Source organism: Lissotriton vulgaris, chromosome 5, assembly GCF_964263255.1.
Source record: "Lissotriton vulgaris chromosome 5, aLisVul1.2, whole genome shotgun sequence".
Classification (NCBI taxonomy): Eukaryota; Metazoa; Chordata; class Amphibia; order Caudata; family Salamandridae; genus Lissotriton; species Lissotriton vulgaris.
In genome coordinates this window covers 1,009,241,088-1,009,451,518 of record NC_141693.1, presented here as the reverse complement: position 1 = coordinate 1,009,451,518, position 210,431 = coordinate 1,009,241,088, and the positions used below count along the sequence as shown (strand labels likewise).

Sequence of the window (210,431 nt, the reverse complement as noted above, 5' to 3'; positions counted from 1 at the left end):
CTACCTTTGTTCTTTATACTCCACACATTTCACTCACTACTGTCCGTTCTCTGCGTCTATAACATACTTTCGCGCTCTCCTTTCTCTCTGCACCTTCTCCTTCATTTCACCTCACCACTTTGCCATTTCTATGTATACTTTTTTCTACCTCATCCTTGTCACTGGCTAGTGGCTGGTGTCAGGGAAAAGTGTGTGTGTGTGTGTGGAGAGAGGGACAATAGCAAAACAAAACAAAAAATAACTTGCCCGCTGCATTGCCGCTCTTCTGGCTGCACTGCAGCACAGGCTTCCAGACTCCCCTCCGGCCAATCCAGGCACTGCTCTCATGTGCTGGCAGCATGAAAGGAGCCCAGGATTGGCCTGACCGGGCTGGATTTGCACTCCCACAGGGAGTTGGAGCCTGTTCCTCCTGCCTCCAACCTGGTTCATGGTTCGATCCTCGGTGCCGATGGCAGCTCATTATCATGTGACTCTGGGCAATAGCTCTCTTAATCGCCCCGACGACCCCCCCAGCGCCTGCATACCCAAAATGGCTTTCGTCCTAAACATAGTACAGAGTCCGCTTTGGTAGCTGTCACAGAAGAATGTAGAGCCTCTATGGATGAGGGCAACTTGACCATACTCATTCTGCTTGTCCTCAGCGCAGCCTTCGATACAGTCTCACACAGTATTTTGCTCCATCGGCTGCATGAGATGGGTATCGGGCAGTGCCTTCGACTGGCTATCCTCCTTTTTGAGTGACAGGTCATTGCCCCTCCATTTCATTCTGTAAAGCACCCTGTGCGCTATGGAGTCCCACAGGGGTCGGCTCTGTGCCCTACATTATTTAACATTTATGTTCGTCCGCTGGCCTTGTTGGCCAACACCCGTAACATACAGATGGTATCTTATGCGGACGATACGCAACTAATTTTTGCTTGTACCAAAGACTCCAGTCAAGACATTATTACATTTCAGGAGTATCTGGCAGCCATAACTGGGTGGATGGAGGCAAATTGTCTCCAATTAAACTAATCCAAAACAGAGATTTTATTTCTTGGCAAAGATTCACATCAGTGGGGCAATAACTGGTGGCCGCCAAAATTGGGCAATCCCCCCCCATGCCAAAAACGACGGTAAAAAATCTTTGTGTAAGGATGGATTCTGCACTCTCGTTTGAGGAACATGCCAAGTCTGTTGCAGGGACCTGCTTCGGTATTCTGCGTGCACACAAACCCATTTTGGGTTTGTTTGATCCTCGAACGTGCCAGCTAGTTGTTCAAGCCACCATCATTTCTAGGTTAGGTTATTGCAACAGCCTCCTGTTAGGGACTAATAAGTATGTGATGCATAGTCTTCCACGTACTACGAATGCGGCAGCTCGCACTCTATTTGCTCTGCCCAAGTACAGTTCAGTTTCAGGGATACTGCGTCAACTCCACTGGCTTCCCGTGGGGCATAGAATTAGGTTCAAAGCGCTTTGTGTTACGCATAAAGTTCCGACAGGCTCCTGCCCCGCGATCCTCAATGACTTGGGCCACCACTATGTTCCATCTCGTTCTCTGCCGACCTTAATTTGATGCATGTGCCTCGCTTCCGTGGAGCTAGAACTGGAGGCCGTTCTTTTAGAGTATTGGATCCTATTTTATGGAACTCCTTGCCTCTTGCTATTTGGAGGATTTCTGATCATTTGATGTTTAGAAAGGCAGTAAAGACATGACTGTTCCAGTAATTTTTCATCTTGCTTTTTTCCTTTCCCGCTCTCCAGCGCTGGGACGTCTCTTTGCTCGGGCAGCCATGTGCTTTACAAGCTGCATACCATAACATAACATAAGTTCAAGCTAAAAATAAAACAGAACAGTTTGGCGATCCTAAGATGGCCAGCCAAATCCACATGCACACTTGCAGCAGTGCCCACCACTCCTCCTCCATGACTGTCCTTGCTGTGGCCCGCCCCCAAGACTCGGCCCAGTGGGCAAAAGACAATGATAATAAACTTGTTTTATTATCATTTTATTTTTCATGTTTTGCATCTGCTGGTACGGGGGTGACATTCCTCAGCCATAACAGAAGAGCAGCAGCTGCCAGGCCTGCTCTTCCTTCCACCATGTAGGCCTTTCCTTTCTCTACCTTACTTCAGTCTCTCCACCTCACCTCTTTTCTCTGTACATGTCTCTTTTTATCCTTCTGTCTCTTTACCTCAATTTTCGCTTTACCTTACCTGCCTTTCTACACCTCTACTCATTCTTCCTCTCTCTACCTTACTGCTTACTACCTTCTATGTCCTTACATTTCTCACTAAACCGGTTTCCCTAACTTACCCATCTTTCAAATGTTCCCCTCGCTCTACTCTGTTTGCCCCACTTCTCTCCTCACATTCCCTGCTCACATTCAGTAGCTCTTTGTCCACCATAGCGTGGAAGGGTATACTCAGATGTGAGTCCCTTGCTCATTGCACTATCAGGATTCAAGCAAGCCGGGCCGACGGCGGCTGAAATGCCAGAAACTGGTCCCCGTAAGCTTGTTTCCTTCCCAGTGTAAGAAATGGCTTGGTAGTTTGGTTTGCCCTGTTCCCATCATGCACTGGGACAGGAACAGACTAATTTGCATATAGCCAGGTTCTGAGCTGGGATGGTGCAGTGAGCTAAAAAACGGTGTTGGATCTAGCCCTGATCTCTTGACTGGGTGAGAGTATTCTGCTTAATTCAGAAACTCTGCCCATCACCACCCCTTGTTGTTAAATATTTTGTCCACCATAAGCGTGGAAGGGTATACTCAGATGTGAGTCCCTTGCTCATTGCACCATCAGGATTCAAGCAAGCCGGGCCGACGACGGCTGAAATGCCAGAAACCGGTCCCCGGAAGCATGTTTCCGTCCCAGTGTAAGAATTGGCTTGGTAGTTTGGTTTTCCCTGTTCCCATCATGCACTGGGACAGGAACAGACTAATTTGCATATAGCCAGGTTCTGAGCTGGGATGGTGCAGTGAGCTAAAAACGGTGTTGGATCTAGCCCTGATCTCTTGACTGGGTGAGAGTATTCTGCTTAATTCAGAAACTCTGTCCATCACCACCCCTTGTTGTTAAATAGAAAGGCAGTAAAGACATGACTGTTCCAGTAATTTTTCATCGCGCTTTTTTCCTTTCCCGCTCTCCAGCGCTGGGACGTCTCTTTGCTCGGCCAGCCATGTGCTTTACAAGCTGCATACCATAACATAACATAAGTTCAAGCTAAAAAAAAAAAAACACAGTTTGGCGATCCTAAGATGGCCGGCCAAATCCACATGCACACTTGCAGCAGTGCCCACCACTCCCCCTACATGACTGTCCTTGCTGTGGCCCGCCCCCAAGACTCGGCCCAGTGGGCAAAAAACAATGATAATAAGCTTGTTTTATTATCATTTTATTTTTCATGTTTTGCATCTGCTGGCACGGGGGTGACATTCCTCAGCCATAACAGAAGAGCAGCAGCTGCCAGGCCTGCTCTTCCTTCCACCATGTAGGTCTTTCCTTTCTCTACCTTACGTCAGTCTCTCCACCTCACCTCTTTTCTCTGTACATGTCTCTTTTTATCCTTCTGTCTCTACATTTCTCTTTACCTCAATTTTCGCTTTACCTTACCTGTCTTTCTACACCTCTACTCATTCTTCCTCACTCTACCTCACTGCTTACTACCTTCTATGTCCTTACATTTCTCACTATACCGGTTTCCCTAACTTACCCTTCTTTCAAATGTTCCCCTCGCTCTACTCTGTTTGCCCCTCTTCTCTCCTCACATTCCCTGTTCACATTCTGTAGCTCGCTGTACCTCACTCTAAAACTTAACCTGACTCTTTCGATCTTTATTTCTGATTTCCCTTTCTATCACAACCTTATGTCTCTCCCTATCTCCCCTCTCGCTCTCTACCGTCCTCATATCTATCTCCACTTATACCTCCTGTCTCTCACTGTTCCTCTTCTCTGGCCCAATCTACATCCAAACTAATACAGAATGGGTTCTGAATGTTTATTGAAGTATTCTTTTATGACTATTTACCTGGCAGATGCTGTACAACCTGAGATTTCAGCCACTTTTTCATGCTCCCTGTGGTTTATGTGAGGTAGTATTTCTTTAAGCAGTCACAGAATCTTAGATGTCTGGTGAAATGCTATGATCCAAGTTCTTAGGAGTAAGAAGGTGTATGGATGAGGTGCTTTAATAAAGAACTCCTGCAGCAACTTGTACCACAGCATCACTGAATTCATTTCAACTTCACGCATGTTTGACGGTTTTGCCTTGCCGCAAACGCAGTCCTCTGCAGTGCCAAGAGACCCTTGGGTAGAAAAGCGCTTCATAAGTCAATTTAACCCAACATTAAATTCGACATCTGTTATCTTTTGGTGTATGGATAACATTTGTCAGTGGAGAAAACCTCATTTGAACTAGTGAAAATTGGATATTTAAAAGTGTTTATTTCAACAGTCCTATTCTGTTGCTTAGTTCATGAATAATAACCAAACAGGATATAATTAATTGCTAGCAGAGAGAATCAAATTAACAGATCTAACGTGTTTTAGAATATTCCTAGCATCATAACACCCTAACGCTATTTCTATGTGCTATACGAGGATAGCAAGCTTGCCTTTAGAGTTGCTTGGGGTCATGTGCACTGCATACCTGTTTACAGAGTATCAACTGTGCTATCAGATTTCTGCTGGGAAGAGAGTGTGCCTTCAGAAGGAGAAAACACGGTGGCTGGGCTCAGCCCCCTCTCATCAGTTGATCGACTCTCGGCATAAGAGTGCATGCTCTGGCAGTCTGCAGGAACTCTCGAGATAACTGGTGCAAAGGGCTCGCCACCTTAATGGTCAATTCCTGGGGTTTACATAGGATATTTACCACTGGCTTTTAGCTTGCATTGCATAATCTAGTGGAGATTTTCAAAAATATGAGAGGCTCTGTACAACCCCAGAATTAGAGACGTACAGAAGGGGACTGTTAGATATAACTAGAAGTGGTAATTCCCATAGAATTAAGTGCCTAGTACACATCAGGGGTGTTCTGATTGATCTGGGCTTACGAGACTTGTGGGAAGACCCAACAAATGCAAGGTTCCCACCCAAGAAGTTTTTAAAGGACCAGTATTGGAAACTTGTGGCTGTTAAGATCTTCAGGACCACAGTTCCTTGTTCATTGACCGGTGTGTTTATGGATTTTAAGGAGGGACCGTACCTGGAAGACTTCTGGGATGTTATCTCAAAACCCTTAGATCGCAAACTTTACTTCCAACTGAGAATTGGAAGCCTACCTGTTAGGGCTTTTACTAGCAAGTGGTCTAGGGGGGACAAAGCCGGCTGTCCAGCATGCCCAGCGCTTTCAGAAACTGTTGGTCACTTATTATTTGAATGCCCAGCCTATGCGGCCCCACGACGAACATGGCTACGTCCAATGTGCAGGTTGCTGGGTACGAATAGTGGCCTGGCTGCAGTTAGAAATATATGTACCTGTACAAATATGACTGTATATGTAGCTGTGGCAAAATATTTGGGGTGGGCATGGACTATCAGAAGCAGTTTGTTAATAGATTAACTTTCCCCGTGGTGATAATCAAATCCCTTTTGAGGTAATGTTAAAAAAAATTCCTTATGTAAATATATTAGTATTATATCTCCTAAATTTTTAAAGGGAACGAATTTGCTCATTTTTTAACCTTATTTATTTGTTTTAAACTGTATTTCTATATGGATTTTATGCTTTTATGACAATCGTCGAATAAAGCTTGCTTGATTTGACTTGATAGCCGACCTGTTTAAACCAGCAAGATGAAAATACATCAACGGAGACTACATGTGTACCTCAGAAATCTACAGTTAAACATTGAGATGCAGATATTGAACCGTTTGTGTCACACTTGTGTCCACCAATCTTCGAAAACATCAGCAAACACACACAGGAGAAAAACCATAGCATTGCAGTTAATGTGTGAAGCGCTTTAGTGGGTCATCAGACATACACAAACATATTCGAACACACACTGGGGAAAAACCCATACCATTGCAATTCCTTACCGCCATTTGGTCGCATCATATCGGAGGAGGCTACATTGGCTTCCCATTGGCCGTCGCATTCAGTTCAAGGCTCTGATTTTTGATTTTCGTGCCCTCAGTGGGTTGGGCCCGGGATATTTGAGAAAGAGGCTCAAACTGTCCCAGTCTGTTAGATCTCTGAGGTCGAATAACCTGCGCCTCCTGGTTGTTCCTCGTTTTCGTCATTCCAGAATTGGTGGCAGAGCATTTGGTGTAATAACTGCTAAGCTCTGGAACAGCCTCCCATTGGATCTTAGGTTTATCTCCTCTGAATCTCTGTTAAGGGGCAAATTGAAAACCTGGTTGTTCACTATCCCTTAAGTGTCATTCTTTTTTTTCCAGCCTGCAGTCTACAGCGCCGGGACACCCCCATTGGGGGTAGCCGCGCGCTTTACAAGCTTCATAATAAATAAATAAATAAATAAGTGTTTAGATGAAAGTGACACTTTCATAAGTAGTGCGGAAGATAACGTGCTGATTGTGGACCAAAGGAAGACAGGTTAACAATGTTTTAAACTTGTTATCTGACTTGGGGGTTCACAACAGCGGTTTGCAGTTTTGTCCCTCAAGTTATGGAATACATTACTCTTGGGCATTAAATTAATATCTTCCCACATTTTAATTCGAGATCCATATGGTTAACTGTTTTGCCTTGCCTTAAACGCAGTCTTCTGCAGCGGCAGGAGAACCTGGGGGAACAAAAGCGCTTCATAAGTTTATTTAATATAACATTCAACATCTGTTGTCCTTCGGTGTATCGATAAAATGTTGGTGAGTGGAGAATGCCTCATTTGATGTTAAAATCTTATGAGAATTGGAGTCAAAAAAAGAAAGGGTCAACTATACAACTATAATTTTTGGTGACTTGGAAGTGCTATATTTCAGACGGTTCCCAGGGGTCCTGCCTCTATGCTCATGCCCCTCATTTATTGGCTTATGTTCATGATCTACAGGCTAATGCGCCTTGGCTAGAGGAGGAGGGGGCACTACAAGGTGTGAATTTGGTTACTGCCTTAAATCACGAATTTGGAAACGGGAGAGACACACACACCAGATCGTGAGCAGGATAGAAACATTGATCAGGACAAAGCAAGACTCTTCAAGATACGTTGCTCAAGGAGAACAGTTCACCCTGCCTTTTAAGAAACTTAGGTCACTCAGTAGTTCCGGTTCAGTAGCAGTATAAAGAGGATGGAAATGTTGACCACACTGCTTTGCATCATTACAGATTGGTTCTTGTGGGCCCGCTACTTCCAGGTTGTTCAATGGCTTTGCATTTTTCACCCATTATTTTTTCTCTCCTCAGTCATGCACGTTTCCCAGCATCCTCCTATTCGTTTGTCTGCTTTGTGGACTGGCTGTGTTTGTTTCCTACCTTGCAGGTGTGTTCCTGCAGTGCTCAGAGTTCCGGAAAGCAGTACTTCGTGAGGTTTGTTACAGTTGGACCTTAGCACACGCTGGTGAGTGAACTCGCATCCTTTCTTTGACTATTACTAAACTGCTCTTTGGGCATGATACTGAATCCAACTGATCCGCTTTAGGGTGCACAAGTTCCAGTTCGAGCAATATTTGACTTTACCTTGAACCATTCACTCTAGAAGTGCGTCTTTCCTTTCTTCCTTCATTTTCCTTCGTTTTCTTGCACACGTCTTGCCACGTTAATGCTCTTTACGGTATTGGATTTCGGAATCACAAAATGGCTTCCAGTGTGGCTACAGCTGCATGTGTTACAAACGCTCCACACATTTCCCCTACACAAAGTAGTAATGTATACATATGCAACATTAATGTGGCAAACAGATGGGCGAAGGGCCTTGTTGCAGGAGACAGACAGACCAATCTAAAAATGTGGGAGAGTTCCCTAAGCAATCCTTCATGGCGGAGACAGGATAAAAGGCCTGTCCAACAACTACAATATTATCGCTTCCTTAACTGGCAGTTCTCTACAGCATGGTGAGCTGATAGTAGTGGCTAGTAACAAGCATTTTCAATGCAATAGGTCTCGCATTTAAGAGAGTTTAAGCTATTGGCATTGTAAATGACAATGCCTTTTGTTTATGTGTTTTTTTAAACAGATAAATAAAAGTCATTATCGTTTACAATTCCATTGGCTTGAACTCTTCCAAATGTGAGACTTTTGCATTGCAAAGGCGTTTTTGCTATAAAAAACGCATTTGCAATGCAATAGGTCTCGCATTACTGATAGTTTGAGGTATTTGCGTTGCAAATAATAATGCCATGCCAATAGCTCATACTGTCAGTAATGCGAGAGCTAGTGTATTGAAAATGATTGCATAGTGAGCCGGTAACCAGCATAGTATGTCTCAGTGCAGTGCTGCAAGCTGCTCCTAGAGCGCCCTAGTGAGAAAGGCACCAGCACTGCTTGTCTAGCTGCAGCACCGCAAGCTGATCCTAGAGGTCCCTAGTGAGCATCATAAACTTTGAAGATATGGTAAATCCACCCTACCCATAATGCACTGCATGCAAGACAGTACCACAAGTACATTCAAATAGCTATGTCCATATATACAATTAGTAACTTTGAAATGTGACAAAACAATTATATTAATTGTGGATTAGGTTGTACTCTGTGTGGAGCTGATGAAGGGAAATTTATAGAAGGTCTATTATAAATGTGAAATGTGTAGGTGCAGTATGGCAAGCTGTGCCAAGATGTCCCTAGTGAGTATCATAAACTTTGAAGATATAGTAAATCCACCCTACCCATAATGCATTGTATGCAAGACAGTACCACCACACTACATTAAATATATGCCTCACTGCATGCAATGCCTCAATACGTTACACGTAAAAACTACACAATACAGCCATTCTACATATTTACTTTTCTAGGATTGACCAAAATGGCGCACTTTTAACTTTAAAAATATAAAGTTAAAGTCCAGCATACCACAAACGGTACAGAAGCCTAAAAACAAAATTATCCAAAATGCTTGCTCTTGTTGCTAAAGCTACTGGGTATTTTAAATAAAGGGCTCAAGTACCACATGCTGTTAATAGGTGTCCCTGGGACTTGCAATCTTCACTCTCCCTTGTACATGCAGCATGAGTGCTCTTCTGACAAAATGTTCTGGACTGCTTTCAGGTACTAGTCCGGCCCTGCTCAGAACATAAAAGTATGAACTCCTCACTGGTGTGGTAAACAAAAGGTTTGTAGAGTTCGGTATCTGGTAATATTAAAGTACTGAAACAAATGTGGATTGGCCTTTGAAAATGTTTACATTTGTGTTTGAACTCCCCTCTGGCATGATAGGGCAGTCAGCCTGATGTAGTGCAATATAAGGAGGTGAATGATTTCCCTGTCCGGAAGCTCTTGGTATTTCATAAACGGTACAAAAGGGGGTGGTGATGGACGGAGCATCTGAATCAATCAAACACTCACACCCAGTCAAAAGATCTGGGTTTAATCCATCACTGTTCTTTAGCCCACTCTGCCACCCCAGTTCAGACATGGCTATATGCAAATCAGTCTGACCCTGTACCGCTTTTGGCCGCCATAAGTGTGGCAGGGTATGCTCAGATGTGAGTCCTTTGCTCACTTTGCCACTGGATTCAAGCAAGTCGGGCTGAAGACGGCTGGAATGCCAGAAACCGGTCCTCGGAAGCTTGTTTCCGGTCCATGGAAGACATGGCTTGGCAGTTCGGGCTGGACTGTTCCCATGAGGCACAGGGTCAGACTGATTTGCATATAGCCATGTCTGAACTTGGGTGGCAGAGTGGGATAAAGAACGGTGATGGATTAAACCCAGATCTTTTGACAGGGTGTGAGTGTTTGATTGATTCAGATGCTCCGTCCATCACCACCCCCTTTTGTACTGGTATTTCATAAAGCCATGCTCTAGACGCCCAGTTGTGCGGCCGTCATCATAGCATACAATTGTGCATGTTTGCATACCATTTGGAACGGATATCTTTCCGGCTCTCTGCTGCAACCGGGCCCTTCCTCATAAACGATGGAACAAGGCACCAAGAGGGAGGCACTCAATGTGGTTGTTCCTTTGACATTGTGGCATCTAAGAGGGGATAACAACCTTTGACGGTCGCCCATTATCCTCCCTTGGAGGTAAGATGCCCTTGGGAGAGAGCGGTTTTACTTCTGGCGCATTGATTGAGACTACACGCTTCAGTACGGGCGCTTATTAAAAGAATGGCCGTGCTCTACAGCAGACTTCTTTCAGTGAACCAGTTCCTTTAAATTAGATTAGTCATAGACAATTGCATAAGGAAGACTGGCGAACTCCTGTGTTCAAAAGACGAATGCACTATCTCCGAGTTAAGTCGATAGGCGCTTCCAACGTTCACAATAATCTTGATTTATGGGTTATTTTCAGTGTTTCGAGTCTTGACAGGTTTTTATTTTTCATCATTGCTTTTTCTGGAAGTGCTACCTCTACATACCAGAGAAGTTGACATATCTTAAGAAAAGGGTAAACTTCCGGTTTTAAAAAGCCACTGGGTAATGGAATTTAAATATTATGTCTTAAGGAAAGAGTGCACTATCACAGGCTGTTAGTGGTACACCTAGTAACAGCCTGTGGTTCTGCGCACTTTCCTTAGGACATAATATAGGAATTCCATTACCCAATAGCTTTAGGAACAAGCACAAACATTTTATTTAGGCTTTTGTAGCCTAAGCAATAAGAACAGAAATTCCACTAATGAAGGGAGAAATGCTGGTGCTCTGTCCTTCAGCCACTGGGTAATGGAATGTCTATATTAGGTATTAGGGAAAGGGTGCAATACCACATAGATGGGCATTGCATGCAAGACCGTACCACAACCACTTTCAAATAGCTATGTCCATATATACAATTAATAGCTTTGAAATGTGACAAAACAATTATTATATTAATTGTGGGTTAGGTTGTACTCTATGGGGCATATTCTCAAGGAGCTCTCTCTGAGTTAACAGCACTTTATCGCAGACAAAGTTGCGATAAATGTATCACCTAGTTCACAAGCTGGTGCTAACACCCCATAGCACCAGTTTACCTGCGATGGCAGCCGCAAAAAACATCGCCACAGAGGACCCCGGCAACTATCGCTAATGAGATGCCGAGTAGGCATTCCCGTGCGACAACACCACTCTACAACATTCACAACGACCAGCCAGATCAGCGATAAGATCACAAAACATGCGATAAGGCGCGTTAGCAGCAGGAAATTAACACCTGCTCTGACCTAGTGTAAAGTCAGATCACAGCCGGCACCACAAAAGGGAGGCCAGCCCAGAGCCACACCTGAAGGACAACTGATGCCTTGGAGCCACTGAACATGCGGCCACAACACCCACCGCCACCACCCCCAGGACCAGCCCCCAACCCCCTGGACAATCACCCCCCACCCCAAAACACAGAGGCAGTGCAGACAAAGACAGCGACCCTCCGAAAAACGCACCAACTTCACAGACCCAACACCAGAGAATGTCATTGCCCACTACAGGCTCAAAAGGACAACCATCCTCTGCATCCTGACCACCATTGTACACAGGTGACGGTACCAACACAGCAGACAACCAACATCCCACCTCAGACCAAGCTGCTGCCCGTGATGCACATGTTGGTCACTGGTACCCTCCAACCAACATCCGCAGGAGTCAGAGGAGTCACACAACCAGCCCAATCCAAGTCCCTCACAACGGTCATGGATGACACCATCAGCTTGGTACCCCACTATCTATACTTCCCACACACTGCGCAGGAACAGCCAGAGACCAAACAAGGCGTCTACGCCACAGCTGGCTTCCCGCACGTGTCAGGGGGCAATTGACTGCACACATGTCCTACTTGTGCCCCCTGGCAACACTTCACACAAAAAGCGCTCGTATCCCACCAATGTCCAGCCAATATTGGACCACCGAGGAATCCCCGCCAACGTCGCCACCAACACCCCAGGCAGTCTGCATGATTCCTACACCTTCCGACAGTCCATCATCAACCTGCGCTACCAGGATGGCACCAACGGAAATGCACTGCTCGTTGGCCAATACCAAATGAACACACCACACACCTCAACTCCACAATCATGCACACCACAACCTTGGGGATGTCTAGGGGGGGTCACAAGCTCACATACAACATGCACACCCACCAGACACAACAGCACAACTTACTGTGGGAACCTGGGCCAGCCATGTACATTAGCCATCAATGGCATGGCACCTCAGCCACACAAAAGCAGGATGTGGGAAGAGGTGGGGACTAGACATGTGTGAAGGAGGCAAGTGACCGTTGAATATGAATGTACACAATGCCAAGTGTGGCGTGGATGTGCTGGCCTGATGCAGTATGCAGACCACACACATATCCATGTCGACAGACCCAGCTGGTGTATTGAGCGCAGTGGACGCAACCATGTCACCCCAGCCAGTGGTGGAGATCAAGGAAAAGTAGCTTGTTACGTTCCCCTCCCGTAAGCGCGAGCGGAGTGGGCTGGCCCAGTGTACGCCAGGCCAGCGTAGGGGTGTGAATAAAAGTTGTGTAACTCTGGGAGTGGTCCTCTTCCGGAATGCCCAACATCTCTGCCAGGGCGGTGCCTCTCACCCCTCCACTAGGCCAACGCTGTCGCTGTGAGCGGTGTTGCCTGCGATCCTGTGAGCCTGCTGCACCCAGGGACACTGGTCACAGAGCCAGTCCTGCACGCCCCTGCGCACCCAGGCCTCAATGCCCACCTGCCGACACCGGCGTGTGTCGAAGAGGGCTCACCACATGCCGGTGCAATCTCCAAGCCCAAGGGCCGTGACTTTGGCAGCCTCCTCCAACCATCACGGCCTCCAAGTGCAAGGCCCGCAGTATCCCTTTCACGTTGACGTACTCTACCGGCAGACACAGCGAACAAGTAGGTCACACATTTGGAACTGAGTCTCGATTACACCATGGCAGAGTACATACATAATGGATGAGTTCATGTCACTATACTCCCTTCGATGTGGTGAACCAAGTCTGTGCATAGCATCACAACCACATGTGCATGTCGGCCCACGCAGACTACTGCCCTTGGCCTACGCTGCGCACGAGTAAGTCACATATTTGGGATGAGTCTTGATATCCTAATGGGCGAGTTCATATGTACATGGGACATTTATTGTCACTTTACTCCCTTCGATGTGGTGCCACCAGGCCTTAGTGGTACATCACAACCACAAGATTCTGTGGGCCCACGCAGACTACTGCTCTCGGCCTAGGCTGCGCTCGAGTAGGTCACAGAATTGGAACTGAACATCGATTATGCAAAGGCAGAGTACATTTCATTGCACGCAAGGAGAGGCGTAAGAGGATGACTCGTTGCATCTTAGTGGAAAAAAAGATCATAGTTACGGAGGTGATCGAACACTACCGACAACTGCCCTGGTGTCACTAACTCTGTGCATCATGAGTCAACGATATGTGGCTGTGGGCCACTGCTGACCGCTGCCTCTGTCCTACACTATGGTCCAGTAGGTCACAGAGTCTTGATTTAGCAATGGCGGAGTTCCTTTCAGTGTACCGGCATCATCGCGGACTCCATCCCCTCTCAGCCCCGGTGCCACTAAGTCTGTTCCCTGACTGTTCCCGTGGAGTGGTGTGGCTCACTGGTTAGAGGCGGCAGACCCGGAAGCAGAGGACAGCCTGGGACCAGGGTTCAATTCCCGACGCGGCAGGGTCGTGGACTAGCATCAGCGGACTCGATAATTCTCGCCTCGGTGCCTACTCTAACCAGGGATCACACTCGGCAACTCTGGGCATTAGCTTGCCTCATCTCCACAACGGCCCCCCACATACGCCGGGGATGCCTGGTTTCACCCTGGAGATACCCAGTAGGGTCCATCTCACAGGGAAAGCCAGGACGGGTTCCCCAGTCTACAGTGCGGAGAGACCCCATGTGGGGTGATTCATGCGCTTTACAAGACATCATTACATTACATTCATGGACACTCACTGGTCGTACATTGGTGGCGTCTGAGTCTATGGATTAGGAGGTAGTTTTCATCCTCATGTAGCTGATACCAAATTGGTTCTGGCGATGAGGCTGTCGCTTTCCACTCCACCATTTGTTGCTTCCAGTTAACATCAGACCTTCCGCATCATGCCCTGAAGGACACCTTCAACTGTCCCCCGCAACCCTCCTCAACATTCACCTTCGACATCGATGAGGACCCGCCCAGTCTGCGTGGCCCTACCTCAGTGCTCCGCAAATCACCATCCCGTAGCAGGGTGCCTGTGCCGGCCGCTGTGTATCCGGGGCACTGACTGTGCTGGTCAGGGACCCCTTCTTCTGAGATCTTGGATGGCCTTTGAGGCAATGGCCTTTGGGTCATCCCCGCATTTGTCTGTGGCCCTGCGCTGTCCGCTGCCTCCGGCCTCAACTGCCGCCCACCAGGGCTCACACATCAAATCGAGTGCTGAGCGGCCTGGATGTGGCATCACCGCAGAAGGCACACGCCCACACTGCCAGGACCATCTCCAACTGCCAGTGTCCAAACAGTCGTACTTGCAGACTGATTGAGTTGCTCGCACCCGTCGTGGGTGTCATCTTCTTTTGTATCCCCTGCTCAGCACTCCAGGTGCCACTGTCTCAGTGCACTGCAAACCATGGACTTTTACTGATTGAGTTTTGTGCTGTGGAGAGGTTGCACAGCAATGTCACCTCAAGAAGTGTGGAAGACCTGGGACGTTGATGAGGAAGATGATGCTGTTCTAACACACCCCACTGCATCTGCATTAGGACTATCTCAAAGGGACACAATCCTAGGCTTTTTCTTCATATGAGCACGCTCGTGCCCCAACCTCAGTGCACTGCAACTCATGGACATTTCTGTTTGCATTTTGGGTGACTTCTGGACTTGCTCCGGCACCTCCATGTTGCTCAGCAGTTGACTCTGTTATGCAGGTGTTTCCAGTTTCTGTTGCACTGGTGTCCACTGTTCAAGTAGTTGCCAGCACCAAGTACTCCGTGCAGGCTGGCTTACACTCACCCCACACACATCCAGCATAGGCATCACAGTACATGTGGCCCTGCCAATAAAGTGGCCGGTCGCACGTGCCCGTATCCAGTTCAACATAATATCTGTAAGTGTCCCTATGGTCTTGTATGCATGAGGGCCCTACAACATTACATTGTGCTGTGTACAGTGGGCGCAGACATGTCACAGCAGGCAGCGGGTTGGAGTTTGGACATGTAGCCTTGTCGTCACCCACTCAATTCGTAAGGGGAGTGGCCTGGGCCATTGTACGCAGAGTCAACGTGGGTGTGTGACTGCTATTTGCGTGCCCCTGGGCGTGGTTCTGTACTGTGAATGTGCATCTGCATGTGCCTCTATGGCAGTGTGGGTCTTGTTTGTGGGGTGGAGGTGGTCCCTGAAGGATGATAGACACCAACGTATGTGATCTAGTTCACCTTCCATGGGTTTGGACCCCACCCACAACTGTTCGGCCACCTCCTTTTAGCGTGCTGACACCTGGCATTGGGGGGCCATGTGTGGGTGGGTGAAGTGTCGTGAGCCAGCTGTGCTTCCAGGTGCTTCCTGCTGTGTGGTCTGTTGTAGGGTCTGTGTTCTTCTCTAAGTAGCTTGGCTGCCCGGGTCCTGGTGGAGGGTTGCGTGGGATGTCCATGGGCTGTCATAGGGCATCAGTGTCGGAGGTGTGGTGGTCCTCTCTGGCATCACAGATGTGCGGTCCTCTGTGCTCTGATGGAGGTTTTATGTGCCCCTCTGCAATGTGAAAGGGAGATGCATGTTGACATTGTGTTGACATGTATGTTGGCGCATTGTTCCTGTTTACATGCAGAGTGTACGACAATGTACATTTTGACTGGGAGGTGCTGAATATTACTGCTGGACAGTGTACATTTGGACTACATGACGGATGTGAGGTTGTACGCATACATTTCCATTTCACAGTTTCCAGCTGTCAGATGTAGTAGGCCTGTTTCTGTGCATCTATGGAGCCACTTTTGTCCTCTGTTCTGCAGTCTCTGCTTTGCGCATTGTACCACTTTGTCGTCAATGTGGGTGTGCTGTCCTTGCTATGTGAGTGTGCTGCAGTGTGCCACAGGGATCAGGGACATGATCCAGGGAAATTGTGGGTGTGCAGTGTGCTACACATCGTTGTGCATGTGTGCCATTATGCCCATCTCCCCCCGTCCCTCCAGTCCCTGGTCGTTACTCACCCTGTTGATGTTGTGTCAGGTCTTCTCGAGCTGTGTCCGTCCTCCCTACTCCTTGCACCGTCTCCACACTGATGACTGTGGGCTCCATTTCCTCCAGCTCCTCCTGTGGCACAGGATTCCCACCTTCTGTCGCCGTTGCAGCCTTCCTGTTGGCAGCGGGTTTGTGCCTGGTTTAGTTTTCACATCATGCCAGTGCCTCTTGGCCTCTTCAATTGGCCTCCTCAACACTCCAACTGCATTCCAAGTGGTCTACTTGTGGGTCAGTTGATAATAGTGTTCTGTCACCTCCGTGACGCTGATCTGGTTTTGCTGCGGACTGCACCCTGTCTTCCTCTCCCTCTCCCTCTTCTCCTTGGCCGTCCCCGTTGTTCCTTGCTGGTGGTCTTTGGGTTGTGGGGTTCATGTTGCCCTCAGCGCTCGGTCAGGGTGCATCCATGTTGCTACGCGCTTTGGATTGTTTCTGGTGTGTTGTTTCTGTAGTTTTTATGGCACATTTTCCCGCCAGACACGTGGCATTTGCAGGCCTGTTGCTGTTTTTTGTACCGCGATTGGCCTCATCGCAAGATTTTTTGCGTTCGTGTTTCGCATTCTTGCAGCGTGGCGTTGATTTTAATGTGGACATCTGATGCGTGATCTGGAGACTATCGCATTGTACCGCTGTGTTGAGAATGCTTGTTTAACACAGCATCATTTTCCCACGATAGACTGCGATGTTGGAAGTTGCATTAAGTTACTTTTGCAATGGTTATCACACATTCTTGAGAATATACCCCCATGTGTAGCTGATGAAGGGAAATGTATAGAAGGTCTAATATAAATGTGAGATGTGTAATTGCAGTATGGCAAGATGTTCCTAGTGAGCATCATTAACTTTGAAGGTCTAATATAAATGTCAGATGTGCTAGCGAGTAAAGTAACCACTGGCAACCTTGTTTAGAACCAGGTGAGTGTCCTGTCTGAAGGCCTTGAGGCTGTAATTAAACCTAGGGCATAACAACACAAGTAATAGAGAGTGTCCTCATGGGAGGTTACAAAAAGAGACAGGGCGGTACTAAGGAGGGACTACAAAGCCTAATGACCAATGAAAAGCCATCATTTACAAAGGACAGGGACAGGAACTAATGAAAAAGACGGGTAGGCAGTAGATTGAGTTTTATGCACATATCCTCAATACAGCATGTCTCGAAGAGACAGCACAAGCGCTGCCTATGCGAGACCTAAAAAGGGTACATAATAGTCTGCCTTCCAGACCACAGAGCTTTGAGTTTCAATCTCTGTCACAGAACAGTCTTCAGAATCAGATGCATAAATGTCATACACAGTAGGGATCAAAAATCTACAATACTTGCATAGATGAACTTCAGGAAGGAGTATACGCTCTCCAGAGCCATGCAGATAAATTATTTCCATCCCAGCAATGCCCTAAGCATGACTAGTATGACCAAATGTTGGTTCCATGCTGACCATTCCACAGGATTCAAGCAATACCTAACTGACGAGGCCTGCATAGACCGAAACTGGTCTGGGTGGTGGTGGCCCTGCCTGGATGGGATCTGACCGGACAATTCGTGCTGGAATGTTCCTGCTGGATCAAAACTGATTTGCAAATGGCTGGTTCCTGTCTGAGGGGGCAAGTAGGCATGCCTGTGTTCCCCTGAATGGGAATACAAAGAGCCCAGACAAGTTTTGATCTAATTGGATTTCAGCAGGAGGGCGCAGCTCTAGTTTAATGCATAGGACCTACATCTGGTAATGCCCATCACACTGATGGCTTCCCACGGAGGAAAACAAAAATGTGGTGGATGGATAGACTGAATTAGTCTCAGATACTGGTAATTACTCTCAGCCACAACCCAGTACATTTTTGTTGCCCACCATGCCACATCAGACAGGAACCATCCATATGCAAATGAGCCTTGGCCCCCTCTGAACAGTAACTCTGAATAAATCAGGGAGCGGGTGGATGAAGTATTTTGGGGCATGTCTTCAGGGATTCAGGAAAGCCTCTACTCAGAGAACAATCTCCAACTAGAAGAACAAAAAATACCCTTGGAAGGAGGAGTCCTCTTCTTCCTCAAGGAAATTGTCTCACTCCTGGGACTTTTTGGAGTGTAGAAGCCATTCCCCAATGCCAAACTCTACCTTATCATGGAATTAAATCCTGTTGTTTGAAAGAGGAGACCGGAGTTTCTGGCTCCATCTGCCAACCTTGTCCTGGGTAATACCTTTCATGTGGTGATGCTGGACTGGCTCCAGATGGCTCCAATACCAGTGAGCCGCACCAAAAGAGTAAGCCCTATCTTACGCACTTAGCATCTTAATGGCTTCAACCAAGATGCCTCTTGAAAGCTCGCCTGAGAGCCTCTCCTCTGGCGCCCAAGAAGAAGTCGATGCCTATCAAGGCACCATCATCCGTTTGGATGGCTCTGCCTTAAAAAGCGGACATAGATACTGACCTTGGAGCCACTTAGAGTCCTAACTTTGAGGACTTCAGAGATGAAAAAAAACAAAACTTGAAAAAGTGAATACGTGTTTTGATAATGGGCTTTTGGCGGAGCCTCCTTCAAAGACCCTAAGATTTGTCCAGATAGAAAAATTATTTGAATCTGACTCTGAGGCCATTGTCATGCCTTTATAAGGATCGCAAGCATACAGAAGACGATGACTCGGAGGCTGCTAACCTCCTTCCTTCCTATAATACGAACATTGGCTTATATCTTTATTTACAAAATGCTAGTGGTGTGGATCGTTTACTTCACCAGAAGGTGGATATTCTTTACCCTTCTGCCCCTCCTTCAGAAGAGGCTTTTTTGTGCACTACTGCCTGTCTTCTGAGAGTGCTATGTCTACACTCTGTGGAAACTACAAAACCTATAATCACCAACCTACCAGATCATGTGAAAAAAACATTTTGTGATTTGGTCAAAAATAGTTTGGATGCCTCCAAAGAGATTATGGAGCATGACCTTGACTTATGGACACTAGTGTGTTAGCTTGCCTAGGCTAGCTGTTCAAGCAAGATAGCTCAACAAACAGGACAGGAAAATAAACTATTCCTGGGCAGTGCAGTATCGGCAGCGAAAACCTTCTCAGCTGGTCCAGGCAACAAATGTACTAATCCTTTCACGGTGGGATGGATTTAGAGGTCACCATCACCAGCAGTAACAGTAACAGCAAATCCAGCCCCCTCCATCTTCTGTTGCTTCAATGACTCCCCTTTAACACCACCATCTTCAGTTAGGGAGGGTGGTTTCCCATTACTCCACCAACTGGGAGACTATTAAAATGGATCGCTGGTTTTTTCGGCTAGTTCACAAGTGCTACACTCTACCCTTCTCGTGCACTCCCCTAAATTGCTTACTTTCCATCAGGACATGTGCCCCTACATATGCCTTGATTTTATTAATGGAAGTCCACACCTTGTTGAATAAAGGATCCATAGAGGTTGGGCCTATGGAGGAAGGAGACACGTGATTGTATTCCCTTTACTTTCTGGTCCTCAGGAAAGATAGTGGTCAGAGATCCATCCCAGACCATCACCTTTTGAACCTGTTTATTCGACCTTTTGAAACTGTAGGGGATTGGTAAGCATCCCTGGTCTTTCCATCTGCCAATACTGAGGTCTACACTTGGAGTTCCAGCATTATGGGTTTACGGCCCGGATGAATGACAATCACGCTAAGCAGCTTTACTAAAGTTTTGGACATTTTGGTGGCTTCAATGTGACGGTCAGGAGTCCATATGTTTCCATCCTTGAATGACTGACTGGTGGAGTCCCTAGCGCTAGTCAAAGGACATCTGAAGAAACAGTATCAGGCAGCAACACCTGCACCAGTTAATGCCTAACTTACTGTGCTATCATCATCACATGCGGTGGGCAGAGTTGCAGCTGAAGAGCTATTGCAGGGGATTCATTTCTAGACCAGCCTGGAACCTGTAGGGATGTTCATAAGGTCAGGAATCAGCAGGCAGAACACCTGTCCATCATAAGTATCATGACCAATGTAAAGTAACGTTTATTTTGATTAGTTTCCACTAATAACCTCCTTGGTTTTTGCGTTGTGCAGCACAATAGTAACACTTGTAATCGGGCACCGTCCTGCCAACCTCTTTCCAAGGAGTTGCTTAGCTTCTTCCAACCAATAGGGGAATTTATAATCCCAAATGGATTCCAAAGTACCGGACTCCGATTCTTTAAAAAAAAAAAAAACTATCATGTAGAGCAGGAGGGCCTACACATGGAAATGCAATTTTAATAAGATTACCATCTTAACTGCAATGTTTTCTATCAATTAATGCTAGACTCTGGTAATGTCCTAACGGCTCCTACAAATGAGAATCATTTGACAGTGGCGTAGCAAGGTCAGGTGGTACCCGGTGCGGAAAGCTTCTTGTCACCCCCGACTTGACAAAATGGCAGAAATGTGTTTAGAGCACATATTTTTCCCATTTTGTCACCCCCCTCAGTGATGACACCCGGGGCGGTCCGCCCCCTCCGCATCCCCCTTCCTGCGCCACTGTCATTTGAATGTATTGTTTCACGGTGGGGTTTAGCTCTTTTCATCCCCAAATATGTTACTTCGAGTTTGTGGATGAGGTGATTGCTCTTCTGTTGTATCACCTCACTCATTTAAGTTCTCTTAAATACAGATCTAGTGCCGTACTCTTCCTGAATTTGTGGAATGATCTCAGAATAGTTTTTACTCTGCTAGAATACATATTTAGGTCCTCTACGCAGACCCATACCTTTAAAGCTACAATCTCAAAAGTAAACACCATTTTTGTCTGTCATCCAAACATAATCTTTGGACCAGTGGGCTCGGACAAATAAAAGCAGGAAACTGTGAGAACCATCCCCGCTACCCTTAAAATACTAAAAACAGATGTATTCCATTCAACCATCTTTCCCAGGCTAGCTGTGTGATGATGAAGTATCAGTACACCTCTAGTAAACCTCTCGGGATCATCAGAATGTTTCACATTTCTTCCAAATATATCCACTTCACACATTCAAAACGTTCTCAACTAAGAAACACCACCCAACAAACAGAGAAACACTTGGCTCAACTAACTGCACAAGCAATGTACACAATGAAACTGTGTGGTAAGATCAAGCTGGAGCACTGTGATGACCGCGTTCTAATTGGCCCTTGCATTCATCTCCTTCTGTGATTGGATCAGCGCTAGAAATGCCACTCATGGGGGGGGGGGGGTTCGTTACTGTTATACCGTTGTATGGTTTGGAACTGCAACATAAGAAAATTGGCGTAGACATTGATATTGTTTATTTGATATTTGAAGCACAAGTGCAAATCCCTCTACTAGCTTGTAGGTTCACTTTGACGCCGCCCTGCCTCCGGGATGTGGGCCGTACCTGGCTGTGTACTCACTTTGGACCTGGCCTACCTGTTTCTTATATGTCAACTGGCTTGATGACTGTATGACTTGTGCCTTCTTTACTATCTTCGCCGCAATAAACATACTTAAAAAGATCAAGCTGGAACTTACTTTTATCCCTGTGATGCTAGTCAGAGGTCAATGTGCCCAATGACCACATGCCCCATCCAGGACCTCAAAAAGTACCACCACGGCTTGCTTTAATCACTCAATCGGACATTGCTCCTTCTGGTTATTATTTTAATAAAAAAACAGCTAAAATCAGACCTCTCATTAAAAAAGGCATAGTTATATCCAAAAAATACCATCCAACTACAGGCACACAGATGTCCTTTCTCTTCCAATAAAGATCACGGAAAAACACAATACAATAAATATATTACCGTGCCAAGAGTCAGGATATTTTCGATTGGGGTTTTTTCCCTAGAATTGCAGAGTCTGTGTTGCTCGCTTTGCTTGGTCTGCATTTGGCCGCATTTACATTTGGACACAAATGCATTTGCATTTGAGGAGTGGCTGCACTAATCATGTAAGTTCGTTTTGTGGGCTTTGTTACTGTTAATCCTAATATTCTCTCATCCTGAATCAATAATATTGGTGAGGCGGCATATAAATGGTACCATCTTTTCCCAGAGTCTAGCTCCTTACATTACTCCCACCATTTTTGCGGAATCCCATAAGGATTCTTCTTGAGCCCAGTCGAGTTTACCATTTAGTATTGCTGCTGTCATGCCATATGAGTTATGTCTGCTTTACACTTAGGCCAGTAACACGCCAATTTTGTCGAATAGCCAACATTTCTCTCCACAAGTTTTTAACAACTAGCCAGAAGTATGGTAGGCAGCTTTCTTCTGACAAAAGAGAACCATTAGTGGTGGTCAGACAGAACACTACATGGTACACTATATTTGGTCCTTCTCATATGAGTCTGCTACCATCCTTGTCACTAAGGTTGCAAATTTGGGACTCCTAAAAGACCCATGCACAGATTCGCTAAGGCTTTGCAGCGGCACACAGCAACTCAATGCAGTGCATGATGTTTACTTTGCAACACAAATTGTGTTTTGGAGTGGAAGGGCCACTTTTTGCAGTGCAGAAACAGCTTTAAGCTGCTTTGCATCAACGGGATGTTACTAGGGCAGATCAGTGCAAACACCGACATCCAGTGTGTGCAAACCTTCTGTGTTTGCCTACACCTAAGAATGTGTTCTGGAAGGTTATATTTCCAGTACAAATCCTATGCTAGACAGCAAACACATTCATTTCTGCACCATGTTGTTAGTGCTGCCCCACAGCCCACGGGGATGACAGAAACTGAAGGCCAATCTTAGTAGATATGGCTCTTCGCTCCGTTTTCTCCAGTGCGCAACGCTGTGCAACAAAAATGGTCACTGCGTTGCGTGAAAAATGAGTAATTCTCGGCCAAAGAGCTCAGGCGTATCCCACACCAGAATGCTGCAGCAAGGGCATGGTTCACAGCCAAGGAGCCATCAATACATTTATTTCCTTTCTACTTATTTACACAGAAATTAGTGCCAATGCTTTAATTTCTTCATGACGTAGCTACGGGGACACACCAAATACCACCATCTTCAACTGATTCGAAATGCATTCACTTGTTAACTGCTGGAATTTCTCAAGAGAATAAATTAAATTACCTTGGCTGCCAGTACAGAAAAGAATTTATAGATTTGAAAGCGCTGTATTTAGATTATCAAGGGTCCGTCATACATTACAGGCATAGCGCCTCAGCTGTGAAAGCAGTTAGTGCTGCCTACTAAATGCCTGCCTGCATAAATACTATCCTAAACTAAAGCTGGTAGTGAGGCTGGCAGCTTGTAGTGGCGTTAGTTCCAATATCGGCAACACTCATCGCCCCTAATGCAGCATAATACCCAATAAATAAACAGACCAGATACTGTTTTCGTGGTGAAAATTGCTGCAGGTTTATTAGAATACCAACTATGCCAACATGGTGGGTTATCTTACAGGCGTTCCAAAGGCAAGCCGCCCCTAGCGCCTACCACCTAATGGGCCAACTTGCATCGTGGCCTTAGCCAATCGGTGCTTAACAGTTATGGTGAGAGGATAGCCCATCCCACTTCCGGTAAACCATCGGTCCATCCCATTACTCACGCACCCCCCTACAAGGGGCAGAGCATTCAAGCGACTCCCGGTTTTGTAGGTTTCCAACCGCCCGTAGGACAGGTGGGGCACGGTCACACCTCAGGGTCCACCACGAAGACTTCCTGGGGATATTAGGCCTCAGCACCCTTTGTCCTCCTGAAGAGGGTACCCCTGAGTACCTTTCCGCCTCTGGATCGCCCTGTAACTCTGCCTGCAACAGAAATAAAAGATTAGAAAATCCTTCCCCCCACCCTGATTACGCTGGGTAAGTGGTAGGGAGGGATACGGTGTCAGTGGTGAGGGACAAAGAAGCCGCCAGGTGGGCGGTGGAGGAACTTATACCTCTCCCCTTCCCCCACCTGGGCGGAAATGACCAGCGGGACCCCAAAGGGGTCTTGCAACGCTGGGCTGTCCCGTGTGCCATCCTGTGGCACTAAAGGGGCTGCCCTCTTTGGAGGTCCCCTTCGTGGACGTCGGGCAGCCCACATAGTGCCAATATTGGAAACACTCATCACCCTCATGCAGCATCATACCCAAAAATAAACAGACAAGATACTGTTTTCGTGGAGAAAATTGTTGCAGATTTATTAGCATACCAACTATGCCAACAAGGTGGGTTATCCTACAGACTGCTCGCGGCCTACAACCTGATGGGCCGACTTGCATCGTGGCCTTAGCCAATCGGTGCTTAGCGGTTATGGTGAGGGGAGAGCCCCTCCCACTTCTGGTGAACCATCGGTCCACCCCATTACTCACGCACCCCCCAACGAGGGGCAGAGCATTCAAGCGACTCCCGGTTTTATAGGTTTCCAACCGCCCGTAGGACAGATGGGGCGCCGTCGCACCTCAGGGTCCACCACGAAGACTTCCTGGGGATATTAGGCCTCAGCACCCTTTGTGCTCCTGAAGAGGGTCCCCCTGAGTAACTTTACGCCTCTGGATCGCCCTGTAACTCTGCCACAGCCCTGGGTGTGGCGACCGTTGCAGCCAGGGCTCCCCACCAAGGCCAGCATTCCTGCTTACATCCTGCTATTTCTAGGGGCTCTCCCAGATCCAGCAAGAACAGGTCCATGCCTATTCTGGTCAGATGTACCCCATTGTCCTCAAAACACCCTGTGGATTTGGCGTGTAGCAACCCATGTCTAATGATGTCGAATCCCCGCTGCTCCGTGAATTTATGCATAGCGCCATTCACCCTCCGGCGCGCAGCCTACATTGCCTCCCCTGACCGAGCTCCATGCCACATGAGCCGAGGGGTGATCTCGGACCACCAAAGTTCACATGTCCCCAACTGGTTGCTCAATTTGCACATTGTGGTTTTCATGTTTTGAAGCAATGTCCTTTTCCCCAAGGCAGTCAGGTCGTTCCCACCCAGATGTTTAACTAGAACGTTGGGAGGATAGGTGTCTCTGTTGCAGTTTGCCCAACAACCCATTCCATCGCATGCCTGGGTGCCCCAACCAAATTATCTCAGTGTTGGAAAAGCCATGCCTCCACTTCCTGCGTTAAGCTCACTGTGCCAAGACGCCAGAATGGCCAATCACCCGGACCTTTGTTCCTGGCAAATAAAGAAATGTGATGTTGCAAAAAAACGTTTATTGACACTACAGCACACCAAATTGTAAACAGTAAATTACACTCCACAACACACTGCTGCCAGTTCCCATGACTCCGTTGACTGACCAAATTAAAGTTCGTGGACTCATGGCCGTATGCATCTCTTGAAACATTGGGATTCCCACCACCCCACTTGTTTGATCCCTTCTGCTGGCAAGCTTTCCTTGAATGCTGGTGTTGCTGCCCCAATGCGGAAAGAGTCACTGCAGAAACGCTTGCCCAGATCAGTGTTGCCTGACAACGCCAAGCATGCATGCATAATGTGTTCCACCTGGAACTTTGTAAGGGGCGTGCCATCTGCGTGCAAAAGCAGATACCCTTCAGCTGCCAGGCGCTGGGCCAGATAGGTGACACTCAGGCCGACAGCGCAATACCTGCCATCGCCCAAACTGTGTAGCCAGAACACCCTCCCTTCCCCAGGCTGGTCTGTCTTAGTTTTTCTTAGAGTTATTTTGAGGGAAGCCCCTGAGAGCACCACATCCTGAACCTTCAAAGCCACCCCAGACCTGTCATGCTTAGATCTAGCCACTAACTCACTAATTCTGAGGGCCCAAAAAAAAGCCAGGCTAAAGGTGGCTGTAAATAATGCCGCCTCAAAAGCGGAGTGGGTAGCCTTGTGCACCCAGTCCAGCATCCCGTGCAAGGTCTTGAAGTCTAGGGGGGACCTATTGCCGGTGCCCTCAGTTCACTCCTGGCCCAACCTTTTAATGCTGCTCTGATCAAGAAGGATTTGGTGGGGCCGGACTGGACCCTCAGTTTAGTGTGGAGACTGATTGCCGCCAGATGGCCGGAAATCCAAGAATGACTCTTCCCGTTGCCCTTGGCCCACAATATGATAGACTGTACCTTGTTTTCTAGAGATGCCCGCCCTCCTCCCAAGGTCCCACCACTGAACAGAATTTGGCAACGCAGGACCTGTATCTCTTACTGGTCCTGGGTGCTAGGGACAGCTCACCTATCCCCCTCAGTCTGTTTTCCACTTCAGCAGGAACCAGAGGTGGGGTGGGAAAGGGGTCATCTCCTCTCTTGGCCACGCCTCCCGGAACCGGCACCAATGAAAGCGAGAGAGAGCATCAGCCGCTGTGTTCTGTACACCCCGATTGTGTTGCGTTCTGCATTCAACGTTATTGTACAAACACGCCCGCACCAACACCCTCAAGAGGCACAAAACCAGAGGGCAACTCGCTAACTGGGAGTTGATGGCCTTGCTAGGTTGTCAGACCAAAAGAGGACCCTCTTAGTCACCAGTACTGCAGGCCACAGGTGGAAAGCTACCACTATCGGGAACTACTCTAAAACTGTGATGTTAGCCCTGATCTTCTTGTGCCAAGAGTTGGGCCATTTCTCAGCACACCATTCTGTATCTAGGATTGCCCCAAAACCTTCTCTGCCTGATGCATCTGTAAATAGTGCTAGGTCGGGATTGCCAGCCCAGGGAGCCCTCCAAATTACTGAGCCGTTAAAATTGGCCAGGAATTTCGCCCACATGACCTGGTCATGTCTTATTCCTTTGCTTAGTTTCACCATGTGGTGCTTCTTTTTTACCTTGGCAGTGGCCCTGGTTATCCTTCTGGCAAACACCCTACCCCCTGGGATGACCCTGGCTGCAAAGTTCCGTTTCCCCAGGATGCATTGGATGGATTCCAAGGTGGCCCTGTCCTGCCCCAACACTGCCTAGATAAGTTGCCCTAGGTCAAGGACCTTGTCTGTCGGCAGTCTGAACTCCCCTGCACTGGTATCAAGCTGAATACCCAGAAAAGTTAAGACCTGCGCCGGGCCCACTGTTTTACGTGCCGCGAGAGGGACCCCCAGGTGACTGGCCAAATTCTTGAAGTCCACAAGGGCCTTATTACAGTCCTGCGTGCCATCACTCCGTATGAACAGGAAATCATCTAGGTTATGGGTCACCCCTTCCACCCCATAGGTCTCCTGGAGAGCCCACTGCCGGAAGCAGCTGAATGCCTCAAAATATGCACAGGTCACTGTGCAACCCATGGGCATGCATTTGTCATAAAAGTACCTGCCCTCCAGCTTGAAACCAAGCAGGTGATGGCTGCTCGGGTGAACTGGTAGCAAGCGGAAGGCAGATTCGATGTCTGCCTTGGCTAACCAGGCCCCTTTGCCCGCCCTCCTAACTAAGTTCAATGCCACGTCCAGAGTACAATACGACACGGAGCAGGTGCCCTCCTCTAGCCCATGGTTAACTGATGCCCCCTCCGGGTATGAAAGGTGGTGCATTAGCTGAAAAGCCCCTGGCTTGAGATACTGGAGATCTTATGGCCTTAACTTTGTTGCCCGCCTTGGCTGGCTGGCGATCCTGCTTCATGTGGCAAGAACACTCTGGGTGGGGCCCGCCATATATGTTGCATGCGTGCAAAAACTTGCACGTCTTTCCCCAGGAGTAGGATCCACTGTTAAAAAGGCAGCATGTCCCCGGGGGAGACCTTCTCAAACCTCCCCTCTGTCTCCCCCACCTCTGTGTGCTCCCCAAAAAGTCTGCATGAAGCCCTGTGTGCCTGCCTGAAAGAATACTCCCCACCCCCCACCCCCCTGTGCTTTTACCTGGGAGCCTATGCTCGGGAGCCCATGTGGTCCATCCAAAGTTGAACCTCCTTTTGGTCCCACCCCATCTCCGGGCACTGGGACATTTTCCTCCAACCACTTCCCCCCCACTTCATAGCCTTGTTGTGTATCGTCCTGGAGTACTGTACAAGGCCGAGGCCCAACTCTGGGAATCTCTCCATAGTCACGGCAGCTAAGATAGAGAAAGCCTCTAGCCAGTTTTCCATGTTCTTCTCTGGCCAAGGCTGGTACTTCACTTTTTTATCATCCTCCTTCGCCCCTATTTTCCTGGCGCCCAGGCCTGCCTGACCCAACATGAGCAGTGTAAAAATGTCTATAAGGGGGCGTGGCCAAGATGGCGTCGGAGTAAGACGTGCTTTCGAGTCCCTCCGGCGCCTGACCAGCTTAGCTTCGTATAGAATCGTCCACGGGGTGCTGACCGGCCTCCAGATACCAGCAGAGGCCACTGACATCGAGTGGTGCGACCCGGCGCTGCCGGCGGGGCTGCGGGAGGCCAGAGAACGCCGTTGGAGGAGAGGCGACTTCCGGCCTAGTAAGCCCCGGACTCGCGTGAGGAGGAGGCCGGGCCTTGAGTGCGGAGGCGCCCGACACCGGCTGGGCGCGGTGTCGCGGGTCTCTTCTGCCCCCCCTAAAGCCTGCCAATTCTGCGGCAAACCATCGAAGAAGAAATGGCAGTTTAGGGTGCTCTGTTGCAGCCAGCTGAGGGGAACTGGTAGCCGGCCGACCACGTGGAGAGTACAACTCGGGCTATCGGCGGAGCTGAGAGAGGCTGGGAGCGGCCATTAGAGGAGTTCGCCGAAGGTGCTGATTGCGGCTGCTGGAGATGGGGGACGGCCCTACTGCAATGGAGAGCGACTTGGTGCTCTCCGATGTCCTGACCGCAGCGTGAAACGGCTGGTGACAAGGGAGCGGGCCCTGACCTGAGGGCACCGGTCCGGCGTGAGAGCGGACCCAGGCCTTGAGGATGCCGCGGAGCTCCGCGGTAAGAGGATTGCAACGCCTGCGGGGCCTTCTGGTCGGATTGCCTGCCATCTGGAGCTGAGGCACGGCGTTTGGTTCCCTGGGGGAGCCAGGAGAAAGGGGCTGGTGGGTCCGGAGGCCAGGGACACACCGAGACCAACAGCAGCGGTACGGCCTACATCGCCTTGCGGACTGAAGAGCTGGCCTGGTCTATCCCTTCGACTGAGGCCGTACCATAGCCTTGAGAGGAGTGCAGAGGAGCACTGCCGGAGCTGGGAGGTCCGGACTGGCGACCCCGATCTACAGTAACGGAGGACCCGGGCTCGAGCGCAGCGCGTTCTGCAGCCTTGGGCTGCCGGACACAAGTCTCACGGCGGGAAGCCTCTACGACGCCATCTTGGCTGGGCGGCCACTGACTGTGGCGCAGATACGCGGGGGCCGAGACTGAATACCTAGTGAGGTCTTGCGTTACACCTGAGCACCCCTTGTTCCTGGAGAGTGAGAGCCCTGGTCCCGCACCACAGCTGGAACTCCACGATGTCCACCACGCTTCGTAAGGGAAGGCCGGGAAAGGACGGCACCTCTAAGTCCTCGCAGCAGCCGGCCTCCCCCGGGGCCAGTGGATCGTCCAAGCAGTCGGATGATGAAGCGCCCGCCACCAAGGCCTTTATGACTGAGCTATTCGCCTCTATTAAAGAGGACATCTCTGAACTCCGCGCCCAATTGGCATCGGATCTCCGGGAGGTGCGGAGAGAGGTGGATGGCATTGGTGAACGTGTAGCGACGCTGGAGGTTCATGATCTGAGTGTGGCGAACGACGTGCACCAACTACAACAGGACATCATCCGTCTTACTGAACAGAATTTGGACCTGCAGACCCACACAGAGGACTTAGAGAATCGTTCCCGGAGGAACAACATTCGCATTAGGGTGGTCCCATGGGACGGAGAAGCTGGGGACCTGCGTGGCTATGTCCAAGCCCTGTTCTTACAGATTTTAGACGAGGAAGATGTGCAAGAAATTAAAATGGATAGGGTACATAGAGTCGGTCTGCCTAGAAGGGGAGGGGGTCCCCCTCCGGACATCCTCGTTTGTGTGCACGACTTTCAGGTGAAGGAGCGCATCCTGCGAAAGGCTAGAGCCATCACTTCCTGGCAATTTAGGGACCACCGTCCGCAGCTCTACCAGGATTTGGCGGCGTCGACGCTTCAGAAGAGGAGGGAATTCCGCCCCGTAACTTCCTTCCTGAGGGAACGCAACATCTCCTACTCCTGGGGGCACCCCTTCTGTATCATATTTCGATGGCAGAATAGGCTGGCGCAAATTCGCTCCCTGCAGGCGGCAAAAGATCTTCTGGGCCTGGAGGACATTCCTCCCTCCCAAGCGGCACGTTCCTCGCCATCGAGGAGACGACACCGGTCTTCCTCCTGGCATAGAATTGGTTCGTCCCCGAACCGGCGGCGGCCGGATCCCGCTGCTAGCCTGCAGGAAAGGGGTGATGCGGTGGCATCGGTGGCCTCGGCCACAGTAGCAGATTCTCAACAACGCTCTGGAGCAGCGTGATCCCCGACTTTATGAAGGTTTGGCGCCGGGGGGACTCTGGCCCTAAGGTCCCGGGGTACTATTGTACTTTTGGAGAAGACACCCCGGACCGTGGCCCTGGGGGTCCCTGAGTTGGTGCCCCCCCCCAATTCCAGTCCAATGAGGACCTTGCGATGGTCTATTGGAACTGCTGAGTACTTTGTTCAGGTTCAGTGTTTTGAGTTATATCTTATTGGTTTTTTTGCAGGGGGGGTGGGAGGTGGGGGGTTTCGGGGGCAGGGGGCAGGGGGCATAGGGGGAGTGTTGGGGTTTGGGGCGAGGGGGAGGGGAGAGTGGTGGCGACCGAAAACTGTGTGTGTGAGGTATTGTTTGCACTAGAGGTGCTCTCCATTGTGGTCACTATCTTGAGCCTTACTGAGGATTATACATTTTCTGATGTTTGCATGGATGGGGGATGTTTGGAGCTCTGGGGAGGGGTGTGTACTGTTCCCCATAGGCAGAGGGTGCTTGGAACATTGTTATTGGTGTCGCTATCCGGTTGTTCTCAATGTGCAGTGCTCTGCGGGTCATCTTGTCTGACTAGCACTGGGAGGTCCGATGATGTGGGATTGCTAGAGGGGAGGGGAGGTCTGAGGGTTGGAGGTGGTTGTTGGGAGGTGGGTTTGGCCCAGGGGCGTGTGGAGTGGTGGCTAGCGATGACCGGGGAATGGGCTCTGGTCATCCTAATAAGCACACAGAGCGGAGTCTCCCACAATCATTATGCCTGTTAGTATAGGTACCTGGAATGTGAAGGGTCTCAATTCCCCACAGAAGCGCCAGAAACTCTGGAAGTACCTATCAGATCATCATCTTGATGTAGTTGCCCTCCAGGAAACCCACTTAGCTAGGAAAGATGAACTAAGACTCCGACATAGACACTTCCCCCTTATCTATAGGGCGTCAGCGTCCACCAAGCATAGGGGGGTGGCCCTCCTGTTCCGGGCTTCTCTCCACTTTCAGCCTCTGGGGGTGAGCAGTGATAAGGAGGGTCGTTGGCTAATGGTGAAGGGGTCATTATATGGCCGACAATGCACGTTTGTGGTGGTTTATGCTCCTAATGCTGGCCAGAATGTTTTTTTACAAGGCCTGATGGACAAGGTGGGGGACTTTGTAGAAGGGCACTTGTTCCTATTGGGGGACTTCAACATGGTGTGGGACAGGGACATGGATAGTTCGGGGGCGTGTAGGGCAGACTCTGGGATCTTTTCGGAAGAAACGCAGCGACAAATAGGAGAATTGGGGTTGGTGGACAGCTGGCGCTTCTTACACCCTCAGACCAAGGATTATACTTTTTTTCTCATGTCCATCGCTCGTACTCTCGTATAGATCACATTTTTGTTAGTCAGGCCCTCAGGGGGGGATGTCCGAACTGCTAGTGTTTTTCCACTTTCAGTATCTGACCATAGCCTGGTGGTTCTTGGGCTGCATTGGTCCGTGGGGGGGACGGTTGGCGGAAGTGGTACTTCCCAGCAGCGTTGGTACGGGATGAGGTGTCCTGTAAGGAGCTGCGAAGGGCTATAGGAGAGTTTTTGCTTTTAACCCACCTTCTGATACATCAGTATATACCACGTGGGATGCGTGCAAGGCCTCAATACGGGGTACGTGCCTCGCCCTCAATGCGAACCTCAACAAGCTTCGGAGGAAGGAGAGGGAGGCCCTGGAGACGGAACTCGCTGCTTTGGACCAGGCGCACAAGTCAAACCCTTCTAGGGTGACCCTCCGACCACTAACGGCGGTGAGAGGAAAATTGCGAGCCCACTACAACAACCGGGCTGAGTTTACCCTCCTGCGCCTCCGACGCGTCTCCTACTCCCAGCAGAACAAGGTAGGGCGTCACCTGGCCCGGCAGCTTCGAGATAAGCGCGAGAAGGATTACATTGGGGGCATACAGGACCACACGGGTTCTGTTCGGCACAGGGATGCGGACAAAGCAGCCCTTTTTGGCCGCTTTATGCAGATCTCTATTCGGGCGACACCCTTGACCCAGAGGCCCAGTCTGCGTTCTTGAGTGGTCTCCCTATACCACAGGTTTCCAGGGAATGGAATGACTTGCTGTCTTCCCCCATCACTAGGGAGGAGGTATTGGACGCCATTAAGGCTCTGAAACTCCACAAGGCCCCGGGCCCTGATGGTTACATAGCCCTGTTTTACAAGACGTTTGCATCGGACCTCTGCGATTACCTGGTTTCCCTCTTTAATGCAATGGCGTCGGAGGGGAGAACCTCTGAAACTATGGCCGAGGCTCTGATTACCGTCCTCCCCAAACCGGAGAAGGATCTTACCAAATGCGCGTCCTATCGCCCGATAGCGCTCCTCAATCTAGACGCTAAGTTGTATTCTTCTATACTTGCTGGTAGGTTACAGGATTTGATGCCGGCCCTTGTTCACCCGGACCAGTCTGGGTTTATAAAGGGTCGGCAAACTCATGACAACTTGAGGCGCGTGATCCATCTGATCGAGAAGGCTAATAGATTTCGCATACCGGCGGTATTAGTAGGGCTCGACGCGGAGAAAGCTTTTGATCGCGTCGACTGGGGCTTTTTACATCGCACACTGGAAGCCTTCGGGTTTTCACCCCACTGCATAAGAATGCTGGAGGCTAACTATAACAGCCCCACCTCTCGGGTGCTGATTAATGGCCATAGATCCGGGAGTTTCCACCATTCCCGCGGAACGCGTCAGGGGTGCCCGCTCTCCCCACTTCTCTTTGCCTTAAGCATTGAACCGTTGGCCCTAGCGATTCGGGAGAAAGAACAAATCTTGGGCCTCCCCTTCTCAGGTGAACAACATAAGATTTCGCTCTTCGCAGACGACGTGTTACTTTCGGTTAGGGACCCGGCACTATTGTTACCCTATGTCCATACGGTGCTCTCTGAATTTGAGACGGTGGCAGGATTCAGAGTCAATTTCGACAAATCGTATATTCTGAACCTGACTATCTCCCGAAGAGGTGAACCGGATTTGAGCGCTTACACCACTTTCATGGTCGACTTCGTCCCTGTTATATCTGGGTGTAAGACTGACCCCTACCCTAGGCGCACTGTTCCAGGCCAACTTTCCCCCGATACTGGCGGCGATATGCGCGGAGCTGGAGAGATGGAAGCCGAAGTACATCTCGTGGTTGGGTAGGATTCACGCGCTTAAAATGGTCCTCCTACCAAAACTTTTGTATCTCTTCCAGGCATTGCCCATTCCGGTGGAGCTGGACTACTTCCGTCGGCTTAAGACCTTGATGTTGAAATTTGTATGGCAAGGCGGCCGAGCGCGACTTTCTTATGCAGTTCTTCGACGTCCACGAATGGAGGGTGGGGTTCCCAGACATGCACTTGTATTATAAAGCTGCTCAATTGAGAGTACTGGTGGAATGGTCCCTGCAGCTCTCGGAGAAGCACTGGCTCCATATGGATCGGAGTGTGGCCGGAAGATCCATCTGGGACCTGGCCTGGAAGCCTAAGGCGGACCGACCCAGAAACGCGTATATTAGCACTCCCACCAGCACGGTGTTGAAGGTCTGGGACACGGTCAGTGGCGACGACCGGTGGACCACCTTCCCGTCCCCATTTACTCCTATTCATTTCAACCCGGCCTTTCCTCCGGCCCTGACTGATGGACCCTTTGGTGTCTGGAGAGAGGGTGGTTGTAGAGCCCTTACTCACCTGTTTCACGGTATGGCGCCTCTTACCTTTCATAACTGTATGCGGGATTATGGAGTTCTGCCCACTGAGCGCTTTCGGCACCTCCAACTCCTACACTGGGCAACGTCACCTGGGGTGATGGATGCCGCTACTAGACCATTGACGAAGTTTGAAGCCTTTATTCTTCGCACGTCCACCATGAAGGGGACGATCTCCTTCATTTATGGGATGCTACTAGACACCACAGTGTCCCCCCGACCTCGATACATGGACCACAGGGAGACTGCATTGGGTAGGGACATTTCTGACAATGAGTGGAGGAGCCTTTGGCGAGATGTAGCAGCACATAATCACTCAACAGATCTTAGAGAGGCTCATCTGAAGCTTATATTTGACTGGTATCTATATCCATCCAAGTTGCATTGTATATTTCCGACGACCTCAGATAAGTGCTGGCGAGGCTGCGGTATGCTGGGTGACTTCCGCCACATCTGGTGGGACTGTCCCACCATCCGACCATTCTGGTCCGAGATCCTATCCCACATTAAGGATGTGATGGGCTATCCAATTCCGGATTCAATGGAGTATGTCCTGTTGGGGCTTAGAGACCCGCTGTTGGAACATCAGACTAGGGCCGATAAACGCATTATATGGCTGTGCCTGGGAGCGGCCAAATTGACTTTGGCAGCCGCTTGGAAAAGCCCGACAGCTCCAGCTATCTCTTTATGGCATGCACGGTTATGGCGACAACTGAGTATGGAGAGACTGTCAGATATTTTTTTGGGGAATTTTAAAAACTTCATGTTCAACTGGGGACCCTTGGTTAGGTTTCTGTCTCGAGGTTTACCATCTGTGGTTTGCCCCTCAGCTCTTCGTGCATTACATCTCTTCCAAATTTAACCGCCTGCTTTTATGATGTTGTTTTGAGTGAATGATGGTCGCCACCACCAGGGACAGGGTGGGGGGTGAGGGGGAAGTGGGTTGGGTGGGGTGTTGGGCTGGGGTTGTTGATCTACTTTTGGTTGCGACAAAATTGGCATGTGAAGACTGATTACACGGCCTTCCTATATGATTGTGATCCTGGTTGGGACACCTCCTACTTTTGTGAACTTTGGATTGTCTGTTGAGACGTTGGTGCTCCCTCCAATCGATGGTGATTGGTGAACAATGACGTTTGCACTGCATCTGACAACGCTAGTTGCCATCTCCCTTTATGTAATTTTGTTTTTTTCTGCAGCAATATTCTCCAGCACCCCCTGCGTGGGGATTTATGGCGGAATGTCGCCTGTTCCTTTGTTCTCGTCCTCTTTCTTTTCTCACCTTTTTTCTCTTCCTTTTCTTCTGCTTAAAACCTTGAATAAATAATAATTTTATTTTTAAAAAAAATGTCTATAAACTCACGCTTCCTAATACCTTTTTTGGCTGCTTGGGGCACTTGCCAGGGGTGGGGGAGCAGCCAGTGCAGGAACGACTTTCTCGGGGATCTGAACTGGTCTGCTTCTGGTTGGCGGCAGCGGATCTGCCGGGACGACCCTGATCGTGGACCTGCGGACCCGCTTGAGCCTAGAGGGGACTGCCTCAGAGCCGGGCTGCTGTTCTATGGTGAAGGAATCACTGCCGATGCCAGAGTCCTCCTGCTCTGAAGCGTTCATAATGCAATTGCCCACGCTAGGCCTTTGATCTTGGTCATCTTGAAGAAATGTTCCCATTGCGCGTCTAGGGAAGTGCCCGGCATCGAGTCCTCCACCTGGGACTTCTCCGGGAAAAAGAGAGGGGGGCCCTGGCTATCCATGCTGACCTCTGTCGCCACGTGGACCACCAATCTGAGGAGAACATTTTTGAATCAGCAAAAGGGATTCACTAAGTTGCCTAGGGAGGACCTCCAAGTCCCCTGCTGCCACAGGCGCTCCGTGCCCCCACCTTACCTCTATACTTACTTATCGTGCAGTAGCGGAAGTGGACCTGGGGCGAGACGTGCCCAAAGGCCGGTTCAGTGTGTGCTCTGCTTGCGAGGATGAAGGGGGGGGCTGGGGGAGAAAAGAAGACGTTAACTGTGACCGTGGCATGAGGTTTGCAACCCTTCAGTGCACGCCCTCCTTATGCTCATGGTGCCTCCCCTGTGGGGCCAGGAGCTATCTCCCCTTCTCTCACCCGCCGGCGCGAGCCTTGACCCATACCTGCTCCTAATTCCTGCTATGCATCCCTTTTCGTAGGACTGCCTGCGACCTTGCCTCACTAATGACCAGTTCTGACCTAGAACAGAAAAGAAAGTTTTAATGCGCTCCGGGACGAGCCCTGTGTCCACGAACCAATCGATTACTGCCGTTGCCACCGGTGAACCGTGATCCCAATACCTGCTGCGGACATGTGCTTCGCCAGACCCTTTGAGGCAAGGAACGAGATCGCAAGACATAGCCCCTGAAAGTACACATTTGTTAGCCACACACATGCATTGTGTACATTCCCGATGTGGTACTGCATGTGTGTCCCACTCCCTGTTAAGACAATAAGGGGCAGCCCACAGGACATGCAAACAGGGCACTGCCTGTGCATCCCAGCAAAGAAACCTAACATTCTGTTGTTGATCTTCAATACAATCAATCCTAGACTTCATTGAAAAGTAAACCTGCCCCGCTCTGTCCAGGGTACACTCGCCCTCCTGAAAAACACATAAACATTTCATGTCACCTGCAAACCCCATTGTGACCCTACGTCGTACATGCACTTGAGAAGCCTGAAAATTGTGCAGATTTATATAGTGCAACACACAACCAAATGTATTGGAACTCTTTACAGGCCGGCCCGCCATCCCCAGATTGCCCCTTCAGGCTGTGACCAATTGCGGCACCCAAAGCACTGTCCCCGCCGGACGACACTGGCACAACTGAGCAATCACGCAATCCTATGGGCACAGGAGTGGCCAAGTTAATACACCCACGCTCCCAAACCGGAGCGGGCGAGGAAAATAACATTTCTATGCTTGAAAGAACTCCATCATAAGAAGGGAAGGTGAAGCAGTGCCTCAGGGCTTGAACGTGTGACCATGGGCCAGTGTTTGAAGACATCACACCTGCTGCCAGCGCCAGTAAGCCGCGTCGGCGGCATGCATGCCCGCCAGTATCACACCACTGGCCCAGGTTGGTGGCGGGCCTCACTGGGACAATCTCCATCCATGCGGTCCCTGCAAAGTGCTGATCATGATCCCTTAATGAGCCCTGCGCCACCCATGCACCCGTAGGAAGCATCGACTGTACCGGGGCTGTTCCCTCCGCTCACGCAAGGCCTCGTATTCCCCCCACGTTACCCAGGCTGGCAGGTGCAGCACAATCAGCGTGAGCCTTACTTTCACACCAGTCTTATTGTTTATACTAAGGGCGAGTACTGGCCACCCGTAAATCGCACCGGAAGGATGGGAGCACTCAAGCAAAGGCTGAGATTGAATGCTCCGCGGACCCTCCCCAAGACTGCTACCCTGTCCCCCATAGTTAGGAACCCTCATGGTCAGGCCCCCACCCCTCGAATATTCCAGGGCACCTGCGGAGTGTACATGGGTAGAAGGAAGGCCTGTTGGGAGGGAGGGCGAGGGGGGAGAGAAAGGTAGACCAAAATATTTGAGTGTGAAAAAGGCTGCTTTATTAGGATACAGGTGCACATTACAATATATAAAACCCTGGCAAAGCCTTCCAATTCTACACCTCACGAAATAAATAATTAACTACAAAACCCCGCCCCCACCCCCTCCCCTAAAATTCTTTGGCCCCTCCCCCACCAAACAATACAGCATTAAAACATTACAATAACATTATAAACATAACATCATCAATAAACATTACATTATCAATTAAATCATTACGTCATCACTTAACACATTACGTCATCAACAACCCCAATCACATAATGAAAACCAGGCCCTCGATAACCAAAACCCTGCCTGACCCTTCACCCCTGTCAAGACCCCCCAAAACCTGAACGGTCAAGCAATGACCAACTTCCCCTTTACCTGTCAATCAATGAATTAGACCAATACTCACCAAAAACTTACAATAAACAGCACCGAAACAACAAAAGCCCCGCACTGCACCTGTTCCTAGCGACAATACAAACCAAAAACCCCTTGTACACCTGTTAACAAGAAAACAGCCTTTGGACACAAAAGAAGAAACTATAAAAAAGTAAGAAAATATAAAATTCCTACAAAAAAGAGGACAGGGGAAATCCCCAAGAGACAATAAAAAATTAGAGGGAGGGGGGGAGGGACAAAAAGCGCTAACTATCCTCCTAGCCACCAGGTCACCAAACCTAAAATGGTGGCTAGGAGGCGGGAACACCAGAGTTTATAATTGGGCTGGCGAAGAACTACTAGACCAGCCCAATTCTAGAAACTTCTACCTTTTTATTAACCCCTCGCAGCCCTCCCAAAATGCCCGGGGGAGGAGATCTCCCTTCGGTCAGCTCCCTCCCCCATGCCCCCCTTGGGGGAGGACTAAGCCCCGGAGATCATGTGTGACATCGGCAGCCGCCAGGCAGTCCTGTCTGCCCCCCCCCCCCACTTCAGAGCGTAAGCGGCCTAGTCGGGCATGGGCCCCCAAAGCCCACGAGGCAGAGGACCCCCAGCCACACACCCGGAACACGGGTTGAAGACCCGGTCCCTCCGGTGCAGCGTCTATCCGCAGCCGTCCATAATCCACCTCCATGCCCCCGGAAAGCTTAGTGCTCCAAGCGGACACTGCCTAGAAGCCACTCTATCTGCTGCAACCTGGCGGGGGAGGAGGCCTCACAGCGCCCGATACCTCCCACCCCCTGCTGCTGTACCACTCAGGCCCTGGCCACTAACCACGTGGCCTGAGGCCCCACAGGCCTTGCCTCGCTCGAGGCGGGAGCACCTCCTAGTCCGCTACCTGGGACGGGCGAAGGAAAGTGGGGGTACGCGGTACCCTGCTGCCCCCCACCTTCCCCAACCCCGTCACCCACAGAGCCCACTCAGGGCCGGAGCAGCCCGGTGGAGACGCCTGTGGTCAAACGGGAGCTGATGAAAACACCCCCCACAAGATGTCCCGCAACAGCAAGGCCACCCTGCCCTGATACAACCACCTCGAAAGGGAGGAACCGGGCGGGGCGAGGGAGGGGGGGAATATGCGCTCACCATGCAAATAAAGATCGACAGCTTCCACGGGACATGTACAAACTGCATCAGTGATGAGGGACAAAGAGGCCGCCAGGTCGGTGGGGGAGGAACTTATACCTCTACGCTTCCCCCACCCGGACAGGGAATGACGGGCGGGACCCCAAAGGGGTCTTACGACGCTGGGCTGTCCCGTGTGCCATCCTGTGGCACTAAAGGGGCCGCACTCTTCGGAGGTCCCCTTCGTGGGTGTCGGGCAGCCCACAGTATCCTCTGCTCCCCCCCCCCCCCGCCCCCCCAAGGTTGGCTCCTCGGCTGAACTAGAACAGCTGCTGGCTTATTCAATGTATCAATAAGGAGATTTCCGCCTTTCTGCCACCAGTGTTTTCATGGCAGCGCTGCTCCTCCTACTGCTGCATGACTTAGGTAAGATAAAAATGATGGCCATCACTTTGCCCTTCTAATTAGGAGTGAGTGATGTTGCAGGACTGGACTTACAGGAGCCAGACGGCCCAGCGCCGCGGTAAACAAACTCCTGTAAGCGCAGGCATTAATACTGGGGTTACCCTCACATTTCCGTCAAGCGCCAAGAACAGCGCATGCACCGGGGTCACACGAGTCTCAAACTTCCAATAGGCTTCTGTTAGTGATTGCACCAACGTGATAAATGAATTGCCCCATGCAGGTTTTCCAGGGTGCAGTCAGTGACAGGGGCTGCCTCCAGGTAAGTGAGACTGAGCCCTGCATGGCAGCGCGCGATCATATGCTTGAAGCCAGTGCCGGTCATAAAGTTCTGCCCTGGGCACGGCTGCAAGCTCGAGGCTGCTGTGACCAAGTGTGTGCTGCCTCACAGCCGGAGCATGCCTTGCCCAAATGCCCTGGGGTGCGTGCTGCTGTCTACCGCCGTTAGTTTTACTTCACCCTTGGCTTTCTCTATTCACAGGCAGGCTGTGCAACCATAAAACCTTTGTGTACAGTCAATAAATGATGCACTCTACTCAATAAGGAGATCCACAACAATTTATTAAAAAATAACATATCTTTATATATGTTTAGGTACCAGAATCAATACAATCAGGTATGTTTTGCAAGAGAAATACTTTTATGTTTAAACAGTCTGCATTTTTCAGAAACTGCAATGTTATCCTCTGGAGGAAAAGGGAGCACAGCATTTAAGTACAGTACTGAGACTTAAGAGGCCAATCTCCTGGACTTAAGAGGAATATGGGTCAAGGTAGCACCAGCAGGTCACCTCCAGCGGCACTAGGGTGCGGTGGTGCAAAACAGCGTCTGTTGCCCAGTGTTACCCAATGGAGCTCGTTCAGCTGGAAAAGAGGCTGCAGGTTTGAACTGGGAGGTCTGTCGGGTTCAAGTCTTGCAATGTTAGGGGATGTGGGGACACCAGTGGTATTCTTCTCCTCAGGCTGCGGCGGTCGGGTGCAAAGGGGCTTTGAGGTGTCTGGTTTCTTCGTCTGGGAGCACTCACGGTAGAAAGGGCCTGCTCACAGAGACTGCAGGCGATGTCGGAGAGTTCACGAGGGGTGAAGCAAAGGTGTATTCTGTTTCTTGAGAATGTAAGGACTCCGCTGACACCGGTGGCCCACTTTGACTCGGGCTGGGGGGCTTGGGTGCAGCGGTGCTTGACAGCGTCTGGTTTTGTGGGTCTGAAGGCCTCACGATTCTTCTTGGGGACCTGCAGGATGCAGGGAAGCAGCTCCGCTACTCCATGGGAGTCCTTGAGTCTTTACTGAAGGCAGTCCATCCTTCCAGGCTTTGGAGGCACAACAGCTTGCAGGATGAGTCGACTTTAGCTCAATTCGACAGGGAATAGCAGACTGGCTGGCAGGGCTGGTGCCAAGTCAGTTGCTCTTTTTCAGTCTTTACTTGCGCAGCTCTTCAGTGTCCTTCGCAGGTCATCATGCTCTGCTGTTGTGGTGCCAGGGGCTCCCCTAAATACTGTATTTAGGGCACTATGGGAGTATAGAGTAGTAGCCAATGGGCTATGTACCCCTGAGGTCACTATGACCCCTATATGGCCACTTCCTGTGGGAAGTGGGCATTACCCTGTCCCAGAGATCCTCAGTTTGTCATCACCAAGATGGCCAACTCTGAAAAGTCGTATCCACTTTAGATAGCCCTCCTTAGAGGTGGCACTAGCCTGAGGGTAGACACATCTATCTAAAAGAGCTAAATTTCCCACCCGTCCAGGTTTCAAAGGGCTCTGGACAAAGGGGATGGGCGTCTTCTCCTGTGAGAGAAGACAGATTTGCATACCAAAGGTGGTGGGCTGTTTTGAAGGGCCCCAGCCATGGAATACTAATCCGCAGATGATCCTGCGGGCGGGGTTGTATACATCCCTGCCCAAGCAGACTTGGTTTATATCCCTTTTAGAGCAAAGGCCCTCATCATTTGGGGTCAGAAACCCGTCTCTGGTGGCAGGCTGGCGAAAACCAGTCAGTCAGCACACCAGTAGTGGGTATATTTTCAGGGGGGCACCACTAAGGTGCCTTCTGTGCATGTATTAATAAATCTAACACTGGAATTTAAACAGGGTTTATTATTATGAGAGGTTTGATGCCAAACATCCTTATTTTCAGTGAAGCCCTCAAGTAGCTGGGGAACTTGTTTTAACCAGTGTCCAGCACATGCTTTAAAATGGCTTCCCTGGTCCATTGCACTGGCAGTAATGGCTCTGACCATCAAAGGGTTGTATCTGCTCATGCAGTTATGCCTTCACATGTAGCGTAGTGCACCCTGCCTTGGGATGCAAGGCCAGCATGACACACAGGTTGTGTGCAATGTCGTGTTTTCACTTTTGTCCACACCAAGACAGGCACCCTGCAGTGGAAGTTTTGCATGATCTTATTGAGGGGTCTCTTAGGGTGGGACAATTTGTGCTGCCGCCCAATGCACTTTCAGTCAAAATCACATCAAATATTAAGGCAAAAAGCGGGCCATGTCATGTGGGGCCATGTCAAAAAGGGCACTTTCCTGCAATATGGCTGACAAATAACCTTTAACAGTGCCAATGGAGGGAGCTTTATGGCTTCAGTGACATTCCGACGAGCCAGTCCAGTTCGAGGTGGAGTCGGCACATCCTAACAGCGCAGGAGAGCTATTTAAAAGATTCCGAATCCAGACTGACGCCTGGAATATTTAAAAGATGAGGAATCTGCAGGTAAAATTATCCATCAGAAATACACAGTAGTAAACCCATTCAATTTGTGAATTCCTGGTTGGTGTAAATGAAGTCAATTTTGGGTGTAAACAAATACCTTTGTAAATTGCCCCTAATGTGTTTGGATACAGGGCAGACTCGAACACAGTCACAAATGCACATGGTCAATTACATAAGGAGTTCAGTTCAGAATAATGGATGCTTTTATAGAGATTATTACGGTTAGCTACCAGTGACCTAGCACCAAAGTGAAATATGAAATTGTTTGGGAAGTCAACTAAAGTCACTTGGTGTGCTGGCCACTTTCATATATGTATGGCTACACCAAACTTGAGGGGGATTTGTTTGGATAGGGAGTACTTAATTTGACATCTGTCCTTTGGATGGCACCTGTCTTGAGCTAATTAAATGTGCTTTGTATGCACTGACCTAGGTAAGAAATCATTAAATTAGGTTTAAAAAAAGTTGACTTTGCATCATGAAGTGTTACCCCACTAAGAGACCCCATGGTCCACTTGAAACACAGATCCTTGACCAGCTTGTATCCATGCATCGGATTTTAGGTCTCGCCTAGTGTTGCAACGCATGCGATGCTCGCTCGGCGAGACATATAGTGAGAGAGGAGATTTCAGAAGGGGGCTTATTGGGTCGTGTCAGCGTTTATGCTAAACGCTGGCTTCCCATTGAAAATGATGTATTTTGGCCACTACCCCTTCTCCCTTTTGGACGGCCCATATGGACTGGGTCGTCTGCTTCTCGGCTGTCGTGAAGCACTTTCTTATCTTTAGGGGGGGCATCTGTTTCTAATTAGCATGGCCTTAGTGTGGCCATGCTAATTGGAAACAGATGGCCCCCCTAAAGATAAGAAAGTCTGCAGGCACTACCCTGCACACTGAGGTCTTCTTGCCTCACCGTGCCCCCCCCCCCCCCCCCCCGAGCACAAGTCCGCTCAGGGAGCCTCTCCTTGCTTTAGCCCCCGCCTCGGAGCACACGTAACTTGTTTCTTTAGTTTTCGCTGTCATGACTTATGGGGGGGGGGACACGTTTTTAAATTGAATATTTACGCTGCACTTGTATGGACTTGCTGTGCTGAAGTTTATTTTGCAAATTTTCACAAACCGGGCAACTATTGCTGATTGGCCGCCGATAAGTGATTGTACAACCTTCCGCATGGAAAAGCCCTTTCTTCCATTCTGCGTATTTTTCCTAACTTTACAATTTAGCCCTTCTCTTCGTCTCTGTTCGTTTGCTCATGTATCTCCTTTTTATTTGCGTTACGTTATTTTTCCCCCAAGAAGCCACTTCCGTTGTTTGACCTCGGGAGGAGTCTAACTCTTTGTAAATCTCTTGAAATGCTGCTACTAAAGCTGAACCCCTGTCTGTGCTGTAGTGTGCGCACTTGGCCTCGCCTACCCCAACCCGTGTGTGCTGTGAACAGACAGCACTGCGGACCCCACCTTGACATTCATTCCATACGGTTCAGTAGTAAAATAATCATATTGGTGCACAAGCGTTCACACTCATTTAACCTGAATTGTGTTTTTCAGCCGTGCCCCCATACTTTATTTAAACTACTCTAATGTTGAGTTATCGGCTGTTATGTCAAGTTGTATTCAGGAATGAATCGCGATAAATGGTGTTGTGACAGAAAAATGGTGACCTTTGTGAACCCCCTTCCATGCCATGAGTCAGCATGGATATAAATGGGAAACATCACTTACAACGCAACTTTTACAACGACATACCATTACAACGGAACTGTTACAACGCAAAAACTTTTACAACACATGTATTTACAACGCATGTTTTTACAACTCAGGTACCTTTACAACGCATACCATTACATCGTAAGTATTGGTAAGTATATAATTATATATTAAATGTTATATGTTTGGGGTAAAGGGATATTTTTAGGGTTCAGGGTCAGTTTTGGGTTTTTGGGTAAAGGGGTATTTTTAAGGGTCAGTTTTTAGTTTTTGGGTAAAGGGGTATTTTTGGGGTTCAGGGTCAGTTTTTAGTTTTTGGGTAAAGGGGTATTTTTGGGGTTCAGGGTCAGTTTTTAATTTTTGGGTAAAGGGGTATTTTTGGGGTACAGGGTCAGTTTTTAGTTTTTGGGTAAAGGGGTATTTTTGGGGTTCAGGGTCAGATTTTAGTTTTTGGGTAAAGGGGTATTTTTGGGGTTCAGGGTCAGTTTTTAGTTTTTGGTTAAAGGGGTATTTTTGGGGTTCAGGGTCAGTTTTGGTTTTTTGGGTAAAGGGGAATTTTTGGGGTTCAGGGTCAGTTTTGGGTTTTTGGGTAAAGGGGTATTTTTGGGGTTCAGGGTCAGTTTTGGGTTTTTGGGTAAAGGGGTATTTTTGGGGTTGAGGGTCAGTTTTGGGTTTTTGGGGTACAGGGTAAAAATAAATTAAAATTAAATTTAAATTAAATTAATTAAATGAAATTAAATTAAATTACATTAAATTGTAGTTTTTTTCAATTAATTTACGATTATAAAATTAATATATATTTACCAATACTTACGTTGTAATGGTATGCGTTGTAAAGGTACCTGCGTTGTAAAAACATGCGTTGTAAATATATGCGTTGTGAAAGTTTTTGCGTTGTAAAAAATGCGATGTAAAAGCATGCGTTGTATCATCATATATCCTTATAAATAAATACTAACTTGAGCTTTACGCTTTCTTTAAAACCTTCAGCAGCTAATTCCAGATTTTAATGCCACAATCTACCATCTTATACGTGCCATGAAAACACAAGTTCAGCAAAGGAACTACTTGTGGGGTAATCTGTCTTTTCATGCAAATTTCAGTAGTGTTTGGTTAATATGAGTGAAAGTTATCGCTTTAAGCTGCCAAGAAGTGTGAGTAAAGCCGCTCGCCAAGAGCCCTTCCATTTAGTTCTTCGAGTTACATTCGCTGTCATTTACTGGCATAACGAAAAGTGAGGAGGCCTCCCTGCACGGTACTTAAAAGGGCCCCCTCCGGGCTCAATCAGGAGCTCCCCGGCCAGAGTGCAGTGCCGAGGGGTCCCCTTGGTGCTAGAGCCCCCCCCTCCCGCACCGCAGGGGCTGCAGGGGCCAGGGGCCTGTGTTACGCCCCTGCGGTCATTATTATTTTCGATATTATCATGCTTGGATGCGCGCGCACAGAAAGGCATCAAAGGGCCAGCCACGTGTGACGTAACTGCAGCTTATTCGAAGGCTCGACAATTGGATAGCATAAAATGTTAATAATACTATTCATATATGTATACATGGGCACATGTGTTTTGATATTTGAGGCCTACTCGTAAGATCGTAAACACGTTAACGCGTGTGATCAGGTGCCTGCCGCTCCAGGCATCAAAATGTGCTTTGAAAGTAAGACCCCTACGCTGCCTCCGGGCACACATTTGTCCTGTCAGCATTTTCTTTTCCTTTTCGGTCTATATATCTTGAGTTTATTCCGCTATTTCCTCTACTGCAAGTCATTTTCCATAAATTGAATTTTTCGTTATTTGACCTCTATTTTAAATATAATCCAACGAGACAGCTCAGCGTCCTGCGCAGTGGCTGCAGTGACTTGAATAGAAGCTGTCTGTTGAGCCTTTTCGTCCCATCTTGGCCGGGTCGGCCGTTTATCCTTCTAAGGTTGAGTGCCTGAGCCCAGTTGGTTCTATCAGTCATAAAAGCCATAGTCAAAGCGTTTAGAGGCAACTCGTTTGAAAGCGCTGAGCGCTTTGCATTGGCAACGTTATTATGCATTTTTAGCTGGAGATTTTGGAAGAAAAGTAAAACAAAAAATATTTGTTCTGTTGAAAATCACATGTTCACCTTGATGCCAAGTGGTTTCCACACACATATTTTTGTATATGGCGTAGGGCAGCGCCGCAAGTCTTCTTGCTGCGCTGCCCCACGCCAATTTGAAAGGGCAGGAATGCACCGCATTTACTAGATACAGTGCTGATAAAGTTGGAGATATAAATCTGCAGTGGAGTGGATCAGAGGCAGGTGCCTACTAATAAGTGATTTGTACTAAGACGAAAGGTTGCTTATGTTTGAGGAAGCGAGGGAATAATATGACTTACCAGCAAGCCAATTCCTGCTCAGAAAGCCTGATGATTCTACGGAAAGGGAGGTTGGAGGATTTCAACCCTGTGCAAAGCAATTAAAGCGGGTAAAAAAGCAGGAACAATGATGGATTAGGCACAGATAGATTGGGGACCTGCCAAGACCTTTGCCTGACCCCCATGCGTGCCCAGATATTGGGTGTATCATTGAATGCTCAAGTAATGCTCATGTCAAGATTGTCAAATTGGAGGAGGAGCTTAGCGCGCATCCAAGATGGTTGCGTGAGCACAGGGCTCCCCGGATCCTCACCACCCTTCACCATCTATCCTGCAGTTATCCTGATTTCTTGGACGGATTCCTTGAGATGAACCTCGGCTGAGTTCATAACTCTTTTCAAATCTTAAATCGGACTTGGGCAACCGAAACTGTGTCGATCTGAACTTTTTGGGCTCACCGGGAGTCAAGCCGGGGACTGGGCGAATCGTGGATCCGGGACGGAATCAAACAACAACGGCAGTGGGGTCTCCTCAGTTGCCCCTTCATCACTTTCGATTTCGGTTCTGGATCCTGATACGGTCTGATTGTGAGGCCCTATCCCTCGGCTCGGTGCCATTCCAGCCTCCAGCTAATGCAACCACTGCCCTGACTCTGCAGTCGTGTGGATCACTTTTGTACTTTGGTTTTGGCATTACGAGCCGACTTTTGGGGTCTATTGGTGCCCGGACTAACAGTGGCCATTTTCACCAGGTCTCGCGGGCCCCTCTGGGGCGCATCTTCCAACATGGCTGGTAAGGGTGACGCTGAGAAGTGGAAGACGAAGGCACCTCTTCGTGGGGGACTGGTCCAGACAAATGTTATCGATCGCTACACTCAGCCCAAAGGATCCCCTGGCCTTTCCAGTCGTACCCCAGAGGATGCCAAAGAAGATCCCTCCGCCACTGTCGATCTGTCCCTATAGGACATCATGGGCGCCATCTCTAATATGAAGGAGACCATCGGTCAGCAATACGAGGCACTGGCTCGTAAAATCGACACGGTCGCCATCGATGTCACCCTGATCAGGGCCGACCTATCCAAGACCAATGAGAAAGTGAAGTCATTGGATCTCAAGACTTCCAGCCTCACGACCGATGTATCGGAACTTCAGACGGAAGTTGGTAACTTAAAATCGGCCAATGATCTGATGTCCCATCGGCTTGAGGAGTTTGAGAACAGGGCGCGACGCAACAACATTCGCGCCATAGGAGTGGCAGAAAATCCTGAGCCTCACTCGGTGGATCTCCTGGTCGAGGATCTTGTCCTGAAGCACCATTCTCCCTCTGGACTCAGCAAGTTTTTCGCTGTGGAGCGTACGCATCGAGTGCCGGGTGGGAAGCCCAAGCCGGGCGCTCCTCCGCGGCCCATTATTGCGAAACTCTTCCACTTCAGGGATTGGGACGCGATCCTACAGGCTTCGAGAGTACATGGCCCGGTAAACTTTGAGAACTCTTCTGTCAACTTCTTCCCGGACTTTACCCAACAGGTCCAGAGACAACGAATGGCCTTCCAGGGGGTAAAACGACGGCTTGGGACCTTGATATGAAGTACGCTATGCTCTTTCCTACTAGGCTTCGAGTGGAGTACGAGGAGCAGACTTTCTTTTTTGATCGGCCGGACAATGTGAATGACTGGCTGGACACCCTACCAGGCCGGGGTGATCGGACGGAGCACCCTGGTGGTGCCGAAGGTGGTGAGCCTACGCGGAAGTGACTTTTTCGGTCCCTGACCTCCGAACATTAGACCTTTCTCAGCTGGGTCCTGTTTCTTTTCTAATAGGGTTCAGTGCGGTTCATGTCTGGGTGGCGGGTGGTGACGGGCCTCTTTCCTCCTCTGGGGTCTTTTTGTAGAGTGGGGTTTTTAGGGCGACAGGCACACTGCATGTTGGGGTGGCATTTTGGTCTATTGCAGGGGTGCAGGGAGGGGGGAGTTGTAACGGGTGTTGGTTGGGGGGGTGGTTTGGGAGTGTGTTTTTTCCTTTCAAGGCGACAAAGTGATCTTTTTCTTGTTTCGGGTGTCCGGCTCTTTCTGGGGTTACCCATGCTTTACTTGTGGGGATGGGGGGTAGTGGGTTGAGGTTGGTATCATGGAACGTCAATGGATTGGGGGATCGTATCAAATGGGGTGTTGTGTTGCAATATTTGCGTCGTTTGTCTCCTGATGTGGTACTCTTGCAGGAAACGCATTTGGTGGGAAATGTGTGTCATGCTTTAAACAGGTGGGGTTAACGACTGGTGGCACACTCTAGGTTCACAACTGGTTCTAGAGGGGATGGTATCCTGATCCGGTCTTCCCTCCCCATCAAGATAGATAGTGTTACCCTTGATGATAGAGGGCGCTACGCCGCCCTCACCGGTAGGTGGGAGGGTAAAACTCTTTCCTTGGTTACAGTATACATTCCCCCAGGTCTCCAGACCTCTACTTTCTCTGATGTTGGCCGGATGCTGCTGGGCCTCCCTGACAGTCTCCTTCTTATGGGTGGGGATTTTAATTCGGTGCTTTCAGGCAGATTGGATCGCTACCCACCAGGACGCTTCCCACTTCCCAATCTTGGCTTGGTGGGTTCATAGATACTTTTGGCCTGGTGGACTGCTGGAGGTTAATGCATCCGACGCAATGTCAGTACACCTTCCTTTCTGGGGCCCATGGCAGTCTATCCAGGCTCGATTATGTCCTTATGCCTGCAGTTCAGTCTTCCTATGTCAGGGAGATCAGACATTTGGCCCGAGGTATCTTTGACCACTCTCCTTTGTGGCTTAGCTTTGACACGGGGACACACGCTGCGGGGCGGATTGCCCCTATCAATCCATGGTATCTGCGCGACCCCAAGACCCATAATAGCCTGATAAAGTCCCTAGATTCTTACTTCTTGGAAAATGAGGGGTCTGTCTCGTCCTCTGTGTCCTTGTGGGAGGCATTCAAAACGGTCATTCGTGGTCAGGCCCTATCCCTAATAGCCGAGACCAAGAAGGCTAGAAATATGGAGGTTGAGAATCTGGAGGCAGAAATACTTGAGTTAGAGGCCGACCTTGGAATCAGGCGTCACCCCGGAGACACTCCACGCCCTTAGTTTGAAACAGTTTGATTATAAATCCCATGTTACAAATGCCGCCAAGACAATTTTCAGGGAGCAGCAGGGTAGACTGTATGATGTTGGTGATAAGGCGGGCAAATTGATCGCATGGCTGGATAGGAAGGAGAGCGCGAATCGTGTGGTTCCCGAGATACTGACTTCGGATGGTGTCTGCGTGACTGACCCTGGCGAGATAGTGGAATGTTTTGCCGATTATTTTCGTGTGGTTTACTCCCCGGTGTCCGACAGGGATGAAGATGACTCTCGTTTACTGCTGAGGGACATTGCTTTGCCTTGTCTGTCTAAGGAGGACCGAGAGCGCATGGAGGCTCCTTTGTCAGTTGATGAGATTGCTACCGCAATCCGTTCCCTCCGTTCTGGTAAGGCCATGGGCCCTAATGGCCTTCCTGTCGAACTGTATAAACTGCGCCCGGATAAAGTTGCGCCCTACCTTCGCGCGATGTTCAGGGAGTCACGTGAGCTCGGTGCCCTCCCCTATGATCAGCGTCTGGCAACTATAGTTGTGATTCCAAAGGAGGGCAAGCCTTGTGATCGCTGTGCGTCTTATCGGCCTATTTCCCTACTAAATGCCGAGCCTAAGATCCTTGCCAAGGTCCTTGCCAATTACTTATTCTCTGTTATTTGTGACCTGATCCACCCGGATCAATCCGGATTTATCCCGCACCGAAACACTGCTCTCAACTTGCGGCGCCTACACGGTGTTCTCGCTAGGGCGGATTCTTTATCTGAGTCGGCCATCTTGGCTTCCTTGGACGCCACGATGGCCTTTTATACGATTGAATGGCCGTATCTCTGGGCAACCCTAGCTAAATTCGGTTTTGGTGCGGGCTTTATTAGTTGGGTTAAGCTTTTGTATGCGGATCCATTAGCTCAGGTCGTCGTCAATGGCAGAGTGTCCCGGTCCTTTGCTCTCGGGAGGGGTACGCGACAGGGATGTCCGCTGTCCCCCTTGCTGTTTGCCCATTCAAATCTCGCAATCCGGCTTCAAGTGCCTGGGAGTCTACATATCGTTGGATCCAGTTGCCCGCTACGAGCAAAATCTCCTTCCTCCGCTCCGACGACTGAAGATGGACGTGGCGCGGTGGCGCAAGCTGCCGTTGTCGCCACTTGGTCGAGCGGCACTCTTTAAAATGATGTCGCTGCCTCGCTTTCTCTATGCGCTTCAAAATTCCTTTGACGCTATTCCGGCGGCGTACTTTCGGGAGGAGGAGGGTTTGCAGAGGAGGCTCGTGTGGGACGGTCGTGCTCGCATTGCGCTTGCAAAACTTACTCTCCCCTGGTATGACGGGGGCATCGCGCTCCCGGACATCAGGAGGTATTATTGGGCTTCTCAGTTGTCCGCCATTAACCATGCTACGTACGGACTCGGTCCGGCGCCTTCATTCGAGATGGACAAACATCAGTTGCCCGGCGGTAACTTCAATAGAGCACTCTACTCTCGGGCCGCGGGGAGGAACCTCACGGGACCCACCAATGTTGCAGTGCGCATGTGGAAAGATGCGAATGCGGCTATGGGATGGAATGATCGATTGACGCAAGCGACCCCATTGTATGCATCGGAACGCTTGGGATGCCTCTGGACAACGAAAGGTTTCGAGAACTGGGACATGATTGGTATCAGCAGAGTGGGTGGTCTTTGGGTGAAGGGAGCGGTGAAGACGTTTGCGAAGCTTCAACATGAGTATGAGTTGGGAGACCGGGAATTCTTCAGGTATGTACAGGTTTGCCACGCCTTGCTGTCTGTCTTCACAGTTGGTGAATCTGTTCCTGAGTCATCCCCACTCGAGGACCGTATACTTGATGGTCATCTGCCCGATAGTACGATCTCCTTGATCTACAAGAAACTAATTAACAATCGGGCAGACCTTCTTGTGCGTCTCAGAGAGGTCTGGTCCGGGGACGGGTTGGAGTTGGATGATGAGGATTGGCAGGCCACCTTATCCTCCCCCAAAGAGGTCGCCATTCCGGCCCATCTCCGACTTGTTCAGCTCAAGATTCTCCACAGTGTATATGTTACAGGTCCTCGTCTGGTTGCGATGGGTTTTTCCCTGGATGGGCTGTGTAAGCATGGATGTGGTATGAGTGCTACCGTCCTTCACATCCTCTGGAAGTGTCAGGAGGTGGCGGCGTATTGGCAGCGGGTGCATGCGGTCATGGAGAGTGTTACCGGGGTTGCTTTGCTGCCTGAGGCCCGTAGATGTCTGTTGAATGTGTGGGAGCCGAATAATTATAACATTGCCCAGGCCCGGTGGGCGGCACTGGGGAACATGATTGCGAAAAGAGATATTGCGCAGTTGTGGGGTGCCCCGCGGCCTCCCACCGTGTCGGCATGGAAGGAGAATATGGACTGGTGTATGTTTAGAGAGAAGACGGTATATGTAGCTAGGGGCAAGCCTAGGGCGTGGAGGAAGATCCGGGGTCAGTGGAACGCCTACCGAGGGAACATTTGCACACCTCCCCTCGAAGACACTCTGGACATTCCCTCCTCCCCCTGATCCAGTGGTTCCTGTACCGGTTTATTCTCAGTTTTATTATTATGTGTCTGACTTCCCCACTGCCTCCCCCCTTCCCGATTGTACTTTATGCCCTCCTGATCGGTTGTTTTACGCTGTGGGTCCCCCCCCTCCGGAGCTTGACAATGTTTATAATATCTTTCGCCTTGAGTTCTTTTTTCTTTTGTTTTCTTCTTCCTTTTTTCTTTTTAAAAAAATTAAAAATTTCTATATCCTGCCTACATCCTGTGTTGCCGAATAGGTATCCTGTGTTACTCTGAGCCACAGTAGAGCGGTCATTGCTCTGTGAACTACATTGATTGCCTTATATGTCCTAGCGGCCGGCCCCTGTGGTTGTAGGCCCGTACTTGTAATGCGATTTTTGCACAATAAAGTTTTTAAAAAACAAACAAAAAAAAGATTGTCAAATTGAAGTATTTACACAGAACATAAGTTACCCTAACTAGGATACAGAACATCTACCCATCCTGCCAAGATTCTCATCTCAAAAGCACTTCTGAATACTCAAACCTAATTCATATGGTTTGGAGCTGTGTGGCTGTTGCTAGCTAGTAAAATGTAATGGTCTCCAGACTCAAGTCAGTGGTAGGTAGTCTGATTGGATGTACAATTGAACATTGCCAACAGGGGGTAAAAGACATTGTCATTTATAATGCCATTACTTGATTAATGCTTCACGAAGGGGAAAAAAAACAATAACATTTTCAATTCCAATAGCTCGAAACAATGTAATTGCGAGACCTATTACATTGTCAATGCTTGTTATAAAGATCCTGCACATGCAAAAATGAACTATCCTGGTGTCTTGACATGGTAAAGATCCTTGAATTTGGGATTAGGCCAACGTTCATAACTATAAACTGATACGGAGTACCGCTCACTACCACAATGCTCTTAATTCATGTTCTACCACCTACACACCTACAGAACTGGGAGGTCTGTCGGGTTCAAGTCTTGCAATGTTAGGGGATGTGGGGACACCAGTGCTATTCTCCTCAGGCTTGGGCGGTTGGGTGCAAAGGGGCTTTGAAGTGTCTGGTTTCTTCGTCTGGGAGCACTCACGGTAGAAAGGGCCTGCTCACAGAGACTGCAGGCGATGTCGGAGAGTTCACGAGGGGTGAAGCAAAGGTGTATTCTGTTTCTTGAGAATGTAAGGACTCCGCTGATACCGGTGGCCCACTTTGACTCGGGCTGGGGGCCTTGGGTGCAGCGGTGCTTGACAGCATCTGGTTTCGTGGGTCTGAAGGCCTCACGATTCTTCTTGGGGACCTGCAGGATGCAGGGGAGCAGCTCCGCTACTCCATGGGAGTCCTTGAGTCTTTACTGAAGGTAGTCCATCCTTCCAGGCTTTTGAGGCACAACAGCTTGCAGGATGAGTCGACTTTGGCTTAATTCGACAGGGAATAGCAGACCGGCTGGCAGGGCTGGTGCTAAGTCAGTTGCTCTTCTTCAGTCTTTACTTTCGCAGCTCTTCAGTGTCCTTCTTCATAGGTCTTCATGATCTGCTATTGTGGGCCAGGGGCTCCCCTAAATACAGTATTTAGGGAACTATGGGAGTATAGAGTAGTAGCCAATGGGCTATGTACCCCTGAGGTCACTATGACCCCTATATGCCCACTTCCTGCGGGAAGTGGGCATAACCCTGTCCCAGAGATCCTAGGTTTGTCATCACCAAGATGGCCAACTCTGAAAAGTCGTATCCACTTTAGGTAGCACTCCTTAGGGGTGGCACTAGCCTGAGGGTAGACACACCTATCTCAACTAGCTAAATTTCCCACCTGTCCAGGTGCCAAAGGGCTCTGGACAAAGGGGATGGGCGTCTTCTCCTGTGAGAGAAGTCAGATTTGCATACCAAAGGTGGTGGGCTGTTTTGAAGGGCCCCTGTCATGGAATACTAATCCGCAGATGATCCTGCGGGCGGGAGTGTAAACACCCCTGCCTGAGCAGACTTGGTTTACAGCCCTTTTAGAGCAAAGGCCCTCACCATTTGGGGTCAGAAACCCATCTCTGGTGGCAGGCTGGCCAAAATCAGTAAGTCAGCACACCAGTAGTGGGTATTTTTTCAGGGGGGCACCACTAAGGTGCCCTCTGTGCATGTATTAATAAATCTAACACTGGAATTTAAACGGGGTTCATTAATATGAGAGGTTTGATGCCAAACATCCTTATTTTCAGTGAAGCCCTCAAGTAGCTGGGGAACTTGTTTTAACCAGTGTCCAGCACATGCTTTAAAATGGCTTCCCTGGTCCACTGCACTGGCAGTAATGGCTCTGACCATCACAGGGTTGTATCTGCTCATGCAGTTATGCCTTCACATGTAGCGTAGTGCACCCTGTCTTGGAATGCAAAACCAGCATGACACACATGGTGTGTGCCATGTCGTGTTTTCACTTTTGTCCACACCAAGACAGGCACCCTGCAGTGGCAGTTTTGCATGATCTTAGTGAGGGGTCTCTTTGGGTGGGACAATTTGTGCTGCGGCCCAATGCACTTTCAGTCGAAATCACATCAAATACTAAGCCAAAAAGTGGGCCATGTCACGTGGGACCATGTCAAAAAGGGCACTTTCCTGCAATATGGCTGACAAATAACATTTAACAGTGTCAATGGAGGGAGCTTCATGGCTTCAGTGACATTACGACGAGCCGCGTCCAGTTCGAGGTGGAATCTGCACACCCTAACAGCGCAGGAGAGCTATTTAAAAGATTGAGAATCCAGAATGACGCCTGGGATATTTAAAAGATGAGGAATCTGCAGGTAAAATTATCCATCAGAAATACACGGTAGTAAACGCATTCAATTTGTGAATTCCTGGTTGGTGTAAATGAAGTCAATTTTGGGTGTAAACAAATACCTTTGTAAATTGTCCCTAAACTGTTTGGATACAGGGCAGACTCAAACGCAGTCACAAATACACATGGTCAATTACATAAGGAGTTCAGTTCAGAATAATGGATGCTTTCATAGAGATTATTACGGCCAGGGACCTAGCACCAAAGTGCTGATGATCAAAATTCTCCATAAATCTGGATTTTCCGAGAAGAACCAGAAAGGGAGACCTACCTAAGTGGAATTTGTGTTTCATGAATGAGCAGGGTAGCAGCTGTGAAGATTAAAGTAATTTATAGACTGCTATATGTCCTCCAGGCTTGCCCAACTAGAATAGGGGAAAAAAGAAAATGTGAAGACTTAAAAAGACAAAAGTGCTTCTGTTTTCGGTTATGAATCTTTGTTTATTTTATTTCCATTGTTATATATATATGGTTCCTTTATGGATCATTGACTTCGATATTAAACAGCATATCAAAAGATGACAAATGTTGTAATCCGTTAACATTTGAACATTGACCTCCAATGCATTTCGGGCTTAGGTGCCCTTGGTCACGGAGAGCTGAGGAGGAAGCAAAGAGGAGCAACAGTGAGGGACTGTTATCATTTTAAGAGAGGTCGGGGAGTCTATTGGAGTGCTATGGTGTGTGGGCTAATGAGATAAGTGCGCGAAGCTACAGTGCAGGGTAAGGTGGGTGATGGGAACGTTACCGCCAGTGGTGCAAACAAATTGCATATATGTGACCCATAGGATTACAAAATCTTACTTCAAAGTTACGCGTGGCGTCCTGAGACGTTCTCAGTCAGTCATCCGTTGGCTGTCTCAAACGCGTTTGAGACAGCCTGCTATATAATTACATGGACAGAGATGACGGACTAGCGCCCGAGTGTAGCGGGGGCCATATTGAAGTGGTGAAAACTACAGGGACACCTTGTAGTGTGGGGTGAATATTGAGTGCACAGGTAGATAAACAAAAAGTAAACAAAGGTAAAGACTGAAATAAGGAGGAAGGTGAGGCAGCTAAATGGTACAATGTAGGTGATGTTAAAGATAACAGCTAAATTCTGTACGATCATTGAGCCCATGGGGCTTCAGAGTCTGCAGAAGGTAAATCCATTCAAGTTCTCTCTTGAGCAACAGTTTGGTATTGTCTATGCCTTCTCTCTTGGGCACGATCTCTAGGACCATGAATTTTAGTTGGGCGATGGTATGGCGTGCTTCCATAAAGTGAAAGGCGATGCTGGATTTTTCAGTTTTAAGTCTAATGTTAGACTTGTGTTCATTAAGTCGGGTTTTGATTTTACGTTCGGTCTTCCCTATGTATAGTTTGCCGCATGGGCATTTGAGAGCGTAAATCAAGTTGGTAGAATCACAGGTGGCGTCTACATGGAGTTTGATATTGTGTCCCTTCATGGGGTGTTGTATTTCATTGCCCCTAATTACACTGTTGCAGTGGCCACAGTTCAAGCACGGTTGAGTGCCACGATGTCGTTTGGTTGACTCGGTGGGCTTAGCCAATATTTCTTTGAGGTTTCGGCTCCTGGTATGAGCAAATATAGGTGGCTCATTAAAGATGCCTTGAAAGTCGGGCTCGTTCTGCAATATTGGCCAGTGCTTCCAGATGATCTTTTTATACGCTGCACTTGCAGTGGAAAATTTGGACACAAGGACCATGCGTTGCTCTGTATTTTTATAAGTCTTGGTCAGACAGTCCTGTCTGGATATGTTGGCGACACGGGATTGTGCATCTTGCAGGACAGTCTCTGGGTAGCCACGTGCCCGGAATCTGTCTGACATTTCCATCATCCGTTTGTGGACCATAGTCTCATCAGATACGATGCGCTTGACGCGCAGCATTTGGGAGTATGGGAGATGTTTTTTCAGGGAGCCTTGGTGGAAGCTAGTGAAGTGGAGAGCATTATTTCGGTCTGTGCTCTTTCTGTGAAGATCCGTGACTATTCCGTCAGTGGTATTCTTGATGTGAACATCTAGAAAGGCGATGTCGGTTTCACTGATTTGCCACGTGAGTTTGATCCGTGGATCTTTGGTGTTGGTTTCCATCAGGAGATTGTGGAGAGATTCTTTGGTGTCTGCCCATAGGAAAAATAGGTCATCAATGTATCGTAAAAATAGTTTCTAGTGTTTTCGAAAACTTGGGTTAGTGTACAGGTATTTCGTTTCGAAATTCTCCATGTAGGTATTGGCGTAGGACGGGGCAGCGCAGTTTCCCATAGCCATTCCAGAGAGTTGCAAAAACCACTGATTGTCGACTTTAAAGTAGCTGTGATATAGTGTGAATATCATTAATTCCATCAGGAACGTTTGCATGTCAGGATGAATGTTGCTTTTGAGTAGGGTCTGTTCTATTGCTTCGATGCCCCCCGCGTGGGGTATTGATGTGTATAGTGAACTCACATCGGCTGTGCAGAACACTAGAGGTTCATTGCTGGAAGTTTGAATGCAGGATAGTTTTGTGAGGAACTCTGTAGTGTCTTTGATGTGACTCAATGATTGATTAACTAGAGGTTGTAGGTATTTGTCCAAAAATTTACCAGTGGTTTCATGGATCGATCGTTTGGTGGACACTATCGGTCTGAATGGGGGGTCCATAAGATTTTTATGAATTTTCGGACACATGTGTATCGTTGGACTTTTGGGGTGTTCCACTATCAGATACCTTTTGGTGCGTTCTTCTATGATTCCTGATTGGTATGCTTTGTGGACAATTTCTTTGAGTTGATTGTAATACTCATTGGTTGGGTTGCACTCCAGGGCCATGTAGGTATCGGTGTCTTGAATGTGTTCCAAAAGTTTGTTCGTGTACATTTCGCTGTCAAGTATAACAAGGGCCCCGCCTTTGTCTGGTTTGGTGAGTTTTATGCTCGGATTGTTAGCTAGGGACTTCAGTACGTCCCGATCTTTGTTGGTCAGATTTTGAGTTTTTCTAGGTGCCTTGAAGTTGATGTTTGCAGAATCTTTACGAACCAGTGTTTCAAACAAATCGATACATTTGTGGCTGGTAGGTGCCTGATAGGTGCTTGGGGGTCGTAAACCTTTAAGTTCATCTGTTTTCTCAGTGGTAGGTGGAGGTAATACATTATCGAAAAAGTGTCTTAGTCTCAGTTTTCGAGTGAATTTGAAGGTGCTAACCTCAAGTTCCAGGAGGTTAGTTGATGTTGTTGGAATAAATGACGTTCCTTTTTCTAAAAGATTCATTTGATGGTTAGATATTTGGGTTTTAGAGATGTTGATCACGAGACTGCTTTGTTTGGTTTCTGATCTTTTTTGGCAACTGTGCTCCTTGTGGCCGGTGGACTTATGTCTCGTTCTTTTGATCTTGCTCCGCCTGGGTCTTCTGGAGGGTCTGGGCTGATCTCTAAAAAAGGAGACGAGCTGGATGTTGTTTGTTCTTCACTAGTGCTGGGGGCACTGGCGTTGGTGCTGGTACTGGCCTGTTGTTTGTCAGGTACATTTCTAGTGTTTGGGGGTCTTCTTGCTGGACGAGCTGTCGAGTCAGTATCAGATGAGGAAGTGTCCGTTTGGGGGTTAAATGGTCGGTTGCGGCGTCTTTGGGCGTAGACATCAGCCCACGAGTAAACCTCATCGAGCTTGTAATCAAGCGTATCACGACGAAACTTCCTTACTTTGCGTTCGTGTATTTCTTTCTGATACTTATCGAGTATAATCTTGGTTTCATCTAGCATAGTTGCGAGTTCCTCCGATGTCAGGAGATTCTTAATTTCATTATCAATCTCTTTCATTTCTGACTCAAGTTCCTTCAAAATGCCAGCTAGTTCTTCAACAATTAATAATATCAGGTCGAGACTGCATTTATTCAATATCCCATTCCATTTCTCCAGGAAGGTCTTGGAATTTTTACAAAGAGACGGTTTTAGTGAGATGCGTAATCCGCGTGGGATTCTGAGTGCCCGGTGATAGCGCAATAGCGTGCTCGCATGGAGCTTCTGATTTATGTGTCGTTTCGATAAGTAAATTAGCTGCTTCACACATTGCTCTTTATTTCTGGTGGTAGTGGAGGGGCTAATGTCTTCCTCGATCAGCGAGTAGATTCGTTCTTTCTCCGATTCATCGTAGGCTAATGTATGTGCTCTGGCTTCTGTGCTTTTACTGATGTCGTCGAATTGCATGGTTGATGTGTGCTACCCCGCCGTAGGCGGACTCGTGGATGAACAAATAGTGGAAGTGGTAGGGTGCACAACGAGAAGGTAGATTGGTTAGTCGATGGGAGGCTTCTGACTTCTGGGTGCACTCATAGGGTGGTGTTATCCGTCTAGAACACCTTTAGATATCAATGTGGTTGTGTATGCGGAGCCCCGCAGCTACATCCCCTGGTGAGGCACACCAATATGGATCACACAAAAGTGCTTCTGTTACGGATGACTGACTGAGAACGTCTCAGGACGCCACGCGTAACTTTGAAGTAAGATTTTGTAATCCTATGGGTCACATATATGCAATTTGTTTGCACCACCGGCGGTAACGTTCCCATCACACACCCTACCCTGCACTGTAGCTTCGCGCACTTATCTCATTAGCCCACACACCATAGCACTCCAATAGACTCCCCGACCTCTCTTAAAATGATAACAGTCCCTCACTGTTGCTCCTCTTTGCTTCCTCCTCGGCTCTCCGTGACCAAGGGCACCTAAGCCCGAAATGCATTGGAGGTCAATGTTCAAATGTTAACGGATTACAACATTTGTCATCTTTTGATATGCTGTTTAATATCGAAGTCAATGATCCATAAAGGAACCATATATATATAACAATGGAAATAAAATAAACAAAGATTCATAACCGAAAACAGAAGCACTTTTGTGTGATCCATATTGGTGTACCTCACCAGGGGATGTAGCTGCGGGGCTCCGCATACACAACCACATTGATATCTAAAGGTGTTCTAGACGGATAACACCACCCTATGAGTGCACCCAGAAGTCAGAAGCCTCCCATCGACTAACCAATCTACCTTCTCGTTGTGCACCCTACCACTTCCACTATTTGTTCAAGACTTAAAAAGAGCCCTCCTTAACTTGATGGAAAAAGGTCTCTCACTCCACACGGTCTGTGTGGCTCACAACAGTACGGGTACTACAAGCATTGAATGGCTCATGGAGAACTTTGTTTAAGACAGGGAAGACTTCCTAACAATCTCGCACACAATGCTACTGTATATGGAGAAATCAAGTAGGGAGTGGAACTGTCTCCCAGGCTACAGACGCTGCACCTTTTTGATTAGAGGAAATCATGCAGAAGAATGTTTGGGGGAAGATTGGAAGCGGAAAGAAATCTGAAATTGTTTGGGAAGTCAACTAAAGTCACTTGGTGTGCTGGCCACTTTCATATATGTATGACTACACCAAACTTGAGGGGGGGATTTGTTTGGATAGGGAGTACTTAATTTGACATCTGTCCTTTGGATGGCACCTGTCTTGAGCTAATTAAATGTGCTTTGTATGCACTGACCTAGGTAAGAAATCATTAAATTATGTTTAAAAAAAGTTGATTTTGCATCATGGAGTGTCACCCCACTAAGAGACCCCATGGTTCACTTGAAACACAGATCCTTGGCCAGCTAGTATCCATGCATAGGTTTTTAGGTCTCGCCTAGTGCTGCAGTGCATGCGATGCTGGCTCGGAGAGACATATAGTGAGAGAGGAGATTTCAGACAGGGGCATGAAGCCCCACGCTTCATTTTTATTGGGTCGTGTCAGCGTTTATGCTAAATGCTGGCTTCCCATTGAAAATGATGCATTTTGGCCACTACCCTTTCTCTCTTTTGGACGGCCCATTTGGACTGGGTCATCTGCTTCGCAGCTATCGTGAAGCACTTTCTTATATTTAGGGGGGGGGGGGGCATCTGTTTCTAATTAGCTTGGCCTTAGCGTGGCCATGCTAATTGGAAACAGATGACCCCCCTAAAGATAAGAAAGTCTGCAGGCACTACCCTGCACACTGAGGTCTTCTTGCCTCAGCACCTCCCCCCCCTAACCACCCCTCTCCCGAGCACAAGTCCGCTCAGGGAGCCTCTCCTTGCTTTAGCCCCCCGCCTCGGAGCACACGTAACTTGTTTGTTTAGTTTTTTCTGTTGTGACTTATGAGAGGGACGTTTTTAAATTAAATATTTACGCTGCACTTGTATGGACTAGCTGTGCTGATGTTTATTTTGCAAATTTGCACAAACTGGGCAACTATTGCTGATAGGCCGCCGATAAGAGATTGTCCAACCTTCCGCATGGAAAAGCCTTTTCTCCCATTCTGCTTATTTTTCCTTCCATTATAATTTAGCCCTTCTCTTAGTCTCTGTTCGTTTGCTCCCCTCTTTTTATCTCCTTTTTATTTGCATTACGTTATTTTTTCCCCAAGAAGACACTTCAGTTGTTTGACCTCGGGAGGAGTCTAACTCTTTGTAAATCTCTTGAAATGCTGCTATTAAAGCTGAACCCCAGTCTGTGCTGAAGTGTGCGCACCTGGCCTCGCCTACCCCCACCTGTGTGTGCTGTGAACAGACAGCACTGCGGACCTCACTTTGACATTCATTCCATACGGTTCAGTAGTAAAATAATCTATTGGTGCACAAGCGTTCACTCTCATTTTACCTGAATTGTGATTTTTTTTTTAGCCGTGCCCCCATACTTTATTTAAACTACTCTAATGTTCAGTTATCAGCTGTTATGTCAAGTTGTGTTCAGGAATGAATCGCGATAAATGATGTTTTAGCAGAAAAATGGTGACCTTTGTGAACCCCCTTCCATGCCATGAGTCAGCATGGATATAAATAAATACTAACTTGAGCTTTACGCTTTCTTTAAAGCATTCAGCAGCTAATTCCAGATTTTAATGCCACCATCTATCATCTGATACGTGCCATGAAAACGCAAGTTCAGCAAAGAAACTACTTGTGGGGTAATCAGTCTTTTCAAACAAATTTCAGTAGGGTTTGGTTAATATGAGTGAAAGTTATCGCTTTAAGCTGCCAAGAAGTGTGAGTAAAGCCGCTCGCCAAGAGCCCTTTCATTTAGTTTTTCGAGTTACATTTGCGGTCATTCACTGGCATAACGAACAAGCATTTGCAATGCAAAAGGGCTCGCATTAGTAAAGTTAGAGGTATTAGTATTGTAAATGACAAATTTTTTATTTGTTTTTGTTTTGAAAATAGCTAAATTAATAACTTTGTCATTTACAATGCCAATAGTGTTAACTTTTGCAAACGTGACACCTATAGCATTTGTAATGCACTACGTGTTGTATTTACATGACTTAGATGTATTAATATTAAAAATAACAATGGGTTGTATTTTTTTCAATATTTAATATTAAAAGTTATTGTAATTTATAATGGCAATAGCTTAAACTTTTGCAAATAACATTTTGGAAGATTATGTTTATTTTATTTTATTGTGATGAAAATACAAGAACAGAAGTGAAATATTAAAAAAAATTGTGACATTTGTAATAAAGTTTGAAACATTGAGAGAACATATTTGAATCAGTTGTTGTTGAATGGTTGCACAGATTGATGCTGTGGTGGCGCTGAGTGATGCTGTGGCGTTCATTGATGCTCTGGTAGCGCATAGTGATATTGTGGTGCCCCTGATTGATGCTGTGGTGATGCGATGGATAGTGAGGGCGATAGATAGATAGAGGGAGGGCGATAGATAGATAGAGGGAGGGCAAAAGATAGATAGAGGGAGGGCAAAACATAGATAGAGGGAGTGCGAAAGATAGATAGAGGGAGGGCGAAAGATAGATATAGGGAGGGCGAGAGAGGGGCAAGGCAAGAGGGCAAGGGATGGAGTGTGGGCGAGGGATGGAGTGTGGGGCGGGGGAGGTATGGAGTTTGGGGCAGGGGAGGTATGGAGTTTGGGGCAGGGGAGGTATGGAGTGTGGGGCGGGGGAGGGATGGAGTGTGGGGCGGGGGAGGGATGGAGTGTGGGGCGGGAATGGATGGATGGAGTGCGGGGATGGATGGATGGAGGGGGGATGGATGGATGGAGCGGTGGTGTGGAGTTAAGCGGTGGTGTGGAGTTGAGCGGTGGTGTGGAGTTGAGCGGTGGTGAGGAGTTGAGCGGTGGTGAGGAGTTGAGCGGTGGTGTGGAGTTGAGCGGTGGTGTGGAGCCATAAAAGCACTTCTTCTATAGCAATAGGCGCAGGCTAACTATTATTGTGCGTGACGTGTTACCACGAAGGTAACAAATTTGAAATGTGGCTCAGCGTCAGGACTGGATTAGTATATCATTGCGTCATATTGGGTATACAAATAAGCAGTACGGCATTTATTTTCATAGTTTTATAATGCACTAGTAACGGCAAATGAACTGTGTGCACATTACACACGTGTTTTTTAAATGGTATGATAACGGCAAATGAACTGCGTGCACATTACGCACATGTTTTTTAATATGGTGTGATAACGGCAAATGAACTGCGTGCACATTACGCACATGTGTTTTTTAATACCACACGCATGCTGTGCTAGCAATTTAGCACAACATGCTCCTAACATATTGAGCAAAAGGGTTAAAGGCAACTTTATATACAAATGTTACTGAAGCGCTAGTAAAGGGAAATAAATCACCAATATGGCGCTAGCTGGACGCGCCACATTGACTGTCTCGATGTATTTAAAAAGAGCGAAAGCTGAAGGGTGAGGCAACTTTATAGACAAAATGCTATTAACAATGCAAACTATAGGGCTCACCACAGAAAAGCTACATATCAAATGCTAAGAAACGGATAACTAGTAGATTATTGCAGCATAATGGGCATACAAATAAGCATTACAGCATTAATTTTATGGTTGATAAGGTGGGCACAAGGAAGGCCCTGATTACAACTAAAGGTTTAAAAATTGCCTCGTTCCTAAGCGAAAGTGAGTGCCAAAATAGCAAAATACAATTTATCTGAGTTTCTGAAAACACTTCTACAAGATCTATAAACACCATGGGGCTTATTTACAAGCCCCTAGCGCTACTTCTGCGTCACTTTTAACATGGGAAAAGTGATGGAAAAGTGGTACAAGGGGCTTGTAAATCTGCCCCCATGTTCCGTTTAGCGCACCTTAGATTTGTGATGTTTATGCAGTAAGATTATTCTCTGACAGCCTCTCTGCTGCCTCTTGAGGCAGGTATGTACTAATTCAAATACCTAAAAGTAAAATGAATTAATTGACCTTATATGCAGGAGTGAGCCCAGAAGTTGCATGTGTCTAACAGATTGCCTAACTTATGCCTGAGATACCGATAGGGGAAGTTTGACTGACTGATTATTTGTTTTTTTTCTAATAGAATGTATGATGCGTTCTCCTCAAAAAGGGTTCCACAGTTCCCCTTCCAAACGCAGTAGCAGGTCGAAGAGTCATTTTTTAAAGAACATGAGCAAAGCGTAGCCCACAAGCAGGGATCCCCGAAACTGGCTACCAAGCATGTAGTGCGTGTAAACTCTGTTTTAGTGGGTAGGGAGAACTGAAAGTGCAGCTTTCTATTGCCTACGACAGAAAATACAAGCCAGGATGCTGTTCACAAGTGGAGCGTGTTCTTCTGATAGTGGTGTCAGAGAAACCACTAAAGGGCTTCTGTGCCTGGATCTGAGGAAGTGTAGTTTAAAATAGCTCAGAAAGCTATTTCTGTGCCCGAGGACTCCTGCCGATAATGCTCCATCACCAGCAGGGGGTGCCTTTTCACCCGCAGTTACGTGCCTTGATCTTAGTTTGAATGGTTTTATATGTTTGCTCTTTCAAGTGCTTGCTTGCAAGGCTAACGCCCTTTTAAATAACCACGCAAGCAGTATTAATCGCTGGCTGATGCAAAGATCAGCAGACAGTCTGAAGGAAGAAAACAGGTTCCGATTGCGGCAGGGCCTACTTGGGATTTCATCATTCTAAAACAGATGAAATCTGGAGCAGTCTTTTTCTACACTAGACGTTCTTAAAGCTTTTGAAAAGTAGGTGACACTGGCTGACTTTAGGGTTTCCATGTTCAGCAGACTGACTGCTCAAGCGAACTTGAGAGGGCGCATTCATTATTGGGAGGATGCTCATGCGGCAGAAAGTGCACAGTCGGTGTGAGGAGGGTGCAAACTCTTCCTGAAGAGTGTACTCACCCTGGGACGATGCACGTGCTCTGTGGAGACGGCGCATACATACGTTTGCTAGAGCCAGCCAGCTGTCTCGGAAGGTTGGCAGTGCGCGCAGTCCGGGCCGAGGGCACATGGTTGGTGCCGGTTGGTTATGGGCTGTGGTGAAGATGAATGGATGTTGAAATACTGAACGTCCCTCCCCCGGTCAACTAGGCGTTTTCCCCCTCCGCTTGGACCACAGAGCACGCAAGTTCAGATTAGTGCTGCTTCTGTTATGTGGCTACATGAAAGTCGGGAGCAGTCGGACCCCACTGAAAAAGTATAGGTGGTGAGACCCGTACTAGGGGATGGCAAATGCGTTTGCGCCCTCTTTAAGCATCATGTGCAACGTGCTGCAATGGTCACGCAGCATTTTGTTATTAATTGTAATATTCATAGAAACAATATTAAAAAAGCAAATAAAAAATAATGGCATTATTAATAACCGCAGCGAAAATAAGTAAGTGTGTTGAAAGAAAATATAGTAGTCCAATGGCATGGCAACACTAACATCAAATCGCTAGATAAATACAGGCGTGACATCATAACCTTGAGGACACTGATTTCAGGCAATGTATTCTTTTTTTGTTAACTCTTTGTTGGCATCAGATTTCAACCAATAATTATCGTCCAACCCGGATAGAATTCTCCTTACACCATGGGGCAATTTATACCGAATCCGCAACGTATATTTAACTTGTTCAGAAAGCGAAAACATAATGATAGTAATGTTATTATAAAGCGCTTCGCCAGAGGGGTTCAAAGAGCTGTACATGGCAATGGGGGTAGAGTGAGCTCCAACTTCAAATGAAAATCCGCGTGCGCCTTTCTTACCGATTAGAAGCATTTCGGGAACCCGATTAGTGGGTGAAATCCATTCTCGCCCCTCACTCGGCAGAGTAAGGAGAAACTCTCAGATCCAATTAATGAAAAGGAGCATGCAGCAAGTTCCTCTTTTCATAATAGCGCAGAGAAGCACTGTCAGCGCTTAGAGGCAGACAAGGCGCTACTCTACCCAGAGCACGCTCAGCCTTCTCATAGCTGCAGCTTATTTACATACGATTATTGTCAGTGCTGTTAAAGGCAGGTCATCTACTGTAAATACCACTGGGAGAAAGATAATAACGTGCTGCACTGAGCCCAATGAGAAGGCAAACAATGTCACGGAAATAGAGCGACAGACGTGATGTAGGCAGAGAGTCCAGGCAGGCCCTACCACAGATCACTGGCACGTTATAGCTGATTAAGCAACATGTATATCTGTCTCCCCTGAGCCACCGCAAGAAAGTGCTGTTTGACGGGACCACCGTAAAGCCCGACAGGCCAATTAAAAGTACCGAATGTGGCCAGGGTAAAACCACAGCCTGGGAAATGGCTGAGCTAGGTTGTGAGCAATTAGACGAAAAGGGAGATTGGAGAAAGAAAATAAAGCTTCTTCGTTAATGTTCATATCCGGATAAAATGTTCACCATTAGCTGTCCTGGAACACTGGGGACTCGACACTGACGGAGGCTCTCGCAGGTGGGGGGGGGGGGGGGGGGGGGGGGGGGGGGGGCTTGGAGGTTGAGGATACCTGCCATGCACAGAGGTATTGTGCTGCACCCGGGCACTTGGGGTTTCTCCCTTCTGGACTCTGCTGAGACTCGTCCCTGGCGGCTCACGCATGGATTGTTATAGACTTACAGAGCATGGTCCAGAGGTGGCTTGCGTCATGGGGACGTAACGACTCCTTCCCTTAGCCACGCTGCGAATGGGATGCTTCTTGACGTATGGGCCCCTGCGTGGGCATGTTGGCGGATTGTGCCCTGTTATTTTTTAATGTGGACAACAATAAAATCTGTTTTAAAAAAAAAAATATTATTCATATATGTATACATGGGCACATGTGTTTTGATATTTGAGGCCCTCCTCGCAAGATCGTAAACACGTTAACGCGTGTGATCTGGTGCCTGCCGCTCCCGGCATCAAAATGTGCTTTGAAAGTAAGACCCCTACGCTGCCTCCGGGCACACATTTGTCCTGTCAGCTTTTCCTTTTCTTTTTCCGTCTATATATCTTGAGTTTATTCCGCTATTTCCTCTACTGCAAGTCATTTTCCATAAATTGAATTTTTCGTTATTTGACCTCTATTTTAAATATAATCCAACGAGACAGCTCAGCGTCCTGCGCAGTGGCTGCAGTGACTTGAATAGAAGCTGTCTGTTGAGCCTTTTCGTCCCATCTTGGCCGGGTCGGCCGTTTATCCTTCTAAGGTTGAGTGCCTGAGCCCAGTTGGTTCTATCAGTCATAAAAGCCATAGTCAAAGCGTTTAGAGGCAACTCGTTTGAAAGCGCTGAGCGCTTTGCATTGGCAACGTTATTATGCATTTTTAGCTGGAGATTTTGGAAGAAAAGTAAAACAAAAAATATTTGTTCTGTTGAAAATCACATGTTCACCTTGATGCCAAGTGGTTTCCACACACATATTTTTGTATATGGCGTAGGGCAGCGCCGCAAGTCTTCTTGCTGCGCTGCCCCACGCCAATTTGAAAGGGCAGGAATGCACCGCATTTACTAGATACAGTGCTGATAAAGTTGGAGATATAAATCTGCAGTGGAGTGGATCAGAGGCAGGTGCCTACTAATAAGTGATTTGTACTAAGACGAAAGGTTGCTTATGTTTGAGGAAGCGAGGGAATAATATGACTTACCAGCAAGCCAATTCCTGCTCAGAAAGCCTATTGATTCTACGGAAAGGGAGGTTGGAGGATTTCAACCCTGTGCAAAGCAATTAAAGCGGGTAAAAAAGCAGGAACAATGATGGATTAGGCACAGATAGATTGGGGACCTGCCAAGACCTTTGCCTGACCCCCATGCGTGCCCAGATATTGGGTGTATCATTGAATGCTCAAGTAATGCTCATGTCAAGATTGTCAAATTGAAGTATTTACACAGAACATAAGTTACCCTAACTAGGATTCAGAACATCTATCCATCCTGCCAAGATTCTCATCTCAGAAGCACTTCTGAATACTCAAACCTAATTCATATGGTTTGGAGCTGTGTGGCTGTTGCTAGCTAGTAAAATGTAGTGGTCTCCAGACTAAAGTCAGTGGTAGGTAGTCTGATTGGATGTACAATTGAGCATTGCCAACAGGGGGTAAAAGACATTGTCATTTACAACACCATTACTTGATTAATGCTTCACGAAGGGGAAAAAACCCAATAACATTTTCAATTCCAATAGCTCGAAACAATGTAATTGCGAGACCTATTGCATTGTCAATGCTTGTTATAAAGATCCTGCACATGCAAAAACGAGCTATCCTGGTGTCTTGACATGGTAAAGATCCTTGAATTTGGGATTAGGCCAACGTTCATAACTATAAACTGATACGGAGTACCTCTCACTACCACAATCCTCTTAATTCATGTTCTACCACCTACACAATTGATTGAGAATGTCTGTACTACGAGCAAAAGCAGAAAAGAGCAGTTCCAAAAATTGAAAGTTTTTTTGAGTTTTGCACAAAGAAATAACCACAAGATTTTGGTGTTTTGGCTCAGCGAAATTTGTTTGCCCTGTAATTTACATGGCCATTTCACTGCAGTAGAATTGGTCAGGTTTGGTCTGCTGTAATTTAACAGGTTTTTATCACACCTGGTAATTACCAGTTGGGTAAACTGCGCACCACTGGTAATCGCAAAACCAGATATTTGTGCATGGATGTATATGGCCTCTTTGTAATCAGAGTCTGTCTCCCATACTGTTGAGGATATATCAGGAGTCAGCTAGGATTTCTAAATCACTTGTAATGTCATTTATATAGCACTTATATAGCCCTGACGAGGCATTGAAGCGATTTAAGCTGGGTAGCAAACTGCCCCGCAACCCAAGATTGTTGATAGTCCAGTGTTTGTGGTAGTTTGACATGTACCCATTGAATCTTCAGCTCTGCACTTCCTGGATTTCTCCCCAATCCCCCACAAAAACAACTCTCCTGTCTCCACACGCCTAACAACGTCCTTCTCACCTAGTCCTTTCGCAAGAGCTTCCACTGACGCATTCACACACCATCTCTAGAAAAGAGATGCTCGTTTGCTGTAAACACACAGATATTCACAGCCTCTGCTCAGTCTGCAAACAATACACAAATATATACAAATGACCACGACAATTCAAAAGACAACACGTTATCTGACTCATCCCACCGACGTCAGCAAAACAGTCCAACGTGGGCAGGATTCAGCAGGTTTTAAAAAGGTTAGGTTAGCTCAAATATGTGTAAAAACAAGTCCCCTCCCATCTTGGGAACAGAAAGTGCACCCCAAAACCTTTCCCTAGCCAAAAAGTGTTTCTGTCTGCAGCTCAGGTTGAAATCCCATTAACATTCCCTCCTAAAGAACACTGCTAAGCAACACTTTGTATCTTTGCAAAAGTAATACAGTTGCCCATTCCCGCAACAGGGGGCTGGATCCATGCAATTCTCTGAATATTTAATTAACTTGAAAGTGACTCATTGGTTCCCAATGCATGACCAGATACAACTTGACCTTCTTTGTCAGATCTGTCATCCAAACTAAACTAAATCATCAAAACATCAACAGAAATGTCTTTACATTGCCATCTACACTTCAGTCTCTATTCCACAATTTACTAACGGGTAAAATGCAAACGTTTATGACAACAGAGTGCTAGGGCAGAACTTTTACTTTGTGATAGGCCTCTTCTCTGGAAAATCTACCAATGACCAGACTCTGGAGAATGTTCTGATGTGCCTTCATGTGCAATAGTTACTGGTGGGCGGCTCCTGACTGACCTTGAATCTAGAATTGCTCACAATGGAACCTGTACATGGAATAGCTTCTTATGGGTCTTGCATGCGGAATAGATCCAGATGGGCCTTCCATATGGAGTACACCTGGATGGATTCTGCATAAAAAATAGATCCAGATGGATTCTCCATAGGAGATAGATCCAGATGGATTCTGCATACGGAGCAGATTCATATGGACACTGCATACAGAATAGATCTGGATGGACCTTGTATATGGATTAGCACCCAAGAGTTTTGTATTCCAATGAGTTCCTGGAGGGCACTATATCTGAAATAGCTGCTGATGGACCTGGTTTCAGAAAAATCTTGACCACTTTTTCTGCACTCCATCAAATACCTCAAGTTGTTAAGGCATAAGAGGGAACACATCTCTTCCAAGGAGTTCATGCTAGATCCAGGTCTTAAGAGGTAAGCATGTGGCCGCTCCTGTCCAAAACCCAACCACACTCTGAGGCGGGCCAACAAGTAACATTGTAAAATAAAATAAAAGAACATAACAAAAGTTTCAGTAATGCAACTTTTAAAACAAAGGTTTACATGTATATCTGGCCCCTGAATGCTTAAAATCTCAAACTACTAACTAAAAAGATGGACAAATCCTTTAGGGAACCATGGCTGTCGCACCTTGTTTTCACGCTCACCCAGTCATATGGATTTGGCGAGATTTCAACATTACCACCAGTTTGGGTTTGGACGGCTTGGCCTATTCGAGGCACTAGAGTCCTGGGACAGTGAAATCTAGCATATGCTGACAGAAAAGGAGGGAGTGGGGCACTAAGCGCTATAAAGAGGTTTGTCAGAAATGGGATCTCTGGTTGGCTAAGGCTTGCGCCAAAGCCAGGCAGAGATCACCACTCTAGTCAAAGCAAGGGAGTTACACACCAAGATAACCCCTGCTCACCCCCTTGGTAGCGTGGCACGAGCAGACAGGCTTATCCCGGAGGCAATGTGTAAAGTGTTTGCACAACACACACACACATACAGCAGCAACCCACTAGGCACACCACAAAAGGAACTCCACACAAGGTTATATCAAAAATAGCCTTTTATTTATCATAAGACACATTAGATGGTAATCACACAATATACACTGTGCCAACTGGCACAGGGCAGTATTTACAGGGGATTATATACATATGGCTGGGCCAATCAGGCCACGGTCAGAATCTTTAGAAAAAGCACAAGTAGAAAATGTAAAAGCACACTCAGTAACTACTGGTGAAGCTAGGAACTTAGCAGGAGATCCTGCAACGTAAAACAGAGGATGCATAAATCACCTTGCGCATGAGTCACCTTTAGGCATAAAACTACATTATGCCCAAACCTCATTAGCATCACACATTACGCAATAGGCATCACAGTAGACATCACAAGCATAAACATCTTGGGGAATAATTGACAAAAAACAGCGTGCCCCAATCGGGGGCACAACACACTGAAACTGGCCCCAGGCTGACTGGCCTGCCACAGGGGCTCAAAAATGCACAATGTCCAGAATGTCCGAGCCGACTGCCAATGCAGCAAAAGCAGAAGGCGCAATTACTCAAGCCTAAACGTGGCAGCTGGCCAGTAATATCTGGGCAGCTGTGAAAAGGAGCCCTGGCACTAGCGTGCCCCTCTCTAGGACTCTATCACTAGTTTGGCAATGTTGCAGCTGCCCTCTGCCAGGTGGGGTAGCTGGTGAAAATGCCACTGGCCCTCCACAGGCCGTTAGGGGCCCTCTCTGGGACTCCTAAAATACTTGGCCCCCACGTTGCAGCTGCCTGTGGTCCTGCAGGACAGCCGAGAAAGAACAGGGGGAGGGGGCACCTACAAGCACCAACCATGCACCAACCATGCACCTGGTGGAGTCCAGCTCGGGGACTCTAAAGTTAGACTAGATACCCTATTGTTGCAGCTGCCCTCTATAAGCTGGGGCAGCTGTGAAGACCAACCAGAACAGGCAATGTTGCAAGAATCCTGCTCATACACAGGACATCAGTGAATTGTGATGTACCAGAAACTCACCTCAGTGCCTAGAAAAACCCCAACCAGCTTTCATCAGTGTCACATTAGCTCTTCATCCTATCCTATAGCAAAGTAACCAATGATTAGACAACCTAGAACATTCAACTTAGGACAAACTCAGGAATGGTGGGAAGTGAGAACACTCTTTCATTATACTCTCATACCAGTCCACAACAGGAGTAAATTAGAGACACGGGTAAGGTTAAAATATTTATTTTAACAACGTGTTCTAATGTGCAGTATCTTAGCCAACATAAGCAGACATATGGTTAGACATATCGTCAGCATTGTTACAATTCCATAAAATACAAAAGGAGAAATCATATTACAATGATGGTGAAAACAGGTCTTATAGTGCCTAGTTATAACACCCTCCCTATATAGGAACTATGTATTATAAACTAAATAAGGTCTCTTAGGCTTGTTTGGGGGACCCCATTACCTCTCCGCACAGCAAGAGTAAATCACCTCAGGCTCAGCAAAAGCTCTCTGCATCCCTGGAAACGGAAAATCTTCCAAGTGTGTGAAATCATGGCAACTGTGCAATAATAAGGGCACCAGAATCTCAGTTGGCTCACAGCTGCCAAATTGCTGTGTCTAAAAAGCGTTACTCGATCATGTCGAACAACAGCTACCATGTTATGATAACCTTGATGGCTTCAGCACTCACTGTGCAGACTAGGGGCACGAGGTAAGTCTAGAGATGTTGAAAACAAACCTTTTCTCATGTGTAGACCTTCAGGAAGCCTAACTTACAAAAACAGCTATATGCAGCGTCGTGTGCAAAAGCGGCAAAAGGTAAAATGGGGTTTAAACTTCTAATAAGCCATGCTAACGTAACATGTGTGCAAAGATGGCCTTAGGCCACTCTACAGCAAGGTGCCTCGATAGGCACCAACAATACCCTTGTGAAGCCCCACTCACCAAAGCTGCTGGGGGACTCGCCTCGTCTCCTGTGGCGGCCGCTCTGGGTCTTCTACTCCGGCACCGCGGGGCTCTCTTGCACTTCTGGGAGCCCCGCTTCGGCAGACACAACATTTAGGGCTCGCACCGCAGCTGCGGAAGCCCTGCCTTCCCGACGCCATTCAGTTCCCTGTGTCCTGGCCACATCCAATGTGGGGTGGGCTCCCGCCTGGATTAGTCTTCCGGCTTGGCCTCCAACCAGGCACGCCCACTGACTTCCTCCGGGCTGATCCCAGTAGTATAATGGCGATTCCTCTTCACCGAAGCGTGGGGTGGGCTCCCGCCTTCGATTACATCAAATACTATGCCGTCTCCTCTTCAAAGAAGCACGGGGTGGGCTCCCGCCTTCGTTCAAAGCAAGTATAATGGTGGGGTGGGCACCCGTGCAAAAACAGGCAACACTGCGGGGTGGGCACCAGCCCTCAAGGTAAAGATGCGGGGTGGGCTCCCACTCGGTTTTCTGCATAAATTAGCGGGGTGGGCTCCCGCTTCCTCTCTGCACACAGGGGGGATCCCCACACCAGGTGTACCCACGGGGGCCACTCCGCAGCGGGGTGGGCACCCGCTCAGGTCCAATTAGCAGAAGAGCTGCCAATAAAAAAAAAAAGAAGCGCTCTCAGTAATAACATAGATACAGTGCCCTGTCCCAGGAGGCTGAGAGCGGACCGGCAGCCCCACCCCCTGGACACCGGGGAACTCTGAAATACTTCTTGCGCCTTCCGCTTCGCGGGAGACGCATCGACCCTGCCATCAGTTCTTGCTTGGGGAGAGCAGGGGACGCAGCGGGACTACCTGTCCCAGGAGGCTGAGAGCGGACCGGCAGCCCCACCCCCTGGATACCGGGGAGGATATATTCAACGCTTCATTTCCGGCCCGCGGGGCGCGCGCGGGCCCTCTGTGGCCCTCCGAGGCACGAAGAGGACGGGACGGGGCCACTCCCCCTGACATCATCACACTGCTAAGGTACCAACTTTCTGATCTTCCTGACATTTTGGCAAGGGATTACAAACTGGACCTTAGCTGAAAATTCTTTAATACCCTTTGAATTTCTTGAGGCTTTGTTATAGCCTAACATTTGCACACCCCATGATGACTCATTAGGGGGTGACCAATAAATCAATCAGCCAGAGAGGCCTGTACTCAGGGCCACAAACTCTAGGAAGGCCATCTCCGCCCACCGCCATCATGAATGAATCTGCCAATTCTAGCATATCCATTAATGAACCGCCCGACCCTACGAATGGTATGGTGCAACATCTCTCGCTGCTGGACGAGCTAAATTCCCTCTGTAAAACATGCTATGCCACTGTGGAAGCCAGAAACGAAATCAATAGCTCTTCCCCTTGCCTCGCTAAACGACCCAGAATGTTAACCCCAATCGCTAGTCCCCTGGTACAACTTCCCCAATCCAAAAATGCCAATAAACCAAACACAGTTTTTCCTCAATCCTCATCTAGTAAAAGGAAGTGGGATTAGGGCTAAGCCCATAGGGAACAAATCAAAACAAAAACTGTGTTTTAGCTCTCCACTGACTGCAACTAACCCCCTTCTAAAATTGGAAGAAAAAAATAGACCAATGGAGTACCTCCTTCAATGCGAGCTTTCTGGCCCAGATTGAACAAATGGTTGGCTCACTCATTTCGCCATTAATTGTTAAAATTGCCACCCTAGGGGATAGGTTGTTGGGAATAGAGAAATGCATTAAGGCCAACCTAACTCATACTGAAAATCCTGTATCATCAATCTGTCCCAACCCACCTGGTACTAACAGCAACAACTAATCTCAACCTTTAGTCCCTATCCTTCCACCCCCCAATGCACCTAAAGCTAACCACAAACCGGGTCCTTTACAACATACTGCTACAAGAGTAGAACCTAATAATAACACAACTCACATTCAGCTACCCCCGGAGGCTGCACCCTTTGTGTGTGTTCTTGCAGGAGTTCCAGTAATCAAACATGGAAAAACTGAGCGGGAACAAGACTTACTCAACAAAGTCATATACTGGTTAACTAAAAACAGGCCCCTGCCCATGGGTTTTGATGGGACCATCATATCTGTTAGAAGAGTGGGCTGGCTAGGCCCCTTACAAAAAGATATTGACGGTGACCTTGTTCTTATAAAATTTAGAAGCAGTTCAGTCGTTCCCTACCTGCGATCTTTGTACCCCCGTGAAGGTGTTGGCCCTATATCCATCTGGGACTTACGCGACTTTTACCCAAGCAGGGTACTTATCCCTCAACTAAAACCAAGGGCAGAGCCAGCTCACACGAAGCGCAGTAACATCCGTGCACTGTGTGGCCATGGCTTTTCCGCCTTCAACCACCCTGTAACAATGTACATTGGCCATGGGTATGGATAATCACGAATGCTACTATGACACAAGTAACTTATTCACGTAACATGGACAAATGTTTTATCTTTATGTCATTTTGTGCTTTTGTATGTAACTCTTGTCATGAGTTTTTCAAATGTATGCTTTTATGATTTTAAACAAAATCGAATAAAGCTAAAGAACAACATAAAGAACGAACAGTGCCCAGTCTAGAAAAAGTCTTTTCAGGAGCAAGGGGGCAAAGGCTGGGCCGAGGCAGGCCAGCTCACAGGGCCCTCCAGCAGGGAGGCAGTCTCTAGTGGCAGTTCCTTCTGGAGCCCAGCAGCAGCAGCAGGTCCCCCTCAAGTCAGGAATAGCACACCAGAGAACATTTTCACGGGGTCACAGCCCCTGCATTCATACTTTGGAGCACTTTGTTTTGCTCCGCTCCTCTCTCCTTTGTTAGGGGGGACTCCGGGATCAGACGCACCACAGGGGGCTGAGCCAGCATTGTGGAGGGAAGGCACAGCCCTATTCAGGTCCCAGGTGCAACTCCTCCCTCCCATCTACATGCAGATCTCCCTATTCACCACTGGGCAGACCCATCCTGGTTCCTGGAGCCAACCACACCATCCAGCACCTGTCAATCACAAGCCAGACATGCAATTCACATCAGGCATTTATTCTCACGAGTTCACACATACTAAACTCGCACCTGCACTCCTCTCATTGCAGGAATTACCAGGGACACACATATCCCCCATGCATTCCTATGGGAGAGCAGGCCAAACGCACTCAGTGCGCAACCACTTTACACTGGTCCACAGTGCTAAAGTGCGCAGAGGCCAAAAACGACTAATATCAGGCCACAGAAAAGGCAAAAAGTTTAGGGGTGAACCTGCCAAAAGGGCCAAGTTCATCAATGCTTTTACTCACTTTCATCATACTAAGTTTCTTTTCATGTAGCACCCTTTCCTTTAAGTTAGACCTATATATATTCACAGTAAAGTTCTGCCAGCTTGAAGCACGGGGATCAGCCCCAGCACAGCAGCCACTGAGAGACCTCCCTTACCTGTTGCAGGGTTAGCGCTGGCTCTCCTCCAGCCAGGCTTCAGGCTTCAGCCATCAGCAGCGCAAGGGGGAGGAAAACACTGAGAACGGGCTTGAAACCACCTGATCAGTTGGGCTGGCGCGGCACCGGGGCCCTGCAGCCAGATAGGGCTGGGCCTGGGCGAAGGTCCATCACACCACGAGGTGGGAATGAAAGTCCAGGGCAGAAAGCTAGGGTCAGCAGCCACTCTGGCAGGCAGCCATGTGGCCTTGCACAGGTCCAGCAGCACCTTTTCGAACAGTATCACTTCAGAAAGAAGAGGTGAATCTTGGGAGCAGCCAAGGCGTGGCTCTGCTGGGACTCCCTTCTAAACACCCTAACATAAGGGCTCCCTCACACTCAACTGCATCAGCTCCAACAGTAACAGTGATGTTTACGAGCCCAGTCACAAAAGTGAAAACTCTAGCTTTTATAAGGATGCCTAGAAGAGTTTTTTTGGTTCAACACATGATCTTAATGTTTGTTGCTAGGAAAGCAAGATGTACTTATACTAGTGTATCAGCAATTATGCCCTCAAATTAAGCAACTGTAGGGAAAAAATGAGACAGAGTTCCTACTGCCTGCTGCACCAGTTGATATGGAATCCAGAGAAGCAAGAAATTGTCTGAAGGTAGAATCTGGTCCCAAACCCAAATCAGTCTAGGTTTGATGGGTCTTTCAGTATAATCTTCACAGTGCTGGAATTCTTCACTTTTTGCAGTTATGTGAATGCGTGGAGCTGGTGGAAAGGCATTGAGGAATTTGTCTACACCACACAGGAGGGCAGCATCTCATGGGCAAGGTGATCTAGGTCATTACACTCATGTTGCAAGTTCGTGTCCCATCAAAGGGTGCAATAAAGTAGTTACAATGCAATTAGGTATGATTAATAAGCGCACTACTTTGTGAAGCACAAGTCCACCGAATATATCCTGAACTGAAACACCATTATAAGGAAACAGGGGTAGCTACATCATGGATGACCAGAATTAAAATCCTTGACCTTTCTGATGCTTGGTCCCCGATAGAACAGTTTGTAGAGAAATAGTCAATTGATTAAACTAATTTATGGTACTAGACTGTATTTATCCATTTTATGCACTTTGGAGGCCCCTCTGTAATCTGCAATACACTTGGGTATCTCGTTGTATCCTTAGGTTTGGAGGCAGCTCAGAATGATACAGTTGACAACAAGTTATAATGTGTATTTTGTCCTTGGGACAAGTAGGCCCAACCCCATGCAGCACAAACCCTTTAGCTGCCAGTGTACAGTACCACATTATGGATCAGGAAAGGTCATGGTCTGCAGTTAAGGTAATATTTGTGTCCATATGTTAATGCGGTTCAAACGTGTATAAATGGTTCATTAATGCATAGCCTATATTATTAGGGTGAGCGCTCTAACGAAATGTATGCTCGGACTGCCCTACTGACAGGGGTTCCAGTATAAAACTGTACACACGTTTTCAAAGGTTAGCAATAGGAGGCTACATATAATGCTCCCAGAATGCTCTATGATTAGATGCAAATATTTGCAGAAATGTGAAAGCAAGATTGATGATTGTTTAATTTCAAAATAAAATGTTACAAAAAGATGCAACTAGGATTTTTTTTTTGCTAAACTACAATAAAATGTATGTACCATTTCCTTGCAACATCGTTAAGTAAAACGTGTTGATGCATGCTAGTACTTCCCCAAAAATTTCATAAGGGAAAATCAGTGTAACAGTTTCAACAGGATTATGGGAAACAAAAATAAACAAACAGTGGCAAAGCCAGTAGGTCTGAAATTGCTGGTCAGCCCTTTGGGTTTGTCAATGCATGTTTTGTTTTGGCATGGTTTCTGTAATACCTTTCTGGTGTGGGAGCTGCCGTGCCCTCACCAAATTAACAAACCCTGAAAAAAAGCAAAAACTTTTTGGGGGCTCAAAAAGTACACATTGCCACAGGAATTCCTAGCACTGAACAAAACCATTTTGTGTGCCTATGTGCTCCTTGTGAAAAAACAGAATGTTGTCGCCCACAGTGAAGCCAGTCGATAGAAACACAGAGAAAGAAGGACAGAATTTTAATAACCAACCAAATTAGGGGCCCAATTATAAAAGAAAGTATCAAAAGTGCACCGTAGGCATAAGTCCTTGCATTAGTTTGGATTTGCGATTTTCATGAATTCACAAGAATTTACAGAGGTAGTCCTAGATATCGAATGCTTAGAAAATATTTGTGAACTGTATTTTAGCACGAGCAAATATGCATGTGTAGATTTACTCATGGAAAAATCTGTTGAGCGTTTGCAAGTTCACTTTCCCTCTAACCACTTTTTCCCCCAACCCTGGAAGATGTTTTACGCCTGCCATGGTCAGGAGTACATTTCCAACCTTTCTCAGTATAGTAATGGATTAGCGAAGAGCTGGTGAAAATCCATAAAACAAGCAAGTTAGTAGGTTTGCCGAGACTCAAATTAGCATTCCAACTCCAGAATGTAGATCTGTGGAAAGGTGGCAAAACAGGGGATTGCTAGTATTCAAACCATACGATGGCATGAGCCCTGGCATAACCAGAGAGGCTATATCAGAGAACTTTTATAATAAGATGGTTACCATAATTTGTTACTGCACTACATGGCACAAAAGGGACAAGTAGATTTATGAACAGGGGTACCAGTTTTATTGTATTTTTTTTTTTCATTTCGCTCTGTATTTTTCCATATTTCTTTTTTGTCAACTTGATCTGTATCCTTTTCCATGCTCATGACGGGCTGAGCTCGTCATGAGGCACGGTGCTCATGTAGCTAGTCATGGGCCGTGGAACGCTCAGGTCGGGGAGAATTCCCCTGCTGTGCTGAGTGATCCAAAGGAGCCAATGCACCTGTGACGAGCTGAGCTTGTCATGAGCACAGGAGCACTGTAGCTCATGACGAGCTCAGCTCGTCATGAGCATGCGGGCGCTGTGCGCGCCCCCTTCCCTTACCCCCGCAGCGAAGGGGCGTATTTATCTATATTTATGATGGGTTTTGTGAAAAAAGTAAAGCTGAAACTGGTATAGTTCCACATTTATTTCACCAATAAATATGCAGTCATGCTTGAATGCCTGCCAGGTTTCAGTGATATAAACACCACAGAAGAGAAATCAATGCACTTATATGAAAATATGCATATTTCAGTACCAGCTTTGTGCATATCTACAGCTGTTTAAGCCTCTTTACTAAAATTCCTTTCTTTTTAAACCCATTTACCTATCAATTCACAAAGTTATTGGCCATCACTCAAAAAGCACTTAATTTCGGTTTTTATGCACATTTAAAAATAAATGCAGACAAGAAAATATATGGGATTCGGTCAGTATTTATCTGTAAAAATCAGTAAATATGGAAAACAGGAAGGAACCTGCCCCATAGACTAGTAGATATTTTAATAAATTCTACACCCCTGAAGGTGGCACCTCTAACACCCAAGAGAAACTAACAGACCATGTATAAGGCTGCATGAATAAGTTAACAGATATATGGGAGCAATGTGTGAAAGATCACTTGTGCTTTCAACCAACCAAAATGCAGTCTCATAACTGCAGGCACATGTATCATTGTTTACTTACTCACTTTTTGTAGCTTCTTCTCAATATAAACCAGGAAACTCCTGAGAAGTCCAAAATCCAAAGATACCTGGCCACTAAAAAGAAACTTATTTACATTGTGTGCCAAAAGGAACTCACCGACTGCAGTAGTTTCGATTTATATAGCGCACTTTAACCCAGGGGCCTCAAGGCGCTTGCTTAGGGAACCCGTCCTGGTATTCCCCTGAGAGATACCCCGGCCGGGTATCCACAAGGTGAAAGCCAGGCATCCCGCCGCGAGGGGCTGTAGTGGAGATTAAGCAAGCTATTGCCCAGAGTCACAGAGTGTGACCCCGTGAGTTGAGTAGGCACCAGAGCGAGAATTGTCGACTCCGTGGAATTTTTGAGCCCGAGACCCGCCGCGGCAGGGAATCGAACCCTGGTCCACGGCCGATCTCAGCTTCTGGGTCTGCCGCCTCTAACCACTGAGCCACGCTTCTCCAAGAATCAAAGAGTGAGTGAGCAGAAACTTCAACCAGAGCCTGCACAGGCTGCTAAAGAAAATTGGCCACTGCTACATTCATTAAGCTGATGACCTGCGCCATGCGTTGTAATCCAGCTGGTAGATCAAAAACCCCAGGCCACTAAGACAAGGACAAACCAATCAGAAAAGAACTTGTGCACTCGAGGCTAGATAAAACATGTCTACCACAAAAAGTAGGTACGGAGGATGAAATCAAGTTCAGTAGGCAAAGGGAGAGGTTGTGGTTCTGACAAAGCAGTGTGTATCATGGGTACAAAATTAGCCCTTTGATGCTGGGAAAATGAGTCCAGCTCTTTGATGCGCCACCCCAACCATCACAGTTGTTAGACGTCAGGGGAAGGGACGTAGCAGGGCACAGTCAATCAAATTCTGGAGTCAAGCTATGTTGTGTCACAGATTTTTATTATTTTCTAAGATTAGTACAATCAAGAGATAATACATGAAGGCAAGGCACAAGTTTAAGTATCACATAGATCTTTGTTGTGGATAAGACAATCATTACGCCAGCACAGTCATTGTTCATCTTACAAATAGGACAATGCAGAAATAAGCTGACCTCTGTGACAATAGGTTCATTTTAGTGTTCATGAAATGCAGTGAGGCACAAATTCTGCAGATTAGAGAGACAGGCACTCAACAATTGTAAGTTACAGACAATTCAATGCACCCTATTATTTCTATTCACAACAGCAAGTGATAGGAAAACACTGTTAGGAAGAGATTAAAGTGGTTTAACTGGAAATTGAGGCCTCCAAACTTAAAGTTGTGCAAACCTAGAATTTTAAGTGCATGTAACATGCCACAGGTGAGTAGACACACAAAAGTGGTTTTATAAATCATTCAAACTAAGAAATAGAAAAGAAGAAGTCCAAGACAATATGAAAAGAGTGGTGGGACATGGAACAATTTAGTTTAATGCTACAGAAACACACCACCAGCAAACGAAGAATATGAGATCTTGAAAATGTCCCTTTCTTTTTATATTAATACTTTACCCAAAGTTTTTATAAACAACAAATTGTCTCCACATTGGTGGAATATGAGGAAATATTAATCTGATAGAGATATTACGCACTCATTGATTTTTTTTACAAGTGCTAATGATACAGCTCGACCACAACCACCTCACAGCTATTGTATGACTGTACATGATTGCTCTGCAAATTTATTTACCGATATTTATACACAACAGTCATATTTACTGGTCTTTACTTCTCTTGCCAACATGTCATAAGGTTGATTTAAGGATACGGTAATTCCGGTCTCCCTTCCATAGTTTTCCATATAGAAACCCCTTGAATTGCATGTATTTGCATAAGGTGGCTTTAATTATATTATTGCTATATTTAGAAATAGAGTTGTTCCTTTCATGAAGTTACAATCCCCTTTCCCTCTTGTTTAGATACATCCATATGTTAGACACTGCTGGTGTGGTTAACTGTTTTTATGTTATATATACTTGTACCGTGCAAAGATACTCCGAGGAGTGTCCCAGCGCTAGGCTGAAAAGGGTCTGAATCAAAGACAGATAGAAGAACTAGAACAGAAAAGTTTTCCACTTGTTTTTTTATAGATCAAAGGGTCTTTAATGCCCCTCAAAGCCAAAGGCAGAGCATTCCATGCCTGCACTGCCAGCCGGGCAAAAGAGCTCCTGCCGAGCCTTTGGCGCTTGAATCGAGGAATCTGCGCCAAAAGTTGAGAGGACGAACGGAGCAGTCTTGCCACAGTATAGAAAGCCAACCTATTCTGTAGATAGATGGGAAGCAGCCCATAGAGGGCTTTGTGAGCAATGGATAACATTTTTAATTTTATCCGAGCCTTCGCCGGGAGCCAATGCAGAGATTGCAGATGAGAACACACACTGCACCTGCTGGAAAAACCTAGCAGGAGTCGGGCAGCTGAATTTTGAATCACCTGCGATTTATCCAACAGGTGGCCCGGAATGTACAATGTATTAGTATATTCAAGGCGCGAGAGAATTAAAGCACGAACCACTGTCTTCTTCGCAGCCTTAGGCAGAAGAGTAAGAAACTTCCTCAAAGACTTGAGGATGGTAAAGCAAGAGCCCCCCAACTTCTTGACCTGCGAGGAGAAGATCAGGTTCTCACTGAACCAGACCCCGAGATTCTTAACGGAATCACTCTTAAAGTGGGGAACCAGGGGGCCATAACTTCTCTCTGAAGTCCTCAGGGAATGCTTCATACAAGAGGCTCTCCGATTTCTCCTCATTGCATTTGAGCTATGCATGAGCAAGCCACTGAAAGACCGAGGATAGGCAGTGTTGGGCAGAGAGAACCGAGTCCTCTTCCCGTCCCCAGGAAAACAGCAATTGGGTGTCGTCTGCATAGGCCATCACCTTGCTTCCGCAAGATAGACCAGCGGAGTAACATAAATGTTAAAGAGAAGGGGGCTAGGGGATGACCCCTGTGGTCACCGCTTGCGGAGCAGAGGCACACAGTGGAAGCCAAACCTGCTGAGAGTGGCCCTCCAAGAAAGACCTAATCCAACCCCACATGGACATGGAAACTCCAATCTCCCGGAGGCAAACCAGAAGCTGGGCATGGGGCACAGTATCGCAGGCCACCGAGAGGTCCAGCATAACCATGGCTGTCCTAACGCCGGCATCAAGGTACTCCCGGATTGCCTCATACACCTCCAATAAAGCAGACTCTGTGCTGTAAGCCGCCCAGAACCCAGATTGCGCCGGATGGAGCAGGCCAGACACCTCAACGTACTTGGCGAGTTGGTTGGTAACCACCTTTTCACAGACCGTGGCCAGGCTGGGGAGCAACGAGATAGGGCGGTAATTTCCAGGAATAAATGGGTCCAGGGATGGTTTTTTGAGGAGGGCAAGAATTTTTGCCTGCTTCCAAGGCATTGGAACGAGGGCCTCCTGCAACAACATGTTAATGATCCAATTGACCTCCTGATTAATACAATCTGCGACGGAGACCAAGAGCCTGGCCACACAGGGTTTTGTAGGAGAGCCTAATTTCAGAGCCTTCAAAAGTGTTGAGGGAGGTAGATAAATCAACAGGCGAGAAAGAAGAAAAATTATGTGAAGGATCAGCCGAGGGCAAACCAAAGATGCAAGACCCAGATGTTAAAGCGCAGGTGGCAAACGTGGCTTGAATAGCGCAGATTTTGTCCTGGCCAGGGTATTACACCAGTCCTCCGTAACAGGAGCGGAACGCGCCAAGACCAACGGGGACATAAAGCTTTTCACAATTGAGAAGAAAATATTGGCTTGTAGCTGCAGCAATAGCTTTTTTGTTGGACTCTCAGCGTATGCTTCGCCAGAGGGCAGTAACAGCTGGAACGCCAGGCCCTCTACAGAACTTTGCACTCATGTTTGAGGATTTTAAGCTCCGGTAGGAACCAAGGTTAGATGGAGATTCCCTGGCCAGTTTAGGTAGGCGAAGCGATGATAGTGAGGATACTAAGTCCGCAATCCAGTTCGTAAACCCGACCACACTCCCTATAAGATCTTGCGGCCGAGGTGCCCTAGAGGCGGCCAAAGAAATCTTAAATTGCAGAGGATCAATTTTACTGAACGTCGGAAGACGAGTGGAGTGAAAGGCCTTAACTGGCCAAGTGATCTCCCAAGAAAAACAGATAAGTGGTCCGACCAGGAGATCGGGGAGGGTTCGTCCACTACCACAGGGAAGTTGGAACAGATAGGGTCTAAGATGTGGCCACCCTGATAAGTGGGATGGGAGACCCATTGGGAAAGGTGAGCAAGTTGGAAAGAATGAAGGAAATCCACAGACTCTTTTGTATCTTGTTTAAAAAAATGTTTTAAAACATCTCACTGCTGTGATGAATGTGAAAGTTCGAATAGATTATTAAATTGCCCAACTTTTCTTTTTTTAAGGACATATTCAAAGTTTGACTCTGACAAGTGGACTTCCCATTAGCTCCAAAATGACAGCTCCATTTTCTCCTGTATCGTTGACCCCATTTTTCCCATTCTGCACTGGGGTGTAATATGAAAAGACTTTTTTGTAGCACAACGTATCCATCATGATCAACCGTATACTGGCCTGATTGGTACATGGCGGGAGTTTGGGAGATCTACTACCTCCTGCCCAACGATACCCTTCGAACTATCGAGAGTATTGCAGACTGCCTTATACTGTGCTCCCACTTCTGGCAGAACCTCCAGCTTCACATAAAATGGAGGGATAGGGAGCAATAAACGTTCAGCATACACACTACCAAATGTAACACTACCAAATGTAACAATCACTACTCAGAGTGTGCTGTTCCTATCCACACTACAGGTAAACACAACTGGTGTCCCTGTGTGAAACAATGGTTGCTGAAAAGGTTTATAATTTGGAGCAAAAACCCTCACCCACCAACAAGGGTGGCATGCGTCAACCTCCTCGTTGCGCCGGCATTGCAATGCCTAATAGGCCCTTAAGAAAGGGCGCTTTGCTGGAGTTCTTTTACTTACTTGGCTGTTGATGAACTTTTAAATAGATGAGAAGCATATTGTGGAAGTGTAGATTGGTAAAAAAGTGAGATTAAAATGAACTAAAAGTACCCCACTAAAATTATGTTTATTCTGGAGGTTCTTGTTAATAGATAAAACAGAGTGGAATACATATGGAAATAATGTTCCTTATTATTCTCTAAAACTGGTCAACAAGCTTCTTGCCCTTTGTTTAGTCTGAAGATCTAAGGTAATTCATCAGGACCCTATTAACCTAATCTACATATTATCGTACCATAAATCTATTTGAGAAGTGTGCCGACAGTTAGGAAACTCCAAATCTGTGTTTATGAAAGTAGTTCTAGCTCTTGACATTCGCAAAAATAATCCATAACATAAAACCGACCTAAAAAATACAATTGTGTACTCCATAAGATGCTCGGTCTTGTAGTTTATTTATGTTAGTTTCTTTTTTCTTTCCTTCGGTGCACGATTTGGCATTTGTATGCTGTATTGCATGGAATTCCTGCCTGAAATCTAATAAAAAGACCTGCGATTTTGCAAGTTTCCTTTTCATCCCCATTTTTATCCTTTTGTCACTTCTTTATCTCTAGCTGCCTTTCACTTTAATTTTGTTTGTATGAGCTTACCGTTCCAGCTATCTTTTCATAGCCATTTTAAGGAGTAGTCTAGATATTTTAAGTATGGGTTTTCTGAAGTCTAACACATTACCAAAGACAGAAAAGAAACATTGCCCATGTACAAGAAGGGTCATGTTTAAAAGAAAAAGTAACTGTTAAAAGGCACACACATCCTAAGATCTACATTTTCACTGCCTTTTGGTGTATACATCAGTTTGGTTATTCAGTTTATCAAGTGAAATAAACTCATCCCAGACTAGCAGTCTGGAGTGACAATGATCCATGATTTGGTTTAGTTTCTAGTAAACACATTGAAATTTTAGTCTTCAGAATCTGAACAATTTGCACAAGATTTATTTCGGCTAGAAAGCGTGACAGGGTTATTGATATTTCTATCTAGGAGCATAGTATAAAGAAGAAAGAAATCACAAATACTGACATACTTACAACTGGATGTAGTGAACACACAAAAAGGTTACAAAGTATCCACACTAGAAGGGGTCTTAAATACAAAAAACATTACAAATATTTTCAAGTAAGTATCTTGCACCAGCCATTTGTAGTCTTGCACTGCTGGTTATAGTGGCAGAAGGCAGACACACAAGTAGGACAGTGTAACACATACAAATGCACATAAATACAGGCAGTCAAGCAAGACATGTATTCAAGTATATTTGTTGGAACGTGGATGAGGAATCACTACTGCCGACCATCCACACCATTTGCAAGAGTACAAGAGCAGCATCATTTTCTGTTGCGCTGGCTGCTCTCAGTGGCACTTAAGGGCCCTCAGAAGTCTTCTGAAGAATAGCAGCTCACACGTTTTATTGAAGGTGTTCAATTAGTGAATAACAGTCCTTCCAAAAGCACTTGATACCGTGCCTGCCATGCCGACATACAAATGAATCCAGAAAAGTGATTTTAAAGAGCCCAGTAGAGTGAAGTATGTGACTGGCACTTTCTGGAAACCTTAGCCACGCTAAAGTGCAAAGAGTCTTAGACCGACTTCAGTTGCGAAGAGGGCTACATTTCACTTAAACAATTGTTGAGAAAACACATGTTCCTACATATTCAATTAAGATTAGTCAATGTATAAATTATCAGATTATAAATTAATTAACTATTATATGTACATCAGAAGGTGGAGATTGAATTCTCAATTAATAGACTATATATGCACTTTACAAAGCAGTAGTAGATGACAAACTCACTCGTAAATGTAGATGCCAAAATGACACATTCAGCACACAGAGGAATTACTCAATTCTGTAATGAAAAGAGCACTGAGGTGGGCTGGAGTGGAACTCAGGTGTTAGATGGTCGCAGTGCACAACAATCAATAGGCATTTGCTTGTTAAATAAAAGTACAGTAAAAAAAAAAATGTTACAAATCCTGTATTACTGCTTAAACCAGCAAGCAGTGATAAGAATGAACCGGTAAAGGTCGTGAAATTAACAGTGTGCGCCTTAAAAACATTCAAGTCAACATTGTTCTCTTTGATGCCCATGGCTATGCGGTGAGACTGCAGGCAGTTTTTGAGGCACTTTGCGCTCTCAGTATCGCAGCTTGACATTTTTCCAGCTTCATTAGTTTGTTATTTTCAAATAGTCCCTCATTGCGTGGGACCCCATGGGAGCCATCGGAAAAAGTCATCAGCCCTAGGAAGATATGAGAAAAAGCAAAGGGTGATGCAACCGGCAGCTGTTCATATCCAAATGCAAATAACTAACTAACCTATCCACCACTTAAAATATACTTGCATGTTTTACTATACTAATTCAACACTAATCCTCCATGGGTCCCGGAGTAGCATGCTACTTGTCGAAAAAGCACTTTGATAAATCATCAAGGGAAGTAAGCACTATATAAATGCAATTACAATACAATACAATACAATATACATCCATTCAAATGACTAGCCTAGGATTTCTCATTCTTTGAAAACTAGCTGCACTTCTGATCGTCTGGTTTCAGTGCGTTTTTCTTTCCATAGCTACTTTGTCCTCATGATTTCTTGCATTTGCATACTCTTGCTAGGAGCCAAAATTTACATTTGGCCAGAAAAGCTTCTCAAAGTAGACAAGCTTTGTGCCTTACAAATGTTTTCTAAACACACCACGTATGTTATGAGCAGATGTGTTGTGGCAGAAATGTATGTGCCTAAAACTATAATATATCTAACCAACAAGAGAGTCAGGGTTATGAAGTCCCTCTTCCACCCCTATCAATTATACTACAACAACTAAAGAGTGACTGTAACTGTGAATATTAAGAAAAATCTCTTTTAAGTAAACTACACAGTGTTCAAGGTAAGAAAAACAAAGGACGCAGTGATTCTAATAAAAACCATTACGTGGTCCTCACTTATTTTTAATGTGAACAGCTGACCCACTAATAAAGGGTTTTTGGGCACAGCTGTGATCTTTTAATTTTGCACGAACAGCACTAGAGCACATACACTAAGAAAAACTTTCAATAAAACCAGCTCCGCTGCAATTGCAGGCGTCTTAATACACAGGGGGGACACTCGGTCTCCCCTGTGGGAACCCCATGATGAAGCATGTCACCACTAGGGTGAGTGTGGGTTCTTTTAAGAAATAGAATGTTTTCTTTTTCCTTTTTTCTTTTTCATTTCCTTGTGCCTTTGTTTTTCTTTAGTTGTTGTAGCCTAAAACTATAATGCCAAAAAATCAACCAACACGGACTACACCAAAATGCACATCTAATGTATATATAGTTTGATCCATCGTTTGTAAACTAGTGCATTGGATTTAGAAGATATATGGGATACATAAATTGTTCCAAGACAAACTGAGCTTTGTTGGCTTTATTGCTAGGCCCTGTCACCAATTTAAGAAAAGAACAAGTTGTACCATATCCTTCCACCCGACCGCTCTTGAACTCTCCTTCATACTTCATGTTGTCAAAACGGGTGAAGACTCCTGTCCCCTGGAACTTTCCCTGTACAAACTCTCCTTCGTATCTGGGGGAATGACATAAGTAAACAACAGGATATCTTTGAATGAGAACACAACACAAGACAAAACACATAATGATGTGACGTAATAAAATACTGAGATATATGGTGTGACGTATTGTAGATACCAAAGGATAAAAGTGCTCGCATGGCCTGACAATTGTGCCACCTTGCATCGCTTTCTAACTTGCCTTGCGAATATTACTTGAGGGCTCAAACATCTGTAAACATATTGGAAGCACACTGTGATTTTTGTTGCCGGTCGCTAGTACATTACAAGGCGTGCCCCCACTTGAAGTCGAGGGTGGCTATTGCATGAGATTAGGAAAGGATTTGTTGTTGTTGACAGCCAATAATTTTTTTTTTAAACAGATTTTATTGACAGATCATATAACAGTCGCAGAGCTCTGTATCCCCCTGCCAATTTTAAGTTTCGGAGTGAAGCCTGTTTTCTCTGCCCTAGTGTGTATGCGGCACACTAGCCTTCAAGTCTCTGCAGTCCCCATAAAGAGGGGGGGGGGGGAGAGAAAGAGAGAGAGAAAAAGAGAGAGATAGATAGATAGATAGATAGATAGATAGATAGATAGATAGATAGATAGATAGATAGATAGATAGATAGATAGATAGATAGGATAGTGTGTGTTGTGGGAAGGTGGAGTAAGATCCAAAAACGACAGGGTGGTTGCTGACATCAGTCGAAGGTTGGATGAAGTTCCCCCTAGGTGCAGCGCCGAGCGAAGAGGTCGGTTGACGGACTGGTGACCAACAAACCAGGCAGCGGTAAACTTTGGAAAAACGTACTTCAACATCCGGAGGTCCCAAGGAACACAGAAGCTGCTTGTAACTTCGTGAAAGGCAGGACTACAGTTCCCACAATCCACTAGACCATCTGCATATGTGCAATCCCTCGGAGGGCCAGATGGAGCATGAGGGTGCCCTCTGGGAACCGAGAGTTAGCCTAGGGCTAGTCTCGATCAGGCAGTTCCAGGAGTGTTGCTACATGTGCAGAGTATCCCTTTTTTGGTTTCTGCAAGTCCTGTTGTCTCAGACACAGGTCTCTTCTTTGTCCTCTTCGATGTAGGCTGTTCAGAACTGAAGTTCTGGTGTCAGGGATAGCCTTTAAAGCCTAGATTTAGGGGTGTTAGGAGAGTGGGTGCAAGTGGCCAATGGGCTTCTTGCCCCAGCGGCTAATCCGCCCCAGAGGTGACCACATTCGGGGTGTAGGTCATCTTTTTTTACCCAGAACCCAATTTTTCTACCTCTTCTAAAAATGTCAGATAACCTTCCTTGGCTTTACAGACCAGGCAACTCCTCCTAGAGGCGTGGCTAGTCTTCTGGGGGTGTACACCTCCTGCATAACTCATTTCCCACCTGCTCGAGTGAAAATGTCCCTGGGGCATAGGGAGGGCTGCTTCCTCCTCTGGGAGACAGCCCTGATGCATAACAGAGGCGGTGCAGCCTTTGTAGCTCACCGCTTTGATGTGCAACTTCACTAGCCTTCCTGGGAGGGAGGAGATGTAACCTCCTTCCTGCCCAGGCCTCTGTTCCTGACTCCTGCGAGGGATCACATTACCTGGCAGGAGGTCAGAATCCTGTCTTGGCAGCAGCAAGCACAGGCTGCCAGTCACAGCGAAACTGGGGCAATCAGGTGGGCAACCTCTAAGGTAGCCACCTGTGTGCATGCCATATAGCCCTCGACAAGAGAGTCATGTCAGGGGTGAGAGGGCACATTGTTTGATACCAAATACAACATATATAGGCGCTACTATAATGGAGCGGACAACCTCTGGTTTGACCAAGTGCCAGCCCATGTTAATCTATTGACCATCTATAACTTATAATGTCCTTTAATGTTAAAGGCCACTATAGGAACATCTAAACTTGCACTTACATGTCCACACCTTTAATACAATGCACACAGCCTTCTGGGCTTTAGGGGGCCTTCCTTAGGGCTGACTGACGTATACTAAATCCAGTGCATTGACTTAACCGCACATGGTGAGGGCAAAGTCAAATTGGAGCAGTTTACATTATTTCTGCAATATGCAATGCAGGCCTGCTGTCTGTAGGTAAATTGGGCTACTCAGGGTGGAACGATCACTAGTGAAAGTTCTGGGGAACCCTTTACCACCAATGCTCAGGGTACCACTGGTACCATGTACTAGGTACTTGTAAGGAGGGTAAAGTCCTTGCCGATTGGGGATGCCAATTTAAACCTTCATCTTAGTCTATGAAGGAAAATACATGTTACTGGACAACGGCTAAGCCGCTAAAGCTCCTAGTTGCTAGTTAAGCCAGATGCATATCATTTTCGAGAATTCCCGAAAAGGCAGGACAATGGGGTACAATTGTGTTTGTTCAGAAGAGAATGTGCATTCAAACTGGAAAGAGGAAACATTCTTCACCCAACGAAAGAGAGATAAGGCAAACAAGGGAGAAGCAGAAAAGGTGTCAGAGAAAGAAAAAGAGCAAGAGAAAAAAGGACAACAATCCAACACACCCCGCAGAATTTCCAGCTAAGGCTACAGCCCCTTATTCATTCGTGAAACTGGAAGCTACTCCATATTAACAAAGGATTTGGCAGCTGATTAAAAGAATGCTCCAGAAGCTGGTAATGCTCGATCGTATAGTACAGTCAGGTACCACCACTATTTGGTAAACCAAAAACAGTTTTTCAACATGGACCCCAAAACAAGTTGTGGCGTAAAGGGTAAACCAAACATACTGAAAATGGCCTGACAACACTACGGACGTCAAAAGGAAGGACTATAAATGGACCAACCAGTGGTCAAAAACATGGTGTGTTGAGGCACAAAATACTTAGCAACTGAGATGTTAACCAACTTTGATTTACCTCCATTTGCAACATTTCAGCATAACAAATTGTAGGTACTATGCTTTCATGCACATGCACCTGCCTGCCACAGAGCAACTGAGGTTACAAAATATAAAATGCTATATTCATACTAGGAGTTTGAGCCCAACCGCTCAAAGGACTGCTCAGGCCATATTTTGAAACATGGCAATTCAATAGTGACCTGCTTTGATAAATGATTTCAAACAATCATTAAAATAGAGGTTCCTTCTTTTAAGGACGACCCGGTGAGGTATTTTAGGGGTATCCAAATCTATTTTTCACTATTGCTATAGGGTGTACACATTTTACTTTCTGGGATATCATATGACAACATCACATTATATATTGTGATAACTGGAAAGACATCCAAACATTTTTATCTTCATGTGTTTAAAGATTCTTTTTTAGTAAATATTTTTCTCCCAAATTAACGCTAGAGTTTTGTACTTGCACTTAAGGGAATTTCTTGCACTAACCTTGAACCGTCTTGAAACGCCAGCACACCATAGCCATGGAATAGACCATTTTCGAACTGACCACAGTATATTGTAGCATCCGTAAATATCAGTTGACCCAGGCCATGTCTACGGCCTACAAGGAAGAAAAAAAAAGGACGAATGCCACAAAGAGCAGGTTATTCAAACTAAGTACTCAGTTTTTGATACAGATATAATGTTTAGTCCTCTTTGTCATAAAACATGCCTCTTTTACAGAGTAAGATGTCCCTTTTAACTGTTTCAGACACAGTGACTTTTCAAACTGTACCTACTGCCTAGGCTACTTACCTGCAATCTTCATTACTTCTCACTTCCGAATTCCAGGCCTTGAATTGATTTCCCTACCAAATACTATGCTATATATTCTAAGATTCTAAGAAACGAAAAACGATATATATGTGTATAAATAGCACACTCCCTTTGGCAACAAGAGTGCCCAATGAAAGCAGACCCCCAAATACATTCTACCAGTCTAATGTTTCAAAATAACCCTGAATCGAGGGTGAACAGCCACGGAGAGCACAAGTCCTGAAGACTTGGAGTAGGAAGGCAGAAGACCAACAGTGAGTATTTAGGGTCTCATAGAAGGAATGGGGAGAGGCGATTACTCCTACCTCATCTTGAAGTGAAATCTAGTGTAAAGTAGGAAGGAGGCAGGAGTCTTATATTGAAAGCGATACAGTGCAATTAGTACTTTGTGATGGACAGTAGGACATTGTTTACAAGTCTGTAGAAGGAAAGGCTATGTGCAAGGTATTTTGGAGTATTCCTGTATTTAGTCTCGAGTACTAGTGTAAGCAGCTTAGAGCGTGATTTTTTGTGGTAAACCCTCCAGGCGGATGTTTGAAGCTGAACGTGGGACCCCATTGGAATCCAGGGACTACTTCCCAATGAATCATCATTCGAATCCAGGGACCCCTACAGAGTCATTTTTGGAGTCCGGGGACCTTGACCAAAGCAATTTCAATGATTTAAATGGGAAAACAATACACACAAATATAGAAACAAGCATTGATCAAACAAGTACACAAATGATTAAATATTTAATTTGATTCACAAATTTAAAAAAATTTACATTTTAATTTTAGTGGGAGCGTTAAGAGCTTTTCAAAATTCAGTTGAGGCTTACTTATTAACATACATTTCAATAATAGGTTAATATTAAGTCATTTTCTAAGCAGCATCAAACCCCCAGAGAGAGTGTTGCGGGTCCCCAGGGGTCCCCGTACCACAAGTCAAGAAACGCTGACCTAGAGTGATTCATGTACAGGGAGACGAGACTAGGCCCCAATATTGAACCTTGGGAGACATCAACAGAAAGAAGGATGAGTGGAATCAAAAAGCAGCAGGAGTCCAACAAGTGGTCAGACAAGCATGAAGAGAACCATATAAGTGCAGTTCCAAAGCCCAAGGGAGCAGTGTTGTGAGCGCAGTGCTGAATGGGGAACTCCAACAAATAAAGGGCTGTATATTTCCCTGGTAGATGGACATTTGAGTTCAGTGGTCATAACAGGTGATGGCTTTACTGATAAAGAGATTTGAATTTGAGCTCACAGTGAGCCAAATGTTCAAAAGGGATTAAACCAACACTAGAAGAATTGCGCTTTTTGATGCGTAAGGCTCTCAAGTAGGTCATGCATGCATTCATCATAACGAATACCTTTCAATAACTGGAACTGTTGAAAATAAGCTAGTCTCATTTGTGTTAATTTAGGTTATGCTTGGCAAATCCCTTTGCAAGGTATCACCTTTAGAAGCAAGATTAAGTCAAATAATTCACATGTAACATGTGAGACTGGGAAATGCAAAAAATGTAATAGCATCCCTAAGTAGGGCATACAAAATAATCTGTATGTGCTGTAACCTTTTTGTATGGCTATTGCTTGTTTCTCGATTGAACCAGCATAGCTGCAATGGTCTCGGATACCTACAAGATCTGCGACAACCAATGCTCTCATGCCATGGGAGGCTAAGAATGTTCCCCTTCATTCTATGTGACCTACTGAGAGTTTAAGATCTTGAAGAGCATCAAACCTGTACAAAAATCAGAATCTCAGGACTCACCTACAAGTATCACCTTTATGACCGGAATGAATCCTACAGACCTCTGAGGAAACAGCAATGGAGTTAAAGAGATATTGGGAGAGGCCTCATCTGATAAATAGACAGAACTGTGCTGCCTAATGTTTATAACTGCCTAATAAATGCAAGGACAAAAACAACAGTGATGGCGGCCAGAATGCAGAACAATGTCATGCATTCACCCCAGTACAGAGACCTGGGCCTAAATCCATAGTTTTTTTGCTCACCATGCCATTCCAGTTTGAACCCAGCCATATGCAAATCAGTCTTGACGCTGTGCCTCATGGGAACAGTCCAGCCCGAACTACCAAACCAGGTCTTCTCTGGACCGGAAACAAGCATCCTGGGACCGGTTTCTGGCTAATCAGCCGCCATCAGCCATGTCTGAACTGGGGTGGTGGAGTGAGCTAAAGAATGATGATGGATTAAACCCAGACCAGTTGACTGAGGGTGAGTGTTTGATTTGCTCAAACGCTCCGTCCATCATCCCCTTTTGGATTGAATAAATGCAAGAAGACTGAGCTGTATAGCTCCGATACCCCTTCCCCACATTTTAGCTCAAAATATACCTAGTTTGTACATAATGTTTGTCTGAGCATTTATGTTTGTCACTGCATTTATAGTATTAAATAAACTATAACAGCATGCTAATTTATTTGTTTTAGTAAACCGCACAGCTCAAGTTCGGTTTTTCCTGGAGATACTATCTGTACATTTGTTCAATGGAATTTGAGTTTGCTTCTATATACTAAGACTATTCTGAAAAGAAATATTTGATGATTTTGTTTGACATTTTGGAGCATGGGGAAAGCGCCACTGCTACCTGGAGTTGGCTCCCTGGGTGTTGTGAATGGCTTGCGCTCTGCTAACCAGGACCAATGAGCATGTCCGGGGTACTAGACGAATTAGAGCACCAATAACAAGAAATCCTGTTGTCCCACAGCAGCCCACAACGTGGGAGATGGCCGCGTTGGGCTAAGCAATAAAAGGTTGACATTTTCAGTATTTTTAGTTGCAAACTATATACCTAGACTCCCTCGTTCATTCAGAATCGACTTGCAACAAAGGTCTCCGTTCATCACCCTGGTCTACTATTTTATGTGGTTTAAATTCCTATATGCTAGTCGGAATATGTACTAGGGAAGTGCAATAATAGTGAACTAGGGACAATAGCAAACGTACAATTAGCCATTGATCAGGTTACATATTTAGGCGTGTTGATCAAGTGGAGGGCCTAGGAGCTAAACAGAGAACCCTTGTTCATTAGGATCCAGTGAAGCATGGACTCGGCCTCCGCTCCCCCTGAACATTACCGAAGGGAAGCACTGTTTAAGATAAATTCCCTTCCCCACCTATTACATACGTTAAAAAACACATTCCCTATGACCCTTTCAATCGCTGCATTTGGTTGATTTGTCATTCTTATGAGCCGGAAACAACCCTGAATCGCTTTTAGGAAGCGGGTTATCCCCGTTTGACGGAGAGCTTGGACTTGCAGACATTAACTTTTATTATTGGCCTTCCAAATTGTGCCCATCAGTAACTGGCTATATGCAGACATTGATGTCCTATGTGAGAGTGTATAGATGCACATGGTGTGCTCAAACTGTTAAACAACCTGACTATACCCCAAGATCTTGGCCCTGCCGCCAAAGTGGAAATACCTAGTTGGCATTCTGACCGTAGCAGGATTGTACTGGAGGGAATACGGACTGCTGGGACTAGACTACGGTCTGATTTTTGGCTTAAACACATAGTCAATTGAATGGGTTTTTGACCATGGAACTTCATCAGGATATCCAAATAAGGGGGATGTCTAGGAAGGGGACCACATTCACTCTTTTGCTTTCCTGACAGAATCTTATGACACAGACAGACAGACACACACACGCACACATTATTTAAATCTACGTCATGCCCTAAAAGCACACTCACTAAACCTCAAAGCATTCCCACAGTGTAACACTAAGGAATCCAGAATCACACTTACACAACTGGACACCAAGAGTATCTCCAACTTATATCGTGCCCTGTTCAATAACACCCAAGACCCTCTCCTTCAATTACGAGACAGATGGACACAGGATGTAGGTCCATTGGGTCGAGGCAGCAATGGGCCCTAGAATCCTTGCAGTGTGCATACGACTCATTCAACTAAGATGCTTACAGCAGGTATGCTACAGCTCGCCCAACAAAGCAGAATGAAAACAGGTATAAAACTCTACTGTTTATGATAGGAGGGGTAATTAGGCACCTTCTATCACAGGATATGGAGTGCCCAGTTAAGCAAGAATAATGGTCTTGCATATACGACAGACGATACCCAGATTATAGGTGGACCCGTTAAACCAGTCACAAACATAGTGTTCCTGGGCCCTATGGATGAATAGGAGGCAGTGGAGCCATGCGATGTTGGCATTGGGACGGTTTATTGCTAAACGGGATAATGACTGCCCACTGGAGATTGGACAAACCATCTATTAAAGAATGGATCAACAGTTTGGACTACTTCGCAAAGGCAGCAGAGCATGAATATATGTCATGGGGCAGCCTGCAGAAATATCATGTGGTATGTGATAAATGATGGAACTATCTGCATTGATTGGTCTGACTAGGTTTGTTAACTTGGTGGCAGGACACAGAATTGTGATACCATAGGTTTCGAGTGAGGCATATGCCGGACTGTAACTGCTCTGTATTGTTTTATATTGTTAAAATCAATAAAAGAGTTTTTTAAATCATAGAAGTAAAATACAACCCAACACAAATATCCATTGAATCAAAACGTAAATGTTATACGTATAATCTTTTTTTATATGAAGCACTCTGAAACCCATGGGGTCTGATCTGCATTATATAAAACTGAAGCAATGCATTAAAAATAAAATCTCAGGAGAATTTGGGTAAATCCAGGAGAAGAGAATTGTTCAATCATGTAGGAATCCACAACGACGTTCATATGACACTGTGAAGGCTAAACTGCGAGAATTGAACATATCCTATATGCTGCTCTTCCCGGCGAAACTGAAGGTTCTATTTAAGGGCAAGATACACTTCTTCAGTCGCCCTGAGGAGGCCTGGCACTGGCTGGAGGAGAGACCGCTGCTACGAGAGGCGGAGGAGGAGGGTCACAGAATCCGTAGTGAGCTGGCGGCAGCCAACTTCAGGAGAAGCCCGACCGGGTCGCAGAGAACACGACGTCATCGGACGGGCAGACAGATGCAACAGACGCCATACCCGCCCCAACAAGTAGCGAGCGGAGAAGACCAAAATGTGACAGAACATGAGGATGATACGAATATCTCAGATGTAGAGGAACAGACGGAACAATTCATGCACCCGTTGGCCGTTGCCATCCGAGATCTGGAGCAGGGGGAGACTGGCAACGCAGAGGCTACTGAAACAGAAATGCAGGACTCCCATTCCTGAGAAAATACGGGACTGAGATCCAAAATAGCAGTTCTTTGCTTTGGGACACGCAAGTAGCACTTTTTTGTTTTTTGGGGTGGGCATACACCACTTTAGAACTTGAGTTTGGACAGCTAGACATTTCTTAGCTGGGGTTGTTTGAGGGGTGGGCGACAGACCTTGCTACCTGGTAGTCCGAGCCGTCGATGGTTGTACGGGCGGGATGGCCGGGAGGTACAGGTGGGGTGGAGGAGGTGGGGGAAGGGGCTGTTCATACAGTTTGATTGTTTGAGAAAGGGGAGGGGGGTACACAGTTGGGTGAACACAGTCATGGAGGTTGGTGCAATCTGTGGCTTTCTGATACGGGCGACCGCCCACCTCGTCGGACCTCACTGCCTGGATGGCAAGTAAATTGTTGGCATGATCTATGGGCACTGAGAAACTGCACGTCCCGACATAGAATGTGAATGGTCTGGGTAACAAGATAAAGCGGGGACTGGTGAGTAACTACCTCAAGAGAGTAGGCCCAGACATCATTTTCCTGCAGGAGACACATCTTAGGGGCACGGCCTGTGCATTCATAGCAAGGGGTAGATATAAAGTACTGGGGCATGCGGGATACACGACTGACTCTAGGGGGGTAGCGATTATTGTTAAGAATACTTTCCCATTCCGTATCACACGTACGTGGGGGGACCCGCTGGGGACATGTGTGGGGGTGCAGGGGACTTGGCGTAGACGCACCTACACTCTTGTTTCAGTATATGCACCTCCCAAATTGAAGGCGAATACGCTGAAGATGCTAGCGACCATACTCTTAGACACCTCAGATACCATACAGATAGTGGGTGGTGATTTTAATGATGTGATGGATAGGGGTCTAGATGGATCAGGAGCGCCTAGCACCAGAGGGAATCAGACTCCCCTTGCTCAAATGATGTCCAAAATAGGCCTAACTGTCTGGAGACTGCTACAACCAGACACTACAGCATACTCATTCTACTCGGCTGCGCACAAGGTGTTTTCCAGACTGGATTATGTATTCATGCCTAGGCAGGAACTAAACATGGAGGGCACGGCGGAATACTTGACGAGAGGTCTCTCTGACCACTCGCAGCTACTAGTGTCGATGGGCCGTTCTGGATACGGAAGGGAGGCCTCGTGGCGTCTTGCCGCTTGGGACCTAACAAAAAAACAAGACAATACTTAACCCCTTCGATGCGGCCGCGATTCCCCTGGTGTGCTGTAAACAGCACGAACAGGGGCGGGCCGTGACGAACCCCAGCCGTCATCAGCACACGAGCACCGTAGTGCATGACGGCTGGGGTTCGTCATGAGCATGGAAGGGGTTAAGGGCATTAGAGCAGATGCACGGTGTTGGACTTGGCCTTTTTCCCCCAAAATTTTTCGCTTTTGACCCCCTTACCTAGGATGTCTCCCCCATGGGATTAAACCTGTATAGGCCATGAGTGGTGTGAGACCCCTTTTGAAAAATGTAATTACCTGACATAATGTGAGCACTTGTAAAATCCCCCATTTTAAAACTGCACCCCCATTTTGGAAATGTACCTGACTGAAATGTATTGTTTTTAAAATGGATGCCATGGCCATGGGTTTTGCCACTGGACTGACATAGGTCAGCGGTCTAGATAATATTACCCAGCTACCCCTAGTTTTGGAGGGAAAGCCTGGCACCCAGGGTGCTCACCCCCTCCCCTAGAACCAGTTTAGGCTAGATGTGCCAACATTCTAGAAGGTCCTGGCACTGCCTGGGAGGAGGGTATAAATAGGGGAAAGTGTCACCAGAGTTTTAGTCAGCGCTGGGACAAGGAAGGGAGGGGGACCTGCTGTGAGGTGCGACCGCCACATGGGCCTGTGAGCTGGGCCCTGCACCCCTATAAACCCCCCCCGCTGCTGTCCCCATGGGCCCCTGACAAGGGAGGGCCCTACCCAGGTCCCTGTCACAGTTGGGATCTTGAACCATGCCAGCGCCGCGCTGAAAGAGCACTGGGAAGGGAAGGAGTTAATTGGATTCCCCCCAGGAGGTGAGGAGTTTGCCCCTGAGGAACTGCAGTGGGACTGTCTACCCCCTCTGGAGGAGCTGTGGCCCCCCTTGGAAGTGCTGGGCCGGGTGGAGCCGCCTGGGGAGGATTGAGCCCCTGTGAGGTGTGCCTACCGGACGCTGTGTTGTGGAAGCGCTGTTTTGGGGAGGTTGGTGCCCCCAAGGAAGCTGTGGCCCCTTTGCCAGCTGTGTGAGGAGAACTGCGACCACGGTGAAGCGCCGAAGTACTGTGTAGCCTGACTGAACTGTCTCTATTCTGGCTGCGTGCAGAGGGAGGAGCAGTGCGCTATAAATAGCGCCATCTGCTGAGGAGAATCGCGCTGTGCGGGCGCTGAGGAAACTGTGAGGAGCCTACCCTCGGTTCGGCGCGCTGTCCGCTATATAATTAATTAATTACAAGGGAGCCTACCCCTTATCGCCGCTGGGATTCACCGCCGCGGTCCGGCGTGTGTGGGACCCCCCCACTGCTGAGGGCCTCGTTGCGGCGGCCCCCGGTGCCAGGAGAGGGCCGCCGAAGTGGAGTGAGGGCCGCGCTGGGCCCTGAAGCCGCCGTCTACCTCGTCACGTGACGGGGGCCTGACCGCGTCATCGGCCCGCCCCCGCCACGCACTGATTGGCCTGCGCGGCCGTGACCCCTGAAGGCCGCGCAGGGATTGGTTATCGGCCGAGAAGGCCGGGAGAAGGGAAATCGAAGCCCCGGGTCCCCGTGAGGTAGGAGGGGGACCCGGGTGAAGCTCCGTTGCGGGGCCCCCGTGACGAGGAGGGAACCCCGAGTGAAGCGACCGTCGCGGGAGGCCACCCCGCTGGTCTGTGCCCCACACGAGGGGCCGGTGGGGAAGGCGGGGCCGGGGCACGCTGTCGGTGCCGGCCCGCCAGAGCGAGGAGAGCGTCGCCAAGCCCTAGGTCCCCGTGAGGCAAGGGGACCCAGGTGAAGTGTTGGTGCGGGGCCCCCGTGCCGAGGAGGGAGCCCCGAATTGGAGCGACCGAAGCGGGAGGCCACCCCGCCGGTCTGTGGTCCTCAGTGAGGGGCCGGGGCACATTGTTGGTGCCAGCCCCGCCCCCTCCAACGAAGCCGTCTGCAGGAGCCTTGAAACGTGGGAGGAAAGCCAGGCAGGCTTCCCCCACGGGTGCCCAGACACCGTGTTGAAGCCCCAGGCCCCTCTGAGAGAAGGAGGCCCGGGTGAGGAGAGAGTGGCCGTCCAGAGGCCGTTTTGGAACCCCTGGGCCCCGGGTGACGCAGCGGAAAGGGGGGCCTCGAGGCATATTGTCGGTGCCTGGTCCCCCCCTGCAGAGGAGACCCCAAAGGACGCCCCGCAGAACCTATTGAGCCTGGTGAGTGGGGCATAGATTAAACTGTGTGGAGGTCGGGGCACAAAGTCGGTGCTCGCCCCCCCCCCCCATATCTTCTTCTGTTGGACACCGGGACTGGCCATGGTGGCCTTGAAGGTATCCTATGCTTAGTTCCTGGGCCCCATGGGTTATTGTCCCCTTAAGATGACCCCGGGAAGAAGTTTATGCCAACGCACTGCCTGTTGTTTGTGTTGAGGGTAGCTATTGTTAGTTATGGCCCTGGAAGAGTTCAAGCATCACAAGCTCCGCCTGAAGTCTTATGCCCTTTTATTGCAGGTGTCCTGCCCCATGATTTAGGCCTATGCCTGTCGTCATGTAAGATGGGTAATGTTCTTTCGTCAAGAGACGCTGATGGAGGGCGTTCTGCATAACATTGATCTATAGGTTGGCCTGACATGTAATACTAGGTCCCCTGGTTGCATCCCATGCTGAATTGTTACAGGTGTTCCTGTCTATTCTGTGCCATGATGCCCTGATGTTTCCCTTACAAGGGTCGTGTTGGAGTTATATGAGTTTACTGATGCCAATGCAGGTTAATGCTTTCGCCCGATGTTTGATATCCCTATGCTGATTTATTGCAGGTGTTCCTGTATGTTGGGATTTACTGTGATGCCCTGAAGGTTCCTTTACAGGGGTTGGGTTGGCGTTGTCACGCATGAGGTGTAATTATGCTAATATGCAATTTACAATTTCAGCCAACCTCCCAAGGATGAAGGCCTGAGTAGGCCCTGCCTGAGGCGTATTTCCCTAGAGGGAGGGGGGAAGAAACCTGATGTTTTATTACAGGTACTCCTGTCTAATATTAAAGGTTCTGTGATGTTCTGTTTTCCCTTACAGAGGTGGGGTTTGGCGTAATAACGCATAAAGTGTATTAATGCATAATATTAGAGTTTGCAATTACAGCCTACCCCTAAGGATGAGACCCTGAGTTGGCCCCGCTGGATTGGCCCCAGGTCTAATGTTCATTTAACCAACCATTTTTTTTATCACAGTATGGACTTTGGACTCAACCCTTTTTGTCCCATGTAAATAATTCCCCAGGATGTACTTGGCTCTGGCGCCATTTGGCGCCTTGTTGTGATTACCAGTGTATTTTTCCTTTTTGCCTTGCAGGTTGGAGATACTAAACTGCTTAATTTTCCAACTCAAATTGGTGTCCTGCCTCTTTTGTAGTGTGCCTGGTGTGTTGTCTGTGGGTACTGCGTGAATGCTTCACATGTCCTCGAAGTTTGGCCTGCCCGCTTGATGCCATGCTACCCCCTTTGAGACTTGGGCAACCCCCATTTCCAACATTTGGTGGCAGCGGTGGGATAGGACTTGTGCTTGCGCAGTACCACAGCGGCCACAGGTTACACTGCAAATAGAGCTTGGAGGTAATCCGAGCCTTGTTGTGGGGATTATTGTTTTTTGATTGCTTCCTCCAGAAGAGTGTTTTGAATTGTCCCCTTGTTCCACTGGGAGGGTGTGTCCCGGGTGTACCTCGCCACGATGGGGTTGATCTACCAGGAAGTGGAACTGATGGAATACACCGAACAGGAGGTGATAGACTTCCTCCTGGAGAGAGGGATACCCCCAGTAGGGAACATTAGGAGGAACCTGTTTCTCTATGAGGCCCTCAAGAGGGGAGAGCCCTTAGAGATTGATGGGGACTTGTCTGACTACCCCCCCGAGGTGTTGAAGGGTCAGTGGGTTAGAGACCAGAGAGAGGGCTCCCCATCCAGAACCCTGGGAGGTAGTTATTCCGATGAGGAGGAAGAGTTTAACAGGGCGGAGACGCCAGTAGCTGTGGAGGACACCAAAGATAGGGAGTCTCGCACTGGGTCCAGTCCCGGGGGCACTGCCCCATCCCTTTCCCTGTCCCCAGAAGAGTGGGTAGATAGGCGAGAAGAGAGGGAGTATCAGCTGGCGCTGGCAAAGCTCAGGCATGCCGAGGGCTTAGCGCAGCTGAGGGTAGAAGAGCAGCGACTAGAGACTGAAAGGGTCCTAGCGCTGGAGAGGATGGCGGAGGCGGAGAGGGCTTTCGCCAGGGAGAGATCAGCTCAGGTGGGTAGTTTGTCCCCTGAGAGTGGTTTCAGGAGTCTGGATTCACCGAGGTGGGTGGGATCCAGTGGTGGCAGCGAGTGTAGGTCCAGTGCAAGGTGTCCCACTCCCGAAGCCCAGGAGACTGTGCCTGATTCCCCGGAGGAGGAGGACGGGTTAGTGTTGAGGGGCAGGGGAAAGCTGTCCCATCAGTCCTGGGGAGAGTTTGAGGAGGAGTGTTGGACTGTACTGGAGGATTGGGTGGTGAGGAGAGCAGTGGAGGATTGGGAAGGGCTGTGCCATGCCGTTATCCGGGAGCACATGCTGAGGAGTTGTTTCCCAAGACTGCGTCACCATCTGTTGCAGTGCGGGTTCTCAGACCCCAGGGAACTTGCACGGGAGGCAGACCTCTGGGTAAGTGCCAGAGCGTCTGGGAAGGCTGAGGGGAGTGATCCTGAAGGGAGTGAAGCGGGGAGGTGTCCCAAGGTACCCCAGCTGCGGCCACCAGGCCTGGAGTGTTCTTTAAGAGAACCCCAGCTTGGGAGGCTAGGCTGCCCCGATGTGTCATCCCGAGGGAGGGATCCCCTTATGTCAGGAGAACCCGGAGCATCATTAATCAGAGCTCCAGTGGTTCGGGGGACTGACCAGTCACAGGGTCTAGATCTTGGACTGGGGTTCCGGGTTCAGGAGTTGCCTGGCCTGGAGGGTGGGGTTCCTGTAAAGCAGGTCCCTACCAAATTGACTCCCAGGGGTACCACTTCCAGTGGGAGGGTGCGGAACTCTGGGAGGGGGTGCAGAGGGAGGAAGGTCTCTTCTCTGTCACCGGCTCAGCCACAGGGCATAGATCCCGGGTTGGGTGGCCAGGGACAGGAGTTGCCTGCCCTGGTGGGAGGGACATCTGAAACCAGAGTCCCCCCGGAAGTGACTCCCAGGGGTACTTCTCCGGGTAGGAGGGTGCAGAATTCTGGGAGGGGGTGCAGGGAGAGGGAGGACTCGCCCCTGTCACCGGTTCAGCCTGTGAGTTTCGACTCCAGGTTGGGGAGAGAGTTGTGTGAGGGTGTCCCCAGGCGTAGGAGATGGAGGAACCCTAGGAGGAGAAGTAGGGGGAGGGGAGCCTCGCCCCCAAGGGCTGGTCATTCTGAGGGTGTAGACCCCAGGTGGGTGGACCAGTGGAAATTTGGAGAGAAGAGAGTGGTCCAAGAGAATTCTAAGCCTGAGGCTAGTGCCTCCCACTCTAGGAAAGAGAGACATCCCACTAGGGAACACCAGTGGGGTGGTTCTGTTGGTGAAGGGAGGGTTGCGAAAGAGAACCATTGGGTTCCAGAGTGGAGGAGAGACTGCAGGTGCTCCTGTAGTTGCAGGCCTGCGTCCACCTTTTTCCGCCCCAAGCAGGGAAGCCCATCAAGGCATTGATGTGTCTACCCTGGCTTTTGGCTGGGGGGGAGTCGTGTTGGACTTGGCCTTTTTCCCCCAAAATTTTTCGCTTTTGACCCCCTTACCTAGGATGTCTCCCCCATGGGATTAAACCTGTATAGGCCATGAGTGGTGTGAGACCCCTTTTGAAAAATGTAATTACCTGACATAATGTGAGCACTTGTAAAATCCCCCATTTTAAAACTGCACCCCCATTTTGGAAATGTACCTGACTGAAATGTATTGTTTTTAAAATGGATGCCATGGCCATGGGTTTTGCCACTGGACTGACATAGGTCAGCGGTCTAGATAATATTACCCAGCTACCCCTAGTTTTGGAGGGAAAGCCTGGCACCCAGGGTGCTCACCCCCTCCCCTAGAACCAGTTTAGGCTAGATGTGCCAACATTCTAGAAGGTCCTGGCACTGCCTGGGAGGAGGGTATAAATAGGGGAAAGTGTCACCAGAGTTTTAGTCAGCGCTGGGACAAGGAAGGGAGGGGGACCTGCTGTGAGGTGCGACCGCCACATGGGCCTGTGAGCTGGGCCCTGCACCCCTATAAACCCCCCCCGCTGCTGTCCCCATGGGCCCCTGACAAGGGAGGGCCCTACCCAGGTCCCTGTCACAGTTGGGATCTTGAACCATGCCAGCGCCGCGCTGAAAGAGCACTGGGAAGGGAAGGAGTTAATTGGATTCCCCCCAGGAGGTGAGGAGTTTGCCCCTGAGGAACTGCAGTGGGACTGTCTACCCCCTCTGGAGGAGCTGTGGCCCCCCTTGGAAGTGCTGGGCCGGGTGGAGCCGCCTGGGGAGGATTGAGCCCCTGTGAGGTGTGCCTACCGGACGCTGTGTTGTGGAAGCGCTGTTTTGGGGAGGTTGGTGCCCCCAAGGAAGCTGTGGCCCCTTTGCCAGCTGTGTGAGGAGAACTGCGACCACGGTGAAGCGCCGAAGTACTGTGTAGCCTGACTGAACTGTCTCTATTCTGGCTGCGTGCAGAGGGAGGAGCAGTGCGCTATAAATAGCGCCATCTGCTGAGGAGAATCGCGCTGTGCGGGCGCTGAGGAAACTGTGAGGAGCCTACCCTCGGTTCGGCGCGCTGTCCGCTATATAATTAATTAATTACAAGGGAGCCTACCCCTTATCGCCGCTGGGATTCACCGCCGCGGTCCGGCGTGTGTGGGACCCCCCCACTGCTGAGGGCCTCGTTGCGGCGGCCCCCGGTGCCAGGAGAGGGCCGCCGAAGTGGAGTGAGGGCCGCGCTGGGCCCTGAAGCCGCCGTCTACCTCGTCACGTGACGGGGGCCTGACCGCGTCATCGGCCCGCCCCCGCCACGCACTGATTGGCCTGCGCGGCCGTGACCCCTGAAGGCCGCGCAGGGATTGGTTATCGGCCGAGAAGGCCGGGAGAAGGGAAATCGAAGCCCCGGGTCCCCGTGAGGTAGGAGGGGGACCCGGGTGAAGCTCCGTTGCGGGGCCCCCGTGACGAGGAGGGAACCCCGAGTGAAGCGACCGTCGCGGGAGGCCACCCCGCTGGTCTGTGCCCCACACGAGGGGCCGGTGGGGAAGGCGGGGCCGGGGCACGCTGTCGGTGCCGGCCCGCCAGAGCGAGGAGAGCGTCGCCAAGCCCTAGGTCCCCGTGAGGCAAGGGGACCCAGGTGAAGTGTTGGTGCGGGGCCCCCGTGCCGAGGAGGGAGCCCCGAATTGGAGCGACCGAAGCGGGAGGCCACCCCGCCGGTCTGTGGTCCTCAGTGAGGGGCCGGGGCACATTGTTGGTGCCAGCCCCGCCCCCTCCAACGAAGCCGTCTGCAGGAGCCTTGAAACGTGGGAGGAAAGCCAGGCAGGCTTCCCCCACGGGTGCCCAGACACCGTGTTGAAGCCCCAGGCCCCTCTGAGAGAAGGAGGCCCGGGTGAGGAGAGAGTGGCCGTCCAGAGGCCGTTTTGGAACCCCTGGGCCCCGGGTGACGCCGCGGAAAGGGGGGCCTCGAGGCATATTGTCGGTGCCTGGTCCCCCCCTGCAGAGGAGACCCCAAAGGACGCCCCGCAGAACCTATTGAGCCTGGTGAGTGGGGCATAGATTAAACTGTGTGGAGGTCGGGGCACAAAGTCGGTGCTCGCCCCCCCCCCCCCCCCCATATCTTCTTCTGTTGGACACCGGGACTGGCCATGGTGGCCTTGAAGGTATCCTATGCTTAGTTCCTGGGCCCCATGGGTTATTGTCCCCTTAAGATGACCCCGGGAAGAAGTTTATGCCAACGCACTGCCTGTTGTTTGTGTTGAGGGTAGCTATTGTTAGTTATGGCCCTGGAAGAGTTCAAGCATCACAAGCTCCGCCTGAAGTCTTATGCCCTTTTATTGCAGGTGTCCTGCCCCATGATTTAGGCCTATGCCTGTCGTCATGTAAGATGGGTAATGTTCTTTCGTCAAGAGACGCTGATGGAGGGCGTTCTGCATAACATTGATCTATAGGTTGGCCTGACATGTAATACTAGGTCCCCTGGTTGCATCCCATGCTGAATTGTTACAGGTGTTCCTGTCTATTCTGTGCCATGATGCCCTGATGTTTCCCTTACAAGGGTCGTGTTGGAGTTATATGAGTTTACTGATGCCAATGCAGGTTAATGCTTTTGCCCGATGTTTGATATCCCTATGCTGATTTATTGCAGGTGTTCCTGTATGTTGGGATTTACTGTGATGCCCTGAAGGTTCCTTTACAGGGGTTGGGTTGGCGTTGTCACGCATGAGGTGTAATTATGCTAATATGCAATTTACAATTTCAGCCAACCTCCCAAGGATGAAGGCCTGAGTAGGCCCTGCCTGAGGCGTATTTCCCTAGAGGGAGGGGGGAAGAAACCTGATGTTTTATTACAGGTACTCCTGTCTAATATTAAAGGTTCTGTGATGTTCTGTTTTCCCTTACAGAGGTGGGGTTTGGCGTAATAACGCATAAAGTGTATTAATGCATAATATTAGAGTTTGCAATTACAGCCTACCCCTAAGGATGAGACCCTGAGTTGGCCCCGCTGGATTGGCCCCAGGTCTAATGTTCATTTAACCAACCATTTTTTTTATCACAGTATGGACTTTGGACTCAACCCTTTTTGTCCCATGTAAATAATTCCCCAGGATGTACTTGGCTCTGGCGCCATTTGGCGCCTTGTTGTGATTACCAGTGTATTTTTCCTTTTTGCCTTGCAGGTTGGAGATACTAAACTGCTTAATTTTCCAACTCAAATTGGTGTCCTGCCTCTTTTGTAGTGTGCCTGGTGTGTTGTCTGTGGGTACTGCGTGAATGCTTCACATGTCCTCGAAGTTTGGCCTGCCCGCTTGATGCCATGCTACCCCCTTTGAGACTTGGGCAACCCCCATTTCCAACACACGGGTATACCTGGCTGAAAATGATGGGTCGGTGGACTCGGCAGTGACCTTGTGGGAAGCACTGAAGCCAGTGATGAGAGACAGAATAAATGGTAGATTAGGGGAGGAGAAGAGGAGGCTATAGGAGGAGGTGGGGAATGTTGAACGAGATATAGTGGAGCTGGAGAGAGAGAACACTTGCGTACTAAAAGCACCACAACCTTACGTAAACTGCTGGACAACCAGAGACGTTATCGGGAACTGGTGTCGGAGGAGGCAAGAACGCAAAACCTGGCCACACTCCACCCACTATACGACGTTGGGGATAAGTCGGGTAAACTTCTAGCCTGGCTCAGTCGTAAGGAGAGAGCGGCGCGGTGGGTAGATTAAGTCATCGATGAGAAGGGGAGGACTGTGTGCTCAGACCCCCACATTGCGGATGCGTTCGCGGCTTATTATGAACGCTTCTACAAAGCCAGACAATTGGGCACGTGCGAGGATTCGCTCCACTATATGTCACGGGTCGATCTGCCTGTGGTGGACGCTGAGGCCCTACCTGCGTTAGAGGCAGACATCTCCTTGGAGGAGGTGAAAGCTGCCATTGCCGGACTAAAGCCGGGCAAAGTGCCGGGGCCAAACGGTTTTCCTCCGGAATTCTTTAAGGGCACGGCTGGCATACTAGCTCCTCACTTGAAAAGTCGGTTTCTTGAAGCGTGCAAGGAGGGAGGTCTGCCCGTTGACCTTACAATGGCGACCATAATCCCTATACACAAAGAGGGCAAGCCACGGGGGGACTGTGCCTTATATCGACCCATCTCCCTGTTGAATACGGAGGTGAAACTCCTTGCCACGGTCTTGGCGCGACGGCTGAGAACAGTACTACCCGCCCTGATACATCTAGACCAAACTGGCTTCCTACCAGACAGGGCCACGAAATTCAACCTCAGGCGCACGCATAACTGGCTGCAGGAGGTGAGAGATAGGGAACCGCCACATTCGTTTCTTTCTTTGTATGCCGAAAAGGCCTTTGACTCAGTGCATTGGCCGTTCCTAGAGGCCCCCCTGCAAAAATGTGGTTTCGGCCCAAAATTCCGAACGTGGGTGCGCCTTCTCTATGCCAACCCGCGAGCCAAAGTAAGGGTAAACGGGAGGCTCTCCCGCGAAATTTTGATCCAAAGGGGCACCAGACGGGGCTGCCCTCTATCGCGGCTTCTTTTCACGTTAACAATTGAAGTACTGGCGGCCAGGATTAGGCAAAACCATAAGATCTCGGGATTTCGGGCCGCGGACGCAGACGAGACGCAGGAGAAACTGTCCCTATACGCGGACGATGTCCTTCTCTACATCACTGACCCAAAGACCACGGTGCCTGAATTATTCCGGGAGCTGGACTGCTATGGCAGTTATTCCGGATATGCTGTAAACTGGCACAAGTCCGTCCTTTTCGTCCCCAGAGGGGATACATATGGGGAAACTCTTCCAGACAGGTTGGTGGTGTCCGCGGAGGGCTTCCAATATCTGGGGGTATACATCACGCTGGACAGGCAACTGTTGCGTCAAAAAAATGTAGAGAGAATACTCGTGAACTCCACATCTGATATGGACCGCTGGCGCCAGCTCCCTTTGACACTCCTGGGCAGAGCGGCAATGTATAAAATGATAGTATTACCCAAGTATTTGTACGCCCTACAAAATGAATATTATCTGATCCCAGACAGCCTAATAAGTAAAATTCACGCCGACCTTCGAGCTTTTATATGGTTGGGTAAGCAGCCGAGAATAGCGCTGACTACCCTCCAATGCCATCAATATAGTGGTGGAATCTCGCTCCCAAATCTTGAAGCCTACTATTGGGCGGAGCACATGTCCCCCATTAATGACTGGCTCCATGCTCCGGCGGACCACCCTACGTATGCGCTGGAGCGTAACAAACTATCTCCACATAATCTGCTGTCATATTTATACGGCAGACCGGCGAAGAAGTCATTGCTCCCGGCCATGAGCGTCACACTCCGGGCCTGGAGATTGGCCACGAGACGCACAGGGTGGGATAAGAAGCCCACCCGGCAGACTCCACTCTGGCAATGCAAATGGCTCCCCGAGCTGCACAAGCTTACTGGCTTTAAGCGGTGGGATGATATTGGAATTTCCACGGTGGGGGATGTCATCGCCAAGGGAGAACTGAAACCCTTCGCGACCTTGAAGGCGGAATATGGGCTCCATCGCTCGCAGTTTTTTTAAGTACATCCAACTGCGCCATGCATGGAGGGCACAGGCTCTGACTCTGGAGGGTCTTCCTGAGTATGCCCCACTAGAAGGCAGACTACTACAGGAACAGATACCTAACAAGGCTGTATCACTCACATATAAAACACTTACAAACAACATGCTGGGAGACCTGGCGAAGCTTAGGGACACCTGGGAGAAGGAAGTAGGAACACTTGAGGATATCGACTGAGACATAGTCCTAATGCAACCGAGGGAGGTGGCTATTAAATCCCGGCTCCGCCTTATTCAATACAACGTGCTTCACAGAACATATTTCGATAGGGTGCGATTATACAAAATGGGGAGAACATTAGATGATAAGTGCCTACGATGTCAGCATGAGGGAGGGGATTTCTTCCATATAATATGGAAATGTGATAGAATACAATCCTACTGGACCCATATCTTTACTGAACTAAGGGATGTCTTGTCTGTGCCGCTTGAACAGGAGCCCAAATTGGCCATCCTGGGAATGACTAATGATGTGGACCTCCCCCGCCCCTTACTGGTGTTCCTGACCCTGGCCCTGGTAGTGGCAAAACGCGACAGTACAAAAAAACATTGGGGGGCAGTGAACATCCCTACTGTGGAGGAGTGGAGAAGAGGGTTGGACCTTTACATGGCGGCAGAGCGGGTGACGTATAAATCGAGAGGCTGCCCAAGAAAGTTTAAAATGGTCTGGTCAAAGAGGAGACATTACCATGGGCTAGATGGAGGGCTGGGGGTGGGGGGCACATGACTGCGCCTAATGTTGGGGGGAGGGTCGAGTTGGAGCTGAGGTGCTCGTCCTGAGAGGAACTTGATGCAACAGAAATACACTGATGGACGAACTTCACTTGTACCAATTGTCTACCAGGCGCAGGAGGGAGGGATGGGGATTGAAGGAAATGTATGATGCCACTACCATGACTGTACAGTTAAGTTATGCACAAAGTGTTATTCACCCGATTTTAGTAATGTTTGTTATGGGGGGTGGGGGGGGGGGCGAAATATAACAGAAAAAGCGGATACCTAGAGGGCTTACATGGATACCTCCTATGCTAGGTTGATGGTGTACGGAGAGCGAACCACTGATGTTGCCAGATTGACTTTTGGGTTATGCGCTGAAGAGACACTTGGGGCTCCATGGTCTATATTCTAATGTGTAATGCTGTTTTATTTGAATAACTATGCCAATGTTGACCTTATCTTACCTGAGTATCTGCAATAAAAATTTAAAAAAAAAAATAAAAAAAAATCATGTAGGAATCCAAATAATATTAGCACACTCTGTTGCGTTCAGATTTTAAATTGTTAATGCATTAATAATGTTAAATTTCAAACTTGGGTGCAATATCTACAACCCCATCTTGCTCCAGAATCAATCATTTTCACATAGGGGATTTCCCATCAAGTTTGTTACACACACCACTATGTGAATAAATCTGCTTCACTAATTTTTAGGTTTCGCCTGGCCGAAAGCTGCGCACCGCGCAGCTTTTCGGCGCAGGCGAAATCTTATGTCTAGAGTATGTGTGCTCATGTCCCGCCCCTCTGTACCATTGGCTAGCTCCATAAATGGAGGCTAGCAATTGGAACAGAGATCTGTCCGTCAATGCCGGAGCAGATTCATGGGCGTTCCCGAGAATTTTAGGCTTTGCCCACGCCATGCGGCGGTGCTTTTTTTTTTTCAAGCCATGTTTTTGTCATTTGGAAGGTGTCTGTTGCACGGATGAGCTGCACTATTTCTGTTGCCTGTGGTCTCCGTGTTATGTCGTGCTTGGCTCGTGGCTGTCGTCTCCGTCTTTGCCCGATATGCATGCTCCGGTTTTCGTGCGTGGCTGTCGTCTTTGTGCCTGTGGTCTCCATGTTATTATGTTGTGCGTGGCAGCTTTCAGGAGCTGCTCAGCTCCGCTAGCCTCCCCCCCCTTCTCTCTGCCCTCCTCCGTCACGCTCTGCCGCTCCCCCGGGCCCCCACCCCTCCCCTCCCTCCCTCTCTAGCGGTCATGCTGCCTCTGCTTGTTTTATCCGACTGCAGCGGCGGGAGAAGAAGAAAGCTGTGTCGGTATGTGAGCTGCTGGGCGTGGGGACCGTGTGTGCGAGTTGTGGTGCTTGTTTCATTGAGACTTTGCCAGCGTGGCTTGAACGTGGCCCAAAGCTTAGGGCGAGGCGCCGCCGGGGGGTGGAGGGCAGACAGGCAGGCAGGAGGCTCGGAAATTACAAGCACACTCCAGTAGCGAGTAACACACCTCCCTGGCCCTACCGTGAAGCCTGTTTACTGAGCAGAAAAGGCCAACCATGGAGCATCACCACCGGCGTGCCAAGGAAACGGCACAGTCCGGCAGCGATATAGGCTCCTAGATGTATGCACGTCAACATGCACACTGCAGAGGCTGGTGGACGACCTGGCGGGTACAAGACATGGGGCAGTGATCACTTTGAACCTTCACTAACAGATTCCCCCCCAAGTACTGCCTGATGCCTCAGTCCATCCATCATAAACCTTCTCCAAGCCCCCTGTTTCCTTTACGCCCCCGTGACTATCAAGACCCTGTGTCCAGACTTCCCTCTGCGGCCACAGTCCATCCATCATAAACCTTGTGTCCTTGGCACTCACTGAGCCAGCCTGGAACCTTTGCCCAGGGAGGAGTCTGTGGATCGTGCACCCTCGGCCGCACAGAGTGCCGGTGACACATTCTTTGCGCCGGCTCCACCCTGCAGTTTGCGGCACTCCAGGCCCTCTCCACTCTCGGAGGCTTAGGGCGGATGGGGGTGGGACACCTACCCTGATGTCCGGAGGCCAGGGCTGCCCCGGCCCCACCCGCTCGTGCTGTGTGCGGGACTCCATGTTTGCCCCGTGTACCCACACCCCGGCAGCACGATGGCCGCGCATAAGGCTCTTCCTGCTGGGGCATGAGCGGCTTCTGCTGCCCTCTCTACTCGGAAATAGCGCAGCTGGACCATGGCCTTTGGTGAGGCTAATATCGGGGGTCTGGCAATTTACACAGAGGTGTGGGGCTGTGCCACAGGCGCACGACCCACCGAGCCACCCTGCCGCAGGCGCACGTCTCACCCTGCCGCAGGCGCACGTTCCACCGAGCCACCCTAACGCAGGCGCACGACCCACCGAGCCACCCTGCCGCAGGCCTGTTTCCCCTAAAAGTCTGGTACACGTGTTGGGCCACGCGCCACAGGTGCCGCCTTGGCTGGTATTACCCATAGCGCCGCGTTTCACAGAGCACCTCTTTTTGAGCTGCATCCGGAGCGGTGGCTGTGCGTGGCGGAGAACACACACTCAACGTTGTCTTTTAAGGCAGACATTATGGGTAACCTGCAGTTCAAAGGGAGAAGGTGACTGGTGTTCAGTGTCTCCTGCAGAGGTCTGTGTGTGAGGAGTTCCAGGAAGGTAGCCACAGTGGTTAAGTACCTGCTGCAGAGGCGTGTGGTGCCTACGCGGTACAGGTCGAATCGGAGCCGGCCCCACATCGGACTGACCAGAACATTGCCCAGGGCCCTGGGCCGAAATAACGTGTTCTTTGTTGTGGGTGCGGGTAGGGGGTTGTTGCAGTGCGACGGCAGGAGGTGTGAGGCAGATAGGAGGAGCTCAGGGGTTGACGGGGTCATTGAGATGTGAGGCAGATGGGAGGAGGTGACACGTGATACCACAGAGCATGCCGCCGATGAAGTTATCTAATTTCACAGTTAACAGAGATTAGCTGACATACAGGTAACTCAGTATTTGGGGTTTACACAAGATAATTCACTCATGTAAAAAGAATGTTGCACACACCTGATTTTTTGTGGAGAGAGGTTGGAATTCTTGGTTTTGAAACTTAAAAAGGTTATCAACATTTTAGTGTGGATAACTCTGTGTTTAGAGTGTATACTCTGTTGTTCCTCTCAGGACTGTTACAGGCTCATTTCTATACTGTCCCGTGTGAGCGTGGCTTGAGAATGCACATAAAGTGCTTCCAAGATCGGAGGGGCTGGGGCGGGTGCACATTTCGGAGTTCGAGACGGGGACTGTTCTTGGAAGGGGTCCCTTGTGAATGTGTGGAGGGCCTTTGACAGTCACTTTCTTGGGGCCACAGGCATTGCACACGCTGCCCTAGCAGTCCACCCACTCAAGCTTTCTTCCAAACTGTCCTTGTGCAGCTGGGGAGGGGTTCTGTTGCCATTGTTCCCGCACTTTTAACTGGGGAATATTCAGCCGTCCCAACGTGCTGCCTGTCTAGCAAAGGTGCCTCCGCACATCGCCGTGGCTATGAAGCGCTACAGAAATATTGCTTAAAAGCAATAACATACGGCATACTTCTGGAATATGTATGTGGATACTGAGGGATGAGTTGATTTATCTAAAAAGGCCAATTCGGAGATCTGCCAGGCTCAGAAAACAACACAAAAACATGCAATAAATAGAGGACAAACAGATTTGCACAAACATTTTTATTTTTTCATGCTGCCCTGTTGGCACATTCAGCTCGCGCGCTGTACACCTGCACTTCCAACTGCCTGTAACAAAATTGGTTTGTCTTAGCAGTTAAAGGCAGTTGCACAGTGTCCAGCCTCACAGAACTTTATCGCTGCCCATAAACCCGGACAGGAGTTTTCAACATGTCTCCTCGCGCAGCATGCTTTGCTTCGTGGCCAGGGAGAGCCAAGGTCGATATTGCCAGCACAATCCCCTGGGACTTAATTTAGAAGGATAGGATCTCAAGAGAGAGAGATTTTAATTGGCACATCTCCCCTGGCAACCCTCACCACTTTCCAAGCTCACCCTCCTCTGTTGACCTCATCTGCTGTGACAGATGTGGGGATGTGGAGGGGCTGAAAGAAGACGTCCCAATCAATAACGTTTAGCGACAGAGGCATCGCGGCACTTGGTCCACTCCCAGAAAAGCTAAATCTGCTCTAAACTCGTGTAACCAGGGACGGATCAGAAACGGCAGAGTAGTAAGTAACAAGACACACCAAGCAGCAGCCAGAAATGCATAATAAGTGTGGAACTATGCTGCATTCGTGTTATTAATAATGCAGGTTACACAATTCAATCTAGATTATAAACACAATTTGATGCCATTAATAATTCATAATCACTCAGTACCCTATTAATTATTTTCTATGTGCTCCTTTGCTGTACATGACTTTTTATTCCTCTGCATTTGTCAATGTGAGTACTGTAATTTTCAAAAATCGAAGGTTTCTGACTTGTTTCTTCGTGAAACATTGCTTAATATTCATGAGTGTGTGAATGTAGCTATTGCGCTTTTGGAAACAGTGATTGGACAGTCCCGCCTGCCAATGCAGAGCCGGCATTGGATAGAGTAGACCCATGAACAGCAGTTTTCAAAAATAGAGGTGGGCAGATGGGCAAATTCATAGAGAACCAAGCCAGTATGGAGCCAGAGCTCTGGTTTGTTAACTTCTACTGTGGGAGTGTAGTAGCTGTGTGTGTGGGGGGCTCTGTGTGTGTGTGTGGCTCTGTGTGTGGGGGGGCTCTGTGTTTGTCTGTGGGGCTCTGTGTGTGTGGGTGGGGCTCTGTGTGTGTGTGTGTGTGGGGCTCTGTGTGTGGCATTGTATTATCAGTAGGGGCGAGGGGGCGTTACTGTTAATTATTTCATTCGGGCTTGCTTGAGGGAAAGGCCGAGTGTAAATAAATTATAAATGTGGTGGCAGAGAAGAGTTAACAAACTCAGGCCCCCTGATTTTGCCGAGGGGTATTAAAGGGCCAGTGTTAGTCGATTATGGAGTCTCACTTATCTGAGCGCGCAGGAAGGTCCTTGGCAGCAACACTGGCCTGGAGTGCGAGTCGCCAAGGATATATTTTGTTGTCTTACACTTGTAATTCCAATCAGCGGGATGCCGGCCAGAGACAGAAGCTGAAGCACTGGAGCTCGGGGTTTGCGCAGGTGTGTTTTGGTGGACAGTCAGGCAGTGTTGAGGTGAGTGCGTTGCGGGCAACTGGTGTGGGAGTACGTGTAATTTAAGCATGGAGTTCATTGTGCTACCCCCTCCCCCCAGCTCTTCAGCGAATGTGGCGCTAGTTTAACTAACTTCTGAAAAGTGGTAATACATTATCATGAGGCGTCGGCCCGATTGTATGCTCCAGTTATGCATGGAGTTCGGTCATTTTAAAGCCTATATGGGGCAGTTCTTTATTTGAGCAGGTGCTTTTAAGGTAGCAGAGTGCCCGGCAGAAGTTGTGCATTGGGCAGGAAAAACACCTCCGGGGAAGACCGGGCTGTCTAGGAGTTGAGAAACAAACCTTATTCCGTGTGAATCCTTCAGCCCGTGTCTCTATTTGTCTCTGAGATGACAAGAGTCTAAGATTTTTATGCAGTACCGCTCATTTTTGTTGATACTCTATTGTAGTTGCTGATGTTTGAGTTGTTGGGCTGCGCTACTATCGTATGCTTATTCCCATGGGGCGAGCTGCGTGCTGGGTCACATTTAGCCATCAGAAACACAAAGGCCCTCCTTTGCCTCACCGGGATTGTTGCAGCACTCAAGTTGAGCTGATGGTCTAGCGCTTGGCACTGTCGCAGGCACTTATGAATGTGGGTACATGGTGGTGCGGTTTGTACGATTGTTTGTGTTGGTGTCCTTTCCCGGCTGTGCTTCGGGGTTAACTAAGTGAGGGCCCACTTTCGCACTGCACCACATCCACAACCACCACATCCACCACCACAACCAGGAGGGACAGCTTGCTAGGATGCAGAATCCTGCATTCCGCCACTCAAGCTTGGGTCTCCATCCCAAAGCAATATGGAAGCACGTGCAGGCAATTAAGGGTGAGGTGATAAACATTCTCAATAACATGACAGCGTGGCCACCACGCAAACCTAATATTCCGTAAATGACAAAATCTGTATCTTATAGAGAGCCCATCAAGGACACAGCCACTTGTCATTGGCTTACTGGAGGGGATAGTTCAGACATAGGCTAACCCAGTCGAAGCAAAAGTTTGGATACTTGCACGTGTGTGTGGCTGGCTCTGGGTGTGTGTGTGTGGCTGGCTCTGGGTGTGTGTGTGTGTGTGGCTGGCTCTGGGTGTGTGTGTGTGTGTGGCTGGCTCTGGTGTGTGTGTGTGTGTGGCTCTGGGTGTGTGTGTGTGTGGTAGTAATTGCTGTCTGCTGAGCTCGTCCGTAGGGTACAATAGGTCTCACATTTGCGAGAGATTAAGCTAATGGCAATGTAAATGACAATGCCATTTATTTATCGGTTTTCAAAACCAATACATAAATACAAATTTTGTCATTTACAATGCCAATAGCTCTAACTTTTCCAAAGGCGAAACCATTGCATTGTAAATGCTTGTTTCTTCTGGAGTTTGAGGCATCAGTCACGTGAGACTATTGTTTTTCACAAAATAACAAATTACTTCCCTTTGGTAAGGCTCTTTCTGGCGGATACTGTATCTAACCAGAGTTTCCTCATCATAGTTAGGCCTCAAGTACCAGACTGGATCTGAAGAATACAGTAGCAGTGGTCCTGCCCACTAACAGGTGCTGTTGCGCGGCTCTGCACGGACTAGGTATTGCCCGTGGGATGTGATAGAGTGGAAGACATATAAGCGCTCAAGTTAGTTTCTGGTCTATTCTCTTTCAGTGCCCTTAGAAGCAGACCATGAACAACTGTTGGAAACAGTGTGCCGAGTTTAAAGACTGTTGGATTTTAAAAAGAGAGCAATCCATAGAAGGGAGAGGTGGGAGGGCAGTGAGGAATATGGGACTACAGTATCTACCAGAGAGAGCGTTATCGAAGTTTTGTTCATGTACTTCTGATGGACACGTCTAACCCCAGATTCCTCACAATAGAGTAGATGCCAAAGCAGTATCTTCACAAGGTGGAGAGTCTGTGGAGAGCATTCAAAACAAAAGATCTTGCAGAACTGAGCAGGTGAAGTGTCCTTTCCATAGGACGGGTCTGTCAAGTCAGTAGTGCTTTGTGAATGTATGCACCAGCACTCAAGTCACAGCCTGGCAGATACCAAGCACAAGCATCCCTTGCACCAACACAGTTGTTGTGGCCTTGGTCCTGATGGAATGGAATCTCAAACCTCCCAGGGACTTCTTCTTGGCCAATGTATAACAGATCTAAATGCATAGAGCTATCTAGCTTGACAGGATCCAGCGCTGCACAAACTTCCCTTTCTTTGATCAGTAAAAATCAAACAAAACGGTGATAATCAAACTTGATGATTCTTGGTATGATCTATGTAAATGTTTGCAGCCCTTTTGGGGTCCAAACGATGGAACCTCCTCATCTCCTCTTGAGCGGTATGAGGGAAAAAGAAAGCTGGTAGAGTGCTGGATTTCCCAACATGAACGGAAGAGATGACTATGTAGGAACGCCACCAGGGCTCCCAGCACCAGTATGGCAGAAAAAGAAGTTGGTATATATAACGATTTCACGGAGAGTGTCTGTAGTTCACTCAAGATGACATAATTGCAATGAGGAAGACAGTCTTTAAGGTCGGGAGATGCACAGAGAAGCTATGCAAAGGCTCATACACATGGGGAATGTCAAGACCACGTTACAGTCTCACTGTGGCATCATAAAAGGCTTAGAAGAAACGCGTGTGTGATGGTTGGTCTGGGAATAAAAGAAAGGTGGAAACAAAGCACAAAGTTCTTGAGCTCTTTGGTACCTTCTGGACACCCCTCTTCCTCACTTCTCATGGAGCCTCAGCGCCAGGATGCCTGCAAGGCGACAGTGCGCTTTATAAGACTTGTAAATAAATAATAAATAAATAAATAAATAATAAATAACCTTTTACGGTGCATACTGCAAGGCCTCAGAGGAATAAAGAAACAAAACTAAGTCTAGGAGCTTCGCTTTTAAGAAGGTCAACTTCTGGTCACCACACCAGATTATAAATTTATCCCAGGACCTGGCACACATAGATTTCGTGGAGGGTGGGCTAGGGGCAGGTTAGACATCTACTACTTCGGGCAGCAACTCCAAAGCAGTCAATTGTCGCTGCTTACTCTCCCCATGTGGGGGTGTAAGTTGTGTAGATTTCAGTGGTTGATCCTGTCGTAATCCTGAGACAGGAGGTCCTCCCAAAGTGGTAACCAGAGGACAGATGCTCATGCTAAGGAGCTCCAGTTACCACACTCTCCAAGCCCAATCCAGGGACAGTAGGATAATTTGGGCCCAGTTGATCTCCTTCAGACTGGAAAGGCAGCGGCAGAAAGGCATATACGAGTTCCTGGTTCCATTCCAGTGGAATAAATCTCCCAACAAGTGTTTTTATGAAAACTTCAACACACAAAATTGTTGACACTGGGCTCTCCCCACTCGGGATCTACCTGGCTAAGTTTGCTCATTTCTTTCGCTCTGGGATTCAGTGATCCCTGGAAGGTTGCTGATGAATAGCAAGAATTCCTGGCACTCCAGCCACCTCCAGAGACACGAAGCATATTGGCACTGGACCCGGAACTCACACTACTGTGCTTGGTCCAGTAGCACATAGCAGTGTTGTGCTCCGTGAGAACCTGCCTCAGTCTCCCCCTGATGGAAGGCAGGCTTGCCCTCCACTGGAAAGGCCTCCGATTTCCTCCTCACCCAGGTCACCCCCCAACACAGTAGAGATCCATCGGTCATCACTTTCAGCTCTGGGTAGGGGGGGGGGGGGGGGGGTCAGTGTGTCCTGCCACAGGAAAGACTGATTGGTCAACCACAACTGCAGGTCTAGACATTGCAGAATGGTGACCTTGATGTTGGGTCAAGTGCGAATAAGTTCCACTGAAAGGCATGCATGTCATACCTGGCATGGATGACAATGAGGGTAAACAAGGCTAAAAGGCCAAGAAGCCTGAGAGCCACCACCCACCTCAATCCAGGATCAAGCCTGAAACATCCGGATAATAGCCTGAATTTCCCGGACTTGAAGAAGGGGAAGAAGACCTTAAACTCCACCAGATCCAGGATCAATCAATGAAAGGGAGCTTCTGTGATGGATTCAGGTAGAACGTTGCTTTGGTTATGATAGAACATCATTTTGGTGCAAGTTCCACAGTCATCCGAAGGAGGTCTATGACCGAGACCGATGTGAACCTGCCTTCAATAGCCAGTAAAAGTATGGAAAGACAGGAGCTCCTGATCTCTGAAGATGGACAGCAACCACTGTTGTCACTGGTGAGGCCAAAGTGGAGCATGACAAACTGAAAATGCTCCTGAACCACCTTGAACTGCAAGTAACATCTATGGAGCTGCAGGGCGTGTTTTAAAAAAAAAATGTAAATACGCGTTGAGCAATACCAAGGACATCGTCCGATCTCCCTGGTCCAGGGCAGAAAGGATCTGAGCTGATGTGAGCATTTTGAATTTGTCCTTCTGCAAAAAGGCAGTCAGGGGCCAGAGGTCCAAAATAGACCTATGGCTCCTGTGTACTTTCACTGGAGAAGGCAGTAGTGGCCATTCTCTGAAACTGCACTCGCCCTATGGCATCCTTGGTGTTGGAGGGATATTGGACTTGCTATAAAGAAAAAGGTAGAACAATCTTTCTGAATAATTTGCAGGACGTGTCAAACAGGAACGACGTGTCAGATCCTGCTTCCCACTGGTTGGGCGTGCTCTGCTGAGGGTAACCTAAATAATTTTGTTAGCTGCTGTACCATGAAAGGAGGAGTTGTAAACCTGACCCCCCTAGATGGCTGGCTCGTTGCATGCCGGATCCGCATACATGACTCTAAAATGATTGGCCTGTCTTTTGCAGCATTTGTTGGGAAAGTGGTCTCTGCCTATACACTAGCCCTTTGGAGTAACTCCCAAATTTCTAAAAATGGTGCAGAAATTATTTAGCAGGGCCCAACAGCACCAAGGTAAGTACTGCAGCTCTACTCTCTAAAGCATTCCAAACTTGTGTGCGCCTTTTCACTGAAGAGGTGAGACACATCAAAGAGCATGTCCATCTGCAAAGCTTACATGTCGCCAGAACACAGAGTAGAACTCATTCATGACATCCAAAAGGATCACACTGGTACTAATCACCCTGCCAAGGCAAACCCTGGTATCTAAATTTGCACAGATAACATTTTGCTGCTTCTCGCCCTTTATGTATCGTCTGGGCCAAAGAGGCTGTAAGATCTTCCAGGACTGCCAGGAGGATCTCGGTGGCCATATCCCAGAGAGCATGAGTGAATGCGCTCAGACAGAATGTATTTATGTAGTGGAATGCCAGACTAGGTGAAGAAAGCCATCCAGACCACCAATGCAAATGAGACACTCGCCTCCACTGGAGGCCAATGTGGCGAGTCAAGCTCAGTCTCAGGAGAGGCCTCAAGCTCACTGGCATTTGCAAATCAAGCAAGGCATCAACTGTTTAATGAGGAGCAAGCGATTCGCTTTGAGATCATCATCAACATTCTGGGGTGTACCCAGCTATAGCACAGGGACAGAATTAGAGTCAAAATTATAATGGAGCCTCTCGGATAGCTGGGACATAATAGAAGCACAGGATAAGAGGCTGCATGACAACTGGGTGCGCTTTTGTAATTTCATAGTGCAACATTAGTCGAGCTTGGGTTGATGTTGGCTTGGGGGTCCAACATAGATGTTAGCACTGGACATCATCTGGAACCTGTGGTGCTGGCACTGGTGTTGCGGAAACCACCACATAATGTGGGAATGTATTAGAAGTCTGCACTGGAGTCACTACATGCACGGTAATGGATCCCAAGGAGAGAGTTTGAGGCAGGGACAAACCTACCACAGTAACCCTACTGGAGGCCCCTGCACTTACATGGGGCCTGACAGCAAGGCAGAGAAAGCCAAAAGCACACTGAACATTTCTAACATGGCCTCTGTGATGGCCTCGATCTGCTGTGGGGTTGTCGACGGCTTAAACTTCGGGGCCTGGTAGGGCCATCTGAGGAATCTGCTCAGTAACGGATAACCTCAACGGAGTGAGAGTTACATCTTAACGCCCTGGTCACTTCTCCTTGATGTCAGAGTGGCAGGATGAGGTTGAGTCCCGCTTCGCTTTATTGTGCTTGCATTTGGAATTGAGCTAACCAGAAGACTTAAGTAAGAGTCATGTCCCAAGCGCAGAGACCAAAGACACACCAAGTTATTAGACAAATGTATCTCACACTGTGAAACCTAGGCTTTTGTGATTAACAGGAAATGTGCACATGTATAAGTTATGACCTTTAAGTCAGTCTTGAAGCTAAAAAAAGGCTTTTGTGAATCAACCAGATCTGGATTCCTTTTTCAGCACTGGCTTCCCTGGTCCTCTATGTAATAATGTAAAGGAAGGAAATATGCCATATGCAGTTATTTCATCAATTATAGATGCAATAGTACACTACAATGGGAAAGGAGTTCTACTATTTCGGAGTCTAGGACAAGATCTTTCAGACTTCTGGGGATGGTGGATATCTGAAAAGTACATAAAGAGCAGTAAGGCATGTTCCCATGTTTTTCCCCATTTTGAATCAAATTCCCATCCACTCTTGATAAACCCCATCATATTAACTCTTACCTTCTTTCCACTCGCCATGATACTCCTCACCACTGGAGTAAGTGAAGGAGCCTTTCATGAGGGTCATTTTTTCTGGCAGAGGGTTGGACCTACAAAGGAGAAAGCTGTCAATAAATGGTATGTTGAAGGACATCTTCAGTTTTGTAACACAATTAAGTGGTTATGTGTGGCTTAAACACAGTTTTCCTGGCTTTAACGAAGACAGCTGTCTTGGACCCACTTGATCGGAGAAGGTCATTCTGTATTTTCAAGGGTCAGGCTTTGGACATGGCTTGTAAAATCTATCTGGGCCAAATTGTCCTTAGCTTAATGATCAAAACATCTAGGGAGAAGACAAAGACTGAAAGGGAAAGAAAAACAAACAGTCACAATGTCAAACACTTACAAGAGAATGTCTTTGTAAGAGGTTTTTTCACTTTCCAAGTTCTACCAGAGTGATATTTTGAAGGAAGTGTGCAAACCGCCATTGAAATGATCCGGTTCCCTGTTTTGGGCAACTGGTTGATTTGTTTTCAACAATTTGTCCTTGTACCAACTTAACATGGTCCTCTTGACACTAGCCACCCCTTACTCAGTTTCCCCCTCTCCATTCCTCCAACTAAACTAAAACCTTCCTCCATCTATTTACAGACTCCATGCCACTCACAGCATTGGAGTCTCGACTTAATCCAACTCATCCAGAATCCATCGACATCCATCTCTTGCAGTGTCAACTGCATTCCCACGCACCCTGCATCTCCCTTCATATGCCCTTTCTACAACATCCTTTGGCAATAACATAATATTGGAAGATATTTGTGAATAATAAATGCTTAACGAGAAAATTACAAAAAACAATTTGATGGACAGAATGTAGATCAATGTCTTACATTCACCCCAGTACAAGGATCTGGGCCTAAATCCATCGTTTTTTGCACTCCACACCACCCTGGGTCAGATAATGGCTTTATGCAAATCAGCTCTGACCCTGTGCCCCATGGGAACAGTCCAGTCCGAACTACAACAGCCATATCTTTCCCAGACCGGAATCAAGCATCCGAGGACCGGACCGGTTTCGAGGTAACACCTCTCATCAGCCCGGCTAGCTTGACTCCAGTGGTGTGGAGGCTCTGGGACCCACGTCTGAGCTACCCCAGTACACTCAGGGAGAAAATTACAAAAAACAATTTGATGGACAGATCTTTGGACCGGGATGAATGTGTGACATTGATCCACATTCGGTCCATCACCTGTTTTGTTTGCAAATACCGCCATAAGTGCGCTGGGGATGCTCAGACGTGGGTCCCAGGCACTCCACACCACTGGAGTCAAGCTAGCCGGGCTGATGAGGTGTTACTTCGAAACCGGTCCGGTCCTCGGATGCTTGATTCCGTTCTGGGAAGGACATGGCTTTTGTAGTTCGGACTGGACTGTTCCCATGGGGCACAGGGTCAGAGCTGATTTGCATATCGCCATTGTCTAACCCAGGGTGGTGTGGAGTGCAAAAAAACGATGGATTTGAGCCCAGATCTTTGGACTGGGATGAATGTGTGACATTGATCCACATTCGGTCTATCACCTGTTTTGTTTGCTAATAAATGCTTAACATCATGAAAATTTTGCATTAAAAATAAAAAAAAAATCACTTTATAAAACTGTATTTTCCAATGCTTGACGAAACTAGGCTCAAACTAGCTCGGTATCCATTTTGAATCTCAACACAGCAATGATGTATGTTTTCATTTCTCCTCTCATTGCACATAACAAAATGTCTCTGTATTGCGTGGACATGCTGTTCTTGAAGAACTTCAGAGGAAGTTTTCCTTTCTTAACAATTGAAGGTTCTTCATCATGCCTTTGTCACTGTAAGGCTATTTATTGGTCATTGTTTTGAGTTTCACTAGTTTTGTACGGTCACAGCTGATGACATGAAGTCAAAAGGGGCTAAAATAATATTTATTTCAGGAACGGTATTAGAGGATGTGGCATTGCAATCTGTATTCTTATTTGTTAACCTCTGTAAAAATGTGATCACCTTCTGCAGATACTTCTATTGTCACTGTGAATGGTTATAAAAAGGCTCCATTTGGGAGGTGAGCCAAGTCTGTTATGCCCAGACTCTTTGAGAACAGGTCTATCAGTCGGTCTCTTAGTTAGGATTTAAAATATTTTTATTTGAAACTGGACTTCATGTCAGACTTTTTGCTGAATTTTGATTGAGCATTATGCAAATTCCATATATTGATTTGCCATGCAGTTTTTTTGCTTTTTGTGTTGCATTTTAATTATTTTAAAAAACCTTCTACTTTTACTAATCTCAAGAAGGCTTATTTAATGGACTACACGGATTTATTTGCGGACTATCTCTCATTAATGACATTTCCTCGTATGTTCTTGAGGGCTGCATGGTCCCAGATCGTGCATAGATGCTTTATCGAAGATTAACTGATAAGATAGTGTCAATATACGGACTTTCCTCTTTTCTAACGCTTTTTGTATTATACCATCCTTCACTGTCCTCCTCCTTTTGTATTTCACACACCTCCCATCCTGCACATACATCTCTCCTGTACGCTAGATTCCATTTGTTTGAAACCATTGATCATCAGTTTACATTAGTCTCTCTGCCCCACTTCAATAACAGAATTCCTACTCCCAGAAGTTACTACAAAATTGGTACTTCCTCATTACTACTCATTAACACCCTTTCCCCCATCCGTACTGTATCACTTTAGAAATATTCACTACTCGAGGCACAGGGAGGGACTGTTTCCAGAATTCTATGCTTATTAATGTTGAGAATTAGCATGCTTGTGCTGCTTAACTTCTGGTGAAGGCAGTAACCTTCCACCACTATCAGGGTAGCAATCAGTGAGACAGGCATATGTCATGGCGCAGATGCATGATCTATGTTTACCAATGACAACAAAAGCATTTGGGATCCAGAAACAGTACAGTTGGGAAGGGAGGCACGCCCATCACCATGCAGAGTACTTTTCCGTCCCAACACTAAACTATGCGAAAAGGAGAGATTGGGTTTGAGTTGGAGACAGGAAGATTTGGCGCTCAGCGTGTGCGATATTCATGTAAAGTTTAAAAAAATCGGATTTATACGAAGCAAACAGGTCAGGGGAACAAACCCAGACAAAACACGGCCCCTGCAAGGGTAGTGTAACGGACCCCCACCACACACTATATAGAAAATCCTGTGCACATTTTTGAATGTCAATAGAAAACAACTAGGCTAGTTGTTTTCTCGCCTGTACTGATCTATACTTAAGGATAAAACTTATCAACCACAACGCTGAATCTCGACTCATTTTTGAACTTGCACTATTTACATTGAAACGTGTGCACAGGATTTGCTATAACCAACACTAAACTATACAGTTTTGCGGTCTGCGGTAAACAAAAGAGAAATTATTTATGTAGCTATTACTTCAGGTTTCCAGATAAAACAGATATCGCTTAACACCTTCGCTGCTAATGGAATTCCCCTCCTGTGCTGTCCCTCATTGAAATGGGTGTGGTCGTGACGGAACCATTCCGTCACCAGCACAGCCCAACCGTGACTGATGACGGAATGGTTCCGTCACAAGCATCGAAGGGGTTAACTAAACCAAATAAAAAAACAAATAAACATTCTGGATACAGAGACCGTAGTGATAAAGTCACACCGAGCTAGGCAGAGTTAACAAACGGCCCAAATGAAGTTAGAATATTCAGCTTTCGTTAACAGACTGTTGATTGAACAATATGCAACTTGTTCAGATTTTTTTAAAGTACTCCTGGCCCCAATGTTCAGTTGACAATGGATCTGACTGCATTTAGAATGTTCATACTTTGTTTAATTAGCAATCTTTGATAGCTAATCAATCAGCAATAGCTAAGCTCAGAGATGGTTGCAGCTTCTCCTGCAAGGCAAGGTGCAGCTATCCGTGGCCACGAACTGCAAAATAAAATGTTCAAGTTTAGCTTTAGTTTTCATGAAGAGTTCACTAAAACAAACGGCGAGGGTGAAGCTCTGCAGTGGCTATCACGGAGATTTCATTTCTGTGAAATATGGAAAATATTCCATGAGCCTCTGTGAAAAAAGTTTTTTATACTACTGCAGTTCATGTTATATTAGTACCAAATGTGTATTACTATTTATTTACATGGGTAGGGGGCCACCTGTGTGTAGATGCGACTCAGCCACAATTTCTATTAAAACTGCAGTTTTAGGTCTAGCCCTTGAGTCAGCGTGCATGTGCTGCGAGACATGCAGTATCTCCTCTATGGGCATTGATCACACCCCTGCCTTCCCATTGGTTCCTTTGTGTGCTTTTATAATTTCCCTGCCTTTCAGAGGCTAATTTTATTGTTTGTCCTGCTTTTTGGTAGGTGGATCCCGTGCCTGGCGACTGGCCCTGTTACGCGTAGTATTGCTCATCGGTTTTAATTAATTAGGTTGATGGACTTCTTTTTCTTTCTGTTTACTTGTTTTTAATTGTAAACAGCTCTTTATGCATGTTCGTTCATTTCCCTTCGTCAGCGTAGCACCCCAGTTCATCTTTAAAATGCACTGCATATTTGCAGCACACGGCGAGCACACTGCAGTAAATCAATGACCACGCGTCGCCACAGCAAGTTTAATTGGTGAGGGAGACAAACTAACCACTGTCTCTGGACAGGACTCACTGAGGAGGTGGGCGGCCACAAAAATTGCTGCACTGGCTCACAGCCCGTATCTGCCTCCAGCATTACAAGGACAGACAAACTAGGAAACACTGTATATGCCAATTCTTTTTTTAAATAGGGTAAATCATTTGTACATTAGGTTTACTTGGTTATATACAAAGTCAAAAATGCTTATATTGCTATAACTTTTCAACATGCGGTACCGCAGCCACACTACTCTAAAACATAGGTGCACTGCTCTAGAACATAGCTTAAACACATTGGCAAAGCCAATAGCTCTGGCTAAACACTTAAAAGGTCCCAAAGGTAAGACCTATTGGCTATGCCAATGCTGGTTAGATTTTCCTATTACACTGGCCTCCAAGTACTGATCGAACCAAATCTGGCATTCTAACATAACATACGGTATGACCATTTTCATACTGCTATGTGCAGGATAAAAATATTTAGGAGGTCGGTGGTCAAAAGTGTTTTCCCGTTTAGCTGCCATATGAAAGTTTGCTCGCTGCTATAACAAACTCTGAACGCATTTATGCCAAACGTTGCATAAATGCAAAGCTCAGAAAGCATGATTTTTGTGGGGTAAATCTTTTCAGTAGTTGGATGGATTAGCATTTTTTTTTAAAGTGGAGTGCGTGCACGAAAGGGTTAATCTTTTTGTATACGTGGCCTTTCAGTCCTCACACTCCAGGGCACTTCGAAAACCCACATTAAAAAACATAAGCAATAATGGTTTAGTGAGGGAGTTTTTTCTCCAACCATACATTTTGGGCCCAAGAACCCAAGGCCAAAATCTAATCACCTGGATGTTGGCTTTCCGCTAGAAATGGAAGTGGGGGCTAGCCAAAGGCCTGGAAATGCACCCAAACCCTGGAAGTTGTTCATCCGTTGAGAATGAGGCACATGGTGAAGCTCTATTCCCATCCCCAATGCTCACAGCCAAAGGCTGTGCACAGCCCTAAACATGTACATATCAGGTGACTGATGTACATGAGAAAGGAAAGAAACAGTAAAGAAAGGGGGAAGTGAACAAAAATGCAGGGACACATTTCCCCAGTCCTAACATCCCTAAATTGGTTGCCTTATGAAGCAAGAATACAGCTAAAGATTGCCTGCCTGTCTCCCAAAGCCCTCCATTTTAAAGCACTCAGTTATCAGGCGCAAAAGTTAGATTTATCCGGAGGGGGTACTAACTCGCTCCTCCTGAAACCACAGATCTTTCGCAAAAAGAGAACTTGTCACCGTGCTTTCTCCAGCTCTGCGCCGAAGAGCAGAAACTCTCTCCCACTGGAAATACGCAGAACCTGCTCCAAGGTTGCTTTCAAATTGGAAGTAAAAAGATTCCTTATGAACAAGTTTGTACCTTAAAAGGGCTTTGGATCGTCTGATCTAATGCATCTAATAGCTGGGTGCTATTTTTTTTACTCATCATTTGCTCCCCTCCTAGATCACTATGCACCAGTTATTGTCTTATTTTTTGTTTACCCCTTTTGTTTAACTTCTAAATAAATGCTTTGTTTGATATTCCTATTTGATGCCTGTACTGCTATTATTATCTTCCTTTCCCTCCAATTGTGAAGCGCTCTGATATCCTTCGGGATCATGTTCGTGCTATATAAACCTTTATGAATAAATAAAGAACCTTGAAAAAAGATACTACATATAAATAGATTCAAATAAAATATATATAGAACTTATTTTAATATAAGATTTCAGAATGATCCATGTTCCCTCCATGTGAGAATTTTCAGCTCTTTTTTGTAGGCTTTTCTGACTGCTTGGGAAACAGAGTTCTATATCCTGGGAACATTCCTACAGAAGCAGTTTTGTCTTCTCAACACACAAAATTAGGGATGGTTGTGCTGTACTTCTTGTTGGCTTTAGGACTCTGGGCACCCTCCCATTGCTAATCAATGCCAGGGTGCAGGTGCTCTCTTCCCCCAACATGGCTGCCACTGACCCCTACTACTGCAGCGTGGTCTGTATAGGTGCACTCTAGTAGCCAGGAGCTGGCTGGAACCCTTAAACAATGTTGCCATACCAGCCTGCCAGCCTGCCCATAGCTAGAATGAGGGAATCTCCTGGAACCTTCCAGAACAGGGGAGGTGACACCAACTGCCACTGCCAACTGACGCTATATAAGGAAAGGGAGGGAAACTTTCTAGTCAGTTGGGGCCTCACTGACATGGGGAACCCACGCAGGAGTTTTAGGCGGGAGGGGTTAGTGAGGAACCTATGCTACTGGGAGTGACAGGATTTAGGTGCTGCTTCTTAAGTTGGGTGAGGTGTCCATCTGCAGTGACTGAGGAAAAATTCATCCAGCCTCCAACTCAACCCCCCCCCTCTTCAACTTCAAGAAACAAGTAAATAAGGACGCAGAACCGTCCAAGCGCCAAGAAAACTGCTTTCCTGTGACCAGAGACTGCTGGGGGAGCGACCAGGTACTGGACTGTGCTGCCCTGCGCATCCCCTGCCTTCAGCTGGGCCTACTTGTCTCCCCCTGACTGAACTGTGTGAATAACGCTGTAATCGGTTCCCCTCCTCAAGCGCTGTGTCAGAGACTGCCTGCCTGTCCAGTCTGGCTGTGAAAGTGCCCCTCAAGCGCTTGACTGTCCTCACGCTGAAGCCCCCGCGTGAGCGCTGACTGAAACTGCCCCTTGGCGCTTCTCTGCATCGGCGCTAGCGCTGTACCTTAGCGCCTTGAGGTACTTGAGGAGATTTGCCCCTGCGGAGACGGCGCCGGCCACGCGACGCTTTGGAGGCGCTGCTGGCCTGTCCTGTGGCCACCTGTCCCTGCGCTTCAATTGGCACCGACGTTCACCCCCCCCCTCGGCGGCCCCCGGTGCCAGGAGAGGGCCGCCGCACCGAGATCGTCAGGCCACATTAGGCCTGAAGCCTGCCTGGGCCCTGGTCACGTGAGCGGGAGCGCTGCCGCGTCATTGGCCGCGCCCGCGCCCCAGCCTCCAGCCATTGGTGGACCCCGCCGAGCCCCATAGAGTAGGCCCAGCACCCCGAGCAGGCTGCGACTCCTCGCGGCGGGGCCAGGAGCCTTAGAAGCCCCTCCGCCTTGCCCCGCAGTGAGTGTCCTTGTCCCCGGCGGCGGTGTGCTGAGCCAGCGCCCTGCACCGCGCCGGGCTGCAGGAAGCCTCGAAACGGCCCGGAAACATCGCAGAGGGTGCCGTGGAGCCTAAGTGCCCCCTCCTTTCAACCCCACATATTGGCCTTGCCCCGGCCCTGGCACTGGTGCCCAGAAGCAGCCCCTGCACCGCGCCAGGCCGAGGGAGGCCCCAGGGAGGGTTGCGGACCCTCCCCAGCGCAAAGCCTTCGCAAGGGCCCTGATCAGGCCGAAGAGCATAAGGTAACCCCCGGGGAGGAGGGCGGTAGGCCAGGAGAGGCCCGAGGTCGCCCCTTCCCCGGGGTGAACTGAGACTGGGCCCCGTTGGCCCCTTTATGTGCCGCGAGAATAACTGGGCCTGCCTGAAGCCAGGCATACTTCGAATTAACCATACATGCCTGCTAATGGTTGTGGGGATTTGTGATTTGTGCCTGGTACGGATCTTTCTTGCAGGGGCGGGCTTCAATAATTCCCGGCGAGAGTAAACTCTGACGCTACATTGGTGGTTGATGTTTAGTGGCAGTCTACGCCACCGGTTTGGTTTATGCTTAATTAACTGTACACAGGGCTGCTTAGGAGACGCTCTTTTCCTTGTACTGAATTTCTTGCAGGGGTGGGCTTCTACAGTTTCCTGAAGGGATCCAACTGCGACATTTATTGATTCATTCTAATGGTATTGTGATGATCTGATGCTGGGTCGCAAAACGATCAGTATTCACAAGAAGAAAGGCTTGTGGCTGTGTTCTTCGAAGTTATCTGTTGTACTGAAAGTACTTGCTGAAATGTTTTATCACTTTCTATGAAGTGTAATTTAGAAGGCGTCCATAGGAGGTTTAATGTGTTACTTTAATGCAATGCTATGGTCGCTTCTTGTAGGATCCTCCAGGTTTATGGAAGTACCCTCTTTGCCTGCCGAAGAGTATGATGCGGCAGGCTATGTTATTTAAGGTTTCACTGCTTAGATGAGCTGGTTATTATTTTAATGACAAGTCTTACTGCAACTGCCTAATGAAATGCTTAAATGAAATACTAATGATTAGTTAAATGCATAACTTGCTTGTTCCAAAGTCTTAAAAAAAAAATCTTGATTTTCAAATACAACTACTGGTGTGGTCTCCATTATTGCGCCCACTGTGTGTCTCATTGGATGAGTGTGTTAGGTAGCTGCTTTACACACAAGCCCCTGGCTGCCTTCCTGCTCGAGCCATGCTACCCCATGGAGAGCTGGTGGCCCCAGTTCCTACAGTATTGTTTACTACCCTTGAAGGGGCGTTTAAGCACTTTTCGGCGAGAAGCATGCTCCTCCAGAACCCAAAGGATTAGTGGTGGATTTGTATAGGGAAATAGAAGATGTTAATTTGAGCATTGGGCATGTGAGTCTGTTAGTCTGACTGAATGGGATAGAGGAGAGGAGAGTCCAGATAGTGTTATTTGTGAGATCATAGTAGTAAAATGAGGTTTGGGGTGAGTCAGAGTAGAGGTAGAGTATATAATGAGAGATATATAGGATGAGACAGAGTAGTGTATTGGAGAGAGTTGAATGGTTTTTTCCTTTCTTTCTTTCTTTTGTAGGGGTAAAGTACTAAAATATATAGATACATAATTACATAGAAAGAATATACATGTTTCAGAGAAAAAAAATAAAGATAAATAAAATTGTATCACATAGAGAAGGGAACACAGGCCTTCAGTGTAGGGCCTGCGCGCAGAATGCTAAGTTAGCATGTAGTCCTGACAAGTGTACCCACTTGTCAGGCCTGACTTTCCCTTTTACATACACATGGGGATCCCCCTGTGGAAGGTAACAGGTAATGCCTGGGCTGGGTGCAGTGTAGGTAAAAGGCAGAACATAAACGGAGGTGTGTCTTATGTTCTGACAGTGAAAAACTTACCATTTTTCACTGCTGAAAGGCCATTCTACCCATATGACAGAACGGGGGAGGCTGGGTGCTGTGTTTGATGAGACCCAAAGGTCACCTCCTGGGCATTCCATCATTTCAGGGATAGGGTCTTTGTTGGAACCCTTATCGACCTTTGGCGATCATTTTTAATGACTGCTGGTTAAAGAAATGCCTACTTATCTCCAGGACACGAAGGATGTTCTGAGATTATTACCAGGCATTGGATTTGACACAGAGACTGACTTCTTGGTCTCTTTCGATGTTGAATCTCTATACACCTGTATTCCTCAGGAAGAGACCCTGGAAGCGATACGAGGTGTACTGGAGGCCAATGATCTGATCAGGATACCATCACGCCGGTGCCCTTCATTATGGAGTGCGCCAGATTGGCCATGACTGAATTTTTCGTAAGATTTGAAGATACCATTTATCTTCAAATCTCTGGAACATCGATTGGCAGCATTTTTGCGCCTAGTCTGGCCAATCTATATGTCCATCTGTTCGACCAAAAATGTGTACTTGACCCCAGTAATCCATTCCGGGACCGGATTTTACTGTGGAAAAGTTACATAGATTACATTTTTGTTGTATGGTGAGGTACAGCGGCCATGATTTTAGAGTTTCATGCATGGCTGAATACACAAAACAGTTTTTTGAAGTTTACCGTGGAGTACAACATTGAAAGTCTGCCATTCCTTGATATCTTGATCTGCCCATCGCAAGGCAGACTAGGCAGTGAATTATACAGAAAACCGATGGCAACAAATTTGTTGACTTTTGATAGTCATCATCCGAAGGCTCTTTGTGAAAACTTGCCAGTAGGACAATTCTTACATATACGTAGGAACTGTTCAGATAGGGATAACTTTCAACATCATGCTAAGACACTGTCCGAACAACTGAAAGACCGGCAGTACCCAACGCGGTTGGTAAAGCAAGCCTGGAAAAGAGCCTCTAATAATGATCGTGATGCCCTTCTGGAACCATCGGTAGAGAAGCCACCTTTGACAAGATTAACTTTTGTCAACACGTTTAGCACACTCTTGAATGGAGTGCAAAGAAGTGTGTGTAAACACTGGCAGCTGGGAGGCGCTAGGGGGCGCACAGCGGAATGGCTGCCTGAACTGCAGCTCCGCCGGGCGATATCACGCGATGTGATCCGTTGCCATTAAAACCCCACCAATCCACCCTGCAAGACCACGTACTAGTGTGGGATAATGCGGAGCACAGCTGGATGTGTGCGGAGGCGGCCGCTTCCCCTTCATCGCGGAGAAACACCGAGATCGCGGTGACTTGCATCGGACTGCCTGACAACATGGCCGGCGGCCGCCTGGAGGTACGTTGCGAGCAGGACGCGAGCGGGAGCGAGAGAGCCGCCTAACCCCAGCATCAGCGCCCATCCACTCACACGGACCACCAGAGCCGGAGAGCATGAGCAACTTGCTGCGAATCTGAGCGATAGCGGCGAAGTCCGCCACCACTCCGCCTGTTTTGCCTGACAAGATGGCGGCACCCCCTCCAGTAATGGCGATGTCGGCGGCCTAACGCTATCGGGCCCCTGTTCCTATAACGAGGCGTCCCAACGGCGGACCGGCTCATAGCGGTTCTGGGCACACCACAGCGAGCATAGCATCTGGGCACAACACATTGGGGGCCTTCTGGCGTCCGCCGACTCGTGGATCACAGAGCAGGAGTCTGGAGGAAGGTCAGACATTGGGGGCAGCGAACCACACGCACAGGGGGCGGTGGCCCCGGAGGGATTCACAACAGGGCGCCCTATCTGCAAGAGCACGTGCGCAACCTTCACTCTTGACCCTCGACTTTGCAGTACTGGCAGGTGTACCTCGCATTACTAACACTGCAGGGCAGCTACAGCAGGAGGGGGCCACCTTGGGAACGACCTAGCCATTGAATACATCTGCTACCTGCCACCAAGACGGAAACACGGCGACGTCGACCAGAGTGACGAGGGCGGCTAGACCCCAGCTGAATAAGGCGCCATCACCATCCGCCACCATGGGCAAGCCAGACAAACAGCAACCAAAGCTGTCCTTTGAAAATAGGAAGGGGTCTAAGCCGGTGGATGACGCAGCGGAGGCCGGCGGGTCTTCGGCCTCGCCACTGTCTACCAACATGGAGAAGATACTACTAGCGATCCAAACAAATCTTCAGGACATCAACGGAAAGTTGGACAATCTAACGTGCAGGATGGATGGCATGGCTGCCCGACAAGAACAGCACGGAGAACGACTGGATGAAGCCGAAACTAGGATCTCTGCGGTTGAGGATGAGGCGCGCACGTCCACCACGAAATGCGCGGGAATAGAGCGCATCCTGGAGGTAATAAAAGCAAAGGAGGAGGATTTGGAAGCGCGCTCGAGGCGCAATAACGTGCGAATAGCGGGCCTGCCAGAATCCACCAACACGGGCCGCATGGAACAGTATGTTGAAGGGCTCTGCAGGGATATCTTTGGACCGGAAGCCTTATCGCAGATCTTCATTGTGGAACGGGCCCATAGATCGCTAGGCCCCAAACCACCACCAGGTGCCACGCCCCGGCCGATAGTTGCGAGGATCCTAAACTACAGAGACAGAGACGTGATTCTAAGGCTTGCAAGGGAGAAAGGCAAAATCGTTCACCAGGGCAACACTCTGGAATTTTACCCCGATCATACGGTCGCTGTGCAGCAAGCACGCAGGGAATACACAGCGGTCAAGGCCAAATTGCGAGAATTAAACGTTGGATATTCCATGTTGTATCCTGCCCGACTGCGAGTGGTGTGGAAGGAACAGACGTTAGTGCTACCGACACCTAAGGCGGCCCTCGAACTTGTCAAGAAAATACAGCAAGAGGCGAGATCGGAAGCCCGACGAGACCAGAACAGAGACTCGGACTGAGGCGCCTAGACCACTCGAACTTTGCAGAGCGGTGGAGAATGCTGCACTGACTGCCACGAGGTTCTGCCAAACTGTCGTTTTAGGCTGTCTGTATAAGGTTTGTTGATGAACATCTGATTGAGGTGAGCTGCTGGCGCTTTATTATTGGTTTGTGCATTGGGCGGTGAAGAAGTGGGAGGCGGCTGAACTAACTGTGGCTATAGACCTATCCTGCCCTGACCTGTCGCAGACACTCATGCTCGAACTGAACTGCCAGGCCTCCCTCATGGGAGCTCAGAGCCAACGGCCGCGAAGCGCCTGCGCCTGGGGCACATTGGGGCACTGGATCAGGTCCTTATATGCACGCTGTGCTCACGAGCCCTCGGAACTGGAAGGGGGACAGCCTATAACGTAGCTAACTAATGGACATTATGCTTCATCCCACGTCGAGAGATGTGCATCCTCTAGGGCGGCATCATTGCCTACATCAAGCGCAGGGGTGGTACTGGAAGTGTGGGCATGTGGATTAATGGACACATACTTCGCGTTTCAATTAGATTCATGTTAATGTCGCCTGCACCTGTCTGTCAGGTGACGTGCTGCGCCACTAGCGGTCCTCCATGAGGGTACAACCCTACTCGAGTTTTACTATGAGCACCAAGTTACTGGTTACGCTGTTGAGGGAGTTGTGCTCTGAAAGGGTGAGGCTTCGGCAGGTTGGGGTTGCTGGAGTGGGAGGGATCTGGGGAGGAAGGATGTTTAACTGTTTAATAAGACCGAAGGTATTGCAAACCAGTGCATGTTACGGGTTAGCCCTGCTGGGGCTTGTGTCTGCAAGTGGTGTTCAGAGAGCTGGATGGGGTTGGGATGGGGGCGGACTACTTGCGTGCTTAGGATTGAATGGTACTGTGTTAAATGGGTACGCCAGGTTCCAATGCTGGTAGCAGGCACGGACTGAACGTCCTTACGTGGAATATACGAGGGTTCTCACGCCCACAGAAAATTAGACAAGTGTTTGCCAGTCTCACCAGGTGGAATATTGACATTGCATTCCTGCAGGAAACGCACTTGGCTCCGCATACACACGCTACATTGGGGTCGAGATGGGCGGGATCGTCCTACAGAGCCTCATATTCCTCCTATTCCCGGGGGGTGATCATCTTGGTCAAGAAAGGGGTACACTTCGAAGAGAGACATGCGACTCACGACCCAGCTGGTAGATACGTGCTGGTGTCCGGCAAGATCAGGGGGCAACACCTTACACTCCTCAACATATATGGCCCGAACATCGACGCTCCCGACTTTTATCGGGAAATCTGGGGACACTTACAAGACAACACTGGCACACACATTTTATGTGGGGGGGACTGGAACGTAACACTACGGGACGGGCTAGATCGATCTTCCCAATCAATGGAACAACACAAGCAGGCGAGGCTTATGATAGACCACATGATGAGCGATTTAGCGTTAGCAGATATCTGGAGACTACAACATACCGACGATCCAGGCGCTACTCACATTACAGCATCACACAATAGTTGGTCCAGACTAGACTATTGGTTAGGATCCAGGGATATTGCACTATGGGCTCGTACGGTAAAGGTGCTTCCACGCACATTATCGGACCACAATCCGGTAGTATTGCAACTAGACATTCCGCACTACACACCTCCCCCCTCTCACTGGCGTTTTAACTCCCAGGCCCTCACAGACCCCGTGTATGTTGATACCCTGACTAAGGCGATCAAGGATTACTTCACTAATAACTCTCACACTACGGACGACCCATGTTTACTCTGGGAAGCCTTTAAGCCCACGATAAGGGGCGTCTGCATTAGCACCACCATAGGTGTACTCAAAGACATTAGGAGCCAGATCCGCCGCTGCGAAAATCAGATGAGGGATTTGGAACTGCAATATGAAAATACACGGGACATACAGCTATTGTCCCAACTACGAGACTTACACACAGAACATGCCGACTTCCTAGCGTCAGAAATCAAATATCTAGATCGCAAACACTCCGCCAGGGCTTTTGGTGAAGGGGGCAGGCCAGGGCGGGTACTGGCGCAGAAAATTTGTGAAGGGCGGGGGCCTTCGGCGATCCTGCGGGTCAAATCTGAGGCGGGTGTAGTTCACACACATTCGGCGGACATAGTCAAATGTTTTGCGGACTCCTACTGCACACTATACCAATCTCAACCAACGGCTACTGCGGAAGAAACTTACGAGTACCTCCATGATGTGGCGATTGGCTGGCTGTCAGATGCCCATCGAGAATATCTGGCTCGGCCGATCACGGTAGAGGAGGTCACTGAAGTGATTGCATCGCTCCCAAACGGTAAGGCGCCGGGCCCGGATGGATACACGTCCGAATTTTACAAAAAATTTGTCGATATCATAGCCCCATATTTGGTGGACATGTACGGCACCTCCTTTGAAGGTTCACTGCTCCCCCCCACTCTGCGTGAAGCTATGATTATTGCACTCCTCAAACCGGCTAAAGACCCGGACTACTGTGACTCCTACAGGCCCCTATCCCTAATAAATGTGGACTCAAAAATACTTGCAAAGTTGCTAGCTGTCAGATTGTCCCCCCTGATGACTCGCCTAGTGCTCCCGGACCAAGCAGGGTTTGTCCCCACGAGATCCACCTCACATAACACGAGGTCCCTGTTTGCCCTGGCGCACTATCTAAAACCCTCGGTTAAAGCAGTGGCTGTGCTACTCGACGCCGCCAAAGCGTTTGATTCAATCGAATGGAGCTACATGCTGACAGTCCTCAATAGGATGGGTTTTCCTAAAAGATTTGTTCAGTGGATCTCCTTGTTGTATACCAAACCGTGTGCGAGGGTCCGGATAAATGGGTACGTTTCGGCACCATTCGACATTGGTCGGGGTACGAGACAAGGCTGCCCTCTGTCACCCCTGCTCTTCGCGCTAGCGTTGGAACCACTGGCGTGCATCGTGCGTCAAAATTACAGGGAGTCGGCGTTGCAATTTGTGTCCAGACCACTGCACATATCGCTCTATGCGGACGACATGTTGCTTTATGTTCGCGATCCAGAAACACATTTGAACCCGCTCCTTAGGGAGTACATCCGCTTTGGGGGTCATTCTGGGTTGGCGATAAACTGGTCCAAATCCTCGCTAATACCCCTCACCGATTCTACTGATTCCTTTGCAATAGATTATCCACTAGAGTGGCAGCACGACCCGATACGCTATCTAGGTGTCATGTTTCACAGGGACCCCGACGAAGTCATACGTGCGAACTACGGAGTGGTAATAGCCAAACTGGAAGATAAGGTCAATCGCTGGATACACTTGCCATTGTCCATAGCTGATCGAATAGCGATCGTCAAAATGAACATCTTGCCTAAGTTGTTGTATCTCTTCAACAACATCCCAATCACACCTACACGGGAGGTCTTTCGGCGCATCAAATCACTAGTCCTAACCTTGATCTGGGCGGGTAAGCAGGCTCGCATTGACCTACAGACCCTAACGCTCCCGGTGGCAAAGGGTGGGTTCGGGGTTCCCGATTTTCTCCTCTACTATCTCTGCGCCCAGGCTCAGTACGCCGCATACTGGTATCACGAAGTCCCCTACGTTACACACGTGGCCATTGAAGAAGGGGATGCCCATCCGGTCCCACTATCGGCGATATTGTCACACACTAGACCCCCGCTTCATTCAAAAGACATCAACACGGTAGACACCACGATCAAGGCATGGAATAAACTAGGACAATTGGCCCACAAGACCCCATTATATGCACCGAACATGCCATTACTGCACCATCAGGCCTTATCAGTCACCAGCGAGAAAGTGGGGATGTCACTACTGTCCAGAGCAGGGATAGACAAAATGTGCGACGTATTTCAGGGGGGCACATTCATAGAACTTGATAAACTAGATTACATACAAAATCAGACTCTTATGTTCCGCTTCTCATATTACAGATTGACTAGGGCATTGAAGGGACATTACCCTTCATTCCCAGAGGAGCCGGAAACACTAGCGCCATTACAGATGCTGATCACCACGAGCGATCTGTCTCATTTGGTATCCAGACTTTACACTGCTGCACAGTCGGACATAGCAGGTCACACACTTAAAGCCAAGGAAAGGTGGGATACGCTACTGGAGGCTCCACTGACAGAGGTGGAATGGTATAGTTCATGCGCACTGACTCAGATACTTACACCAAACGGGAATCTGAGGATTATCCATTTCAAGTTCATACACCAAAGCTATTACACACCGGTGAAAATGCGCAGATACGGGCTTCAAGAGGAAGACAAATGTAAGCGCTGCAACAGAGATGGGGCAGACTTTGTACATTTGGCATGGAAGTGCGAGCGTGTGGCGACCTACTGGGAAGAGGTCACAACCGCGTTGTCGAGCATGTTGGATGACGAGGTGCACTGCACACCGCAGGTCTGTCTGCTCGGTATTATACCCCAATTCAGAGCGCTGAAGCGCAAATTCTGTGCTATTGCACTGCTCTTAGCCAAAAGACAGGTGGCACAATGTTGGCACAGCCGTAAGGTACCGACTGTGAAGATGTGGATGCATAGCATGTCTACTTGTAGGGATAAACTACAAACGTATGAAGAGGACTTACCTGCTAAATCTAGGCCCAAGGATGTGTGGTGCTTTTTGACGGACTATTTGAACTCCTTACAGGAGAATGGGGAGGATTAGTTGATGTGCGGTTGACGCCGTGAGATGAGTGAATGTCGTGTGGACATGGTCCCTGTAGACTACTTAAAGAGAATTATGTAACACTGCTTAGCTCACTGTATAGGATGTAACTGGAGGCAATGGCAGGTCTTAAGTTGGGGAAGTTAGAGTTTGGTTGATAAAATCACAAAATGTAAGACTCATGTCGATTGTACAATGCGTGCCCTGACTGGAAAATACCGGTGGGTTCTATTTACCGTTAACAGATTACTCTGCATATTCACTTTTTGGTTGTACTGATCTAACAAGATGCAATAGCGAGCCGGCCTCAGGGTTGTGGGCTCATGCGGTGTATTCTACTTTATGTTAATAAAGGTCTTACGCAAAAAAAAAAAAAAAAAAAAAAAAAAAAAAAAAAAAAAACACTGGCAGCTCCTCAATGTAGGAAATGAAACAAGTCCAGCTCCACTTTTTTCATTCAAGAGGGGAACTAGCCTTCGGGATAGCCTAGTTTTCACCAGGCCAAGGATTACACCACCGGGTACTGTGAGCACCCTATGGGATATGCCCGCTGTACAAGGGCATTTTCCTGCACTGCTTGTGTGGAAAATAAATACAAACTTGGTGAACATGATGTAGGTAGAGCACCTCGTGACGATACTTGCTGTCTGAATTGATGTGTTCTCCTCCGGAGAGAATAAAATCCTCGTTTCCTGCCTTCCAGTCTCCAGCGCCTGCTTCTTCATTGGTTAACATTGGTGGGTCATAGAGGCGATATCGCCGGGCAACAAAAAGGGTCTTTGGTTACTGGTTGTCTTTGGAACCCCTTTTTAACAATTGGCGCCCAACGTGGGGCCCATCAGCGACTCGTGGATCCAGTGGGAGAGGTCCTGACGACAGAGTGAACGACTGCAACGATCGGAAGGTACCCTGTCCGATAGACCCTCGTCTGACAGCCGATCATCCGAACTTCACTGGTTCCGAACAGACCTCTCTCGAGTGATCTGCGGTCCTGACTGGGAACCATCAGGAGTGCCACGAGAAGTACGAAGAGAAGAGGACGATCGGGCGCTGGATTCGGAAGACAAGAAACTGTCCATGCGGTCCGGGTAAGGTCGTGTAAACACGACGAATTGCGAAAGTGATAGATAATTGAAAGTGATTGATAATTGTTGAGAAAATACTAGTATTACTTTTTGTTAATTTATTGGAGATTCACTGTCTACAAACGGAGAAACAACAGGCTCTCCCTTTATAAACAGCGAAGGATAGGTACGCACCCGTCGGACTTATCTTTCTCCCCCACTGAACAATTGCCCCTTCCCCCCATTGATTAACTGTTATAGATTGTTTTCTGGAGATTCTCTGTCTGCAAACAGGGAAGAATAGGTCCCCTCTTTGCAGATAGTGAAAGGGTAGGTGACGCGAACTTTTGCGAGCCTACTTATTCTCCCCATTGACCATATTGATTTTTTATTTTTGACCTAACATTGATTGCTCGAGATTGGTTCATGAGGTATTCACTACGTGCAAACAACGTAGAATAGAAATATTCTGTCTAGTCTTTGCGCGCAGTGATAAGATAGGTAGTGCTGACTATTATCCCATTGCGATCCGTCATGCCTGTCTTCTCCCCACTGGTTAGTAGCCTGTTTTACCCGGACCGCTTATTAGAGATGAACCATCCGGCTCCGCTGGAAGGCACCCCTAATAAGGACATGTTCATGAAGCATGGATTAATCGCTATAGCCTACAGTGAGCTATGGCATAAATATACGAAAAAGGATCGAGAAAGTCAGTGGCCACTGAGAGGATCCTTTGATCTTGACAAAATAGAAACGGTAGAAATAGCCCTTCGTAGGAATGAAACAACACCTATTATGCTCGATAGTCTCGGTATGTGGCGCAAAGAAGCCACGCGACGAAGGGAAGGCGACGAATTCAGAAAAGGTGAGGGGACACGACGGACAACCCTCCAAACGTCTAGTAGGCAAAGGGAAGGGCCAGCGATGGCACAGTCCCGAGGAGTAGACATGGAAAGAGAACGGTGTAGAGGGATGTGCCGACAAGTCAACCCCGGGACACAACGACCCGAAGGTAATCCCCCGACACTGCGCACAGGACGAATGGATTTAAAACAGAACCAATGTGCTTTCTGTAAACGCCTCGGGCACTGGAAAGCCCAATGCCCGACTCTGCAAAGCATAGGTAAGAATGGAGGGTTGACAGAAAGGACAGACCGACAGAAAGGAAAAAGGCGCGAGATAAAAACCAATCAGACTAGTGCAGACAGAACAGACAGGACCACCCCGTTTGATTATGCTCGGTGGCACAGATTTCGTCAGACCAATTTTAACGACATGTTAGAGTTCTGGGACTGATTGCTCTCTGTTGCTCCCCCACTCTGAAAACCGAACACAATTACAGACCAGTGTAAACAACCCCCCGTTAGAGGAAAGACTCAAGGAAGCCAAGCATCTATTATATAACTTAGGATTTAATTACGGTAAAGAAAACACACAACCAACGGTAAATAGAATAACTAGTAGAACTCTCTCTAAAACAAACTTTACTAATAGGAAAAATACAAAACATATTATGCTCACTCCGGAAGTCCTCCAATGTAACAGTTCGATGGTCCCGCCCATCCGAAACACATAGCACGTGTGGGGCGGGGCCTGCCAGCAACCATGGGCCAAAAAGAGATCGCTGGCGAGAAGGTACTGGAGACTCCACAAAGCAGGCAATGAAATGGTCTTTCCATACTACCCTTCCAGGGATGGCGTCCCCCGGGCCGCGAGTAGGGAGGGGGCGGCTGCAAATGACCCCCTCCCTCGTATCTCCTGGTCCGGCCATCACGAATTCCTCCATCGAACGGATGCAGGGTGGGCAGGGAGGAAGAGGCGACGCGGACGAGCCTCTTCCACCTCCACAGGTAGGAGGCTTCCCTGCCCTGGTCCGGCGCCGACGTCCTCCAGCCGGGCGGCGGCCATATACCTACGCTGCACAGGAAATATAATGCCCGACTGGTATATTTCCGCAACACAGGACATACAAGACCCGGCTGGTATACTTGCGTAGTACAGGACATACAATGTCCGACGGGCATATTTACGGAGCACCGGATGTACAGTGGTCCCCCAAGAGTCGGAATCAGGGGTGTAGGGTGGTCATCATGTGCACCCCTGATTCAAAGGGACGGCGTAGGATGCGCCGGGAGAGGAAGGCGGCACGGACGAGCCTCCCTCACCTCCCCAGACGAAGGCTCCACTGCTGCACCCTGGCGCCCCGAACCAAAATGTCCTGCTCCAGCAACATGATGCTCCGTCTTTCGCCATCACAAGAAGTTTCTTCCTCTCCTGATAGATACGACGAAGGGCGGTTGCTGCAGGGTCTCAAAATGGCGTCTGGGCCCTCGAAAGGCGGGTCTAGGCCGCTGGAGTAACTTTGTCCGAAATTACAACTCGGGCACTTGCCCACCTGGGCGCAAGTCCCCACCATCGACAAACATCCCCTCGACTTTGAAGATTCTACCAAAGTCCCAAGAGCCTTCGGCCCCTTCAGGCTTCCGGTGAGGAACAGTTGCATTGATCTCAAATGAAATAACCACGGCACAGCAACAAGATGGCGGTGCTCTCGTGTCTGCATCAGCTTCCGTCTGAACCACCCAGGAACATTATGGGCTAACGAACTCGAGCAAGTTCCGGCTGAACATCAACATGACCCAGTAAGAAAGACTCTACCCCCTCCCTCTCTTGATTGACGGTCCACACCACCAGCCCCTCTGTTAGCACAGTTTTCTTTTGAACTGCCGAAAGGGACTCTGGTCCAACCGCCAATTGTCGGGGATATTTTGCCCCTGATGCTACTTCCGGACTAAACCGGCCTCGCCCAAAATGGCGCCGGTATCAATGGAAACTAACGGATGCCTCGTGGTGTTCCTTAGCTAATGAAACTTGATGTACTAAGATATATATATATACGAACCATTGCGCACTCGATGTTAAAGGGAGGAGGGCTCACTTGGCGAACATTTGAGAAGGGTTCCGTAAAATGTTGATTTCAATGAACAATTTATTTCTGATATTTGTTGTAACTGATACATAACGTCGCTTATGATGCACACCCGCGGTTTACATCTAGGAAATGTGATTACGATGAGCTTGACTGTGTTTCCATTTATGAACTGAAATGCCCCTGATTCCTTCGTCACGCAATGAAATGTTTTTGGTTACTTGCAAATAATTAATTAGGCCTTTTTTACATGTTCTTGTGCTACAAAATAACCCCCTACTGTATGTGCTTCCCTCGACGACATGTCAGACCAAAATATGATTGCGCTCTCACATTTTACGTACTGAATAATTCTACAAATAAAGGTCTTACAAAACTATGGATAGGCATCGCATACTTTTGTAAATACGGGTATCGGTGGGAGGGTTTTTCTGTGCGCAACCGTTCTGCTCCTTTTTTTAAGGTTATCTGAAAGAAAAAAAATGGTTGTTCGGCCCTGGGTTGATGGTCGAATCAAAGGTATGATACGCTGCCTCCAAGATATGCGACTAAGCTCAGGAACTAACGTATGAAGAAGGACCTCGACTTCTGAGAATGGGTAAAGTAAAACGGTGTGATTGATAAAATGTTATAAAGATATGGTGGTCGAAGGTACTAAGGTACAGGGTTGAACGAAGAACTGATATGCCTTAGAACATCACAGCTTTGGGAATGATTTAGGGATCCCGATGGCCGGATACATCTACAAAACCGGGTACCTCACGCTAGGCACCTCTGATTCCTCTTTTTAGCGTTTTCCCTACACACGATCCTTAATGCCATCCTCGAACCTCCCCATGAACCACCTATCACATTGCCTGCCCCCATGACTTTAGGAAACCAAAACCCTAAGGGATTATATCCCGAAGAGATAAGTACGAGTATGTGGTAAGTAAAGGACTTTCGTGCCCATACATTTGATGTGTTCGAATGTTGTCCCCCCACCTCCCCTTTTTCCCCCTTTTTCCCTCTGCAGGTTACATTAGAATCCCGATTAGAGTATCATAAGGGATCTGGAACCACGTCACGCCCGATGCATGAAGACGGACTAGCGCTGCAAAACGGCACAACAAGGACGCTCTACCCAATGCACGACCTTTTTACCTGATCTAATGCTCTTCTGTCCCAAAACTGCATGCTTTCTACATCCTAACACAAACCCGAAACGTCTAACGTTGGGTAACGCACTGAATAGCCCGAACAATACACGGTCATTCCCCATGTCACACGTGTACTGTTTGGCCTATTGTCTGTCTCTCTCTCTCTCTCTCTCTCTCTCTCTTACTCTCTCTCTCTCTCTCTCTCTCTCTCTCTCTCACTCACTCTTCCACCCCTCCACACTTTCCCTCTTCCTAGCAACTGGCACCTAATTGGCGAACCTGGTGCACCTCCTGATTGGCCCCAAATACCACAAGTATTTGCACAAATTTGTCCTAAATAAAATTGTATCGGTACCACGTTACTACCTCTCCTTTTCTACTAAAATATGGATGAAATTTAAATTGACCGAAAGGAAAGGGACAGGTAAGACGACTAAGGTTCCCTAAATTTGACCCACTCTCAGGGAACTATTTGTCAGTGGCTTCTATGATAAAATGTGTCTGTGGTAATGCGACCATCCCCATTGCAAATTGTCTCCGTACCCCAAGCTGTAAGAAATGATCGAGACACCCCCATCTACCCAAAATGCCCCCAGTTTGGTATCAGCTGCCCTGAACGGGAACTTGAAAAACGCCCCTTGCTCCGATTCGCTGTGTTCCTAATCGTTTTCCATAAGATCCCACCTTCCCCGAGGATAAGTTTAATAATTATCGCAAACCCCCCCCCGAGTTTTTATAGCAATCAGGTTGCGAGGATTTATATAGAAAGTTAGAAAGATGTGTGCAAAGTTAAAAATTAGATCGAAAATCGAAAGAACCTGTTACAGTAAGCCTTGCTGAAAATAAGATGTTTTGATGTAATGAAGACTTGTTTAGCCTATGTTCATCCCTCAGAAGGATGCCTATCAGACTATGGTGAATAGCACGTTGCACTTTTTTTGTAAAATACAAGGTCCTGAAGACCAGCCTAGCCTTGCAAGACTCGTACTAGGGAAATGGGTCCTCAGCCAGAAGAACTGACATCTACTATAATAGACATATGCAATGAATGAGTATCAGACCTCGTCCCTATTACAAATGAACGTAATAATCATCAAAGCGTTAAAGAATTAGCCAACAAAAGGAAGTTGTAAGGAATCCAGCAAATCCATCATCAATTGTTTATACGTTAGCCGCAAAAATCTCAAATGTAGCGAGTGCTTACCCCAGTTGCTTGGTGTTGGGAGAGAAAATAGATTTATGTAATTACCTTTTTCTGCAAAATCTCTAAAGACTGTCTTTTCAACACTCATTTAAGGGTATCACTGTCGGAGGGGAAAGAGACCGGATGTGGGAGCACGCGGCCTGACTGCGGATTGTGGAACATCAGCGACGGAGGCCGAGGCGAGACCACAGCAGTAAGGAGTTGCAGGACGGGGCACTGTTTCAAACAAAGCTAAGGAAAGGGCTGACCTGAAGCCCCTACTCTATGATCAACGTGTGCCAAAAAGTCCCCGCTCTCTGAACATGGTTACGGACCCGCCTGTCGCAAACCCTCCGTCCCCCTGATCTGTTCCCGACTTGGCCTTGCTCCATCCCCTCCTCCTCCGACCTACCATAAGGACTGTTCACACCCGCACCTTTCCACCCGAACTCCCAAGTTCCTCCAAATCCTACTGAGCTACCCAGAGAAGAGTACTCCCTGCGTCAGAAGGGAGGGAGCTCCGACTAAGTAGACCACGAACTATGTTAAATCCCAGAACGGTGACCTAGAACTCCACCAAGGGTCGCCCCCGAAGAAAAGATAAACAAAGTCTGTGGTTCTGCCCGCTACCAAGCACCTTGAAGATGATGGAAGCAACAGGAAATGCCCACCACAGAGACTCAAGAAACGAACAGATCTCACAATTCTGGAACAATTGCATTTTCCATTGCAAATCTATGCTCTGCATTGCGGAAGAAGATGCACCTGCTCCAAAACCGTAACGCATTCCTCCTACGAGGTCTGACGAAAACCAAACAGAATGCACCCCTACCCGCAGACCCCCAACGACTCAATCCACATGAACATTTCTGTTGATAGGTAATCCAGGTGCTCAACAGTGCCGACAGAAGACGACAAAGGACAACGAGAACTCTGATATTTTTTTACTGTATCTCATTTCTCTCCCAACCACCATTGGACTGACTATGCACCCGCCGTATACAAAAAGGACTTACTTATATGATAACTTACCAGTTCTTATTCCAAATGACTATAAGCATCTATGATCTGTACCCAACGCCCTCGCTACGTAATTCTAGTCTGATATTGCATTACGATGACTTTTTCTGCAACCAACTTAACGATGAACCCGCCTACTAAATGATGAGATTTTTCAATATGATGTTTATAATGTGATGTTTATGTACAGTTCTTTCGCCTAAGTCCCCTCTCCCTTACTTATGATCGCTGCATATAGGTGTAGATAGGAAATAGGCCAGCAAGATGTCTTGGAAATGTTAAAGGGAGGACTGTGGAAAATAAATACAAACTTGGTGAACATTATCGGCGCCATCTTGCCCCTTTTCCAAGCCCATTCGTGCGCGTAAGCGGCAGCCATTTTTTTGAGCACCATGACCTCCCTACCCCTCGCTGATAGCCAGCGCGTCTCTCTCTCTTAACCTCGCAAGCATTCCCCCGCACGCTGACAACCCCCGCTCTCTCATGCCTTGGGTCATAAACCCCTCTTCAGCGCAGCTTCACCACGGAATCCCATCCTGTTCCCAGCGCGACACCTCCCCTCATTCCTTTCATGGCCTCAAACCCTTTTGATGCAAACCCCCTTTTCCTGTGTCCCCGTTTGTCTTCCTTGTTCCCAGGCCGCCACCTGGCTCTGCGGATACTGTTTATTACCCCGTACAGTAGGAAGCTTCCCCTCCCCATCAAAAGACCCTCGAGCCGATCAAAGCCCCCACCCTATGAGATCCGATCAACCCCATGCATTCCGTGAATCGGCGGAATGCCCTGCTGTGCGACAACCATCACCTGTTGTGACCGGGGTGGGGAATCCAACTATAAATGTATGTGGGAACGGGTCTGAAGGGGAGATTCCGAGGATGTTCTTTCAAGTACTAAAGTATTGCGAGAATGTGTTATGTGCAATAAAGGTCGTAAACCCTAGTATAAGAGGCCAGGCCTCAGAGATGTAGGTAGAGCACCTCGTGACGATACTTGCTGTCTGAATTGATGTGTTCTCCTCCGGAGAGAATAAAATCCTCGTTTCCTGCCTTCCAGTCTCCAGCGCCTGCTTCTTCATTGGTTAACATTGGTGGGTCATAGAGGCGATATCGCCGGGCAACAAAAAGGGTCTTTGGTTACTGGTTGTCTTTGGAACCCCTTTTTAACACTTGCCCACAAACATTATGGACTAAGACAGTCGATATCGGGACTGGTAGACCTTTGGTTCTTAAAAAACACTTGAATTGTAACACAGAAAGAGTCATCTATTTGATCACGTGTCCTTGCTCACTCCGGTAAGTGGGAATGACAACAGGCAAAGCCAAACTACACATTAACGGACACAAAAGCAGCATCAGGTGCAATAAACAGGCCACTAGACTGACAAACCACTTCCTTATATACAAACACAAGGCAGAGGAATTAAGATGGTGGTCCTAGAGCAACCATTTATTCCACCCTATGTCAGTGACATTTCTAGATTTTTGTTTAACAAGGAACAAAAATGGATTTTTAAGCTCAAGAGCGACATTCAGGGCCTGAATGACGAAATATCATGGGTGACATTATAGGGTTGAGTTGGCATGATATCTTTTATACAGTGATGTATTCGATCAATGACCTCCCATGCATTTCCGTTACGTTTGTTGTATGAAGCCATGATTCTTCCCTCCAGGACAATGAGAGGAACATGTGTGGGAGAATGAAACTATGACACTGGGACACAGGTATCTTAAAGATATAGGGTCCAGTACTATTATTGAGTGGAATATCCAGAGCAATATTTGCCTTTCTAGACATACAAGTCATTTGCATATTACAGGAGATCATACACCATACTGATTATATGCAAGAAACCCCTATGACATCAGCCCAATAGCTCATAAAAATAGCAGTACAAACATCAGCACAATGCTCTATGCATGAGGGTCCAATTTCTATCTGATAGCCTTTTCCTGTTGTTAAGTGACATGTTTTACAGTCAATAAACATTGAATAGGCAGGTCTTTAGAGGCGTAGAAGTTCCATTTGTGGATTAAATACAATGAGAAACTTGCCACTGTTTTCAAAGTAGAAGAAACGAGTCTCCGACGAGTCTCTGACAACTATTAATAATATCAGATGACAACTAAATTTCCCTGCATCCGCAGGAGCGTGTGTAGCCTGCGTGAGGATTAATTTTTTCTGCACTGGGCAGCCACGTAGATGAAGCCTCCTAGTGATGACGCGACGCACCAAGTAACGGAGACGTGAGGGGACGCTTTTCTATTTAAACCTAGATGTCTGTGCGTCGGTTACCTCCCCTTCCAGCTCATGTCCGGCCAGGGGTACCGACGGACAGGTAAGGCATGATTCAGAGGGTTTCTTGAAAGGAGGTCTTTAAACGATCCTTGCATAGAGCAACAAATGGGGCATATTGCATGATAGCAAAGTGATCAGTATTCATGTATAGGTCCTCTGAATTAAACACGGATTTGGCGATCTATCAACAGGAGTCTAGAAAGACTTATATTTTCATGACAGCCTTGATAAGCAAGAAGGCTTTTAGAGTACATTCCATTTTTCGCAATTGTATTGTCAATAAACATGGGGGTGTATGAAGTCTGTACATATGGTACATTGTTTAGAGACAATAATTAGTCTGTTTGAGCGCCTTAATCTCTTTACATTAGATTAGGGTGCCCCTATGATTTGACAGTGGTCAGTGAAATGAATGGCAGTTTTTAAAAGGATAGGTAGCCATCTTCAGAGTATTTTGACTTTGAATGCGGTTCTTATGTTTTTACCTTTAATACAAAGTGGTACCTCACTTCCTGAGCGGATGCCAGGTGAGGTGAGGAGTACACCCGCATAAAGACGGGTAAGCGCAACAATTTCTAAAAATCATTTTGATTATATACACATATAGGTATATGATACATTGGCAAGTATCAGATATTACTATGGCATGGCCTATATTAAGAATCTTTGACAATGACAGTCTATTGAATGGTTTTAGGATTATTTTTGTAAGATATATTTTTCTTTTTCAGGTTTGTGTCTAAGACTCCTGTGACAGTCGACCAAATTTTGGACTCACAGATGAATGTAGGTGGCATCGAACCAACCACTTTGATTGAGACCCTACCTGTTTTGCACATAAAGCACATTATTTGCAGTAGCGATTCTATTTCTAAGGTCCTGATGAAAGCCTGGATCAGAGAGGATACATAGGCTGAAACATGTAGACCTGTCATCCTTGTGGACTTATTGCAGTTATTTGTTGAAAACTGTACACAAGCTGTTTTATTTTTGACACCAGGATAGCGCCTATTAAAATTGTTTTGTGTCCTGGTAGCCAATTGTAAATCACTCTTCGCACACACAATTGCCACATGCACTGCAACCATCCCCTTCAAGCAACAATTGAGGCTCCACCTCTTGGGATCAAAGTAGGTTCCATCTTATACGATTCCTTAACACATCTGTGAGCTTCCTTCTACAGTTGAGAAGGTTGCTGCCCTTATTTGCACTAGAGTTTGCAACTAAGAGGAGATCCCAGATGATGAAGCATCGGTGGGTGATGGGATGCTATCTTCTTGAAGAGGACTCCTTCAATCAACTTAGATTGTTTTTTTGTTGTTGAAGTCTAGTTTTACCAGACCAGCGGTTTTTCTTGTGTTATTTGTTGTGTTTGTTAGCCTAGTTTCTAATGGAGAGGTGAAGTTTAGTATGTATAGACTCACAGTGTCATAATGCATCTTTCTGTGAAGGTGGTTTTGTTACCGAGTGTTATTAAACCACTCTTTTTAGAAAGTGGCTGAGTTCTGTGCACTGGGCATTTCTGGGTCTCTCTGAAATGTGGATTGTCTGCCTGGAACTGAAAGGTGAGAGGAGCTGGGAGAGGTCTTGACCCAAGGAGGGGTTGAGTTGGCACCAGGCTGCCCTGCATCTGGAGAGGACAGGGGGGAGAAGCCCAGGAGGTGAAAAGGCCTGGGCTGGTGCTATAAACCAATTGACCCATCTCCTGCTGAGTGATTAAAGGTCCAGACCCCAGTATCAAAGGGAGAGGTAACACTGGGGAGAAGACACCCAAAACTGATTTAGGTAGGGGTCAGAGACCCTTGAGCACACACAAACTTCAAAGACATTAAGGGGTATAACTATGAGATCTGAAACCCCTGAATGTTGGAATAAAACAGATATGGGTTGAGACTGAAAAGGCTTGGACCCATTCTGTGGTCAAGAGGAACCTCTGCTAAAGAAGGAACAACTGAAGAGACTGCTGTGGATAGACCAATCCTTGCTTTGAGATCTGGGGCTGGTCTGCAGTTTGCTGTTCTAATTGAAGAAGAGACTGTGCATGGAGGCGCTGGGTACCCCTGCTTGAAGAAGACTGTGCTTTGTGCGGTGTCTTGTAACCCCAAGGGCCCAAGGTGAGCTGGCTCCCTGTTTGGAAATACAGGATCATGAAAGTTTCCAGAGAAGTTCCAAGCAACGTGCTGTGTGCGTGCTTTTTGCCGCTTGAGACCCTCAGAGGTTGCGATTGTGAGCACGCAGGAAGGAGTAAGCCAAGTCTCAGACGCGCAGAGTGCATGTCGTGGTGCAGGCCAAGGCGTTGGGTGAGGAACGTCTGGTTGTGGTGTGCACGGGGAGACAATGAAGGCGAGGACATGCAAGGATGTGTGTCGTGGTGCAGCCCGGGAGTTGGTGAAGAGCACCTGGGCCTCATGTGCACCAAGGGAGAAAGTGAGTCTCGGACGCGCTGGGTGCGTGTCGTGGTGCAGCCCAGGTGTTGGTGAGAGCGCCGGGGCCTCATAGGCACCAAAAGAAGAAGTGAGTCTCAGACGTGCAAGAGTGCGAGTCGTGGTGCAGCAAGGGTGTTAGGGAAGAGCGCCTGGACATTGCGTGCACCGGGACAAGAGGTGAGGCTCGCCTGCGCAAGAGTGCGTGTTGAGGTGAAGCCAGGGCGTTGGTGAAGAGTGCCTGGACATTGTGTACACCCGGAGAAGAGGAGATGCTCGAACACGCGGGGTGCGTGTTGAGGTGCAAGCGGAGCGCTGGTGAAGAGTGCCGGATCGTCGTGAGCACCAGAGAAGAGGCGAGTCTCAGACTCGCGGTGTGCGTGTCGAAGTGCAACCTGATGTGCTGGTGAGAAGTGCCTGGTTAGGGTGTGCACCAAAGTGAAGTAAAGTCTCCAAAGTGCAGAGGGGGTTATATGACGTTACCACGAATTCCGTTGCAACGCATGCCTTTTCCACGCATGCGTTACCACGGAATTCGTTTTCCCCTCATCATCTTTACCACGTCGCTCTTATGTCGTAAAGAGGAAGCGGAAGTTTATTCCGCTTCCTCTCTTACGACGCTGTTTTCTTCGGCACGTCGGGATCGTTTTTTTATGGGGGGGGGGGGGGGGGGAGGGAGACCCCCCCACCCCCCTTTTTAATCCTACGGTTTTTTTTTGTTCGTGGTAGAGACATCGTTGAAGGCATACGCGTTGGAAAGACGTTTACGCGGTAAGTGCCTCGTTGTAAACGTTACGCGTAGTACTGCCTTCGTTGTTAATGATGTTTCCCTGCAGAGGGCGGGTCTTGGTGAGGACTGAGACCGCTGGAGTGAGGGCCAAGTCATTGGGGCCCTCGGAGTCAATCAGCAGCGGCCCTGACCGGCAGCCACGGAAGAATGGAGCCTCCGGCCCGAGTGCACCGCAGCCGTGAAGAAGTTCTGGATCAAGGTCCAAGTCGCCTGCGTTGGGGAGGAGAGTGGGTTCGCGCTCCCCCAGGTAACGTGGATCAACACCTGGGGTGGGCCCGGAGGGACACTCTCTCAGCATCCCGCTTCAGTCAGCTGCGTGAGCCGTTGCTTCGGCTCGGATCCCGGCCCGTGCTGACCCAAGACGGGGCAGTACTGGGGCTGTAGTGGGAAGCAGTACTTTTTGTGTCATCACTTGCTCCATAACGGGGGCACCGTTAACGGAGCACATAAAACGGTCGTATTACACTTTGCAATATTGCTGCTAACAAACTATCGAACCGACGCCTGACCTTATTTGTGCCTGAAAAGCTTTATGCATTACGCACTGCGTTATTTCTCCCTTGCAGATTACTGGATTGTAACGTGACGCATTGCATAATTTCTTCAGTGCACAGTGTCGGAGTATAACGTGGCACAGTGTATTATTTCTTCATTGCACCGTACAGGATTGTAGCGTGACACATTGCTTTGTTTCTTCCTGGTAGAGGGCATGCTGGTGGTTATAAGCATTGCATTATTCCTTCTATTGCAAAGTACATGACGGTGGCGCTACGTATGGCATTGTTTCTCTGTTGCACAGCAGAAGAGAATATTGTTACGCATTGCAGTGTTGTTTCCTTTTGCAACGTGTGTGATTCTAGCAATGCGACTTGCCTAACCTTTTGGGAAACAGTTAGAAGTGAGCTTAACTGTTGGTTAGAAGCGGTGGTCGAGATTAGAACCTACCAACCCACCGGAAAGAATACTACCCATTCTTATATGGCGATTTTGTGTTGTGTGGTCGGATCATATAATTGCTTATATAAAGATTATACTCATTTTATCAATACTCGTGTGGAGTCTATTTGTGATGACATCATGGGGTTGCTGGGAGCGTGGTTGCACATACTGAACACTGTTGCCTTGGAGATGAGCCTTGGAGATGAGCCTGGCTGATTGTGCCAATCTACTAAGGGGGTGAGCAGGGCTATCTCAGCGAGGGGTCGAGGACGCACGCCTCCAGAATTTGGGGACGGCGGTAAGCAACTGGGATTCCATCCTAATAGAAAGTAAACGCGTATGTGCAAAATCACTCACAGTAATTGGTGTTCATCATAAATGGATTGCAGACCATGACGCAACAACATATTGTTTTTTTGATTTGGTGGTTCTTAGTGTTAATCCACACATCATGTCTCAAGGGGAGAGCCAGGTAGCTGGGGAGGCGGAGATTGCAGAATTGGAGTTTGACATGGAGGCACTGTTTACCTACAAGGTTGATCAGTTGAGGAAATTCTGCAGGGCTTTGGGATGTCCCATGAAGAGTAGTGCCAGAAAGGAGGAGCTTCAGGCGGCCTTGAGGGCCTAGTGGGAAGCCAAAGAGGTGATGAGGATGACCCAGTGAATTGGATTTGGTCCACAGGATTTGCCAGTGGAAGGACCAGCCAGAGGGGTTGGTAGTAGCCATTCAGGGAGGGGTTTTTCACTAGAGGAGTTGGAGGAAAAACAAAGGGTCAGGCTGCATGAGTTGGAGGTGTTAAAACGTAAAAACTCAAGCAGAGGCGAGCAGGAACTCCCTCGGTTTGGAGAAGAGGCTTCTCGTCGCTCGGGAGTTAAGCATGAGGGAACTGGACATTAAGGGTAAACAAGCAGAGCCCAGTTCGAATGGCGGCATCGAACCACCAGTGCCAGGAGGGATGGTGTACATTCCCAAGGATTTAGTACAAGATTACCAGAGGGGTGATGACATTTATGCATGGTTCACTGCATACCGGATCGCACTAAGGATGAATGAGGTACCTGAAAAGCATTGAGGGGCAGGCCTATGGAAACACTTTGAGGCTTCTGGCGGGACTTTAACACCCTTAGAGAGTTCGGGATCCCTGATCTATGCCAACATGAGGGGGGCTTTATGCCTCCGGTATGGGCTCACTCCTGAACAATACCGGCAGAAGTTCAGGGCCTCCAAGAAACTAGAATCCCAAACTTGGATAGAATGTGTGAATGAGTGCACGCGGGCACTGGATGGTTGGATGCTGGGCAGCAAGGTCAATGATTTTAAGGGCTTTTGCAATTTAATCATTTGGGAGCACCCGAGTAGCCTGTGTGTTCCAGAACTGCGCCAGCATCTATTGGATAGTAAGTTGACTGATCCCAGTAAGCTTGCTGAGGTGGCGGACCGCTGGACTAGTACCCGGGTTTACAAGGGGATTAGGAGTGCCACTGCCAAGAGTGCGCAGGGTCCCCCTAAAGTGGGGGGAGGAAAAGGGTAACCTCAAGGAGTCTCATAAAGGGCCCATAGGTAGTTCCCCCAAGAAAGGGTCCCAGTCTTTCAAGGCCAAGAGGGCCTAGGCCTTCAAGGGCAAGAAAGAGCCCACAGGTCCGCCTATGTGTTAATTCTCTAAGGAAGCGGGTCATATCTCCCCTAAATGCCCCAAAAAGTCATCTGTCCCCACTGGTGCTCCAACACCTGGCTTGGTGAGTGTAGCGTTGGGGGAGGAACTAAGTGCTTGGAATGGGGAGGAGCAAGCAATTAGAACCCTGGTCCGAGGGATGGTTCGGAAATCCCTCTGCCAGAGAACCCTAAAAAATACAGGCAGTGGGTGACCATCAATGGACGGAGGGTGGAGGCTCGGAGGGACACCGGAGCCAGTTTGACATCTGTCAGGTGTCAGTGGGTGTCTGAAGAATAAGTAATTCCCGATGTGCTTCACCCTGTAATGTCAGCAGACAATTCTGTGCGCCTCTGCAAGGTGGCGCTGGTACCCTTTGAATGGTGAGGGGTCTCAGGTTCCTTGAAGGTAGTGGTAAGTCCGTCAATGCCTGCAGACTGTCTGCTCAGGAATGACCTGGAGTGTTCCCCCTGGAAGGAGGTGGAGCGCCAGGCACATTTGGAGATGTTGGGTCTACCTGAGTGGGCTTGTGTGCCCGCTCAGTCTATGGTAGCCAGTAAAGATATTCAAGAGAACCTGGAGCCTGAAACAGTGGCCCAGGTGCCTGCCAGTAAGAGAAGCGGCAGGGAGCGCGGGAAACCGGCCCCACGGTTCCCATGGTCCAGGAGGAGGGACCCTTTGAGAGGGATGCCATGGAGCCTACGGGGGAACAAGTGGCTAAACAAGGAGACCTACCCGGGCTGACCGAATGGCAGCAGGATGGGGGGCCCTCCAGGGAGGAATTCTGTGAGGAGCAGAAGTGCCCTTCTCTTGTGGATTTGTGGCAGCAGGCAGCAAACCAGGCAGCAGGTGGTCAGGATCACACTTGATTTACTCGGAAAACGATCTCCTGTGTATTCTGTGAGGAGCACAATAAGTGCCCTTCTCTTGTGGGTTTGCGGCAGCAGGCAGCAAACCAGGCAGCAGGTGATCAGTCTGGATCACACTTGAATTACTGGGAAAACGATCTCCTGTATAGTGAGCCAAGGGTGGCTGAGTCGGGGTCAGCCCGGGAGCTGGTGGTGCCCCAGCACTTCAGAGCCTTCCTATTGGGGTTGGCTCATGATATACCTTTGGCAGGACATTTGGGGCAGGACAAGACCTTTGAGCGGCTTGTCACCCACTTCTATTGACCCCAGATGCGAAAGAGTTCTGATACTCATTGCAGGACCTGTCAGACTTGTCAGGCGAGTAGTAAGAGTGGAAGGAAGCGAAAGGCTCCCCTCCAACCCTTCCCTGTGGTCAGCACACCCTTGGAGAGGGTGGGCATAGACATTGTGGGGCCTCTGGACCTCAAGACGGCCATGGGCAACAGGTACATCCTGGTCTTGGTGGACCATGACACCCTGTACCCGGAAGCCATCCCTCTCCGGACTGTGACGGCCCCCGTGGTGGGCCGTGCACTGATGGGGATTTTCTCCCATGTGGGGTTCCCCAGAGAGGTGGTGTCCGACAGGGGTAGTAATTTCATATCACGGTATATGAAATCTCTGTGGAAGCAGTGCGGTGTAACTTATACCCACACCTTACCACCCCCAGGGCAAAGGTTTGGTTGAGAGGTTTAACCGACCTTGAAGGGCATGATTATGGGTCTGGAAGAACCCATGAGGCATAAGTGGGACGTCCTCTTGCCATGCCTACTGTTTGCCTACAGGGAGGTGCCACAGACGTCATTGGGGTTCCGTCCCTTTGAGCTACTGTATGGTCACCCTGTAAGAGGGACCTTGAGCTTGGTGAAGGAGGGCTGGGAGAAGGCTCCAAGTAAACCCCCCCAGGATGTATACAGCTACATGCTGGCCTTCAGGTGTTTCAGGCAGCTCGCTCAGGCAAACCTAGAAGCTAGCCAGGAGGATATGAAACTGTGGTACAACCAAAATGCCACTATCGTTGAGTTTCAACCTGGGCAGAAAGTGTGGGTGATGGCACCAGTGGACTGGGCCGTATGAGGTGGTGGAGCACAGGAGCGAAGTGACCCAACCTGGTAGACTTTGAGGGTTCTCAATGTGAACCGCCTCAAACCGCACTTTGAGAGGTCTGAGGTGACCATGTTCTTGGCTACAGACGACAGGGTGGAAGGGGAGAGGGAGCCCCTTCCTGACCTCCTGTCAGCCAAGGAGAAGGATGGGTCAGTGGATGGGGTGTACCTCTTGCCTACCCTGACTCCGGAACAGCGGAGGGATTGTCGCCAGGTATTGGGTCAGTTCGCCTCCCTGTTCTCCCTGACCCCAGGAGTCACCAAGTGGGGCGTCCACAATGTGCACACTGGAGACAGCCTACCTGTAAAACAAAAAATGTACAGGGTAGCAGATAAAGTCAGGGCCCGCATCAAGGAGGTTTCCAAGATGCTGGTGTGCTAGGAGTGATTGAGCCATCCAGTATCCCCAGGGCCAGTCCAGTGGTCCTTGTGCCAAAAGCTGTTGGGCCGGGTGCCTTTCCCGAACTTCGGTTCTTCGTAGATTACAGTGGGTTCAATGCAATCACTAAGACTGATGCGCACCCCATTCCCAGAGCTGATGAGCTCATGGATCGGCTCGGGGCTGCCCGGTACTTCAGTACATTTGATTTGACATCGGGGTACTGGCAGATTGCCTTGACCGAGGGGGCCAAGGAGAGGTCGGCATTCTCAAAGCGAGAGGGGTAATACCAGTTCAGGGTTATGCCCTCTGGGTTAAAGAATGCCCCTGCCACCTTCCAGAGACTGGTTGACCAGGTAATTAGTGGACTGGAGGAATTCAGCGCCGCTTACCATTGCAGTGTTCAGCTCCAGTTGGGAGGAACACTTGCGGCACCTCCGTGAAGTATTGAAGGCCTTGCAGAGGGCGTGCCTAACTTTCAAGGCCAGTAACTGCCAGATAGGGCAGGGGTCCGTGGTGCTTGATTCCAGTCTAGGAAAGACATGGCTTGGTAGTTCGGGCTGGACTGTTCCCATGAGGCACAGGGTCAAGGACAAATTTTGGTCTAGCAATTATAAAAGGTCATCCATGATGTGAGTGAGTGCAGATTCTGTGCTGTGAACTCTACGAAAGCCAGATTGATGTTGGTCCAACAGTTGGAATTTCTCATTGTGTAAGCAGAGCTGTGACTGCAGGCACCTTTCTAGAAGTTTCGCTAGGGTGGGGTTGTTGGAGACAGAACAGAGGTTATTCAGATCAGAGCTGTGTGCATTATTTATTTATTTTTTAGAATGGGCGATACCTGTGCTGCTTTTGGGCAGTCGGGGATTGTGCCTGGCAATAGTGAGGCGTTGACAATCTTTGCCCACTTGGAGAGGGTGACAGCCTTTATTTATTTATTTTGATAGCATACTTCTAGTTCGCATCAATAGTGACTTTAGGTGGTTCAACCTGTCTGGGTCCCATCAAAGGACAAGCCTTTAGAAGCTTTTCATGCCCAATTGTGCCGCCGTGACAACACTTGCAACCTCACTGATTGAGTATTGTTTCATTACCTACCCCATGGCCCTTCAGTACCACATAACCCTGCCACATAAGAAACCTCGATTGAAGACTATTTAGCCACATATTCTAGAGTCTAGGGGCCTAAAGAAGAAGGGATTTGTACTGCCGTTGTGCACTCAAGTGTATGTGTACAGGGGAAGTGAATGTGTACAGGGGTATGACCAGTAGATTGAGTCCTAGAAGGATTGAGGCAGTGGTGATTGGGAGGGGGCTAATTTTTAAATATATATTTTTTAATTTTAATATAATTATAAAATGCTTTTATGTTTTAAAGATAAGTGGCTAAACATTAATAAACTTGACTATCAATCAAATAAAAGCTGTAAATATATTTTGGAAATTCAACCATTTTCCCCAGCTTACGAGTTATGAAAATACACAATTTTGTCTCGAAGATACGCTTTTAAATTTTGGTGTACACATAGTAACTGAACAAAGAAACAACATCCAATTTAGTAGCCTGGGAAACCTGCAGGATAGCTACCTAAAGGTAGCCAGGGACCTACCACGATCTGACGAGCTACACGGTCTAGCCTGAGAGGACGTACCAAACATATTGCAGGTGTGTGTGGGCTTTGCAGAATATGCTTCGTTTTGCCAGTCCAATGATAGATGCAGAGCCTGAAAATGAGGAGGATCCAGCTGAATTCCAGGTCCAGGTCGGCACCAATGAAATGTGCCGTTACCCCAGTTCCATTTGTCTCCAATGATACATATTAAGCACCCCCCACACTCGGAGTTCAGAAGAACAACCTACGGGAAGTGAGGGCGGAATTTTATAGCCAATTCCGCGTGGACCTAGCACTAATGCCTCTCTTAAAGTGCCCTTAGAACTCCTGTTGTTAGTTTCATCCTAGCTGGAGCTCAGAATGTTGATGGTAATACCTTAGCAGAAACAAACACACCCAGCGTGTTACGTCACAAGTGCTTAAGAGATGAAGAGGGGTTTGAGAGCAGGTTTATGACTTTTCCAAACTCTAAATGTAAGAGATATGCACACACTGTCAGGTGTAGTTGTCAATAAGAGTAGTTTCACTAATGACCATTTATAAAGCATGTACTATTAAGGTGAGCTAATAAGCAACAGAACTCTTTCTAGCAACCTTAGCACAATGAATTATTGAGAAAAACAGCAAGGTTCCAAACGTATGCCTTGGAGCATGCACGCCATTTTAACTCATCGTTGTGGCATACTACAAAGACTCAATAAAACTTGTGACTTACAAGTAATACAAGGCTCAACAACATGCCCAGCTATGTATCTGAAAGACATAGCAGTTTCCTAAATGTTAGGTGCTATGCTTTGCAGCAAGCGCAGGAACTCACAGGACTAGGCTGCACACAGATCACAAGCAAGTGTAATAACCACCAATGTGAGCGTACCGCCTTCAACATGCAGACACAAATATCTTTATAGGAAGTACCTTAACCAAGTAAGGTTTTCTACAAGGAAGACTATGTGTGATGGAGTAATTAAGCCAGAACAGATTTACTAACAAATCGGTGCTGGTTACCAATTTCTTTTGAGACTGAGTTTTTAGAAAATAATTGTAGCCGAGCGTAATACTTTTTACTAAAGTGACTAGTGTTTGTTGTAGCACAACACATTTTTTGTTTTTGTTTTTAACGTTCATGGTGGAGAACACGGTCACCATATGGTTCAGTTTTGCTGCAGCGGAGGACAAACCCTGAAGTGCATTTTAATTCAACGTGATCGAGGTAGAATCCCTACCACGAACACTCCAGTAGAGGGGGTTTCAATTCATGATCGATTCGTGTATTAAAAGGCTAGTACTGCACAATATCGGGGCAAATGTTGGTTCCTAGACCAGCCCCACAAGTGCTTTTCCCTAAAGTAGTTAGTTCAGTGTATACAGCTCGGTTTCCCACATCCTGATAATATTCCAGCCCACTCTGTTAGTTTCAAATACGATTTGCCTTTCTTATTATGCTGTTGGTTAGAAACGGCTTTAAAGTGAGTGGTGAAAGGGACCAATACAATATGAGATTCTAGATGCCACTGCTCATGTAATATAAACGAGGCAAACTGATAAGATCAGAGTGCAGTAGAAGGAAAGAAATCTGTAATCGAATATGGTCTGTTCTTCCCACCACATGGTCGCTGGGACATGCTAGGCCACCAGATAGGGTTGCACTCATGCACTATTAAATTACGCAGTCAGAGCTTTTCAACCGAAGACAAAAACAAATACATGAAACTAGAGTTCAACAATTATGCCTGGTAATAGCAAAATTTTACAGAAGGAGCTTATTGTGTAGATGGGGGATAGTGGTAATAGGACAGAGAACATGTACCAGGCTTCCCTAAAAACATGTACTTCAAGGGCCCATCAGGTAGCCTTGCCAACTTGTTACTTGCCACCAGGCAGTATTGGAAGTAGAAAAAGGTTACTCTGTGCTCCCATAAATTGTGTGTGGTGCTAAGTGGCAGAGTCATGAAATGCGGCGTCATGCAGACTGGAGCCAACGACAGAGAACCCATTAATTATTTTGCCAAACTCTATCCCAAAGAAATTAGCAAGGTGGGGAAGTGTAATGGCAAAGGTCAAAAACACTGTATTTTAAGAAAGCGGAGGGGGTTAGGCACTGCTTTAGATGAACAGCTTGCAGGGTGTATCTTACTTACCCAGATGGGCAAGGATTTAGACTCCTCCTGTGTTCAGGTGGAGTTCCTACTGCTCAGAGCCATTATATAACTGGCGAAAAAAGCGAATCATCCGTTTAGATAAGGCATGTGCACACCCCTCGAAGGCACACGGCCAATGTGCACAGGCACACTACGCAAATTAAAACACCTTGGCTGCTAATGGTTTTCCCCTCCTGTGCTGATCCTTATTGAACCCCATTGTTCATGACGAGCTCAGCTCGTCATAAGCACAGCTCCACTGTGCCTCATGACGAGCTGAGCTCGTCATGAGCAGCGAAGGGGTTAAAAGATTCACTGGGGCTGGCACGAATGCCATATTCCAGATCCAGCTCAAGAATAGCTTCCGGATCTGTAATCAAGATGGATCCGACTTCATAAAAGTAATGTTGGTAAGGACACCAAGTTTCCAATCCTAGGTTTTTATGTTATAAACCATAATTATTAGAAGCCATAGCCCTGTAGGTTCAATAGAGCCCAGGCTAGAACATTAGGTTGTAAAATTACACGTAAAGACTCGAAACATGGTATCTTGATGATATGGGTTGAGGTGGCAACTCAAGCAACATATCAGCACTAAATTAGTACTAGCACATCTTAACACAGCTGCAATACTATCAACGTAAAGTATTAACAATTCTCATCCAGATTGTTTTACCATTTCCTCTTGTAGTGTAGTTCCTAGTTTCCCACTAGGCCCTGCGCATTGGAATAACATAAACAGTAGTATCGACGTGGAACTGCGGATATTCCAGGCCTCCACTGACTATGCTAAACTTAATTGGGTTGTGTTACCAACTAGCTCAGAGGTCACTGGAAACTTTCTTCTCTGCATAGGAAGTGATCAGCGTCCTTGGCACAGACAAGAAGGGATTCAGTTTTCCAACAACCGTGCAACATGACAACTTTGCTCCTCAGATCAAGAGTCGATCTCTAGGGTCGTGTGAAACAATAGACACAGATTTCACTCAGTCAGTCTTAGTGCAGTTTACTTTCACAGTATGTAGAGAATAGAGAGACGGGCGTGTATCAATAAAGGTTAACATTTATTGAACAGTCTTTCTTCTCATACAAGAGAAATGTATTGCCACAATTGCAATAACTGTTATTATAAAAAGTACGTACAGTAAGATAAGTATTGCGAAATAGAACTGTAAAAGCATTGATATGGTTTCTTAGCCATACAATGGTTTAAAAGTAATAAAACATATATACAGTCATATATACATTAGGCTAACATACTCAACTGGTGCTTCTAACTAAGCCTACCCCAGTGTGCCTGACCTAAGCCTAACACGTGAGAAGGGGGAGTAAGTAAGTAGCTTAAGTTAAGTTGGTTTTGCCAAGGTTTGTTTCAAGAATTCTCGTCTAAGGGTTTAGTCAACACCATACCTCTGAATAGAATGATGGAGGATTGGTATCTCCTTCAGGGGTCTCTTTCGATATCCCAGTCACCTGCGAGGGTAAACTGGAAGCGCCGGGACTGGATTTCTCTGCACGAGAAAGGCAGCGGCTTCTCTCAGCGCGTCGAGGAAGGAGGGGTGACAGCGTCTGCGGGCAGCTGGGCTGGATGTCTTCGCAGAGGACGGCTGCACGGCTCCTCAAGCGTACTGCACCATAGGTCGCGCTGTAGCGGCGATAATGGTAATCAGTAGCTTCACCACCACAGGATAGCAGGCTGCAGCGACAGAGTGCTAGTTTTTACCAACACGGGGTCATGCAGGCAGCTGGTATCAGCAACATGTTCGCTCATTGCTTAAGGCAACGTTGGTAATATTTATACCTGACAGGTGCCGGGTTTGACGCAAGTTTGCTGGACATAAGACGTCAATTAAAGATGTCACTAGGAAGTGACAGTTATCAGTTGCTCATTAGAGTTCCATTACTAATCAAAACATAGCAAGCGGGGATTTCCAGGTTTGCTAAGTTTTTATCTTGTTGAAGAACTCGGAGTGTTATCTAGGAATATCAGATAGTGACTGCTGCTCTGTCATTGCACTAATTGGTCGCAAAGGAAGTAGCAGAGAGTCATGCTGGAATGTGGCTCTGTGGCTCTGCTCGTGTGAGGCCAGAGATGACTTTACAGAAAATCGCATTTGAACGGTTATGCCAATATAGGGAATAAATGGATTTATAGCCGAATAGGGGCATAAGGTCACAGTATCGATCAGGAACCTAGATAAGCACATGACACCCACTCCACGAATTCATGTCCATCAAAATTACTAAAACTAAGCAATTAGATGCATGTGTAACATGGTGTAACATAGCCCACCCCAAAATACATAAATGCATTCGAAATAGGCGTACTTGTAATACATGGAATTTAGGTACTGTACGTAGTTTTAAAAGCATAGTAATCATTCAAAAATTATTGCATATGAAATCAATGAACGATTATGCATAAAGAATTACACATGAAGTATTTCTGACAGTAGAAATGCGAGATAAATCATCACATAAAAATGCATTGTAATAACATGTGTGCTAGAGGCTGGTGTTATGTTGTTATGTCTCTAGATGTGTTTTTAGAAATAGAAGTGTGAAGCTTCTGTTCTCTAAGAATAGTTTTTACGTTAAGCAAAGAATTGTTCGTGCCAAAAAGAGAGGGTCAATATTTTTTAAAAAATTGTCCAATTCAAAGAAAAAATCAGTTTACCAAAGCTCCTGGCAGTTTTATGTTGATCAAAACTGAAGGCCGAATTCAGAGTTCATGGGAACGCTGTGTGTCGGAAAGCTTCTCATAAGTTATTGTTTCTCTATGGGTGAGAACATCGTATCAGACAGGCTCGCAAAGAATTGGTCTACAAAATCAGGTGATAGTTCAACCAAATTAGATAGCGCTGAAACTTGGCAGGTGTGAGAATGATTGCTGTCATCGAAGACAGGACCAGCCCTGCTCACAGAACGTTGTACCTGGATGATGTTGCTTTTGTCACTCGCTCCACTGTTACCACTTGGCTGTAGTACAGGAGTCTCCACGAATGCCGTCATCAGGATTGGTAGCCGCTGGGGACAACACAATGCGTGAGCCGTTATTGGACTTAGCAAAGTATCGACGTCCATTGGTACTGCTGATGGAAGTGAAAGACAGATGTCCAACACGCATTCCTCGCCGCAAAGCATACACCGTAGCACAGGTAAAATGCAATTTTGCCATATCGGTCTGAATGAAAGGAACCAGGTCATGTTTAGATCTCTCAGCCTGGCCAATCCGAGGACGTTAGTTATCCTGTCCCTGTAGCGCATTGCTAGGATTGTTTCTTCCATTCCCATGGGAGCTATGTCTGAGCCGAGGCTTGCCATAACGTAGCAGAAGGGTCAAAAATAGAATCCCTGCGATGAGTCCAAAAAATAGTGGAATACCACCAAAAATGGAGTGCACAAAATTAGGAAAGATTCCCAAAATTGCCTGGAAGGGTGTTAGCAGTCCCGTAAAGACTGTCTTAAATATGCCTGGGATGCTTGTAGCACTAGACATGTTAAGGAGTTGGTCGAGCATTTGTACGAAATGCACGGGGCAATTTGTTGATAAAAGGTCATGGACCTCAGTAGCCGTCCTTGCGACTAGAAGATCATACGTCTCTTTAGATGACGTTATAGGCACTGTTGTCTGTAAAAGCACAGATTTCATTTTGCTTAATGTATCAATTCGTATAGAATAGAGATTCAGACGAGGCCAGAGGGGAGTCACTAAGTCTGGAGGCCCGCTCGGGAACAATGCTTGCATGCAACATTTGACCATGGACGTTACTTGTACTAGATAACTTTTTCCGGGCGCGAGGCCACAGCACCTGTGATCCGTTCTTAGAATGTAACTCCCGTTTGCGAGTTGCATAAAGAAGGGCTCTATCTGAGTTGCAGGTGTGACTAGCTGGTGGCATGAAAGGTTGTTTGAATTGCCATCACATGCTCCGTGTAAATTAATACCCTGACACAAAAGTATACCGCTTAGTGAGTGTTTACAATTTTCACCACTAAGAAATACATTTTTGTCGCTGTCACTATAGCAAGAATGAGTGTATGGTAATTTCCATTCGGATTTAACATATCCCTTACCCAATTGTTCATACTGGCCAGCAGGTATGTATTCAAGGCATTTTTTAAAGCGGAAAGTTGTTATCGGAATTGTGATAATTCCGTGTATTATCCATTCAATGACAGGGCTCTCTGACATTGTCAATGGTAATCTCTCGAGTTTCTCGATGCTCAAGATTGTATAGTCTGCTCCTTTCTGTGCCAAACTGATCTGTTTATCAGTAAGGTTAAAAATGGAAAATAATGACGTTGTGTTGATTAAACGCCAAGGCACATAGCCTGAACGAAGATTTTGCAGCGTCCAGCCTAATTCTATAATAGAGCGTAATTGAGACTGGCCATGTTGTAACATTAGCAAATCTCTGTCTATCACATCAAAGGCAGAGGATACAATATTGTCCAAAGAATATATTCTGGAAGACAGAGTCATTAACCCATTGTCTACCACAGAAAGTGATTTTTCCAAATTAATACGATCAATTTCTCGTATCTTTTCAGCAGTTTCAATTTGCTTTACTTTCCAAGCCTCGTTGTAAGCAGCATAGATGCTGGTCGCTATGAAACGCTTTTGACGCTGTTTGCGTGGTCCAAGAATGAAATCGCGCAAATCAGCACCATCTTTTAATAAAGACAAGTGTTGCTTAATTTCAGCCAGTGTGGATGTAGTTAGCCATTCTAGGCAGAGTTTCCCTACACTGTATGTGGTTATAATCCCTGGATGTTGTCTCTGGGAGTATCTAGGATCTAATCTGGTCATTTTTAAACCCTGTGTTTTATTCAGGAATCTATCTTGACAGCTATTTGTGTCTGTAGGCCAGATTAACCACTTTTTCCAATCAGGATGTGTTCTGTTGAAATGTAAAATGTGTGACACGTCTAATTCAATATCAGCTGTTGCATTTTCAGGTATTGGCTTTGGTATAGACAGTGTTTTAAGGTCTTTGTTCTTAGCTAGGCCAAGACAGGATGTTTGGTGTACAGTGTCATTTAAAAATAACATTTGTTCTGGTATCATGCAGGTTCTAAATAGTGCTTCTATGCCTTGCACCTGCCAATCTTTTGTACCCCAAATTGATTTCGTTTCAATATTATTTTTCCAATAATCAAAACCAAATGTCATCATTTTGTCATAAAATGCTTCTGAATATATCAATTTAGAATTTGTCAGCATTGTTTTCATTCCTGTTTTATCTAACAGTTTATAATAAAACGTTTCTGCATCACTGGTGTTAAACCCTGAAAAGTATTTGAATTTCTCAAAAAATGCTTTAGAACTGCTTTTAGGTGGTGTAGAACAATGTTCCCATTGATTATACATAAAAACATTTCTAGGCTGTGCAGATTTATGCAAGTAATGATCCCCATAGTGGGTGTAACAGAATAACTGCTCATAACTAGATGAACCTTGTAAATAATCATGATCTGTGAATCTAGCTGACATTACTAAATCAGACATCATGTCATTAATACTGTTAAAGTCCCAATCATCAGAGAATGTACTTGGTGTCACAAAGTCACTTAAGGAAACCTTTAGTTGATGTGGATACTTCAGGATTTCGACCGGACCATAGATCTCATAGTCTGTTTTCTCCCATACTACCCCACCAGGTATTGGAATTGCTGTGACATTTACTGTTGACAGTTCTCTTTTCTTCACGTGGGATGATCTGTGTGGTTTCAGGACTAGGTTGATGTTCTGACTTGCTGTGTCCATTCAATTGTAATGAACTTCCCTAAAATTAAAACTAAAATTAGGCATAGTAGGAGTATGAATACCCCTGAGATAATCCAATGCTCAATCAACGGTGAATCCAGATATAGTTCTTTGATTTGTTGAAGGAGTCCTGTTGTGTTTTCTTCAGAATACTTTTTTGTTTCTGGCATCACTTCGGGGTCGTTTAAATCTTCAGAGAAGTTGTCGAAGTTGATGAAATAACCAGAGGCAGTTCTGTCAATTGATGGGATTGTTCTTTCAATCTGTCTCTCGGTAGCACTTTCTGATGCCACATCATTGTAGACTGGTGTTGTTTCTTGACGAACTGTTTCAATCTCTGTTTCAAGAGGCACGAGTTCCATGGCATTATTGCATAGTCCTTCATTGTGCACTGCAGGCTGATCGAATGTGATGAGTCTTTCAGTTTGAACCTCTTGGATTGTTGCAAGTTTGGGCATTCTGTTGTTTCTTGGGAGTCCACTGGGCCTACTGTTGATTATAGGCCACATGCTTGTGGTTTTACCAGATCGATAGACACGACTCTGTTCTCCTTTTTACCAGCAAGAGGCGGTAGCACAACTGATCTTGCTCCGGTGACTGCTAAGACAGGTACTGCTTTTCTGTAAGAAGGCCCAAATTCCTTCTTAACCGCGATCTTTTCTCTGACTAGATCCCCAATCTTTGGAATCCAGACAGGCCTTGCTGGGGCTGTTGCGGGTGGTGCCTCGTCAGTGGTACTTGGCTGTTGCTTTAACTTTATGTTGCTTAATGATTTTCTTGTTTCATTCAGTTCCTGTAAAACAGCCAAACGGTCTTTTACTTCAAACTGCTTTGTTTCTGCTTGTACCACTGACATCTGACTATCGAGGTCCTGAACGTTCATTCTAATTCCGAACAATAGTTCGTATGGGCTGAAACCTTTTAGAGAATTTCTTGGCATGTTGTTAAGACTAGTCTGGACACTTATTAAATGTTTGACCCACCCAGCGCCTGAACCTAATACCTTCGCTGTTATAGATTGCTTTATATCCCGGCTTTTTCTTTCTACCACACTTGTGCGATGGACAAGAATACCGCAACCCAATTCCCATGCCGGCCATGGCCTCCTTATAGGCTCGAGAGCTGAAAGCAGGACCCTGGTCAGAATGGAACGTGGTAATTGCGTATGTGCCGATATGGACTCGCTAATCTTTTATAACCGTTGTAGCGTCAGCCGAGCGCTGGAGACCTCATTTTTTAAGTGCTTTTCGTCTAAACTGTGTACACTGGGACGCGCTTCTCTTCTTTGATTGCGCAGATAGACCGCCTTATGCTGTCTAGAAGGGATCCTGAAACTACACTGGCCTGTTCATTACTGCGATCTCTGTTGCAGTTTTCACAATTTTGAGCAAAACATTGAATATCTATACTCATTCCTGGCCACCAGTACTCTGATTGCAATTTTTTCAGAGAGGCTTTGATTGTTTGGTGTTTCAGACCCAACCCCATGTGTGCTTCCAGTAATAGGAAGCCCCTCCTGCTCCTGTTTGGAATTACTCTATCCCCCACTCCAGGGATTCGAGCAAAAGGAACGGAGTTTGCATCGATTATGTATGCATAATTGAGTGGATAGTTTACGGGTAGTGCTGCACAGTCGCCTTTTACGGTCGTTTTTACTGCTAGCATGGTTTCCCCGTCTATGTACTTATCTGTACGCTTTTTTGTGGCTACGGAAGCCGGGTTAGTTGCTTCCGCGGTGGCTGTATTAGCCAATGAATTCCCTGCAACGTGAACGCCATCACGCTGAAGACTCTGTGCGTGAATCACGTGAGTCTTTTGTAGTTCTTTGTGTAAAAGAGCTACCTCGTTCCAGAGCTTTTTATGCTTTATTGTGGCACCTGTGTCATCTTTGTAGTCGTTTTCGATCCAACTCTGCAGTTTATTGTTGTAAGAGTTGACGCAAAAATGAGAATCGCACACTATAAGTGTGGGGAATTCGCGTTCTGCATTTTCTAGCGCCATCTTTAAAGACCTGATTTCAGTTCTTTGAACCGAACAGTACTTTACTGATTCAGTTTTTGTTACTTTCGGTCTGAATTTACCGCACAGCCAACGACCTTTAATAATCGCACATGCTGCATCGTAGGATTTTCTCTCTACGTTAAAATGCTGTACAAAGCTATCTGTATAGATTATACAGGCGTATTGTGGGAGAGGCAGAATTTCGATTGGCAGAGGATATTCTTCTTCATATTCTAAATCATTCAGTTCTTTGTATTGCGGGGCGAAATAGTATTTCACGTCTTCCGCTCCTAGAGAATCTATGCACTGTATCCATTTTGGATCCAGTGACACTGTAGGCAGGTTTACTGGGCTGAATAGCGCCTCGAAGGCGGATTCCGCTGTAAGGATATTAATCCGTTTGCCGTGTGCTAGTTCTCGTTCATTTGCTAATGCGATTTGCACTGCGTTCACAGTTTTTTCTGTGCGACTGAATGTTTTTTCTGCTTGTGTGTACAAGTGAGATTTAATTGAAATTGGTACCTTTTCTCCCTCATTAGAGGTTAGGTACGTGAATCCGCATCTTCCTGGGATGACTCGGATTACAAGATCGATCGTGTTGTCACGTGTATCTAATTTAGTTTTTGCTAACATGTCTGTTTGCAGTGATCTCAAAATTTCTGTGTGTTTTTGAGTCCAATTGATTTGTTTTAAATCAGGTTTTATTAGTTCGTAGAGAGGTTTAACCCTTTCTGCGTAATTTAGAATGTAAGTTCTTCCGAAATTCAGAAAACCTAGTATGGATTGTAAATTCTTCAGCGTTTTTGGAGCTTGGAGTACAGCGCACTTCTCTAAGAAGTTGTCCGCTAGGCTTTTCCCTTCACTTGATAATTCGTACCCTAAAAATAGTACTGTCAGATGGGCAATTCGGGACTTTTTAAAGTTGAATTTGTAACCCTCTGCTGCGAACCCAAGTATAATGGTGTTCACTCTTTTCAAGTGAGTATCCAAGTCGTCGTCTGTGAGATAGATATCATCTACGTAAGACAATGCTTCATCATCATAGATTTGTAGTAACTCTGTTACCCTAGCTGAGAATAGTCCTGGGCTGTTCTTGAACCCCTGTGGGAGTCGACAGAATTTTTCTGTGACCCAAATGCGGAGAAAGCGGTCAAGTATCTGCTTTCTGGTGCAATGTTTTGACAAAAGAAACCATTAGAAATGTCTAATGTCGTTTTGTATTTTTTCCTAACTATATTATTCATTAGGGCTGCACTATGCGAGTTTTGTACTGCAAAGGTTTTGCAACATGTATTAAGGTGTCTGTAGTCCAAAACTAGACGATATGAATTGTCTGGCTTGGAGACAGGAAACAAAGGATTGTTCATTTGAGAGGTGCATGTTTCAATCACCCCCTGGTACTCAAGTTGATCTAAGATCTCCCTGACTTGTTTTTTAGCTTCTTGCTTTATGGGATACTGCCGTTGGGCAGTTGGTTCACTTTTTAGTTGGATTTTGTGAGGAGGTGAATCCTCATCCCATCCTACATGATTTTTATACAATGCAGGTGCCTGGGCTACAGCCCATTTCCTTGCATATGTGTATTTTTTGTGAATCGGTATGTGATTCGAGAAGGCAGGCATAATCACTTCTTCGCCACGAGGGCACTCCCTGACAAACTCCGGGGGCCAATCTTTTTCAGCTAACAGAATATCATAGCCTTTTGAGAGCTTATCCCAAAATAGACCCTTAATTTTCCTAGTCTGATCACCCTCTATACGCAATGTTATTTCGTATATTTTATGGGGCTCGCTAAGTCTGGCGTCGGCAGTTTCAACCTGAATGTATTCATTCGTGTCCACTGTCTCCAGATGACTCATCAAGATCTTGCGCGCTATACTGATTTCTGCTGCACTGTCCAACATTGTCAATGCCCACTCCCCGTTTTTCAACTGTGTCCTCAGTATTCTCGGCATGGTTGATTACTCTAATACTGGCTACCTTCTTTTTCTGAAATTGAGATTTCTTATTTTGAGCAGGTTCCTTGTCTTTGGACTTGGTGTGCTCTCCTGGGTCTGACCGTCCTCTTCTTTCCGAATTCTGTGGAAAAGATCGAGAGGGACGTGTATCAATACTTTGATATCTATCAGGTTTTTTTATATTATCCCTATTTCTAAGGTTATATCTTTTCTCAGAGGGCTCCCTCTGGGGAGACTGGCGTTCTCGAGTCGGAGTTCTCTCCCTCCGTCGAGGAGACCTTCCTCTGGACTGGAAAACTTTTTCCTTGGGAGTGGATTGTTTATTTCCATCCCAGCTCTTTTTAGGAGTGTTTAAATTATTTTTAATAAATAATTTTTCTGGATTTTCGAGCAGTTGGGGCTTAACTGGTTTCCCACCCAAGCTGTCTCTACCTAATTCTTCATAGCATTTTTCTATGATTTTGGCAAGCTCAACAGGATCTTTTATATCTGTTTCCCTCAACTTCTGGCGAATCGCCACAGATGCTGCTTCTCCCTTTACATTGGCTAATAATATAGCCGTGACCTGCTTGAAGTCTTTCAGTAATTTCATACCTAGATTTAAAGCTGGTTCTGGACCGAATTCATTTTGAATCTGTTTTAGCACGTCTGGTATTACCGCCATAGACGGAACACCGTGTGTTTTTGTGTAAATGGAAGCAAAGACTGTACCCCAAGTGTCGCAGTCCTCCACGTGTGGTGCGATTCCCATAGGAAGGCAGATGGTCAAGATTCTGTGTTTCTCAATAGGGGTAGTATCAGGAAATACTGCCTCTATTTGAGTGATTTTCTGGGCTAACCAGAAAGGAATTTGTTCCCGTTTTACGGGTGTTTTACCAAGACATGACTGTATGTTCTGTGGTGTAATTTTATTTGTGTTCCCCTGATGAGGGGTCAGCTGGTGTGAATTAACAGCTGGCTGGACTGTTGCAGTCCGTATTACATATTGGACTAATTGCCTATGTATTTTTATTAATGTGTTTAGCTGTGCTAACAGCTCTTCTCTAGACATTTTTGTAATGTCAGGATGTGGTGTGTAGCTGGCTAGAACCGGCCACGTGGCTCCTGGTCTACCTAGTGGACCGAGCCTAGTTATGTGATCATTGTGTTTTAGGGCGCCATTAAACCAGAGCAGGTGCTCTTGAAATTTAAGTGGGATTTCAATCTCCTCAAAAGGAGCGTACTCTCCCGGAGGTTCCTCTATTTTGTAATAGTGAAACTCTTGTGTTATAGCGTTTACCGCTGGAAAGTTTATCCATGAATAGAATACCTCTGTCTGCCGATACTCGTGAGCCTCTATCACGAAAATTACTGTACCACCTTGAGGTGTCAGTCCGTTTTCTATAAGTTTTAAAGTTATAGATCTTCTTAACTGGACCGGGATGATAATAGCATCCGGGTCTGCCTGTAGGAGACTCGAGTCCTCCTCTATTAGTATGGAAGCCAGCCTAGCTGCTTCTTCATTGTCTGACATTTTAAAAATGCAGTTTTTGCAGAGTAGGTCTCCAAGGAGACAAAGATTAGATGCACAATATTTTGGAACACTGTATCCTTCAACGTTGAATAAACCAGAGCTTTACATAGGAATCTCTTCCTACTAAGGTCGGGCGGATTTTAACCTTTCACCCACTCCAGACGTCTATTGGAGTATTTAAGGGAGAAAGGGGTGTGAAATATGCACGACTGAGTTACTCTACAAGTCTTGCGTTAGTTTATCGCCTTACCAAACGTTAGGGCGCCATGTAGTGTAGTTCCTAGTTTCCCACTAGGCCCTGCGCATTGGAATAACATAAACAGTAGTATCGACGTGGAACTGCGGATATTCCAGGCCTCCACTGACTATGCTAAACTTAATTGGGTTGTGTTACCAACTAGCTCAGAGGTCACTGGAAACTTTCTTCTCTGCATAGGAAGTGATCAGCTTCCTTGGCACAGACAAGAAGGGATTCAGTTTTCCAACAACCGTGCAACATGACAACTTTGCTCCTCAGATCAAGAGTCGATCTCTAGGGTCGTGTGAAACAATAGACACAGATTTCACTCAGTCAGTCTTAGTGCAGTTTACTTTCACAGTATGTAGAGAATAGAGAGACGGGCGTGTATCAATAAAGGTTAACATTTATTGAACAGTCTTTCTTCTCATACAAGAGAAATGTATTGCCACAATTGCAATAACTGTTATTATAAAAAGTACGTACAGTAAGATAAGTATTGCGAAATAGAACTGTAAAAGCATTGATATGGTTTCTTAGCCATACAATGGTTTAAAAGTAATAAAACATATATACAGTCATATATACATTAGGCTAACATACTCAACTGGTGCTTCTAACTAAGCCTACCCCAGTGTGCCTGACCTAAGCCTAACACGTGAGAAGGGGGAGTAAGTAAGTAGCTTAAGTTAAGTTGGTTTTGCCAAGGTTTGTTTCAAGAATTCTCGTCTAAGGGTTTAGTCAACACCATACCTCTGAATAGAATGATGGAGGATTGGTATCTCCTTCAGGGGTCTCTTTCGATATCCCAGTCACCTGCGAGGGTAAACTGGAAGCGCCGGGACTGGATTTCTCTGCACGAGAAAGGCAGCGGCTTCTCTCAGCGCGTCGAGGAAGGAGGGGTGACAGCGTCTGCGGGCAGCTGGGCTGGATGTCTTCGCAGAGGACGGCTGCACGGCTCCTCAAGCGTACTGCACCATAGGTCGCGCTGTAGCGGCGATAATGGTAATCAGTAGCTTCACCACCACAGGATAGCAGACTGCAGCGACAGAGTGCTAGTTTTTACCAACACGGGGTCATGCAGGCAGCTGGTATCAGCAACATGTTCGCTCATTGCTTAAGGCAACGTTGGTAATATTTATACCTGACAGGTGCCGGGTTTGACGCAAGTTTGCTGGACATAAGACGTCAATTAAAGATGTCACTAGGAAGTGACAGTTATCAGTTGCTCATTAGAGTTCCATTACTAATCAAAACATAGCAAGCGGGGATTTCCAGGTTTGCTAAGTTTTTATCTTGTTGAAGAACTCTGAGTGTTATCTAGGAATATCAGATAGTGACTGCTGCTCTGTCATTGCACTAATTGGTCGCAAAGGAAGTAGCAGAGAGTCATGCTGGAATGTGGCTCTGTGGCTCTGCTCGTGTGAGGCCAGAGATGACTTTACAGAAAATCGCACTTGAACGGTTATGCCAATATAGGGAATAAATGGATTTATAGCCGAATAGGGGCATAAGGTCACAGTATCGATCAGGAACCTAGATAAGCACATGACACTCTTACACTTTCCAGTAATTACGGATTTGACCAAGTTTACCTTCCTAGATAGGCTCTCTATTGCTGTACTTCTTCTCTGACCAAAAACAAAGGTTACATCCTGCCTTCCGGATCGGCCCATAAAGACGACCTTCCCAGACGAGATCCAGTTTTGTCTGCTTAGACGGTCAGACAAATTTGGAACTGTGGTGTACGAGGCTGTCATGTTTCATTAGGTCGAGCCTAGGCAGCATGCATATGCTGTCTTCGAGACATGCTGTATTCAATATAGGACTTTGATCTCGCCTGCCGCTTACCACAGGTTGACTCCAGTGTCGCTCTTCTTTGCAACCCCCAAATTGGTTCATGCACTAGATATGTCATTTCAGATCCTAGCTGAGGAAGGAGCACCAATCAAGTATAGATTTATTCCACTTGATCAGTGGACATCCGCTGCAATGAAGGTACTATTCCGTCTACTCCCCTCCCATTCCCCCTGTTCTCTTTCCCCATTAACATTCTAGAAATGTGCTTAAGAAACCAATTACTCTCATCCCCCCGTCGCCTGCCCCTTATTTCTCCCACTAGGTCACATTAATTTCATATTTATAGGTGCTGCCATGGCGAGATGAAGTGATTTGCAGAATCACAAGATGTTGAGCGGATGCACAGACTTGAATATCATTCCCCCTTGGGAAAGTCGGTAGTCTGACCGTAACACCACATTGCTTACATTTTGTCCTATGCTAGGGTGAGATCCTGTTAAAAACGCTTTACGGCTGGCTGCGATGTGTTACATTATCTCAGATAGGTCAGCTGTGCTCACAAGATGAGGCAGGGCTGAATCACCAACTTGGATTTCTGTTGCAATTCGGAACAGGAACAGCCCTTTACCAGTTCTACAGCTTGCTGTTCTTCCTAGAAATGACATTATGGTCATGGCTCTCTTCCTTGATGTTATCCTTGCCCGTTCACCTCTGAAAAGAACTACAACCAAAACGTCCACACAATGACTGTGGGATGGGCAATGTGAAACACTGGGTCTTGATACTACTCAACAAGTGTGTGCTTTTCAGTACACTTGTTGCACATTCTCCAGATACTGTGCAACTGAAATATAACACTTAAATGCTGGTCATGGGCAGCGCAGCCTTTTATCAACGCAAGGCCGAGAAAAGAGCTATAGAGTATGGTGGAGGAGGCACATTTTATTATGGAGATGTACCAAATGGCAAACCCGGAGTCACCCAGCAGGATACAAAAAATAAATTATCCTTCATAGCAGATGTGAGGGATTGAATTTGACGGTTTGTGAGATGCGTGGGTGTGGAAGGATGATATTGGACTAGAGCCAGAGAGCTCCATGTTGGATTTTAGCTGTACCAAGAAGAGGCAATCAGCAGTTTAATTGGCGGAGTCTGCCTTAATTTAAGGAGTAAAGAAGGGCTCCCTAGTGACCAGGAAGCTGGACAGTAGTCAGGCTGACGTCGCCAATGTTGTCCCTCTCAGCCTTCTTAGCCAAACAACACCCGACAAAAGCAAAAAGTGTGAGCTTTGATAACCAGTGCCATGAATAGATGCTTTGCTGGAAATAGGAGCTCTGCTGGTATCTGTGAATACCCTGCCCCTCACAAGTTTTGAGCTGCGCTGCCTACTCCCGGTTCGGTTAGGACAATAACATTAGTAATCCTTCGAAGAATTCTAAATCTGTGGAAATGCAGTTCATATAAATACAAAGAGTGATTGATAAGTGAAAACAATCAGCCTGTGTAACCTGGTGTGATAAAATGGTAAAACCCCTTTCAATGTACAAAGGCACGCAATGGGCGATGTCAGCTGAACAGACCATGCTGTGTCGGTCACCAATCTACTCAAAAAAAGATTAACAAGAAGATTACGTTCCTTTCCTGATGCGGAATCTCCTAGTTGACTTTCCTGTTTAACAGAGCATAGCATTTACCCCTAGGCTAATTCATTATTTACAGTCAGGTGAATGGAAAGAGCCAATACAAAAGAAAACAAATCTAACCACAAGCCTGACCACATAATCGGATACAAACCTGGTTAGAAACGGTAGGTCTTTGGTTGTCGTTGGAGCACACCGAGGCCCCTTTGGAGTATTATCACAATTTATCAAGCAGGACATGTATGTAAATTGTGAATCGTGCTCTTGGCATCTTGAATGGCAGTACTCACAAAGACGTGATGAATTATAGATCTACCTGGCAGCAGTCAGTTTTATCCACATATTCTGCCTTGTGGTATATAGTGTGAGGCAATTCTACACAACTACCAGCAGAGGAGCATCTAATTGTCTCGAAAAGGAGAATCTTGACCATTGATTAGACAGTGCATGTCAAAAGATCACTTCATCTGGGGTGAACAAATCCTTGAACCACTCTTGTAGTTTGGGATGGAGCGAGGGAATTGCTCGGAGGTCAAAAGTCAGATATGCCCATTCTTCCTACTTCACTTGTGGGTGATTTACCAAGTACTAAGGATCCATAGGAAGTAGATTAGGAAGGACACTGACAATCACCTCCCAGAAGACATCATTTCCCTCAACTTTACTTTGAATAACACTCTACACTGGCTCACTGGCAACCACATCAAGCTCAACACTGTCAAAACAGAATTCCTCTGCATTACTACTCTGAATCATACTCCCAAAAATCAACCTTTGTATAAAGCATCTAACAGCCCTCAACTGTTCGCCTCACGTTATAGACTCTGCTAGATCCTTGTGAATTACACTAGACAAATACCTGACTATGCAGAATCACATCAGTAATGACACCAAAAGTGCAAATTACCAAATGAGTATTTTAAGGAAACTTAAATCCTTCCTCCCACAAGACGACCTTAAACTGGCTGTCCAAGCTCTTGTGTTGTTGCCCAGGCTGGACTACGGAAGTTCCAAACTATGCGGCCTACCTAGATACAAATTGGCCCCACTATGGGCCTCTCTTAAAAGAAATAATCACAAATCCCCGTCTCTAAAGTACTGAACTGGCTCCCTTATGAGGCAAGAATACAACTAAAGATTGAATGCATGACTCAAAGCCCTACATTTCAAGACCCCCAGATATTTGGCAAAAAAACTAAAATTATCAGGGGGATGTAGATTCTTACGAAGTGCAAGCTCCCTGCTATTGAAACCACAGATTTTCCACAAAAAGGAAACATGCTACAGAGCCTTCTCGGGTGTCGCCCTTGGATTTGGAACTCTCTGTTGCTGAGGTCTCCCTAATCTCGACTACCTCCTACTGCAAAAAAGAAGTGAAAACACTTCTGAGGAGCACGTTTTTTTGCTTTAAGATAATCACCTAATGTTTTACTGATAACACCTTCTGTTTTGTTGACTGTATACCTGCCTACTATTAGTGTATTGATTGTGACTACTACATTGATGACTCTATAGAGGTCTAACTTACTACTATTCTGTTGTTCTTCTTTCATATATGTGACAAGTTTTTGTTTTCACACCTATATCCTGCCTTCCTCTCATGTAAAGCGCTCTGATACCTTCTAGGTTCATGTTGACGCTCAATAAAACGTTATAATAACAATTAAATAAATAAATAAAGAGGTATTGGGGAAATATCAAGGAAAGCCTGAAGTCCCAGTGCTAGAGCATGTGGAGAATAACAGAGATATACTGTTCCCTTTTACAACTAAATGATCAATCTGAAGTTCCAGTCATGCTATTACATGAGACGATTAAGATATGCATACATGCCAACCCTAATGACTTTGTTGGAAGGTTGCAGTCTGTTTGACAATCCTACTTATTTCATTGGGGAGTCCAACAGCTTTCTTGCAAAGCCTGTAGCTAGTCACAGCGTTTGCCTGAAGAGGAGCCCTAAACTCCGTTCCGAAAAACAAGCCACGCAAAAAAACAACTCAAAGTAATAAACAACAAATGTTGACAGGCAATTTGCAGAACCTGCAGAGGCACTGTCTACACTGACAGACAATGCATGGATAGCCAAAAAAAACCTGTTCTTTCATTAAATATGGGTTATGTTGCTCTGTGATGGTCAGCGAATATTTGGCGGCCGTAAGCAGGTTGCGCTCTTGTAATCGAAGAAAGCCTCTTTGTAAGGTAATTCTGATGCCTCACAATTGTGTAGCTTAGTCTTTAGGTACCTTGAGGTTAAAGATCCAGGGCCAGTGTAGACTTAAAACCACAGTTGGGTAGATATCAAAATACTACACTATGCAGTGCTGTAAAATCTCTGTTAAGATACAATTTACTGATGTACACAGAATCTGACCAACTTGGCACATAGGGATATTAATTTCATTGTTTGAGCCTCAGCACAAATTTTAATAGCTTCACTGTAACATTATCTTGAATGTATAACTTGCTCTTGAATAAAAAGAAGTCATGTATTATTGGTGAACGGCAGATGTTATTAAGTAACAGTGCACAGGGGAATGCAAACTGAATTACACTTTTGCAGTGCTCAATATCGCCATACAGAGCGTGAATTAATTTATTTTTTATTATTTATGAAACCACCTTACAACAGAAAGAAATGTAACAGTACTGTCATGGTTCTATCAAAGTGAGCAACAAAAGTAACCCCTCTATGGACCGGGACCATGCTGGCCTATGTACATGCATGTTGTAGATGCGATGCCAAAGGTATTTTTAAACTGGGACATGTGTTGTCTGGCACTATTTTGTGTTTCTTCATAGATTTCCAAGCCAAACAGGGGATGCATAAACACGAGTACTTTCAGTATCTTCGATAATTTGCATTTCAATGGCACTCCTAGGTTTCAGGGTCAGGGACAGGTTAACCTTAAAGTCTATGAAGTAACATGCCCCTAGAGACAAGATTGAAACAGCATTTCAAATATAAAGTCAGTAGTAAAGGAGTGACTCAAAAAGGGAGTTTGAGATAAGAAATTTAGCGAAAACCATGAAGGTTTATTACAATTTTAAAGTGCAATGCAGAAATTGGAAAAATGCAGTAATGAATCTACCAAAAATCATTTAAGTCAATTGCCATAAAAGCTCTTAGTTACAAAACTGCAATAATGAGCAAAAATCAGGTAAAAAGACTAAGGGCCAGATGTATCAAACAGTTTTACCCATTCTGTGTCTATGGGAAAATGTGTTCATACATCTGGCCCTAAGTCTCAAATATACAGCAACTCGATAGAAATTCGGGCATAATCCCTAGAGCATCGGGAAAGTCATTGCCCAAACCCCAAATTCAAGGGCTTAGATGTCATTTTCAACACATAAAATCACAAAAACTGCAAAGCGCGCAAAGTGTGAGCAGTTCACAACAAATTGTTTCAGATTTTATTTTTTAAACGGCACATAACCCTACTATCTTAACACTAACCCACTACATGAATAACTCACCATTTCTGACCCAATCTCGTCAGGGGGTGTCAGAACAAAGTAGTTATACAAATAACAGGAAACAATTGTGAATGAAGGCAATAGTGTCTTAGTTCTTTGAGAAAAATTTGTCATACAAAATAAACAGTGCACAGCTTGCTGCAATAAGGGGTGAGCGAGAACTATAGCCACATAATGAATGCCATGATTGAGCAGCAGTTTTAACAAATATGGAGTGGATGCCTAACTGAGGCCTTGTAATAATATTAATAATAATAATAATAATACTCAAGTTTATAAAGTGCCTGGTTACACTAGGCTAGTGTGTCCCCGCGCTCCGGTACAAACCTAAAGCACACATCTCGAAAGGCCACTGAACTAGGTGGAGATTAGACAGATAGCTTAATCTGAGGGAAAAAGATGGAGTTTTCAGCTCCTTTCGAAAAATAGTCTCCGAAGCCACCATCCGAAGTACCCACAGCTGTGCAGCCAAAAAACAAAAGGAACGGCCGCCCATCCTTGCCATCCTGATGGTAGGAATGCTGACCTGCCCCGTCCCACTCGATCTTAATTGATGGGTAGGGGAATATGGAGTTAAAAGGTTATGCAGGTAGGTGGGCCCCTTCCTTTGTTAGAATCCGATGGCTTCCACAGAGAGCCTTGAACAGGTTTCGCTCCTTGATCGGAAGCCAATGCAAGGAGGCTAAGGAGCTCTTGGAAGGGGCTCTCTTAGGTAGCATCAGAACCAAGCGAGCTGCTGAGTTCTGGATTCGTTGGAGCCTCGGTATACATTTGACATTCGCTCCCAGGTAGAGTACATTTCCATAACCCAGCCGCGATGTCACCAAGGCATGGGCCATGGTTTTCCTGGCTGTGGTAGGCAGCAAGTCCAGAGTCTTCCGGAGTCCATGCAGGACTCCAAAGGATGTGCCTGCCGCTCGCCTGGTGTGGTGGTCAAACGAGAGCTGGGTATCAAGCCACACCCTTAAGTTCCTGACCTGTTCACTAGGCGTGGGGGTAGGGCCCAATGTCTGAGGCCACCAAGCCGACAACCACACTGATGGTGCTTTACCTATCACCAGCACCTCAGTTTTGTTCCCATTCAATTTAAGGCAGTTGTTAGCCATCCAGGACGCCAATTCTTGCAGACATGTCGTAAAATTGATGGCTGCCTTCTTATCTGGTTGTGTTAGGGACACCACCAGTTGAGTGTCGTCAGCATAGGACACAACTTTAACCCCAAATTTTTCCGTAATCTCTGCCACAGGGGTGACATAGAAATTAAATAGGGTCTGGCTGAGGGTGGACCCCTGTGGCACCACCTGTTTCAACTTAATGTTTTTTGAAAGGTGGGGTCCCTGCGCTACCTGGAAACTGCGATCTTACAGAAAAGATTCCATCCATTTCAAGGACTTGCCAGCCACACACCTCCCTTTCTGAGACACTGTACCAGAGTGTGATGAGCAACAGTGTCAAATGCAGCACTTAAATTAATAAAATTAAGGCAGCTGTCTGTCCCTCATTAACATGATTCTGAATGATCTCCATAGAAAGGAGAAAAGCAGATTCGGTCGAATAATATGCTCAGAAACCAGACTGGGTAGGGTGAAGTAAACTATGTTTAATGATGTGGGCCGTCAGTTGGATGTTGACTACCTTCTCTGCAATTTTCGCAAAGTATGGTAATAACGAAATAGGGCGCAAATTATCCTATTGGTCCATACTGACATTAGGTTCCTTTTTTAAAGGGAGAACAGCCTCCTTCCATTTTTTTGGAACCGTACCTAAGCTAAAGGAGAGCTCTAAGAGATGTCTAATGCAGGGCTTGAGGGTCTCAGTACTCCTCCTCAGCACCTTGTGTGTTGCAGGGTCTCTAGGAAAGCCTGACTTAATGCTGGTAGCTAACTTATTTAGGGTGTCATGGGATGGAGAGGAGAATTTATCAAGATTCTATCCCCATTATGTTGGCAGAAACGTCAACATCTGTGCACCCCTCACGTGCAGTGACCAGGAAGGTGGAGTAAATCTTCTCTACCTTCTCCGCAAAGAAGTCGGCAACCCGATTGCAGGACTCCACTGAGCCTACAATGGGCGCTTCGATATTGGCCAGGGACGATATCTCTTTAAAAACTGTGAAAAACTCTTTTAACAGAGTTCTTCGCTTTCGCAATCCTCTCTTTATAGTAGGATGCCCGAGCAATAATAAGGGCATGATAGCACTTGAGCCTGGCTTTATATTCACTCTTAACAAGAGCCGAGAAATCTCTTCTCCATCATCTTTCAAGACGTTTAGAGGCTGCCTTTGACATTCTAAATTCATCTCGGAACCAGGGGGCAGATTTTGCTCGTCTCCCTGGCGCCTTTGAAGACCACGGTGCATTACTATCTAGTGCCTCCATGATACGCCTATCCAAAGCATCACAGGCAGAGTTAATATCCAAGCCACCCAGTAGCCCACCCTGTAAGAGGGCCTTATTAAAATTCTCTTGCGAGAAATCCGCCTACCTCCTGTGTTTTTTCTTGATCTCCGGTTTCTCCTGTACATTTAGTACAGGCATCCTTGCCTTGAAAGAGATCATAAAATGATCTGCCCATAGGACAGGGAGCGGCGGATCTATTTCTAAGGCACCCCAATTAGCAAAAATCGGGTCAAGTAAGTGGCCCAATTGATGAGTGGGGAGCTCAATTGTACGGTCAGCTGTAAAGCTGCCAATTCCAGGCAAACCTCTTAAGCCCCAGAATTGGAAACATCGTCCAAATGGAGATTCATATCCCCTAGCAGCAATAGTTTCTCATACCGTAGTGCCGGTTGAATTAGACACTCAATCATACTAGGAGCGAACCGTGTAGAGGGTCCTGGGGATCTATATACCAGAAACCCTTTTATAATGTAATTAATCGATGCCGTGATAGAGAAAAAAACTGCTACGCTGTCCACGATATCCATCGGCTCGAGGGTACACTGCATAGAGTGTTGGTGAATGATTGCAATCCCTCCTCCCCTCCCGGTGGGTCTATCCACCCTTGTAATGCCATACCGCTAGGGAGGGCCTCGACAATTTCAGGGGCTGACTCCTCACTTAGCCACGTTTCTGTGAGGAAGAGCACGTCTACCTGACTATCTAACAGGTGGTCGTAGATATCCACTCTATGCTTCCTCAAAGACCTGCAATTTATCAGAGAGAGGCTTAGTGTCTGGCCAGACTCCTTGGACCTCAGCTGGGGGCTAACTGTAAAAGTGCAGTGGCTACACATCCCGCTGTTACTTCCTACCTTTATAATATGCTTAAACCTAAGCCAGAAAAAAAACCACACAAACTAATGATTTTGTTTCTATTGCTATGATAATATGCATAGGTCAATTCAAACGCATAACAACTATTCTTAATGTATTAATGCATATTTTAGGTTATTTGCGGAAACGTCTACAACACCTCTGACACATTCCATACACTTAGACAGGCTTGGAAATGATTTGTGGAGTCACTCATGGAACAGGAATGACAAGAGGGGTGGATGGATCAGGGAATAGCAGCTGTAGCTAACAAATGCCGGGCTATTTACTTTAAATATCTGTACCACACTATTTTATTTTTTTGTTTTTGTTTGTTTTTTAAGAAAATGGGGCCCTTTGGATGGATCGAGTGACCAGAGTGCCTGCAATGCAGAGACCAACACAGAGACTTCCTTCATACTACCTGGATATGTCTCAGGATTAGACACATTGGAGAGGGAGTGTATCATGCTCTTCAGAAGGTGCTATGATGGGAACCAAAAGAGAATACTACCCCTATCCTAATACACATATTATCAGAACGAAGCGCCAACAGATACAAGCACTGGCAAAGTCATTAGGTGGTGCCTACGCGACATCTTTATACTAGTCAATGTTTTTTGCCATATTTTCTAACTTTGGTACAAAAGGGTTATTATATCTTGATATATATTATGATTGTATGCTAACTTCTGCATGGTATGGCCTGCCATTGAATGGTATGGTCAGTCATTGTATGGTATGGTATGGCCGGCCAGTGCATGGCATGAAGCGTATGGTATGGCCTGTCATTGTATAGTATGCTATTGCCCATTATTATACGGTATGATATGGCCTGCCACTGTATAGTTTGGTATGATATGGCCTGTCATTGTATAGTACGGTGTAGTACACTATCTGCTGCCATTGTTTAGTATGGTATGGTATGTTATTGTATAGTATGGCTTGGCAGTATTTAGTATAGTATGGCCTGTCAGTGTAAAGTAAGATATGGCTGTCATTGTATTCTGGAGTATGTTACAGTATGGCCTGTCACTCTATAGTATGTTATAGCCTGGCATTGTGTGGCATGTTATGGCCTGTCAATATGTAGCATGGTATGGTATAGCCTGTTGTTGCATAGTATCTTATGGACCTGCCTGTTATTGTATAGTATGGTATGGTCTTGCCGGTTATTGCACAGTATGGTAAGGTCTGTCATTGAACAGTATGGTATAGAATAGCCTGTCATTATATAGTATGGTCTGTTATTGGTATGGTATGCTATGGCAGTCATTTTATAGCATGGTATTGTTGGACTTGGCCCTTCTGGCAGGTTCACCCATGAACTTTTTGCCTTTTAGTGTTACATAATTATAATGATTTCTGGTCTTTGCACACTTTAGCACTGTGGCGCAGTGTAAAGTGCGTGCGCTCCCTCAGTGCGTGTGTGAGATTGGCCTGCCCTCCCATAGGAATGCATGGGGAATGTGTGTGTCCATGGTAATTCCTGATGCGTGGGGAGTGCAAGTGCGAGTTTGGTATGTGCGGACTCGTGTGATTAAATGCTGCGCGATGATGTGCGCGGCGTTATTGTGTCTAGTGTGGAAGTGCCACTTCTAGAAGTTGGCCTGTCTGTGCAGTGAATGTGCTGGCTTGTGATTGGCTGGGGCTGGCGTGCAAGGCTCCTGGAGTCAGGATGGGTCTGCCCAGGTGGTGAATGGGAGATCTGCATGTTGATGGCTGGGGAGGAGTGCGCCTGGGACCTAAATAGGGCTGGGCTGGGCTTCCCCCCCCCCCCAGACAATGCTGGCTCCACCCCCTGTGGTGTGTCTGATATCCCTGACCCATCCTGTGATCAGGGAGAGGGGCTGAGCAAAACAAAGTGCTCAGGAACCAGTTGTATCTGGTTCACCCCTTGCCTGCACCTTTAGCCAAAGGAATTGTGTGTATAAAAAGAGGTTGTGACCTCTTGTAAAATGTTCTTGTTCCCAACTAGAATCTACCAGGAGCGTGCTGCTGCTGGGGCCCAGGGGAAGGCTTGCCTCCCTGGGCCCTGCCCAGCCCCTGGATACCTGGAACTCCTGCTTAGGGTCCTAATGGGAGAGGGCAGCTGCGGGTGGGGCCCAGGAGAGACCGCCATGGGGGCGGTCTCCTGCTTTGTGTGCAGGACCCTGGGCCCTGCATTCCCCTCCTGATGCCCTAGGACTATTTTTGCTCTGTTTTTGTCCTTTGGGGCTGGCTGCCAGTCCCTTTAGAGCCTGGGGCGCTGTACCGCCATTTTGCCGGCTTATTTCATTGTGCCCAGTGCGCAGGTGCCCACCCTGCGGCTTCGTTATTGATATAAATTATTAAGAGTGCTACACCATTTTATATATGCCTTAAACGGGTGCCCGCCTCTTTCTACTCTTATTTGATACACCGAGGGTGCCCACCCTTCATTTTCCGACCTGAATATCACCGCCGCGGCCCTCTCGTGCTGAACATAGGAAGTCAGGCACAGTCGTGCCTGACTCTGGGCGGGACTTCCGGTTTGGAAGGGAAGTCCCGCCCGTGCCGCGCGCCGATTGGGGGGGAAGCTGCCCGGGAGGACCGAGGGGAGCGCGGGGCTCCCAGAGGAAAGGGGAAGCCCCACGCCACAGAAAGCTGCTGTCGCCGTTGGCGGGGCTCCCGAGAGAGAGAGCCCCGCTCGCTGCTACGGAGGACCTCCGCCGGGGCTCCCATGAGTGAAGGAGAGCCCAATAGCCCCAGCAGACTGCAGGAAGAGGACTTCGCCCCCCGTCACCTCCGGAAAGCAGCCGGTGAGAGGGACTGCCCGGAGGGGAGGGGGTAGAGTGCGCAGGTGATTCCCGCTGCCCCGGTGACCACAGAGCTAGGGCGGCCCAGGATGGCAGTGGGCCGCCCCACCGTTCTTCCCGAGCCCAGGAGGCTCCAACGAAGGGGGCATTTGCTTAGAGCCCACGAGGCTCCACCAGGGGACATATTTTGCATAGCCCAGATGGCTCCAACGATGGCCCATGTTTGTTTAAGAGCCCCTGTGAGTGGCTTGGGGGCACAGTGGTTTATTACAAGGCCCCAGAGCTGAAGGGGTATTTCGGGTGGTAGAGTGGCCCCAGGATGGCAGCATTTTGGCCTCCAGAGCCCACATGGCTCCCACGAGGCCCCAGTATCCCTTGAGCCTAGATGGCTCCAACCGGGGGCCCATTTGTTCCTGAGCCTAGAGGGCTCCCAGAAGGGCGCATGATTGTTCCAGAGCCTAGAAGGCTCCCAGTTGGCGCAGTTTTCTCCTAGGGCCAGTAAGGGCCCTTGTCGCCATTTTTACCTACAGCTGCCCGGCAAGTAGTGGGCTGCTGCTCCGTTTAGGTTTTCTTTCTAGGGGACTTGTTCCTTGGACTCAGGAGTGAGTCGCACTCCTTCGCTCCTAATTTGGCCTTCCCCAGCTGCGCAGCACTTAGTGCTAGCTGCAGCGTTTAGGCCCTGTTCTTATCCCCCAGCTGCCCAGCAAGTAGTGGGCAGCTGCTACGTTTAGGTTTTGGCGCAGTGGCGCAACCTGGACTTTGATGTGAGATATGTGCTAACTGTGATTTATGTGATATTATGATTTATGCGCTAATGCTTTGGGTGTTAGGAAATGTACTGTGTGTAGTATGTTTTGCGCACACTGTGTTCTTGCTTTACACATTGCCTCAGAGATAAGCCTGACTGCTCGTGCCAAGCTACCAAGGGGTGAGCAGGGGTTATCTTTGGCAGGTGACTTCCTTGCCCCGACTTAGAATGGTGGTTTCTGCCTGACTTTGGCGCAAGCCTTAGCCAACCAGAAATCCCATTTCTAACAGGTATGATATGGTGTGGACCGTTATTGTAAAGTATGGTAAGGCTTTTCATTTTACAGTAGGTTATGCTATGTTTGACATTGTTTAGAATGGTGTGTACAGTCATTGTATGGTATGGAATGGCCTGTCTTTATTTTGTATATATGTTATGGCTTAGGAAACAAATAGGAGAGTAAGGAGTTATGTCCGCGAACATCGGACGGGAAATACTCCTGATTCCCTGGTCAAGGATCAAAAGAACAAAAAGGAGGAGTACTACCCGATGAGGGTATGTGAAGGCTCTTGTCTGAACTCAGGAAGAATTTTTCCTTTGTTAGGAAACCCCTCACTCACCACCTGGTGGTGACTTGCTTCATCATCGGGGCCCACCCAAGTGGCCTAGCGTCACTTGGGTGTGCTTCAACACCTGCAACTGCAGTGGAGCTGGTAGTGAAATGTGGGGTGCAAACAAAAAAGAATGTGAGTGTTAAAAATGTCCTGGTATTCTTTGGTATAGAATTTTAATAAAAAAGATACTGGACAAAATTAAAAAATCAGGTTGAGATGAAAGTGGGGGAGTTACGTTCCACTTATCTCTATTTTATGTGTATGGTCGACATGTTTCTACCGTTAGGGGAAACTCCCCGGTATTCCTCAGGACCAAAAACCCAAGGAAGTGGGTGGTATGTGCCCCCTAAAAGGCACACCCAGTCCTAAATCCTTGGAAAGCCAGAAGAAAAATCAACTTCTGGGACGCACACCTCGAATGGAGGGTGCTTTAAAAACAGTGCTAAAGCTCAACTAGATCAGGCAGTTCACCTACTTCCCCGTGCTCGCTGCTCGGTAGGGAGCAGCGAGCACGGGGAAGTAGGTGAACTGCCTGATCACGCCCTGAAAACTACTATGTTGGTACCGGCGTAGCGCCCCCTCCTGCCTGATGCAGCTCTAGTTGAGCTTTAGCACTGTTTTTAAAGCACCCTCCATTCGAGGTGTGCGTCCCAGAAGTTGATTTTTCTTCTGGCTTTCCAAGGATTTAGGACTGGGTGTGCCTTTTAGGGGGCACATACCACCCACTTCCTTGGGTTTTTGGTCCTGAGGAATACCGGGGAGTTTCCCCTAACGGTAGAAACATGTCGACCATACACATAAAATAGAGATAAGTGGAACGTAACTCCCCCACTTTCATCTCAACCTGATTTTTTAATTTTGTCCAGTATCTTTTTTATTAAAATTCTATACCAAAGAATACCAGGACATTTTTAACACTCACATTCTTTTTTGTTTGCACCCCACATTTCACTACCAGCTCCACTGCAGTTGCAGGTGTTGAAGCACACCCAAGTGACGCTAGGCCACTTGGGTGGGCCCCGATGATGAAGCAAGTCACCACCAGGTGGTGAGTGAGGGGTTTCCTAACAAAGGAAAAATTCTTCCTGAGTTCAGACAAGAGCCTTCACATACCCTCATCGGGTAGTACTCCTCCTTTTTGTTCTTTTGATATATGTTATGGCTTGCCATTGTATAGTACGGTATGATATGTCTTTGTATAGTATGTTTCGTTATGGCTGGTCATTTTATCGTATGGTACATCACTGTATGGGACAGTATGGTCTGGCCTGTCATTGTATAGTGTGGTATGGTAATCTTAGTTACAATGTACACATTAAACTATTAGAAGAAGCACGATAGGAGTGGCCAAACAAAAAAAAGTATTTGTATTTGTATTTGTATGTCGATTTGTAGAGCGCGATTGCTGCCCGGGGGCGTCCAAGCGCTAAGAAACCAACAGAACAAGAGGAGGTAGCCCGGTGTTATTGGGCAGCAGTGAAGAGGAATGTTTTTAGCTGTTTCCTGAATGAGGTGAGATTGGAATTTTTCCTTAGGTGGAGGGGTAGGGTGTTCCATAGCTTGGAAGCGTTGTAGGTGAAAGTCCTACCGCCAGTTCTGGACTTTTTTATTTTGGGAATTGTGGCCGTGAAGGTCTGGTTGGATCGCAAATTCCTAGTGGGGAGGTAGTGTGACACTAGGTTGCGAGTGATGAGAGGACCCGTTTTCCAGAACGCCTGGTGCGCAATGCATAAGGCTTTGAATTGTATTCTTTGGGGAATGGGTAGCCAATGCAGTTTTTTCAGTCCATTTTTGACTGATTGACGTCGAGGGATCTGAAGCAAAGTGCGCGCGGCACAGTTCTGCACCGTCTGTAATCTCCGTATCGTGTACTCAGGGGCGGCGAGGTAGAGGGCGTTGTTATAATCCAGTCGTGACTGGATAAGGCCCTGAATGGCTACTTGTTTTGCCTCCATCGGTAGAAGATGGAGTACCTTCCTTAGCACTCTGAGGAGGCCGAAGCAGGTGGCTGCCAGTTTGGTGGATTGGGTGCCGAAGGACAGAGATCTGTCTAGCCACACCCCAAGGCTCTTGATGCTGTCCTTTGGGGCCGGAGGGGTGCCCAGGCAGGGTGGCCATAGAGTGCTGAGGGAGTTAGGGTTGGCAGGGCCCAGGAGCATAAGCTCCGTCTTGTCTCCATTCATTTTTAATGAGGAGGAGGACATCCAGTCCTTGACTTCCTCTAGGCATTTCCTCAGCCCTCCTTTTGAGGTCTGGTTAACTTCCTGTGCCAGTGAGACCACTAGCTGAGTGTCGTCAGCATATGAAATGATCTTAATTCCATACTGACGAACAACTTCAGCCAGTGGCCTCATATATATGTTGAAGAGCGCCGGGCTCAGTGAGGAGCCCTGCGGGACTCCACATTTTGATGGTCTGCTGGTAGACCAGTGTTTTAAATAGTACGTTATTTTCATGCTCGAAAATTCTATCCAACCCGTAATTGTGCAAACATTAACCACTTTTAAAGCACACCCTGCTTTAACATAAAACATTTTAATCATGCCCACAAGATCCTATAAATCATGAAACATATACCAAAAAAGCACTTTGTTATACACTAAATGAGTGATCACTTAATAGCAATAGCACAAAGTCATTAATGTATTTTGAAATCATTATTAAAAGTGACACTAACAATCTATGGTCTGGTAGTGTTGATATGCTACATCAAAGAGTTGAAGGGGACAGGATGAAAAGTAAAGGGAAAGATAGAGGATACAAGCAGTAAAGGTAAAAGCCGGGGCAAAACCAGGAACAAGGCAGGCTAAAAAAACTGCACTCTTAAAAAAGTGCTGCATCACTTGCCAGTTGGCATTCACTTTCACCCACATGCATGCATACAGATACAAACACATTCACACTTACATAAACTCTACCTTGGGGAAACACACACCAGCAACCAACATACATTTAAAAGCCTTTTTTACTTACCTGTTCTACAAGAGAAAATCATATTCCAGCCTATTGTATTCCAATATTTATTACAATATTAGTGAAAAATGCCACATCATTCTATTAGTGTAATAAAATATTTGACAAATCAAAGAGAGTGGAGCACCAACCGATGTCCATAACGACGAGCCGCCACTGTGTTCCTGGCACTAAAATTGCCACCTCTGAGGCCAGAGGTCACAAAGGCAGTGCTCGGGGTCGAAAGGGGCAACACAGGAGTAGCAGCTGCAACCCATGGAAAAGCCAAAATGTCACCTATCAATAACATGAACAATAAAATTAACAAATCGTGAGTAATGGGTAGGCTCCAAGCCTATTGTATGTAAACAAAATATTTGGCAAGCAACAGCGCATGGACTGTTTCATGTGGGACCTAATAAACTGTCCTTTAGGGAGGGGAAGTGTGGGGGTAATACAAAGAGGAATTGAAAATGACATGGGCAAGAGACAGAATGCTAAACATAACATGGAAACCCGATTTGACAATATAAAAACAGCCATGAAAAACGTTAGCTTGAAACTGAAGAGGTCAATACAGTTGCACAGCTTATCACTTTGTTTTCCTAATGCTGTAATCACACTTTACTGAGGTCACTTTAGAGACATTAATATTTATAAAAAGCCAATAAGAGTTAATAAAACAAAATGATAAATAAAAACAACAATTTGGCCCACAGTCAAGAAGTACTGATTCTGGACTATTAACCATACCACTTCTTCCTAGAAGGGAGGAAAATAATTCTTCAATTAAGACATGTTGTTTTTTCTCTTTGAGATGTGTTTTAAAAAAAATCATAACATACACGAGGAAATTCATGCTTTTCTAATTATAGAATCCATGTTAGAGATTTTGAAATTAGCATTATAAATATTTTTTCTGCTGGACTCTTTTCTTAATCAGTAGAGACATCTTGAAGTACACATTTAGTCTGAGGTTTATTTCAGTCGTCACTAGATGGGGAGGTCGCACATACGGTCTATACTTTATATGGTATGAATTATGTAATTTTTCAATTTCAGAGCTTGTTGTTAAGGACTGGCTTAATTGAACTTAAAACATCTTAAATTACTCTGTAATTGTATTTTTAAAATCAATACCCTTAGATGACAATCGATTTAATTATTTGAAGGGAGACTCTTATACAGGTTAAGTTACCCTTTGCCCATCTTCGTTTTCATTACAATAGGGGAGCGCCTAAAATGCAATACCTTATTAAATGTTGAAAGCTCAGAAAACCCCAAGAAAGGGTAATTCGCTAGCTTTGTTAAATAAAGCTCATTGAGGTGAGAAACACACTAACGTATTTATTTCTACTAGACTTTTTTTTCGAGGAACGATGTAAAACAATTAGCTATTTTTTTAGTACAACCAATCCTTCGATTTACAAAGAATGGTGAGCCAAAGCAGTCTGCCCTATGAGAACAAATAGCAGTTTCATGGCGGATGGATGTCGTTGAAAGGAGGGTAAACTTGGGGTCGAGGGTCGTGTACGGAAGCTATAACGTCAAGTCTTTTCTTGCCATCTTAACATGACTCCGGTCCATGGGCACCATCATGTGTTATTGAATAAGATGTACTATAGAATGCTACCAACGTTCTGATAACTGATGGAGATCTGTAGGAGAAGGGTGAGACAAGCTGCAGGATAACCAACCGGATGTGTAAGTTCGAAAAATATGGATCTTACTTTACCTGGTTTGGGAGTGTAGGGCGTCTTTTTCAGATACTTCTGTAGCTTTTCAGAAGAACGTGTTTGTCTCCTAATATCCAAATTTCGACTGTTGGCACTGGGGCGTTTATGGCAGGTGTTTTCTGGAGAGCAACTCTTTTTCGTGGGACAAAGACCAAACCCTCTAATAATATTTTTCCAGTCTTCATGTCAGGGTTGCTCAAATGAAAAGTACACAGCTTCGTGCTTGCATTCAATACACGTCGAATTCTTCCTGCTCCATCAGTACAGAGAGGTGGTCACTCCAGTCGTGCATTTAATCCTAATTAAAAGCTCCAACCCTGGACGTTACCTCTTAAAATAACCACCTGTTCGCTGCACGAACCATCCATGATTCAACCTGATGCCCATTAAGCGTTCTTCATCTTTGAATGAATGGCATCTGTTGTAATTGTAGCACTTCCGGGTCGCATAACAGACACTCCCACATCTGGTCACATCTTCGGAGGTGTCTGCCAGTGGGAACGCCTAACATGTAAGGTGACCGAGGATTGGAGCTTTGAAGCACATCATTCGAAATGCTGATTGGCTGTTGCGTAGGACCGCATTCAACACCATTAACAACAAATTCATTTGACTGTGGGAGGGTGAATGGCTCATTTTAGAGTTGGCCGTGGCTAGTCAGAGGTCCGCCGTAGTTCAGCAGGTCTGTCCTTCGCGTACCCGGCCGGTTAAGGTGGCGACGCCGGTGACTCTGGATGTGAATGCTCCCGATGGCCTCTGGTCTGTTCTTGGCTGACGTTCTTGGGCACGCCTGTTGGCACACGTTATGGGGCTTATGCCGTGCGGTACGGGGCGCGCTACGTGTTCCCCCAGAGTACGGGATGGCTGTTCTGTAAAGCCCATGGTTTATTTCACTAGTTAACTGATACTTGATATTATTCTGTTTGTTTTGTTCCTGTGGTTCGAGTCGCACTCTGCTGCTACAATGACTGCCATTGGCATATGTTACATAGCATGCCATACCAGGGCCGGCTTTTGGCATGGGCCAGTTGAGTCCAGACCTGGTGCACGGAGCTATCTGTAGGTAAGACCTGCCTACAGCAGCGTCCCTCTTGACACCAATGATGCAGACTAACCCGCTTTTAATCATTCTTGTTTGTCTCAGGTACCGGTTTACACCCCATTATCGCCCCCAGCCCACATACCCCAACACTACCAGCCATTCGCAACACCAACCACTTAGCTCCTGCTGTGAATGAATCGGAATATTTGCAGGAGGTGCCGATACGTTTGTGCTCAGAGGCCAGTCACCGCTTTGATGCGTGACTGAACTGTGAACAGAGAATGGGCCACATGCAGCCTTGTTTTATACACTTTCTACAAACATGGCGCCAAATGTATTTCTATGTCAGTCCACGTAGGCTCAGATTATGCTTCTCTTCACTTTACTGACATAAACAGCAGCCAATAAAAACTTTAAACTAGCATGACCCCGGAAGGACAACCCCCTCCAACAGTATGCACCAATCACTATCAAGTCCACTGTATAACTGTCCATGTTTATCAATACGACCTCCTCTTTCTTTGCTGCTGCAGCAGCGAGTTAAGTGCCCTTCTATATTACTTCTTTTCTTGGGGGTAATGTGTGTCGGGGCGGTGATTGTTGACGGCGCGCGCGCGCGCCTGTGATTTATTGATACGGAGCGGGTCCTCGCTCGTGATTTGTTTTGTTGGTGAATTTTGTGATTGTGCCTTATTTTACAGCTCTTGACCCGTTGCATTGTTTGTGCCCGTGCGGGTGTTCGCGGTCTTCCGCACGCGAACCGAGGCATGCTGTGCGCTCGGTAGGGGGCGGTGGAGCAGGAGGAGGCAGACGCGAGACGCTCGCGCTCAGGAGGCAGTCGAGCCCGGCCCCACACGCAACGCGCATGCGCGAAGAGCCGGCTTTCGTTTTCCTCGCATTACCGGCTCCTCACGCAGCGCGCGTTTGTAGACTGCATAAGTCCTGGCCTCATCAGAACGCTAAACGGAGCGTATCCGTATTAGAGCTCTGCTCTAGGGGAGCTTGGTGTGCACTAAGGGGTCTCCTTCCACCTCGATCTTAGCCTCACAGAGTGGAGATTTTTTTTTTTTTTTTTCGGACTACAGTGTGTGTGTGTGTATTTGAGGCACCCCTGGGCTGCTCCCCCCTGTTGAAGTTCCTCCACACCTCCCTGCTTTAGCGCTATGGCGTACTACGCCGAGGAGGATTCCCAATGGGCAGAATATAATGAATACGATGAGTATGAGCCACAGGAAGAGCAATTGGAGGAAAATTTGGTTGAGGCTCTGGATACCCATGTCCAAGGGTCGGTGAATAAGGCGTTGATCAAGGCTCTCAAGCCTTTTACTCACACCCTTCAGAAATATGGCAAGAGGAAGTTTAAGTCAGCCCGGCAGAGTGATACCTCTCCTCAAGCCTCGGCCCAGGTGTTAGCACAGATGGCCAGGAATGTGATGAAGGATCATGGCTCAATGGTTATGGATACGTCTGGGGATTCGTCCCCGTCCCCACCTGTCACTTCTGATTCTGAGGTGGACTCGGTGATGTCCAGGAAGAGATCGAAGAAGGTGAAACACACCGCCTATAAGGCTGATGATAGTCAGGCGCCGAAGAATCTCCTGTTTGATCCAAACAACATTGTACACCCTAGGTCCACGGAATGGGTGCCGTGCCCGGAGGTGGCACACTATGTGGGGAATAACCTGCGACAGGGTTTCGACAATAGTGTCAGGGCCACGCTCAGATCTGAATGTCCCAGGCCATCCTTGACAGGGAAGGTGGCAGATACGCCGGACTTGGACCCCACAATGGCGGCCTTTATGCGAAAGTTTGCGAAAGATCCGAAAAAGGGATTAGATAGGGCCTGGCGAGGGTGTCAGGACAAAATGTTGGACGTAGCTGGACCCCTCACAAAGATTCTGGACGCAGCTGTCAAGGCAAAGGATAGGAAGGTGCCACTGGATGTGTCAGAGATCCTGGAATGGGCACAACGTGCCATGTGCTTTTTAGGGAACGCAAATGTGGCCCTGTCTACGGAGCGGAGACGCTCCTTTCTTATGAGAATCGACTCCCAGCTAGCGGAAATGGCCCCTACCGAACCTGGTTCCCTCGCCAATGGTATGCTTTTTGGGGACAAATTTGTTAGAGAAATGGGCAAGTACGTTGCCACCTTCTCCGCGCTGGACCGGGCGCAATCAAATATCAAGAAGGTTTTCCACACTGGTGTTTTTGATAGGGCCGGACGCCCACGAGGTCGAGGGTCCGGCCGAGGTTATGCACAGACCTCACGTGGAGCGGATCAGAGAGGCAGAGGCAACAGACGCTCCAACTTCTACCCCTCCCGCGATAGAAGAGGCAGGGGCAAAGGACAGAGAGGATCCTATCGTGGCCAGCAGAATGGTTCTGGAGACAACTCCTACTCAGGTACGACTTTTGTGTCCGTCAGAACATATGGTGGGAGGCAGACTGTCTCTTTTTCTCCACAGGTGGCGCACGCTCACGAGCGACCCTTGGGTGTTGCAGACAGTACAGGGGTTTCACATAGAGTTCTATGCCTCCCCGAGCCAACGGCGGAGACCGAATGCCCTGCATTTTTCCCAGACAGAGCAGAGTTTCATCGACGCAGAGATATGCTCCTTACTCCAGAAGGGCGCGATTGTGGAAGCCGTTCCACACGACCTGGGCTTCGTGAGCACTGTCTTCGTGGTCCCCAAAAAGGACCAGGGGTATCGGCTAGTGTTGAACCTCAGGGAATTCAACGGCTGGGTGGTGTATCGACACTTCAAAATGGAAGGTATACACCTGCTACGCGACATCCTCCTAGAGCAAGATTGGATGGTACGCTTGGACTTAAAAGACGCCTACCTGGCGGTGTCCATTTACCCCCCTCACCGACGTTTTCTACAGTTTCAGTGGCGCAACCAGTGGTTCGAGTTTTCGGCCATGCCCTTTGGGCTGTCGTCCGCCCCATGGTGTTTCACCAAGTTGATGAGACCCGTGGTACAGAACTTGAGGGAACGGGGCGTTCGCCTCATCATTTACCTCGACGACATACTGATTTTAGGTCGGTCGCCGGAGATGGTATCACTCCATCTGTCCTGGACGATTCAACTTCTACAGGACTTGGGTTTCCTTCTGAATTTGCAGAAGTCCATCTTGCAACCTTCTCAGGTGATGGAATTCCTGGGTTTCCAGGTCGACTCTGTGAAAGCTCAACTACTCTTGCCCCTCAAGAAGAGAGTGGCTATCAGGAAGGAGTTGAGGAGAGCGCTTGCCTCTCCGACAATCTCCTTGAGGATTTTGGCGCGTCTGGTCGGACTTCTAGCGTCATCTATCCAGGCGATATTTCCGGGCCCTTTACATTACAGGGCCTTGCAGCGTTTGAAGGCATTGCACTTGCGCAAAGGTCTGACTTACGCTCAGCACGTTTCCCTTTCGCCAGAGGCTCGTACGGAGATGAACTGGTGGTTAGAGCATATGGATGCGTGGAATGGCAGAGCCATTTTCGCGGCCACCCCGGAAGTGGTGATAGAGTCGGATGCCAGCCGCTGGGGCTGGGGAGCCCGTTGCGGCTCGGTGGAGACGGGGGGTCGATGGTCCAGCGACGAGCTGAGTCTCCACATCAATTGCCTGGAACTTCTGGCGGGTTCCTTTGCGATTCGCACCCTGTCCCCTCAGAAAGTGTCATGCTGCATTCTCCTACGCATGGACAATGTGTCCGCGGTGCGATACATAAATCGCCTGGGAGGGACCAGGTCTCGCCTCCTGGCGGAGATAGCGAAGGATTTCTGGCACTATTGCCTGGCCCATCAAATTTCGGTGACGGCAGAATATATTCCGGGGTCTGCCAACGTGACGGCGGATTGGAACTCTCGATACTTGAGAGATGCGAGCGATTGGAGACTGCACCCTCGAATCTTCGGGGCATTGAACCACAAATGGGGTCCGTGTGTGGTAGACCTTTTTGCCTCTCGGCTCAACAGGCAACTTCCCCAGTTTTACAGCTGGCGCCCGGATCCCTTGGCGATCAGCTCGGACGCCTTCCTTCAATCGTGGACGACGGGCATTCTGTATGCGTTTCCTCCTTTTATCATGATCCCGAGAGTTCTGGCTCAGGTTCGGAGGCAGAAAGCGGAATTGGTCTTGGTCTCACCGTGCTGGAAAGCACAAGCGTGGTTCCCGGTGGCAATGAGTCTCACCTGTGCAGCGCCAGTGCAAATTTCGACGTTCCCGGATCTTCTCACGGACCCGGTGGGTCTCCCCCACCCGCTGGTCCTTCAGAATCAGTTGTCCCTCATGGCGTGGAGACTTTCCGGCGACGTTGGCAAATGCCGGGAGTTTCAGAGGACACTCTCTTTTTCCTATCTCAGGCATGGGCACCTTCCACCCACAAGCGATATGAGTCAGCTTGGAGACGATGGGTTGGTTGGTGTGACGAACGGCAGGGGGATCCGATGGGATCCGATATTACTGTCATAGCGAATTTCTTATCGGAACTGGCGCGGTCTGGTCCGGCTTATCGAACAGTGAATAACTTCCGATCGGCGATCTCCGCGGGGCACCCGCATGTTGACGGTAAGCCCGTTGGGGAACACCCTTTGGTGTGCAAAGTAGTCAGGGGAGTCCGCTTAGTGAAGCCCCCTCAACCCAGGTATACTGAACTCTGGGACGTGTCAGTGGTCCTACGTTTTTTGGCGGCCTGGCCGGCTAATGAGGGTCTGTCTCGCAAACAGCTCTCAGCTAAACTTACACTTCTCCTCTGCCTGGTCTCATGCAGGCGAGTGTCGGATATTCGGGCCTTGGATTTATCAGGTAGAGTATTCACTCCCACGGGAGTTTCTTTTACGATCTCTAGGCGTACAAAAACGCATACAAAATGTATTGCATATCCTGCATTTCCTCATCACGGTAAATTATGTGTGGTCAAATGTTTGAAGGTATATGAGGATTGTACTAGGGAATTTAGAACTGGTTTTGGTCAACTGTTGATTTCATTACAGAAACCTTTCCGCCCAGTCACCAGTGCAACTCTGGCCAGGTGGGTTACCTGGTTGTTGGGCCTGGCGGGTATTGATACCTCTAAATTTGGGGCTCATTCTGTGAGAGGGGCTATGGCCTCAAAATCCTTTGGTGCCGGCTCTCGGCTTCAAGATATCATGACTGCGGCAGATTGGTCTTCTGATTCCACCTTTAAAGTGTTTTATCATAAGCCTATTGTGGATGTGGCCTCGGTGGTGGTGGATAAACTTTAAACTAGCATAATCTGAGCCTCCGTGGACTGACATAGAATGAAAAATTGTCTAGCAGACGCGACAAAGAATTTTCAATTCTATTAAGGACACGGAGGCGAGGATTATCCCACCCGGGCTTGCAGGATTGTATTTCATGCAATGTTGTATGGTTGATGAATTCTTGTACCCACCGAATGATTGTTATTGGCTTGTTGTATTTCCAAGTTTGGGAATGGCCATTACGACTTATGTTCTTGTTTCAGGAGATCAGCACAAGCAGACATGAGATGAACAGTCTATGCTCTGGAAATCTGTGACGTGGTGCAGGAGGTGCCTTCCTCGACGATGGATGCGATGGTTGCCACGTTGGCCTCCGGTCTTGTTGGACTGATGATGTGTCGCAAAGAAAGAGGAGGTCGTATTGATAAACATGGACAGTTATACAGTGGACTTGATAGTGATTGGTGCATACTGTTGGAGGGGGTTGTCCTTCCGGGGTCATGCCAGTTTAAAGTTTTTATTGGCTGCTGTTTATGTCAGTAAAGTGAAGAGAAGCATAATCCTCGCCTCCGTGTCCTTAATAGAATTGAAAATTCTTTGTCGCGTCTGCTAGACAATTTTTCATTCTGCCAAGGGCGCTATGTCAGCAAGGACCGGCTCTGTGCCAAAACACCACGTCACACGTACCGCTTGGCACACACGCACGCGTTTGCAGCATTCTGCATTGGCACCGGTGCATGCTTCATGCCTCTCAGTTTTTGTGTTTTCATGATGTATTTGAAACCATAGTAGGTGGCTGGTTTTGGGAGGTGGGCATTGATTGCTAGACATTATACGGATTTTTTTCTGAATTATTTATAACAAACACAGGTAGTTGTTGCAGCAAGATATACCTCGCCGCTGTTCTTGTATGTAGTAGAACATTCCGGATAGCACATGTTTAAATGGCTTTCTGCATGGCATCTATGGGGCTTCCGGTTTTTGTTGTTAAACAGCTCGTAATATTCATTCCTCCTCACGAATATAGTCTATTCCCCCCCCCCCCCGCCCCACCTCCATTTCCTTACCAATACATTTCATTTTAGAATCGAAAGTGGTGTAAATGTTGATAGCATTTGAATGATATATTTAGAATTGAAAAAAAATGTCTTCCTTTTTTATTTTAACTGGCTGTCATGGGTTTAATAAACAAAACTTAAGACGCAATCGGCCTTTACAACGAAAGGTTAAGCGGGATCTGGGTGTTTCAAATTGGGTACACTTGTAAACCACCTTTTTAGGTCTCGCCTAGGAGATGACCTTTAGAAATTGACCAGCTCTTTTTCAAGCACTCGTGCTTGTGCTGGCATCCACCTTGCGGGAGGGAGCGAGCAGCAGTGCGCACACTAATTGAAAACAGATGTCCCGCGCGCCGCTGCTCGCTCCCGCAAGGTAGATGCCAGCACAAGCACGAGTGCTTGAAAACAGCTGTTAGCATCTTGTGACAAGGGCTCTCGACTTCTCCCCTAGCTCTAGGATCGCTGCAATGGCCTTAGGGCTTTATCGCGTGATGACAGCTCTCGACTCCTCCCCTAGCTCCGGGATTGCTTCAAGTTTCTTAGAGCCTGCCACTCCCCCTTGTAACAATCTTTTTTTTTTTTTTTTTTTTTTCCTGCTTCAATATTTTGTTCGTGTGCCAAAGCCAGAACTCCTGAAAGATTAATGTACGCCAATGGGTTGCCTGTAAAATTTATGTCGATGTGACGCCCCACTCCACCGGATGAGTGACATCCAATACCCACAACACTTTGGGTGCTTTCCTTTGTGTTACTAGCTAGATGTCTGCCACCCCTGGATGCCCCCCTGAACACGCGACCTTCATTCACCCAAGTATCTGTGAAACCCAGCGTCCTGTATTTGACAGCTCTTATGCCCTCGCGGATGTGAGTCTCTCTCCTTCAAGACCCCGTCCAACCTCACCATGTCCCCAGGCGCTCTACTGAACGCTGTCCGGCAGCGCTACTGGATGGGTTCACCCTGCCCTTTCATCCTTTCGGTGCGCGGTTATAGTTGTCCTGGCTGCAACAACAGGCATCCCAAAACTAAAAACGAAACAGTCTCTAAACCCGTAATGGGAACTGAGCTGACTTCAGGCCGGAACTGATGTCAAACAACGAGACGGCGTGTGGGGAAGGACTCCGTGTGGCAGAACAATATCAGCTTAGAACTGCTATGTAAACGAAGCCAATGCGCATGAAGCAACCTGCACAGCTGGCGTCTTCATACCAGGTTTCTAATACAATTAGAAACTGTAGTCAGGCGTTTTTTCTATAGAATTCCTTTCTTTCGGTTTCGAATTACGGAGACATGTATAATGCACAGTAAGTGCATTTTAATGAGTGGCTGATTTTTGCTATCTTAAAAAAGAACTGTAGATTTTAGAATGATTACATTGTTCAATTGTATCATAGAGGATTCGATTTCCTAACTGATCTACTTACAAAATATTCAGCCTCAAAATTATCTTAATACTAGTGCGATTGACCTACTTATCAACCATATCTTCTGAGGCAGTTGAAAATGCTCCATTCTTTGCGTTGTCCAATACTAATTATTTATTTCTGCCAACATTCTTCAGCTGCTTCTAAGTGAATAAACTGACTGTAAAAACCATCATGTTTTGGTTTAATGGGAGTGTGTCCTTTATGTTTGCAATTGGAAATACGTTTCATCTTAAACTGTTTGCTTCCAGTGCATCAGCCTTTGTTTTATTATAACAGATTGACTAGGACATATCATTATTATGCTTGTATCTCCGTAGTTCATGCAGTTTATTTTCAAATCGTACACTCTTGTCTTCTTGTTGTAATGAAGTTCCCCCCCCAACTCTGGTTTTCCTCCCTATCTGGTTCAAGGTTTTAAGCATCCTCTGGTTTTTGTTCCTCTGTGTAGTGCACATGTGCCTTTCTTATTGTAATATATCAGAATTTGTAAATTCCTCATATTAAACACAAAATACTATTACACACTATAAAACAAATACAATCAATAATGCTAAGAAAACAACAGTTTAAGCTCGTCCAAACTACTGGTAATCAAACACAAACAGCTACAAAATAAGTCTTTGGTGGACCGTTCAAGAGGAGTGCATTAAGATACTGAAGACTCTGCAAAGCCTTATTCATATCTCTATAATATTGCAGTGTTCCGGCACTTCTAGTAGAAATGTTTGCTAGTGGGGAGTCTGTTGCATACACCAAATATCTATGATGGACAATATTGTAAGTTAAGAAGGTTTTTACGTAAGGAGGGCTTGCCATCTTCTGTCACCATTACAAATATCCAGTTGTTGTGTAGTGAGATTGACAGCCTGCATGCTAGCAGAAAAAGGTAGTGTTGTGTCTTCACTGAGTCCAAAGAAGGGTTTAAAAATTAGGCGTAGGTAGGTCACTAACCTTCTTTTTCTTGGGTCCTTTATAGATACCTCTTGCAAGGAAGTGGCTCATTTATCTGCCATTACCGTAGCTCAGATTTTTTTTTTTACATGAATGGCAATTGAATATGACAGACCTGCCTAGCACCTCATTAGTTGATTGTGCATAATACTCTTTAATATTTTCCATCGTGAATGCTTGCTCGCAGGCAAGGTTCACATCCAAGTCCCCAAACTTCTAACTCATCCATCTATAAGTGTACTATCTAAAACACCCTGATTTGGGGTGGGGTGGTAAATTCCATTCCATGTGCAAACTTTGTACCCTACTTACAAAGTGACTTATAGAAATGTGTGACTGATTATGGACTCCTATATAACACCTGCCCAATTATGAATACCGTTCACTCCATTTGTCTTTGAGTTGTGTGTTTATCTTGCATCTCATTGGAGTTTTGACAAAGTTCGACTTTCTTTTGTCTGGAATTAAACTGTCAGCTAAAGCATTCACATAGCTGAAAGCAGTCAAAGAGAAATGTATCAATATCTTAAGTGCCTCAGATTGGATCACTTTATTGTTGAATCCTGTTATTGCGTACAGCATTATCCTAATTTTTAATTGTGTGAAAGACTGTGAATTAGAGTCAAACCTAGAGACCAGCACCTAATATAAATAACACTTGATTCCAATCCGTGTGATACATATTTACACACGTAAGGAGTCTCATTTGCAAGCACAACGCACAAGCAGAAATTAGCACAGGGATTTGGAATGTGAAGTTTTTATTGTTATTGCTCCTGTGTCGTTTTACTCTGACTGGTTTCAGCAAACATGCCAACCTTTCTCTGGAAGGGGTTGCATATGATGATTGGGGAGGAGATGTTTTCTAAAAAGTCATACCATTAATGTTGTTAAAGCGATCGCATCAGACAAGATTACATTAGTGGCCATCCCATGCAAGATTACTAGCAGTGATAACTTCAGTGCGTTAGAGAGGGTTACCATCTGCTTTGTAATTAAGCATTGGCATAGCCAATAGGTCTAGCTTTTGGGACCTTATATAAGTATTTATTTATGCAGCACAATATCCTTGGTGCAACAACATCAACTGTTGCATTGCTAAACACTTATAAGGTCCCAAAGGCGAGACTTATTGGCTATGCCAATGCTTGTTAACTTTTGCAAGGCCTCTTCCACTTCAGGAGTCCAGTGGAATGTTACTCCCTTACGCAAAACCAATGGATAGGAGATGCAAAGATAAAAAGTTATCAAAGAAGCGTCTATAAAAATTAGCAAACCCTAAAAAGCTTTGCACTTTTTTTACTGACTGGGGGGACCTTCCATTTAGTAATGACTGTTACCTTTTGAGGGTCCATGCTCACCCCTTGTGAAGTGGGTGCTCACAAAGAAATGGTGATGAGGAGACAAGGATGTGTCTTGATCTATGGTTTTTGAGACTATTAGACCAGAACTTCCCAAAGTGCTTGTCTCAACAGGCCTTGGGCACGCTAGTTTCCCAAAGTCTCCTCTTCTCTTTGTTTTCACAGGATTATTCTGTAGAAAATGTCCCTGTTTTACCACAATATAAAAATTGTTTCTTATCCCTGCATGTTTGATGCTCTTCTTCACTTAAAGGTCCTCTAACACTACCAAAATTGCATTGGTTTGGGCTCTTCTGTCATTTTTTTTAGGCTCTGCTCTTTTCTCTTTATATATGAACTAGCAGCCCGTCCCGACGTTGTCCGGTAATGAATTGCTGCCGGCCAGTCGTATATTGTTTTGTAGGATTTCGTTTTGATAGCATTTCTTATCGGCGACAGGCCTGTGAAACGCTCCGATTCACAGTGCACTTCTGATGCACTTAAGAGTGCGTGTTCAGTAGTGTGTGAACTCGAGTTTCCCTACTTTATTTTTCCTTGCAATATTATATAGCGCAAACTCGACAACATGGCATGAGCACAATTTACATTACAGAAGACCACATTCATTTGTGGTAGGCACGGGGAGACAAAGCGATTTGCCTGGAATCACAGGATGTTGAGATGATGCCGAGATTCAAACGTAGCTCCCCAGCTCTAAAGTTCGCAATTCTAGAACTTGTGGCGGGTGGTGTGTCTAAAAGTGTATGTCGGTGCTGGCCATCAATGAGAGAGACCTGTGCATTTTTCAAATGGGTGGTGAAAAAATATGAGTATCTTGCTGGAGATGTAGGCCGCCGTGCCACCAATGTACTTACAGGGGGAGGGTAAACACCCTTCATTCCGCAACTTTCTTTCCGCATACCATCACTCCGCATACTTTGATTACGAAAGTACCATGACTCAGCAATGCCATTATAACGCATGGCATTACATTTTATTTGCTTTTACCACGCATACATTTACAATAAAATTCGTTGTAAATGCATGAATAGTAAAATCTTTTTATTTTTTAATGTTTCGATAAGGTAAGTATGGGTATAGGGGTATATGTTTTGGGGTACTGAGGTATATGTTTTGGGGTGTTTGGGTATTTTAAGGGTTCAGATATAGTTTTGGGTTATGGGGTACAGGGGTAGTTTTAGGGATAGGTATGGGTTTTGGGGTACAGGGGTATTTTAGGGTTCAGGTCTAGGTTTGTGTTTTGGGGTATAGGGGTATTTTTAGGGTTCAGGGGTAGGTTTGGGTTTTGGGGTACATGGGTATTTTAAGGGTTCAGGGCTAGGTTTGGGTTTTGGGGAACAGGGGTATTTTAGGGTTCAGGGGTAGGTTTGGGTTTTGGGGTACAGAGTTATTTTTAGGGTTCCGGGCTGGGTATTTTTAGGGTTCAGGGGTAGGTTTGGGTTTTGGGGTACAGGGGTATTTTAAGGGTTCAGGGCTAGGTTTGGGTTTTGGGGTACAGGGGTAGGTTTGGGGGTACAGTGGTAGGTTTGGGTTTTGAGGTACATGGTGTATTTATAGGGTTCAGGGCTAGGTTTGGGTTTTGGGGTACAGGGGTATTTTTAGGGTTTAGGGATAGGTTTGGGTTTTGGGGTACAGGGTATATTTATAGGGTTAAGATGGGTTAGTGTTTAAGGGTATTGGGGTATTTTAAGGATTACGGGTGGGTTATGTTTATGGGCTGCAGGGGTATTTAAAGGGAGCAGGGTGGGATTAGCACACAATATGAGACATGGCATGAAGGGCGGAACGTACCACACGCCCCCAGCGTTTGTCACGCCCACAGCACAACACAGACACGCCCACAAGGGACTACTTTGCTGGCACGGTTCTTTTACCTTTTAAATGTATATGGTGGGCGTCTGTATAGCCTATGTCCTTCTGCTGCAACTGCCCTTTCCAACGCTGTATTGGGTGTTGTGGTTGGTGCTGTGGTTCCTGAGATAGGGCTAGGTTTGGGCTTTGGGGTACAGGGGTATTTTTAGGGTTCTGGGCTAGGTTTGGGTTTTGAGGTACAGGGGTATTTATAGGGTTCAGGGCTAGGTTTGGGGTACAGGGGTATTTTTAGGGTTTAGGGATAGGTTTGGGTTTTGGGGTACAGGGTATATTTATAGGGTTAATATGGGTTAGTGTTTGAGGGTGTTGGGGTATTTTAAGGAGTAAGGGTGGGTTATGATTATGGGGTGCAGGGGTATTTAAAGGGAGCAGGGTGGGATTAGCACACAATATGAGACATGGCATGAAGGAACCACACGCCCCCAGTGTTTGTCACGTCCCCAGCACACGCCCACAGCACAACGCAGACACGCCCACAAGGGACTACTTTGCTGGCACGGTTCTTTTACCTTTTAAATGTATATGGTGGGCGTCTGCATAGCCTATGTCCTTCTGCTGCAACTGCCCTTTCCAACGCTGTATTGGGTGTTGTGATTGGTGCTGTGGTTCCTGAGATTACCCGCCTCAAAGGTTTGGGCTCTCTCTTTATTATATTAGTATAGATACTTTATTTTCAGGACACCCTTTCTCTCTACAGCTGTCACTTAATTTATGATCCAGTTTTGCTGCTATGTCAATGAGAGCACTTGGTGCGCCGTGGGTCCATGCCAATCAAGTTCCCAGGGCCTGAGTTCTGTCACAAAGCATGGACCTTTGTACCCACAATTGGCACATCTCTGGCCACAGATAAGCCCCTTGTAAAAGGTACCATGGGTACTAAGGGCACAGTGACCAGGGAAGGCACTATGGGCTGCAGTACTTCTTGTGCCACCCTTAGAGGCCCTGCACCTTAACACGCACACACTGCCATTGCAGGCTACGTGTTCTGATGCACACAAAGGAGAAAGTCAACATGGCACACATCCCTGTGTGCCATGCCTGCAACCCACTGCCTGGTGCACTTGCCCCCGGGTGAGGGTACAGTTGCATGAGCACTGTACCACTACAATGTCTAAGTCCATTCTTAGACCTTGTAAGTGTAGTAAAGCCAGAAAGAGTATATGGTCTGGGATTTGGTCATTACGAACTCCACAGTTCCATAATGGCTTTACTGAAATCTGGGAAGTTTGGTAGTAAACTGCTCAGCACATTAATCCCACACTGATGCCAGTGTGGGATTTAATGTAAAACGCACATAGAGGGCTCTAAGAGATGTCTCCTGAAACATGACCAGTCCTTGTTGTTCCTGAATGGCTGCCCACCATTTGCCACCACCAGTAAGGTTTCTGGACCCCTGGGTAGAAAGCCTCTACTCTCTGGGCTCAGAAAAAAAGCCCATCCTGGGCAGAGGTGCTGTGCCTCCTCCCTCAGGATGGGCAGGGTCGATGAAAGGGAAAGCTTCAAAGGCCTGCTGCCTTTGTAAGCTGTCCCTGCCTTTTGCTGACCCCAGCGACTGGTTCCCACCGGTTCTGACCCCCCTTTGGGCGGGAGAATCGACGGGAAAACCTAGTTAGGAGGAGAGGTGTGCCCACCTAGACGAGGTGAAGCACTCATCTTGGAGATGAGGGGACCCAGCCAATTCGGAATAGGGTTATGCCCCCTTCCCACGGAGCGTGGCATAATAGGGGGTGTACTCACCCCAAGAAAGGGATCCATTGGTCCCAACTTACACACCCCTGTAACACCCCTAAATTTAGTATTTAGGGGTGATCCTGTACCTTGCCTCCCCAGGTTTGAGGAAGAAAGAAGAAGGACCAAAGAGCTGTGCTGACCCATGAAGAAGAGGACGCCAACTGCTCTGGCCCCAGCCCTACTGGCTTGTCCAGACTCCGACCTGACTGCAGCAGAAACCCCAGCGTGTCCAGCAGCCCCCCAGAGCCCGGAGGACCTGCCCTGCTCTTAACTTAAAGACTCTGTCTTCAGTGGGCACCGGACTTGCTAAAACAAAGATTTCTAACACAGAACCCGAATCTAGGTAGCTCCGTGGTTCTTCACCACTTTGCTCACAACACCCACAGCCCGAGTGCGAGTGGCCCAACACTAAGAGGAGGTCTCCCCAGTGATCCTGATCTGGGATCTGGTGATCCCCGACCTCCCTCAAGCTACAAGCCGATGCCTGCAGCCTCAACCTGGAGGCTAACATTGGGTCCGTGCACTCTGCTCCAGGCTGCCCCAGTGCCGCCGGCGGTGCAATTTGAGTGCCTAACTGGACCTTGGGGAACCTTGGCTCCTAACCCCCAAATTTAAACTCGTAAGTTGTTTATTTACCTGTGAACCGTTAATATTCTTTTCCCCATAGGAACCAATGTTACGAGTATTCTGTTCCTAAAAATCTGTGTTGACCGGTTTTGTTTGAGAGAAAAGTAACGGTATCTTAAACTTGAAAAAAGTCTTACTTACCTTTGTATTCCAGGATCCACAGTGTGATATCTAGGCATATCACGCTGAGTAGTTGATGCAATCTAAAAGTAACGCAAAAGTAATAAAAAGTAATCTCTATGTAATTTTAACTGTTTTTAAAGCATATACAAACCTGTAACAATTGCAAATCCATTCCCAATTGCATTACCTTGAAACGTTTTACAGTTGCAAGTATATTTTACCTAACTGCACCAAGTCCTGCTTGATTCTAGAAATAAAACATAAGAATAATTCTTTTTTTATACTTACCCAATTGGTCTGGAGTATTTATAATTGGTCCTTGACTGAGTGAATACAATAAATGCTTAACACACCCTCCTGATAGGTCTAACTGCTCACCACAATACCTCAAAGAGAGCTGTTAGTCCATATCTAATTTAGCCTCTGCTATACCTATGAGGACTCACTGGACTCTGTTCACACTGTACCTTACTTTGGTATAGTATATACAGAGCCAGCTTCCTACATCCGCTGCTGTTAGCTTAACTGCACTTGGCCTGCATTGGCTTAGCGTGCAGTGCATGTGTGATGTACATGTGCTGGGTGAATGTGTGCCTCTGAGTGGTACCATACATAGATAAGGCAGTTCTGTGCAGTGTGTACAAGTTATATGTATGTACTGGGTGAATGTGTGCCTGTCAGTAATACATTACATGAGAGATGTAGTGCATTGCATGCAGGTTATGTGCATGTGCTGGGTCAATGTGCGTCTGTGAGTAGTACAACACAAGAAGGATGTAGTGCTGTGCACAGCGTGCAGGTTATATGCATGTGCTGGGTGTATGTATGCCTGTGAGGGTTACAATATATGAAGGATCTAAAGCTGCGCAGTGCATGTATGCTGTTTACATGTGCTGTGTGTGAGTCTGTGGATGGTACAGTACATGTCTGACTCTGGGTTCTATTTTGGGAGACCCATGGCTGCATGGGCAGAGGAATCCGCCAGGCAGATGTGTGCATTTCTGCTTTCTTATAAGCTGAGTCAGACACACTGGAGAAGGGTGAGCCAGGCCCCCAGTGCACATCAAAGAGTGCTCTTTGATTCAAAGAGAGGTCGCAAGGAACTGGCCTGAGCACTTCTCAGGACAGAGATGGGACTAATAAGTGAATCATAAAGAGTAGGGCTGGGGCCCTGGGCTCACCTTTTGATACACATATCACTGTGGCTGGCATCCATCTGTGAACTCTAGTCACTCCTGTGGCTTGTGTTGTGGGGCTATCTGCTTTGGAGGCACTCCTGCTGTGACAGACTGCTTTCTGGAGGAAGAGAGAGCAGAGGAGTGGGCAGGGGAAATCAAAAGGAAGCAGATCACCAAAACAAATTTCAAAGACTCAGACTCTCAATCACATTTGGTGTCTGAAAAGGGACTATAAGTAGGGGAACTTGAGACCCCAAGAATTGCGAACTGTCAAGCAGCCAGTGCAAGGAGGAGAAGCTTGACTTCTGCCTATGACTAGGATTGGGGCACAAGGACCGCTAGTCCCCCTGCTGTGTGAGGGGACATCACCCAGGGATTCCAAGACCACCTGCCCTGGAGTCTTAGTTCCTGCCTGATTGCTAAGACCAGTGTGGCCTGTGAGGAAGAGGGGAGTGTTGGGGTAAGTGAGGTCCAGTGGGGAATCCTGCTTGTGACATGGCCCAATCAACAGGGTTCTGAAAAGGCGCAAAGGGCTTGTGCGCCCATTTTATGCACAACTAAGGCACTTTGGTATTAAACAATGGGCAGAAGAGGCTTGTTCAGTCCTATCTGTAATATTGATGGCCGAGAGGGCATTCCCTTATTTGCATGGGGCATGGCCCATGCAAATGGGAGAATTTTGCCTCTGAATCCACTGCTGTATAACGGACATGGGAGCAGAGGCAAACATACCCTTAGGAGGCGCACTAACAGTGCTTCACAAAATGGTGGCACACTATCAGTGTACCCCAAGAGGGCAGCCCATCTGGAGGGGATAAAGCCCATTCCCATGGATGCCCAGACATCCTCCTGCAGGTGAGTGCAGTTACTCACTGCATATGTATGCTGGGGGATCTCTGCACTTCCTTTAAAGTGCAGGTATTTTGCTGCCAAAACAGAAACACAAAGCTACCACTCCATATTCCAATGAATGAGCTTCCCCTACAGCAGGGCAAGTTTGCAGCTGCCCTGGTGGTAGTACATTCATCATAATAGGGCACACTATCCCTGTCTGCGCCAGGCGCACCTTTTGAAAAGTGTGCTGTGGTGCACATAGGAACAGTGCACCATGCGCCCTTCCTACATGTTTAGTTGCCTTCTTTAAATGTGAAGTTGTATGGGCATTATATGGATGTTTGATTTCTTTCTGTAAATGTACACCCACATTTCTAAATGTTCATTCTTTAGTGCAGTTGTCAGGGCCAGATTGGTAACCAAAATCATCCCCAGTAAAAGTGTTCAAACTAGTCCCTCGCTGAAGGAGGCAACAACTATAATTAGGCCATGAGGACATGGTTGAGTCATGGCAGACCGCTTTACTCTGAAGGCAGACCCTGGTGAAGAGTACATGGGAGGGGATGTATGGTCCATGTTTATTGGTACAGGGCTAAAGATATGTATAGGATTGTAGGTATAGGGCTGATGGTTTTGGGAACAGGATACATGGCTAAGGCTACAGGGTTGTGGCTATTGGGCTATATGTACAAACTTAAAGGTTATGGGTACAGGGATCACAATATGGGGAATGACATGCAGTGCTATGGGTGTACAATGCATCGTTATGTGAGTATAGTTATGGTTAAAGGGCTAAGGGGTATGGAGTGTTGGACACAGGAATAAGGGATATGGGTACAGAATACAGGATTAAGGATAAAGAGTTATGGGCACAGTGTGCAGGATGCATGGTTAAGGCTAGAGGGCAAATGGTGCACGTTTAAGGGTACATGGTTATGGACAGGGGGTTAAATGTACTGGGCTAAGTGTGAAGAGATAGGGACACAATGCTAAGGATTATAGACGCAGGGCTGTGGCCACTGCACGTGTGATTATGATGACAGGCCTAAGAATGCAAATCTAAGGCTACAGAGTTATGAACACAGAGTTACGGGTGCAGGCCTAAGCGTACAGGGTTAAGGACACAGGGCTCAGGTTTGAATTGTAATAATGATATAGTGCTTCATACCCCTGTGTGTTGTGCTAAAGAGGAGCAGCTACATCGTAGGGGAGAACACAGGGGCATATTAGCAAGAACCTCGTTAAAATTATCGCCGCTTTAGCAGCAGGAATCTGCTGCTAAAACAGCGATAATGGGCTTGCTAATATGCGTTATAGAATTCCAATAGAAGCCCAGGTTAGATGTGCAGGACGTCTAACCTGGGATTCTATTGGAATTCTATAACGCATATTAGCAAACCCATTATCGCAATTTTAGCGGCAGTTTCCTGCCGCTAAAACAGCGATAATTTTAACGAGGTTCTTGCTAATATGGCTCCACAGTTGGCAGAGTGCTATGTTGTGTTTGTT

General features: G+C 47.2%; 2 protein-coding genes across 2 annotated transcripts; one reads left to right on the top strand and one right to left on the bottom strand.

Annotated features, from left to right (window-relative positions):
- Positions 1 to 80,739: 80,739 nt before the first annotated feature.
- On the bottom strand, positions 80,740 to 191,959 carry MORN4 (MORN repeat containing 4). Its single transcript, XM_086922621.1, has 5 exons — positions 191,510 to 191,959; positions 122,188 to 122,276; positions 91,747 to 91,861; positions 88,310 to 88,419; positions 80,740 to 87,094 (listed from the first exon to the last, which is right to left on the bottom strand). Exons 2-5 carry the CDS (start codon positions 122,252 to 122,254, stop codon positions 86,946 to 86,948), a joined length of 441 nt encoding a protein of 146 aa, XP_086778747.1. The 5' UTR covers positions 122,255 to 122,276; positions 191,510 to 191,959; the 3' UTR covers positions 80,740 to 86,945.
- Positions 191,960 to 193,715: 1,756 nt separating this feature from the next.
- LOC147711899 (uncharacterized) lies at positions 193,716 to 198,318 on the top strand. The gene is made up of 2 exons (XM_086919561.1): positions 193,716 to 194,955; positions 198,026 to 198,318. Exons 1-2 carry the CDS (start codon positions 193,716 to 193,718, stop codon positions 198,046 to 198,048), a joined length of 1,263 nt encoding a protein of 420 aa, XP_086775687.1. The 3' UTR covers positions 198,049 to 198,318.
- Positions 198,319 to 210,431: the final 12,113 nt, after the last annotated feature.

Bases quoted from the DNA above. Each gene is read 5' to 3' on its own strand.
- MORN4 (XM_086922621.1), bottom strand. From the start codon at position 122,254: ATGACCCTCATGAAAGGCTCCTTCACTTACTCCAGTGGTGAGGAGTAT. The intron at 88,420-91,746 runs GTTAGTGCAAGA...TCATTCCCCCAG, and splicing joins GCGTTTCAAGACGGTTCAAG to ATACGAAGGAGAGTTTGTAC. The intron at 87,095-88,309 runs GTACAACTTGTT...ATATCTTCCTAG, and splicing joins CGGTCGGGTGGAAGGATATG to GGCTGATGACTTTTTCCGAT.
- LOC147711899 (XM_086919561.1), top strand. From the start codon at position 193,716: ATGGCGTACTACGCCGAGGAGGATTCCCAATGGGCAGAATATAATGAA. The intron at 194,956-198,025 runs GTACGACTTTTG...TTCTTGTTTCAG, and splicing joins TGGAGACAACTCCTACTCAG to GAGATCAGCACAAGCAGACA.